Here is a 237,168-nt window from a genome sequence, read left to right as displayed (position 1 = left end):
CAGTTTTCTTATCTATAAAGTGGGTATAACTCCCTTATTAAGTTGTGCCTGGCACATGGTAGGCTTTCAAATGTCAGATATTTTTTATTATATGCAAATTTCCTGGCCTGTACTAACACATTAAATAAATGTTAATTCCCACACTACAGTCTGAATTTTTACTAAGTACAGCACTTTGGCTTCTGCAAAACATAATACTCTATTTATATAACCAATTCTACATATTTGAATCAAACAAAATTACAAATTCTTCACTTGCGCTTATGTGCATATCAATAGTAATCAACATCACAAGAATCCATTGATATTTTCACTATATTGAAAAATGGGGCTGGGCACGATGGCTCATGCCTGTGATCCCAGCACTTCGGGAGGCCAAGATGGACAGATCACTTGAGGTCAGGAGCTCGAGACCAGCCTGGCCAACATGGTGAAACCCCATCTCTACTAAAAGTACAAAAATTAGCTGGGCGTGGTGGCAGGTGCCTATAATCCCAGCTGCTCCAGAGGCTGATGCAGGAAAATCACCTGAACCTGGGAGGCGGAGGTTGCAGTGAGCCGAGATCAGGCCACTACACTGTCCAGCCAGGGCAACAGAGTGAGACTGTCTCAAAAAAAAAAGAAAAAAGAAAGAAATGGGCATGTATATCAGTATATATAGGAACAGCATATGATAGAGTTTATTAGTTTTTTTCTTTATATTTCTTTTTGTTTGTTTTGAGACACAGTCTCACTGTTGCTCAGGCTGGAGTGCAGCGGTGCGATCTTGGCTCACTACAACTTCCGCCTCCTGGGTTCTAGCGATTCTTCTGCCTCAGCCTCCTAAGTAGCTGGGATTACAGGTGTATGCCACCACACCTGGCTAATTTTTGTATTTTTAGTAGAGACGGGGTTTTGCCATGTTGGCCAGGCTGTTCTCAAACTCCTGACCTCAAGTGATCTGCCCACCTCAGCCTCCCAAGTGTTGGGATTACAGGTGTGAACCACCACGCCTGGCTAATATTTCTTTTTTAATTTGAGATGGAGTCTTGCTCTGTTGCCTAGGCTGGAGTGCAGTGGCTCGATCTTGGCTCACTGCAACCTCTGCCTCCTGGGTTCAAGTGATTCTCCTGCCTCAGCCTCCTGAGTAGCTGGGACTACAGGTGCACGCCACCATGCCCGGCTAATTTTTGTATTTGATGGGGTTTCACTATGTTGGGCAGGCTGGTCTCGAACTCCTGACCTCAGGTGATCTGCCTGCCTCGGCCTCCCAAAGTGCTGGGATTACAGGCATGAGCCACCGCACCTGGCCTATTTATATTTCTTTGCATATGAATGCCAGGTCATAAATTTATTTTTTAATTGGGAGAAAAACCTTAAATCTATGAAACTTCTTTTACTTGGTAGGTTATATATGTCATCAGTTTAGGAACAAGACAACGGTACAACAGCAATCTCCCCACGCTTCACTTCATTAACAGAACTGCTCCTTCCCCAAAAGTTTTAGCTAGGCAGTGGCTCCCTTGGTAAAAAAGTGTATTTTCCAGGCTAACTTGTAGTTAGGAGTGACCATGGGACGAAGTTTTGACCAGTGGCATGGAAGCAGATGTGAGTTTACATCTCCCAGGCTACACTCCTAAAAGGAAAATGCATGCTCCTCTCTTGTTTTCCCTTTTTCCTCTGATCTGGAGCATGAACGTGGTCATGGCAAACCAGTTTTGTCCATGTGGGAAAGGGCAGCATACCAGAAGCATATTAACCTCATGGACAGAGCCACCTGTCTCTCCTGGTCTGCCTACTAGCTCAGACCTTCACATAAGAGAGGAACTTTCATCTTATTTAAAGCCTTTTTTTTTCCCTCTTCATTAAAGTAGCCAAACCAGTATCCTAACGAATACACCGGTAATGCCCACTGTCACATTACCACTAAACGGAACTGGAACTTCTCATCACAACAAAAAAGGTTATCAATATTGCAAGGTGAGAAAACACTGTTGTTGTTGTTGTTGTGTTTTGTTTTTGTTTTGTTTTGAGATGGAGTTTCGCTCTTGTTGCCCAGGCTGGAGTGCAGTGGCGCGATCTCCGCTCACTGCAACCTCCATCTCTCGGGTTCAAGCGATTCTCCTGCCTCAGCCTTTCAAGTAGCTGGGACTACAGGCATGTGCCACCATGCCTGGCTAATTTTGTATGTTTAGTACAGACGGGTTTAACCATGTCGGCCAGGCTGGTCTCAAACTCCTGACCTCAGGTAATCCTCCTGCCTCAGCCTCCCAAAGTGCTGGGATTACAGGCGGGAGCCACCACACCCCGCCAACAAACTCTTAAATAAGTTTGGCCGGCCACGGTGGCTCACACCTGTAATCCCAGCACATTGGGAGACCGAGGCAGGCGGATCACGAGGTCAAGAGTTCGAGACCAGCCTGACCAACATGGTGAAACTCCATCTTAACTAAAAATACAAAAATTAGCCGGGCGTGGTGGCAGGCGCCTGTAGTCCCAGCTACTCGAGGAGGCTGAGGCAGGAGAATGGCGTGAACCCAGGAGGCGGAGCTTGCAGTGAGGCGAGATTGTGCCACTGCACTCCAGCCTGGGAGACAGAGCGAGACTCTGTCTCAAAGAAAAAAAACAAAAAACTATTAGCTAGCCAACCTAATTCGTGTGTGTGTGTGTGTGTGTGTTTCACACAAATCTTAATTTTATTTATCTCTTGATTCTGGTGTTTTGTTTTGTCCCCTAAGGGGAGGTCTTTGCCATTTTTATTTACTTAATGCCCAGTGGTCTACTCAAGTTTTTAATGTCTTGCCAATTTGCATTTTAACTTCCTCATTTTCATCTATATGTTCAGGTTTATAACATATAGTTCATAATTATTTCCTTTTTAAATTTTGTATTGTGTTTGCATCTTCTCATTTTCCTGGTCATTCTTAACCTTTTCAAAGAACCAGCATTTGGCTAAGTCTTATTTCATGTATTTCTAATTTTATTAATACTTTCCTTCTCTTTTCTTGTTTTTTCTTTTCCAGTTGTTCATTCTTTAAATGATTGAATGATTGCTTCATTCATTGTTAATCTTTCTTTCTTGTTTCCTGAAAATGATTTAAAATCTACAACTTTTTCATCTCAGTACTGCTTTAGGTGTGTTTCCCGATTCAGACATAATGATATGATCATCGGTCTAAAAGTGTTTTCCCATTTCCTTTTTTAACCCAAGTGTTTGTCCATCCTCCTTTGCCTGCTAGCAGCCTTGTCAGTTTTCAGGCTGTGTTTGAGGTATACTAATACTCATCCTATTTACATTTTTGGTTTCATTGTTCTTTCTTATCTGTATATCCCACCTTTTTTCCTTTTTGCATTGAATTGTTTTATCAGATACTGTAAATATTGCTCCCCCAGTTTCTCTTGGTTAATATTTGCCTGTTTTTTCCCCCATCTTTTTTGTCCTATAATTGTTAGATTGTTTAAAAATGTTTATATTGAGAGTCTTTGTTATTTTTTATTCATTTATATATGTCATTATAGACTCTTAGGTTCCTATCTTATTCAGTAGGTTGTATTCTGATGCTCATTTATTTTGATACTCAAATTGTCGTATATTTGACCAATGGAAGCCCCTTCTAGCTGGCTTTTATGTCCTTCTGACATGTTCCTGTCCGTTTTTCAGCATTTCTTCACTTAAGATATTCCAGGATTTTGTGGTACTTTTTTGGAATCAGTCATCTCTCTATAGAGCCATAATGCCTTAGCACTTGGCGTGCTCACTGCTACTAAGGTAAAATTGCTTCTATGCCCTCTCAGTGGGTAGAGCAACCAATCAATAAACACATATTCATATAACTATATACATCTACATCCATGTGTGTGTATGTATGTAGTTTGTTTCTTTAAACCTGTGAGTTGATTCCAGTTTTTCCAATTTCAGTTCAACACCTCAGGATTCTTTGCAGCCTTCTCTCCCTTTCCACATTCATAATCCTTTCTCAAAAAGTGTGAAACCTGGCTCCCATTATCCTCAGTATATGTACTTATTTTCTCAATGAGGAACTTGTTTGCACAGTGTAATTAACCTCCCAACCATTCCAGCCACCCACTGCCCCTCTTACCCTGCTGCTAGGTGGTGGCTGCCTTACCAGGAGACCCCTCACCACGTGCACGTGTCCATGGTTTGAGGAGGCCTTCACCTCCTCAGAGGCCACTGTCTCCATGCAGGGAGGGCAGTGGCGACTGGAAGGAAGAGGCCAGAGTCTGGTGTTAAGTTCATATGTAAACACCTTAAACTTAATTATGGCTAATAGAACTTATTTCTGCTGTTTAGTTTTGTGGGTTTTTTTTTTTTTTTTTTTCACAATTTCTGTTTACTGAACTTTTCGGTTTATCCCCTTGCTTCCCACTGAGTAACAAATTTTCTTCTACTTGTTTAAAAAAGTAATACTTTCTACTTTTATTGATATTACTTTTTTTTTTTTTTTTTTAATTTGAGACAGAGTCTCGCTCTGTCCACCAGGCTGGAGTGCAATGGTGCGGTCTCAGCTCACTGCAACCTCCGCCTCCCGGGTTCAAAAGATTCTCTTGCCTCAGCCTGCCAAGTAGCTGGGACTACAGGCGCATGCCACCATGCCTGGATAATTTTTGTATTTTTAGTAGAGACGGGGTTTCACCATATTGGTCACACTGGTCTCAAACTCCTGACATCGTGATCCACCTGCCTCATCCTTTCAAAGTGCTGGGATTACAAGCCTGAGCCACTGCGCCAGGCCAAAATGCAAAGCTAGTCAAGCGTGGTTGTGGGGGGAGACAATGGTAAATCAGCTTAACAATAACCCACAACACTCAGACCAACATATTACTCTTAATGCTAATCATGTTTGTTTACCCCTGTTGGTTTCTTTAACTTACCATCTAAATCTTCTCCTAGTAAGACTTTGTTAGACTTTTATGTTCCTTTGGTCTTGCCCACTCTTACTTACTATGTAAATTATTTTATTATATACTTACAGGTTTTTTTTCCTTTTTGTTAGTCCTGTTTCAGACTACAAACTTTGCCAGGGTATTTGCTCACCATCACTTCCCATCTCTCTTCCCATGTCTAGATTAATTTTTCTATATTTGACCACTTCTTCCAAGAATATGTTCTAAATGGGCCCTTTTGTGAAAAAGTTACTGAAGCCTTGTGTCCCTGAGAATTTTTTTTTTTTGAGACAAGGTGTTGCTCTGTCACCTAGGCTGGAGCTCAGTGGCATAATCATGGCTCACTGCAGCCTCTATAACTCCTGGGCTCAAGCAGTCCTCCTGCCTCAGCCTCCGGAGTAGCTGGGACTACAGGCGTGTGCTACCATATGGAGTTAATTTTCAAAATGTTTATTTTGTAGAGATGGGGGTCTCGCTATATTGACCAGGTTGGTTTCGAACTCCTGGCCTCAAGCAATCCTCTTGCCTCGGCCTCCCAAAGTGCTGTGATTACAGGCGTCACACACCTTGCCCGGCCGCCTGAGAATATTTTTTTATTACACTCAAGTTAGTGAGTTTGTCTTACTATACATTTTGAGGTCAAAGTTTTCTCCTTTAGCACTTCCTTTCTTTTTTCATCTGATACTGTCAAAAAGCCTGATGTCCATCTGATTTGATCTATTTCTCTGAGAGCTTTCAGAATTTCTGCTTTTCTTATTGGTCTTAAATGTCTTTCACTACAATGTTTCTGTTTGTACAGTTTTCTTACTAATCATTCTATGAGTCCTTTGATCTTTCTTTAATTCTGGGAAATGTATTCTCATTATTTTTCCAAATATTTTCTCCATTTTTTTTTCTCTTTCCTTCTGCGACTCCCATTATTCAGATTTGGCACTTCTGCTCTGTCCCTGGACTGCTCTGTATGTGTGTTGGGGGGGTGTTCCCACGTTTTTATTTTCCTGCTTCGTTTTGGCAGAGGCCCTCAGTATGATGCCCCACCTCATGGATTTGTTGTGAGATATATCTGTCCTATCCTATTTGTTTTTTTACCCTTGATATTTCTATCTGGAGCCGGGTGCGGTGGCTGACACCTGTAATCCCAGCACTGTGGGAGGCCGAAGTGGGTGGATCACCTGAGGTCAGGAGTTTGAGACCAGAATGGCCAACATGGTGAAACCCCGTCTCTACTAAAAATACAAAAATTAGCTAGGTGTGGTGGTGGGCACCTGTAATCCCAGCTACTCAGGAGGCTGAGGCAGGAGTATCTCTTGAACCTGGGAGGCAGAGGTTGTGGTGAGCTGAGATCACACCATTGCACTCCAGCCTGGGTGACAGAGTGAGACTCCGTCTCTTAAAAAAAAAAAAAAAAAAAAATCTGCTTGGTCCTTGTTCCTGTTTCAGATTGCCAACATTTCCCGGTTTGTTTTGAATTCTGGTTCAGTTTGTTGTCTTTGGGGGCAGGGGCTTGGGCTCCTCAGGTGGCATCTGGTTATTTTAGCCTGTGAGCTCATGTTCCTTCACAGCACCAGCTTCTCTGTAGTATTTGTTGGTGAAAGGCCAAAGCCAGGCTCTACCCTGTCCCTCCCAGTGAGTTGAAGAAGGGAAGTTCATGACCTCCAGGTCCCTCACAGTTGCTGTTGACCACTCCACCAGGAGTGTTCCAAGATTCACCTTCAGACCTGTAGGAAGCAGCACTGCGAGGAGGCACAATTGCCAGTCATCCTCTGCCAGCTCTTGAGGCTTTGGAGGGAATAAGGGCTTGGAATTTCAAACCTAAGAGCAGCTGCCCAGCCCACCCCTCTTTCTCCTCAGCAGAGCTTTGGGCTGCCCTGATAGTGTCCCACTGACATCAGTGACTTGACTGGCGGTCCCATGTCCAGCAAGAGCAGACATCTCCCTGATGCCCTACCTCCCCTCCCACTTTATAACCTGCATCTTTGGGGATTCTTACAGGATTTGTGGGGAGTTTTCAGTTTGATTTGATTTGTGGTAGTGGTGCCTCAGTTGATGATGTTGTTTTTCTAGGGTTGATTTTTGGGGAAGGGAACCTGTAGCATACGCTAGTTCACTGTCTTAATAGGATCCAAAGCCCCAGTGTATCTTGTCTTTTTATTTTCAGTCTATGTGATGTTTTAGTTGTCTGTCCTGTAAATAGAGATTTACAATTAAACCCAGTCTGTTAAGTTCTGTTTGGTGGTAGTGGTTTTGTCGTTAACATCCAATCTGAAAACTAATGCCTATTAAGTGGTCACATTTTTCGTGCTGATTTTTTTTCCCTCCCTTCCTGCTGATGGGTTGATTGAAATCTTTTAATTTTTTTCTTTCCTTGTCTGGTTTAGATGTTCTACATTCTAGTTCTGAATTTTCAGTGGCTTTCTCAATGTTTTTAAGATGAATGCCTGACGTTCTCAAATGAGTATTTCTACCATCGTCCTATGGAAAGACTAGGTTACAGTCATCACCCCATCCCCATCTTATATATTACAGTTCAGTATTTTCATTCCATCTCTTTATTCTCTCCTCAAGTAGCACTCCCTGGGAACTTCCTAGGCCAGGTTCCATTGGAGGATTTGTGTGGGAGAAACCAGCAGCGACCAGATCTGCCATCTCCCTCCCCGCCTTAACTGGCGTTTTCCTTTGAGAAACCACCTCTGTCACATCCCTGGGCTGGTCAGATTGCGTCCCCCTCCTGTGCTCCTGGAACCTCTCCGCATGCCTATGTTGATGTTTGTCAGGCTCTGTGTTCATCATGGGCACACTTCAAAGGGCATCCCAGTTCCTGTGGTGGAGACTAGGGATAGGATGATGGGTAAGTTGACATTGGTGGTTTTGAAATGCTGAAGTTTATATTGCTTTCCCAAATAAGAGTATGGTATTTGGTATTTCCAAAGAGTACCATGTTTAAAAGTGCCTCGTGCTTTTAAGAGAGATAGCTTGGAATTTCTGAGATAAGATAGGAATAAAGTGGTGTGCACTGGTCGCTCCTGAAAACAGCCATGTTTATGGTTTCTGTGGTTTCTCTACTGCTGTCCCTTAATCACTGATGGAACATACAGATTATGGGTAGCAAGACAGGAACTGTTTTCATCTGAGGCTATTGAAACTCGTGTGTTTGTTTTGTTTCTACGTAACAGAATCAGAATGAGAAACTTCTGAGGCATTGACTACTCCCAGATCATGTAGCTCACCTAAGATGTTTTAATATCTGTGCTGTGTGAGAGGTAAGAGTGTTGCAAAACAGAAGTTACGGGTCTAGCCTCATGAACTTGCAAGCGGGTTGGGGACAAAAGGCTGAGTGCTGCACAGTGGCTGAAAGCATAGAAATTGTCAACAGCCCCCATATAGAGCCCCAGGTTTCAGAGGGGGAGGATTCTAGGCTCCTAGGATCCACTTGAAGACAGGGGCATTACCTGGGGAAAAGCTTCAACTGCTCCAACAGGATGGCACTTTCTCTCTTTTAATGCTTTATTTAACCAACTAATAAATGCCAAGAAAAATCATGATTGGCCTGCAATCCCAGCACTTTGGGAGGCCGAGGTGGATGAATCACCTGATGTCAGGAGCTCAAGACCAGCCTGGCCAACATGGTGAAACCCCCATCTCTACTAAAAATGCAAAAATTAGCCGGGCGTGGTGGTGCATGCCTGTAATCCCAGCTACTGGGGAGGCTGAGGTAGGAGAACTGCTTGAATACAGGAGGCGGAGCTTGCAGTGATCACGCCACTGCACTCCAGCCTGGGCAACAGAGCAAGACTCTGTCTCAAAAAAAGAAGAAAAATCATGATTGCCAGTGTTCCCAGGATTCAGCTCCCCATTTAAGAGCAAAATTCCAACTAAAATATATATATGTATATATATCCTTCAGTGGGTTGTAGCTGAGATAAACAAGATGGAGAAAAGAGGCCCAGAGGAAAAGGGAAGCCTCCCTTTTTTACTACAAAGCTAGTAAGTGGTCGGGTCCTGCGGTTCCTTCCCAAATCCTTGGAAGCTATTCCCGATGCACCAACCTCACCAAGGCCTTATCGCCTCCCATCCAGCTATTCTGTGCAGTCTGGCCTGTACCCAGCTCCACTGTTCTGTTGCCCGAGCTGCCAATGGCTTCCACTGTGTGCGGGCCAACTTGTTTTTCATCTGGCCACTCTCTGGAGTGCCCTCCGCTCCACAGAGCCTGTCTGCTGTGGCTGTGTTTGGGCTGCAACACTGCCCCCCACCTCCACCCGTCAACTGAGCAAACCTGTGCCCTTAGCTTGGAGGACACTCCTTGGCAGATTCGAGACCTCCCTTTACTAAACTTACTTCTTTCACCCTCACTCAGGATGGGACATGTGCTGGTTCCTATTCATGCGGCATTGACTATGCGCTTCTAGGCCAGAGGTTCTAAAGGGAGGCCCAGGACCAGCGCATCAGCATCTCCTGGGAACCTGTTTTAGAAAGGCAAATTCTTATGTCCTCCCCCTTCCCCAGACCTACTGAATTAGAAACCCAGCAACCTGTCTGAAGAAGCCTCTCGTCTTGAGGTTGGAGACTGCTGCAGAGCGAGCAAGGCTCTGCCGGGCCTGAGTTCTCCTCTGTCACCATCTGTGTAGATTAAGTTACTTCATCTCACTATGCCTTGGCTCTCGATCTGTAAAAACAGCCACTGCTGCCCTCCTGCAGCAGGGTTTTGTGCCCAGGGCCCTGGAGGGAGCATGAACTCAGTGGTCCTTCCCTCCTCCCTGTCTTGGGAGTGCTAGACTGTGCACCAGCCCTCCCAAGCCACATGCCCAGCAAAGTGCTCTGTGAACTAGGTACAGTCAACACATTTGGGGGCATGTGGCCAACCTCTACTATTTGGGAACACCAAAGGGAAGATGAGTGGTCAAAATTTCTAAAGCCACACCCTGGACTTTAGGACACTCCGTGTCCCCCCAGCTTGGTCACAGGTGGACATGATCATTTTTGTGTTAACAAAAGATAGATATGGGAAGAAGGGACATCAACCCTCCTCCCTTAAAGCCAGCAGGGGTACTGGGGTGGTGCACTCCCACCCACCAGTGGCAGGCAGGGCCCAGCACCACTGCTTGCATGTGCTGATGCCAGGCCCAAAACTTCCTTGCCAGAGGCCATGACCTCACAGGGCTGCCCAGAGGGTGGGAGCTGTGCACAGGTCCGAGATGTAGCGTGAAGCAGCACACCCAGCAGACAGAGTGCACAGTTAAATACCATGTTTAATCATCCCACAATGGACAGTAGTGCAGTAGTAGAAATTATAAGTGTCTCTTTAAAAAGTCACTCCCCCAAAGTTTCCATTCCCCAATACCCAGATAACCATGGTGGAACAGGGCCAGGGTGAGGGGGACTCAGGAAGTCTTGGTTCCAAGGAGATGAAAGTCTTTCCAAGTCAAAGTTGCCTTGTGAGCAGCCAAGAGCCCAATGAGTTGATGCATACGCGCTCACTCTAACACGCACACATGCAAGGGACACAGAGAGAACACATACAGATGGAGGGACAGAGAGGGGACCACAGCGGGGCCGTTGCACACATGCGCTCTCATGCCACAACAGTCCAGTCCATCTGGGGCTATCTCCTCTGGGGACAGGGAGCGGTGGCCTAAGCCCCGAAGCAGCAGGTGCCGGTCAGATGGAGAGGAGGGAGGCCGTCTGTCCAGCCTGGCTGCTCTGACAAGGGCCCTGGCAGCGAGAGAGGCCACCCACCATCCCTGACACAGTCAATCCTCCCTAATCTCGGGCCGGATGGGAGAAGGGAGTGGGGCTCCAGTGTTAAGGGGGGGCCAGATATCATTTCTATGCTACCATCTCAGCATCTGTGGTGAGGGGAGGGGTGCCACTTCCTCTTTGCCCAGCAAGAGGGCGTACTCTACCCCAGAGAGGGAAACACCATACCCACAGTGCTTGGTTTTGCACTCAGGTGTGCGGGCAGCACAGCAGGCCTCACCTTGCAGCACTCTGGGCACAATGACACTGTCCACTGGGGAGCTGCAGAGCTTAGCAGCTGGCTGGGTCTGCCCTCGGGGGAGGGGAGGAGTTTGCAAAAAAAGGAGGCCCTGAGGTGAGGATATCTGGGGGCCCACCAGACAGGTTTAAAGAGGAAACCTCTTCATTCACAGCTTCGTTCAGGGGTTCCTGGAGGACGTCTCTGGATTCAAGTCCCAGGGGTTCTGGTTGGGACTGTCAGGGCGAAATGACCAGCAGATGCTGGGACAGCAGCTGCCCGCAGACTCGGGAGGTAGGAGGACTGGCCAGGCAGTGTGCTGGGCCCTGCCCTGAGGAGACAGACCAGGTGGCTACAGGAGCTCCTCCCGCGGGCTCCTGGCCTTCAGAGGGGTCTGCCCGTTGGGTACAGAGCCATTCTGACCATGCAGGAGTTTGCCCTTCTCTCGGTCTGGCCATGTAAAGATGGCATCGTCGCTGTCCAGCTCTGACTCGGAGTGCATCAGGCTGCTACTTAGCACCAGGCCTTTCTGTTTGATGCCTGCAGGGAAAACAAGGAATCCAGCATCAGGAGACTGGCCTCCAGGCTGGAGCCACCCCCACACCTTACCCCAGCCTGAGGAGCCAAGGAACAGGGCAAGTCACAGGCTCCTCACCAGGCTGGGAGGTGCAGATGGGAAGGAAGCTTCCCTAGTCCTTCTCCCGGGCTCAACTGGCTGGAACAGTCCACTAAGGGGTGTCACAGAGTATGGATGAGAGCACACCTGGGGTCTCCTGCTGGTTCTTCATCTCCAGTATCCATGAGCTTTGGTTCAGGCCACTCAGTGACATTCTCTTTTCTTTACCTTTCAAATTTGGAATATTTTATCACCTCCCTCTATGGGTGGAGTGACATGGTAGGCAGGAAAGCACAAAGAACTCAGGCTCTGGAGAATGAGCTTTTAGCTGCACCCTAGGTCAGCAGGGCCGCTGAGTGCTGGCACAGCAGGAGTGTGCAGTTTCAGTCCATGTAGACATTTGCTCTGTGGGCTCTTGTCTGCTGTGGCTTCACTGGATGCTAGGGTGGCAGAGCAGGTGCACGCTTGGAGAGGTCTCTCCTGCTGGGAGAGCCTGACTGAAATGGGGACTCTCAGAAGCAGTCCCAAGCAGCCAAATCACAGAACACACAAAGCAAGAACCGTATGAAGCACCTGGGGTCGAAGAAGACACCTGCGATTCTGCAAGCCATGGCAGTCCCTTCACTACTTATCCCTATAGATGCCGAGCGGCCACAGACATGAAATGTGGTCTGATAAGAAGAGTTCCAACAGCAAAGATGGCTGCCCTCTGGCTGGTGCAAAAACTCCAGAGAAAGCAAACAGCAGGCTGAGATAGCAGGACTAGAGTGGGAGCTGCCAACAGGTGGCACCCCCTCAGCAGTGTTCTGGGTCCTGGGAATGCCCACGCCCAGGAGCTAACCTCCCTCCTTTCTAAAAAAGGTAACCAGTCAGGTGAGGGGTGGACATCTTAGGGAGAGGGGAGAGCCCTCTCCAGCACCACAATCTCATCATCCAATAATCATTCTCCCTTCTCCGGGGAGAAGGATCCAGATCTCCCTCACATACTGAAAGTGCCTTGAGAGGATTCCCAGCCATTCAGCCCTTCCTGGCCACACCTGACTTAAGGCTGGGAGTGCTCCGAGCTCTCCAGGCTGAGCGCATCCAGACCCTGATGCGCCTGCCATTCAGGACCACATGCACCCAAGGACCTTGTCCATGTACAGCTGTGCCTGTGCCACATGCTCTGGGGCTTGGGCAGGGAGCTTCCTCACCCGCGTTGGTGTCAGGGTTACAGTTCTGGGTCTTGACTGAACCTCTCCTACTGAGTCTTCGGGCAGCGGAGCAGCAGGGCCACAGAAGAACACTGACCGCCAGCACATCTCCAGTGCGGTGGGGACAGTGGAAAGGGCCCTGGCAAGGGCCCAGGTCCTCCAAAGGCCCTGCCTCGCCCCTTGAAATACCCACCCGTTCACAGCTGCCTCCTTCCCAAAGCCCCTCTGGCTATAGCAGTGAGGACAGGAGCCTAGGTTCAACCTAATATACTTCAATAGAAAGTTTTAGAAAAAAAAATCAATAGAAAACAAAAACAACAACAAAAAACAACAACAACAAGAGAAAACAAAGCCATAGCTGCTGAATGTAAAGGGGGCCTCCTGAGGGGGGCAGCCCTACACTTACCAGGTGGCACTGCTCTCCTTCCTCAGTTGCTGCTCATCCTCAGCCTAAACTGGCTCCTGGCAAACTGTCCGTCCAGACTCCCACGCACATACATCCTCTTTCCCCCCCACAGACCCACTCAGTTTACCCTTCTTCCAGCTAAACTTCTTCAGTTCCATACCTGACACCATATGGTCTTGAATCTCATTCTCCTCGTCCTCCTAGTGACTCTACTCTAGGCTGGACCTGCTAACCCACTGAGCCCAGAACAAGAACCAGTGCTTCCGGCCTGCTCAGACCCACACCGAACCTGAGCGGGCTCTCCCAGCTCCCTTCGGTAGACACTGCCCACAAGAGACCAGCCCTGCTGCCCTCACCTGGTCGCACGTTGTTGGTTTTGGTCACCTAGATGCCACTGGAACACCCCGTGGCTCTCCCCTCTCCCTAAGATGTCCGACGTGCTGAGCTCAGGCTCCCATCCAATCTCGCCTCTGCAGCGCGGCACTTCTCCGGGCCATCACCGCCCGTTTCTCCCCTCCTGCCTCAGAAGAGGCATCTGAACTCCATGCTCCCTTTCTCTCCTCTCTTCCCTTCTCCCTCCTTCCTCCTCAGTCAGGAAGCACCTCTCCAATGCACCACTCCTCTACCTGCATTCGACATTGCCACCCACAGATCTGTTCATGAGCCCTTCTCTGAGGAAGAGGAGGCCCTTGCCCTCTGCCTGCCATCCTGCTTCTCTAGCTTTCACTGCTCTGCCGTTAAAAGGATTTTTAAATATTCAGGGCCTTCATCTCCTCACTTCGCTTTCTAAATCACCTGCGCTTTCACTTCCACTGTCACTCCCCACTCTACTGCAGCTCTCTGATGGGCCAGGAGCTTCTCTGGTGCTATCAATTCTGATTCTTTGGCCTTTGCAGCAGCAAACACCGACGGCTGTCCCCTAATGAATCCCCTCCTCCCTCCTGGATGGTCATTCTTGGGGTCCTCAACCCTAGGCCTCTTCTTTTGTCCTTCAACGTTCCCCCATAGGGATATGACCCTTTGTGGTGCTGATCCTCACCAGCAGATGGGAGATTCCTATTTCTACAGTTCCATGTCTGACTCTTCTGCTGAGTTCCATTTAATTCATCTTCTCTTACCCAGTCACCGCATCAGAGGTTCTGATTCTGTCAACAGCACTATCATTCTCCATCTCTCAGTTGGAAGTCAGCCCTGACCTTGCCAGACCTAGCTATAACCCACTGACACCACGCTGTGTGAACCAATGTCAGCATCTCCTTGGACCAAAAATCTCCTTGCTGGTCTCCACACTTGTAGCCACACCCCTTCAATTATTATATGTTGTCACCAGACTGATTTTCCTAAACCAGCTTATCCAAGACTTTGCTTCCCAGCATCACCAGGATAAATGTTTAACTCTGCAGGCTGATAGTCAAAACTTTCACAATTTGGGCCTTGTCAATCTTTCATTCTCATTCCCTCAACTCCATTCATAACTGTCTTGCACCAAACACTTGATCTCCAACATTTCTTCTCCAGTCTCTCCCATCTCAGGGATACTACCACCACCCAACCCACAGAGGCTCAGTGCTGAAGCTGTGAGCCATCCTTCCTTTCTCCCTTCTCCCACACCCCTTGGCCAGCAGACCACTAACCTCATCAAGTCTTCCTCAAAAATGTATCTAGAATCTATCTGCCTCTCAACCCCAAGGACATTCTATCTAACTTCCTTTCAGCTAGCCTTTCCCCTCCAACCCCTGCATCTGTCAGCCACAGTTATCTTTTTTTTTTTTTGAGACAGAGTCTGGCTTTATTGCCCAGGTTGGAGTGATCTCAGTTCACTGAAACCTTCACACCCCCAGGTTCTAGCAATTCTCCTGCCTTGGCCTCTCGAGTAGCTGGGATTACAGGCACCCACCACCACGCCCAGCTACACAGTTGTCTTTTTAAAATATAAACCAAGACCGGGTGCCATGGCTCACACCTATAATCCCAGCACTTTAGGAGACCAAGGCAGGCAGATCACTTAAGCCCAGGAGTTCAAGAACAGCCTAGGCAACATGATGAAACCCCGTCTCTACCAAAAATACAAAAAAAAAAAAAACAAAAAAACCTGGGGATGGTGGCGCATGCCTGTGGTCCCAGCTACTTAGGAAGCTGAGGTGGAAGGATCACCTGAGCCCAGGAGGTCAAGACTGCAGTGGGCCTTGATCGCACCACTGCACTCCTGCCTGGGTGATAAGAGTGAGACTCTGTCTCAAATAATAATAAATGTAAACCAAATCCCACCATTCATCCCCTTAAAAAGCTATCAGTGGCTCACCATTGTACTCAAGAGAAGTCCTCAGCAGGGACCCTGCTCATCCATTGAGCCTTGGGTCACTCACCCCTTACTCCATGGGAAGGTGAACCTGTCCATCATGTCACCTTCTTCTACCTCCTCAAATGCTCTCTGCTCCTTCTAGCAGCTGGGTCTGCACCAGTTTTGTTCCTTTGCCTGGAATGCTATTTCCTGCAGCTTTATCTAGCTAGCTCCCACTTATCCAGGTCTCAGCTTAAGTGTTTTTCTTCATAAAGGCCTTTTATGAGCATATTTTATGTATTTGTGAGTTTGCTTAATGTCTGTCTGATATAAGCTACACAAGAGTGAAGTCTGTTTGATTCACCACAATATAAGCAGTGTCTGGCACAGGGCCTGGCACATAGTGGTCCCGCTCCATATCCACAGATGAATGAGACAGCCCCTGCCCTCAGGGATTTCACTGATGGGTGGGGAGACAGGCAAACATAACTAATCATGAGACAGCGAGAGAAATGCCGACCCAGGCATGTGGGAGAAAGGTGAGCACAACTTGAGGAGGTTAAGGGAGGGATAAGAAAGAGCTTTCTAGGGCTGGGTATGGTGGTGCATGCCTGTAGTCCCAGCTGCTTTGGGAGGCTGAAGCAGGAGGACCACTTGAGCCCAGGAGTTGGAGGCTGCAGTGAGCTATGACTATACCACTGCACTCAAGCCTGGGTGACAGAGCAAGACCTTGTCGCCACATTTTTAAAAAAGAAAGAGATTACTGGATGAACCAGCAGAACTTGTTTAGAAAAGAGGGAGATCAGCAAAGAGAAAGATTCTAGAAAAGCAAACTGATGTAAGCTCACAAAGGCCACATCTACCAGACCAAAAGTTCTAGCTTTTTGTGCTAGAAATAGTAAGTCATTGAAGAATGTCAGGGGGTGAAAAACATGATCAGAGTAACATGATAAAAACCTTGGCTGCAGTGTGAGGGGTGGGTTTTGCACATTTCACCTCCAGGCCCTCATTCTCAATATTCCTGGGTGAAATGCCCCGCCCACCCTCACTGCTCTGGTTTCCTGGGCTCATTTCAAGCCCCACCACCTCCAGTCTCCACCTTGACAGTGTTGGTGGATCGAGCTGCTTGGTGCAGAGTCCAGACTGCTGTGAGCCTGTTCTCTTCTGCTACCGTGTGTCTTTTCTCCCTCACTAGACTGAGGGCACAGCCTGTGTCTGATGACTCCCTATACCCCCACAGCCTCTCCCTAACACAAAGCTTTAAGCATGAAAAGTGTTTAAGAAATGCTTTATATAAAAATAGTTCTACTTGCAGAGTGTTTAGGAATCGCTTTATAGAGTCTAGCTCTCATAAACCAATGATACCTGTCCCATGGCATCCATGATGAGTGAAACCCTCGCCAGGTGACCCAGCCCAGTGGAGGAAGGAAGGCCTACTACCTGCCCTGATCTCCCAGTGCCATCACTCAAAGTCATCTTACTGTTTGTGCAAGGAAATGCCCTCCTATCTGCCCTAAGACACTGACAGAAGCTGAGGACTTGCCAAATGATAAAGATAGGAAGACAGGAGAACAAGGCTGGCTGAAAGGTGGTCAGCTGGCAGACACGGGCCTGGGTCTCATCTCTGCCCATAAAGGACAGACTGGTCAGCAGTAAGAGACAAGTCCAAGGTCCCTGACCCTGACTACCTGGGGCAGTTGGAAAAGCGGAACTCCAGGTGGGAAACATGAGGAGAATGCCCAGGCAAAGGAAAACAACAGGCCCAGCACCCCCGCCAAGCGGAAGTAGCACGCGAAGTGGGTCCTGGAGGCATTTTGTCCAGTGCAGCTCAGGGCAAATCTGACCCTCAGTCTTCATCAGGCAAAAGGGAACAAAATGCTTTGCAAGCACAGTGGGCTGTTAGTGACACACTCAGGAGGGGCTAGTGACAGCAGCCTTCCACAGAGAGAGTGCACAGACCTAGAAGCTCTGGCACCCAGGGCCCCTACCTGCCCGGGAGGTTGGCTTCAGCTCCAGGCTTTCCTGATCCGTGGCATCCAGGATCTTGTATTTGCTTTTCCTCTTGGGTTTTCCTTTTTGCCTAAAAAACACAACCCCCACCCCTGCTCAGGAAAGAGGTTCTCTGGGAGGATGAGGATGAGAGCCAGATGTGCATGCAGGGCCCTATTTTGGTGGGGCACCTACTGAGAGGGGTGTCCTCTCCTCACTTCTCAGCCAGGAAAGGTGGCAACTGTGATTTGTTCCTCAAATGTTCCTCAGCAATTCTGGAGAAGGGCAAGGGAGCTATGACCACCTTGGCACGGACTCACCATCCCACAGGGGCAATGAAGGACAGATTGGTTAAAAACGTAAAGAAAACAAAATCCTCTGCTTGAAGGGTGTGGGAGGAGACAGGCATTACACTAACAAAGTTGGTAATGGTGGTTGTCTTAGACTGGTGGGAATTTTTAAAAATTCCTTTAGTTTTATAAGAGGTTATACTGAAAGTTGAATCTCAGCTCTGTCACTATTAACTGGTCCTCAGACAGTGATGTACCTTTCCTGAGCCTAAGTTTTTTTATCTGTAAAATGGGAAAAGGTTATGTGTCTTAAAAATGATATTACCTATAAAAATATTATGGCACACAGTATACACAGAAATAATATTATTAATAATGAAAACATAAAATAAATGTAACCATTCCATCTTAGAAGACTCAATAGGAAGACTCAAATGAAAAAACACAGGACGCCTGAGCCTGGCTAGCCGAAAGTGCATACCTGTGTGGAAACATGTACACTCATGAATCCCAACTAGAAAGAAGGCAGAATTAAAAACTCGCAGGCTATGCTGGTGAGGCTACGGTGTGGTGCATTAAAGAAAACACACCTTACAGATGTGATCCGGGTCTGTACCCCTGGCCCTCACGCTCACTCCCCCACCTTGCCCTGCTCCCGCCCAGCCATGTTTCCCAGGTTCCAAATCACTGCAGTGGCTGCCACTCACTGAAGGAGTGTGCCTCTGCCCTCAGGAGAGTCTCAGGGTGAGCAAAGCTGCCCATGCATGCCTTAGGTGGGTCAGAACTCTCTAATGCTGACTAAGGACCCAGCCCAGTCCTTCCACGTGGAAGGTGCCAAATACCTCTCTGAGGAACGAATGTATGACAAGAAGCCCGAATGAATTTCAAAGGAAAATCCATCTTACCTCTTACAACAACAGATCACAGTCCAAGACAGGATTCCCAAGGCAACAACAATGACAAAGGTAGCAATGATAACATATAACACGCTCCACTCTGCCAAGAAAATCAAAATGGTGAGGGCTGTGGAGGGAGAGGCTGGGAGGGAGGTCTGGGCTGCTCCCAGCTTGGGCAGGTGTGGCTTCACTCTGGAGACAAGAATGCCTCAGGCTCCCCAGGAAGGTAAGACCTTGGAGTTAAGGGCAGCTGAAGCTTTAAACCTTTTGAAATGTCCCTGCTTTCCAGTCCCTGCTCCTGGCAAGCCCTGAGACCCTGCAGCAGTGGTGCAGGCTGAAAAGAGCTTTAAGAGGGAAACGAGGGCTTCCATTAGGCTACAGCACAGAGGCACTCCAAAAGACAGGAGGCTTTTCAGCTGGTGGGATTTAGGCTGTAACTGGCATTGGATCTGAGTTAAGCCTGGTTCTTCTTACACGACTGCTTCAGGGCTTTCCTCTAACCTTGAGCAAGTGTGGAGGAAGGAAGTAAAAGTCCTCTGCAAACAGAAAATACACAAAGTTCTTCTCCTTGCCTGCTCATCTGCTTCAGAAACACCAACACCCACCCACTCAGCGCAGAACCACATTCAGCGCCAAACAGGCTGGCACTGTGCCACATAGAAAACTCACCACAGTTGCTGTCTCCATCCCTCAGCTGCACCTTGATGAAATTCTCCATCCAAAAAGGGTCACAGATACAGCGTTTGGTGAACGAGTCACAGTGGCCATGGTCGGAACAGTTCAGCTGACATGCTGAGAGTGGCAGCAAAGGGAAGAAAGTCAACAAGACTCAGCCAGGGGTGACAAGCAGCACCTAGAGCCCATGAGGGCACCAAAGCACCCCAGATTAATGCTATGTGGTGAAATGTCCTCGAGACCCACCTTGGGCATGGTGCCTGCCTTTCTCATCTCGACTGGACAAAACTGGAGCAGTCAGGAGGCCACTAGAAAGACACTTCCAGCCTGTCTTCACTTGTTGTTTGTCTATATCAGCAATTCTTAATCTTTTATGTCCCACACATCCCCTTCTCACAATTGGAAAAATAAAATACCTATAGTACTTCAAAGGAAGGCAATAATTATATTAAACGTTTTTGAAATATTTAAGAAGACAGGCTGGGCATGGTAGCTCACACCTATAATCCCAGCACTTTGGGAGGCCGAGGCAGGCAGATCACTTGAAGTCAGGAGTTCGAGACCAGCCTGGATAACATGGCGAAACCCCATCTCTACTAAAAATATAAAAATCAGCTGGGCGTGGTGGTGCATGCCTGTAATCCCAGCTATTTGGGAGGCTGAGGCAGGAGAATCACTTGAACCCGGGGGGGCGGAGGTTGCAGTGAGCTGAGATTACACCACTGCACTGCAGCCTGGGCGACAGAGCAAGACTCTATCTCAAAATAAATAAATAAATAAATAAATAAATAAGCATTAAACAACAAGAGCTAGAAGTGGGTTTAACAACTATCATAATTTTGAAGTAGTGATAAGTAAAAATGACATCATGTAATGTGATAGGAAATTATTTGTGATTTCTATTGCCTCAAAGCCACAGGTTCTGTTGATACTACTGTAGTTTGTTGCCTACATTGATCATTGAAGTAAACAGTGAGTTTCAGTCAGAGGTTAGTGAAAACAAAGATGTAAATTTTTCCCCACTCAAGCTCACAGCCTTCTGAACACGATCTCAGGGGCCCATGGGCCCCAAGTTAAGAATCCCCAGTGATGAATCAGGACTCTTTCATGGTAATAGTAGTGCAAGAAAATGATTATCTCCATCTTCCCAGAGAAAAGAAGATGAAGGCCAAGGACAGAAAGGACCAAGGGGTGAGCTGCAGGCACTAGGTAGGCTCTTGCTCCCAAATTCCCAGAATTACTCACTGACAGTGTTGACTTCCAAGGCTCTGAATATCAAAAAGTCTGCCTTTTGCTTCCGCAGCTCACTCTTGAGCATCGCTGCCACCTCATGGCCTTTGAAGATCTGGTGGGGAGGCTCGTTTTGAACAAAAAATACCATTTTGGTGCTGCAGAGACATGCAACAGTACTAATGAGCTGAAGCGGTCCATACCTGCAGCAACAGCTAACATTTACTAAGTACCTTCTGTTTGTGACAGACACTGTGCTAAGTATTACATGCATTCTGTTACTACAAGCCAGTGAGAAAGGTGTTATCAGGGTCATCTCCATTTTACAGAGAACAACACTGGGGCTTTGTAAGAGGGGTTAAGTAACTTGCCCAAGGTCACACAGTTGATTATGGCAGAGCCAGATCCCAACCCTGTTATGTCTAACTACAAAGTCTGTTCTTTTTAAAATGCCCTAAGCTGCCCCAGCTAACAAAAGAACCCATTCCTCCAGCAAGAAGACCCATACTCTCCATCTAACTGGAGGATGAGACAAATGGGGATTTGGTATGGCTACATTCCTGCTGTCCACCTTTTTCCAGCTAAGACTGCTGGGTTTGTGACTGGTTTACTTGAAAGACAAACCACAATGCTTTGTTAATGTAAATTGTTGGACAGCATCAAAGTTTATCCATAGGTCACAACATAGCCAAAACAATTATGATGACAACAAAAAGATCTTACACTGTAGTATGGCTATGAACTTATATTACTCCATGCCCAGAATCTGTTTGCTGATTGTCAATTTCTGTCCAAGATAGGCCACATGTGAACTCACATCTGGGTAGTACCAAGTCTGTTCTATGCCTTAGCCTTAATTTTTAGTAGCCTGCCCCTTGAGCTCCATGTGAGTTTTACAATTAGAACCTTCTAAATCAGTGAGTCACACTGGTTTACAGGTGTGACCAAGATATTGATCCTCTCAGCATGCAGTGTGGCTGGGTGGGACCTGGGCATCCTAGAGGCCCTGGACCAGTTGCTTCCAATACAAGCAGCCTTCTCTGTTTATCCCAAGGTGCCCTATAAATGGTATCATTTTCCAGGCATGCATGACATAGAAGTCTGAGAAGTACTGCCATAGACTTTCTAAAAGCTTGCTGCACAGTGGGATTAACAATGGGGCATTATCAATTCCAGAAACAAACAAACAAAAAAAAACTTTTGCCATAAAGGATGTGTGGTCCGTTGCCCATTATCTTCTCCCAGTTACCTAATTCATGCTTACAGTTTCAATTTCGGTCTATATATCAATAACCCTCAGATCTTTATCTCCTTTCCCCACATCCCTCCTGAGTGACCAGTCTATATCTGCAAATACTTGTGTGAATATCTACCCCAGAGCTTCAACAGATACCTCAAATACAACAAGTCTCAAAATCAACTCATAACCATTAATTGCACACTATGTGTGAGGGACTATACAAACATTAACTTATTTAATCCTCATAACAATCCTATAAATAGGTACTAGTATTTTCACAGATAGTAAAACAGGTTCAGAGAGGTGAAGTAACTTTCCCACAGAGCTAACACTAGTAGGGCAGGGCTCAGAAGCTGGGTCTAATATAAGGGCCATGTTCTTTCCTACTGTAAAATACTATTTTCTTCCAATCATATGTTCTTCCTGAATTCCTTAACTAAGTCAATCCAGTACAAGCCAGAAGCTCAGGGAAACCCAGAAGCTTCTCTCTTGCTCATGCCCCCTATGCAGTGCTGGTGAATCTGAGCAACCTGTCAACAGTGCTCTTACCAGCACTCTTGCTAACATCTTTCCACTGCTTGCCAGCCAATTCCCGCCAACTTGGATCAATCAAGCAGCCATTTGTCCTGTTCCTACTCCCAGGCTGCTGAGTATACTTATCCCTAATCGTGCTATCTCTGACCTAGTGAGCCCTGACTGTAGATTAAATTCACCTGGGGAGCTTTTCCATTCTAGGTACCCAGACCCCACTCCAGACCAACTGAACTATAATCTCTGGGGCTAAGGCTTGGGCAGTGTTATGTTCAGACAACCTCCGCAAGATTCTATTGTGTGGCTGGAGTTGGGAACCACTGCTCTCACCTCATGTTTCCAACTTGGCTGGTCCCCCAGATCTGCCTCCATTTATTACCCATCCCCTATCTCCACCATCTCCTTTTCCTCTCAGTCTATACAAATGCTCACAAATTTCCTATTTTAAAAAGATGTTCATGTTCCACAAGGACCACAATGAAAAAAAAATTTTTAAAGATATTCTTTCAATCCTACCTCCCATATTATTTTCAGCACCAACTTCCTCAAAAAGGTGTTATACTGACCATCTCTGTATCCTCAAACCATGAAATCTGTCCTCTGCCTCCAACATCTAAGTAAAATGCTCTCACTATAGTTGCACTGATCTACTAATCACAAACCCATAGGCCTACTTTGTGTTCTCACCACACCTCCATCCCTGTAGCATCTGAATCCTTTGGAAGCACCCCTTTTGCCAGATCACCCCTTAACTTCCAGCAGACCACTCTCATTTGGTTTTCCTCCCACCTGATTGCTGTTTCTTAGTTTCTTTTGCTACCTCTTCTTTCTCTGCCTCCTCCTTAAATAATGATGCCCTTCAGAGTTGTGTCCTTATCCATCTTAGCTCTCTCCTAGTGAGACTCGCCCGTTCTCATGGCTTTGGCTCCTGCCTGTATGCAGTAACTCCTATCTCGGGCTCTTCCTTCCACAAGTTCCAGCCTTTACTTGTGGCTATCTGACGGAACATCTCCTGACGCAGCCAGTAAGACACCCCAAATTCAATCATCCATACTGGTTTCGCCTGCCTTCCCAATCTCAGTTAATGACCTGAACCATCTATCCAGACATCCAAACCAAAAGCCTCACATTTGCTATCTCACTCACCTTCATTCGTAAAGGGCCAGGTACTACTGAATTACCACTGAATTTCTTTTAATTTCTTCTCCTCTTCTTCCACTATCTTAATTCAGGTTTTATTACCTTTTCACTGGACTAGTCCAGAAGCTTCCTGATTGGTCTCCCAGCCTTTGGTCTCTCCCTATTTTAGACTAGCTTCCACACTACTGATCTTTCTTTAAAAAAAAAAAAAAAAAAAAAAAAAATCAAATTATGGAAATTCCTTGCTTTTAAAAACAAAACAAAAACTTCACACACATAAAACAAACCAACTTGGATCTGCCTACCCAAACTATTAAAACTAAGATCCTCAGCTTGCATATAACTGTTCTCAATCTCCACTGCCAGTCTTGTCTTCTACCACATCCTGGGGCCACTAAGCTTGAACCAAGTGACTTCTTCTGGAAGAAACTGTGTACTTTCATACCATAGGGCCATTGCTCAATGCTGTTCCCCTGTTCTGAATTTCCTCCCCATCCTCCCATGCCTGGTCAATACAAGTTTCCTTTTCCCTTTTTTTTTTTCTTTTTTTTCTTTCTTGAGACAGTCTCACTCTGTCTTCCAGGCTGGAGTGCAGTGGTGTGACCAGAGCTCACTGCAGCCTCAAACCCCTGGGCTCAAGTAATTCTCCTGCCTCAGCTTCCCAAATAGCTTGGACTACAGGCGAACCACACTGCACCTGGCTAATTTTTAAATCTTCTGTAGAGGTGGGGTCTTGTTATGTTGCCCAGGTTGAAGTTTTCTTTATTCTAGAAAAATCTTTGGATTACTCCTACCCCAACTCTCCTAGAAGAATTCATTGTCCTTGCCACAGTGTTCCACAATGCTGCTTGTTGTACCAAACCCACACCGTACTAATGTTCCATATTTACTTATCTCCTCTACTAGACTGTGGTTGTCAAAATAGTTGACCTCCTACACCCTGGAGCCCTGCTGAAGTGTCTAGTACAGCGCATGTCACCTGCACTAGAAGACAGAAGTCTATTGAAGAAAAGGCAACATGAGTGTTTCTGGTCAGAAAGCCCACCTTTCTCTATCTAACCACACTATTTCTCAGCTCATTCAAGAAGCCCGGGGGCCCCTGGTCTTTCCTTTGCTCCCCCCATTCATTGCCCAGCTACCTCTGCTCCGTGTACGGCTGAATCTTTTGCACAATGATGTCGGAATCCAGCACCCCCAGGAGGACCCCAATCTGGCGGATGAACATCCCCTTCAGCCTCTCAGTTAGCTGACTGACGTTGATATCCAAGATGATCTCCACCAGGTTGTTTTTCCTGGGATCTGGAAAGCATGTGGATCAGTCATGGCTTTAGAAGTAGGAGAGTAAACACAGACCTGCCACTGTGCATTTGCTTTGGCACAGGAGAGAAAGGAGTGAGAACATTCAGATTTCCTTCAAATGGAAAGGGACAATAGTGAATTCCTGATCGGGCAATCTGGGGCTGGCTTAGAAAGCTTCTAAAGCACTCCTGCTCTCTATACCAACCTGAGAATTCCCACACAAGTGCTGGAGATAAGGCTGAAGCAGTGATGCAATGAGGGGTGGGGAGTAATGACGGGAGTGGGGAAGAGAGAAACACTTAAACATTTGTTTTAAAAGCCTCTGTGCAACTGGCAGTGCTGAGCAATCCAGGCCAAGTGGGGGTTATTAAGCAATCTCTCCTGACTCACATCTGATTTTCAGTGCCTCGCTGTATTTTGTGCACAACAATGGGAGGAAAAGTGTCCATCTCAACAATCTCCTCAATAATGGGAATGCATCCGTCCCTCCAGGTTTAAATACAGTTAACAAAAGAAAATCCAGTCAGCCAAGACACAAGGATTTCCTTAGAGCCACATCACAGCTGCACTATCTTTGTATAACTCTAAAACGGTGAGGCTATCATGTTTTACTTTTGAATATGTCCTAAAGATGTTCTACATTTGGAATTTCAAACTGATTGTTTGGAATGCCTTATTTACATACTTGAATGCACCACTTGCCTGTTCTGATGTATAATTTGCATAATTAGTAGACTATCTGTGATCTGACTTTAAACACCAAAGAGATTTTATAGTGTCTCAGCTACTGTCCTTCCTAGAGGCAGGACAAGGACTGGAAGACCTCCCAAGATCCCTTCCTGTCTAAAACATCCATATATGAGGTTGGCCTAGATAATAAAGAGTAGGTTTAAAGTTAATACCATTTCATCAGAAGCTCAGGAATTTATAAAGCTCTATCCCACCTCCATACTCAGTGCCTCCCTATCACCATATTAACCTCAAAGCAAAATAAAAACATGGTTCTATTTAAGAAGAAAATTTTTATTTCTGCAAAGCTGAAAAATGTAAAGAGCACTATTACTTTACCTTCCCTGGATTATCAGACAAGGCCTGAGGCTCAACTTATAAAAATAAATTGTTTTCTGCATCTGGATGCTGATGAGACATCATGACTCAAGCTATTCCCATGCTCAGATTCCCAAGCACTCTGAGCCCTCTCTCATCAGTCACAAGGAGAGGAGAAAGTGCTGGACTACGAGCACAAAGGCCTGGCTCTGACACAACTGCTGTGTGACACTGAGCAAGTCCTGCCCTCTCTGAGTTTGTTTCTCCATCTGAGATGAATAGGGGGAGGTCTGTATTTCTGCATGGGTAGGAGGTATTGTTGGAACAGACGGTCTCTATGGATTTTTCAGCTTGGGGTTTCTCGATTATTTTTAAAGATGGACATGCCATCTGGCTCTGTCCATGCTCGGGGAAGGGGGTCTCAGGATAGAGGCCTTGATTGGCTGATTCAGCAATTCTACTCAGCCTCATCACTAAATGAACTCACCAGGTTTCACCTCCACAGTGGTCCGGTCTGTGTCACTCTCACCCTTTGCATCGGTCACTTTCAGGTGAAAAGTGTAGGTTCCCTCAACCAGGTTTGAAAGAAAAAGGATAGGGTGATGGTCAGAGTGATTTAACACCTCCTGTAGGGTTGAACAACATGGCTATGTTACAGAACAAAATGCCATTCCTTTCCTGGAGTCAGTTGCTGCTTTCACCATAACTAGGCCCTTCAGGGCTGAACTGTTTCAACCTCGGGCAGTTCCTGATACGGAACAGCATCGCAGCCTACAACTGCTAGGATCAGGGAAGGGAAACCCATTCTGTGCTATACTAGCTTACAGAATGACCCTAAGCAAGTCACTTCACCTCCCTGGATTTCAGAGAACAATCTGGGTTTGATATAAGGGGCCACTTGATTAAAGCATATACTGGAATGCGTGGCTCCTCCTCCTCCCCACTCCTGTGTAGCTCTCCAGCTCCTAGCACACTTACCCCTGCTGCTGGGCTCCCCTCATCTCGAGTCCAGAGGTAGCTGACTATTCCCTTGTCATCTGAGGACTTAGAGCCATCCAGCTCTGCTGTGCTCGTGGGTAGGGTAATCACCACATTCCCAGTTATCTTGGCTATAGGTGGTTTGTTTATTTCTAATCAAAAAGAAATCATTGACATAATGTGACATTCTGGAAAAGAAGAAATGTTTCTTCATGATGCTTATGGGGAAATTAAAACATCAAGAGTACCTTAACTGGAGAACTTTTTAAGTGCCTGTCCCTGCCACCAACCAACAGTGTAGATGAAAGCTACCAGCGCTGCAGTCCTGAGGTTCCAGTCCTACCCAGAGAAATGTTCTCCTAACACTGTACAACAGAGGGGACGAGTGTGCTTTCCTCTCATATTCTCCCAGTAGCCTTCCCAAATGGAATCCATTTCTCTGCTTTGGAGGTATGTGATGATCAGAAATAACGGCCCAAACTGGCTTAAAACCTTGGAGTTTAGGTTTCACCTAGCTGATCTTGCAAATTCTCCTTCAAAATATCTTAAAATGTTATTCTCTGAATATCTTTTTGGACCCCTTCCTTGGAACTTCACAAGAGAAAACAAAGAGCTACCTCTCTTATTCGGAGCCCCACGTGAAGCTCTGTATATTCAGATGTCTGTGCAGTATTTACTCAGCTTGGTATCTTATGTCTGGAGGTCTGCATATCTGATGGTTTTTCCTGCTATCAACTTAGGGCCCTCTCCCACAGCTCTCACTGGTCACTGTGCCTGTAAACTAGAGCAAGGCCTCTGGCTGGCCTCAGCTCAAAGGCTCAGGGCAAGCATAGTCAGCTGTAGTGCGGCCGTCATTCTCAAGCCTGACAGCAGGTGTCACTGTAGCTAACAGGAGTCACGGCCCAGGTCTCAGCAATGCAGAGGGGCAAAATAAAAATGCAAAGAATAGAACCCTTAATTCTTTCCCTATTCAACTGAGAAATAAAGTAAGGAGGGAAGGAGGGAGGACTGAAAAGAAAGTAAGGGGATGAGAGGGAAGGGAAGATGTAAGCAGGAGGAGGGAGGGAAGTTAAAATTCACCTTACAGTCCAATTAAAGGCTGTTTTAGAAAAGAAAATAACAGTTGCCCTCACCCCAACCCTCTTACCCACCTCTTGCTATCTCTAATCAATTTCTGCAGGCAAACATGACAGGATAAATTCTTCAGCTATCTGACCCTAAGAGGCTGCTACACAAACTGGAGGCAGAGAGGTACCTTCTTTGACAATGACATTCACAGAGCTCTGGCTTTGCAGGTTCCTCTCATCTTTGACAGTCAAGGTGAACACATAGGTCCCCACTTGCAGCCCAGTCACAGTGGCAACACTGCTGTTAGCATTCTCGAGCTGCACCCCATCAGGTCCCCTGCAAAAAGAGAAACTAGAGGGTAGAGTTGTACCTGTCTGCTGCTGTCCTGTCCCTAACTTAGCAGGAGGAGACAATGACTCCCTCAGCAAAGACACGAACTACTGTTACCCAGACCTTGACAAGACATGTTTAAAAATATTTCAATTGGACAAAGTGTCATCTGGCCTCAAAATACAGGCTGCCTGCTGGTCAGAAAATTCAAATAGCTTTCAAACACCTCTAGCCTTATCCTTTATATGAGCTTCTAGAACACTTGAACGCTTTACCATTCTAGTTTGTAAAAGGAAGAAAGTTCTCTGAGCAAGTCTCTGATCAAAAGAATGATTTAAGAGTGATGTTTCTAAAAAGCATTTCTGGCCCAGTAGTTGGTTTGGCTCTTGCCAGCAAGGAAGCAAAATGCATTTCTTAATCACGTGCCCAAATCCTTCCTGATGAAAGGAAAGGAAATGGGGCAAGACTGCAGAGGAACTCTCAGGACAAAATCATCTTGTTTGTAGCAACTCTATAAGCAAAGTTCCCTCCAGCTCCTGGACAGGGGCCATCAAGCACCTAGGACACCCTACATCCCTTCTTCCCCCTTGTGGCCTCAGAGACTTGCCTGCAGCAGCCAAGGGAGCTCTGTGCCAACATTGAGGCTGCACACAGCCAGAGAGCCCTCTGCTCAAGGATCAAAATGCCCCAGAGCTTTTAACTACAGGAAAGCCAGAGAAATCTGCAGACATCCAGGATTTACTTTGTTTTGCCTTTTAAAGTTACAGCCTCTGATCCTGGTAGCTCCTCCTGAAGCACAGTCTCCTTCAAGAAGCTATGCTAAGCATTATCTCTGCTGTAAACACTAATAAAACTCAGCTAAAAGGTCTATCAGCCATATCTTCAATAAACAATTATAATTAAAAACACCCTGGGCTGGGTAAGATTATGTTCTACAAAAGATAAAAACAAGAGCTGAGGGAAATAATTTCTAGATTCCAACTCAGCAATCTCAAAAGCAAGTCATTTGTATAGTCAAATTAAAGTTCTTTTCCACCCATCTCCAATGCCTTTGTCAAACAAACAAACAAACAAACACAATACAAAAAAAAACCCAGGCTGTCCTATGGTTGCTACCTTTGGAAACAGAGAATACTTTTAACTCTTCTTAGAATTCTTTTGCTACTTGTGGGATCCTGCATATAATTTCAGTTGCATTAGTTATGGTTTAAAGGAGCTAAAAGAAACTATAGGAACTAAGAATGGTTCAGTTAGGTAATTTCTATGTAATTAGAATTATTTTGATTACCGCCTTTGGCCTCTGGCTAACTTAATTGGTAAATGGTGTCTTCAAGAAAACAATAACAGAGTAATGCTTTCATTTTATGGATGTATTTTCAATTTCTCTTAATAGCTGCTCTGCCCCATCCCCCGTGCCAGCCTTACCCAGTTAATTCTGAGCAACAGTATTTTTCTGCTCCATTACCCCTTCCATCCTGCCTCTCAAGTATAATTAAACTCTGCATTTCAGCAGATGGATTGTACCTGCAAAAGCACCAGGATCACACAGTACTACCTGGGGACTAGTTGATGGCAAGCATTCTTTTTTTCTTACAAAAATTATTTATAATATCATTTTCTTGGAGTTGAAGTTTGGAATTGCAAACATTTCTTCCTCAGTCACCCCACCGGATAAGCCAATAAGAGCAACTCAACTCATAATAGCAAATAAAACCTTGCTCTTCCAAGGTCTGGAGGCTTTGCAAAAATAAGGATTTTGTGTCAATACTCACTGTGTTTTTTCCCAGAGATATGAGATAATTTTCTGATCATCTGAGCTCTTGCTGCCATCCAGGGTTGTGCTATCCACAGGAAGGGTCAGCTCTTTATCTGGGCCTGCATCTGCCTGAGGAGGCTTATTGTTTTCTGGAAGACAAAGAGTTAGAGGTCAAAAGCAGCCAGTCCAGGTGGGAAAGGAGAGGAACCAATTGGGACACATGTTCTGGAAGCCATGGACTCTGCCTCTCAGGCCACAGAACTGTCAGATACTGTGGGAGATGTGGTTACCGTCAGGGAGCACACAATAAAGAATATAAGACTGAAACATATCAAGCAATTCTGACAGAAACATAGAACATAATGAAGTTATAATGCCATACTAAACTTGAACTCTAATGCTAAGGGAGTTCAAATGAAAGGATTTGAGTGACAAGACAGGGCTGTCCTGAGGAAGTCAGTTTTAAGCAGGCCCTTAAAGGACGTGGTATTGGGTTGGTGCAAAAGTAATTGCTATTGAAAGGAATGGCAAAAACCGCAATTACTTTTTAGGATTTGGGATGGCATAAACTCTATTTCCTAGGTCTCTTTGAAGGTACCAACAACAAGCCAAGGGAAGGGCACAAGCTGAGGCTGGGAAGTATCCTTCATCTCTAGCTATGAAGAAAGCACAAGGGGAAGGAACAATAGAAGTCACCAGAGGCTCTATGGATCAGTGCCTTCTGCTTCTACCCTCATACAGCTCAGAACCCAACACTCTTTTCCCCCAAGGTTAAATGGACCCACCAATAGAAGAGCCTGAACCACAAGGCTGGAGCTTACCAGGTTGCACAATAACAGTCACTTGAGCAGTGGCCTGCTGTCCTATTGTGTCAGTCACTGTGAGCTGGTAAGTGTAGTCTCCTTCTTGCATCGCAGAGAGCTGTAAGGTTGGTGTTCTAACACCCTACAAATACAAATACAGAAGTGGAAAAGTGGACTCCAGGAATCACAACATCACACAATAATTCCGACTCTGGTAAAAACGATTTAGTTTTCTAAACCTAAGACCTAAGATGGTACTGGGCTATTACGTACCAGTTCAGCACGTGAGTGAATATGGAGTCAGATATCATGAGGCACCTTGCTAAGGGTTTCCCCCTTCAAGGAAACAACCCTCTCTGACACAGCAGCAGTTTCAAATAAAGCCAGAACTCTCATAAGAGAGGGCAGTATTGGGAAATGTGCAGAGATTACCAAGGCCAGTCTCTATGACTCAAACCAGAAAGAATACCGTGAACAAACAATAAATGACCCAGTTTTAAAAACACTGTTTAAAAAGATCCTCTTCCTACTGAAGCTACACAGTGCTCCTAACAAAGCTGTCTCAGTGAAACATGGCAGCAGCTCAAGATGCTGTATAACACCATACTGTCTCCTTCAGGTATGTACAGGTTCTGCAACAACCTAACATAACATTTAAACAAAAGTCAGGTAAAATGGAGGCTTTAAGGGAGGCCTTAAAACTGAGAAATATAGAATCTTGAGGGACATTATAAATAATTTTGGGCAAACTTCCAATGCAGGAACTTCCTGTAGAGCAGTAGGCAAAAACTAGTAGCCCATGGGCTGAATCCAGCTTGCAAACATTTTTTTTGGCCTGTGGTGTCTCTCATATTGGAAATTTTCACATAAAGGTCTCAATTTCTTTCTTCTCTTGAAAAGCTGGGCTATGAAGCAATGTTAGGACCATCCTTCCATGTGGCAACAACCAGCTGGACCTGAAGAGTAGATGACTCCTTTAGTCAGGGCTTAAGTTCAGCAAAGCCACCATCCAGTTTTCTTTCTTTATGTTACCTGCCTGGTGACAGATCTAGTCTCTCTTCTTAAGCATCTCTAGAGAGAAGATACTCACCATCTAGCCAATCTACTCTAACTTGTTATAGAGCTCACTAAGATTTGCACCCTTGTAGCTTCTAAATAGTTTGACTCTCTGGAGTCATCCAGAACAACTAACATTTCTCAGCCTTTTCCTCTAATACTAAACATTTAAGATAATTTTTTTTTTTTTTTTTGAGATGGAGTCTTGCTCTGTCACCCAGGCTGGAGTGCAATGGCGTGATCTCGGCTCACTGCAACCTCCGCCTCCTAGGTTCAAGGGATTCTCCTGTCTCAGCCTCCCAAGTAGCTGGGATTACAGGCGCACGCCACTACGCCCGGCTAATTTTTTTATCTTTAGTAGAGACGGGGTTTCACAATGTTGGCCAGGCTGGTCTCGAACTCCTGACCTCATGATCCGCCCACCTCAGCTTCCCAAAGTGCTGGGATTACAGGCGTGAGCCACCACACCCGGCCAAGATAAAGATTTTTGCTACCACGTTAATCAAAGGCCCCTAAAGCTTTCTCAGTTTGTTTGGAGGTTTCTAAAAATGCAGTCCAGCAGCTCTACTTCTCTTGGGCAAGAAAAAATAGGAACCATTCCCTCCTACCTGCATCTCCACCACTTTCCCTTTGCTGCTTGGGCTGAGTGACCACTCATAGCTGGTGATGCCATGATCATCAGTGCTCTGGTTCCCAAAGAGGGTGATGGAGTTTTGGGGCAGGGTGATCACTTGGTTGGGGCCTGCGTTGGCCACAGGGGGGTAATCCACAGCTTTGTTCACTGTCAGGTTTGCAGTAGTAGAGTTGGTAGCTCCATCAGAGTCTACTACAGTCAAGCTATCAGGGCAGAGAGAGGAGTGTGATCAGGGACGGGTTTAAGGAAAGAGGAATAAACACTAGAAGACTGAAAATTAAGGCTAAGAAATACCAATGTGGCAAGGTTACCTATTCTTACCCACTTCTATTGGAGAAGCAGAAAGTACTACTAGAAGCTAACACTGACTGAAGTTTTATGATGTGCTAGGCACTGCTCCAAGTTCTTTATATCTCATTAAATCCTCACAACAACTCTATAAAGTATTATCCTCATTTTACTCCTCACATACATGAGGAGAAAGCCAGAGAGGCCAGGTGCGTTGGCACACACCTGTAATCCCAGCACTTTGGGAGGCCAAGGTGTGCAGATCACCTGAGGTTGGAAGTTTGAGACCAGCCTGGCCAACATGGTGAAACCCCATCTCTACTAAAAATACAAAAATTAGCCAGGCATGGTGGTGCAGGCCTATAATCCAGCTACTTGGGAGGCTGAGGAAAGAGAATTTCTTGAACCCGGGAGGCGGACGTTGCAGTGAGCTGTGATTGCACCACTGCACTCCAGCCTGGGCGACAGAGGGAAACTTCATTTTAAAAAAAAAAAAAAAAAGGAAAGAAGGAAGGAGAGATGGAGGGAAGGAGGGAGGGAGGGAAGGAAGGAAGGAAGGAAGGAAGGAAGGAAGGAAGGAAGGAAGGAAGGAAGGAAGGAAGGAAGGAAGCAAGCTTGCCCAAGGTCATACAGCTTGAAAGCAGTGGAGTCAGGTTCTGATCCAGGCAATATGTCTCCAGCGCCATTTTGTCCTGCTGCTGCCTGCACGCATCTGTGTCCTGAGGTCTCTATAAGAATTGTCTGATATGGCCCTCATAACAACCATATAGAGTAGGCATCATTGATTCCACTTTTATAAGAGGCTTAGAGAGGCTAAGTAACCCACCCAAGGGCTATATAGTGAGCCAAGATGCAAGCATAGTTCTCTGATTCCAAAGCTCAGAAACCAAATCTTAAGAAGAGGTAATTCTTGGTCCCTATTCCCGATTCCCTACGCTATGTAGTGCAAGCTCTGTCTGCAGCAGGCTGTTTTCCCATCATCCTGTTCCAGCTGTTTACACATCACAACGATGGACATCCTAGGCAGACAGCCTGCGGGACGAACCAGGAGGGCTGGCTCCAGTAAGGCAGGAGCTTGAGATGAAAATGAATTCTCCTACGCAACAGTCCCACAATTTGTGCCAGTGAGACACAGGATTTGCAAAAAAAAAAAAAAAAAGAAAAAAATTAAAAAAAATGTTCATTTATAAGAGCAGGCTTTTACCTAAATGATGCCTTCCAGCTGAACAGCCTAAAGCTTCTCATGCCACCTCAAAATGTGAGCATAAGCAAGCAAGGAGGTTTGGGATCTTTCCATTTTGCTGACAGAAAGAGGAAAAGCATAGAAAAGACATGTAGTTTGTTTAAATCTCACCACCAGCCACAGACAGGGCCAGACGTCAGTGAGGTTTTATCCCGCAGTCTCACCTTTTACCTATGGTGTGAAGGGGATTTTTGGTATTACAGCCTTTAGGAAAAAAGCACAAAAACCTCAGACACACAAACATGTACCAATCAGCAGATATCTGAAAAAGAAAAATTTACAGAAGTTTTGCACTCTTTTCCTAGTTTCTCTGTTGTTTTCACAGGTTTGGGTTTTGTTTTTTTTTTTTTTTTTCTGAGACGGAGTCTCGCTCTGTCGCCCAGGCTGGAGTGCAGTGGTGCGATCTCGGCTCACTGCAAGCTCCGCCTACCGGGTTCACGCCATTCTCCTGCCTCAGCCTCCTGAGTAGCTGGGACTACAGCTACCTGCCACCATGCTCAGCTAATTTTTTTGTATTTTTAGTAGAGACGGGGTTTCACCGTGTTAGCCAGGCTGGTCTCGATCTCCTGACCTCATGATCCACCCGCCTCAGCCTCCCAAAGTGATGGGATTACAGGCGTGAGCCTCTGCGCCCAGCCTGTTTTTTGTTTTTAACATATGCCATTTGTCTCCTATGTCAGGACAAAAGCACCTTATAGACAGACGGCAAAATGGCAGCTGCCCATTTTCTCTTTCACCTCAAACAGTCCCTGGCTTGCCTGCAAAGATCCTGAAACCAAACAGCAGCTGACTATAGGGCTGAGGAAAAAGGCTACTGCCATGTAAAAGAGAGAGGAAAAGGTGAGTGAATTACAACCTTAATGCTAATCAAATCAAATCATATCATTTCATAGATTTTTTTTAAAATGAAGGTTAGGAAAAAAAAATCACTCTCATACCCCATCCACTAAAAAACCTGTAGGTTAACCTTGTGGTTAAAAGCTTAGACTCTAGAGTTAGACTGTGTGACCTTGGGCAAGTTACTTAAACTCTTTGTGCCAAAATTTCCTAATCTGTAAAATGAGGATAACCATAATACCTGTTATAAGAATTAAATGCAATACTGCCAGCAAAGAGCTCAGAATAGTATTTAGCACATAGTAAATGTTCAAGAAATATCAGCTATCATTGTTACTATGTTTTAAAAGGATCAACCTGGCCCAAGCTGAATTCTGTAAATAGAAAAATTCCTACATTAGAAATCTAAGGTGAAAACCAGCTCAAATGTCCATTTTAAGCGACGTAGAAGGCTCCAATCTTGTTGTACTGGCAGCTACTTTTCATTCACCTGAAGTGTTGAATCAATGGAAATCCTGCTAAGTCAGAAGTTGCATATTGATTTATATGGTAGGTATTGTGCTAGGATACTCATTTCTGTGTCTCTGGCACCATCTAAAATTTGGTTAATCTCAGATTCATGGGAAGACAGATAGACATGGATAAACTGTCACACTATGGTAAATGCCACATAGAGGCCCTGAGTGCAATAGGGAAAGAGGAGAGCCATATTCTCTCCTGTCTGGAGGGATCTCAGAGAACCTCATGGAAATTGAGGAGGTTCTTAAGGATGGGCAAAACTTGAACAGATTGAGAAGGGAATTAAAGGAAGTATGAACAAAATACATGGATCAAGTCAAGGAGTGAAGTAGAATGAACCCTGACTTCAGGATTAGAAAATCTGCATTTAGGGCCGGGCACGGTGGCTCACACCTGTAATCCCAGAACTTTGGGAGGCTGAGGCGGGTGGATCAAGACCATCCTGGCTAACATGGTCTCTACTAAAAATACAAAAAAATTAGCCGGGTGTGGTGGCGGGTGCCTGTAGTCCCAGCTACTCGGGAGGCTGAGGCAGGAGAATGGCATGAATCCGGGAGGCAGAGCTTGCAGTGAGCCGAAGTCGCGCCACTGCACCCCAGCCTGGGCGACAGAGCGAGACTCTGTCTCAAAAAAAAAAAAAAAGAAAATGTGCATTTAAGTTCCAGCTGTGAGACTTCAGAGAAGCCTCATTTTTCTTAGCTGTCAAATGAAGATAGTATCATCTATATATCATGTTTGTATGATACTCATATATTAATACAAGTGCTTTTTAACATAGAAGGAATTACGCAAACATAAGGGGGATTACTCTAGAGTCAGCTTCAAAGCTTTAGTAATCACTCTAGAATATCAATACTAGCTCCCCAAAAGTACTTTCTTTGAATCAAATTCCCCAAAAGCCCCAGCAGAGAATGAAAACCACTAGTCAAACATAAAGATTATGAGGTACGTAAGCTGAGGAAGCATTTTCCAAAGGGAAGAAAAAAATGAGAGTAGGTCTTTCAGATTTTGCCTGAGAAAAGACAAAGGAAGATGGGCCTTTTCATTTAACAACAGAAATCCTAAAAAAAATTTTTGGAGACCTGCCAGATAAGGCTTGAGAAAGATTAACTGTGGCAGATCCTGATCTACTGTACAAGAACCTTTGCCCTAAAAAGTTACCATTGTTGTAATCACAATCACCATAGGGCTCAGAGAACCAATGGAACCAAAAGCTGTATTATCGACCAACTCCACAGTGAATTTGATATTTGTCAAAGTTACTCATCTAACAATGTAAAACCCACGAGAGGAAAAAAAATGGCCTATGGTAAACTTGAAGCTGAATCCTAATTTACCTGAAAGTGTAGTTCCCAGGGACGAGTTTACTTAGTTTTAATATGGCTGTATCTTCAGAAATCTTCTCTTCTCTCAGAGGCCCCTTAAGTTCTTCCCAATGGTACTGAACGATTTTATCATCATCAGTGCTTTCTTGACCATAAAGAAACATCAGTTACAACATGAGAACGCTTGGTCTTAGCACTTATCCAGTTTACACAAACCAGGACAACTACCCAGAGATTTGAAGCTAGGAAAACTTCACGAAATTACAGACTATCTCTCCAGAATGTTTCTTCCCTAGGAATACTGGGTCATTCTGCCTCTCTATGTATATTCTACTGTGTAGTTTTCCAAGAACTCCAACACAGGCAACCTCTGGTTAAAATACTACTGTATGAAGAAAGGAAAAGCAATAATTCTTAAACACATGAAAAAATACCCAACCTCACTTAAAAGAAATGCAAATTAATTTACACTTGAGATAGCATTTTTTTAACCTATAAAATTGGTAAAGACCAAAATTTCATAACACATTATATTGGTAAAGGTGTGGAGAAAGAGGACCTCTCATTAGTCATGGTATAAGCATAAACTGACACAACCTCTATAATGAGTACTTTGGCAATATTTATCTCTGCCCCTGCGATTCTTCTATGAATTTATCCTAAAAATATACTTGTACATGTGTTAAACATCATGTTTACAAGATTATTCATGGTAACGTTGTTTGTAATAGCAAAAGAATGAAAGTAATCTAAATGGTCATCAATAGAGATTGACTGAAAACAAGTAAGAACTCGTACAATGAAATTATACATCTATATGATGGAATGCTACTTAATCATTTTTTTAAAAAAAGAATAAGCATCTTATGTGTTGATTAAGAAAAATTCTCTAGGCCAGGCATGGTGGCTCATGCCTGTAATCCCAGCACTTTGGGAGGCTGAGGCGGGCGGATCCCCTGAGGTCAGGAGTTTGAGACCAGCCTGACCAACATGGACAAACCCCGTCTCTATTAAAAATACAAAATTAGCCAGGCTTGATGGTGCGTGCCTGTAATCCCAGTTACTCAGGTGGCTGAGGCAGGAGAATTGCTTGAACCCAGGAGGTGGAGGTTGCAGTGAGCCAAGATTGTGCCACTGCACTCCAGCCTGGGCAAGAAGAGCGAAACTCTGTCTCAAAAAAAAAAGAAAAATTCTCCAACATACAAAAACAAGCATCACACATAACAGCACATATAATGTGCTTTCATTTGTGTAAACACAAGACAGAAGGACTATATATATATTTTCTTATATATGTATAAAATATCTCTAAAAGGATTCATAAAATAATAACACCATTGGCTGTCTGGAGGAAAACCGGACACTTAGGACACACGGATAGTATGATTCTTTTCACTGTATACATGTGCATATTTATTTAACTTTCACCTATTCAAAACTGTAAAATAAAACAGTACAACGTGAGCCCTTTCTACCACTCTCTATCACAAGGGCTTCTTCCTGTTCCCTCTCTTCCCTCCTGGCCTACTATCATCCTCCTAGCCTCCTCTTCTTGCCAGCACCATCAACATCAAACGCTTAACCTTGTTAGAGGGTCCTCTGCTAAAGCTGTGACTGCCTCTCCCAAAAACCATCACTGGTGCCAAGACAGTCAGGGTAAAGGACTTTAACCGGTCTCAAAAAATCAAAACAAAACAAAACAAAACCAAAAAACAAGCAAATACTGGTGAGAGGATAGGTCTGAAACCTCTTGCACCATACAGCCACAATTAAGGGCAAAGACCCAAAATCCTCTCATGTCACTCACTGGATGACACTACTCTGAAGAGTAAAACGTTAAGAAGCCCAGACCAGGGTGTGGAGTGCATTCTGTGAGTGTCTCCAGGAGGCGGCTGATGAGAACCTCGTTAGGCAAGTGATGGCTGGGTAAAAGCTCCTCAGTCAGGCCTCCCAGTTACTTACCTTGCCATGATTGGAAGGAACTTTGGTTCCATGAATGAAAAAGGCAACTCCAACTAAGCAAATCTGAAAACCAGTCAGTTTCAACTAAAATCATGCTAATTACATGCATAGTTTCAGTTTCTTACCATCTCAAAGTGGAAATATTACTTCAAATAGGCTACCTGGGGATTTTAAAGAAGGCCTGTCTGGTGTGTTGCTTTTCAGTCAGTTGCTTCAGATGGTTGGCCTTCCCCTAACATGGTCAAGATGACTGGCCTAAACAGAACGCAGACACAGCTGGCCCCAAATCTTCTACTAGAATTTTCTATCAGAGTACACGGTGAATGTTCTTCTAAAACATCATACTTAGACAAGTACTCACGACTGCCATCAATGACTGTAGAAGTGGTTGGCAAAGAGATCTCCTGGAACTGAGGTGACACGATAGCAATGGGGGGCCGATTCTTACGGGGCTCTGCAAGAAAGTGACCCAAAAGAAACTGGGAAAGAGGCTTCAGAAATTACAGGAGCAGGCTGTATCTGAGAGGATTATAAATCAATTTCCATTACATCAGTGGTCCCTAACCTTTTTGGCACCAGGGACCAGTTTTGTGGAAGACAATTTTTCCATGAACGGGGGGTGGGGGTTGGGGGCTGGGGTGCAGTGCATGGTTTTGGGATGAAACTTCCACCTCAGACCATCAGGGATTAGAGCCTCAAAAGGAGTGTACAACCTAGATCCCTTGCGTGTGCAGTTCACAATAAGGTTCATCCTCCTGTGAGAATCTAATGCCATCACTGATCTGACAGGAGGCAGAGCTCAGGCAGTAGTGCTCACTCACCCGCCATTTACCTCCTGCTGTGCAGCCCAGTTCCTAACAGGCCACGGACAGATAGCAGTCCATGGCCTTGGGGCTGGGGACCCCTGCATTACATAATTAATGATTGAAGCATCACCACACAGGAGAGTCACAAGACCAGACTGCCATTCTAACATAAGACACTTCGGAGTATAAAAGCCTCTTACAAATCTGACCATTCCTAAGACCATGCCCTGTGTATTCTTTCAATGCTCATGTGCTATCTAGTTGATGAAAAGTACTGCAGCAGCAAGTGACTCCTTTCAGCCAAGCCTGACTAGAAGCAGACAACAAACAAGCTGTGGGCAATAAAGGCCTTGGCAATCAAACCGTCCCTTGGCACAGACTGTGCTGAAAAGCTGATGGGTGGTTTCTCAACCATCCTAGAGCTCACTGTATGTGAACTAACTATGGGTTAAGTGATGGGAAGGTCACAAACCACTCTGGTCCACCCAAATGACTGTGCTACAAATCCATGGCATTTTCTTTGCAAAATGATCAAATGGTCTTGATGCTGATCACATTTTTAAGAAGGTGAAAGGATTATCTTGGCTACAAAGTACAAGGAATGAAAAGAAAATCTATTACCAAGAAAGAAAAGAGCATTGAGAATTTATGCTGTATATGTACCACTGTTGATATGGTCTGGCTCTGTCTCCACTCAAATCTCATCTTGAATTGTAACTCCCACAATTCCCACCTCATGGGAGGAACCTGGTGGGAGGTGATTAAATTATGGGGGCGGGTCTTTCCTGTGCTGTTCTCATGATAGTGAATGAGTCTCACAAGATCTGATGGTGTTAAAAACAGGAGTTACTCTGCACAAGCTCTCTTTTTGCCTGCTGCCATCCATGTAAGACATGACTTGCTTCTCCTTGCCTTCTGCCATGGTTGTGAGGCCTCCCCAGCCACGTGCGACTCTAAGTCCATTAAAACTCATTCTTTTGTAAATTGCCCAGTCTCAGGCATGTCTTTATCAGCAGTGTGAAAACGTACTAACACAGTAAATTGGTACCAGTAGAGTAGGGTGCTGCTGAAAAGATATCCAAAAATGTGGAAGCAACTTTGCAACTGGGTAACAGGCAGAGGTTCAAGCAGTTTGGAGGGCTCAGAAGAAGACAGGAAAATGTGGGAAAGTTTGGAACTTCCTAGAGACTTGTTGAATGGCTTTGCCCAAAATGCTAATAGCAATATGGACAATAAAGTTCAGGTTGAAGTGGTCTCAGATGGAAATGAGGAAATTGTTGGGAACTGGAGCAAAGGTGACTCTTGCTATGTTTTCACAAAGAGACTGGCAGCATTTTGCCCCGGCCCTAGAGATCTGCAGAACTTTGAACTTGAGAGATGATTTAGGGAATCTGGCAGAAGAAATTTCTAAAGAGCAAAGCATTCAAGAGGTGACTTGGGTGCTGTTAAAGGCATTCAGTTTTATAAGGGAAGTAGAACATAAAAGTTCAGAAAATTTGCAGCCTGACAATGCAATAGAAAACAAAATCCCATTTTCTAAGGAGAAATTCAAGCTGGCTTCACAAATTTGCATTAGTAATGAGGAGCTGAAAGTTAATCCCCAAGAAAATGGGGAAAATGTCTCTAGGGCATGTGAGAGGGCTTCATAGCAGCCCTCACAGGGGCTGGAGGCCTGGAGGCCTAGGAGGGAAAAATGGTTTCGTGGGCCAGGCCCAGGTTCTCAGTGCTGTGTGCAGCCTAGGGACTTGGTGCCCTGTATCCCAGCTGCTCCAGCCATGGCTGAAAAGGGCCAATGTAGAGCTCAGGCTGTGGCTTCAGAGGGTGCAAGCCTCAAGTCTTGGCAGTTTCCATGTGGTGTTGAGCCTGCAAGTACACAGAAGTCAAAAATTGAGGTTTGGGAACTTCCACCTAGATTTCAGAGTATGTATGGAAACACCTGGATGTCCAGGCAGATGTCTGCTGCAGAGGCAGGGCTCTCATGGAGAACCTCTGCTAGGGCAGTGCAGAAGGGAAATATGGGATTGGAGGCCCACACAGTCCCTACTGGGGAACTGTCTAGTGGAGTTGTGAGAAAAGGGCCACTGTCCTCCAGACCCTGGAATGGTAAATCCACTGACAGCTTGCACTATGCACCTGGAAAAGCCGCAGACACTCAACGCCAGGCTGTGAAAGTAGCTGAGAGGGAGGCTGTACCCTGCAAAGCCACAGGAGTAGAGCTGCCCAAGACCATAGCAATGCACCTCTTGCATCAGCATGACCTGGATGTGAGACATGGAGTCAAAGGAGATCATTTTGGAGTTTTAAGACTTGACTGCCCTGCTGGATTCTGCACTTGCATGGGGCCTGTAATCCCTCTGATTTGGCCAAATTCTCCCATTTGGAACGGCTATATTTATCCAAGCCTGTACCCCCATTGTACCTAGGAAGTAACTAACTTGCTTTTATTTCACAGGCTCATAGGCAGAATCGACTTGCCTTGTCTCAGATGAGACATTGGACTGTAGACTTTTCAGTCAATGCTGAAACGAGTTAAGACTTTGGGGGACTGTTGGGAAGGCATGACTGGTTTTGAAATGTGAGGACATGAGATTTGGGAGGGGCCAGGAGTGGAATGATATGGTTTGGCTGTGTCCCCACCCAAATCTCATCTTGAATTGTAACTCCCACAATTCCCACGTGTCGTGGGAGGAACCCAGTGGGAGGAACCTGGTGGGAGGTAATTGAATTATGGGGGCAGGTCTTTCCTATGCTGTTCTTGTGATAGTGAATGAGTCTCATGAGATTTGATGGTTTTAAAAATGGGAGTTTCCTTGCACAAACTCTTTTTGCTTGTTGTCATCTACATAAGATGTGACTTGCTCCTCCTTGTCTTCCACCATGATTGTGAGGCCTCCCCAGCCACGTGGAACTGTAAGTCCATTAAACCTCTTTCTTTTGTAAATTGCTCAGTCTCAGGTATGTCTTTATCAGCACCATGAAAATGTACTAATACAACTGCCCATCTTCTCTTAAATTTCTCTGAAAATGCAAAATAAGATTCCTTCCTACTGCACTGTGATCTACCTACAGTGGTTCATTTTAAAAGAATGACATGATTTTGTTACCAAGGTGAAAGAGACTGGTAGTGTTTAAATGAGGAACTCTGTGTACAAAGGCCCACATCTCTGGAAAGAGATCAGAAAGAGCTGGTCACTTGGCTGGTTCTCCTTCTGCATGCTTCTCCTAGGCTCTTGGCTTCCCTGTGTCTGTTAATTACAACTCATGGTCCCTCTCAGCATGGCCCACTTGAAGAAGTAGGTCTCGGTAGATAAGTTATTGCTTAGGCCATACTGCACTGTGGGCCATGTGTCCAGCTCGGCATTCCAACTAGAGCACTGTTGGAACAAAGTCTGTATTTTGCTATTGTAACTATTCACCACATTGAACTAGGAATTGCTGAATAAATACATTACAAAAAAAATGAGAATCAAAAACCCCAAATCAAATCTCTATCTCCTCAGGAGTCCTGCAGAGGAAGGAAGGGAGACACAGCCAGGGCTGAAAACATACCTGGCTTGACTGTCACGTTCACATAGCCTTCCCCATGGGCATTTTGACCCTCTACAATCACTTTGAATTCATACAGGCCTGGAGTGAGCTGCAGAAGTGAGAGAAGATCTCTTAGACAATCATAAAGAGCAGGAATTACATTTAAAGTAAGATATATCTGAACTTTCCCAAGCTGAATCTTTCACTCTTTCCTTCCCCTATTTCCAAAATGGAAAAGGTAAAGTAGCCTGTAATCCTAGCAATTTGGGAGGAGGCGGGTGGATCACTTGAGTTCCTGAGTTCAAGACCGGCCTGGGCAATATGCCAAAACCCCATCTCTACCAAAAATATAAAAATTAGCCAGGTGTGGTGGCACACACCTGTAGTCCCAGCTACTTAGTAGGCTGAGGTGAAAGGAGGGCTTGAGCCCGGGAGGTGGAGGTTACAGTGAGCCGAGATCATGTCACTGCACTCCAGCAAGAAAAAGTAAACTAGCTGAAGAGATAAACAACGAACTGAAAAAAAAAAAAAACCCTTTTAATGTGAATCTTATGACTAGCTGACTCTAGAACAACAGAAGGGATTTCAAATATCTCTGTACTCCCATTTTCTTTTCAGAAGAACACTAAGGGCCCCAATATCCCACTCCACAGAGTTACGAAATTAAAATAATCATCACTTCAAAGAAAAACATTTTGTAAAGATACTAAATAGTTCCCAAATATCTGAATATTTTTCCCTCCTGATTTTTACTAATTTATAAACTTAATATAAAAGAAAAAACAAAAAAGTACCCAGCATATCACTATCATAACACATCAACTCATCAAATTTCTCCATTTCCTTCTAACTCTTGACCACATATTAAAATAATAGTTGTGTACAGCTCATTCGTTTAACAAACATTTACTGAAACCAAATCATGTACCAGTCATTGTCCTAGGCTTGTAGTTTGGATACGAATAAGGTAAGATCTCTGTCTTCAAGGAGCTCATATTTCAGTGGTATTCAAAGTTCTAGCTAAAATCAAGGTATCAAACTTTCTATTGTTCTTTCTTCCATTCATTTAGCATGAACACCTTCCCTACTATAATACAATCATACAATCTTTTTTTTTTTTTTTGAGACAGAATCTCACCCTGTCACCCAGGCTGGAGAGCAGTGATGCAATCTTGACTCACTGCAACTGCTGCCTCCTGGGTTCAAGTGATTCTCATGCCTTAGCCTCCCAAGTAGCTGGGACTACAGGCCTGCACCACCATTCCCAGCTAATTTTTTATTTTTAGTAGAGACATGGGTTTTGCCATGTTGGCCAGGCTGGTCTTGAACTCCTGACCTCAGGTGATCCACCCACCTCGGCCTCCCAAAGTGCTGGGATTACAGGCTTGAGCCACCGCACCCAGCCACAATCTTTTTAATATTTATTTTAACGACCACAAAGCAGTATATGACCAAATGTGTCAAATTTCGCATAAGCATTTCTAATTGTTGGATACTTGGGTTGTTTCCAAATTTTTACTATTATGACTAATGCTGTAATGAACATCTTCCAGGCAAATGTTTTTTTTTTCTTTCTTTCTTTCTTTTGAAGTATTTTCTTTGGGTAAATACTAATTGAACCACAAGTAGTATCTTTGGCTATTTCCTCTTTATAACATTCTTCTTCTTGGCTTTTACTTCTGTGCTCACACTTCATTTCCTTCAGTTTCCTCTACCCTCCATCCCTTAAATGATGGGTGTTCCCAGGATTCCAACCTCAGCCTGCTTATTTCTTCACTCTGCACACTCTCCCTGGTTGATTTTATCTATTGCTGTGGCTTCAAAAATCATCTATTTGAGGTTGATGTGCAAATATATCTCTCCAGCCCAGACTTGTCTTTTGACCTCCAGTCCCTTTCCCCCAGCTACTAACTGGACAACTCAATTCAAATGTCTCACAGGTACCTCAAACTCACTCTGTCCAAAAATGAATTAATCATCTGCAAACTTCTCCTTAAAACTTGCTTCTCCTTCTGTGCTCCTCATTTCAATGAACATCCACCCAGGTACCTAAGCCAAAAAGCTAGAATTATCCTGGACTTCTCTTCCCCAACATCCCCAACCAGTTCATCAATCATCAAATTTTATCAAGTCAAACTCCATATTATTTTTCCAATCTACTCACTTGTCTCCATCCACACTGCCATCACCTTAGTTCTTAACCACTTGTCATAGCACAATTATTAAAGGCATGGCCTTTAGAGATGGAAAGCTCCAGTTTAGACCTACCATTTAATACCTTTGTGAACTCTGGCCAAATCACTTCATTTCTCCAGTTTTTAGTTTTGTCATTTGTAAAAAAGATAGTAATACCTACATCCTGGGATTGTTACGAAGATTAAAAGAAATAAGTGTACAAAATAATCGGCACTGGGTATGGCATATGGTATGAATTCAATAGGTGGTTTTTATTTTTATTTTTTGAGACACAGTCTCACTTTGTTGCTCAGGCTGGAGTGCAGTAGCATGATCATGGCTCACTGCAACCTCTACCTCCTGGGCTCAAGCGATCCTCCCACCTCACCCTCCTGAGTAGCTGGGACCACAGGCACATGCCACCACGCCCAACTAATTTTTGTATTTTTTGTGGAGTTAGAGTTTCACCATGTTGTCTAGGCTGGTGGGTTTTCAATTTTACTTATTTAGTTCTTTCACTCAGGCTACTACCATTTTACACCTAAATTTTTCAACAGATTCCTCACTGACCTCTATAGTTTGAGTCTTATCTCCTCCAATCTGTAGTCAGGTGATTTTTCTAATCTGAAGATCTAAACATGTGTTTCTCTTGCTTAAAGCCTTTCAAGGGCTCCATATTCCTTCTGGATAAGATTCAAAGTCCTTAATCCGGCATATAAGGCTTTTGCTCCATCTGGCCCCTGCATCTTTCCAACTTAGAACCACATATAAATTCCCCTTTCCCCACATTTTCGCTCCCATTTTTGGCCCAGTGGACATGTTGCTTCTTCTGCTTGAGGTATTATCCCTTCACCCTTTACCTAGTAAGTCAGTCACTCTAAGAAATCCACTCTACCTTTCCAAGGCTTCATTGACCCTCTGCACTGACCTAGTGTGCCACCTGTTATAATTACCTGCTTCCTATCAGTATCACCTACTAGACTCTATTGTTCTTGAACATTAAAATTATAACTAATTCTCTGGTAAATCCCCAATGCCTGCCACATAACCAGTGTACAATGAATAGATGTAGAATGAATGACTAAATGAGACTGCTGGGCCAAAGAATACAAACTTTTTTCTTAGAGAAAAGATCTCACTTTGTCACCTGGGCTTTAGGGCAGTAGTATGATCATAGCTCACTGCAGCCTTAAACTCCTGGGTTTAAGTGATCCTCCCACCTCCGCCTCCTGACCAGCTGGGACTACAGGTATGAACCACCACACCCAGCTAATTTTTTATTTTGTAGAGACAGGGTCTTGCCATGTTTCCCAGTCTCTTCTCAAACTCGTGGCCTCAAGCAGTTGTCCCACCCCACCTCAGCCTCCCAAAGTGCTTGGATTACAGGTGGGAGCCACTGCGCCCAGCCAAATACAAACATTTTAGAGCTGTCAATAACTGTACTTAGGCTGGGCATGGTGGCTCACACCTGTAATCCCAGCACTTTGGAAGGCTGAGATGGGAGGACTGCTTGAGGCCAGGTGTTCAAGACCAGCCTGGGCAATATGATGAGACTCTATCTCTATAAAAAATACAAAAATTAGCTAGGTATAATGGCATGACCCTGCAGTCTCAGCTACTCAGAAGGCTGAGGTAGGAGGATTGCTTGAGCCTGGGAAGTCAAGACTGCAGTGAGCCGTGATCACACCACTGCACTTCGGCCTAGGTGACAGAGCAAGACCCTGTCTCAAAAAAAAGAAAAAACCTATACTGAATCCCACAAAGGCTGAGTCAATGTATGCAGTCATGTGGCCACAAATAACCTAGCTTATCCCAAATTCTAAAATCCTTAAGTTAGCCTTAAAAGCCGTTTAGTGTATATTTTCAGCCACCACTACCATGCTGGTACAGTCTTCTTACCATAAATGAAATTTTGAGAATCATACACTAACAAATACTGGATGTCAGCCAGTCAGATTTTTGGAGGATTCATTTCTAAAAGACTGTTTACAACTTAAGTGTAGACAGAAAATTATATGATATTCATTTTAGAAAACAGTCAACTCCTCTACCTTTGCCCTGCAAGTGAAAGGAGGCAAATTCACCTTCGATAGTTTGAGGATCTGGGAATGTTTCCCTTCCATTTCTCCACTGTAGTCTCTAGGATGAGTAATCAGCTGCCAGTCGTAGGTGTAGGTTTCTCCTATAGAAGGGCAGTTACAAAAATCATGAAAACACACACCTACACACAAAGAGGACAGCCACATAGCCTGCCAATAACAAATCTCTTCTGATCTTGACAAGGCTTTAGTTTTTAAGATTTCACCCCAAAGCCTGTAGGGAAACCAAACCACCTGCTGAAAGAAAGAGCGAATTCTGCTGACTCAGCTACAGTTAGGGCTTCTTCCAACTCTCTCCCAACAATGCTTATTCCTGCCCTATACCGACCCTCTCAGGGCCAATCCTCCCTAAAAAATACCAGGTTGCTCATGGTGTGGCATACCACTGAAAATACATGTCCGACCAACCATTATAGATGAACTCATTGGGAACAAAGGCCATTTCCTTGCAAAACTTCTTTTGCAACAAAGAACAGCAATGACTTCTAAATAACATGGTTCAAAAATAGCTTTTTACAGAGTGCTAACAATGCTCGTCTCACTGAGGTCATCACACCCTGGTGAGTTAAAAGAGCTACTTCATTCCTGCTGAGCTAAATAACACACTGCAGAAGATGGTAGGAGATGGCCCATTTAAAACAGGCCCAGTGAAATTAATTAAAATCAAATGAAGCATTAAATGGTACCCACTTGCAGGTCAGACTATATCACTAGGTAAGGCAAGGGTAGGATGCTATCTAAATGGCATCCCTCCCCAGAAAAAGTAGTCTTAAATTTTTTTGGATCAAAATGCATTTCTGGTTAGGGAAGGGAGGACTTTGGTAGGAAGGTTTAGTTTAAGTTACTAACCAAAAGTAAAAAAGAAAAAGGGGGGAAAAAAAAAACCTGAAACGCTTAGCAGAGAGTGGTCATCTTTTTCTTATTTCATGAGTTCAAATGTTAAAATCAGTACACATAACCTAATTCCAAGATATCCTTCATCTGAAGACCAATTTTATTTTATAATCCTGGGAGACAAGGTCTTCTTCCTTCCTTCCTCCTCCAAAACAAGAATTTTTTTGGCCAGTTGTCAGCGCCAACAGCTCTCACAAACGTATTTAGTATGTAGTAGTTATGTTACGAGAGGAGACGGAAAGAAGCAGCACAAGCAGGACTTGTACTCAGAGACATTTCTTCCAACTGTAGCTGGAAATTCTTTTCCATGTAGAAAACAGTTTGGGAACAGATAATTTTATAATAGCTAAGGCTAGCAACATAAATTTCAAAACAGGACAATATTCCTAGGACAGAAAAGCTCAGGGGATGAATTATGCCTCGCAGGCAGAAATATGTTCAAAGGTAGGAACAACTGAGTGTAACTCTGTTAGAAAGAGTGCTGGTTGCAGTGACTGAGGACAGTCGTTCGTTTGTTCTATTGACTGACTGATTGATTGAGATGAAGTCTTGCTGTTGCCCAGGCTGGAGTGCAGTGGTGCAATCTCAGCTCACTGCAACCTCTGCCTCCCAGGTTCAAGTGATCCTCCTGCCTCAGCCTCCCAAGTGGCTAGGATTACAGGCACGTACCACCACGTCTGGCTAATTTTTGTATTTTTAGTATAAACAGAGTTTCACCATGTTGGCCAAGCTGGTCTCAAACTTCTGACCTCAAGTCAGGATCTGCCTGCCTCAGCCTCCCAAAGTGCTAGGATTACAGGCATGAGCCACCACGCCCAGCTGGACAGTGGTTTTGAAAATGGACCTGGAGGGATCCTAATGGGCTGCCACAGGGCAGGAGAAGGATAAAGAGCATGCAGAATTGGTCCTGCCTCATCACCCCCAACCTTTGGAAGTTTGAAACCATCCATCTCACATATCTAATAAAGGTGGAAGAACCTGGAGAGAGGACAGGAGAAAATAATCTATTTACCTTTTTTTTTTTTTTTTAATGAGATGGAGTCTCTCTCTGCCACCCAGGTTGGAGTGCAGTGGCGTAATCTCGGCTCACTGCAACCTCCGCCTCCTGGGTTCAAGCAATTCTCAAGCCTCAACCTCCCCAGTGGCTGGGATTACAGGCGCCCACCATCATGCCTGGCTTATTTTTAGTAGAGATGGGGTTTCACCATGTTGGCCAGGCTGGTCTTGAACTCCTGACCTCAGGTGATCTGCCCGCCTCAGCCTCCCAAAGTGCTGGGATTACAGGCATGAGCCACTGCGCTCAGCCTTTTTTTTTTTTTTTGCTTTTTTTTTGAGACAGAGTCTTGCTCTGTCACCCAGGCTGGAGTGCAATGGCACAATCTTGGCTCACTGCAACCTCCGCCTCCTGGGTTCAAGCAATTCTCCTGTCTCAGTCTCTCAAGTGGCTGGGATTACAGGCGCCCACCACCACACCCAGCTAATTTTTTTGTATTTTTGGTAGAGATGGGGTTTTGCCACGTTGGCCAGGCTGGTCTTGAACTCCTGACCTAAGGTGATTCACCCACCTCAGCCTCCCAAAGTACCAGGATTACAAGTGTGAGCCACCGTGCCTGGCCAAAGAATCTATTTCTAAACTAACGTGTTTTGAAACACTGATCTACAAAATGATAGTAACCCACAGAAAGGTACATGCAAATATGGGTTAGGAAAGAAAATACAGTAGAGCCAAACATGTCTTTCACAAAAGAATGGTAGTAATCAACAGCTCAAGGCAGTCCCTCACCTCCAACTTCAAAAGCCACTAAACCCAATCACCTTAACTTGTCACCAGAGGAAGAAAGGAAAAAGCTTCTCTAGAGGAATGTGAAATGAATTGATAAGGAAACCTCAATTTGAGAGCAGAAATATAGAACAGACAGGGCATTTTGCTTCTGGAAAAGTACTTTTTGCATTAATATGCTATTTGGTATTAGGCCTAGAAATTAAGAATACTGTATTGGAGATGTGTGTACCTAAAATGGAAGGACCCCATCCTAAATAGGGAAGGACATTCTACTTGACTAACCTTTTAATGAGAATAACATAAACCCAACACACTCAATTTCCATCAAAGTATGTACCACTCAAGTCATAAATAGTGTTAAGAGAACCCATATGTGTTTGTAAGTCAAACTTTGGTATATTAACACATACTTCAAAGGTGAAAGTAATGTTCATATTACAAAAGTTTTCTTAAATAATGAATTAATCATCCATACTTTATATATTTTATAAACTTGAATTTTGTATATCACATTAGGCTTAGCTTTTTTTTCCCCCAGGGACAGGGTTCTCACTATGGGAAACGATGGTCCTTACAACAGTCCTGTGAGGATAGGATATAACCCGGGTATGCACAAATATTTATGGAATATGAGAGGTACTATATAATGAAGGGTTTGAGATCACAGGCTTTGATGTCACGCTTGGGTTCAAATCTCAGCTGAGCCACTCATTATCTGTGTGAATCTAAGTAAATGACTTCTCTTAATTTCCATTTCTTTCTCAATAAAATGGGGATAATAATTCCTACCTCATAAGATTACTTTAAGGGCAAAATGAGATAGTAGATAAGTTACCAGTTTAGTGCCTAGCATATAGCTGATGCTTATTAATACAGAACATATTTATTAGGTTGTATTTATATCCATTTTAAGAGAAAGAAACTGAGACTCAGATTAATCTGTTTATTTTGGCCAAACAACCAGTAAATAGCAGATGTAGAACTTAGAAAGAAGTTATTCAAGATGACTGCTAATATAAATTTGTAACTTAAAAAATATATATTTTTTCCTGACAGGAAGTCAGAGGAGGGAAAAAGATAAGGGCCAGGAGTGGTAGTGTATGCCAGTAGTTCCAGCTACTAGGAAGACTAAGGTGGGAGGATCTCCTGAGCCCAGGAGTTTGAGACCAGCCTGGACAACACAGCAAGACTCCATCTCTTTTAAAAACAAAAAACAGTTATCCAAATGTAAGGGGATGTTTACCTTTAGGTGGTTCTTGGAGAACATATGCATTTAATTGAACTTCATTCTTAGGCAGGGTTATCTGGACACTCTCTCCAGCAGATACCACCAGTTCCTTTATAACTGGAAACAAAGTAAATATACCAGAGATAAGAAATAGATCCAGACTGTCTTATTTCTCTCCTTCTTTTGTGATCAAACTCCTTTCATGATCAATATTCAGCTACTGCCATCAATTACTAACTTTTTTCTACTCTCTAATTGCTTGAAATTTGATTCTGTCCCCACTTTTCCATTGAAAAGGATCTTTCAAAACTACTTCTTAGTAAATCTAATAGCTGTACCCTAATATCCTCATTCTTCATCTCACATCTCAGTGGCTTCTACTACTGCTAACTGCCTCCATCTTAAAACTCTTGGATATCATGACACCATATTATTCTATTTTTCCTCCTTTCTCTCTTTTCCTCCCCTGTATTTTTACTACAGTCTGTCCCTAAGCCCTCCCTATATATTACATTCCACAGAGTTCAAATCCTGTTTCAAGTATCACCTTTATGCTAACAAATAACTTTCTAATAAGATACATATATAAAGTTTCTAGAAGGGAAGGCAAATGGTTACAAATCTGCCTTACTTTCTTTCCATTCCAATTGCTACAAGATTCATTGTTCACACTAGATTATTCCAAGAATTTTTTTTTTTCTTTTTGAGTCAGGGCCTCACTCTGTTGCTCAGGATAGAGTGCAGTTGTGTAATCATACCTCACTGCAGCCTCAAATTCCTGGGCTCAAGCGATCTTCCCACCTCAACCTCCCAAGTAGCTGGGACTACAGGCATGCACCACCACGCCCAGCTTGCTTATTCCAAGAATCTTATTTTATCTTCCCTCTGCTAGCTCTCTCTACTCCAATCTATTCTGTCTTCCTAAAACAACCAACACCATTAGTCTTTCCAAAATACTCACCCACTATGTTACTCTTTTATTTAAGACTCCTGCTCCCATATCATATTTAAGGACAAACTTCCAACCTGCCATTAGAGAACCATCATCTGATCTCACTGTCTTATCCTTCCTATCTAATTTTGCCTCTAGTTATATTGATTTTCCCTCTTGTGTTCCACAAAGCCACAGTCTACTCTCAGGGACTTTGCTAAAGTTATTTCTTTCAATTGCGGTGTTTGCCTTGCTTTATTCTAAATACAGCATTTTGTTTCTAGCTTAAAGTCGGTCTCCTCTCCAAGAAATCTTCCCAGACCATTTCAGTTCAAACTGATCTAATCTTGAAGTATGCTAGCATTTTTGGAACACTCAAGTCAGCAAAGAGCTATATACTGTCTTTATACTATTCACCAGCTATTTCACATATGTCAGAGTTTCTCAAGCTCAGCACTCCTGATATTTTGGACCAGGTAATTCTTTGTCATGGAGGGAAATGTCCTGAGCACTGTAAGGTGTTTAACAGTATCACTGACCCATACTTACCAGACGTCAGTAGCATCACTCCCCTCCCCCAACTAAAAATGTTTGCAGACCATTGAAAGCCACCGATTATATAAATCTTATTTCTCTGACAATAAATGTTCATTTGCTATGAGACTTCGAAACTAGGAGAGCTTAAAGCAAACAATAGGCTAGTCCACTCATATTTCAAGCCTGGGAGGCGAGAAGGGCTTCCTAGACAAATATGAAACTTGAGATTTATCCACCTCTGCATGGGAACATTGCACTTGAGGAGAAATGAAACCATCCTTAATGGAAGCTTCAGCATTTGGATGCCCCAGGAGATGGAATAAGAACTCTCTGAAGTGACTTTCAAAAAAAGAAAAGAAAGAAACATGATACTCAGAGAAAGTATAATGAACCAAAAAATGGCTATTCAAAACAGTTCAACCCAAACCCTTCACAATTACACCAAAAATTACAGGCATCTTGACTGGATACAAAAATTACTTTGGTGCCTCATGATTGAACCCCTAAAATTTCATGTTCTATTACTACCAAAGGACACCCTGAAAAATTAAAAATTGGCAAAAATTCATTATCACTGACTTTGCTTTTACCCTCTTGACTTTTTCAGGGGATAAAGACCAACTTAGTTTCTTGATTAACCAATTCTTCCTAATACCTTAGAACAGCACCTGTGAAGCACAGATTTATTTATACACTATGTATAAATCTACTTCTTATGAATGGCTTTAAAAATAAAGATGCTTCTCCAGGACACTGGTCTGAGCAAAAAAAAATTCTTGAGTAATACCCCACAAGGACAGGCAACCAAAGCGAAAATGGACAAAAGGGATAACATCAAATTAAAAAGCTTCTGCACAGCAAAGGAAACAATCAACAAAGTGAAGAGACAACCCACAGAATGGGAGAAAATATCTGCAAACTCCCCATTTGACAAGGGATTAATAACCAGAATATATAAAGAGTTCACACAACTCCACAGGAAAAAATTTAATAATCCCATTTAAAAATGGGCAAAATATTTGAACAGGGATTTCTCAAAAGAAGACCTACAAATGGCAAACAGGCATATGAAAAGCTTCTCGACATCACTGATCATCAGAGAAATGCAAATAAAAACTACAATGAGATGGCCGGGCGCGGTGGCTCACGCCTGTAATCCCAGCACTTTGGGAGGCCAAGGCGGACGGATCACAAGGTCAGGAGATCGAGACCATCCTGGCTAACACGGTGAAACCCCATCTCTACTAAAAATACAAAAAATTAGCTGGGCGTGGTGGTGGGCACCTGTAGTCCCAGCTACTCGGGAGGCTGAGGCAGGAGAATGGCATGAACCCGGGAGGCGCAGCTTGCAGTGAGCCGAGATTGCGCCACTGCACTCCAGCCTGGGCAACAGAGTGAGACTCTGTCTCAAAAAAAAAAAAAACCTACAGTGAGATATCATCTCACCCCAGTTAAAATGGCTTTTATACAAAAGACAGGCAATAACAAATGCTGGTGAGGATGTGGAGAAAAGGGGAACCCTTGTACACTATTGGTGGGAATGTAAATTAGTACAACCACTATGGAGAACAGTTTGGAGGTTCCTCAAAAAAATAAAAATAGAGTTACCATGTGACTCAATAATCCCACTGCTGGGTCTATACCCAAAAGAAAGGAAATCAGTGTATCGAAGAGGTATCTGCACTCCCATGTTTGCAGCACTGTTCACAACAGCCAAACTTTGGAAGCAACCTAAGTGTCCATCAACAGATGAATGAATAAAGAAAATGTGGTGCTTATATACAATGGAGTACTACTCAGCCATAAAAAAGAATGAAATTTTGTCATTTCCAACAACATGGATGGAACTGGAGGTCATTATGTTAGGTGAATAAGCCAGGCACAGACAAACACTGCTTGTTCTCACTTATTTGTGGAATCTAAAAATCAAAACAACTGAACTCATGGAGATAGAGAGTAATGGTTAGATAGATGGATGGTTACCAGAGGCTGCGAAGGGTAGTGTGGGGTAAGAGGGAGGGGGGATGGTTAATGAGTACAAAAAAAAAAAAGCTAGAAAGAACAAATAAGACCTAGTATTTGATAGCACAACAGGGTGACTATAGTCAATAATATTTTAATTGCACATTTTAAAATAACTAAAATAATGTAACTGGATTGTTTGTAACACAAAGGATAAAGGCTTGAAGGGATGGATACTCTATTTTACATGATGTGATTATTACACATTGCATGTCTGCATCAAAATATCTCATGTATGCCATAAATGTATACAACTACTATATATCCACAAAAATTAAAAGTTTTAAAAATAAATAAAAATAAAAATAAAGATGCTATAAAAATGAGAGACCTACAACCAGACTTTCAGAAGGTAAGCAAATACACTGATCCAAATCTTTCTTCCCAGTAGGCTCTGATTGATCACTTGAACATTATACTTAATTGAATCATGTGCCTTTAAGTCACAGTGGAATCTGGATCTGTGAAAATTAGCCTCGTAAATTTCCATAAGCTGGAGGCCTGCTGAGGAAAGGCTCTAGAGCCCCCAGTCTATGACTGCAGGGGCAATGACAGAGTTATTTTTTCTCTAACACACAGTATTCAAGTTATGCCTCCCTTCCTTCTTTCCTCTAAAAGGGAATACTTTGATCAAATGTTCTACTTTTTCCTTCTATCTCCAAGAGCAAAGGTCCTTACCTGGGTATGGTGCTGAGGTGCTCTGGAAAGAGGCCTGGGGGGTAGGGGTAGCATAACTGTAGGAGGGAGCCACTGGCTGGGGGACAGCAATCTGGGTTTTCTCAGAACTTTTTACTTGTTGAGTGCTGGGCGTAGTAGCAAGACCCTCTGATATTTCAGGTTGCACTGATACATTCTTTGGCCCACCAGACAGCTCTGCAGTCAGGTCTGTGGTTAGGGGACTGGAAATTGTAATCGCCTTGTGGACCTAAAGAAATAAAAAAACTAATTTGAGTAGGTAAAAGTTACACAATTTTTCAGGTTATGTCTCATGAAACAATAGTCTATTAAATGTTCTCTTGAAAAATGCAAAAATATCAAAAATATTAAAGAAACTAATCTCACCACCCAAATAAAAGTGGTGTTAAATGTTGAGATAAATCTTGAGTTTTTTTCCTAGCCAAAATGTTTTGTTTAAAACAAAATAGTAATTTTCTGCATTCTAAGTGTGCGGGAAAAGCAAAACAATGTATACTTTTACCCTGTTAACATTTCTATTCAATCTTTCTACAAATACTTATTGAGCACCTATTACAAAATAGCCCTTGTGGATCCAAAACATAAATAAAACTAATCGTTGAGCACTGAAAGCATAATAAGCCAAAATAGTAAATATACCAGCTAAGCATGGTGGCTCACGCCTGTACTCCCAACACTTTGGGAGGCCAAGACAGGAGACCACTTGAACCTAGGAGTTCAAGACCAGCCTTGACAATATGGCGAGACCCTGTCTCTACAAAACATAAAAAATTAGCTGGGCATGGTGGCCATGCCTGTGGTCCGAGCTACTTGGGAGGCTGAGGTGGGAGAATCGCTTGAGCCTGGGAGGTCAAGGCTGCAGTGAACTGTGATCATGCCACTGTACTCTAGCTTGGGTGACAGAATGAGACCTTGTCTCAAAAAGAAAAAAAAAAAAGTAAATATACCAATGTTTATGATGAGCCAAAAAAAAAAAAAAAAAAAAAAACCACAAGCTAAAGTTACTTAATCCATTTCCCTTTGAGGGAGAAAGAGTATGGAAAAGAATGATTTTTTAATTATTATTATTAAAGAAAAAGGCTTCCTGAAGGAGAAGAGCCCTAAGCTGAGTTTTAGAGGATAAACAGTTGTTTACTAGACAAAAGGCAGAGGGCAGAGAATGAATGTAGGCACAAAAAATGAAATTAACATGGTCTGTATTGGGAACTGACAGCCATAAGCAAAGTGAGAGGCAAAAGTAATAGAAGATGAGCGGGAAAGATAGAGGCAAAGACCAGATGGAAAAAAGCATTACATGTTATTTTAAGAAACTAAGTAATGGTAAGCAATTTAAGGGTTGTATGCAAGGAAGTAACAAGGTCGGGTTTCTGTCTTACAAGTCATTTCTTAGCGTATGGGTTTGAAGAAGTAAGGCAATAGCAGGAATATCACTTAGAAGAGTACTGCTTTCATCCAAATGAGAAATAATGAGTAGCAAAACAAGGGTGGTGGTATGGATTTTTTAAAAATCAAATTCGGCCAGGTGTGGTGTCTCACACCTGTAATCCCAGCACTTTGAGAGGCCAAGACAGGTGGAACATTTGAGGTAAGGAGTTTGAGACCAGCCTGACCAACATGGTGAAACCCCATCTCTACTAAAAATACAAAATTTAGCTGGGCATGGTGGTACACGCCTGTAGTCCCAGCTACTCAGGAGGCTGAGGCACAAGAATCACTTGAACCCGAGAGGAGGCGGAGGCTGCAGTGAGCCGATATCATGCCACTGTACCTCAGCCTGGGCGACAGAGTGAAACTCTTGTCTCAAAAAAAAAAAATCAAATTGGTTGAAATATAATTCACATAAACTACACACATTTCAAGTATATAAGGTCAAAGTTTTGATAAATATATATACCCATGTAACCACAATTAAGAGAGAGAACATTTCTATCAGCCCCCAAAATTCATTCATGCCCCTTTATAATAAATCCCTGTCTCCATCTCTAGGCTCAGGAAACCACTGATTTGTTTGCTATCAAAGTGAGATTAGTTTGGGTTTTCTTGTATTTCATATAAAAGGAAGCATATACATACTATTTTTGTTTCTGGCTTTCACTCAACACGTTTTTGAAATTTATTCATGATATTGTGCATATCAGTAGTACATTCTTTTTTATTACTGAGTAGTTTCCCATTATAGAAATACACAAAAATTTGGTTTACATTTATCTACTGATGGAATTTTAAGTTGTTTTCCATTCTTAGTTATAAAAACTGCTATGAATGTTTAAGTATACATGTTTCTGTAAACATGTGTTCTAATTTATCTTAGGTAGTTACTTAGGAGAATTGCTGGTTATACATAAGTATATGTTTAACTTTGTAAGAAACTATGAACTGTTACCCAAAGTGGCTGTACATTTTATATTTCTACCAGCAACATATGAGAGTTCCAGTTGCTCTACAACTTCACCAACACTTGGTATTCCTGGTCTTTTTATTTTTTGTCATTCTAGTGGTTATAAAGTGATATATCACTGATGACTTTCCTGATGACTAATAATATTGAGCATATTTTCTGTGCTTATTGACCATTTTTTCTTTGAAGAGGCAAAGAGGTAAAGTTTATCCAAATTTTTACCCCCCCTTTTTAAAGCTTTATTAAGGTATAATTGACATACAATAAATTGAACATACATAAAATGTACAATTTGATAAATTTTTATGTATGTATACACATTTGAAACCACCAGTACAATCAAGCTAATGCATATCCATCACTTCCAAAGATTCCTCATGCTCCTTTGTAATGCCTTCTCCTCCCCACCCTAAGCAACCATTCTGCTGTTTCTTTTTTTTTTTTTTTTTTTGAGATGGAGTCTTGCTCTGTCGCCCAGGCTGGAGTGCAGTGGCGCGATCTCGGCTCACTCCAAGCTCCACCTCCCGGGTTCATGCCATTCTCCTGCCTCAGCCTCCTGAGTAGCTGGGACTACAGGCGCCCGCCACCATGCCCAGCTAATTTTTTGTATTTTTAGTAGCGATGGGGTTTCACCGTGTTAGCCAGGATGGTCTCAATCTCCTGACCTCGTGATCCACCTGCCTTGGCCTCCCAAAGTGCTGGGATTACAGGCGTGAGCCACCACGCCCGGCCTGCTTTCTGTTTCTATAGTTTGCATTTCCTAAAAGATTCTATAAATGGAATCACAAAGTAAGTACCCTTTTTTTTGAGAGGGGCAGTCTGGCTTATTTCACTCAGAAAAATTATTTTGTATGAATAACAAAATATACACAAAATGTTTTGTGTATCAATTCATTTCTTAGCATTGCTAAGTAGTTTTCTGCTTTATATTATATACTATAATTTGTTTATTCATTCACCTATAGATGAACGTTTGGGTTTATTCTAGCTTTTGGCTATTACAAATCAAGCTGTTATAACCACTCATCTACAGGTCTTTTTTTTTTTTTTTTTGAGATGGAGTTTCGCTCTTGTTGCCCAGGCTGGAGTGCAGTGGCGCAATCTCGGTTCACCACAACCTCCGCCTCCCAGGTTCAAGCGATTCTCCTGCCTCAGCCTCCCGAGTAGCTGGGATTACAGGCATGTGCCACCACGCCCAGCTAGTTTTGTATTTTTAGTAGAGACTGGGTTTCTCCATGTTGGTCAGGCTGGTCTTGAACTCCAGACCTCAAGCGATCCACCCACCTCAGCCTCCCAAAGTGCTGGGATTACAGGTGTAAGCCACTGCGCCCAGGCTCTACAAGTCTTTATATGGACATGTCCTTTTATTTCTCTTAGGTAAATACTAATAAATAGAACCCCCGATCAATGTACCTTTAACTGTTTCAAGAAACTGCCAAACCATTTTCGGAAGTTGTTATGACATAATATAGTACCACCACCAGTGTATTTCAGTTATCATATAATCTTGACAGAATTTGGTGTGGAAATCTTTTTAATTTTAGCCATTCGAGGTATGTAGTGGTATCTCACTGTGGTTGTAATTTACATTTTCCTAGTGATTAGCGACATTGAACATGTTTTTATGTATTTATCGGACACCTGTATAACCTCTTTGGTGGACTATCTGTTCAAATCTTTTGCCTGCTTTTTAAAATGGGTTACTAGTTTTCTAATCAAGTTACAAGAGCTCATTTATTTCTATAAATGAGTCCTTTGTCAGACATATAATTTGCAAATGTTTTCTCAGTCTGTATCTTGCTTTTTCGTTTTGTTAGTGTTAGCTTTTCATTAACAAAAATTTGTAAATTTGATAAATACAAATGATAATGTATTTATCATTTGTTTCTTTTACAGTTCATGCTTTCAGTGACATGGCTAAGAAATCTTTGCCAAAGCAAGATCACAAAAATGTTCTCCTGGGTTCTCTTCCGTAAGTTTTATAGCTTTTACTCTTAAATTTAGATCTATGATCCATTTTGAGTTGATTTTCCTCTAGAGGTAAGGGTCAAGGTTCATGTTTTTACATATCATTATCTAATTGTTCTAGCACCATTTGTTGAAAAGATTATCCCTTCCCCACTGAACTGCACTGGCACATCAATGGACCATATAGGTGTGGGTCTATTTCTGGACTCTATATTATGTTCCATTAACTTAATCTAGTTTTATACCAATACCACTGCCTTGATTACTGTGGCTATACAGTAAGTCTTCTAGCTAGATAGTTTAAGTCCTCCAACTCTATTGTTCTTTTTCAAAATCATTTTGATCATTCTAGATCCCCATCTGTATAACATGGTTATATTTGTTTCCTAGAGCTGCCATAATGAATTACTATAAACTTTGTGGCTTAAAACAATAGAAATTCATTCTCTCACAGTTCTGGAGGCCAGAAGTCTGAAATCAAGGTGTTGGCAGGGCCATACTGCCTCTGAAGGCCCTAGAGGAGAATCTTTCTTTGCCTCTTCTAGCTCCCGGAGGCTCTTAGCATTCCTTGGCTTGCGGCAACGTAACTCTACTCTTCACGTGGCCTTCTTCCGTGTCTGTGCAGATGGATCCAAAGCTCCCCCTCCTTTCTCTTGTATAAAGACACCAGTCATTATATTAAGGGCCCACCCTAAATACAGGATGATTTCATCTGGAGATTCTCAACTAATTACATCTGCCAAGACCCTATTCCCAAATAAGGTCACATGCTGAGGTTCCAGATGGACATGAATGGGGGGAGGGGAGGACATCATTACTTATTTCTCATATTCTTCTCAGCAGAGTTTTGTAGTTTTCAGTATACAGTTTTTGCACATATTTTGTTAAGTTTATGCCTAAGTGTTTCATGTCTTTGGGTGTTACACATTTTTAAAAACTTCAAGCTAGGTATGGTGGTGCACACCTGGAGTTCCAGCTACTTGAGAGGCTGAGGGAGGATTGCTTGAATCCAGAAGTTCAAGGCCAGCCTAGGCAACATAGTGGGACCCCTATCTCTAAAATAAATAAATAATAAAACTTCAATTCCCAATTATTCATTGCTAATATAGAAACACAAGTGATTTCTGTGTATTGCCCTTATATCCTGCAATCTTGCTAACTTTACTTAATAGTTCCAGTCGCTTTTATGCAGATTCTTTAGAATTTTCTAGAAATAATCCAATCATCTGTGAATAAAGGCAGTTTTGCTTCTTCATTTCCAATCTCTATTTCTTTCATTTCTTTTTCTTGCATTATAATTGGCTAGGACCTCTACTACAATATTGACCAAATGTGGTTAGAGCCACTTCCCTATTTGTTAAGTAACTGTCATCTCATTTTCCTTTAAACCTTTGAACACGATTTAAGTTTTTAATCATATTTTTTTAACAGCTATTTTGAAGTCTCTGCTAAATCTAATAGCTGGGCCTATTCAGAAATCATTTCTATCAATGACTTTTTTTTCCCTGAGCATGGGTTGCACCTTCCTGATTTTTCCTTGCATGTCTTATAATATCTGGTTGAAAACTAGAGGCTTCAGATAATCTACTGGAGTAGCTATCGATTGTTTTATTTACCTGATGGGCTATTGATTGTTTTTAATAACTTGCCTATACTTAAACTGCAAAATCTAATTCTCCCATAGTATGTTGTGACTGATGCTCTGCTCAGTTTTTTTTTCTTGTTTTTATTTTAGCCTGGGTTTCTAGGGCAGCCTATGCCTGCATCATTTAGTAGTCAGACAATGATCTGGGCAGGGGTTGCTCATAGACCTCAAACCCATAAAGCTTTGCCATCTGCCAATCTATCTGTGTATTGCCTGAGGAATGCATTCAAAGTTACAGCCAGTTCTCAAGTCCCCTTTAATTTTTACTTTTTATTGGGTTCCCTTGGGTCCCTCCTGCACATGCAGGTAACTTCCCTATCAGCCAGAGATATGTGGAGAGCTTATCGTAGCCCTTCTATGGCTCTCTTATTTTCAAGATCTTCCCATTTAGTTTCTGGCAGGTCCACCATCTACTCCAACAGGTACTGCAACCTTCAGCTAGCAAAGCTGTGGATTCTCTCCATTCATTCTCAACCAAGTTTGCCACTTTTAGTTGGCAAAGCTGTGAGTTTTCACCTGTCCCACATTAAGTCTACCCCCTCTGGCAGAAAATTTGCTAGTGTTATTTATTTATTTTTTTTCCTTTTCAATTGAGATGGGGTCTCACTATGTTGAGTTCCAGGCTGGTTGGAACTCCCGAGGCTCAAGCAGTCCTCCTACCTCAGCCTCCCTGTAGCCGAAATTACAGGCATGTGCCACTGCACTCTGGCTCCTTAAGATATTAGTTTTCATGTTCAGCCACACACTGGTAAAACTACAATTCTTGTCACCAGAGCTGAGTAACGGAGGTAAGGACAGATGGGAAACATTCCAAGAAGACCACAGACTTCCACTGTACCTACTCAAAGTATTACCAGCCTTTTAAGAATAAATTCTTAGGCTGGGGTGTTGTGGCTCAAGCCAGCACTTTGAGATGCCGAGGCAGGAGGATCACTTGAGCCCACGAGTTTTTCAAGAACCTAGGCAACATAGTGAGACCCCGTGTCTACAAAAAATATAAAAAGTTAGCTGGGCGTGGTGGTGCGCACTTGTAATCCCAGCTACTTGGGAGGCTGAGGTGGGAGGATGGCTCATGCCAGGGAAGTCAAGGCTGCAGTGAGCCATGATCACACCAACCTGGATGACAGAGTAAGACCCTGTCTCAAGAAAAAAAAAAAAAAAAAAAGAATAAGTTTTTCTCAATTTGTTTCTGCTTCTATTTTATTTCTAGATATGTTAAAAATATTTGGTTTTAACAATTTTGCCCAGTTTTATACTTGTTTTTTACACGAAAACTACAGATCCCTTCTTGCTGCCATTTTGTAAGCCCCCTTGTTTCTATTTTCCCATTTTTAACATTTCTTTTCTGAAATTCTTCATCTGTTTACTCATTGAAACTATTTTCTGGCCCAATACAGTAGCTCACACCTGTAATCCTAGCATACTGGGAGGCCGAGGTGGGAGGATTGCTCAAGGCCAGAAGTTCAAGATCAGCCTGCACAACATAGCGAGGCTCCATTTCTACAAAAAAAAAAAAAAAAAAAAAAAAAAAAATTTATAATTAGCTGGGAGTGGTGACACACCCCTGTAGGCCTAGCTACATAGGAAGCTGGGTTGGCAGGATCACTTGAGCCCACGAGTTTGAGGCTGCAGTAAGCCAAGACAGCACTACTGCACTCCAGCCTGGGCAACAGAATGAGACCCAAAAAAACAAAAACAAAACAAACATTTTCCTTTAATTATCTGAACATACATATGATAGCTACTTTGAAGTCTGACTACTATCTCCAACATCTGAGTCAACTTGGAGCCACCTTCTATTGACTGCCTTTTTTTCCCTGCATATGGATCACCCTTTCCTGTTCCTGTGCATGTCTGGTAATTTTTGGTTTAACGTTGGACATTCTGATACATGTAGTGACTCTGGATTCTACAATATTTTCCTTGGGATTACTGGGGGAGGTTTTCCTAGTAGACAAATAACCTCCCTGGACTGAACTGTAGACTTTGCTCCTTACAGTGTTCAACAACTGATATCTCTGTGTAGTTCTCACAGCTTTTTTTAAAGACAGTCTTGCTCTGTTGCTCAGGCTGGAGTACAACGGTGTGATCTTCTCAGCTCACTGCAACCTCTGCCTCCTGGCTTCAAGTGATTCTCGTGCCTCAGCCTCCCTAGTAGCTGGAATTAAAGGCATGCACCACCACACCGAGCTAATTTTTGTATTTTTAGTAGAGACGGGGTTTCGCCATGTTGGCCAGGCTGGTCTCTAACTCCTGGCCTCAAGTGATCCACCTGCCTTGGCCTCCCAAAGTGCTGGCATAAGGCACCACGCCCGGCCTGGCCACTACAGGTCTGCCTGTGTAACTGATAATTGACCAAGAATTTGGCCAGAGATTTTACTCAGATTTGGGGCCTGTTCTCATTGTACTGTCTTTGTTTCTGGGGATTCCTCCCTAACTTTTCAGCCTTAAGATTACGTCCACTGATACCTCAAGTCCATAGGACTTCATATGTCTGCCACCTGGTTCCCCATGGTTGGAGAATGCATTCAATTTTAAAAAGCAGCAAACTCACGAAGTTCACCTTGTGTAGATTCTGTCTTTCAAAGACAGAACTCTAATCTCTGCCTCCCTAATCTCTGCCTGCTTTTTCACCAGGCCTCATGGAGTCTGCCCATGCAGGTGTAGTTTAGAGGTACATCCAGGGATTTTAGCAGAGTTCACAGTCAGGTTATGGGGGTCACCCTCTTCTGTGGTTTTCTCACTTTCAAGCCCTCCTGCTAAATTTTCAGATGCTTTTTCTATCATGAACTCTGTTTTTGCCACCATAAGAAAGTAAGGCTGGAGTTTTCCACTGCCACTTTCCTCTGCTGTGGGAGTTGTTGAATGCCCTCAGGAAAAATTTTTTTTAAGCTGCAAATTCACAATTCTTATCACTCCCAGTTGCCATTTTTCAAAAGTAAGCGCTCCTCTAGCTTCTACCTGCTTTTGGAACCTTTCCAGTTCCTTTTAATACATTTGTTTATAGATTTTCTAATATTATCTGTGGGAAGGTTTCAGAGACTACTTCACTCTGCCACCATTACTGGAAATTCCTCCTGTGGGATGGATTTTAAAATATTAAGAATCTAATATTTATGGAGCTGTAATAGATCTGGGGTTTGGGGAAGAGTCTGAGATGACACCCATGTTTCTAGCCTGAGTGAGGGACTGACTACAGTAGTGTCAAAAACGAAATAGACTACAGAAGAGCAACTTTAAGGAAATTACAGGAAGTTATGTTTTAGACAAATTGAAGCTAAAATACCTCTGGGAAATTCAAACAGAAACTAAGATTTGGAATCATGCTCCTAAAGCCATGGGAGTGGATGAACTACGACAGGAAGAACATGTAAATAAAAGAAATAGTAATCAAAGAATAGAACATTTAGGAATACAAAGGCTGTAAGCTGATAAAAGGACCAACAAAATTGACTAAGAAGGAATCATCAGGAAGAAGGAAAAGGACCAGGAATGTGTGGTCCCCAAAGAAAGAAGGGACAATTGCAACCAGTATGAAATAATGCAGATGGGGCCAATCAAATAAAGACTGAAAAGAATACACTGCAATCAGCAACTGTGAAGTCACTGGTGACCCTGGCAAGAGTAGCTTCAGTGGAAACCAAATTCCACATGGCTGAGGATTAGATGTAAGTGAATAAAGAAGAGACAGCAAGTGCAGACTACCTTTGATATTTCTAGATAAAAAGGAAGAGAGACAAACGAATGGTAGCTAAAGATGCAAGGAGACAAGATCAAGGACATATTTGCAAGTATCAAGTTTGAACAATGAGCATCAAGTTCTGAGACTGAAAACTTAATGATAGAGTTGAGTATTATGCAAATATTTAGGAGAGCATCTGGGTCCAAACTTGGGAAGTAAATATCAGAGAAGGCTTCAAAAAGAAGTAAAGCCTGGGAAGACTAAGTAGTAGTTAGGTAGGTGAATGCCACAAGGTAAAAAAACAAAACAAAAACAAAAAAAACATGGTGGACTTTCTGTTCCAGTCAAGAAGAAGTAACAGCAAGATTTATCCTTCTGAAAAAAATTTAAAAACCAGACCAAATATATTAAACAATGGCTTTCAAGACACCAGACATCAGGTGATAAAAAACAGTGATCCCTAAGAAATGAAAAACAAGTAAGATCAACCCTATGATTGCCCCAGCTTACTGTCTAGAAAATGTTTTTGAGCCATGGCACAGGAAGAAGAAATCCAAGCACAGACCAGCAGTCTTTCTGAGGTGAAGAGCTGAGCTGGAAGTCTGGGAAAGAAGAGTGCTATACAGAGACAGAACTCTGAAAATTTGAAGGAGACCCCCTTAAGTACTCAAGGGAATACTGATAATCAGATGTATATGGAGAAACTACAGAGGGTCAGGGAAAAACTAACCTGTATTCTTTGTTTTGTTTCTTTGGGGTTTTTTTTTTTGAGATGGAGTCTCACTCTGTCACCCAGGCTGGGGTGCAGTGGTGCAATCTCCACTCACTGTAACCTCTGCCTCCCAGGTTCAAGCGATTCTCCTGCCTCAGCCTCCCAAATAGCTGAGATTACAGGCGCCTGCCACTGTGCCCGGCTAATTTTTGTATTTTGAGTAGAGAAAGGGTTTCACCATGTTGGCCAGGTTGGTCTCGAACTCCTGACCTTAAGTGATCTGCGCGCCTCAGCCTCCCAAACTGCTGGATTACAGGCATGAGCCACCATGCCTGGCTTTTGTTTGTTTCTGAGACAGGGTCTCACTCTATCACCCAGGCTGGAGTGCCATGACGCGATCTTGGCTCACTGCAGCCTCGACCTCCCAGGCTGAAGCAATCCTCCTACCTCAGCCCCCCAAGTAGCTTTTTGTACTTTTTACAGAGATAAGGTTTTGCCATGTTGCCTAGGCTGCCCTGTAGTTCTCTTGATTACAGAGAAAAGTACTCAAGTTTAGATGGGTAAGAAATAGTACCTATTCCACAAAGCTAGAATGGAAAACTTTGTAATTCATAGGGCATCAGTTAAAGTACTAATAAAAGTCCTACTTTAGTAGGATAGAAAAATTAACCCTAGACTAAATGCAGCCCCGGACTCACATGACAAAGCTTAAAAGCAAGACTCAAAAGTATCACTGTTTGCAAATAATTTAACCACAGTCCAGAACAAAGCTCAAGAATACTCATAGTGATACAAAAATATCCAACACCCCAGTAGGTAAAATTTACAATGTCTAGCATTTAATCTGAAATAACCAGACATGCAAAGAAGCAGGAAAATAAATACTATAATGAGAAAAAAAAATGTAAATCAATTAAAACTGATCCAGAAATAACAGAGATGACAGAACTGGTAGATAGGTATATTAAAATAAGTATTATGATTATATTTCTATGTTTAAGAAGTTATAGGAAAGGTTATAAGACATAAAAAAGACCTCATATCAAACTTTTAATATAAATATTACAATGTTTGATATTAAAGAAAATACACTTGATATGTTTTGGCTCTGTGTCCCCATCCAAATCTCATGTTGAATTGTAATTTCCAATGTTGGGGAAGGGACATAGTGGGAGGTGACTGGATCATGAAGGTGGATTTCCCCTTCCTGTTCTCATGATAGTGAGTGAGTTCTCATGAGATCTGATGGTTTAAAAGTGTGTGGCACTTCCCACTTGACTCTCTCTTTCCTGCATGTGAAGATTGTGCTGCTTCCCCTTTGCCTTCCACCATGATTGTAAGTTTCCTGAGGCTTCCCAGCCATGCTTCCTGTACAGTCTGCAGAACTGTGAGTCAATTAAACCTCTTTTCTTCATCAATTACCCAGTCTCACATAGTTCTTTATAGCAATGTGAGAACAGACTAATGCAATACTGTAGGAATTTAATGGCAGATTAAACAATGCAGAAGAAAAGATTAGTAACCTTAAAGAATTTCAATAGAAACTACTCAAAATGAAACACAGAGACGAAAAAAGACTGAAAATAAACGAATGGGGCATCAGCAAACTGTGAAATAAATTCAAGTGGTCCCAAAGGGAGAGGGACAGAAAAATATTTGAATAATTGTCAATAATTTCCCAAATTTGAAGAAAACTATAAACCCACATTCTAATCCAGATTAAAGTTCAACAAGCCCCAAGCACATGAAACATAAAATTACGCCATAGAATAACATAATCAAATCGCTTAAAACAGTGGTAAGGAGAAAATTATATAAGCAGCCAGAGAAAAAAGAAACATGATATATGTGGAACAAAGATAAAAACTAGAGCAGATATCTCAACTGAAACAATGCAAGCTAGAAGACATTGACACGGTATCTCGAAAGTACTGAAAGCAAAAAAAAAACCTGTCAACTTAGATTTGTTTAAACAGGGAAAATATTAAATGTAATATTTTAAAAAAAGGATTAGCGCAGAAATCAATAAAATAGAAAACAGAAAAACAATAGAGAAAAACGAATAAAACCAAACATGGTTCTTTGAGAAACATTAACTAGTCTAATCAGGAGAAATGAGACAGCAAGAGCCAGAGCCAGAGCAAGAGACAAGAAGACACAAATGACCAATATGAGGAATGAGAGAGACGATGTAACTAAAGGTTCTACAGATGTTAAAAGGACAGTAAAAGACTATAATGAACTTTATGCAAATAAATTTGACTAATGGCATGAAATGCATAAATTCCTTGAAAGACACAATCTGCCAAAGCTCACTCAAGAAGAAAGAGACAGCCTACATAGCAATGTATCTATCACATAAATTGAATTTCTAGTTTAAAACTTTTCACAAAGAAAATTCGAAGTACAGATGGTTCACTGGAGAATTATATTTAACATTTAAGGAATAAATAATACCAATTCTACACAAACCCTCCAGAAAACTGAAGAAAAGGAAAAACTCCTCAACTCATTCTATGAGGCCAGCCAATAAACAGATGTAAAAATTCATGACAAAAATTTGATAAATCAAATATAAAAATACATCAAAATAATAATATCATGACCAAGCTGGGCGCGGAGGCTCACGTCTGTAATCCCAGCACTTTGGGAAGCTGAGGCAGGTGGATCACAAGGTCAGGAGTTCAAGACCAGCCTGACCAATATGGTGAAACCCCGTCTCTACTAAAAATATAAAAATTAGCTGGGTGTGGTGGCATGCGCCTGTAGTCCCAGCTACTCAGGAGGCTGAGGCAGGAGAATCGCTTGAACCCAGGAGGTGGAGGTTGCAGTGAGCCAAGATCAAGCCACTGCATTCCAGCCTGGGTGACAGAGCAACACTCTGTCTCAAAAAATAATAAATAAATTAATAATAATAATAATATCATGACCAAGCGGGGTTTACTCCAGGAATGTAAGGTTGGTTTAACATTTGAAATCAATCATATTATTCACCATATTAACATACTAAAAACAAAAAAAATCATCTCAATAGATGCAGAAAAAGCATTTGACAAAATCCATCAATTATTCCTGATAAAAACTCAGATCAAACTAGGAATAGAAAAATTCCCTACAGCTGATGAAAGGTATCTTCAAAAAACCTACAGCTAACATCAGACTTATAGCTGACTTACAGACTTGTTGCTTTCAAAAAACCTACAGCTAACATGTAGACTTTCGCCACTTGGATTCAACACTGTATTGGAGGCCTGGCATGGCGGCTCACATCTGTAATCCCAGCACACTGGGAGGCTAAGGTAGGAAGATTGCTTGAAGCCAGGAGTTCCACACCAGCCCGGACAACAAAGCAAGAGCTCATCTCCACAAAAAGTAAAAATATATAAAAAACATTGTAGTGGAAGTTCTAGCCAGGGCAATAAGGCAAGAAAAAGAAATAAGAGGCATCCAGGTTGGAGAAGAAGTAAAGCTGTCTTTATTTATAGACAACATGATTATATATAGAGAAAATCCTATGGAATCTATAAAAAATGCTAACAGAATGAATAAATAAGTTTAGCAAGATTACAAGATACAAGACCAATATACAAAAAGTAATTGTATTCCTATATACCAGCAACAAACAATCAGACACTGGGTTCTTTAAAAACATCAAATATAATAGCATCAAATATATGAAATACACAAATATATATACCTACTATGTACGTACCCACTAAACATTTTTTTAATGAAATATGGATCTGACAAAAGATGTGCAAGATCTCTGTTGGAGGAGGAGGTGCAAAAAAATAAAAATAAAGATGTGCAAGATCTGTACACTAGCTGGGTGCCAGTGTACAGATCTTGCACATTTTTAGATTTTTTTAGAATTACAGATAAACCTGATAAAAGACTGCAAGATCTGTACACCGGTGCCCAGCTGGTATACATGTCTTTCTTGCACATCTTTCATCAGATTTATCCGTAATCCTAGCACTTTGGGAGGCCGAGGCAGGTGGATCGCTTAAACTCAGGAGTTGGAGACCAGCCTGGGCAACATGGTGAAGCAACAACTCTAAAAAAAATTAGCCAGATGTAGGAGTACACATTTGTAGTCCCAGCTAGTTGGGGCGCTGAGGCAGGAGGATCACTTGAGCCCAGGAGGTCATGGCTGCAGAGAGCCGAGATCACGCCACTGCACTCCAGCCTGGGTGACAAAGTGAGACCCTATCTCAAACAAACAAACAAACAAACAAACAAAAAGATCTGTACACCAAAACTACAACACGTCACTGAGAAAAATTATAGATTATTTAATTAAATGGAGAGATACACTGTGCTCATGGGTCTGAAAATCCAACATTATTATTAGGCTGTTGAGTTTCTCCAAATTGATCTACATTCCCAATACAATCCCCTGAAAATTCCAGAAGACTTTTTAAAAAGAAACTGACAAGATAATTCTAAAATTTATAAGGACATGCAAAAAACCTAAAATGAGCAATTTTGATCAAGAACAAAGTTTTAAACATCATCTGATTTAAACATATATTACAGCCGGGCTCAATGGCTCACACCTGTAATCCCAGCACTTTGGGAGGCCGAGAAAGGTGGATCACGAGGTCAGAAGTTCAAGACCAGCCTGGCCAACATAATGAAACCCCATCTCTACTAAAAAATACAAAAAATTAGCCGGGCATGGTGGTGGGCGCCTGTCATCCCAGCTACTCGAGAGGCTGAGGCAGGAGAATCGCTTGAACCCGGGAGGCGGAGGTTGCAGTAAGCCAAGATCGCGCCATTGCAGTCCAGCCCGGGCAACAGTGTGAGACTCCGTCTCAAAAAATAAATAAATAAAAATAAAAAATAAAATAAAATAAACATATATTACAAAGCTAGAGTTAGGCCGGGTGTGGTGGCTCACGCCTATAATCCCAGCAGCTTGGGAGGCTGAGGTAGGTGGATTGCTTGAGTCCAGGAGTTTGAGACCAGCCTGGGCAACATAGTGAAACCCCATCTCCGCTAAAATAACAAAGGGAAAAAAAAAAAAAAACTAGCAGGCATGGTGGTGCATGCCTATAGTCCTAGCTACTTGGGAGGCTGAAGTGGGAGAATCACCTGAGCCTGGAAGGTCAAGGCTGCAGTGGGCCAAGACTGTACCACTGCACTCCAACTGAGCAACCACAGTGAGACCCTGTCTCAAAAAAGAAAGCTACAGTTATCAAGACAGTGTGGAACTCATGTCAATATAGGCAAACAGATAAATGGGACCAAACAGTGTAGAGAAGCAGACCTATAAACATACGCTTAATTGATTTTCAACAAAGGTAAAACGGCAATTCAGTGTAGAAAGGATGGAAAAAATACGGTCCTAAAACAACTGGATATTCATATGCCAAAAAAAAAATTCCATCCATAGCTCTCACAATGTACAAAATAACCCTAGACCTAAATGTAAAACCTAAACTTATGAAACTTTTATAGCCAGGTGCGGTGGCTCATGCCTGTAATCCCAGCACTTTGAGAGGACGAGGCAGGTGGATCACCCGAGGTCAGGAGTTTGAGACCAGCCTGGCCAACATGGTAAAACCCCATCTCTACTAAAAATACAAAAATTAACCAGGCGTGGTGGTGCACACCTGTAGTCCCAGCTACTTGGGAGGGTGAGGCAGAAAAATCGCTTGAACCTGGGAGATGGAGGTTGCAGTGAGCCGAGATCATGCCACTGCACTCCAGCCCAGGTGAGACTCTGCCTCAAAAATTAAAAAATAAATAAAATTATGAATCTTTCAGAAGAAAACTTAGGAGAAAATCTCAGATACAACACCAAAAACACAATCCATAATAGAAATATTAATAAACCAGACTTCATCAAAATTAATATCTGCTCTTTGAAAGACACTGCTAAGAGAATGAAAAGATAAGTTACAGACTGGGAGAGAATATTTGCAAATCACATATCTGAGAAAGAGCTTGTATGCAGAAAATATATATGTAAGAAAATAACACAGTTTTGTTTGTTTGGTTTTTGTTTGTTTGTTTGTTGTTGTTTTTCTAAGATAGGGTCTCACTCTGTCACCCAGGCTAGAGTGTGGTGGCATGATCAAAGCTCACTGCAGCCTCAACCTCCCAGGCTCAAGCAATTCTCCTGCCTCAGCCTCCTGAATAACTGAGACTACAAGTGTGCACCACCACACCCAGATAATTTTTTCCACTTTTTAAAAATGGGGAAAAATATTAACACTCTACAAAAAAAAAAAAAATGAATGGCAAATAAGCACACAAAAAATATTCAACATCATTAGTCATTAGGAAAATGCAAATCAAAACCACAATGAGATTCAATTAAACACCTATTACAATGTATAAAATTAAAAAGATTCACCATACCAAGTGTTAGCAAGAATGTGGAGCAACTGGAAATTTGATACATTAATCACGGAAATGTAAAACGGTACAACCACTTTGGAAAACACTTGGGCAGTTTGATAAAAAGTTAAATATACCCATACAATATAGGCCGGTTACGGTGGCTCACGCCTGTAATCCCAACACTTTGGGAGGTCGAAGTGGGTATATCACTTGAGGTCAGGGGTTTGATACCAGCCTGGCCAACATGGTGAAACCCTGTCTCTACTAAAAATACAAAAATTAGCCGGGGATGGTGGCAGGTGCCTGTAATCCCAGCTACTCAGGAGACTGAGGCAGGAGAATCTCTTAAACCCAGGAAGCGGAAGTTGTAGTGAGCTGAGATGGTGCCAGTGCACTCTAGCCTGGGTGACACAGTGAGACTCCGTCTCAAAAAAATAAAAAATAAAATAAAACATACAATGTAATCCAGCTATTCCACTCCCACATATTTACCCAGGAGAAATTAAAATATATGCTATACAAAGACTTGTACACAAATGTTCTAGCCTGTAATAACCAAAATCTGGAAGCAATCCAATATCCATTAACAGGTAAATGGATAAACAAATTATATCTATACAATGGAATACTACTTAGGAATTTTCAAAAGCCAGCTACTAGGTGCTGGGTGCAGTGGCTCATGTCTGTAATCCCACCACTTTGGGAGGCCAAGGTGGGCAGATCACCTGAGGTCAGGAGTTTGAGACCAGCCTGGCCAACATGGTGAAAACCCGTCTCTACTTTAAAAAATACAAAAATTAGCTGGGCGTGGTGGCACATGCCTGTAGTCCCAGCTACTCGGGAAGCTGAGGCACAAGAATCACTTGAACCCTGGAGGTCGAGGCTGCGGAGAGCAGAAATAGTGCCACTGCACTCCAGCCTGAGCAACAGAGCGAGATTGTGTCTCAAAAAAAAAAAAAGCAGCTACTGGCATATGTTATGACATGAATGGACATAAAAACACTACGCTAAGTAAAAGAACCTAAACACAAAAGACTACATATTCCATGATTCCATATTAATGCAAAGTCTAGAAAATGCAAATTTATAGAGACAGCAGATCAATGGATGCCTAGGACTGGGGGTGGGAATAGGGATGGCACACAGGAACTTTTGGATAAATGGGGACAAGGGAAGTTTTGGGGGGGTGATAGAAATGTTATCAAACTGTACGGCAGGAAAAAGGCAAAAAAAAAAAAAGAAGAAATGTTATCAAACTGGATTGTAATAATGATTTACAACTCTATGCATTTACTAAAACCACTGAATTGTATGCTTAAAAGGAATGTTTCCTTATATAAATTATACCTCAATAAAGTCGTTAAAAAGAAATACGTATGTAATGTATGATTCAATTTATTTAAAAATTACAGAAAATCTATAATGACTAAAAGCAGATCAATTTTCTAGAGGGGGTGAGAGGGACAGATTACAAAGCGGCAGAAGAAATTTTAGAGTTGATACATATATTCGTTATCTTTTTATGGTGATGGTTTTATAGACATAGAGATAGATATAAATAAACTAACCAAATTGTACACTTTAAACATGTACAGTTTATGATATGACAATTATACTTCAAAAAAGCTGCTTTCTAAAAGTATGGCACCCACAGAAGAACAAGTATTCCATGTGGGTGGAATGGAAAGGAGAAAGGAGTAACAAAAGAGCCATTCATGCACCCAAAAGCGTATTTATAACGATTGCACAATGTCCATTTTCCCCTCATTAGACAGACTGCTTTCATTTTTTTCATAAAATAAGTATCATCTCACCATTGTGTGCAAAGTTTTATTTAGAAACTATTGCTTTAGACAGATTCCCAGAAGTAGAAGAACAGTGTGACTATTTTAAAGTTAGGCAGACAGATTTTCATTTATTAAAATAATTTGTTTTAAAGAAAAACCTTGTTTATCATTTTCAAAAATTTATGTACTGTATTTTTAAGGAAACAGAAACAGGAGACATGGAACAAATTATTTTATTTGAGAAACTATGAAGTAGGCTGGGCGCAGTGGCTCACGCCTGTAATCCCAGCACTTTGGGAGGCCAAGGCAGGTGGATCACCTGAGGTCAGGAGTTCGAGACCAGCCTGGCCAACGTGATGAAACCCTGTCTCTACAGAAATACAAAAAATTAGCTGGGTATGATGATGGGTGCCTGTAATCCCAGCTACTCGGGAGGCTGAGGCAGGAGAATCACTGGAACCCAGGAGACGGAGGTTGAAGTGAGTCGAGATTGCACCACTACACTCCAGCCTGGGAAATAAGTGTGAAACTCCCATCTCGGGAAAAAAAAAAAAAGAAACTATGAAGTAATACTAAAAATTTTTAGGGGATAATAAAGGGTTGGATGGAATTTCCTTGGGCAATTTTTTCTGGCACTGGATAGAAATCATAAAAACTAAACCAATTCTGAACAAACCTGTTTCTTCTTCAAGAACTCTTATTCATAATGATGAAAGGTTTCAATTCATATTCTCTTTCTCCATCTCTCCAATTCTCTTCTCTTCTTCCTTCTCCCTTCCTCCCTGCCTCCACTCTGAGGCTACCCTCTCCAAATCAAGTAAGCCAGGCCCAGCAATTAATGTCATAATTAAAGATAACAAAAGAAAACTCTCATCACTATCTATTCCATTTTGAGTAGGAGTCTGTAACGCCACACACAGGATGTTCACACTTACCTGGTTACATAATCACAATCCATATAGGGGTCCTCCTTGGTAAGGCACATGCTATCCTAGTTTCTACTTAATATTAAATAACAGTTTATAAAAATTCAGCTTTCAATACATTTTGATTTGAGACACAATGGTATTGAAATAAAAACCCACCACTGTCATTAATAAAAATCCTACCAATGGAAAGGAATGTCTTCCTGCAGTGGCATTAGTCGGGTCTTCTTCCTGCATTAGTGGGGTCTAATGACACACCACATCCCAATTCTCAGCAACTAAAGCTGAGACTGGAGAATATGGCAGGGTTTATCTTTATAGAAATTAATTAAAAGTTAGTCTCCTTAGAGAAACTAAGACCATCCACTAAATAGGAAAGAGAGGGATGACACCTGTGGTGTTAACAAGAGATGGTCAAGTTCTGCCAGTTAGTAAGGAGTTGTTAAGGGACCCACACCAAAATCCCCATCAACTCTTGCTTCGTAGGTGCTACAGACTGAATGTTTGTGTTCTCCCAAAATTCGTATGTTGAAATCTAGCTAACCCCCAAAGTGATGGTATTAGGAGGTAGGGCCTTTGGAAGGTAATTAGGTCATGAAGTTGGAGCCCTTGTGAATGGGATTAGTGCTCTTAGAAAACGGACCAGAGAGAGTTTGTCTTCCTCTTCCACCGTATGAGAACATAGCTAGAATGCAGTGTCTATGCAGACTGGCCCCTCACTAGACACCAAATCAGCCAGCACCTTCAGCTGGGATTTCCCAGCCTCCAGAACAGTGAGAAATAAATTTCTGTTGTTTATAAACCACCCAGTTTATGGTATTGTTACAGCAGCCTTAATGAATTAAGACAATAAATTAGCTTACAAAGGAGCCAATAAACACAATTTCAAACTCACTGCACATACTAAAAACTAGATAAGTAGATTAAAGAACCAGAACTATTAGATTAGAGGAGAAAATGGGTAGCTATGAAGGGAAAAAAAAATAAGGAAAGGGTGTTGTGGTCCAAGAACTAACACAACAGAAACAAGCAAACAAGTAAAAACAAGTAAAAAAAAAAAAAAAAAAACCCTGAAAAACAAACCCAAAACAACAACAACAAAACATGAAGGGAAACAGCACTGCTTAGGTTTCTGTCATCAGTTACGTAAGGTTATCCCTCTGTGGCTGCCCACGCCCCACACCTCTATCTTCTGATAAGAGGTAAGCTCAGGCTTTACATGGAGCCAGCACAAGAGTTCTCAGAAAAAGAAGGCAGCAGATGGCTATCTGGGTGCTTGGCTCATTTATCCTCTAAGTCATTTATTTGTTCCACAGAAAGCCACTGGCTTGCTAAGGGTCAAAATGCCGTGTGTGATTATTGACTGGAAACAGGGAGACGATGCTGTTAGAGAGAAGAACACTTCAGTCTTCCTACAGTCAAACCTTACATGCAGGGATACCTAAGTGGACTTTCATTTCCTGTGCTCAAATAAAGCACTTTTTTCTCTGGCACATAGCAGGATTGGCAGCAATTAATTGTCAGAACTGCTTAAGCTGTACACATTCTTATAATGTACACAATTAATTGGCTGAACTGCTTATACTGTACACGTTCCAGGACCCAATCAACAAGCCTCTGTGCTCCTCCTGCCAACAATTCAGAGGTTCATGGTACAGAAAGGGTGCAATACTTAAACTAAGCAGGACAGGCTTCACCCTCTTTAAGTTGAGAAATGGGAATATATTGATGACATTCCTTTCTACTTTTGGAATTGCAAAAGGTCCACAATATCTGCCTTTGGATTCAATATATGTATATTTCCAAAAGAGTGAAAAATGCAGACTGACAATCCAAATGCCTTTGCAGCTCTGCAGGCAGGCAAGACAAAAGCAATTTATGATACAATTTCTCTCCACTTTGGATGCAGAGTTGCTTGACCTACCTTAGTGAAAACAGCACAAACTAGAAACTGGCGCTGCTCGCCAGTCATCCCTAATTAGAATGAGATCTGCAGTGCATACTTTTCTCTTCCCTTCCCTAGTGCATTAAGCAGAAGTTTGAACTCCCAAGTTCTCTCCCAAAAGAAATGCCAAGGCAATTCTCAATGCACAAGGCAATCTTACCACCTTTCCAGAGCTATACATGGCCTTCAGGGTAAGAAGCTAGCTCCTAAGCATGATATATAAGGTCAAATATAACTTATCTGGATCTGAAGATTTCACTTTGCCCCATTTTTTTTTTTTAGCAATACTTGCAGTTCTCAATATGTAATGCCAAGCTTTGTAATGCCTCCGTGCAACACTGCATGCAGCAAAAGCCCACTCCCAGTCCTGGGGTTCATAGTTCAAATTCAATATTCCTCCCCTCATGTCTACCCACTCTCCACATTAGACCACAAAGGTCTTGAAATCCTACTCACTAGCAGCAATTTCTTGCCACTGCCCACTAATGGTAAACTAGAAGAAAGAATTCTCTATAGCCAACACATCCTCAGGATCTTCCTTCCAGCATACACCTGAATTCTGTAAGACCCAAGTTTGAATTTTCACCATCCTCCAGGAGACTGTCAGATCTAAATCTACCATATTTCTAACTTGTCCATTTCTAATTTCACGGGCCATAATTATCCTATAGTATGCTGGAGGTATTTTCTTTGCTGCCGCTTCCCAATGTCCTCTGCAAACCATTATTCTTCTACCTCCCTGTGAAAACCTCTTCTCCTTTGCCATCTTGCTGCCACTTCAACTCTCATTGCAGCTATCATCTCCCAATTTACTCGTCACTCTTCCTATTTTACTGGTGACTTTGACATCTGGCTTTCAAAAGTCCTCCTCATCCCAAGTCCTACCTGAACAGTAAGAAAGGACAGGCCAGTAAGAGGACAAGGCCAGGCGTGGTGGCTCACGCCTGTAATCCCAGCACTTTGGGAGGCCGAGGCAGGCAGATCACCTGAGGTCAGGAGTTCGAAACCAGCCTGACCAACATGGAGAAACCCTGTCTCTACTAAAAATACAAAAAATTAGCTGGGCGTGATGGCACATGCCTGTAGTCCCAGCTACTCAGGAGGCTGAGGCAGAAGAATTGCTTGAACCCGGGAGGTGGAGGTTGCAGTGAGCCAAGATCACACCATGGCACTCTAGCCTGGGCAATAAGAGCAAAATTCCATCTCAAAAAAAAAAAAAAAGAGGACTGAGTCCGTACAGAATCAGCCTGCTTAGGTTCAAGTCTTGGTTGTACCACATACCTAGCTGTGTTGCCTGAGTTTCCTCATTTATAAAACAGGAACGGGCAGGCACAGTGACTCATGCCTGTAGTCCCAGCACTTTGGGAGGCAGAGGCAGGCAGATCACGAGGTCAGGAGATCGAGACCACCCTGGCCAACATGGTGAAATGCCATCTCTACTAAAAATACAAAAAAAGTTGCTGGGTGTGCCACACCCCTGTGGTACCAGCTACTCCGGAGGCTGAGGCAGTAAAATCACTTGAACCCAGAGGCAGAGGTTGCAGTGAGCCAAGATCGTGCCACTGCACTCCAGCCTGGTGACACAGTGAGACTCTGTCTCAAAAAAAAAAAAAAAAAAGAAACAAAAAACAGGAACAGTAATAGTAATTCACAGGATTTGCTGTATAGATTAAGAGTTAATACACGTAAAGGGTTCTGAATGGTACCTGGCATATAGTAAACGCTCAGTAAACATCAGTTATTGCTGCTGTCATCATCATCATCATCATCATCATCATCATCACCATCACCATCATTAAAGACTACCTCAGTGTCCACATGGGTAACTCATTTAACACGTTCTTTGAGCTTGCTGGGTTCTTTGAGCTCCTTGCCTCCAATAAACTTCTTCTCCACTCTACCCCAGCAACCCTCTTCCACAGCTCACCCTAGATTCTGCCATCAGAACTTTACCACCTCCAAAATCTTAAATTCAAATATTACATACTCTGACCACCGCCTCCTATCCTTCCAGCACTCACAATTACCCATTCCTCCGACATCTGCTTCCCATCATGGTAACCACTAAATGCCAAACTTGTCTACTTCTGTAGCGCCTTGCTATCTTTGCCTCTTTTTATACTTTCTCATACTATCTCTCATCACTCTTTTTACAACAACCTCGATTTCCATACCTCATTTTCCTTCTGTACAAACTACCTAGCAAAGTTCCTATCTTGGATGAATCAAATTATCAGGCTTTTCTTGACAGAGTTGCTGAGAGCTACTGAGGAGAATCACACAACTGTAAAGATCAGTACCACTGTTATAAATGCATGATCTCCATCTTCAAGGCTACCCAGCAATATTTCTATTTTCTTACCTAGTTTGCCATCTTCTATCCTTCACGATGGCTATTTTAGACCTTTACCCCACTCTCTAAACCTCTGATTTTCCTGTCTATTACCCACTCCCCCCAATCCCATCTACCTCTACCTCTGTTTCTACTATCCATAAATGATCTATCACACTTAAGAAAAAACAAGAATGAGATGAGAACTACAACAATTTCCTTCTACCCAGTATATAAACCCACCCTAGCTGTGTCTTACCCAATCCTTTCTCTCTGTCACAATGAAGGAGGTATCCTGCTTAAGACTAATACTGTACTCTGTGCTCAGTATTCTAACCTTCCTGCCCTATAAGGCAGTGGTTCTGGTCCCTGGGCAGCAGCATTGGCACACTCCAGGAACTTTCTGGAAATGCAAATTCTCAGAACATACTCCAGACCTACCGAGTCAGAAACTATGGAGTTGGGGCCCGGCAATCTTTTTTATTTCCATCTCTTCAGAGCAAGAAACAAAGACCAATTTATTTATTTATTTATTTATTTATTTTTTTTTTTTTTTGTAGTCAGCTATTTAATTAGGTTCTTAAGACATTTAGAACACCAATTTGTGAGGATAAATTCCATTCGTCAGAGCAAACACAGATCGCAGGTAGCCCTGGAGCTGAGGAATAGCTTTGATTTTTGGTAAAATCTGTGAGTCCACAGCTTTCTGATCAATCTTGCGCTGCTCCGTAATCTCATATTTCTCTTTTTCTGTGTCGAAGATCTCACCTTCCTGGTGTCTGGGCTTCCGCAGCTTCTTCTTCTTGAAGTAAGCATCAGTAAGATGTTTTGGGATTTTTACATTGCTGATATCGATTTTGGTTGAGGTGGCAATGACAAATTTCTGGTGTGTTCTTCGTAGAGGAACTCGATTGAGGACCAGAGGTCCAGTCACAAGTAATAAGCCACTAGCCAGCTGCTTCAGGAAAACCACCCTCTTGCCCCTGTGGCGTCCAGTGAGGATGATCAGAATGGTCCCGGGGGTAATGCTGGCTCGCAGTTTTCTCACGTGCTGACTGAAGGGTTTTTTGCCATGGCTCAACAGCTTTCGAGGCACATCTTCAGTAGGATAATATCTAGGCATTTTGCGAAGTTTAACCACCCGGGTACCGCCGTTCTTGTCACCACCAACTGGTTTTGTAACAGTTGCAAGAACCTTCTCCTTCTTTTTCTTTTCAACCTTGGATTTAGCGGCTGAGTACTTCCTCTTGTACATGGCCTTTCTGGAATACATGGCAGATCGGGAATACCTGCCAATTCCTCTGACAAGGACAGGGTTGTGGCTGCAATGGGGCTTCCCCTTCTTGGGCTTTTTAGCTTTGAGGTTACCCTTTTTCACCTTGCCACCAGCATCAACCTTCTTGGCTTCGGGTTTCTTCTCTTTAGTATCTGGCTTCTCAACTTTTTCACCCGCCATCTTGCAAGATGGGAAAGAGCGACCAATTTATTTTTAACAAGGCCTTCAAGTGAGTCTGATGCATGCTAAAGTTTGAGAACCACAGCTCTAAGGGATTATTCATTATTTATCCCTTTTCCTGTCTTTAATCTCCTTTTTTAGTACAATGGTTCTCTTGCCTGAAAAGCCTCCTATTTTACCAGGCCATATACAGTTGGCCCTTAAACAATACAGGCTTGAACTGCGCAGGTTCACTTATATGTGAATTTTCTCATGCCTCTGCCACCTGAGACAGCAAGACCAACTACTCCTCTTCCTCAGCCTACTCAACGTGAAGACAACAAGGATGCCTATAAGATGATCCACTTCCACTTAATGAATACTAAGTATATTTTCCCTTGTGATTTTCTTTTTTTTTTTTTTTTTTTTTTTGAGACAGAGTCTTGCTCTGTCGCCCAGGCTGGAGTGCAGTGGTGCAATCTCGGCTCACTGCAACTTCCACCTCCTGGGTTCAAGCGATTCTCATGCCTCAGCCTCCCAAGTAGCTGGGATTACAGGTGTGCACCACCTCGCCTGGCTAATTTTTGTATTTTTAGTAGAGGCGGGGTTTCACCATGTTGGCCAGGCTAGTCTTGAACTCCTGACCTCAACTGATACACCTGCCTCAGCCTACCCCAGTGCTGACATTACAGGCATAAGCTGCCGTGCCCAGCCCCTTATGATTTTCTTCCCTTTTTTTTTTTTTTTTTTTGAGACAGAGTCTTACTCTGTTGCCCAGGCTGGAGTGCAGTGGCGCAATCTTGGCTCACTGCAAGCTCCACCTTCCAGGTTCACGACATTCTCCTCCCTCAGCCTCCTGAGTAGCTGGGACTACAGGCACCTGCCACCACGCCCGGCTAACTTTTCGTATTTTTAGTAGAGACAAGGTTTCACCATGTTAGCCAGAATGGTCTCGATCTCCTGACCTTGTGATCCGCCCGCCTTGGCCTCCCAAAGTGCTGGGATTACAGGCATAAGCCATCACACCCAGCCAATTTTCTTAACATTTTATCTAGTTTAAGAATACAGTATATAATGCATATGACATACATAATATGTGTTAATCGACTGTTTATCTTATTGGTAAGGCTTCCAGTCAACAGTAGGCTTTTAGTAGCTACATTCTGGGGGATTCTGAAGTTTATGCAAATTTCCAACTGCACAAAGGGTTGACATTCCTCACCCCCACACTGTTCAAGGGTCAACTGTATATTCTCGCCCTTTCCAGTCTACTCACCACATAGCCACTATCTGATTATGTCATTCCCTACTTAAAACTCCCTAATGGTTTCCCACTGATCTTCAGATAAAAACCAGTATTTTAATAAGGCCTCAAGGTTCTGCATACCTCTCAAGACTTCTCTTTCACCACCAGCTCTCTTTCTCCGTTTGCCCAGCAACGCCAGTCTCTCCCAATTTCTTGAGCTCGCCATATTCTAGGGCACCTAACACACTTTGAAATTGTTATTTCCTCTGCCTGAAATACTCTTTTTCCCTGTTTCTTTTCCGAATTCCTACTTCAAATATCAGCTTAAACTTTCTTTCTTTAAAGTGGCCTAACCTGACACCTTAGTTTGTATTAGGTGCCTGTTGGATGCTTTCACGGCACTCTATTTACCCTCTCGTTACCCACATCAAGCTTATAATTATTATAATAATTTAATTATTAGAAATGCAATATTCCTTGCCAGAGTATAAGCCTTGTTAAGGCAGAAATGATATTCATCTTATTTATTGTAATATTCCCAGTATCCAGCTTAGTATAGTACCTCGCAAGTAAATACACAATGACTATGACCGAGCCTTTACATACACTGTGGCTCTGTCCAGAATGTTTTTTTACCACCATTAACCCCACCCCAGTACAATCCTACACATCCTTCAAGAAATGTTAAACATCTCTGAGAAGTCTTACCTGCACATACACACCACTTGCCTGCTGAAGTGAATCACTTCTTGTGTTCTTACTGCATTGTGTACATAAGTATGTTAATGCAATAATTATACACCACTGTAAATACCTATCTTCATGTATCAGTCTCCACTAGATTATAAACTCCCTGAGGGAATGAACCATTCTTATTCACCTTTGTATCTCTAAGGCTTAGAAAAGTGCCTGACATTGACAGTAGGTAGCCATAAATGTTTATGGGCATATTAAATCTAGGATTGTTCTCTAATACTGCACTAAAAAGTTTTTTTCTTAATATTAAATCTGGGTTCCAATTCTAGCTATGCTGCATGATCACTGGCAAACTGTTTAACCTCTCTGGGCCTCAGTTTTCTCACCAGGTAAACAGGGCTAATAAAGCCTACTTGGAAATATTGCTATGAAAATTAAACAAAATGATACAGTGCAACAATTAGTACACAGAACGCCTGGCATGTCATAGCCCATTCTGGCTTCAACTTGATAGAGACAACTAGGACAAAACAAATACAAATATAAGTCACAGCAATCAAGGAAGACTGAGCAGAGAGTGAGTCATTCCTTTTAATCATTTCCCCAAGGAGATCAACAATGAAGAAACATAATAAGCAGAATAAACTCTACTGGTGGTATCTCCCTTGGCATATACAGCTTGGTGAGAATTCACTCCAGAGACCTCTTGGCTAATGGCCACATCCTGCTCCACAGCCCAGCAGGTCAGATCTTAATCTGTAGTACCAAGCATGGTTAATTCTGACTGGAATAGAAACTACCTCATAAAGAATGTGTTTACAGGCGAGAGATGGAGGAGAACTTGACTGTAACCACATCAATCAACTGTTTTGCAATTTGGCAGAAAATACTGCAGAATGGTTGGTGAATACTAACAGCCATACAACTGTACTTACCTGTAGCCAAGAACCAGCTTAGACTAGATAATGAGCAGCTTTCTGCATTTACCAAAACAATGGTCAGACCTACATAGCATGAACATCTCTAGGGTCAAATTACCCTTTGTACATCTGGGCAGCACCAACGAAGCTGACACCAAGCAGCTTTATATATACACTCCTCAGCCTATGAGCACTGCCCGCAAGCATCAGCTTCATTGCTCATATATACCAAATGTAAGAGCAGATTTAACCATTTCTCTGCTCCTTATTCATAGCATGCTTACCTCTGCAGAGCCACTGGTAGTCAGACCACCTAATTCGTTGGAGTCATTCACTTTAGAATGCTGTGTCACTATAGGTGTAACTACTTCACTGGGACTACCTCTCTTCTGAAGCTTCCTGATTAAGCTCTGCTGGTCACTGGAAGATACAGCAGGTCTGAGTGCAGCTCTGGGTGGGCTCTGCCTCCAAGATGCCCAGTTCCAACCTAGCCCCAGAAGATGTGGTACATCATCTTCAGGTAGAAAGCCCAAATCATCTGCAGTTTGGAATTTTTTTAAAAACACCAGCATGGAATTGGAGGAGTGTGTCCTAAAAGCCCGGCAGCTCTGGGGCCTGCTGCAGTCTGCCTGAATGCACATCCCTTCTAGCCACCAAAAGACATGGCAGGCAGAGTCCTGGCAGCAGGCAGCCCAACATGACTGGAGAGAGGGGGTTCCTTCAAGAAGCCAGAGGTGATTTTCTCCCCCAGATCTCAGGCCAACTCCAAATTGTGTCTTCCCCTGCTGGCACCTGCTCTCACTGGCATCTAAAAACAAAGAATGAAAACATTTTCAGATGAAATAAAAACAGAGACTACTGCTCCATAAAGAGCCCTGAGAACCAACATTTGAGGTTATTTTGAAGACGAGTTTTTAAGAGGGTGAGAAAGCCATCTAGTGAGTGGAACAAAGGAAGTGAAAGAGAGTGTTTTTTGTCTTCGGATATTTTAGGTTCTAGAAATACTGCTCCACATTCATTAATTGTTCTCCTTCTCAATGAGTTCCTGCCATGGAGACCTTTTACACAGAATGTCACTTCATAAACAGGAAAAAAAAAACAAAAACAAAAACAAAAAAAGAGGTATTCTGGTGGAAGCATATGCAGGGAAGTGGCAAGTTGGGAGGAAGAGGGCAGAGTCCCAATACCTGATGACCTCCCACTCACCTCCAAGGTATTTCTCAGGGACAATGTGAGAACTGTGGGACCAGAAGAACAGGTAGCAATGTGAGAACTGTGGGACCAGAAGAACAGTTTCCCCAGCAAACTGGCAGCAACACAGACTGAGTACTCTGAACCTCATGCAGTTAATAGGCACATTCATTCTTTAACCAATCATTTGCCAAAGTCAAATCGTTTTGCATATCATAGTATCAGCCAGAGTGGTAGTCAAGATTACCAAAAATTTTAACCACGAGAGCAATTCTGCTAGAAAGAACTTCCTAATGACAAGTCATGTCATGATAAGAAATAATGGAACCTAAGTACAACAGTGACATGCTATGGGTAACCTAGATAATATGATCCAAAATTCTGGCTAATGTTGCTGATGGATAAACTTTGGACTGTTTTAATTATTTCAGGTATGGAATTGATTTTTCTGAAATAGTATCTCACCTCTGTTTTCTTAGATGAAGTCAAAACTTGTTCTAAATGGAAGTGATTATGTGAGTTCATTTTAAGGTACTGGCTCTATAGGTGTCTATTACCAGCTATTGTCAGGGTTATATAGAAACAGAACTAGGGTGAGGCAAGAGAGGTGCCTCAGGCACAAAATTTAAGGAGGTGCTCACTTTCAGAGTCATTCCAGCGAAGGGTTGGCTCACAGGACCTTCATAGTGAGTGTCTCTTTAAATTCTGTGTTCTGGGCACCTCTCTCCTTACCCTAGTCCTGGCCCTGGGGTTATAACATAAAATATATGTTAGAATTACATAGAAAAAATATGCAATAGAATCAAAACACTGAAGATACGGATAATCATGTCTGCATGTACACACAACTGAAAAGACCTCTAACGAAAGCAACTGACAATCAGCCAAAGCCAATCTGACTCCCACGGAATACTTACTAAATGTCCAACGGACTAAATGTGGAAACTAATCAAAGATAAAAGGAAGGTAAAGGCAAGCTTCTAGAGTATTGAGTCAGGAGCACTATGGAAGCCAGCACTGGCACCAACCTAACACCAGACGAGGCAATTTAGAAGGCCACAGAAAATAGAACTCCCTTAAAAAAAAAGATGAAGAATACCAACTACGAAAAAAAAATCAAGCTACCAAGAGATACAGAAATACCCCCTCATTTTTATTTATCCTTCCACACAGGCACCAATAGTAAGAATCTCGGTAACAGCTAACTGAGTGAACAGACTTTGTTGAAATCAAATTGTTTTATCAGTAACTACTATTTTTACCTTTATATCAATTTTCCTTCATTCTTCTCATAACAATTTTCTCATACTTAAGAGGTCAACACAGATGAAAATTATCTGTGCTTTTTTGTAAGCTGATATATTATTTAATTTTTAAAAATGCAATACAACTTCCACTTCTGCTCTTGAAGAAGGAATTGCTATGGGGCTTGCCTTCCCACCATGAATAACTAGAAAACTAGACAAAATATATAAAGCAACTGTTTTTAGACACTGGACAACAGGCAGTGCAGGACTATGATCCCTGAAAGGAAACAAACCAGGTGAGCTCTATGAATCCCTTGGCTTTCTGCTGGAGGCATGCTCCAGACTGTGGCACAGGCAAGAAGAAGGCAAGCATAACAGGGCAGTTGCTAAATTGAGGAGACGGAGTTCAGGGTGACTGGTAGTTAGAATGTTTAAACAAAGTACCAGAAAGGAGGAAGCTACACAGAGAAAGAGCTTCAGAAATCTGAACAGTAGTCACCTTCAGTTTTGGCTGAACACTGATTTACTAAGGTATAGGTTGAAACTGCATGAGGGAAATTAGAAAATATTTTGAACAGAATGAAAATAACACAATATATAAAAATTTGTGGGATACAGTTAAAGCAATGTCTAGAGGGACATTCGTAATTTTAAATGCTTATTTCAGAGAAGAAAAGTCTATAAAATCAATGATTTAGAGAGACACATGGAGAAAACGACATGCGATGACAGAGGCAGAGATTGGAGCAATACGGCTGCAGGCCAAGGAAAGCCAGGATTGACAGTGACCACTAGAAGCTAGGGGGAGGCAAGGAAGGAATTCTACCTCCAGTCTCCAAAGACATCAACCCTTCTAACACCTTGATTTTGGATTTCTAGCCTCCATAACTATTAGCATACACAGGGTTCTCTGCTCTTATCTGGGAGACAGTTCAGGAGACAGATGGCCCAAATCCAGGGATCACTAACATCTGGGGATGTGGCTGTGGCCTGTACCCAGGTTGAATGGAGATAACCTAATAATACACTTAACAGGACCTGTACAGCCATGTGATGCTGGAAAACTATGGGAATCTTGTGTCTGTGGGTTTCTCTCTTTCAAACCAAAACTAATCACCCAACTGCAGCAAGGAGCCTGGATGGAGGCATCAGAACTGCGTCAGGTACCTCTACAGTCCAGGAGTACTGGTTTGAAACAAAGATCTTAACCCTAAAGCAAAATACTCTGAAGTTCTGCAAGAACAAACAAAAAGTGTCATGATAGAAAGAGGCCTGGATTGAGAGGGAGGAGGTTCCACAGAGATGCGGTGCTATAAATGAAAAGAATGTGGGAAAGTACAATTCGAATACAACTCTTCCTCTTTTAGCCACCAGAGCAATCATACTAGTGAGAAACCCCATAAATATAAAGAATGTGGAATAGTCTTCATGAGCAGACTATCCTACTATCACCCCTTTCAAATCATCATAAGCTCACACAGGCGAGCAACTTTATAGATGTACTGAATGTGGCAAATTCCTCAAGCACTCAACATTTATTAATCATCAGAGAATTTATTCTAGAGAGAAATACCAATAAACGTGAAAAAGCTTTCAGAAAAAAACAGCCCTTTCTTTTTTTTTTTTTTTTTTTTGAGAGGGAGTCTCACTCTGTCACTGCAGAGCAAGGCGTGAGCCACCACACCTGGCCAAAACTGTCCTTTCAAGTCATCAGAGAATTCATACAGTCAGGAACTCTACAAACACGACTGTGGGAAACTGTTCAGAAGGCAGTCGTTACTCATCAGGAGAGAAAACACAGTGGAGATAAGCCTTTTAAAAACATTTATTTATTTATTTATTTATTTAGAGACAGGGTCCCACTCTATTGCCCAGGCTGGAGAGCAGTGGCACATCATGACTCGATGCAGCCTTGACCTTCGGGCCCAAGTGATCCTCCTGACTCAGCCTCCCAAGATGCTAGGACTACAGGTGAGCATCACTGTGTCTGGCTAATTTTTTAACTTTTTGTCAGAGATGGGGTCTCCCTATGTTGCCCAGGCTGCTCTTGAACTCCTGGGTTCAAGCAATCCCCTGACCTTCGCTTCCCAAAGTGTTGGGATTACAGGTGTGAGCCACTGTGCCTGGCTGAAAAAAAAAAAGCCTTTTAAATGTAAGGAATGTGGGAAAGCTTTCAGAGATAACTCAACTTTGTTGGAGCATCAGAAAAACCATCTTAGTGAAAAAGTACATTGGTGTAATAAATACAGAAAAGCCTTTAGTAAGAGCTTGACTCTTATTAGTCATCAAAGATTTCATACAGGAGAGAAACTCTATCACCATATTAAATGTGAAATCTTTTTCAGGTATAGAAAGATTTGCTGGGCAAATCTCCTTTGCTGGGCATCAGAAAACTCATAGTGGAAATAAACCCTATCAGGGCAATGACTGTAGGAAAGCCTTTACAAAGAGCTCAACTCTTATTGGACATCAAGGAATTCATACTGGGGGGAAAAAAAAACAAAAAACCAAAAACCTTTCACTATAAGAAATGTGGGAAAGCCTTCAGGTACAGCCAAGGCCTTGCTGAAAATCAGAAAATCCATATCTTATGAATGTAATGAATGTGGGAAGCTTTTCCCCAAAGTTCAGCCCTTAAACAACATAAGAAAATTTATAACAAAGTCATCAAGCCAGGCATGGTGGCTCATGCCTATAATCCCAGCACTTTGGGAAGATGAGGTGGGAGGACCACTTGAGCCCATGAGTTCAAGACCAGACTGGGCAACATAGTGAGACCCCATCTCTACAAAAGATAAAAATTACTAAAAAATAACATTTTTAAAAAGAATGGGTCATCAAATGTAGTGTGGTAAACATGCAAAAGTAGTTTATTTCTTCTGACCATCAAAGAGGAGATATTTAATAAGTGCACCGCTATCTAGAAGCCTTCTCATTTGTAAGGATGTTCACTGTAGTATGGTTTGTATTAGTGAAATAGCTGAAGAACCTAAATGTCTGTCAGTATGGAAATAGTTGCTGCAGAATACTATGTACCATTTGAAAGAAATGGCATAGAATTTTATATACAGCCATAGAAATATCCCTCCTGATAAGTGGAAAAAGCAAGTTGCAGAAAATCTATATATTATGTTCTTATTTATATTTTTAACAATGAAGCTATTTTTGTTTGTCCACATATATTACCTGGATTCAAAAAGATCTAAGCCAGGCGTGGTGGTTCATGCCTGTAATCCCAGCACTTTGGGAGGCTGAGGCAGATGGATCACTTGAGGTCAGGAGTTCGAGACCAGCCTGGCCAACATGGCAAAACCCCGTCTCTACTAAAAATACAAAAATTAGCCAGGTGTGGTGGCGCACATCTGTAATCCCAGTTACTCAGAAGGCTGAGGCAGAAGGATTGCTGGAAATGGGAGGGGGAGGTTGCAGTGAGCCAAGAGCATGCCACTGTACTCCAGCCTGGACAACACAGCAAGACTCTGTCTCAAAAAAAATAAATAAATAAAATAAAAAGATCTGGAAAAATAAAAGCCAAACTTTGACCAAAAAAAAAAAAATCAATGATCTTTGCTTCCATCATAAAATCTGGGGAAAAAAAAAGAGTAAATTAAACCCCAAAGTAAGTAAAGGAAAGAAATGATAAAGAGAAGAGTAATCGAACAAAAAACAATAGAGAAAAATCAAGGAAACAAAAGCCTGGTTGTTCAAAAGATCAATAAAGCTGATAAATCTCTAGTCGGACTGACCACAGGAAAAAAAAGGAGTATTCAAAAGTTACCAGAATCAAGAATGAAAGAAGGGACCAGGTGCAGTGGCTCATGCCTGTAATCCCAGCACTTTGGGAGGCTAAGGCAGGCAGATCACTTGAGGTCAGGAGTTCAAGACCAGCCTGGCCAACATGGTGAAACCCCATCTCGACTAAAAATACAAAAATTAACTGGGCATGGTGGCATGCACCTGTAATTCCAGCTACTTGGGAGGCTGAGGCAGGAGAATCGCTTGAACCCAGGAGGTGGAGGTTGCAGTGAGCCGAGATCGCACCACTGTACTCCAGCCTGGGCAACAGGACGAGACTCCATCTCAAAAAAAAAAAAAAAAAAAAAGAATGAAAGAAGGGATATTACTACAGATTCAATAAACCAGGGGCTATACACTATAGCCCAGGGGCCAATTTAGGCTGCTGCCTATTTTTATAAATAAATTTTTATTGGAACTCATTTATGTATGTGTTATCTATAGCTGCCTTTGCTCTACCATGGCAGAGTTAAGTAGTTGTAACAGAACTTAACAGCCCACAAAGCCTAAAATATTTACTATCTGGCCCCTTAAGAAAAAGCTTGTCAACCTCTGGTCTAAGAGAATGTACCTTTGTTTGATTCACTATTTACTACTGAGTAGAGCTTAAATTTAGATGTTAACTTACAGAATATAAGTTACAAATGATTTTGATTTATATATATATAAATCATATCTATATAACATATATATATATATTTTTTTTCTGTCCAGTATAAAATATAACCTCTGGCTGCACATGATGGCTCACTCCCATAATCCCAGCACTTTGGAAAGCTGAGACAGGAGAATAGTTTGAGCTCAGAAGTTTGAGACCAGCCCAGGCAACATAGCGAGACCTTGTCTTTACTAAAAATTTTTAAAAACCAGCCAGGTGTGGTGGTGTGCACTTGTAGTCCCAGCTACTCAGGAGGCTGACGCAGTAGGACTGCTTGAGCTTGGGAGATACTGGCTGCATTAAGCTATGATAATGCCATCACACTCCAGCCTGGGAGACAGTAAGATCCTGTCTCAAAAAATAAAACAAAACAAAAATAATATACATAACTTCCAATGTTTTAGTTTTAGTGTTCTGTAAGATATTAATATTTCACATCTAACTTACAAACTTTATTTCATCATTCTTTTCCTGACTGACAATATAAATTTGTGTTTCTTAAAAGCAGTTTTACTGCCCACTGATTCCCTTACTCATGAGTTAAATCTCTGACAAACGTTTCCTTTATATTTGTGACAGTGATGTCTTTAACACTTTGAAATTTATATACTCAAACACACAAGGTTCACATTCATTTACAGAGGCCACAAAACATAGGAGAATTACCAAATTTCAGGGAAAGAAATATTTTAAAAATATATTTAGTTCAATTCCCATCTACAGCTAAAATCCCCTCTAAAACAATTCAAAGTATTTTAGAGCCTTTTAAATTACCTCCTGTAGTTGAGAATTCATTAACAAGGCAGGCAATTCTAAATTTGTATATTCTAGTCTATTAGTTCTTCCTGGGGTAATGGTTAAGTGAATTACGGCATAGCAACTTAACGACTATCATTAAAAGATCATTATAAAGACCAGGTGGCAAGATGGAAAATTGTTCACAATGTAACCCTAAGAGTAAAAAGCTAAATATAAAAGTGCACACATAGTCGGGCTGACAACCAAAATGTCTATAAATGGGCAAGAGATGAAAGTAAACACCTATGAAATCAACAAACATTTACGAACATTTACTGTGTTGGAAAGTATCATAGATGCTAGGGATTAAAAAAAAAAAAAAAAAAAACTTACAAAATGGACTAAATGCCCCCACTTAAAAGGCACAGAGTGGCAACCTGGATAAAAAACAAGACCCAATGGCATTCTGTCTTCTCACTTCTCACTTGTAAGGATGAGCGACACATAATGACACTCACAGGCTCAAAATAAAGGGATGGAGGAAAGCCTACCAAGCAAAGGGAAAACCGAAAAAAGTAGGAGTTGCAATCCTAATTTCAGACAAAACAGATTTTAAACCAACAAAGATCAAAAAAGACAAAGAAAGGCATTACAAAATGGTAAAAGGTTCAATTCAACAAGAAAACCTAACCATCCTAAATATATCTGGACCCAACACAGAAGCACCCAGATTCATAAAGCAAGTTCTTAGAGACCTACAAAGAAACGTGGACTCCCACACAGTAACAGTGGGAGACTTAAACACTCCACTGACAGTATTAGACAGATCACTGAGGCAGAAAATTAACAAAGATATTCAGGACCTGATCTCAACATTGGACCAAAGGGATCTGATAGACCTCTACAGAACTCTTCAACCAAAAACAACAGAATATACATTCTTCTTATAGACACATGGCACATACTCTAAAATTGACCACATAATTGGACATAAAACAATCCTCAGCAAATGCAAAAGAACCAAAACTAAGGCCGGGTGCGGTGGCTCACACCTGTAATCCCAACACTTTGGGAGGCCAAGGCAGGTGGATCACTTGAGGTCAGGAGTTTGAGGCCAGCCTGGCCAACACGGTGAAACCCCATCTCTATTAAAAATACAAAATTAGCCGGGTGTGCTGGCACACACCTGTAATCCCAGCTACTTGGGAGGCTGAGATAGGAGAATTCCTTGAACCTGGGAGGCAGAGGCTGTAGTGAGCTGAGATCGTGCCATTGCACTCCAGCCTGGACAAAAAGAGTGAAACTCCATCTCAAAAAAAAAAAAAAAGAAGAACCAAAATTGTACCAAACACACTCTTAGACCACAACACAATGAAAATAGAAGTCAAAACTAAGAAAATCACTCAAAACCATGCAATTACATGAATTACATGAAAATTAAACAACATGGTCCTGAATGACTTCTGGGTAAATAATGAAATTAAGGCAGAAATCAAGAAGTTATTTGAAACTAATAAGAACAAAGATACAACATACCAGAATCTCTGGGACACAGCTAAGGCAGTGTTAAAAGGGAAATTCATAGCACTAAATACCCACATCAAAAGGTTAGAAAGATCTCAAATTAACAACCTAACATCACAACGGAAAGAGAAGCAAGAACAAATCAAACCCAAAGCTAGTAGAAGACAAGAAATAACCAAAATCGGAGCTGAATTGAAAGAAATCAAGACACAAAAAAAATTCAAAAGATCAACAAATCCAGGAGTTGGTTTTTTGAAAAAATTAATAAGATAGGCCACTAACTAAACTAATAAAGAAGAAAAAGAGAGGATATCCAAATAAACACAATTAGAAATGATGAAGAGGATGTTACCACTGACCGCCCAGAAATAAAAATAACCATTAGAAGCTACTTGATCACCTCTATGCATACAAACTAGAAAACCTGGAAGAGATGGATAAATTCCTGGACACATACACCCTCCCAAGATTGAACCAAGAAGAAACTGATTCCCTGAACAGACCAATAATGAGCTGTAAAACTGAATCAGTAATAAATAGCCTACCAACCAAAAAAAGCCCAAGACCAGATGGATTCCCAGCTGAATTCCACGAGATGTACAAAGAAGAGCTGGTACCTTCCTACTAAAACTATTCCAAAAAATTGAAGAGGAGGAACTTCTCCCCAACTCAATCTATGAGGCCAGCATCATCCTGATACCAAAACTGGGCAAAGACACAACTAAGAAAGAAAACTTCAGGCCAATATCCTTGATGCATATCAACACAAAAATCCTCAACAAAATACTTGCAAACTGAATCCAGCAGCACGTCAAAAAGCTAATCCACCACAATCAAGTGGGCTTCATCCCCAGGATGCAAGTTTGGGTCAACATACACAAATCAATAAATGTGATTCATCACATAAAAAGAACTAAAGACAAAAACCACAGGATTATCTCAATAGGTACAGAAAAGGCTTTCTATAAAATTCAACATCCCTTCATGTTAAAAACTCTCAATAAACTAGATATTGAAGGAACATACCTCAAAGTAATAAGAACCATTTATGACAAACCCACAGCCAACAAACATCATACTGAATGGGCAAAAGCTGGAAGCATTCCCTTCGAAAACCAGCACAAGACAAGGATTCCCTCTTTTATGAATCTTATTCAACACAGCATTAGAAATCCTAAACATAGCAATCAGGTAAGAGAAAGAAATAAAGGGCATTCAAATAGGAGGCAAGGAAGTCCAACTATCCCTGTTTGCATTCAACATGATTCTATATCTAGAAAACCCCACAGTCTCAGCCCAAAAGCTGCTTCAACTGATAAACAACTTCAGCAAAGTTTCAGGAGACAAAAATCAATGTACAAAAATCACTAGCATTCCTACACACCAACACCACCCAAGCCAAGAGCCAAATCAGGAAGGCAATCCCATTTGCAATTGCCACAAAAAGAATAAAATACCTAGGAATACAGGTATTCCAGAGAGAAGTGAAAGAGCTCTACAATGAGAATTATAAAACACTGCTGAAAAAAATCAGAGAAGACACAAATAAATGGAAAAACATGCCATGCTCATGAATAGGAAGAATCAATATCATTAAAATGGTCATACTACCCAAATCAATTTACAGACTCAATGCTATACCTATCAAACTACCAATGACATTCTTCACAGAACTAGAAAAAAAACTATTTTAAAATTCATTATGGAACCAAAAAAGAGCCCAAATAGCCCATACAATGCTAAGCCAAAAGACCAAAGCTGGTGGCACCACGTTACCCGACTTCTAACTATACTACAGGGCTACAGCAACCAAAACAGCATGGTAATGGTACAAAAATTGGCACATAGACCAACGGAACAGAATAGAGAGCCCAGAAACAAAGCCACACACCTACGAACATCTGAGTTTTGACAAAGCTGACAAAAACAAGCAATGAGGAAAAGACACCTTACTCAATAAATGGTGCTGGGATAACTCGCTAGCCATATGCAGAAGATTAAAGCTGGACCCCTTCCTTATACCATATACAAAAATCAAATCAAGATGGACTAAAGACCTAAATGTAAAACCCAAAACTATAAAAACCCTGGAAGACAACGACAACCTAGGCAATACCATCCTAGGAACATAGAAACAGACAAAGATTTCATGATAAAGACACCAAAAGCAATCACAACAAAAGCCAAAATTGACAAATGGCATCTAATTAAACTTAAGAGCTTCTGCACAGCAAAAGAAACTATCAACAGAGTAAAGAGACAATCTACAGAATGGGAGAAAATACTTGCAAACTATGCATCTGACAAAAGTCTAATATCCAGCATTTATAAGGAACCTAAACAAATTTACAAGAGAAAAACAACCTCAATAAAAAGTGGGCAAAGGACATTAACACACACTTTTGAAAAGAAGACATACAGGCAACCAATAAGCATATTTTAAAAAGTTCAATATCACTGATCATTAGAGAAATGCAAATCAAAACCACAATGAGATACTATCTCATACCAGTCAGAATGGCTATTATCAAAAAGCCAAAAAATAACAGATGCTGGCAAGATTGCGGAGAAAAGGAACATTTATACACTGCTGGTGGGAGTATAAATTAGTTCAACCATTGCGGAAAGCAGTATGGCAATTCCTCAAAGAGCTAAAAGCAGAACTACCATCAGTTCAACAATCCTATTACTGGGTATATACCCAGAGGGACAGAAATCATTCTACCATAAGACACATGCATGTGAGTGTTCATTACAGCACTATTCACAACAGCAAAGACATGGAATCAACCTAAATGTTCATCAGTGACAGACTGGATAAAGAAAATGTGGTACATATATACCATGGAATACTATGCAGCCATAAAAAAAGAGATCATGTCTTTTGCAGGAACATGGATAGACCTGGAGGCTATTATCTTTAGCAAACTAACGCAGGAACAGAAAACCAAATTCTCACTTATAAATGGGAGCTAAATGATGAGAACGCATGAACACAAAGAAGGGAACAACAGACACTGGAATCTACTTGAGGGTAGAGGTGAGAGGAGGAAGAGGAGCAGAAAAAAATAACTATTGGGTACTAGGCTTAATACCTAGGTGATGAAATAATCTGTATAACAAACCCCTGTGACACGAGTTTACTTATATAACAAACCTTCAGATGTGCCCCCGAACCTAAAATAAAAGTTAAAAAATTGGCCAGGCACAGTGGCTCACGCCTGTAATCCCAGCACTTTGGGAGGCCGAGGCAGGTGGATTACTTGAGGTTAGGAGTTTGAGACCAGCCTAGCCAACATGGTGAAACCTTGTCTCTACTAAAAATACAAAAATTAGCCGGGCATGGTGGTGGGCACCTGTAATCCCAGCTACTCGGGAGGCTGAGGCAGGAGAATTGCTTGAACCCAGGAGGCGGAGGTTGCAGTGAGCCAAGATCAAGAGCAAGACTCTGTCTCAAAAAAAAAAAAAAAAGGCTTCCTTGCTCAAATTCTCCTTACAGTTTGACTAATGTCAGAGGATGATGAGTTATGGGGCTATCTCTTACTTAAAACGAATTATGTGGCATATTTGGTGTAGCCCATCTGAATGCCCTAAAATTATCTTGATTTAACAGATAGAGAGACAGGTATAAACCAGGCAAATCTGGTGTCCCTGGGAACGTGAAATTTTGAGAGGAAAATAAATCGAAACAGGTAGGAGGTAGAAACTAGAATACTCAAACAAAGGCCCAGAGGCTTAGAAAGAACATGGTAAGAATTAAAAGTGATTGTAAGCTATATTTGTTTAAAAAAATAAAATAAAAGTGATTCAGTACAGTGAAATAAAGTTTTTTTTTTTTTCCCTGTATAACTTCAACCATATGATGGCTTCTAATTCTATGTAAACTTCCACTGCTCTCAAATGTGGATCCACATTTCCAGCTCAGGCTGCTTCCCTGCTGCCTTTCAGTAACAATTAAAACACCCAAATTATTTATCTTCCTGTTACATGAAATAAAAGTAAAACCACTTAACAGAGCAGACCTTGATTATATGGTGCTTAGGTGACCTTCCTGAACCTCACACAGTAGCCTTCAAAATTCTGTGTGGCATGGCCTGACCTCTGCCTCCAGACATCTCTTATCATTCTCCAGACCAGGATCTATGTGCTCAAACCAGACCAGTGAAAAGAACTCTTTTCAAAGTTCTTTTTAAAAAGAACTTTGCTCTCTCTTTCTTCCCACAGGAAACTAAAACTATGAGCATAGATGAGATTATTCAGGAAGAGAAAGAGAAGATACGTTTCAGATTCATCTTATCTGTCCTTATTCAGCTCCAATTCTATAGTCCATCGCTTCAACCTCTCCAGTACTGATATTCTCCACTCCTTTGCCCTGGCTATCTGGGAAAATGGCAGTCATGGATGAATCTGTTCTGAGAGCTGGGAAAAAAATGAACCAACTTCACAGACTGATCTCACTCTAAGTAAATGGTCTCCATTCTTATCAGCAGTGGGCTTCCTGGTCATTCTCCGAGTTTCTACCTTCATTATTTATTTCATTTCCCACAGTAGCCACCCTCAAATCTTCTTTTTTCTTTTCTTTTTTTTTTTTTTTTTGAGACGGAGTCTCACTCTGTCGCCCAGGCTGGAGTGCAGTAGCACGATCTTGGCTTACTGCAACCTCTGCCACCCGGGTTCAAGCAATTCTGCCTCAGCCTCCCAAGTAGCTTGGACTACAGGCATGTGCCACCACGCCTGGCTAATTTTTGTATTTTTAGTAGAGATGGGGTTTCACCATATTGGCCAGGCTGGTCTCAAACTCCTGACCTCATGATCCGCCCACCTCGGCCTCCCAAAGTGCTAGGATTACAGGCATGAGCCACTGCACCCGGCCTTTTTTCCTTAAGACAGGGTCTCATCCTGTCACCCACACTGAAGTGCAGTGGTGCAATCATAGCTCACTGCAGCCTCAAATTCCTAGGCTCAAGCAATCCTCCCACCTTAGCCTCCCAAATAGCTGGGACTACACATGTGTGCCACTACACCCAGCTATTTTTTTATGTTTTATTTTTTTGTAGAGATGAGGTCTCACTATTTTGCCTAGGCTGGTCTTGAACTTCTGCCCTTTAATGGTTCTGCTGCCTCAAGAATGAGCAACCTCAATGACCTCCATTCTTTTCAAAATTGAAGCACCCCTACTTCCCTCCTAGCTATTATCCTCATCTTTTTATTCATTCATCCATTCAACAAGTGTTTTTGAGCACCTGCTGCATGCTGGGCATTACTTTGGTAGAGTTTATAAGTTAGATGGGGGAGACAGAGATTAAAAGACAATAAATATGTAGGATTGGAGACTAATATAAATGCTCTGAAGAAAAGAAATTCAGCCTATATAAAATAAAGGTAGCTAAACTTGGAATTTATTGTACAAATAAACTAGCACTATGTGACACGATATCAAAAATATTCACTGCATACTGTTTGAGATAGAAAATAATTGGAAACAACTTAAACATTCATCAGTTGATAACTGGTTAAATAAATTACAGAAGGCTGGGCACAGTGGTTCACTCCTGTAATCCCAGCACTTTGGGAGGCTGAGGCGGGTGGATCATTTGAGGTCAGGAGTTCGAGACCAGCTTGGCCAACACAGTGAAACCCCGTCTCTACCAAAAATACAAAAAGTTAGCTGGGCAGGTGCACACCTGTAATCCCAGCAACTGGGGGAGGTTGAGGCAAGAGAATCACTTGAACCCAGAAGACGGAGGTTGCAGTGAGCCGAGATTGCACCACTACACTCCAGCCTGGGCGAGAGAGCAAGACTCAGTCTCAAAAAAATAAATAAAGCCGGGCGCAGTGGCTCACGCCTGTAATCCCAGCACTTCGGGAGGCCAAGATGGGGAGAACATGAGGTCAGGAGATCTAAACCATCCTGGCTAACACGGTGAAACCCTGTCTCTACTAAAAATACAAAAAATTAGTTGGGCATGGTGGTGGGCGCCTGCAGTCCCAGCTACTCTGGAAGCTGAGGAGGGAGAATGGCGTGAACCCGGGAGGCGGAGCTTGCAATGAGCCGAGATGGCGCCACTGCACTCCAGCCTGGGTGACAGAGAGAGACTCCATCTCAAAAAAATAATAATAATAAAATAAATAAATAAATAAAAATAAATAAATAAATAAATAAGTAGGCCGAGAGCGGTGGCTCACGCCTGTAATCCCAGCACTTTGGGAGGCCAAGGTGGGCGGATCACGAGGTCAGGAGATCGAGACCATCCTGGCTAACACAGTGAAACCCCGTCTCTACTAAAAAATACAAAAAATTAGCCGGTCATGGTGGCGGGCGCCTGTAGTCCCAGCTATCTGGGAGGCTGAGGCAAGAGAATGGCGTGAACCCGGGAGGTGGAGCTTGCAGTGAGCCAAGATCACACCACTGCACTCCAACCTGGGTGACAGAGCAAGACTCTGTCTTAAAAATAAAAAATAAAAAATAAATAAAGAAGGAAGGAAGATCCATGCAACTGCTAAAATAAGTAAGGCCACTCTGTATAGTTCTAACATAGAATGATATCCAGGATACATTATGTGGGGAGGAAAAAGGTTCAGAGCAGTATGTATAGCATGCCACAATTTGTTGAGGGGGGAGAAAAAATATATATATGCATATATAGGCTATTTTTGGAAGAATATTCATGAAACTTTAGGAGGGGAAGCCAGGTGACTGAAGATGAAAGTAGGAGACTTATTTGTTCTTTATCCATTTATCTATTTATTTGTTTGTTTGTTTATTTATTTATTTTTGAGACAGAGTCTCACTCTATCACCCAGGCTGGAGGGCAGTGGCACTATCTTGGCTCACTGCAACCTCCGCCTCCCAGGTTCAAGTGATTCTCCTGCCTCAGCCTCTTGAGTAGCTGGGATTACAAGCATGCACCACCACGCCCAGCTAATTTTTGTATTTTTAGTAGAGACAGGGTTTCACCATGTTGGTCAGGCTGGTCTCAAACTCCTGACCTCGTGATTCGCCTTCCTTGGCCTCTCAAAGTGCTGGGATTACAGGCGTGAGCCACTGTGCCCAGACTATCCTTTTATATCTTTTGAATTTGTACAATGTACCCGTATTATTTTCTTTTGAAAAATAAGTTTTAAAAATTTAAACAAACAAAATTTTCAATGACTTCCCAGGCCTCTTAGAATGAAAACCAAAATCTTTAACATAACTTAAAAAGATCTTGTATGGGCCGGGCGCGGGGGCTCATGCCTGTAATCCCAGCACTTTGGGAGGCCAAGGTGGGTGGATCATGAGGTCAGGAGATTGAGATCATCCTGGCTAACACTGTGAAACCCCATCTCTCCTGAAAATACAAAAAAAATTAGCCGGGCGTGGTGGCAGGCGCCTGTAGTCCCAGCTACTCGGGAGGCTGAGGCAGGAGAATCGCTTGAATCCGGGAGGCAGAGGTTGCAGTGAGCTGAGATCGCACCACTGCACTCCAGCCTGGCAAGAGTGAAACTCCACATCAAAAAAAAAAAAAAAAAAAAGATCTTGTATGGTTTGGACCCTACCTACCTTTCTAGCTTCAGCTTGTATCACACATTCCCTCCTTCCCTATGTTCCAATCTACCAGCCTTCTTCCATCCCTGAAATGGACCATTCTTCCTCCCTTTACTGTGCCTTTGACATGCTGCCTCCTCTACCTAGAACTCTCTTGACTCCTTTCTCCATCCAGTTAACTCCTCACATGAGGTTTCAGCTCAACAACCATTGGCTCCATGTCTTTGCCCCTCACTACACTGTAACCTCCAGGACCATGTTTGGTTTTCCATCTTCCTTTATTCTTTTACCCCTGCATCTCTAATTCTAGCATAGAGTTTGGAATATTACATTGTAGGTGCTCAAAAGATCTTTTTCAACAAATGCATAAATAAATGCATATGTGTATATGAATGAAGTATTGAAAGAATGAATGAACAAAAGAAATGTCAGGAAACCAGATGGCCAGGTATCAGGTGGGTCATACTGAAGACATCCAGGTTGATGATGGGACTTTGAAAGGAGATGAGGCCCATATGCTACAATAAATGAGGGTGGTAAATGACGGTTGGTAGATGAGTAATGATTACGGGTAGAACGTGGTATAAATCTCAAAGAGCAGAAGTTTTTGCATGAAAGTGGAGGAGGAATATTCAAGAAGTGACAGTGAAGAGTGTTAAAGACATTAACCCTACCTCCCAACTCAGAGATACATGGAATATGAGAGAATGAATGGCCATGGCCTGCAGACCAGAGGAAAAACAGTGTCTTTTTCTAAGAGAAAGCCAGTCTCAAAATATTCTATCTAATGTCTTCACTAATAAGTCTAAGTATAGATGGGGTTTATTAACTCAATGGATTCTAGTCACAGTTTAAAAGTTGGGAGGGGAGGGAGAGTTAAGTGCAAGTGAGTCAAAAAGCACCAAGTTACACAAGAATGTCAAATGAGACTGACAAATCATAATGGTTAAGGCACTTTACAGCAAGAAAAAGAAGAGGATGGAAAACTAAAAGGAACTAATGACAGGATGACTACCTATTTGTCTTTGGTATAAAATGGCAAAAAGCTCTGAGGCAAATCATGGGGCAAGTCTTACCAATTGAACTTGGTGGAAACAGATTTAGACTCGGGGAAATAGTCACAGGGACTAGCAGGGATTACTAGGTCAAAGAAAAAATAACAAAAAATTATATTCCCTGGTTGTTGCTAGCAGCTCTGGTAAAATCCAGACCTTTGAAATAGGAGACAAAAGCAGGGGAGAAAGTTGTAAGACTGGTTTGTCCTGAAAATGCCTTCTTTTGTGTCCATGGTTCCCTCAAGAATGTCACATAAGCTATACAATTATCGGGGTATAAAAAAGAAATGTTTCATAACCAAACATTGTCCAAGCTTTGTCAGGTGACCCTGGAAGCCTCTGTTAGAGACCTCATCCATTACTCTAAGGCCCAAGTGAACATGTTCAATGAGGGAAGAAAGAACTTGAGGAGTCATACAGAATGTCCCCAACTCTCCCTACTTGACTGTACCTCTTGACTGTTTTATTCCTAAATTATTGCTAGAACTTAGTACTGGGTGAGATCTCTGACTTCTGCAATTTATCTGACAAACTGGATCCTTTGCCTTATCTCAAGGGAGTAGAGCCTAGGAAAAGAAAGATGATCAGAAGCACATCTTTTTAAAAAATGTTTTATTGATAAAGTTTGTACATATTTATGGGATACCTGTGAGTATTTGTTACATGCATAGAATGTGCAGTGATGTGATCAAGTCAGGGTATTTAGGATATCCATCACCACAAGCATTTATCATTCCTATGTTTTAAGAACATTTCAAGGCCTCACTTCTAGCTATCTTTAAATATACAATACATTGTTGTTAACTATAGTTACCCTACTCTACTACGGAACATTAGAATTTGTTCCTTCTATCTAGCTGTGTGTATATACTCATTAATTAACCTCTCCTCATCCCCCTACATGCCCTACAACTACATCCTTCCCAGCTTCAGTTAATTATCATTCTACTCCCTATCTTCATGAGATCAACTTTTTTAGCTCCCCCATTTGAGTAAGTATATGCAATATTTGCCTAAGTCTGGCTTATTTCACTTAACATAATGACCTCTAGTTCTATCCATGTTGCTGTAAAATACACAATTTCATTCTTTTTTAAGGCCAAATAGTATTTTCCACTGCATAAATATACAACATTTTATTTGTCCATTCAACTGTTGACAGACACTTAAGTTAATTCCATATCTTTGCTATTGTGAACAGTCCTGCAATAAACATGGGAGTGCACATATCCCTTTAATATACTAATTTTCTTTCCTTTAGATAAATAATACCCAGTAGTGGGACTGCTGGATCATATAGTAGTTCTATCTTTAGTTTGTTAAGAAATCTCCATACTGTTTTACATAATGGCTGTACTACTTTACATTCCCTCCAATAGTATATGAGAGTTCTCTTTTTTCCGCATACTCGCCAGCATCTGTTCTTTTTTACCTTTTTGATAACAGCCATTCTAACTGGGGTAAGATGATATCTCATTGTGGTTTTGATTTGCCTTTCCCTAATAATTAGTGATGTTGAACATTTTTTCACATATCTGTTAATCATTTTTATGTCTGGATATGTAGATCCTTTGCCCACTTTTTAATGGGGCTATGTAGGGTTTTTTGCTGTTGAGTTGTTGGAATTGTGTATTATGGATATTAGTCCCTTGTCACAAGACAGATATTTTGCAAATATTTTCTCCCATTCAACGGGTTCTCTCTTCACTTTGTTGTTTCATTTGCTGTGCAGAAGCTTTTTAGCTTAATATAATCCCATTTGTCTATTTTTGGTTTTGCAGCCTGTGCTTTTAGGGTCTTAGCCATAAAATCTTTGCCTAGACCAATATGCTAGAGTGTTTCCTCTATGTTTCTTCCCAGTAGTTTTATAGTTCTGGGTCTCACATTTAAGTCTTTAATCCATTTTGAGTTGATTTTTGTATATGATGACAGACAGGGGCTCTAGTTTCATTCTTCTGTGTATGAGTATCCAGTTTTCCCAGGACCATTTGTTGAACAAGATATCCTTTCCCCAATGTGTGTCCTTGGCACCTCTGTCAAAAATCAATTGGCTATTAATACGTGGGTTTATTTCTGAGTTCTCTGTTCTGTCCCATTAGTCTATGTGACTGTCTGTTTTTATACCAATACCATGCTGTCTGTTGTTTTGGTTACTAGAATTTTATATACATATATATATATGTATATATTTAAAACCCACATATATATGTACATTTATACATATGTGTACGTGTGTGTATATATGTATATATGTACATATGTGTGTGTGTGTATATATATATATGTTTGTGGGTTTTTAGAGACAGGATCTCGTTTTGTTGCCCAGGCTGGAGCGTAGTGGTCCAATCTTAGCTCACTGCAGCCTCAACCTCCTGGGCTTAAACAATCCTCCTGCCTCAGCCTCCCAAACAGCTGGGACCACAGATACATACCATCACCCTTGTCTAATTTTTAAAATTTTTTGTAGAGATGAGGTCTCACTAAGTTGCTCAGGCATGAGCCACTGTGTCCAGACTATCATATATTTTGAAGTCAGGAAGTGTGATGCCTCCTGCTTTATTCTTTTTGTTCAAATTGCTTTGGTTATTGGGGTCTTTGTGGTTCCATAAAAATTTTAGAGGTGGGGTACAGTGGATCATGCCTGTAATCTCAACACTTTGGGAGGTCAAGACGGAAGGATTGCAGGAGGGTCACATGAGGCCAGGAGTTAAAAGACCAGCCTGGGCAATATAGCAAGATCCTGTCCTGCAAAAAATTTAAAGAATTATTCAGGCATGGCAGCATGCACCTATAGTCCCAGCTACTCAGCAGGCTGAGGTGGGAGAACTGCTTAAGCCCAGGAGGTTGAGGCTGTTCCTTCTATGCCTAACTTGTTGGGCATTTTTATCATGAAGGGATACTGAATTTTATATTCCAAAAGCATTTGTGGAAACAAAGGTTGTTGAATTTTATAAGTTGCTTTTTCTCTGCCTATTGAGATAATCACACGGTTTTTGTCCTCCATTCTGTTGACATGATGTATCATTTTATTGATTTGCATTTGTTGAACCATCCTTGCATACCTGGGATAAATCCCACTTGATCATGAAGTATTTTCTTGATGTGCTGTTGAATTTGTTTTGCTAATATTATGTTGAGGATTTCTGCATCTATGTTAATTGGGGATATTGGCCTGTAGTTTTCTTTTTTTGTTATGTCTCTGCCTAGTTTTGGTATCAGGGTAATGCTGGCTTCATAGAATTATGAAGAATTCTATGAATTAGAGAGAGTTTCTGCCTCTTCTATTTCTTGGACTAGTTTGAGAAGAACCAGTATTAGTTCTTGCTTATTAGTCCGGTAGAATTTGACAGTAAAGCCATCAGGTCCTAGGCTTTTTTGGTTGAGAGACTTTTTATTATTGATTAAATCTTGTGACTTGTTATTGGTCTGTTCAGGTTTTCCATTTCTTCCTTATTCAATCTTGGTAGGTTTTATGTGTCCAGGGATTCATCAATTTCCTCTAGGTTTTCCTGTTTGTTCATGTATAGTTCATGTTCTCTGATATCTTTTGCATTTCTGTGATATCAGTTGTAAGGTCTCCTTTTCATTCCTGCTTTTGGCTCTTCTTTTTTTCTTGGTTAGTCTAGCTAGTGGTTTATTGATTTTGTTTATCTTCTCATTAAACCAACTTTTCATTTCTTTTTTTTTTATTTTTTAGTCTCTATTTTGTTTATTTCTGCTCTGATCTTCATTATTTCCTTCCTTCTACTAATTTTGGGTTTGGTTTGTCCTTGCCTTTCTAGTTCCTTAAGGTCCATCATTAGGTTATTTGAAATCTTTCTACTTTTTTTGATGTAGGTGTTTATTGCTCTAAACTTCCCTCTTAGCACTGCTTTTGCTATATCCCATAGGTTTTGGTATGTTTTTTCCATTTAAATTTAAGAAATTTTTTTTCTTCTTTTTGGAGACAGGGGCTAACTCTGTCACCCAGGTGGAACAAAGTGGCACAATCATGGCTCACTGCTACTTCAAACACCTGGGCTCAAGTGATCCTCTTGTCTCAGCCTCCTGAGTAGTTAGGACTACAGGCATGTGCCACCACACCTGGCTAATTATTTTTGTAGAGACAGGGTCTCAATATGTTGTCCAGACTCATCTTGAACTCCTGGTCTCAAGTGATCCTCCTGCCTCAGCCTCCCAAAGTGTTTCAAGAAATTTATCTCTTCTTTTTTCATTGATCCAATGGTCACTCAGGTGCCTGTTGTTTAATTTCCATGTATTTGTATAGTTTCTAAGTTCCTCTTGTTATGGATTTGTTTTATTCAATTGTGGTCTGAGAAGATACTTGATATGATTTTGATTTTTAAAAATGTGTTGAGGTTTCGTGATCTGACATATGGTCTATCCTAGAGAATGTTCCATGTGTTGATGGGAATGTGTATTTTGCAGTTGGTAGATGAAATGTTCTGTAAATGTGAGATCCATTTGATCTAAAGCATAGTTTAAATCCAGTGTTTTTTGTTGACTTTTCTGTTAAGATAATCTGTCTGTTGTTGAGAGTGGGGTGTTGAAGTCCCCAACCATTATTGTATTAGAGTCTACCTCTCTCTTTAGGTCTAATATTTGCTTTGGGTGAACTGGTGTTGGGTGTATATATATTTAGAATTGTTATATCCTATTGCTGAATGGATCCCTTTATCATTATATAATGACCTTCTTTGTCTCTTTTTACTGGTTTTGACTTAAAGTCTGTTTTACCTGATACAAGTAAAGCTATTCCTGCTCACCTTTGGTTTCCATTTGCACGGAGTATTTTTTTCCATCCCTTTACTTTCAGTCTATAGTTATCTTTACAAGTAAAGTGAGTTTCTTGTAGGCAGCATATAGTTGGGTCAAGTTTTCTTATCTATTCTGACAGTCTGTTATTGTTGTTATTTGGTAGAGATGAGGTCTCACTATGTTGCCCAGGCTGGTCTCAAACTCCCAGGCTCAAGCAATCCTTCCCACCTTGGCCTCCCGAAGTACTGGGACTAAAAGAATGCGTCCACATGACTGGACCAGTCCATATCCTTTAAGTGGAAAATTTAATCTGTTTACATTCAAGGTTATTATTGATATGTGAGAACTGTCATTTTGTTAACTGCCTTCTGGTTATTTTCATATCTTTTGTTCCTTTCTTATTGTTATGGTTTGATGATAAAATGAGTGAGTCCTTACTCTTTCTCATCTGTGTGCTTGCTCTATTAGTTAGTTGTATACTTTCACGAGTTTTCATGATGGTAGATATTATTCTTTCACTTCCGAATGTAGGACTCCCTTAATCTTTTATTGTAGGACTGGTTTAGTGGTGATGAATTATCTGTTTTTCCCTGTCTGGGAAAGTCTTCATTTCTCCTTTATTTATGAAAGATAACTTCACTAGGTACAGTATCCTTAACTGGCAGGTTTGTTTTTTCCCTTCAGCACTTTGAATATATCATCTCATTCTCTCCTGGCTTGCAAGGTTTCTGCTGAGAAATCTGCTGTTAGTCTGATCGGGATTCCTTTAGATGTGAACAGATGCTTTTCTCTTGCTGTGTTTAGAATTCTTTTTGTCTTTACTTCTGACAGTTTGACTATCATGTGCCAAGGAGATCTTTGTGGGTTGTATCTGTTTGGGAATCTCTGAGCTTCCTATATCTGTATGTCTAAATCTCTTCTTAAATTTGGGAAGTTTAAAGCTATTATTTTGTTTAATCAGTTTTCTATGCCATTAAACTTCTCTTCACCTTCTGGGATACCCAAGACTCAGATTTTTGGTCACTTTATGGTATCCTATATGTCACAACCGCTTTTTTTTTTTTTTAATCTAACTGGGTTATTTTTAAAGACCTGTCTTCAAGTTCTGAAATTATTTTTTTTGAGACAGGGTCTCATTGTCACTCAGGCTGGAGTGCAGTGGCACGATCACAATTCACTGCACCCTCGGCCTCACATGTTCAAGCAATCCTCCCACTTCAGCCTCCTGCATAGCTGTGACTACAGGCATGCACCACCATGCCCAGCCTTTTTTTTTTTTTTTTTTTTTGTAAAGTCAGGGCTTCACTATGTTGCCCATCTAACTCCTGGACTCAAGCGATCTGCTTGTTTCAGCCTCCCAAAATGCTGGAATTACAGCCATGAACCACTGCACCCAGCCCGAGTTCTGAAATTCTTTCTTCTGCTTTATCATCTAGTTTATTGCTAAAGCTCTCAATTGCCTTTTTTATTTCATTCACTAAGTTCTTCAGTTCTAGGATTTTTGTTTGGTTCTTTTTTATGCTATCTCTTTGGTGAATTTCTCATTCATATCCTAAATTGTTTTTCTGATTTCTTTGTGTTGTTTATCTGTGTTCCCATGCATATCACTAAGCCTCTTTAGTATCATGATTTTGAATTTTCAGGCAGATCATAAATTTTTCACTGAAGTCTGTTATTGGAGAATTATTGTGTTCTTTTGGAGATACCATATTTCCTTGCCTTTTCATGTTTCTTGAGTCCTTTTGTTGATAACTGTATATCAAGTGTAACAGTCACTTCCAATTTTTTGTATTGGCTTTCACAGGGAAAGATTTTTTCTTACAGATGTATCTACAGTGTTGGTTGGGTAGGGCACTTTGGCTTTGATTCTGGATGCATGCGGCAGTGTAGTCTCCATATGATTTCTTCAGCAACGAACACCATCCAGCAACGAACACCATCAGTGGCATCTGTGATTTTCTCAGTGGCTTAGGCTACAGTTGTTAGTGGGCAGCATACTTGATTGGCATGGCAACAGCAGCAGCAGTGGGCAGGGAAAGGCTGTCCTCAGGGTGCGTAAAAGTGTGCAGCAGCCCTACTTGTGGGAGACAAGAGGGAGGCAGGGCTGCTGTCTGTAATAGTCACCCCAGGCAGGTAGGTTTCAGGCTCTGGGGAGCATAAGCTTCAGCTTCTGGCAGCAGCAGTGGCTGTAGCAGCTGGCAAGGAGATCCTGTCCTCATGGCACATGAAAGTACATGGCAGCCTGCTGCTGAAGGGTATGGGGTTGCTGCTAGTGACAGTGGCCCCAGGCAGGCAGATTTCATACTCTGGGGAGCTTGCACTTTGGCACCCTTTGTCCTGGGAGCAGCCTCCCTGATACACTACACTGCCCTTTCCCTGGTATGCAGGACATTGTGTGGACCCTGTGGTTCCTCTGGGCCCAACCAGTGTCTTGCTGCTAGAGCCCTCTAGGCAGATGCGAGGGAATGTCAGGGGGGCTCCAGGGATGTAGAGAGGCAGGGGCTATTGGGCCCCAGGGCAGGATACAGTTTGGTGAGAGCTGGACTCTCAAAATGGTCCTGTGTCCCACTAGGGACCTGGGGGATGCATGGGACTCAGTGTGCATTCCCTCTCTGGAGCAATGCCATCACACAGGCTCCAGGGATCTCCCTCTGCCAGTATCAGGGCCCACAAGGGTCAAAGCACTCTCTCGTGGCTAGGATTACAGGAGGTGGTGAGAACGTGGACTGTTGGGGATTGCTCACTTATTCTGTCTCCACGTTGGGAAGCCCCTCTGGCTCCCAGCCAATCTTGCCTGGGTTATCCACCTCGCTTCCCTCTCCCTCAGTGCCTCATGTGTTTTCTGTCACTTCTCTACTGAATTCTATACCTCTAGTCGGTCATCTTGAAAGACTCGGGCCCTTATATCTTCGACAATGACTACAAGTAAAAAATGTGAGGCCTAGGAAAAAGCTAGCTTCTATAAAAGAAATGTGAGGCCCAGGGGAGGTTAGCGGGCTATAGTGTTGCTAATAAAACTAATCTCAATGGTTTCCAATAAGAGGAAGAGGTAGGCCTGGCGCGGTTGCTCAGACCTATAATCCCAGCACTTTGGGAGGCCAAGGCAGGCGGATCACTTGAGGTCAGGAGTTCGAGACCAGCCTGGCCAACATGGTGAAACCCCAACTCTAAAAAAATACAAAAATTAGCCAGGCGTGGTGGTAGGCACCAAGTAGCTGAGGCCGGAGAATCACTGAACACAGGAGGCAGAGGTTGCAGTCATCAAGATTGTGCCACTACACTCCAGCCTGGGCGACAGAGTGAGACTCCGTCTCAAAAAAAAAAAAAAAAAGAGGAAGAGGTACTCCGATCTCTCAGTTCACATGTTTAATTCGTGGGATTTTGACTGAGTTTTTAAAAATTAAATGTTATTTAATGTTGTTACATCATGTGTTCAATAATAAAAATACAAAAAGAAAAAAACAGTTCTTTTTCATCCATTCCCTGAATCATAGTTCTTTGTCTTAGGTGGTTAAAAGACAGTTAACATCTTAAATGATTCTAGTTTCAGCTCTAGGTCCATCATTTACCAGATAGTTAACCTTTGAAGAATAATTTAACCTAAGATTAAATTTTCAGTGTTGATACTCTTGGGACAAAGAGTTCATAAAAGGAGGAAGCAGAAAGGCATTGGTAGAGTCAATATTGGATTCTAGAAGTAACTGGGATAAAAGGTAAGATGAAAATATACTCCAATTTTAGATCAGTTCCTCTCCCTGCCCACGCTGCCATACCCTGGCTCTGCTCCCAGGGCCCAGGCAAAAGCAATATTAAATCTTTACAAAAAATGGCTTACAGTTGGTAGAACCTTAGACTGAAAATCTTTTGGGAAAGTCTGGAATGCACTGTTGGTAGGAGCATGTAGAAAGCTTACCCAGGGTGAGAACAGTGGAGCAAAGCCAATCCCCCTCTTTCTAAAATCATAGCAAAGCAGAGAAAGCAGTGCTCCCATATGTATTACCTGGAGGATCCCCAAAACAGGAGGCTCTGGAACTAGCAATGCTTACTTACATCACCACCTCTCAAAAGACAGAATTCTAATATATCTGGCACAAAATCTAGACCAGGTTTCATAATTCCAAGTAGCAGAGTGGAAAAGTCTACAGGATATATGAATTATTGCCAGAAGAAATTCATTAAATACTTTTAGAAAGCTGTGAACAACTCTGGAAATATTTAAAGACAGTGCTGTTGGCTCTGGCATTCTTAAATCTCAGGTAATAAGCTTGGCTTCTCAAGCAAACTTGAAAACTGCCCTGGTTAGCAACCAAGTAGGGAGCAGAGACAGAACGTCCCCTGTTTCAGGAGTCATACTGTTAGTGTCCAGAAATGTACATTCTAACTAAATTCATCAGACTGTATCCCAAAGGAAAGGCTGTGATGGTGGAAATAAGAGTAGAGAGAATGAGCTACCAGTATTATTTCAAAAAAGAAAAAAAAAGCAGTTGATAAATTCTTCTCTTCGGTGGGGTTTTCGCTGCAGAAACAAATACATGGTTAGAGTATTCTGTAGAAAAAATTTGCAATTAATATTTACCGTCATTGAAGCTAAAATTCTTTTCTTGAAATCTCACAATTTTCTAATATGGTCAAGACTTCATTCAAAGCTTTCCCTTGATAATTATACCTATAAATGAACTATTATCAAGGAGAAAGGCACAGCCTTAAATTTGTCTCTTTATTCAGTAACTGAACTATGGCTCTACACCACCCGTCTTCCTACAGCTATCATCAAAAGTATGCATTCTCTCAGAAGCAATGGGTCTCAGCCAAGATGGCTGCCACATGAAAATGAGATAAGCAGGCACATTATCAATCCCAAAAACAACTCACAGGAACCATTCAAAAACAAACCTCCTCAGGGGGCACCCTCCACCTCCCTTTTGACTGTCAGCATGTCTGTCACCTGCACACCCACTAATAAACAAATACAAAAAAAATGGTTCCACTTTACTCTCCACATCAGTTCTACCCTGCAGGGGTTAGCACATTCAGAAACAAGGCAGAGAAGGTAACTAAATCCTTTGAAGGACACAATCAGGTATTACGAAGTTTGAAAAAAGCCAAGGTAATAACCATTGCCCTCTCTCCTCCTTTTCAAAAGGGGTAACATTTTTTTCCTCAATTACACACAGGTTGGATTGAAAGGTGGCAGCTGCCTCACAAAGCAGTCCTTTGAAAATAATTACTACTCACTGCCTTTGCTATGTGCCTAGCTTTGCTAAGAGTACAGTTTTTTAAATGTATGGTGTAGATGATTTGCTGAAACTACACTAACTGCTACACAAGAATTAATAGGCTTTGTGTACATATTCTGACTTCTTTCCCTTCACTGTGGTATTTCCATTTTTCCTAAAGATCATTCTGAACAAAAACAAACTCCTCATGGAACTACTTGCCCAACAGATACATATCAGCTACTATTCACACTAACTCTTGATTATCTGCTAGATGGAAAACAAGCTTCCAAGGACTCAATCACAAAACCTGAATCTTGCAGTACTTTGCTGGTTAAGAATGCTTAAAACAGCAAGTCCTTTCCTATAACACTGTCACTAAAAAGCCTCAAAGATACTGGATTGTGACAAACTGTTGAAAAGAATAACAATCGGTGGCCGGGCGCGGTGGCTCATGCCTGTAATCCCAGCACTTTGGGAGGCCGAGGCAGGTGGATCACGAGGTCAGGAAATCGAGAACTTCCTCGCTAACACAGTGAAACCCCATCTCTACTAAAAATACAAAAAATTAGCCGGGTGTGGTGGCAGGCACCTGTAATCCCAGCTACTCAGGAGGCTGAGGCAGGAGAATGGTGTGAACCTAGGAGGCAGAGCTTGCAGTGAGACGAGATCGGGCCACTACACTCCAGCCTGGGTGACAGAGCGAGACTCCGTCTCAAAAAAAAAAAAAAAAAAAAAGAAAGAAAAACAATCACAAGGTCAGGAGTTCGAGACCAGCCTGACCAACATGGCAGTCAAAAAATCAGCCAGCTGTGGTGGCGCATGCCTGTAATCCCAGCTACTTAGGAGGCTGAGTCAGGAGAATCGCTTGAACCCAGGAGATGGAGGTTGCAGTGAGCCAAGATCACACCACTGCACTCTAGCCTGGAAGACACAGCAAGACTCCGTCTCAAAAAAAAAAAAAAAACAAAAAAAAAAAACAATAACAGTACCCAGTACCAGAACATCTCCCTAGAAGAGGGCAATATTTATAGGCAGAAGAGTAGGGGAAAGTCCTTTTACTCTACCTACTTGAAACAGAATACTTATACTTCACAGGCTAAAGAAAATATGAAAACCACCCTCATTTAGTCTAGGTGAGAAAATAAATTCATTCCCCAAGGTAATGTTCATACATGTCCCTCATAACATTGAGTTGAAATTTGTTTTCAAACAAAATCCCCTATCAAGATCAACAGCCCTATTCCACAATTGCTCTCATCTATCTTTTGGCCCCCACCCCAAAAATCTGTGGTTAAAGCTTTAGTTCCTAAGGCTGAGATTCCTGCATTTGAATCTCAACCCAGTCACTCCCTAACTGTGTCATCTTGGGTCAAATTCCTTAGTTTTTTCATGTGTAAAACAGGAATAATTTTAACAGTACCTACCCCACAGAGTTATTAAAGATATAAAGGAGAAAATATATGCAAAGTACTTAACATGAGCCTGGCATATAGTATTAAAAAGCTCAGTATATATTAGTTGCCATTATTTATGTTGTTGTTGTTATACTTCATTTTAGCTCGGCCACCACTTTTTCCAGGAAGGCTTCTCCCATGAAACCTTCACCCCAAGATGCCTCTCTTCTGTGCATCCTACATATACCTCTATCATAGCATTTCTCTCACCACATCATATTTGTTTGTCTACCTCACACACTCTGCCCTCTTTAAGTGCTGGGGTTGTATATTGTATGTGTAGGCCCAGAAAGATGCTTAGCACATAGTAGACATTCAAGGAGCTTTCTTGTTAATTTTAAAAGTTCACCCAATATTTAAATAAATTTGTGGGATTTTTTCTATACTAACAAAATCAAGCAAAAGATGTCAGCTCCAATATGGAATATCTTGAGTTATAGTCATTTGAATCAGATCCTTAATGTTAGTTAATTTCCTTGGCTGAAAGAAGGAAGAGGCAAGAGAGAAAAGTAAAGTTCCTGGTTCACTAACAAATTAGAATGAGCTTTTCCAATTAAATTGGGGAGTGCACTGAATAGGAAATATGAGAGATGTGCAAAGAAAGAAACTGAAGAAAAGCAGAGTGGATAAAAAACAGATAACTGAATAATATAACCAGCTGGGAAACAGCCTTTCCTGTCTAAACTCTAAACTAGAAAATCCTTTCAAATCCCAAAGAAATCTTTCCTCATGAAAGGACCAACCAAATTTCAGCTCCCTGAGCTACCTATTTCAGACCATTCGACTTCACTCAAAGGTGACATAAGCCTTCACCATGAAAATTTCTGAACAAATCAACTGTGGAGAATAGCTTCCCAGTTCACCTAGGCAAAGAGCCATGCATCACTGATGACATCTAGATCCATTCACCTTCCCTTGTCCTGAGTAATGATGAAAAAGGAAAAACAGAAAAAGATACCTCAAAGTTCTGGTCACCTAGGTGAAAACAGGGAAACCACTCTATCACAATTCTAATGCCTTTAACTTCTACCTAAAACAACTTAATAAATCAAAAGTTTGCATTAATTGGATACAGGTGCTATTCCATTTCAAAAGACCCATCTGCCAAGGTTTAGCCCAAAGGCATTTTTCACAGCCAAGTATTAATCAAATCACTGGTGTAGCTGAAAATAGCTCTCCTACCATAAAGTCACCTGTTCAGAAACAATCCAGTCATCAAGGGCTTTATAATATTTAAAGGCAGATTGAAGGCAAATGATTAAGCTATGCACTTAAAAAAAAAAACAAAACTGTAACTAGGGGGTTACACTGCTGCATATGATGTACTCAGAATCTCCTGCTTCGCTTTTTCTCCCACCACCTTATGACTAAAAGACTCTGGAGAATGCTGTCAGCAAGGAGAGCACGCCTCCAAGCCACAGCTTGAAGGAGCCCACACCTCTCTATGTAATACTGTCTTTGTACTTCAAAAAGCACAGGTATTAAATTATAACAGATAAACTTTTGCCTATACATAAAAGTGGTTCTAAAAAGAAAGAATTGTTTTTCTAAAAAGAAAAGCACCTAGATATGATGTCGTGAATCTAGCAATTCCCTGTGTAGCCCACTTGTAGATGGTATTGTTAAGAATCTGCAGTTGATTGCCATTTCTCATTGCAGTTATTACCGGCTGATAAATTATTTGCATTCAGCACAATCATACCAACCTCCCTTGGAAACCCACACAAAGAACCCTGAATCAGAGCACTATTTTGTTTTTTGGGAAGGTTTTTCCTTTCCTTTCCTTTTTTTTTTTTTTTTCTGGCTTGTTTTGTTGTTTTTAAAGAGAAGGTCATTTAGAGGGCCGCAGCAGAAATATGTAAATTAAACAGAATTGTAGGCTTGGGAGGAAGTAAGGAAATAATATAGCTAGCCATGAAGTGTTATTTCAGCAGATATGGCCAATAGAGGAAAAGTTTATATCAATTTACCCATTGAAACTCTCTCTTTTTGGAGCATTATGTAAGCGCCATTAAAAAAAAAAAAAAAAAAAAAAAACTGCAGTGGGCTGAACTGGGACATGTGAGGACTCAATACAACCAAGCTTCAGATACTTAAATATCTCGAACCACTTTTTGCTTATAGCAAATAAAATGCAGAGCTACAGATGCTTTCTCATCTGTGTGTAAATGAAAGCAAAACTGTGTGAGTAGTTAGTATTCTTAGAATTTTTGAGAGCCAGTTTATTTAAATTAAATCAAAGCCAATCTGTATCTGTACAGAAATAATTTCTTAGGGCTCTTATTCTCTAGACTTACAGAGCTGTACAAACTCTTCCCTCTATCCCTCCCTCTAAGATAAAAAAAAGTGAAAAGAGCTCTGTGGGTTAAAAGCTACTTCAAATGAATCTGGGAGGAGGAGGTTCAAAGGGATTAGAACATCCCATGTCTTACCAGCCTGCTATAAAACAGGGTTCAGCTATTCTCTGCCCCATTCTTTGTGTTCCCATAGCACATCTTGGAATTGATCATGCTTCTTTATGTTTCTACATCTCTCTCTGCCTCCATAGTGTGACCTCTCTAACGGCAGGAACTTGGTTTTATTTAGCCTGATATATTATTTGTTGACCTAAAATGCGTGTATCTATAGTATATATATAAAATACCTAGATATTAATTATCATTAATAATGTGAATTAAGCATCCTAGAGAAGGTACAAAAATGCAGTTAGGCCAGGCACAGTGGCTCACGCCTATAATTCCAGCACTTTGGGAGGCCGAGGCTGGCGGATTGCCTGAGGTTAGGAATTCAAAACCACCCTGGCCAATACAGTGAAACCCCATCTCTACTATAAATACAAAAATCAGCCAGGCATGGTGGCACGTACCTATAGTCCCAGCTACTCGGGAGGCTGAGGCAGGAGAATTGCTTGCAGCTGGGAGGTGGAGACTGCAGTGAGCTGAGATCATGCCACTGCACTCCAGCCTGGGCAACAGAGTGAAACTCTGTCTCAAAAAAAAAAAAAAAAAAAAAAAAAAAAGGCAGTTAGCTTATTTTAAGGCACTGACTGAATGTGAGATAACACATATAAAGAGCCAGAGACCACAAATATTAGGAGAATGTAATCTAAGTCAACACCATAATGTGGCACTGACATTCGCGTAATTTCATATTGTTTGGTTTATTTATGGCAATCATGTGGCTTTTAATAGACTTCATTTTTCTGACATGTTTTTACATGTGTTTTTTTCTTATACCTCCATTTTCAACTTAATTGTAAGTCACATTCTACTGACAGAAATGAAAATATGGGCAAATTGGTCAACATTCCTGACTGCCAAATTATCTAGTATAGACTATCTCTAACTGCACGGAAACTGGCGTTTCCTTATCCTCATCTGTATAATGGCAACATTTCTCTGCTGCTTCAAAAAATGGTATTAATTCTAGGCAGGGAAATAAGAACACCCAAATGTTCTTCACTGTCTCTCTCTTTCTTTGACACACACACACTACCCACAGGGACACAGCAAAGCCCTGGAAACATATCGTACACATACGGCCTTCACTCTCCACCACTTCCTCTCCACTGACAGAGGCAGCCATGCTGCCAAGGTAGCAACCCCCACATGAAATACAAAAGAGTGGAGGCGAAACAGCTCAATCAAAACAGCTTGGGAACGGAAAGGAGGGTATGCTTGTCAGAGAAAGTCTCCAGGGATAGGCCAGAAAACTTTTGTTTCTGCCTTGAACATCCTGAGCAAATAACCCTGTTCCAGGTCTGCAGACCTCAGCTCAGAGGCCAACTCCTCCCTTTAACTTTTCACAGAAGGTGTAATAGGAAAACTCGCTGTTATTTGAAAAGTCCATTGTGAGAAATGTCAGAGTGCAGCTTATAAGCATACCCTGGGGAGCACAGCTGAGAGCAATTTTGAAAACCAAGCAGTTAGAAACTGATGAAGTAGAATGCACAGGTAGAAGACAGCTTGGCACTGCTTCAGCATATGGGGCTGCTTGCTTCAGGCCAGATGCCACAGACTGACCCAGCAGGATGCAGATTACTCAACTTTCTGAGATGGAAGCTGGCTCTTCAGCTTTTCTCTACAAGGCTGCTTCATTTATTCTGATTAAGATTCATTCACTGTAGCCACCCCACTTCCATAAGCCTCCAGCTGACTCTGGTTGCCCTCAGTTAAGGACAATAAACATTGAGCTGTATCAAAAACAAACAAACAAAAAACAGAGGAGCCATTTCTTAACAGGCAGGATGGCAGTCCTCTTGAAATTGTGAACTTGAATCTGAAATTAAGGCTACAGAAGTGAAACTGAATCAATGTTACCCCCCACTCCATCTCCCAGGTCTGGTAATATTAGTCATTCCCCTTATTACCTAAAAGTGAAAGAATTCATAAGCATACATTTATTTCAAACTCAAATGTGCTGCTGGATTAGAATCAAAACATAATGTTAAGCCAGTTGGAAGAAAGAGAGCATTCCTAAAAATCCTGTCATCTGCTGAGAGAGTTTAAAAAGGGGAACTGAAGTGAGATGCACTGGGCACCCATCTTTAGGGCAGAGTCTGCAGTGGGTAGAGTTCCAGATAGGCCTTGGCTGGCATTCCTCCCTGCTTCTGTTTCCCTTTGGACAGCGTCTGTGATGGCTAACTCACCATTCAGGGACATTCATAATTCTTTCTCTTCTTAGGGCATTTTATAGTTTCCTTTTGTGATTGGCCAGGGAAGTTCAAGATTTATATAATTGGTGCTTGCTTCATGCTAAGCATTGGAATGGTTCACCTAAGATCCTGAGTAACAAACCTGATGCCAAAAGGGCAGAAGCACCCTAATGCAGAAGACTTTCAAGTGCTGATGGGCTGGGTGTATCTAACACCCATGAAATCACCACAGGAACACACTTCCAACTTGGGGGCAAAGGCTGCAGCTATAGCACTCTTTCCACATTTCCAAATAACCACTCTAACTGCTTATTCAGGAAATGTGGATTATTAAAGGTGAGAGAGACAGAGCACTGGATAGAAAGGAAAACTGGAGATATACCATCTTGTGGACAGGAACTTCACTTACATAATTCTTGGCAGAAGGTTATTCTATTAAGACCAGCTTGAGACATCAAATTGTCTAGTCTCCTACATTCCCAGGATTCTGCAAAGAAGACTAGGTCTCTATTGTCATGGCATTACCTTGGGACCCTAGGGAAGCCTCAAACTCCTTGAAGGGAATCTTGATGTCAGCAATGCCATCCCTCTCAAAGGGAATTTCTGTTCCCTAAGAATGGCAAAGGTATTAACAGACTGCAAGCTTCATGAGGGCAGAAACCGTATCTGTCTTGCTCACCAATGTATTTATTTTCCCTTTTTTTTTTTCTTGAGACAGTCTCACTCTGTGGCCCGGGCTGGAGTGCAACAGCGTGATCACGGCTCACTGAAGCCTCGACTTCCTGGGCTCGAGCGATCCTCTTACCTCAGTCTCTCAAGTAGCTGGGACCACAGATGCACACTATCAAGCACAGCTAACTTTTTATTATTTTTTTGTTACAGGGTCTCACTATGTTGTCCAGACTGGTCTCAAACTTCTGGCCTCAAACGATCCACCTGCCTCGGCCTCCCAAACTGCTGGGATTACAAGCATGAGCCACTGCGCCTGGTCTTACCACTGCATTTCTAATGCCTAGGATAGCAGGCACCTGATAAATATGTTTTGAAGGAAGGAAGCACAGGACAAACTCTGCACGCTACTTCTTTTTTTTTTTTCCTTTTTTTTTTTTTTGAGATGGAATCTAACTCTGTCACGCAGGCTGGAGTGCAATGGTGCAATCTCGGCTCACTGCAACCTCTCCCTCCTGGGTTCAAGTGATTCTTCTGCCTCAGCCTCCTGAGTAGCTGGGATTACAGACATGCACCACCACACCTGGCTAATTTTTGTATTTTTAGTAGAGACGGGGTTTCACCATGTTGGCCAGGCTGGTCTTGAATTCCTGACCTCAGGTGATCCACCCACCGCAGCCTCCCAAAGTGCTGGGATTATAGGCGTGAGCCACCGCGCCCAGCCTACAAACTACTTCTAACCCAAAACCCAAAAGTGTTGTTGAATCAGCCCCAGTCAAAACACTGTCCTGACCAAAGACAGAGCCAACCTGGCCTACCACAAGGCCTTGCCAAGCATGGGCACATATCAGTTTTGGGGGAAGTGAACTAGGGCAGAGAGCAAGGTGGAGTCGTGGCAGCAGAACAGAGTCCTCTTCCAGAGGAAATGTTTCCTTAGCTGGGGGAAGAAACAAGTGGCCCATCATGCTCCTCAGTGGCATATTACAATCACGGAAAATGCACAATAGAATTCATTCTGTCATGGGCTTCAATTAGTCTCAGACCTGTAAAGCTATATGAATGGAGGCCTACTTTCCCCAATAATACAGAAAGGCCAGCTGCCTACCTCATACTTAATAATGTGCAGACAAAGCTCCCACTGGACAGAGGTTTAAGAAGCTAGCAGAGAACTCAACCCTCCTGCCTGCTGGGTCATCTGGCGGTTAGACAAGAATTTAACCATATTAAACTTTTACGTTATTGCTAACAATTGCTGAGTTTTATTTATGTACCTGGGAGTAGGCTAAGCCCTTTGCATGAATATTTTATTTAATACTCACAATCCTGTTAAGAGGTACTGTCACTTCCATTTTATAGATGAAGAACCTGATGGAAAGTATGTTTCAGTAACAGCACCCAGTACATTATAAAACCATGACTGAGACTTGTCTGACACCCAAGTCCATGCTCCACGCCCTTGGCCACTCTGTCTCCTATCTCTTGCTCAGTTGATGAAAAGGCAGGTAGTCAAGACCAATTCTTACAACCTCTCTCTGGAACTTATCCAGTACTATCTGGAGTCAAAAGTGGCTACAGGACCTTAACCACATGGGCTTTTCTTAGGAAAGCTGTTGGAAGAAGGATCAGAAAGAAAGTTCAAAAGGTAGGTCCTCAAATCAAGAGCTATCCATTCTGACCCAAACCCTTCACTACTGTTCATCTGAAAATAGGTGTGCACAGGGAAGAGCTGAGGCTTAAAAAAATAAAAAAGTGTCCAAACACTAACCACACACATAGTTCTTGACTATGTTCCTGCCAGTTTCACACAATGCCTTGAATTAGAAGCTGTTCCAATTACTGAGATTTTAATAAAATATCCAAAATAAGCCAAAAGGCTATGCTTCGGCCCTGCAATTGTTGTTTGTTTTTATAAACTCCTCTGCTGTTTTATTATTTCCTCCCTTAAGGAATTCCTGAGGAGAATAAATTTAAGATAGTTTTTAAATTGAGTTGGATTTACTGCCCAATTATGCTAATTTTCTCATCCCTCTTCATTTTGTCACACAAATGGGGAAGTAAGTTTATATTTGCACAGGTCTTCTAAAGGGCAAAAAGAACCCACCAAAATTATGGTTTTCCAAGATAGTAGGATTTAAGATGATTATCTTTCATTAAAGTGTTTAAGCAAGACACAGTGATTTAATTTCACTGACAGAGAGACCAACTTTAGCAAATTCTGATTGGCCTTACTTATGTCAATTAAATCGTGATATAACAAGATACCATAGACTTGCTCAATGCTAGCTGAATTTTAGAATCAAAAACCTTGCATGGTTTGTGTTAACAGCCAGAAAACTCTACCTTCCCCCAAGTGACATGTACTCAAGTCATTATCCTACAGTCTGAGGAGACTGATTTAGGATTAATAATTTATTACCTTACTGTACTGCAATGTAGTTAAGAATATAGGACAATTTGGCAGGAGAAAGTTCCTGTTGAAGACTCATTGCTGTAAGATATATTCCATTAGTCATCTGCCTCAAGTTGGGTGCCCAACAGATACATGAGGAGTAGAGATATAATGCCACCTAAAAAGTCTCCTGAAAATGCTTTTCCCCTGAAGATCAAGACCAATGCATATTCAAAATATACCATTCTCTTAAAGGAAAAAGACACCACTGGCTCTGACTGGTACAACAGAGGCTACAGCCCTCAAAGTAAGGGCAAACGAGTCAAGTGAGGGCAAGGCCTACAGGTACCCTTTTCCTGCCAGGGACACTTACTTGGGTTCAGGAATACAGGCAGGTATGAGAACAACAACAACAAAAAAAGGCAACTAGTGGTAAAGAGACCTCTTGCTAAGGCAGGAGGTGATTTTGTCCCATCTGCAGTCTCTGTAGAGGTTGAGGGTGATAATTAATCTCTCCCACCCAGAGTTTGGGAATAATTAAAATACAAAGCATGTCAGTTAGGTGCAGATGAAGATCAAAATATTATCTTTATAGTAAGTGATAAGGATGACTGGAGAACATGGCTGAGATGTGTAATCACAAATGGCCTTTCTTATACTTTCCTATACTGAATTCAACTTACCTAACTGGACAAAATGCAGGCTGACCTGGCATGGGCAGACCGGCTACAGCATGGAAGTGGGACAAGACATAAAAATCCTGAAGACTGGGCCGGGCGTGGTGGCTCGTGCTTGTAATCCTAGCACTTTGTGGGGCCAAGGCGGGCAGATTGCCTGAGCTCAGGAGTTCGAGACCAGCCTGGGCAACACAGTGAAACCCCATCTCTACTAAAAATACAAAAAATTAGGCGAGCATGGCAGCATGCACCTGTAGTCCCAGCTACTCGGGAGGCTGAGGCAGGAGAATCGCTTGAACCCGGGAGGTGGAAGTTACAGTGAGCCAAGATTGTGCCACTGCACTCCAGCCTAGGTGACAGACTGAGACTCAATCTCAAAAAAAAAAAAAAAAAAAAAAAAAAAAAAATCCTCAAGACTGGCCACTCCATACAATAGGATTCTTTTCTAATCTCATCAATCAGAAAAATCACTCTGCCACTCATGGAGTGAGTCGGAGGAAAGGCAGAGGATATAGCAAAAATTACTCCCCAAAACTTGTTCCCTCTTGGGGAGTGAAGTGCCCACTTAACAGGCTGAGGCTGAAAAACAGAGCAGGAAAGAATGTTCCCTAACATGTATATTCCAAGGTACATTATCTTTAATCCAACAAACCTTTATTGCTACCTACTACAGCAGGTATAGTGCTAGATGCTAGAGATGTAACTATGAGTAAAATAGTTTCATGGAGTAGACAGACACATAAACAACTAATTAAAGTAGACTTCTGCTCGAAGCCATAATGGAGTAGCTGATATCAGACTCACCGTCCTGCCGTAAACAACTACAAAACTGGACAGAAGATACAATCCAACTGTTTTTAGTCAGGAGATAACAGGCAGGGCAAGGTTGCAATCCTGAGAAGGGAAACCTGAAGTGAGCCCCATAACTGCCCAGCTGTATGTTAAGGGACAATTTCCCAACCATGACATAGGGAGCCGGAACCCAAACAGAACACATGGGTCTCACTGAGCCCAGGAAGCGGAGATGTGAGTTTGGCTAGAAGGTGAGGGGTAAGAATTTGAGAGGAAGGAGCTGTGAAGAAAGGGGGCCCCAGAAGTCCAGTGGGAGGGTCCCCTGCCAGTCCGTGGCTAGACTACAAAGGCATGCGGCAAGACCACATGTTTATTAACTAGATGGTAGATGCTACAGGGCTGAGAGGGAGACTCACTAGAGGTCAAGCAGTGCCCTCTAGGGGGGCAAGAGGAGCATGCTGGAACTCTGGCCCTGCCAGAGTGAAGAGTGAAGCAATCACATTAATGCCATACACCAGCAGAGACACCAGAAAGGCCTCACCTTAGGAGTAAGGACCACACTCTAGAGCAAAACCTACTCTGAACCTCTCCTCACAAAGCCTAAGGCCACACAGAGTATAACATGGTATAATCATAGAGAGATGCATAGATATTATGAGAACATTAGAGAAGTCCACACCAGGGGTCTCAGGGAAAGCATGAGAAAGGAGCTTATGTTTATCTGAATTGGAATACATCAGGCAGAATGGTAATGCCATATGCAGAGAAATGGAGCCCTCTACACAGAAATGTGAGATGAACTGTGACATGCATGTGAAGGACAGAAAAGAATAGAGAATGACTCAGGCAGCCAGGTGCGGTGGCTCACACCTGTAACCCCAGCACTTTGGGAGGGTGAGGCAGGTGTTTGAGACCAGCCTGGCCAACATGGTGAAACCCTGTCTATAGTAAAAATACAAAAATTAGCCGGGCGTGGTGGCAGGTGCCTGTAATCCCAGCTACTCAGGAGGCTGAGGCAGGAGAATCGCTTGAACCTGAGAGGCAGAGGTGACAAGTGAGGAAATGAATGAGACTGCCCAGGGAGACCACAAGTGGGACAAAAAAGGGTGAAACAGAACCCTGACAAACAAAAGATGTAAGGGAGAGAAGGGAGTGGGGGAAAAATAATTAGAAAGTGCTGTGCATTGGCTAAGAGGAGGACAAAACAAAGCATGGTGTAACTTAAGGCAAGTGAGGAAACGGTCTCAAGAAGGTAATCAAAGGTGTCAAATGCAGCAGAGATGTTAAGGAAGGTAAGAAATAAAAGCGTCCAACTAGGAAGATCAGTAGTTACCCTGGCAAAAGCCAAGGTTTGGGCAGAAGCCAGACCTTACTGAACTCAGAAGAGGACGAAGGTGGGAGAATGGAAATAGCAAATGTGGTCTACTCTTTCAGAAAGCTTCACTGACTGCAAAGATCAAGTCAGGGAACTGGACAGCAATCTTTCATGAAGAACAGTGCCTGCCTCAATAAATATTTATTGACTGAGTAAGTAATTTTAAAAATGAACAAAAGAATGAAGAAATCTATACCCATCCAGTTGTTTCTCTAGTCCTTGTCTCCAACTGTGTCAGTTTGTCCATCTATAAACTGAATCGTATTAGGCCCAAGCCAAGTTCCATTTCCTCCATGAAGCTTTCCTTGATTTTTCTAACCTTCAACAACCTTCTCTACTATAATAGAAAAGATGAATAATAACAAGTGTTGGCAAGGATGTAGAGAAACTGGAACCCCCATACTTTACTGGTGGAAATGTAAAATGGTGCAGCTGCCGTAGAAAACAGTTTCTCAAAAAAGTTAAACCAAGAGTTACCATAACATCCAGCAATTCCACTCCTATATATAAATATATATATAAAAGTGAAATTTTATATATAAATTTATATACATATATAAATAATGGAATTGCTGGATCATATATATATTATTACATGTTTATATACAAGTAGTGGAATTGCTGGATCATATATATTATTACATATATTATATATATGATCCAGCAATTCCACTATTTATATATGTAATATATACATATATAATTACATATAATTATACATATATTATACGTGATTATATATAATCCAGCAATTCCATTTATATATAAATTTATTTCATATATAATTATATATAAATTGCATATATATTTTACTATAGTGCAATTGGATATATACATATAGTGGAGTGGAATTACATATATACGTTTTATATATACATATATACATGATCCAGCAATTGTACTATTTATATGTAAATACATGTATTTATATATACAGATACCCAAGAAAATTAAAAACATATGTTCAAACAAAAATGTATACATAAATGTTAAGAGCAACATTGTTCATAATAGCCAAAAAGTAGAAACAACCCAATGTCCATCAACTGATGAATGGATAAACAAAAGTGGCATATCCATAAAGCACAGTATTATTCAGCCATAAAAAGAAATGAAGTACTGATACCTGCTAGGATATGGATGAACCTTGGAAATATTATGCTAAATGAAATAAGCCAGACACAAAAGGCCACGTATTGTACGATTCCATTTATGAAATGTCCAGAATAGGCAAATCCATAGAGTCAGAAAGCAGATTTGTGGTTTCTAGTAGCTGGGGGAGGAGAGGATAGGGAGTGACTGCTAATGGGTACAGGGCTTCTTCTAGGGGTGAGAAAAAAGTTCTGGAATTAGATAGTGGTATATCTCAATTTTAAAAAACTTCTTGGCCAGGTGCAGTGGCTCACGCCTGTAATCCCAGCACTCTGGGAGGCCAAGGTGGGTAGAATGTTCAAGGCCAGGAGTTTGACACCAGCCTGGCAACATGGCAAAACCCCATCTCTACTAAAAATACAAAAATTAGCCAGGTGTGGTGGCGCACCCCTGTAGTCCCAGCTACTCAGGAGGCTGGGGTAGGAGAATTGCTTGAACCCTGGAGGCTGAGGTTGCAGTGAGCTGAGATCGTACCACTGCAGTCCAGCCTGGGCAACAGAGTGTGACTCTGTCTCGAAAAAAAAAAAAAAACTTCCTCTAATCTCTCTACTACAGAACATCTAAATTCTACCCATCTCTTTAGGACTACCTCTACTTGTTTGTATTGAATGAAATTACTGAGAGGTTCTTTGAAGACAGAGTCTCATCAACTTTCTCCTGGACTATTTCATTAACATGCTAATGGATACCCTAACCTCTAACCCTGACCTCCCTCCCTTTTCCATCCATCTCCATCTCCACAATTACCACTTTTCTATACTCCTGCAAAAATTATTCAGAAATTTACCAGTATTATAGTATATTTAATACAGTATTAATAGTTTTATATTTAATACTAGCATTAAAGTATTATAGTGTTTGCCTTAAGAGGTGCACAAGACAAATCCCTCGGGCATGAAAAGAAAATATTAGAACTCTTCATATTTGCTTCTGTCAATCCCTTTAACATTTTGTTTTTGGCATCTCTTACACATACATAAGACATTAGTATAAAATTACGTGTTATAATGTATAAATTTATATACAGGAGTACATTCTCAATTTTTCAATGGATTAAAGTGCATCATGAAAAAAATTTATAGACCATCTACCTAAAAAGTTTAAAATTGAAGCTTCTTAGCATAGCATACAAGATCCTTTGTGACCTAGCCACCACCTACCTCTTCTGGAGCTGCCATACCAGCTTTGCTCTTTATATTCCAGTAGTGCTAAACTGCTTGTGGAGTTTCTTCTATATACCAGGCTGTTTCACTTTTGTGCCTTTGCTCTTGCATTCCCATTGCATGGGAATACCCTTTGAATCCTTCAAATTCAACCTTCACAACTCTGTTCAGGCATCAGCTTCTCTAGAAGATGCTTCTCTAGAAAGAACTCCTTAGAGCACCCTCTTTGCCTCCAAGCTAAATGCTTCTCCTACGGTTCCAGTAGCACTCTGTGCGTTGCATCTTTTTTTTTTTTTTAAGAGACACGGTCTCCCTCTGTCACCCACACTGGAGTACAGTGACATGATCATAGTTCACTGCAGTCTTGAACTCCCGGGCTCACGTGATCCTCTCATCTCAGCCTTTTGAGTAGCTAGGACTACAGGTGCCCACCACCACCGGCTAATTTTTTTTTATTTTTGTAGAGATGAGGTTTCACTATGTTGTCCAGGCTGGTCTTGAACTCCTAGCCTCAGGTGATCCTCCTGCCTCAGCCTCTCAAAGTGCTAGGATAAGCCAATGCACCTGGCCTCTACCTTTTCACTTGCTACTGGTAGTTATTCCAGAGAAAGGATTGTATTGTACTAATCTTTATTATCCTGGTGCCTAGTCTAGAAGCAGACTCCTAGTAAGTTCTCAAAAAATGGTTCTGAATTGAATAATTTATCTCTGTACTCAAAATACATATTAACTAACTGTATAATCTCCTTCCCAGAGGTAGGGAAATGTCAGTACAAGTTTTCATAGCCAACTGTTAGCTCTGGGCCTAAGGACATTGGCTTCAGTGATTCTCCCTGTTTCAGATTTCTAGGGCCAATTAGGTCCTTGCATCCCCCACAAACATGCACACATAACTCTTCAGATGTATACATTCTTTCTTTGTATGTGTTAATATATTTGTTAAGATTTTAGTCAATCTTGTTGGTCTCAAAAGCATTGGTCTCCTTAAAGTGCCTTTCCATATCTCTGCTCTGATTTTGTTGTTTTTAAAGCTTAATTCTCAAAGAACAATTCCCTTATTGGTAATTTATTAATTTATTCAGTCAACAAATATTTTATGCATCTACTATGTGCCTTGGTACCCGCTAAGAATATCCAGCATAACTAAAAGAGGCAACATGTCTGCTCTCAAGAAGCTGACAATCTATTGTAGGAATTTCCAAAACTCCTGGGATCACTTCCTATTTGTCTCCAGATGAGAATCCCCAGGTCCAAAACGCTATTTTTCAAGCCACTTAACAATAAAATTAAACAGAAAAATAGCCATTCCATGGCACACAAGGAAAACACAGACAGACCATCTTTTATCAAATTGTAATCAATGCTTTCTAACAGTAGGGCTTCAGTACTGAACCCAAAAGTGGAAATAAAAAAGCTCACCATGTCTAAGTCAACAGCTGCCTGGGGCTCTACCAAAGATGGAGCAAACTCCTAAGTGGGAAGCAGGAGTGGAGGATAACTGCAGAGCTGCCTTAATTTGGTTAGTTTTTCAGAAATAATCCATGAGCTAAATAACAGCAGGAATCAAGAATGTATTTTATCGGAAAAAAATGTAAACACTCAGGTAAACACTGAGTAAACTCATGAGTAGAGAAATACTGACTCAGGCTCCCACCAATAGGTTTTTGCTGTTATTATTTTGTTGTTGCTTTTTCAAGTAGGTTGTTTTCCCCCTTATATAAAAAGGAATACAAGTATACCAAAGAAAGGCCTGGAAAACACAGAAAAATATGAAGAGATAATCATTCCTCTAGTCAAAAAAATACATATTTAGTTGTACATCTTGTTTCAGACTGTTTTCTATTACATAATTTTTTCTTCTTTTCACAAAATTGACAGCATATTGAATATGTAGTTGCATAACTTGATTTTATCATTTAATATTAGGAGCATTTTCCCGTGTACTTTTTTTTTTTAATTATTAAACATTTTTTAATTCTAAAGAGACAGGGCCTCACTATGTTGCCGGCTGGTCTCAAACCCCTAGGCTCAAGCAATCCTCCCATCTTAGCCCCCGAGTAGCTGGGACTAGAGACGTGTGCCACCACACCCAGCTTTTCTTTTAAAATATGAATTTTAAGACTGGATAGTATCCCACCATGTGGAGATGCAAAGATTTCACCTCTCTCCTATAATTAAGCAGGTTTTAGCAATATTTTGCAGCACAGAATAAATGAGTGTTGATGAGTGCTCTCATTCACAACTATCTAAGTGTATCCTTCAGATAAATTCTTAAATGAAGAATTAAGTCGAAAAATATGAATTTTTTTAGGGCTCTTGATATTTATGCCAAGAAGTTCTCTTTTCAAACTCCTCAGCACTATATGAGGACAACCACATCACCCCTTGGCAGCACTGGATAGTTTTACTTTAATCTTCATCAATATGATAGATTTAAAAGGATATCTCATTTTAATCTGTCGTTTTGACTGGTAATGAGAATGAACATTTTAAATATATTCATTTTAATTTCTTATTTATGGCACTCTGTTTATGCCTTTTATTTATTTGTTCTTTTTTCCTTTCAGATGGAGTCTCGCTCTGTTGGCCAGGCTGGAATGCTGTGGTGCGGTCTTGATTCACTGCAACCTCCGCCTCCCGGGTTCAAGCGATTCTCCTGCCTCAGCCTCCTGAGTAGGTGGGATTACATGTGCATGCCATCACGCCCGGCTAATTTTTTGTATTTTCAGTAGAGATGGCGTTTCACTATGTTGGTCAGGGTGGTCTTGAACTCCTAACCTCAGGTGATCCACCTGCCTCGGCCTCCCAAGGTGCTGGGATTACAGGCATGAGCCACCGCGCCCAGCCCTATTTATTTTTTCTATTAGGATATTCCTTTTAAAAAAAAAATGGGAAGGAGCTCCAATTAAATCAAAGTATATAACAAATACGTCTGTCACATGTTGCTTGCATGTTCCCTCAATTTGAACATACATGGCTCTTGATCTTTTAATTTCCATGATAAAAGCTCCAAATTTTTCTAAAATAGAACTGGCATAACCTAATCCCCACCAGAACTACACCTAACACCACCACCTTTGCACTTCTATACTTAATTAGGGTGCTGTTTTTAAGCACCAAGCTCAAGGTTACTAAAGACTTGCACAATGAGCCTACAATGCTGTGTTTAACCAAGTGCTAGATTGGAAAGCACAGAAAGACTTGGAATTGCTTCTTTGTCCTCTATACTTTGAATCCCTCAAATAGGAAGCTGCTTACCATGGTACTGGGTAAAAAAAAAAAAAAATTGCCACCAGGCATGGTGGCTCACGCCTGTTATCCCAGCACTTCGGGAGGCCGAGATGGGCAGATAACAAGGTCAAGAGATGGAGACCATCCTGCCAACATAGAGAAACCCGGTCTCTACTAAAGATACAAAAATTAGCTGGGTGTGGTGGCATGCGCCTGTAGTCCCACCTATTCGGGAGGCTGACGCAGGAGAATCACTTGAACCCGGGAGACGGAGGTTGCAGTGAGCAGAGATCGCACTGCGCCACTGCACTCCAGCCTGGCGACAGAGTGAGACTCTGTTTCAAAAAAAAACCTTTGGTCCTCCAAAACATCCCCTATGGTTGGAAGGCAGAGTACCAGAAGAGAAAGAGTATGAGCTCTACAGTGGACAAACCTGGATTTAGAATCCTAGCTCCATCATGTTCTTGCTGTGTGACCTTGGCCAAGTCATTCTGCCTCTCTAGGCCTCAATTTCCTTATCTATAAAATGAGAAGAAAACTATCTATTTTTGGGTTATCACGAAGATTAAATGAGATAAGGTATGTAATGTTTACAATTAGGAGTCTGGTATGTGGCAGGTGTGCTTCAAAAAATGTGATTTACACCAGGCATGGTGGTTGGTGTCTGCAATCCCAGCTATTCAGTAGGCCAAAGTTGGAGGATCGACTGAAGCCAGGAGTTCGAGACCAACCTGGGCAAAACAGCAAGACCCCATCTCCTAAAAAAATGTAAAAATTAGCCAGGCAGACGGGTGCAGTTGCTCACGTCTGTAATCTCAGCACTTTGGGAGGCCGAGGCATGCAGATCACTTGAGGTCAGGAGTTTGAGACCAGTGTGGCCAACATGGCAAAACCCTACCTCTACTAAAATAAAAAGGATAAAACATAAAAATTAGCCAGGTGTGGTGGTGTGCGCCTGTAATTCCAGCTACTCGGGAGGCTGCGGCAGGAGAATCGCTTGAACCTGGGAGGCAGAGTTTGCAGTGAGCCGAGATTGTGCCACTGCACTCCAGCCTAGATGATGGAGTGACACTGTCTTAAAAAAAAAAAAAAAAAAAAAAATTAGCCAGGCATACTAGCTCATGCCTGGAGGCTGAAGCAAGAGGACAGCTTGAGCCCAGGAGTTTGAGGCTGCAGGCAGCTATGATCGCACCATCGCACTCCAGCCTGGGTGACAAGACCCCATCTCTTTTTTTTAAAGAAGTGATTTTTCCCTATTCTGATGGTGCTAAATCAATTACTTATTTAATTCTAATGATCTTATATAAAATGTTGACCTGAAATAGTCAGCTGTCCCAGCAAAGCATCATCTGGGGTAAAAAAAAAAAAAAAAACCATGTAGATCAGCTTTCTGTCAAGTACAACTTCCACTGCTATAATTATGCAATCATCAACCATCACTGCAAGACAACAAAAACCCCAAAGCTGATGTTACTGAAATTGCTAAATACAATAATTACTAGGGTCTCAAAATCATGACCACCAATTCCTTTAGGAAAGCAACAGAAATCTTTGTAATTATAAGGGAAAAAGGCTGATTAGTTATCCCAGACGGTGGTCTCTACAGCAGAAGGTTTTTGGTCACTGGCCAGAATGGCAGCATACACAGAAATCTTTCTCATATTGCTGTTTTCTCACACTCATACTATGAAAGCACAATATCAACAAAAGAACTTGAAAGAAAGAAACAAAGGGCATTCTCCTTTGAAATTTAGCCTTCTTGGCACTGATTCCTGGCAAGAGGCTTTACCCTGGTGAAATAATCTCTAGGAGGAAAGCATAGTCTAAAAAATCTATCAACATAGCCCCTCTCTATGGAAAAAGTAAGGAACGCATTTTTCCCATAAGTGTAGATTCCTTTAGGAAAGGAAAGGAAGCTCAAGACCAGCCTGGGCAAATAGCAAGACTAAGCACCCATGCTGAGTGCTGTGCTACATGCTTTAATTATACTATCCCTCAAATCAAACCATGAGGTAGATATAACCCTTCCTCAAAGATAATAGGTAATTTGCTCAAGGTTTTATAGACATTAAGTGGAAATACCCAGTTGACTTTTATCAAGTCTTAAAACGGTTGTGCCAATTCTCCCTTATGAAAAAGAATCCAATTTAAACTCTGGTTCCAAAACAAAACAAATAAATAAACCCAACAGACTGAGTATTCACCAAAAGGATGACCATTTCTGTCAATTAGCAGATTGTTTTTTCTGCCTCCTAATAGTCCTTAAAATGAACTGAGGGACTCACATAAAATGCCCTTTTCTAAAAAAAAATATCTTAAATCTATAAAGAAAATGGTACCTGTTGACAACCACAGAACGCTGAAGCAAAAGCAAGTATAAAACAGGTACAGGCTTCTCAACCACTTCACAGATGTCTGCCAATAATATCCTGATAAAATCCAGGAAGCAGGATTTGGCTTGACTCCCAGCCTCTTCTCCATGGCCCTCCAGACAGGCAGAACCAGTACACTAGAAGGACAGAAAGAGAAGAAATTACATGCCGAGTAATTAATAATTAATTCCTGGAAATGTGGAATGCTAGAAAATATGACAGATTAGGGGAAAGAAAAATTTCAAGTTTGTCTTTAATGGCTCAACCCTGCCTATAAATTTTAAACCTGGGCTTTGAGGTGGCCTATAATTATCAGAATAACAACACAGCAAGGGATATCAAATGAATCCACTGAAAACTGAAACTTTATATTCCTTTTTTTTTTTTTAATCTAATAGTAAATCACCTATGTGGTAGAATGGAAAGAGTACCAGCCCGCAGACAAGAAGATCTCTGAGTTTTAGTTGCAGTTCTGCTACTAACAGCTTTGTGACTTTGACCAAACACACTTTCTTACTTTTGAGGAGAAGAGGTTGCACCCTCAGAGGTAAAGTAACCTGAGGGTTATGTCTGGCCCAGTATTTTTTAAATTTCTGAATGCAAATGTCTTCAGGCAGGGCATGCACTCTCCAGTCTGCTACTGTCTCCGCCCACCACTATTATCATGAAAATCTATTCAATTTACACCTCAATGCTACCCACCCCAATCCCTGCATTCAACAGATACTTACATCAGGCACTATGCTGGCTACTCCAGAATCTAGGGGCTGGATTATTTAGGTCTCTTCCAGCAGAAAAACTCATTTACCATAAATTTTTCCCCTCATATAAAACTTTGCTATATTGTCTAAATTAGTACGTAAATATTGGCAACATTATGAGGGTTGACTGAGTTCTGAAGAAGCAATTCAAAAACTTCTGTCCAACTATGTACCTGTCATCTACATCCAGCAAACGACACAGGCTGCCAACCCCTAACTCCTATCCACGGCCAGCATACAGGGAGATCAGCATTGCCTGGGCTGGATACCAATGCTGACTAATACCAAGAAACAGCCACAGACATACACACAGCTGCAAAACTAAGGTGCAGCCCACCCAAGAAAAGGCTTTTGCAGAACCACATGCATCTGAAGGACTTCATCGTTCTCATTCACTTCCATCCATTCCTGTTTCTAGTTGTTTTGTAGTTGTATTTCAGGGAGCAGGGGGCAGAAAGGAGGTGTGTGGGCCAGAGACATGTTCAAGAGATTATGAAATGGAGCCTAAGTTAGAAAGTACATCCAGCAATTTCTCTAGCCTCCCAAGAGGGAACGAGTGAGTATGCATGTGTGCGTGTATGTGTGTGTATGAATCTTACCCAACACATTTCTGCCTACCACAAAAGGATTTAAAACTCAAGGTGACTCAACAGCTGTCATCAATAGCCTGACAGGTGGGTGGGAGAAGCAGAAAAGAAATGAATAGCTTTTGAAAAATGGAGTAATAAACACCACTGGACTAACAAGCTGATTAGAAGTGCCATGTCTAATAAATCCTGCGTCTAAGAGAAAGGCAGAGTTAATTTCATTTGAACTCCTAACCAGTCATTCCTCTGAAACCTATAATTGCCTAAGGGCACAAATCACTGCTAGGGTCCAGTTAAAGGCTTGCTGACCAAACGCAAGAACAACAACACATCACCAAGATCCGAATAGTTTGTTACTGAATCACAGGGTAACAACCCAGGGAGAGAACACACACCCCCACAATACTTGACAAATGAAAATCTAGAAAAGCTCACAATAGTTCTGGCATTTAGGGCGTTACAAGTACACCCAAAATAAAAGCACTCTCTGTTGCAGCAGCTGTTCAGACAGAGCAGGGGGTAATGTTTACTTAATACTTCAGGTTGATGGGGGATGTATCACAGTTCAGTCTGTCAACTACATACGTGGAACTCCATTTATGTACACAGCGATAAGATATGTTTGAACAACGATGGAGCACGTCTGAAACAGCCTATTCAGTTGGTATGAGTAATCGAGAATAAAGCTCTTTTTTAAAAAGTCTCAGATATTTGGGAAAGTTACAGAACAGACTGCCATGAATAGCTTTGCTTATATTTGCAGACACTGTTTTCCAAATAGCTGGAAAAATGAACAGATTGTTCTGGGAGGTCGTCTTTCCAATTTGTTCCTAGTTTTCAGTCTGTTAATCACAGGAGAGAGCACAAGGAGAGTCAGCTAATGCTCTTCACTAACTGCAACTACTGTCAGTTGGACACAACCACTATGAGACCAGAAGCCAAAGAGTTCCTGGAATCCCGCCAGAGATTATCAATTTTGACTTCCTTCATTTCACCTTTGTGCTCACTGCAGCCACTACAGGACCCTCTGTGGGGCATAATTTTCAAAATCCTAGATGAGGCAGGTTTCACATTATAATGGACACATCGTGCTCAACCCCATCCCCTCTTCATTCTGCACCAACTTTCTATCTCGGTGGAGAGACCAAACATCAGAGACAGCAACTAAAGACTAGGCTGCAGAGGTCGAAGGTGGAAGAAGGACGGCAGCGCCCCGAACCCCGGCTGTCTGCCTGGCTCTCAGGGGATGGAGGGAGCTGCATGATAGGCCCAGGCCCGAGAGAAGCGGGGTTCAGCCTGGGACCCAAGCTGCGCACCTGCAAGGACAGAAGCAGCTGGCTGCCCTGGCCGAGCCAGGGGCGCCACCTCCGGACCCAACATCCGGCCAGCGCACCCGCTGACATCGCCCGTCCCGCTTGCCCCTCCCCTGAGCTCATGGTCCTCGGCCTGGCAGCCAGCCGCCCCCGGCCACCTACCGGGGCTCAGGGCCACATAGCGGGGCCCCGGCTCTCGGCGGCCTCCGCCTCCTCCTGGTCCATGGGCTCGGGGACCCCCAACCTTCGCTCCCCTCACCCGGAGGAGGAGGAAGAGGAAAAAGGTAGTGCGGGCTCCCCACCCGGACAGCTACCTCTCGCCTCAGCCTCCCTGGACAGCGACGGCGGCCGGAAACACCGCCTCCTCCCACCTCCCCGGAACCGACCCGGAAACACACTCTCCATGCTAACCAAGCCCTCCCGCCCCTCCCCCGGGAAGGGCAATGCCGGCCGCGAGACCAAGGGGGAGGAGGGGCAGTGCTGGGCGGGTAAAACTACGCACAAGCGAAGGAATCTGGGCCCCCAGCCTCTCGCCGCCCGCTCTCCAGAGGCAGTCTGCACCTTGCCTCCTTCGCTGGAGCCCCAGGCCCCAGACTCGGGCAATACCCACAAGCAAGATGGCGGCAACGGCGGCACCCCCCTACTGCTTAGCACCCTGACTTGCCATTGGCCAGAGCCCGGAGTGAAGCAGCCGCGGATTGGTCAAGAGCGGTGCGGGGGTGGGGGTGGAGCTGCAGCAGCCTGGAGCCAGGAGTGGGCAACGCGGCGTGAGCAGCGGCCCGAGGCTCCCGGAGCATCGCGCTGGGAGAAGACTTCGCCGCTCGGGGCAGCAGCCTGGTGAGCTCAGCCCCCTTCGGGCCCTCCCCTGCATCCCAGCCGGGGCCTCTCCGAGCCGGCGCTGATCGATGCCGACACACCCCGGGGACCCTATCGCGACTCCATCGCGCCATATCGCGACACCATCGTGCCCTGTCGAGACTCCATTTTGTCACAGCCCTTTTCAATATATATCTTTTTTTTTTTAATTTGCCCTGTCATCTTTGGGGGCTGTCTCCCATGTCGTGATTTTGACGTGATCTCTCCGTGACATCACCGCGCCATCGTGAAGTGTGATCTCATCGCCGCCCTGTCGTGACTTCATCAATGTCGTGTTGTGACCTGGCTGCGGCGGGACAGGTGGTGACCGCCAGGAACCCTCCTCCCCTTCTCATCTCCCCATCTCAGCAGCCCCGCTTCGATTATCCGGCTTTTGGATTCTCCGTTGTCCTGGGAACTATCCGGGACCCCCTCTTGCTTCTCCAGCCCCTGCCGGCATCCACAGGCTGGTAGCGGGACGGGGAGGGCGAGAAGAGGGAGCGCAAGGGGTTAATTCTGCTGCTGCCGCCGCTGCTGCTGCTGCTGCTGCAGCCTCTACCCGAGGGAGGGAAAGGAGAGGAGGCAAGGAGCCTGCGGGGGCGACTGAGAGCCCTGGCTGGAGGGGTGGGGTCCCCAAAGGGGCCTCCAAGCCTTCCCTGTTGAGCATCTTGTATTCTCACTTCTGAAGCGTATCTCTGCCTCTGAAGAAGGGAGGGGAAAGGAAGCCTGGGGTGTCCTTTTCTCCCATGTCAGCCTGAGTCCGGATAATCGAACTTCACCCATGTATGTCTCCATTTCTCCCTGTCTGTCCTCACCACTCACTCCCTCTGTGTCCCTGTGGAGGGAGATAAAACCCAGCCTCTGGTGCCAGGGGGACAGCTGAGCAGTGGGGCCAGCCCCCGCCCACCCCCAGGAGACTGGTGAGGAGAGCTGTCCGGCTGAGCAGCAGCATGCATGGTCCTTCTTTCCCGCTTTCTGGAGGTGACCTTGGACCAGGGTCCCTTCTTTATCCCTAAGGATTTGCAGATCCAGCTCCTTAAAGGGGCTTCCCGGGGGGAGGTCAGTCCTGAGGAGTCCACCCCTCCAGATTCTCTCCTCCCCTCCCTCTGTGCTAATCCCTCCCTCCCTCCATCCTCCACTCTCACCCCCACCCCACCCCCGTCCCTCCTCTGCAGAGGGATGCTCAGTCCCTCTTGTGTTCACAGTTGGGCAAGGCGAGCATCATGGCCTCGGATTGCGAGCCAGCTCTGAACCAGGCAGAGGGCCGAAACCCCACCCTGGAGCGCTACCTGGGAGCCCTCCGTGAGGCCAAGAATGACAGCGAGCAGTTTGCAGCCCTGCTGCTAGTAAGGAACTGGCTGAAAATTGGGAGGTGGGAAGGGCTGGGTGGTTGGGCCCCCAAGGAATGGGGTCAGTGAGTCCCCAAGGATATGTACGTAGTGCTAGCAACCCTGGAGGCACTAACGAAGGCCCAAGACCCCTACCTTTGTGCTCTTTTTTGCTCCCCCTGAGAATGGGGGCAAAGAGGAGAATGGGACTGAATAAGGCTGTGGCACTAGGGGCTGCCTGGGTCTGTTTTCTGGGGCGTCCCAGAGCAGATGGAAGCTGACTCATAGGGTAACAGCAGCAGGTAGTAACTAGTGCAGAGTACTTGAGGGCTGGGGATGGTTGTTCTGGGCCTGGAGAGAGTAGCAGGGCTGGAAGTGGCTGGGGAGGGGTCCTAGGGGAAGGCCAGGACGGCAGTAGGTAGGTTAAGGAATGGGAGCTAGTTTGGGGCTTAGCCTTTTTGGAGGAACCCAAGCTGGGGACAGCAGAGCAGAAGCTGCAGTGCTAGGAAGGGGGGGTTGTGTGTGGGGGGTGAAGGGAGGAGGGAGTACAGCCGCTGCTTGTTTGCCATGGCAACAAGGAGAAGGCTCTGGAGTCAAGGGCTCACACTGCAGCAGAGGAGGTGTTTAGGTGAAATGTAAGGGGAAATGTTTTGACAGGCGGAGCGGCGAGACACAGGAGCCATTTCCCCTGAGAAGGTGGCAGAAATGGATCAGGGACTTCTCTGGAGGGAGCAATTAAGGAAGGACTTTAAATCCTTGGGAGATCTTAAAACATTGAGTTCTAAGCCCCTTCCATCCCAGGTTGTGGGCATTTAGACATCAGGAAGAACTTCTCAACTGGCCAGGTGTTGAAATGCTCAAATGAATGGTTGAGGAAGACTAGACCTCACTTCCATGGGACAGTCACAGATGAGAGGGATCCCAGAGGTCACATTTATCTGCCTCTAAGGAGAAAAAAGGAGCTGGATGAAATGACCTCAGATGAGTCCTGTTGCATAACCTCATCTTGCTAGTCCTCAGTGCCCCGGGATGCAGGAGAGGGACAGTCTTTCCCACTTCTTCCTTTCATCCTGATGATAGCACATACCCCCTATAGGTGACCAAGGCAGTCAAAGCAGGTGACATAGATGCCAAAACTCGGCGGCGGATCTTCGATGCTGTCGGCTTCACCTTCCCCAATCGTCTCCTGACCACCAAGGAGGCGCCGGATGGCTGCCCTGACCATGTTCTGCGGGCTTTGGGTGTGGCCCTGCTGGCCTGCTTCTGCAGTGACCCTGAACTGGCCGCCCATCCCCAAGTCCTGAACAAGATTCCCATTCTTAGCACCTTCCTCACAGCCCGGGGGGACCCGGACGATGCTGCCCGCCGCTCCATGATTGATGACACCTACCAGTGCCTGACGGCTGTAGCAGGCACACCCAGAGGGCCTCGGCACCTCATTGCTGGTGGCACCGTGTCTGCCCTATGCCAGGCATACCTGGGGCACGGCTATGGCTTTGACCAGGCCCTGGCACTCCTGGTGGGGCTGCTGGCTGCTGCCGAGACACAGTGCTGGAAGGAGGCGGAGCCCGACCTGCTGGCCGTGTTGCGGGGCCTCAGTGAGGATTTCCAGAAAGCTGAGGATGCCAGCAAGTTTGAGCTCTGCCAGCTGCTGCCCCTCTTTTTGCCCCCGACAACCGTGCCCCCTGAATGCTACCGGGATCTGCAGGCCGGGCTGGCACGCATCCTGGGAAGCAAGCTGAGCTCCTGGCAGCGCAACCCTGCACTGAAGCTGGCAGCCCGCCTGGCACACGCCTGCGGCTCCGACTGGATCCCGGCGGGCAGCTCCGGGAGCAAGTTCCTGGCCCTGCTGGTGAATCTGGCGTGCGTGGAAGTGCGGCTGGCACTGGAGGAGACGGGCACGGAGGTGAAAGAGGATGTGGTGACCGCCTGCTATGCCCTCATGGAGTTGGGGATCCAGGAATGCACTCGCTGTGAGCAGTCACTGCTTAAGGAGCCACAGAAGGTGCAGCTCGTGAGCGTCATGAAGGAGGCCATAGGGGCTGTTATCCACTACCTGCTGCAGGTGAGGGTGCAGTGACCCACAGAGGGGGCCCAGTATGGGGGGAGCCAGTGCTGGAGCTGGGAGGCAAGCGGGAGGAGAATAATGGGGAGACAGCGAAGCTGCATGTCCACACAAGCTGATACTGTAGCCAGCACTCCAGGGAGTAGCGTGCAGCCCAACCTCCCTCTCTCTCCCTCCCTCCACACAAGCACCATACCACACACCATATGTGCACTCACATCACAGTACACACACACGCACACACACACAACACAGTAACCTCCCACTCAAACGCTCCCCCCAATACACACACACTACACGCCACACACCTCTCCCCAACACATGCACACAAGATTGAAGCAGTCTGTTCTGCTCACTCCATAGCATTGTTTTATACACGCACACACCCGAACTTCTAATGGTGCAGGGAAGAGAAGCAGGGCTGCCTGGTTCCTGGCCTCTGTAGAGGTCTGGCTAGATCAATTCGCCTGCCTCCCCTACATCCCCTCCTGCCTCCCCGCCTGAGAGGCCAGCTGTCCTGTCCCACAGGGATTCAGTCATGACTCTGGTCTCTTTAATGGCCTGCTCCAGCCACCGAGCTCACCAGCCATATATTCCATGCACCACGCTAAGCTCATGTCTTTTTTCTGACTTAGCCCAAAAGAGAGCATCCCCTCACTCCCACCAATGGGAGCAGTTACACAGTAGCCAGGAACCTGCCCTCCCACCCCAGGTCAGAGCTGCTGTAAAGGGTGTTTAACTTAGCTTTTGACCTATGAATTTCCTTCTAGCCTTGAGACACTCCAGAGGTAGGGAGTTAGGGAGATGTGACTGGAGCCTCAGCGAGTACGGGGGCATGTCACTCAATTCACTCAGGCCCAGTTCACTCAGCAGACTTGTGTGGAGGGCCTGGCTCACTCTGTGCCAGTCCCTTGTGTGCGTCCCTACCACATGCTAGGTGCTGGGTTCATGGGACAGAATAAAGGTTTGGGCCTGCTTTTGAAAGGCTCACAGGCCAGAATTTCCTTCTAGTTGTATTATTTCTAGCTGGCTGGCCTCTGGCAAGGCAGGGAGGGTCCCTGGTCCTGCTCCATCTCAAGGGGGTCCTGTGGCAACAGGTGGGGTCAGAGAAGCAGAAGGAGCCCTTTGTGTTTGCCTCGGTGCGGATCCTGGGTGCCTGGCTGGCCGAGGAGACCTCATCCTTGCGTAAGGAGGTGTGCCAGCTGCTGCCCTTCCTCGTCCGCTATGCCAAGACCCTCTACGAGGAGGCCGAGGAGGCCAATGACCTTTCCCAGCAGGTGGCCAACCTGGCCATCTCCCCCACCACCCCAGGGCCCACCTGGCCAGGAGACGCTCTCCGGTGAGTCTGTAGTTACAGTCTGTCCAGCTAGATCATTCTACGGAAAAGCGTTAACACAAGGACACCCCTCCCCACAAACTGAGCTGCGCCAGGCTTCCTGATTGGGCCATGAGATATCCCTTAGGGTTATTTCTGTTTTGGGGGGCTTGTTCCCACAGGACTCCTCGGCTTCCAGGTGTCACTTGCCAACCCCAGATTTCTCAGTTAAAAGAGAACTTATACTTATTGAGCACCTACTACGAGCCAGGTATTTTGCTATACCCTTTACCAAAATGATCTCATTTGGTCCACGTGGTAAATCTAACAGAAGTCTCATTCACATATGAAAGATTAGGAAACTGAGGCTCATAGAGATTAAAGTCACTTGCCCACAGTCACACTTTGTGGCAGAGCCCAAGTTTGGTCCTGGGTTGTGCGACTCTGAAGCTTGTACTTTTTCTGTGGTACCTGCGAGGATGTGTCCTTCTCCCCTACTTCCATTTCTCTTAGGCAAGGTGCCCTAAAAAGGGAATCTATGTGCCTTCATCTCTCCCAATCCCACACACGTCTGTCCCTTCCACATCCCCAGGCTCCTCCTGCCTGGCTGGTGCCACCTGACCGTTGAAGATGGGCCCCGGGAGATCCTGATCAAGGAAGGGGCCCCCTCGCTTCTGTGCAAGTATTTCCTGCAGCAGTGGGAACTCACATCCCCTGGCCACGACACCTCGGTGCTGCCTGACAGCGTGGAGATTGGCCTGCAGACCTGCTGCCACATCTTCCTCAACCTCGTGGTCACCGCACCGGGGCTGATCAAGTGAGGGGCTCGGGAGAGGTGGGGGAGGAGGCCGGAGGAGGCAAAGGAGGCTGCCCAGTTGCCTCAATTCTCAGTCTCCTACTTTGTCCCCCATGCCCATGGATTTGTTAGTGGTAGCATGGGGGTCTCAGAGTAGACATAGCCAGCCCCGCACAAGGATTCGGCATGTCTGGAACCCCCAGGTACTGTCTCAGCATGTCTGCTTGTTCCAATCTCTGCCCCCCAGATGCTATGTTTGGGGCCCAAAGTTAATCACCCTACTGCCTAATTTCTTGCCAAGGGCTTGATTTGGCTGTACTAGACCCCCACCTACCTCCATCCTTCCCCCCTTTCTTTTCCAGGCGTGACGCCTGCTTCACATCTCTTATGAACACCCTCATGACGTCGCTACCAGCACTAGTGCAGCAACAGGGAAGGCTGCTTCTGGCTGCTAATGTGGCCACCCTGGGGCTCCTCATGGCCCGGCTCCTTAGCACCTCTCCAGGTAAGAACTGGGGATCCAGTCCTGATGGGTGAGGACAGAAGACCTGGGTGGACCTCCTGTGTTTGGGGCAAAAGTCACCATTTTTAGAAGATGGTTTTGCAGCATTTTCTAAGCAAGAGGAAATCTTTGCAGTGTATCTCCATCCCCCACCCCCACCGTTCTTCCCAAAATGCTAACATTCTCTTTCTTCTGAAGACTTTTAAGGCAAAGTCTGGTGGGTGTTAAGTACAGACCTGCTCACAGGCACAGGCATAGGCACCTGGAATCCCTGGCAGCCAGAGGAATCTGAATCCAGTGTTTTCAAGGTGGAGCCGCCCCCACCCAGGCCTTGAGTCAGAAACCTGACTTCCTTCCATTGATGTTTTTCTCTGCTCTGCTCGGTACCTCACCCCCATCAGTGACAGGCTTCAGCACTTGGTGTCCCTCTATGCACACCTTCTCCCTAGCTCTGCCTCACTCTGGCTGTTTGCAGGGGGAGGGACGTCCCCTCCAGCCCCTGGCAGCCCTCCGTGTCTCCCTCTTTGCTGTGGGTGTCTGCTTGGGTCCCTCTGTCCCTGCCTGTTCCCTGTGCCCCATCTGTCAGGTTGGAGGAGCTGAGCAGATGCCTGGGAACAGGGCGTAACATGCCCGTACCCTCCACTGCCTCTGTGTTCCTTTTGAGGGGTTCCCAGCAGGGTACCCCGTCATGGGAAGGGGTGCACATCCCTGTACACCAGGAGCCCACTCTGCACTCTCAGTCCCAGGCTGCATCTCTGCAGCCCCCAATTTCATGGTCCCAGTTCTGGCTCACCCTCAAATACCACCAGGTTAGGTTGACAGCTTCCTGGAGAGCACCTGCAGTGTGAGGGTCACCCCCTGAACAGCCGGTAAGCAAAGCAGGGTCACTTGCTTATGTTCCTCTCTGGCGCCCTCTTCTGGCCCAAGGATCAAATGGTGCAACTCCCTTAACCTGTGTCTGACCTCTGTGTCCAGAATCCTGAGGGGTTCTCTCTCCCATCTGACCCTGTGACTCACCCCCACCTCCAGTGCCGGTAGAGGTCTTGGTGGTTGAGTGTACCAAGATGATCACATTTAATTCTCACAACAAATTTCTAAGATGAGCACTATTGGCCCATTTTACAAGTAAAGAAACAGACCCAGAAAAGTTATTTACCCAAGGTCACACAGTGAGCATCTAAGGCAGGGTTTGAACGCAGGCAGTCTGATTCCAGGCTGTGCCCTGGCTCCTGCATGTGTCTACACAGAGGACTAGGGAAGGGTCTGGCACAGCAGCTGGCCTGTCCGATTCATGCCCCACTCCTTCCGTTACCTTGCAGCTCTTCAGGGAACACCAGCATCCCGAGGGTTCTTCGCAGCTGCCATCCTCTTCCTATCGCAGTCCCACGTGGCGCGGGCCACCCCGGGCTCAGACCAGGCAGTGCTAGCCCTGTCCCCTGAGTATGAGGGCATCTGGGCCGACCTGCAGGAGCTCTGGTTCCTGGGCATGCAGGCCTTCACCGGCTGTGTGCCTCTGCTGCCCTGGCTGGCCCCCGCTGCCCTGCGCTCCCGCTGGCCGCAGGAGCTGCTCCAGCTGCTAGGTAGTGTCAGCCCCAACTCTGTCAAGCCCGAGATGGTGGCCGCCTATCAGGGTGTCCTGGTGGAGTTGGCGCGGGCCAACCGGCTGTGCCGGGAGGCCATGAGGCTGCAGGCGGGTGAGGAGACGGCCAGCCACTACCGCATGGCTGCCTTGGAGCAGTGCCTGTCAGAGCCCTGAGGGGTGTCCACCGGGGACAGACCCAGGGGCGGGCAGAGAGGGAAGGAGGGAGGAGGCATCTTCCCTAAAGCCCCCAAACTGGCCCCCCCCTCCCCAGACTTCCTCCCCAAAACACCCCAGCTTTCTGGCTTTTCTGAGGGCAAGGGCATGGTGCCCACCCCTCAAGTGTAAGGAACTGCGTTCCGCCCCTCAGGCCCCCATGGGGGCAGGGATCGGCTTGGAAATCAACGTGGTTGTCCCCGCCAGGCCGGGGAAGGTTGGAGCAGCCCCCAGGGAGGGGGGCACTAGGTGTCATTGTGCCCGATGTCTGGCTCCCCTGCAGGAGGGAGGCTCCAGGGTAAGACAGGGCTGGCAGGAGCAGACTGCCTCAGCCCATGTGCCCTGCCGGCCAGGGCGTGGGCTCCCCTCGGCTGTGGTGCCTCCTCTGGCCCCCCAGGTCCACGTCCTTTAAATTGGCCCTTTGGCTCTTGCCCTTGGCTCCCTTGGGCAGACAGCAGGCTTAGGCCATTGATATCGCAGTTCTTCCTATCAGCTTCAGTGACCCAGGGTCTGAACTGCCCCCATCCTAGGGCAACCTGGGGCAGACAGGCCTGGTGGGGGGTGGGGAAACCTCCTTCCACCTGAGCTTGCTTGAAGGGACCCAGGAGTCTCTGGGCCCAGATCCTTAAACCTTTGTGTCGTGTTGCAGCAGAGTGACGATGGGGGTTGGGGGGGTTATTTATTTTGCCTGTCCTTATCCCTGCTTGGACACCTGAGCATCTGATTCCTGTCCCCCTGGTGCCATCTGGCCTGGCTGGAGCCAGGAACAGGAGGGACACTTCCCCAGAATCCGCATGTTTCCCCAGTGATTGCACTCCACTGCCACCGTGGTGCCTGGCTTTAACTCCCACCCCTGCTATGACTCCTCTCTGCAGAGACGCGACTGGCGGCTCCAGCAGGGACTACCTTTCTTGTAAACCCAGGGGGACCACACACACACACACACACACACACACACACACACACACACACACACACACTCTTGATCCCTTGCTTCCCTCCCCCAGTGCGTTCTGTGATCGCCAAGTTCAAAGCTGTGCACATGTGGACACTCAATAAATGTTCATTGGTGACGAGAAGCCTCCTGCGTGGTCTGCCCTGCACCTGCTCTCTCCCTTCCAGGCTCCATCAGTTCACAGCTACCAGGTGCTGAACACATGCCCTGCTAAACACATCATGAGACCTCATTCAGCCCTTCCAAGAATCCTCTGAAGGGTTCTGATTTTACAGACAAAGCAACTTTGGCATGGATAAGTGATTGGCTCAAGGTGTTGCCGCTAGTCAGTGCCAGAGCCAGGACTCCACACAGGCCGTCCGACTCCCCAGCCCACATCTTTCACTTGTACAGCAGATTGCCAAACTCATGTTGATGTGGCCAGGCCTTGTGGGGGCTCTGGTGCTCTCAAGTACAGATGAAGCACTGCACCCCCGCCCCCATGTCACTGGGTTGCTGCCAAGTGGCCCTGTCATATCCTCCCATTTTTAAAGAAGTCAGGAATCCTAATTTGTATGTGAAACCCAACTTTTGAATGTCAGTAACTATCTTTAATTAAATAACTACTGATCCAACAAAACATGCAGTCCAAATGTAGCTTTCAGGTTACCAGCTGTTGATCCTGTATGCCAAATGAGAAGCCAGAGGGCCTGCAAGCTTCAGCAGATGAGCCAAGTACCCACTATGGGTACTTCACCAGTCCTGAGCCAAAGCTGTGAGGTTGGAGCCAGACAGGCCCCAGACCCATACCCTCCGCAACCTCCTCCACCTAGGCCCTCAAACCTATAAGCACGTGCTGAGCATAGCCTATGTGCCCACCTGTGGTTGGCTATGCATAGACAGGAATATTTATTTATTGACTGGATGTACTGAAAGCCATCTTCTTAGCATGGATTCTCTGGGGTAAATATGAAAAGACATAGAGGCTAGGTGTGGTGGCTAACGCCTGTAATCCCAATACTTTGGGAGTCTGAGGTGGGAGGATCACTTGAGCCCAGGAATTCAAGATCAGCCTGGGCAACACAGTGAGACTCCATCTCTACAAAAGAAAAATAATTAGCCGGGCATTGTGCCTCGTGCCTGTAGTCCCTGCTACTCCCGAGACTGAGGCGAGAGGTTCTCTTGAGCCCAGGGGTTTGAGGTTATAGTGAGCTATGATCACACCACTGCATTCCAGCCTGGAAGACAGGGTGAGATCCTGTCTCAAAAAAACAAACAAACAAAAAAAAAAACTGTAAGCAGTGGCTTCTATGTAGGCCCAAACAGTGTGGCTGGAGCATGCGAGCCCCTCAGACTGGCCAAACGATTGCAGGAAAACTTACAGCAACTATGTGCTCTGAGACTTCAGGGTGAGGAGGGGCTTGCCAGGCAGACACGAAAAGGAACAGCAAGGTCTGAAGGCATGCAAGCTTGAGAACTACGAGTAGTTTCGCATTCCATGGTGTATAGAGTGTGAAGTGTGGAGTGGTGGAAGATGAGGTTGAACCAGCAGGCATGGACCAGATCCTACTGTGCTGTGCTCAGAAGCTTAAACGTGGAATCATGCTGAGAGATCAAATTGCAGTTTTGTTTTTTTTAGAAGCAGGGTCTCACTCTGTTGCCCAGCCTGATCTCGAAACTCACGGCCTCAAGTAATCCTTTTGCCTCAGCCTCCCAAAGTGCTGGGATTGTAGGCATGAGCCACCATCCCCGGCTAGACTGCAGATTTTTTAGCAGATTGAATGTGATCCCGTTTGCATTTTGGGAAGATGAGGCACTGCAAGAGGAATGGCTGAGCCGGGGAGCTCAGAGAGGAGGTGCTAAGTCTGAACTAAGCCAGTGGCAATGAGGCTGGAGAAGATGTAGGTAGGAGTTAATAGGACTTGGTGATTAACTGGAAGTGAAGAGGGGTAAAGAGAAGGGGAGTAGAACCAAGGATGACTCCCAGATTCCTGATCTGGGAGACTGAGTGGATAATGGGGCATTCACTGTCACTGGGAACACTGGGACAGAGACAGATTTGTGCATACCATACACAACTCAACTTGGTAAATGGCGAATTTGTGCTGCTCATGGAATATCCAAGGGGTAGTTGCTTTCTATGGTCTGGAGCTCAAGAAGAGTCTGGGCGAGTGACAGATTTGGGAGCTGTCAGTATAGAGGGTCCCTAAAGTCATGGGAGGGACTGAGATCATCTGGGGAAGTGAAAAGAGAAGAGAAAGGTCCCAAATAAAGTGACAGCCACCCATGGTCCCTGCTGTCAGGGTGCTCTCCCTCCCATAGTGGAGAAGTCAAACCCTGCAAAGCTTCCTAATACAAGGCAGACAGAGTTCTGTGCTTAAATGAGGTATGGTCAGAGAGTTCTGGCTTGCTCTTGGTATTTCAGCGGAGTGGGGAAAAGGGAGATCTGAGCTGCAGTTGTGAGATCTAACCACGAGATGGCGCCTTGGCATCTCCTTGTGCCAGATTTCCCCACCCTGCAAACACTCAGCCTGGCCTGGAGCAGGAGGTGATCAAAGGCTGGGAGGATGAGGGTGGCTGTGTCAACAATAAATGAGGCAGATCAGAGTTTTTTCTTAACATAAAATCCAAATGCAAGCTCACTTTTTGAAAAGAGAAGGAGCCTTGGAGAAAAGCAGTATGCCAAGTGTGCCAAATGGCAGTCCACATATGTTTGAGCATGCAACCCTATATGTCAATATACGTCCCATGTTCCTATGTGTACTTGTGTTTCCCATGAATGTCTCTGTGCAAGTTGTGTGCCCCATGTTCCCAAGGCTGTCTGCATGTGTACCCCACTGCACCCCAGGCCTCCACATGTGTGCATGTGTCCCAGGGAGCAGACAACCAGAAATCTCCACCTCCATGGCTCAGAGAGTGAGGAGTCCCTTGGCATTGAAAGAAGTAGTCCTGAGTCTGAAATCATCGGACTCTGATGTTTTAGGGAGCCTCAAAGCAGCAGCAGACCATGGAGAACATCCCTCTCCCCAGTAGCCATAATCAAAATCATTCATTTATCAGATGATCTCTTCAGATTATAACTGGGTTCTATGTGTAGATACCCAGGATCATGTTCACATAGAGCCTTCCTAAAGGATCCCTTAATAGGCCAGTGGATTCATAACACCATCCATTGATGTGTTTATCATTTACAGTATTTAATAAGCATTCATTGATTACCTGCCATGCACCAAGCACAGGGCTAGATACATTTTCTGTTTCTCCTTTATTCTTGTGAAGCAGTTCCTGAAAGAGGAAAAGTAAGTTAGTCACAACTGCAGAGTCTGGAATGCTCATTAGAATGTTTGAACTTTTTTTCCCCCGAAGATGGGTCATGGGGAGCCCTAGGAAAGTTTTCAGTAGGGAGGTAACATGGTCCAGTCACTCTTGTGGAAGTTGGAAATTGATCAGAAGAGATATGAATAAAGTCAGGAGACCAGTTAGAGAATTGTTGCAATGGCCTAGATAGTGGTTCTTAAACTTTAATGTACCTCTGAGTCACCTTAAGGACTTATTAATAACACAGGTTGCTGGGCTCCACCCCCAGAGTTACTGACTCAGAAGGTCATGAGTGGGATCCAAGAATTGGGACTTCTAGCAAGCTCCCAGATATTGTTGGTGATGCTGGTCCAGGAACCACTCTTTGGCTGTGTTGCCCAGGCTGGTCTCAAACTCCTGGGCTCAAGGGACCACACTTTGAGAGCCACTGATCTATGAGTAAGAGTAAGGTAGTTTAAGGTGCTGAGACAGGGTGCCATGTGCCCTCTGGGATACCTGCCTCAATTCTCCACCACATACCTTCTGTGGGTGGATGTTTAAGGGTTAGAAATGGCAACACTCCATAAGGATTAGCTTGTGGGGGTTAAGGAAAGGACCTAGGCTCTTCTGGGATGACTAGCAAGTTTTGAACTTGAAAAAGGGTGGTGTCATTTATGAAACTACAGAGCAAAGGAGAAGCAGGTTGGGGTTGGTGCTGGGGATAGAGGAGATGTTGAGTTCAGTGTTGGAAAATTTCAGACAGCTGCAATGAGATGTCTGGAGAAAATACGCAGCTGGCAGCTGTGTCTATGGGTCTGGATCTCTCACTAATGATTCAGGCCAGAGATAACACAGTTGGGAGATAACAGTAGACAGGTAGTCATTAAAGACTTGGGCCGGGCGTGGTGACTCATGCCTGTAATCCCAGCACTTTGGGAGGCTGAGGCAAGTGATCACTTGAAGTCAGGAGTTCGAGATCAGCCTGGCTGACATGATGAAACCCTGTGTCTACTAAAAATACAAAAGTTAGCCGGGCGTGGTGGTGGGCCCCTGTAATCCCAGTTACTCAGGAAACTGAGACATGAGAATCGCTTGAACCCGGGAGGTGGAGGTTGCAGTGAGCTGAGATTGTGCCACTGCACTCCAGCCCAAGCAACAGACTGAGACTCTGTTATAAAAAAAAAAAAAAAAAAAAAGACTTGAGAGGGGATGAGCTCACTCATGAAGAGTGCAGGAAGAAAAAGAAGCTTCTCTGCTCTGAGAAAGAATTACTGACATTAAGCATGTAGGTGAAAAGAGAAACAGAAAAGAAGACAGAAATGGTTGGAGTAGGACAATGAGGCAAAAAGGGGCTATCAAAGGTGTAGGAAGTAGATTGAGAAAACCCAAGGAAGCCACAGACAGGCAGTACATCCCGTCACTCTGGCCTTCCCAAGCTGCTGGAGAGAGCAGGGGCATCCCCGCAGCTGGGCACAGGCATCATCTCCTTTGCGGCTCCTAGACTTCTCCCAGAGGAGTACACCAATTTCTATTCACGCACTGACACCTGTCCTGGAGCTTGACTTCTGATGCCCTGTGGCTGGGGTTGAGGGAGGGAGGAACAGGGCATTGCCACAGACTCCCTCATATATAGATACACACAAACACAATCCTGATCTCTGACCCATCTCGAGCAGGAAAGTTGCAGAGCTTCCCAATTCCGCTTCATCCTCTGGAACCTCGCTGGCGGTTCCAGACTTCAGAAAGTTCTTAATGATGAATCCTTGGCTTCTAGCCTCCTTCTTTCCCCACCACTCCCCAGGCTGAGGTCATCCAGCCCTGAGCTCTGCACCTGCCATGTGCCTTCTGGGATACCCACTTGGAACCATATATTCCATGAGTTAATGGTGTCACTATCACCTCCTCTTCTATATCAATAATTTTACCTTGATCTTCTCATTTACTACTTCACTAAAAAGGGACCTAAAAAAACAACTAGTCTTCTCTGCCTTCCCCTACTTTTTTATTGGTGTTGTCGAAGTTGCAGAAACTGAGATCACAGTGGAAACGGGATGTAGCTAGGATCACACAGTCAGCCAGAGTCAGGACTAAATCCAAGCCCCTGAGTCTGAGGCAGCAGCGAATAGTGATTCTGAGCAGAGAGGGGCCAGGGGCAGATCACCCCAGCTCTGCCACTTAGCTGCTTGACCTTGGGCAAGCCATTTAACCTCTCCATGCCTCACCCCTCCCCTGAAAATGGGGATGATATGGGTATCTCTTTCATAGAGCTGCTGTGAGGGTTAAAGAACCCAATATTCGTGAAGCACTTTGCACAGAGGCTGGCACATTCTGTAATAAGTCTGCTGTGATTATTTCTACTTTGCCCTGGTCTGCACATCTTGCTTTTAAAAAACATCTTTCTTCTGCTTTCTTAATTCCTGTTCTCCTTAGTATTCCTCTCATTTGTCCATCTTTAATCCCTGTCTCTGTTTCTCAGGAGGGGAGGGTTGGGTTTGGGGAGAAAGAGAGAGTGACTACAGAGACTGGAACTTGCTTGACAGCCAAGGAGTGCCTGCCATGGTAACACAGGAACATGTAGCCTGCGCATGTTAGTGTAACAAGCACACGGCATCCATGCTAGTCAGTTACACACAGTCACTCAACAGTCTCTGGGTATCTCATGCCCACACTCAATCAGCCCAGGCCCCTGTGGCTTCAGAAATATCTTGGCCCCTTGTCAGGTGGAGCTCATACCCAAACCCATCCCAGGCAAGTCTCTCTCTCTGTCTGGCCAGCTTCTGTCTCCACCTCCCTCAGAGCCTGGCTTGGCTTGGAAGTTTTCAGCCCAGGAAGCCTGAGCGAAGTGGGCACCTTCGAGGGATTTTGATCCAGAACCATTCAGGAGAGACTGTGATGGTAGACCCCCTAAACACACGCACTGACACTTGTGTGCGCATGAGCAGATAGGCTTGAGTCTTCAGCTCACAAACTTCTTCCACGTTCCCGATTACCCATCTCATCCAAAGTCTCTTGAGGTGCTTAGAGAAAGGATTGATACCTATTTTACCGAGGAAGCTGAGGCCAGCGAAGAATAGTGCTTTGCTTAAAGGCAAGGATGTGATAGAGCCAGGCAAATGTAGGGCCCTTGCGTCCCAGGCTCGAATATTTCTGTTTCACTGCAGCTGCGAGCTGCGAGCCCAGAAGGCGGCTCTGATCAATGTGGGCTGAATTCACGCCCCCTACCCATCCTACCCGATCCCGCCAAAGCCACTGCCTCCCCTGTGGCAGCCGCTGGGGAAAAGGGAGAGAACTGCCATAGCTTGTCTCTTTAATGCGCGCCCCCGGAGGCCCGGCGCGCCCCCGCCACTATAACTGGAGTGCATGGAGCAGGCTACGCTCAGAGGAGGAAGGGCGGGCGCTGGGCACCCGTTGACCGACTTTTCCAAGTGCGATCAGTGCCCGTCCGTCCTGCCTCCATGGACCCGCCCGGGAACGGCCACCGCTGAGGACCCCACGCCCACTAGGATCCCGGCTGGGTCGCACCCAGCTACCGCACCGTGACCTCCGCGGGCTGTGCCGGCTCCCGGCGCCTCTGCCCGCAGCGCTCGCCGTCGGGCTACGGCTCCACTGCCGCCACGCCTCGCGCCCGGCACTCGCCGCCCCATGCTGGTGCACACCTACTCCGCCATGGTGAGTAGTCTCGGGCCCGGGACATATTCGGCCGGGGGATCGGGGCGCCTGAGTGCTGGACTTTCCAACCCTCCTGTCCCGCGCTAACGAAATCTCGGAGGGAGGGGGCCGCAGGGACTTCGCCAGCTGAGAACGCGATGCGCAAGTGACTGCTGTCCCCAGCCTGAGGCTCCTGAGCCCGCGGGTGGCTCGGAAATAAACCTCGGGCCCCAAGAAACGGGAGGGACTGCAGCTGAACCCTCCCGAGCTGAGGAGGATCCTTTCAGGCTGGGGTCCTTTCAGCTGCCAGTGGGTCACCTAAGGCACCCCTCTCCTTCCCCAGGAGCGCCCCGACGGGCTGGGAGCAGCTGCCGGCGGGGCCCGCCTGTCGTCTCTGCCCCAGGCGGCCTACGGGCCGGCGCCCCCGCTCTGCCACACGCCGGCCGCCACAGCTGCCGCCGAATTCCAGCCGCCCTACTTCCCGCCGCCCTACCCGCAGCCACCGCTGCCCTATGGTCAGGCGCCCGACGCCGCCGCAGCCTTTCCCCACCTGGCAGGGGACCCATATGGCGGCCTGGCGCCCCTGGCGCAGCCGCAGCCTCCTCAGGCCGCCTGGGCCGCGCCCCGCGCAGCCGCCCGCGCCCACGAGGAGCCTCCCGGCCTGCTGGCACCGCCCGCCCGCGCCCTGGGCCTTGACCCGCGCCGTGACTATGCCACTGCCGTGCCCCGGCTCCTGCACGGCCTGGCCGACGGCGCGCACGGCCTGGCAGACGCACCGTTCGGCCTTCCGGGGCTGGCGGCGGCCCCTGGTCTGGAGGACCTGCAGGTGAGACCCGAGGGATCCGGGATGGGTCGGGACTGGCCGCGGTGGTTTACTACCATGGCTGGAGGCAGAAGGTGACAAATGCAGGAAGCCGACTTTTCTCCCAGCTCGCCACATCTCACTGGTGACTCCGAGGATGTGTCCTACCTCCTGGGTTAGACGTTGCCTGGCCATCAAGGCTGCCTGGCACTGAGTCCGCCAGCAGTGCGTGGGTGGCAGCAACCCTCGGCAGGGACCGAATCACTTCTTTTCTCCCCGCTGGGCCGTTGAGCCACGTGTGGCATCCATGGGGCAGCCTGCACCTGGGGCGAAGAGAAGCATAGTAGTTACCAGTGTAAGGTTCAAAATTCCCTTTTTGCACTGCACAGTGAGATGCCCAGGGCTCCAGCTCGGTGCCTGGACATAGCGATTCCTGGGCCTGCCCGTCGCCGCCCCAAGCGAAGCTGGTGCGCCTTGGGCGGAGCAGACAGAGACCGTGGGTGGCAGGGGCTTGGGAAGACATGGGCGGCTAGGGCTTTATGCGCCCTCACCGCCGCCCTCTGCTATTTGCAGGCAATGGACGAGCCGGGAATGAGCCTCCTAGACCAGTCCGTGATCAAGAAAGGTAAGGAATGGTCTGTCAGGGCAGAGCCCGGCGAGATGGTTCAGGCCCTTGGTGCACAGATCCATTTTCTTCACCGGCCGTGCCTCCTGTGTGTCGCCAGGCTGGGTGTCCACCAGGCACTCTTCCTGGCCCAGCCAGATGTTAGGCAGAGGTGCGGGCTTGGTGAGTTTGCCCAGCACCCTGTGGCCTGGGGTGGGCCTCAGCGGATCAGCGTTCACTGGGCTGCAGCACTGGGAGCCTGGCCTCTCCCCGCCGAGGGGGAGGGCACTCTTCTGGATCTGGAGTTGATTTGCAGAACGAGTTAAACCACTTCCCTGTTTCCCTAAGAGGTGGGAATGGAAGTGCTGTTCCCACGGAGTTGGGGAAATGATTTTCACTTTACAGTGCCTTAGCATTTCGGTGCCTGGCGGGCACTTTCTTCCCCTTCCTTCCAGGCAGGGCCTTGGAGGCCTCTGGGGGAATTTTCTTTCTGTGGGAGTCTCTTGCGGCATTTAGACATAGGGGAGCTTGTGTGTGAGTACTGTGTGTTAGGCTGTGTGCACCTGAGTCAGGGCCCACCTGCTCCTGGGTGTCTGTGTCCATGTGAGTTCAGGGTCCTGTGCATGTCTGAAATGTTCCCTTCATGGGTGTCTTAGTATTTCTTGGAGTGTGAGCGTGTCTGTTTCTGTGAATGTGTTTGTGAGGTGTGTCTCTGTATGTTGGTGTGCATTTCTCTGCATTTGGGGGATATACACATTTCTCAATATGTACAGTATCTCTGTTGTGTCCTGCACTTTGTTCTTTGGTATCTGAGGATTTCCAAGCATGTGCGGGCCCTCTCTGTGTATATATAGGAGTATTTATGTGACTCCTGGCATTAGTAAAATCCAGGGACATGGGATCCACTTTTTCTGGCCTGAGGACCAAGTACTGGCCATGACAGGGGAAGGTGAGAGACGACAAAAACAGAGAGACAGCCAGAGAGGAGCAGAGAGTCAGAGGGGCCCAGGCATTGGGTAGCAGCCTCTTTACATTTGGGGCAGGTGCCCGAAAGAATTCAGAGGTGCACATGAGCCTGAGGTGCCCCAGGCAGGCACTGCTCCCACAGGGTTTGGCTTGAGTTGTTTTTCAAACGAGTGAATTCAAGCCTGGGCTCTATTTGCCCTCCACTTGTTCTCAGGGGAGGCCAAGGTGGAAGTGGTGGTAGCAGGGCTGGGGCTGGACTTCCAGGAGCTGGGGCTGAGTTACCAGGAGCTGGGGGTTGAGTGGATGACTTGGAGTGTGTAGCAGGGAAGATGAGGCAACAGGGCAGGAAGTGGGTGGGGGGAGGTGGAATTGGGGCTGTGTCCTGTGTCGCTTGGAACTGGGAGTGTGGGAAAGACACTAGGAACCTGGTTGCAGCGCAGCTCTGCTGGTGGGGCTTGGTTGGCTTACTGTACAGAGCCTTTCTTGACCCCTGAAGAAAGAGATCCGTCTGCAGTGGGCAAAAGCCTGCCTGGACTTCCTGGCCACCAGAAATATGAGCATGGTGGTGGTCCCCAGTTCCCTATTCATGCTTGGGCTCAAGAGACTGGGAGTCTAGGTTCACTGACTCCCTGAGAAAGACTAAGACCCTGCATTTTAGAAAGAGGTTTGGGGATCTCTGCCCTGCGCAAGGGTAGAAGGATCAGCTGTTCCTCTGAGCACCTTAACCCGGAACCCCGGTCCAAAGCCGAGACAGGAGACTGGATGCGAGGCCCTCCCAGAGCTGGTTTCTCTCAAACAACTTCCAAAACTCCTAGATCCTAGGGGTACGCCGAAATCCCCCAAAGCAGTCCAAAGAACACAACGAGAGTCCTAACATCCCAGGTGGCGGCGCGCTGGCTCCCTGGAGCGGGGCGGGACGCGGCCGCGCGGACTCACGTGCACAACCGCGCGGGACGGGGCCACGCGGACTCACGTGCACAACCGCGGGACCCCAGCGCCAGCGGGACCCCAGCGCCAGCGGGACCCCAGCGCCAGCGGGACCCCAGCGCCAGCGGGACCCCAGCGCCAGCGGGACCCCAGCGCCAGCGGGACCCCAGCGCCAGCGGGTCTGTGGCCCAGTGGAGCGAGTGGAGCGCTGGCGACCTGAGCGGAGACTGCGCCCTGGACGCCCCAGCCTAGACGTCAAGTTACAGCCCGCGCAGCAGCAGCAAAGGGGAAGGGGCAGGAGCCGGGCACAGTTGGATCCGGAGGTCGTGACCCAGGGGAAAGCGTGGGCGGGCGACCCAGGGCAGCTGCGGCGGCGAGGCAGGTGGGCTCCTTGCTCCCTGGAGCCGCCCCTCCCCACACCTGCCCTCGGCGCCCCCAGCAGTTTTCACCTTGGCCCTCCGCGGTCACTGCGGGATTCGGCGTTGCCGCCAGCCCAGTGGGGAGTGAATTAGCGCCCTCCTTCGTCCTCGGCCCTTCCGACGGCACGAGGAACTCCTGTCCTGCCCCACAGACCTTCGGCCTCCGCCGAGTGCGGTACTGGAGCCTGCCCCGCCAGGGCCCTGGAATCAGAGAAAGTCGCTCTTTGGCCACCTGAAGCGTCGGATCCCTACAGTGCCTCCCAGCCTGGGCGGGAGCGGCGGCTGCGTCGCTGAAGGTTGGGGTCCTTGGTGCGAAAGGGAGGCAGCTGCAGCCTCAGCCCCACCCCAGAAGCGGCCTTCGCATCGCTGCGGTGGGCGTTCTCGGGCTTCGACTTCGCCAGCGCCGCGGGGCAGAGGCACCTGGAGCTCGCAGGGCCCAGACCTGGGTTGGAAAAGCTTCGCTGACTGCAGGCAAGCGTCCGGGAGGGGCGGCCAGGCGAAGCCCTGGAGCTTTACCACACACTTCCGGGTCCCACGCCAGTTGCATCCGCGGTATTGGGCAGGAAATGGCAGGGCTGAGGCCGACCCTAGGAGTATAAGGGAGCCCTCCATTTCCTGCCCACATTTGTCACCTCCAGTTTTGCAACCTATCCCAGACACACAGAAAGCAAGCAGGACTGGTGGGGAGACGGAGCTTAACAGGAATATTTTCCAGCAGTGAGCAGGGGCTGTATGGGACGCGGGAGGAGCTCAGAGGAGGCGCGGAGAGTGCCCGAGGTTGGGTGAGTGCCTAGAGGGGAGATAGTTGAACCGGGTTCAAGAGGTGCTTAGTGGGTGTTTGTTGAATGAATGAGTGATGGGCTTTGAAGTCTGAGTGCATTGAAAGAGGGAGTGTGTAAAAAGGGCTACTTTCATCACACAGGACACAGCATATGCAAATCCTCTCCCTGTGGAAAAGCCAGACAGGTTAAAAAGGTTACAAACAAATTAGCCGGGCATGGTGGTGCGCGCCTGTAGTCCCAGCTACTCGGGAGGCTGAGCCAGGGGAATCGCTTGAACCCGGGAGGCGGAGATTGCAGTGAACCAAGATCGCGCCACTGCATTCCAGCCTGGCAACAGAGCGAGACTCCGTCTCGGAAAAAAAAAAAAAGAAAAAAGTTACAAACCGTGTGTGGGTTTCAGGTTATACAATCAGAGCTGGAGGGGAGTGGTCAAGGATGAGAACTGAGATGGATCCCTCGTTCCCTCTGGAGGAGAGTGGGTGGTTGCCTACTTGGGGGTGGGGAATCCCTCTCCACGGGCTCAGCTGTCCAATCTCAGGGGATCTCTAGGACAGGAGCTGATGTAAACAGTCGCCCTATTCCTTGCTGTCTTTGGCCCTGGAGAAGGAGGAGGGAGCTGGGGAGGGTCTCCACTTCCCAGAGAATCTCTAAGCAGCCAGGACATGGGTGAGATGAGTGAGATACTGACTTCTGGGACAGAATTTGAGAGGGTGCCAAAAAACTCAGTAATCAAGATAAATAGGCCGGGCGCAGTGGCTCACGTCTGTAATCCCAGCACTTTGGGAGGCCGGATCACTTGAGGTCAAGAGTTCGAGACCAGCCTGGCCAAGATGGTGAAACCCCATCTCTACTAAAAATACAAAAATTAGCCCAGTGTGGTGGCGCTAGCCTGTAATCCCAGTCACTCAGGAGGCTGAGGCAGGAGAATTGCTTGATCCAGGAGGCAGAGGTTGCAGTGAGCCGAGATCATGCCACTGTACTCCAGCCTGGACAACAGAGGGAGACTATCTCAAAAAAAAAAAAAGAGGCCGGGCGGCGGTGGCTCACACCCTGTGATCCCAGCACTTTGGGAGGCCAAGGCGGGTGGATCACCTGAGGTCTGGAGTTCGAGACCAGCCTGGCCAATATGGTGAAACCCCGTTTCTACTAAAAATACAAAAATTAGCTGGGTGGGGTGGCAGGCACCTGTAATCCCAGCTACTCCGGAGGCTGAGGCAGGAGAATCCCTTGAACCTGCGGGGCGGAGGTTGCAGTGAACCGAGATCACACCATTGCACTCCAGCCTGGACAACAACAGCAAAACTCCGTCTCAAAAAAAAAAAAAATAATCTTTTTTTTCGAGACACAGTTTTACTCTCTCGCCCAGGTTGGGGTGCAGCACCACGATCTCAGCTCACTGCAACCTCTGCCTCTCAGATTCTCGTACCTCAGCCTCCCAAGTAGCTGGGATTACAGGTACTTGTCACCACGCCCAGCTAATTTTTGTATTTTTAGTAGGGGCGTGGTTTCACCATGTTGGCCAGGCTGGTCTCGAACTCCTGACCTCAAGTGACCTGCCCGCTTCAGCCACCCAAAGTGCTGGGATTACAGGCGTGAGCCACCACGCTTGGCCTTTTTAAATGAAAATAGTGCAAAAATCCACGATAAACAAAATATCAAAAATTTACTGAACTTGCACTTCCACAACCCTTTCTCACCTGCCTCCCAGGCTACTCTCTGCCCCAGAAAGCAACTTTAAAAATGTGCAGATGGAATTTGGACTTTACCTGAAAACGGTGGGAGCTATGGAAAACCTTGGAGCAGGGGAGTGAAGGATAGAAATTATATGTAAAAGAAACCCTGGGCCGGGCGCAGTGGCTTATGCCTGTAATCCTAGCACTTTGGGAGGCCGAGGCAGGTGGATTACCTGAGGTCAGGAGTTTGAGACCAGCCTGACCAACATGGTGAAATGTCATCTCTACTAAAAATACAAAAAAATTGGCCAGGCATGGTGGTGCACGCCTGTAGTCCCAGCTACTCCGGAGGCTGAGACAGGAAAATCGCTTGAACCCGGGAGGCGGAGGTTGCAGTGAGCCAAGATTGTGCCATTGCACTCCAGCCTGGGCAACAAGAGCGAAACTCCATCTTAAAAAAAAAGAAAGAAACCCTCTGGCAGTTGATGGGAAGGAAACTTAATCGGCAGGTCCCAGCAGGGGAGATGAGGAGACTCTAGGGAGGGCATTTGCACATGCTGTGCCCCAGTGTGGGCCAGGGAGCAGGTCACTACTCCTCCCGTCTACCTTCCTCTTGCTCCAACCCCTTCAAGCTTTGGACCAGTGGTACCCTAAGTGTAGTCCAAGGAACCACATGCATCAGGACCCCCAGGGGGTGCTTGTTAAAAATGCAAATTTTGGCCAGGTCGGTGGCTCACACCTGTAATCCCAGCACTTTGGGAGGCCGAGGCGGGTGGATCACGAGGTCAGGAGATCGAGACCATCCTGGCAAACACGGTGAAACCCCATCTCTACTAAAAAAACATAAACAAACAAAAAAAAAACATTAGCTGGGCGTGGTGGCGGGCGCCTGTAGTCCCAGCTACTCGGGAGGCTGAGGCAGGAGAATAGCGTGAACCCGGGAGGCGGAGCTTGCAGTGAGCTGAGATTGCGCCACTGGATTGCAGTGAGCCGAGATCACGTCATTGCACCCCAGCCTGGGCGACAGAGCGAGACTCTGCCTCAAAAAAAAAAAAAAAATGCAAATTTCTTGGGCACCACCCCACATTGACTGCATGAGAACCCCTGGAAGTATGGCCCTGGAACTTGCATTTTTTAACGATTTTTTGAGGTAAAATTTACATACCTAAAATTTACACATTGTAAGAATATAATTTGATGATTTTTAGTAAATGTAGAGTTGTGTAACCATTACCACAAAAAAATCCATTTTGAGGCATTTCTGCCATCCCCAGAAATTCCCATTTGTAGCTACTCTCCATTCTCACCCCAAGCCTTAGGCCACCACTGATCTGTTTTCTGTCCATAAATTTGCATATTCTGGACATGTTCTATAAATAGAATATATAAATATGCAGACTTTTGCATCAAGCGTCTTTTGCTTAGCATAATATTTTTGAGGCTCTCCCCAAACATTATGCTAAGTAAAAGAAGCAGCAATAAAAAGAAACAAACTATTATCAGCAGTTTGTTTCTTTTTATTGCTTCATAGTATGCCATTGTATGGGTGTAACATATTTTGTTTATCCATTGGTCAGTTGACGGGCATTTGGGTTGTTTCCACTTTTTAGCTGTCTTAAATAATGTTGCTATGAACATTCACATACATGCCTTACTATAGACATATATTTTTAGCGCTTTTGAGTAAACTCCTAGGAGTGCAATTGCTGGATTATATGGTCGGTTTAGGTTTAATTTTTAAGAAACTGTCAAGCTGTTTTCTAAAGTGGCTGTATTATTTTGCATTCTCACCAGCAATGTGTGAGGGTTCCACTTTTCCACATCCTACACTTAGAATTGTCTTTTTTTTTTTTTTTTTTTGAGATGGAGTTTCACTCTTGTTGCCCAGGCTGGAGTGCAATGATGTGATCTCGGCTCACCGCAACCTCTGCCTCCTGGGTTCAAGTGATTCTCCTGCCTCAGCCTCCTGAGTAGCTGGGATTACAGGTGCGTGACCCACGCCCAGCTAATTTTGTTTTTTTAGTGGAGACGGGGTTTCTCCATGTTAGTCAGGCTGGTCCTGAACTCCCGACCTCAGGTGGTCGACCCGCCTTGGCCTCCCAAAATGCTGGGCTTACAGGTATGAGCCACCATGCCTGGCCTTTTTTATTTATTTATTGTTTTGAGATGGATTGTCTCTCTGTCACCCAGGCTGGAGTGCAGTGGCACAATCTCGGCTCACTGCAACTTCTGCCTCCTGGGTTCAAGCAATTCTCCTGCCTCAGCCTCCCCAGTAGCTAGGATTATAGGCACGCACCACCACACCCGGCTAATTTTTGTATTTTTAGTTGAGACGGGGTTTCACCACGTTGGACAGGCTGGCTGGTCTCGAACTCCTGATCTCATGATCCATCCACCTCAGCCTCCCAAATTGCTGGGATGACAGGCATGAGCCACCGTGCCTGGCCCCTGTCTTTTTTATTATAACCATCAAGTGGTATCTCAGTATACTTTTAATTTGCATTTCCCTAATGACTAATAATGTTAAGAACTTTTTCATGTACTTATTAACCATTCATCTCTCATTTTTAGTGAAATGTCTATTTACATATTTGGACCATTTTCTATTTAGGTTGCTATCTTATTGTTGAGTTATAATAGTTCTTTATATAATATATTCTGAATACAGTCCTTTATCAGATATATGATTTGAAAATATTTTCTTCCAGTTTGTGGTTTATCTTTTTCTTTTCTATTTTTAAAATTTTAATTTTTTTTTTTTTTGGATTTTTAAAAATTATCTTTTTTTTTTTTCATAGAAACAGGGTCCCGCTATGTTGCCCAGGCTGGTCTCAAACTCCTGGCTTCCAGTGATCCTCCTGTCTTCCAGTGATCCTCCTGTCTTCCAGTGATCCTCCTGTCTTGGCCTCCCTAAGTGCTAGGGTTACAGGAGTAAGCAACTGCTCTCTTTTTTTTTTTAATTAAAAAACTTTTTAGAGATAGGTCTCACTAAGTTGTTCAAGCTGGAGTTTGGTGGCTATTTACAGGCAAGATCATAGCACACTGCACCCTCGAACTCCTGAACTCAAGTGATCCCCCTGCCTGAGCCTCTCGAGTAACTGGGACTACATTCTCATGCTACCATACCATGCTATTTTCTTAATAATATCTTTTGAGGTGCAAAAGTTTTAGACTTTGATGAAGTCCAATTTATCATCATTTTCTTTCTTTCTTTCTTTTTTTTTTTTTTTTTTGAGACCAGTCTCACTCTGTCGCCCAGGCTGGAGTGCAGTGGCGCTATCTCAGCTCACTGCAACTTCCGCCTCCTGGGCTCAAGCGATTCTCCTGCCTCAGCCTCCCAAGTAGCTGGGATTACAGGTGAGCGCCACCATGCTGGCCTAATTTTTGTATTTTTAGTAGAGACAGTTTCACCATGTTGGCCAAGTTGCTCTTAAACTCCTGACCTCAGGTGATCTGCCCGCTTCGGCCTCCCAAAGTGCTGGGATTCCAGGAGTCAGCCACCACACCTGGCCTATCATTTTCTTTTATAAGCCTTGCTTTTGGTGTTGTATCTAGGAACTCTTTGCTCAATCTGAGGTCAGGAAGATTTTTCTCCTAAGTTTTCTGTTGTTGTTGTTGTTGTTATTTGTATTTTTAGTAGAGATGGGGTTTTCCCATGTTGTCCAGGCTGGTCTCAAACTCCTGACCTCAAATGATCCACCCGCCTTGCCTTCCAAAGTGGTAGGATTACAGGTGTAAGCCAGGACGCCTGGCCTTCTATGTTTTCTTCTAGAAAAAACTTGCAACTTTAACAAGGCTTCTTGGAGAGTTTGTTGCACACTTGCCTAGGTTCAGAAGTCAGACCATATCTACCACCTGCGGACAGAGTGCCTTGTCTGACAGGTTGAATAACTGGGAGCTCTTGTGTCTGCAGGAGTGTGTGTGTGTGTGTGTGTGTGAATGGCTTCTGCATATGTGACCAGCAGGACACCATTAGATCACTTCAGCTTCAGGAGTCACCACAGGGAATCCTGTTCTGTGTGTGTGGGAGACAAACTTTAGTGTCTCTGCTTTGCCCTGTGTGCTAGTTTAATTCCTACCTCCACCACTGCCCTTCTGTGACCCACCTGCTTCCCTAACCATGGATTCCATCCCTCTTGCCATTTTCAAGGGAAGAAGCTCTGAGAAAAAAAGGGACAGGTGGGGGAAGCAGCAAGGTCTGTCACTCATATACACAAACACATGAGCAATGTCATCTCTGCCCTTATATCTAGCAGCACCTATGTTTGCATAAATCTGGCATCAACAGGAGAAAGCACTTGCAAATATCCATATCTAGGCTACCACATTCCTCCATACTCCAGCTCATCCTCATTGCTGTATTTATCACAAGGGCATACAGTTCTTGTATACAGTCATCCTTTTTTATTTTTTTTGAGATGGAGTTTCGCTCTGTCGTCCAGGCTGGAGTGCAATGGTGCAATCATAGCTCACTGCAGCCTCAAACTGGGCTCAGTCATTCTGTGGCCTCAGCTTTCCGAGCAGCTGGGACTATGGGCACATGCCACCATTCCTGGCTAACTTAAAAAAATTTTTTTTTGTAGAGATGAGGTCTCACTATGTTGCCCAGGCTGGTCTCAAACTTCTGGGCTCAAGTGATCCTCCTGCCTCAGTTTCCCAAAGTGTTGGGATTACAGGTGTGAGTTACCATGCTCAGCCAGCCTGGGCCCTAGGTTTTAATAGCAGTTGGTTGGAGAAGGCTGCTCATCCTTTTTCTCCGACCCCTACTTCTGGTGAGGGGTGATGGGAGGGAAGACAGTTACTTTGCCCTTCTTTTTATTTTTAATTTATCAATTTGTAGGTTTTTGTTTTTGTTTTTGTTTTTGTTTTTGAGACAGGGTCTCACTGTGCCACCCAGGCTGGCGTGGTCAGCTCACTGCAACCTCTGCCTCTTGGGCTCAAGCAATCCTCCTACCTCAGCCTCCAGAGTAGCTGGGACTGCAGGCGTGTGCAATCATGCCTGGCTAATTTTTGTATTTTTTGTAGAGACAAGGTCTTATTGTATTGCCCAGGCTGGTCTTGAACTCCTGGGCTCAATCCTCTCACCTCGGCCTCCCAAAGTGCTGGGATTACAGGTGTGAGCCACCGTGCCTGGCCTCATTTGTAGTTTTATTTGTTTAAAGTCAAGCTCGAGGTATAATTTTTTTATACATACAGTATAGTTCAGTTCGGGTTCCCAGAGCCCTTGCATCATTAGCTTATTTCATATTCACTCATGGCCACCTCTGCCAAGACCCTGCCCTCCACACACTCATGCTTGGTAGGGAAGACACCCATGGAAACAGACCAGGAAGGTTCAGTGCGGTAAGGCCAGGGATGGGGGTGAGAGGGAGCTGGGGGGCAGGGGAGAGAAGCTCTGCACAGGGGTTGGTGCCTAAACTCAGTAGAGTGGAGAAGGACCCCTGAGAACCAAAGGAGCACTGTGGGGCTCAAAGAGCTCACACCCTGGGAGTCACTACATCCCAGGAGGCACTTCACACTTGTTCCATTTGGCCTGTGCTGGGTTTTTAAATCTTTGAATCATTGCCAATGCTTAAAACTCCAGAGATTTCACAGAAAAATCCAGAATCCTAGTTTCAAAAATCAGCAAAACAAAACAAAAACACAAACAAACCAGGAGCTTTGTGTCCTGCTTGGCAGCACTTTGCATAAGGTGCCCCTCTAGCCTGCCAACCTCCCCCACAGCCCACTTACTATGTTACCTGTTGAGCCCCTCCTCCCTTGAAGCCTGGAGCTCTGCTGTCCACCAAGTGGCCACTATAGCCACGAGTGGCTCTTAAGCACCCAAAATGTGACTAGTCTGAATTGAGATGCGCTTAAGCATAAAATGTCCATTGGATTTTGAAGGCTAATTTCAAACAATGTAAAATATCTCACTAATAATTTTTAAAATATTGATTACATGTTGAAATGATTCTATTTTTAATATATTGGGCTAAATAAAATATACTAAATAGTAATATATTATTTACTATTATATTGATTAAAATTAACTTCACATGTTTCTTTTTACTGTTTAAAATGTGGGCCAGGCCTGGTGGCTCACCCCTTTAATTCCAGCACTTTGGGAGGCCAAGGCAGGCAGGTGGATAGCTTGAGTCCAGGAGTTCAAGACCAGTCAGGGCAACATGGTGAAACCCCATCTCTATGAAACATACAAAAATTACCCAGGCATGGTGGCACACACCTGTAGTCCCAGCAACTTGGGAGGCTGAGGTGGGAGGATTGCTTGAGCCTGGGAGGTGGTGGTTGCAGTGAGCTGTGATTGTACCACTGTACTCCAGCCTGGGCAACAGAGCAAGACCCTGTCTCAAAAAAAAAATGGTGGACACTAGGAAATGTAAATGTATACATGTGGCTCACATTATATTTCTCTTGGTCAGCTTGGGTCTAGAGCCTAATGGACAAATGGGGACCCAGCAAGAGGGGCAGGCAGAGCCAGAACACAAGGGACGGCGAAGGAGGCCATTGTAACATGATGGTTAAAGCTGTGAACTCTGGAGTCAGTGCTCAGAGTTGAAGGTTCATTTCTGCCCCTTACTTGCTGTCCCACTTTAACCTCTTTGAACTTTCAGCACCTGGCACTCATTGACAGGTGAAATTATAGTTGGCACTCATTGACAGGTGACATCATTTTGTCTAGCTCTGGAGCTGGGATTTGATTCTCAGGGAACTGACCGGGCTCTGATGAGTTTTAGGCTGAGTTTTTGGCTGCAGAATGATGCATTCAGATGGAAAGATCCCTCTGGACTGGGGCAGGGTGACCAGAGCAAGGTCTGTGGAGAAATTCACATGGGAAGGGAACCTGTGTCTGTGTGCATGCAGAGGAGTGGCCACATACAAGGCACATAAAGAAATGAAAGTCGTAGGATGGGCAGGGGTGGGAGAAACAAAAAAAGAAAGCTGTAGGATCTAGTGATGGATGGGATGTGGTGATGGATGGGGTGTGGTGATGGATGGGATGTGCTGGGGGAGAGGGTTGCAGAGGGTATCACAGAGGTTTCTGGCTGGGCTGCTGGGTGGAGGTGGGGAGGTTTATCCAGAGAGGGAGAGACTAGACGTTCTGCCAGGCTACGGATCAGGCTAGCCTTTCCTACTTTTGTATTCCTCAGCCCTGGCACCATTCTTGGCATGAAAGTGCTCAGCCAATATTGCCAAGTGGCTGGAAGGCTAACAGCACCGCCTTTGAGACTGCAGTCTTGGGTTTGCTACCGGTTCTCCGTCTACCAGCTGTGTGATCTCAGGCATATTACTTCACCTCTCTGGACATCAGTCTCCTCATCTGTAAAATGGGAATAGTGATAAGTGTAGCCCCTTGTGGGTTGTTCCAAGGACTGAGTGGGTTTACCTACGGGAGCACACAGCAGTGAGTGCTCAGTAGCTGTTAGTCCCAGACTCCACACCCGAGCCTCACTCCTGATGTACACACGAGGCCTTGTCTACCAAGGCTGTCACCTCCTTAAAGGAAGAAAAGGCCAAAGGGTTCCGCTAAAGAAGCAAGTGCTTCGATATTCTCCCTTCCCCTGAGGCTAAGCAGGAGGATGGAGGTTAGACTGCAGGAAGAACTTTCTTTCTCTTATAGCCAAGAATGTCTAAGTGAATTTTAGAAAATTAACTTCTGGCCGGGCACGGTGGCTCATGCCTGTAATCCCAGCACTTTGGGAGGCCGAGGCGAGTGGATCATGAGGTCAGGAGTTTGAGACCAGCCTGGCCAATATGGTGAAACCCCATCTCTACTAAAAATATAGAAATTAGCCAGGCATGGTGGTGGGCACCTGTAGTCCCAGCTACTCAGGAGGCTGAGGCAGAAGAATCGCTTGAACCCAGGAGGCAGAGGTTGCGGTGAGCCGAGATGGTACCACTGCACTCCAGCCTGGTGACAGAGCGAGACTCCATCTCAAAAAAAAAAAAAAAAAGAAAGAAAGAAAGAAAGAAAATTAACTTCTCAGATTCCCTTCTCTGGGCTTCAGACAATTAGTAGATAATTAGGGAGTGTTTGGGGAGGGGGTATAGGGCCTATCTCCTGGTCTCCTTTAGCATTCGCAGAGTGACTTGGCAGGAAGAGAGGGCCAGGGCTGAAGGCATTAACAGGGCAATAACCTCCCTGTCTCCAGGATGTGGAGCCCACAGTCTCCAGGCCCCTCACCGATGCAGGGGTGAGGTGGGGTGGGAGGGCGGAGAGGAAAAACGTGGGAATCACGAATGGGAAGAGGGGATTTGGGGACTCCCTGTGATTGCCCAGCCCTGGCCTGACCCTGCTGCAGGGCCCCAGGGGTCCTGCCTCCAGCTCACACTCATATCCTTACATCCAGGTCCCTCTCTGATGGCATCCGCTAAAACACCAAGATTCCGCTGGAGCTGTTTGAGTTTAAGATAGGACCAGCCTGGTTCAGTGAGGGGGACACAGATTCAAGAGCCAGACAACTCGGAGTTCAGTCTCTGAGTTCACATCCATCAGTTGAGGGAACTTGGGCAAGTCACTTTCACCTCACTGTGGCTCAGTTTCTCCCTTCATAAAGCAAGGATACCAGACCCTCCCTTGAGTGGGGCCGTGTGCGGCAGCCACTGGCTCAGTGTTTCCCTCTTCTCCACAGTGCCCATCCCCTCCAAAGCCAGCAGCCTCTCAGCCCTCTCCTTGGCCAAAGACAGCCTGGTGGGCGGCATCACAAATCCTGGTGAGGTCTTCTGCTCCGTGCCCGGCCGGCTTTCACTGCTCAGCTCAACGTCCAAGTACAAGGTGACGGTGGGGGAGGTGCAGCGGCGACTCTCGCCTCCCGAGTGCCTCAACGCCTCCCTCCTGGGGGGTGTCCTCCGCAGGTAGGAAGGCCAGCCCACAATTCCCCGGCTGGTTGGATCCCTGGCCTCTTCAGGCCTTCTCAAGGCATCAGAGAGGAGGCCAGTCTCACCTAGGCCCCCTGCCTCAGTCTCCCTGGGAGGGGAGGCCCCGGGGACTCTGGATTGTGCATGTTGTGGGGGCCGGCCCAGGTCCCTGGTGGCTGCCACATGTCTGTGGGTCTGGGGTAGGGAGGTGGGCAGAGAAAGAAGCCTGGGCACAGAGAAGGGATGGAGAACTCATCCACACTGGTCAGGACGAGACTGGGTCTGGGGAAGAGAGAGGGCCATCCTCACCCCCTCTTCTAGGAAATGAACCCCAGGACCCGAGGCCCATTCTGTGCGGCAGCATAGGCCCTGTGTGTTTTGGGGTGTGGAGCATGGTAGTCCATGGTTCATCTTCCTAGATCTGTGTCTCTCTCTCTCTGTGCATGTCTTTGTGCCTGGGAAGGGTATTTCTGCTTCAGGGCCATGAGCTTGGATGAGTCTGAGGATGGTGTGGACATGTGTGTGCGTGTGCATGTGTCTATAGTAGCGGATGGCCAGGAGCATGTGTTTCCATGAGTGTGAGTATCCTGTGTTTCTTCTAGTGGGATGTGTGGCCTAGGGTGTGTCCTGCTGTGTGTGTGTGTGTGTGTGATTGCCTGTGCATCTGGAGCTAGTCACATGGATGTTTACATATCTGTGCCACTGTGTGGGAGTGGCATTTGTGCAGTCATAGGGGTTATCTCCTTACTCCTAGCATCTTGGAGGATCTCTGTGAGTCCCTGAGTGTCTGTACATGTGTTCCTGGGACCCTGACTTGGTGTGATCCTGTGTCTCTGTGTCCCTGGGTGTCTGAGTCTGTGTCTCTGCATATGTCTGTCTCTATTGGTTCTACGTGTCTCTATTCTTTCACGTGTGTGTGTGTGTGTGTGTGTGTGAGAGTCACCAGGTGGCTGTGTGTGTACCTGTGTCTCCCCATGTGTCTCTCTTTCTGTATGTCACTGCGTGTCTCTACATATAGGTCTGTGTATCCCCGGGTAGGTGTGTGTGGCCATCTGGTGTGCTAAGGACCCCAGGATGTCCCACCCTGGCTGCCCCTGCTGTTGAGAGGATTAGAGTGAACTGAGGGGCTCCTGGAGCTGGGTGCTGGCCCCCCTGCCTCTGTCTTGGCTGCAAAACCATGGAGATTAGTTGCGCCCTTGCTGAGAGACCTCAGAGCATCCCCAGGACCAATCCCAAACCTCAACAGGGGCTGGTGGAGGCAACAAGGCCCTTTGGCAGCCACTTAGCTTCCATGCGTTTCTCTTGTCTTCATAGTTGTATGTCTGTCTGTCTCTGTGCATGTCAAGGGCCAAGTCCAAAAATGGGGGCCGGTGTTTGCGGGAACGGTTAGAGAAGATTGGGCTCAACCTGCCAGCTGGCCGTCGCAAGGCCGCCAATGTGACGCTGCTGACTTCGCTAGTGGAAGGTGAGTGAGGCCTGAAGGTGGGCATGGGAGTGGATGTGAGGGCAAGTGAGTTGTCTGGTGTGACTGTCTCTAATGCAGGAGGGTGTGTTTAGTGGTGTGTGTGTATCCGTGTAAGTGTTGCAGTATCTGTGTGCGTATTCTCTGTCATGTATAAGGTGTGTTTGTGATTTCTGTGTGTAGTCCTTGTACATGTGTGCATGCATGTGCAATGGAGACCTACTTGCAGTGTGCGGATGTGTATGTGTATGTGGGTGTGGGTGTGGGTGTGTGGGTGTGTGTGTTGGCGGGGAGTGGCCAGTGTTTGGATGTGGTAAAGGGATGAAGGGGGTGACAGCCCCCTCCCCTGGAGGTTGGTGCCTCTGGAATACATGGTGGGCCCAGCTCCCATCTCTGAGCTCAGAGCCCAACCCTAATGGCCCCAAGGTGGGGCAATGGAATGGGGGCTGGAGCTGGGCTGGGAAGGAACATCAGAGGGGGCATCTACACAGGCAGGATGGGGCAGGATACCCCTGACCAGGGGGTCAGAGGTTCAAAGCTGTGTTCCAGGAGCAGAGGTACACCCGGCAGTAGTGACAGCTCCCCTCCCCCCAGGAGAGGCCGTGCACCTGGCCCGAGACTTCGGTTACGTCTGTGAGACGGAGTTCCCAGCCAAGGCAGCTGCCGAGTACCTGTGCCGACAGCACGCTGACCCAGGGGAGCTGCACAGCCGCAAGAGCATGCTGCTGGCTGCCAAGTGAGTGAGGGCACCCTGCACAGGCACACGTGGGTGCCATGCACAGACAGACATCATGTATGGGCACAATGGACACCACTGTGTACATGAGCAGTGGGCACACATGCGTATTTGCGCACCACTGTGTACACGAGCAGTGGGCACACACGTATGTGCGCGCCACTGTGTACGTGAGCAGTGGGCACACACACATACGTGCGCGCCACTGTGTACACGAGCAGTGAGCACACACACGTACCTGCGGCCCATGTGGCACCACACATGGGCACACCTAGGCTCCCTGCTTAGGCTTTCCTGGGCACATGTGTGCATGCCACCTGGGCACACTTGGGTGCCACATATGGGTATATTTGGGCATCATGTTTATCACTCAGACATACATGAACACTCCTCACAAGCTCCTGGAGCACACATAGACACTACATGTGAACATATCTGGGCTCCTGCATCAGGAACAGTGATGTCACATACTGGCTCACACAGGCTCACGCATGGGTCCTACACTCACATACACTCCCAGGACACCACCAGCCCTACTCCCCATCGCAGGTCTGAGGCTCCCTCTTCTAGCCTTGCCCATCAACCCTCTGCTCCAGTGATGTCCATCAGGCCACCAAGTCACACCTGACTGCTCTGCAAGTCCCATTGTGCCTCCCTCACTACCGTTCACATGCTGCCACCTCTACTCAGGTCTTCATCTCACTCCTGGACCTTCACCCCAGAGTGTCCCTGTTCCCAACCTCCCTGCACGTGCACCCGCCCCACTGCATAAGAATCTTCAATGGTTCCCGCTGCATTGATTTTCAAACTAGGTCTGCGAGGGCACCTCAGGGCCTGTTTAACAAACTAGTATTCTATTAAGATTTAGTTTTGTTTTTGTTTTTTTGAGATGGAGTTTCGCTCTTGTTTCCCAGACTGGAGTGCAGTGGCGCGATCTCAGCTCACTGCAACCTCCACCTCCTGGCTTCAAGCAATTCTCCTGCCTCAGCCTCCCGAGTAGCTGGGATCACAGGCGCCTGCCACAGGCCCAGCTAATTTTTGGTATTTTAAGTAGAGACGGGGTTTCACCATGTTGGCCAGGCTGGTCTCGAACTCCTGGCCTCAGGTGATCCACCCGCCTTGGCCTCCCAAAGTTCTGGAATTACAGGCGTGAACCACCACTCCCGGCCCCAAGATTTAGTTTTTCAGGCCAGGCAAGATGGCTCACATCTGTAATCCCAGCACTTTGAGAGGCTGAGGCTGGTGGATCGCTTGAGCCCAGGAATTGGAGACTAGCCTGGGCAACATGGTGAAACCCGGTCTCTAGTAAAAATACAACAATTAGCTGTGGTGGTGCACTCCTGTAGTCCCAGCTACTTGGGAGGCTGAGGTGGGAGGATAACCTGAGCCTGGGAGGTCAAGGCTGCAGTAAGCCATGATTGCATCGCTGTACTCTAGCCTGCATGACATAGTGAGACCCCATCTCAAAAAAAAAAAAAAAGGCGAAAGCTTTAGTTCTTCCAAAAGAGTTCTTATCTTAGTCCATTTGGGCTGCTATAACAAAATACCATAAACTGGGTAGCTTATAGACAACAGAATTATTTATTTATTTATTTATTGAGACAGAATCTTGTTCTGTTGCCCAGGCCGGAGTGCAGTGGTGCAATCTCGGTGCACTGCAACCTCCAGCTCCTGGGTTCAAGCAATTCTCCTGCCTCAGACTCCTGAGTAGCTGGGATTACAGGTGCCTGCCACCACATCTGGTTAATTTTTGTATTTTTAGTAAAGGTTTCACCATGTTGGCCAGGCTGGTCTCAAACTCCTGACCTCACATGATCCACCTGCCTTGGGCTCCCTAAGTGCTTGGATTATAGGTGTGAGCCACCACGCCCAGCCAACAAGAGAAATTTATTTCTCATAGTGCTGGAGGCTGGGAAGTTCAAGGTCAAGGTAGATTCCCTGTCGGGTGAGGGCCTGCTTTCTGGCTCATAGACAGCACCTTGTTGTGTGTCCTCACATTGTAGAAGGGAGAAGGGGTTTCTCTCTGGCTTCTTTTATAACAAGGGCATTAATCCCATTCATGACAGCTCCACCTCCATGACCTAATCACCTCCCAAAGGCCTCACCTCCTAATACTATCACCTGGGGGGGTAGGATTTCAACATACAAATTTTGGGGAACATAAGCATTCACACCATAGCAGTCCCACTGCAAGAAAAGACAGAGAGAGGAGGGGGATAGAGAAAGAGAGAAAGAAAGAGAGAGAGACTGAGTGCAGTGGCTTATGCCTGTAATCCCAGCACTTTGGGAAGCTGAGGTGATCAGATCGCTTGAGCCCAGGAGTTCAAGGCCAGCCTGGGCAACTTGGCGAAACCCCATCTGTACTAAAAAAAAATTAGCCAGGAGTGATGGTGTGCACCTGTAGTCCCAGCTACTCGGGAGGCTGAGGTTGAGACTGCAGTGAGCTGGGATCACACCACTGCACTCCAGCCTGGGTGACAGAGCAAGACCTTGTCTCGGAAAAAAAAGAAAAGAGAGAGATAAATCTGAGAACTACCAATTGGTAGGCTAAAGTTCAAACTCTTGAGGGCCCCACAGTCTGGCCCACACAAACTCCACCCACTTCTGCCAACGCTGTCCTCACATCCTTGGGTTTGTTTGTTTCCGGCTTAGAACATCCAGTCCTCCCACCTAACGCAGTCCTTCAAACTGACAACTCCACCCTCCTGCCTTTGAGGCTTTCCTCAAGTGCCCAAGGCAGAAGAGGAAGCACAGACTCCTGGGACTGCCAAATGGAGAGACCTCTGAGGCTGCTCATACTGTAGCTGGAGAAACCTAGCCAGGACGGGGCTCACCTCGTTCACTTATCAGCTCATTCATCAAGCACTTTGTGGGTCTCAGTCATGTGTAAGATACTGGCTGGCTTTCATGGTGACACAAAGATGAATGATGAGTGATTCTCTTGCCTGAGCCACACACAGGACGCACAAAGGAATGAATAATGAATGGCTGCAAACTAGAGCTAGGTTCAAATCCCAGCTCGGTCACCTTGACAGGTCATCCAACCTGTCCGAAACCAGTTTTCTTGTCCGTATGATGGGGATAATAATAGTATAGACTTGTTATGAAGATTAAGATGATGCAGACAGTGTGGTTGGCACAGCATCCAGCCTTCAATTATATTCACTGCTAGTTATTATTTCCGGCAGATTCTGGATTGTTTCCTGATAGCTTCAAAGACAAAGTTCTGTGAAGCATTGAGTGTTTGGGGTGGGAGAGGGAATCCAGGAAAGTTTCCTATATAAGGTAGTAAGTAGCTGAGCTGCACTTTGAATATGGGCCAGACATCCAAAAAAGAAAGATTACAGTGTGATCGACATGTGCTGTTTATTAGCTGTGTGATACTGGGCTAGTCAAATGACTTCTCTGAACCTTAGTTTCCTTTTCTGTAAAAAACTATGGTCATCATTTGCAGACTGTTGGGAGGGTCAGCAATTGTGTAGCTAATGTCTGTAAAATGCCTAGCATGTAGCAGGTCCTTCTCTGGGCTCAGACTTTTGTCCTTCAACCTCTGACCCTCCTTCTCACACCAGGCAGATCTGCAAGGAGTTTGCAGACTTGATGGCTCAGGACCGCTCACCGCTGGGCAACAGCCGCCCAGCACTCATCCTGGAGCCCGGAGTACAGAGCTGCTTGACACACTTTAGCCTCATCACCCATGGCTTCGGTGGGCCTGCCATCTGTGCTGCCCTCACTGCCTTCCAGAACTACTTGCTGGAGTCACTCAAGGGGCTGGACAAGATGTTTCTAAGCAGTGTGGGCAGTGGGCATGGTGAAACCAAGGCTTCGGAGAAGGATGCCAAGCATCGGAAATAACTGCTTCTCCCACCCCATCCCTAAGGGGCTCCCAGGCCCTGAAATAGGGACTTAGCTCTTGGGGGTGGGCCTGGAAGGACTGAAAGGTGGGATTAGAGTCAGGCCAGAAAGAGAACATTCATCCAGAGATCCCAGAGTTGGGGATCTGGCTTGGAGTAAGGGAGGGTGGCCTCTCTGTGGTGGTGTGTTGGTAAGTTAAGGGCCCAGGTATTTGTCTCATGTGTGCAATTTTCTGACCTTTGATGGTTGAGAAGGGTTTGGACAGAAAATTGACATGAAAAGATCTGGCTCATGGGGCAGAGCCCTTTCCATTAGCGTGGCTGGGTGGCCGTGGGTGCTTCTAGAGGCCAAAGCCTTTGTGTTTTTCACTGGTGGCAGGAGGAAAATTGATAAATCAGAGGTGCTACTGAGGAGTTGGTGCCCCTCATTCCAGAATCTCCTACCCCCAGAAAAGGGGTGCTGGAAGGAGGCCCCAGTGGACTCTTCGTACCCTTCCTACTCTCAGAGAGAAGTGGGCAGGAGGGGTCCTCAAGGAACAAAGAAGATAAAGCACAAATTGCAGAACTTGAATCCAGGCTGCTGCTCATCATAGTCCTGTTACTGTCTGTCCTATTTATTTATGTATGTTGTAATTAAATTTGAAATTTTAAAATGTCCAGTGCAACTTATTTATCCCAATGAGTTGGGGATTCATTTCACTGTTTTCTGGCCATACACTGATCTGTCCAGCTGGACCAGGAGGGAGAGGGTGTTTTTGCTGGCAAAGGGCTGTGGGTGGGTTGGGAGGGAAGAAAGGTGTGTCAGGCACCCTGAGGTTGTCACTGGGATCTTGTATTTGTGGTTATTTTGCCCCTGCAGTTGATGTACCTCCCCATGTCCCCATCTCTCACTCTTAATAAAGCCTTTCATTGGATATGAAGCCCTCCCTGTCCTTCTTTAGCCCAGGCCTGGATTTGCCTCCTAAGAGGGCAATGTCACTGGGGAGAGGCAGGGCCTGGGAATTGGGCAGGGGGTAGGATTGGAAGGGGCCCCTAAGAGCATGGGAGGGAACTGGGGGCCCTTCTGTGTGAGAGGAGGTACAGATGTTGGTCTATCTGGCATGTCAGTGTGGCTATTAGTTGCTGTGCCTGTGTGTGTGTGTCAAGTGAATACTGTATGTGTATTCCTGTGACTTGGTGGGCTGGTGGGTGCATGTGTCAGTTTGGCTGTTACCATGCCCGTTGGTGGTGGATTTGTTACCATGCCCGTTGGTGGTGGTGTGTAGGTGTCAGTCGGAACGCTGGTGACTGTGTGTGTCTATCAGGCCAACGCTCATCCAACTCTCGTCTTGAGGATTACACTCTTCAGTCATCTTTTCTGTACTGTATCGTCAGTGTCTCCCTCTCTACGGAATCATTACTGGATCACCCCACAGAGTACAAATGTTCTAGGATCTCTTACCTTACAAAACATAAATCCTTTCCCCATTTCTTTATTTCCTTTGCAGTTAAAGTTCTTGAAAGATTGCTACACCTATACCTCTATTTCTTCACCTCCAATTTCCTCTTCAATCTGCTTTTTTCCCGACCAGTCGGCTGAAGTCCACTCAGCATGTTCATCACAGTGTCAAATCTCAAGGCCTTTTTTCTGGATTTAACAGCAGCAGTCAATGGATATGGCTGACTACTTGCTCTTTTCTGCAACTCTGTTTCCTCTGTGGCTCCTAACTTCTGGTTTCCTATGACCTCACTGGTCCCAATTCTGTCTACTTAGCTGGCTACTTCTCTACTTGACCTCTAAATGTTGGCTTTCCTCAGGTCCCTCTCTATACTGTTTCCTTAGATTGGTCTCATTCAATCCCATGTCTTTCAATATCTCAATAGTGCCAATTCCTGAATGTTTATCTTCAGCCCAGGCTGCTGCCTGAACTCCAGACTTGGAGGTACAACTGTCTGCTGGCTTGGCTAGTAGGCATCTCAGAACTCATGTCCAAAATGGAGCACATGACTCAAGTACTCAAATCGTGACCTCTTCCAGACCATCCCACCACAGTAGATGACACCACCTTCTACCCAGTTGCTCAACTCAGAAACTGGGGAGTCCTATTTGGTTCTTTCTCTATACTCAATCCTTCAGAAAGACCTATGGATTCTGAGTCCATCTTCTTTCTTCTCTGCCAACACCCTAGTTCTCTGGACTGCTATAGTAGTCTCCCAACCAGTCTATTTTCTCTGATACACCTTCAAAGTCAGGTCCAGCAATGATCTAACTTTGCCTGATTCTCCAGCCTCATCTTAAACTACTGTCTTCATCACTCACTTTGCTCCAGCCACATTGGTTTCCTTTCTGTTCCTCAAACTGCCACTTTGTTTTATGCCCCAGGGTCATTGTATTCACTGTTGTTTGCCTGGATTGCTGTCCCCGTGTCTTTTCAAGTATGCTGTCAGGGAGAGATGATGGGGTGCTTTGCAAGTGAAGATGATTGTGCTAGAAACACAGGGTCTAGGCATCATTTCTCAGGATAAGGGTCCAAAGATGTGACTTCTTTTCCCAAGAAGCTGCAATGCCTCAACTACCCATGTGTCCAGTGAAAGCTCTCCAGACACAGTGGGGCCTCCTCTGGGGGCCTGTCCCTCATGCTAAATGCATGGGGACCCTCAATATGTTCTAACCCTGGCCCTGCCACTCACTTGGTGTGCCACTCTAAGCTTCAGGTCCCCTGGTATGCACCCCCCCCCAGCAGGATGTTAGGTGGTGCTGATACCTCGAGGCAGTATCCAGATGTGGCACTGAAGAATTCTGAATCATGCGGGAGGAAGTTCTGCCTTTCTCCAGCCCCTTTCAATCAGTCCTTCTGAATACATCAAGAAGAAAGTCTCCATTTGGGGCTGGCATGACTTTAACACCTAATATTTGCTTTTCCTCATTTTAACAAAGAGCTCAGTGCCTTCCCCAAGTATCCCTATCTGGGTTATTCAATCCTTTCTGCAGAAAGGAAGAGAAAGGAATGTGGGGGAAGGCTGAAGTATGCTCTGCTTTAACTGAAGCCTAGGGCCTGGCAAGAGACATCCTACCTCTAAAATTATCTTTGACTATGGGAAGTTGAGGGGATTAAATAAGACATACAACACTTCTATATAATGCCTGGAATATAGTAACAAATCAGTAAAAGGTTATAAATACCCAGAAGAAATTAGTTTATCAAAAACTTTTCAGGGGCTGGACAACTTTCCCTAAGGAAGGACCATGTAGTCTTCAACAAGTCCTATTTTAGAAACAAGAAAGTTGTAGATCAAAGCAACTTGCCCAAAGTCACTAAGCAAGTGATCACGCATATGTGTGTGATCCGAACCTCCCTTCATTTCCACTGCATCACATGGCCGTCTACAGAAGGGCTCACAGGCCTGACCCCAGCAAGGGGAAGCAGGTCCTCCCAGGCCCTTGTGCCCCAAGGCTCTGCTAAGCCAGCATATGGTCAGGATAGTTAACAGTGCAGAGGAAGCAGTATGGTATGGACACTAAGTGGCCTAAGAAGCTTCTAATGAGGTCTCAGCATTTGATTCTTCCCATTAAGTTGTTTTTCTTTTCCCCACAGCAAAATAAATCACGTTTTAGCCTCTAACTGGGTCTAGCCCTAAGGAAAAGTAGATGATGATTAAAGTTTACACGGGGGCTGGGTGCAGTGGCTCGCGCCTGTAATCTCAGCACTTTGGGAGGCCGAGGCAGACAGATCATTTGAGGTCAGGGGTTCCGAGACCATCCTAGTCAACATGGTGAAACCCTGTCTCTACAAAAATATAAAAATTAGCTGGGTGTGGTGGCACACGCCTGTAATCCCAGCTACTCAGAAGGCTGAGGCAGAAGAATTGCTTGAACCCAGGAGGCAGAAGCTACAGTGAGCCGAGATCGTGCCATTGCACTCCAGCCTGAGTGACAGAGCAAGATTCTGTCTCAAAAAAAATAAATTAATTAATTAAATTAAAAATTAAAAATAAAGTATACACAGATTGTTTACATGGCTTCTTTTTTGCAAACAAGTATCTGTGAATTAAACGGAGAGTGTTTAGACTGGGTAAGCATTCCAATTTGGAGTTTAAAGACTTTCCTACTTTCTCTTAAAGGATCATAGTGTTCCAGAATAAATATGAAAAGTGCAGTCTTTGAAAACATTCCCTCCCATGAAGGAAGGTAAGTGAAGGCAAGTTGCAGGTTTCTCCTCCCAAACACACTAACACATAATTCACACACTGGACTAAGCAAGCAGCAGACATTTAGAGAGAATCCAAGAATGCGCCTCTTTCTCTTGCTTGGGCACTGCTGCTGCTTTGGTCAAAAGGCCAAGGGGAGCAGAAGTGAAAGGACTCTGGGCTCCAGGCAGGGCAGACCTAGCAGTTGCTCAGCTAGCAAGACCAAGCTCTTGGGTCACTTCAGTGGCCTCTTCCATCTCTCAAAGGTTTCTGCCTTCCCATACCCTCTCTAGTAGGGCTGAGCTTCCCTACCCTGAGGCAAAACAGCTGCTCTCTTCTCCAGCCTATCCCCCCTCCCACCCCGAGCCTGGGAAGGAATAATTTGTTTTTCTGTGTATTAATCACCTGAAAGCAGATGGGAGCTAATCAGAACTCCATTCTGAACAGTGTTTGGCCAGGAGTGTTAAATAATGGGTACATTCCCAGTGTTTTTTAAACTTCAGGAAATTGATTTAGGACACAGCTGGCATTTTAAAAACTAAAATCCAGCAGAAGAAAACAGAAGTTACCAGAACACACTACATCATGACTCCACACACACATCCCTCTGTAAGAAAAGTTCCACAAAGCAATGCTTACCCTTCTTATAGTAGGTATACATAGGTGTGAAGTCAGGAGTGAATGACGAGGCCATGTAAATTTAGTTGGAACACAGGCTTTATGAGGTGTAAAGGAGGGAAAGGAAAGTGGGGAGTTAGGTTCGGAGAGGATTATGGAATGCCTAGCATGTCAAATCAAAGAATTGGGCTTTATTCTCTTAAGCCATGGAAAACCACCAGAAAGTTTTAAGGGCAGAGAGGAATGGATGGTGAAACTAGTTTTTTAAAATATGGAGAAAGTCCTGGAGAGGGAAGAGATTAAAAGTAGAGTGAAGTTAGGAGGCTGTTAAATAGTCTAAGAAACGATAGGGGGTGAACCAGAGTAATGGGGATGGAGATTTATAAAGATTAGGCTGGGTGCAGTGGCTCACATCTGTAATCCCAGTGCTTTGGCAGACCAAGGTGGGAGGATCACTTGAGGCCAAGAGTTCGAGACCAGCCTAGGCAACATGGCGAGACCCTGTCTCTACAAAAATTTTTTACAAAATTAGCTGGGTGCAGTGGTGCACCCCTCTAGTCCCAGCTAGTTGGGAGGCTGGGGTAAGAGGTTCACTTGAGCCCAGGAGTTCAAGTGAACTTACTGCAGTAAGCTACGATCATGCCACTGTACTCCAGCCTAGGTGATGGAGCAAGACCCTGTCTCTGAAAAACAACAATAAAAAATTATAATAAAATTAAAAGATTTAGGATGTAGAAATGCCAGAACTTGGTGGCCATGTAGAGACAGGAGATAAAGAATGGCATAAAAATGATGCCCAGCTAAATGCAATGTTGTATCTTGGATTATATCCTAGAACAGAAGAAAATTAGTGGAAAAACTGGTAAAATCTGAATAAAGCCTGGAGCTTAGTAATACTAATACACCAACCAATGTTGGTTTCTCAGTTTTGACAAATATACCATGGTATATAGAAGATGTTAACATTACAGAAACTGAATAAGGGGTATAAGGACACCGTATTATCTTTGCAACTTTTCTGTAAAACCAAATTTATTCCAAAATAAAACATTTATTAAAAATAAATGATGCCTGGGTTTCTGACTTGGGCACTTGGGAAACCAGGTAGCTCTAATTCTCTAAGACAGAATGTCATAGAGGCGGTTTGGAGAGGGGCAGATGGTAAGGCTCAGCTTTAGACATACTGAGTTCGATGTCCCTAAATCTGGAGGGTGAGCTATCTAGGAATGAGTTGATTTGTAGCTCAGGTAAGAGATCCAGATTGGCAAAAAAACACTGAGAGTCAGGATGGGTTTGCAGGCTTGCCTGAGATTGCCCTGGGGACACTGACATTCAAAGGCAGAGAACCGTATGTCATCCCTGGTGAGGCCTGAATGCAGAATAACAAGTTTACCAATCATTATACACTTACTGAGCACTTACCACATGCCAAGCCCTGAACTAAATGTTTACCTATATTACTTCATGGAATTCTCATATCTACCACATAGAATAGGTGCTATTTCAGTCATTGTACAGATGGGAAAATCATGTAGCAGGATAGTCTGTGCTTTAGTAGCGGCACTCCACTGGGTAGGGCATCAGAATCATCTGTGGGGCTTTTTTTTTTTTTTTTTTTTTTTTTTGAGACAGAGTCTTGCTCTGTCAGCCAGGCTGGAGTGCAGTGGCATGATCTCGGCTCACTGCAACCTCCCTCTCCCGGGCTCAAGAAATTCTCCTGCCTCAGCCTCCCAAGTAGTTGGGTTTACAGGCGTGTGCCACCACGCCTGGCTAATTGTTATATATTTTTTTAGTAGAGATGGGGTTTCACCATGTTGGCCAGGCTGGTCTTGAACTCCTGACCTCAGGTGATCCGCCCGCCTCGGCAGGCGGCCAAAGTGCTGGGATTACAGGCATGAGCCACCGTGCCCGGCCAACCTGTGGCACTTTTAAAATAGATGCCTTATGCTCAGGAATCTAGCTAAAAGCTCAAACCTATGCATATTCATGGTGGTGTTGGAGGTTGAATCAACTGTAGTGACGTGAATCATCTCTTTTCTCCCATTTACTCAATGATTAGCTTTCTTCTTATGGTATAAGGCATTTATCATTGGCGTATTAAATAGTGTATAAGACACCCAAATCTAATGTTAACCCAATACTTTAATATGAACGTTATGATCAGTAGGTAGTATCTTAGATGATACATTTAATCACAGACAAAACAAAAACCTATCTGTATATGATATTAAGAGGAGCACAGAATTGGATAAAGTAGGGTTTATCTTAGTCGGAGACCAAATGGTTTTGATATGTGGTTCCTAGACCAGCAGCATCAGTAGCAACTGGAAATGTGAGATGAACATTCTGAAACACACATCTGGTCAAGAACCACTGTTTTAATAGCTTTAACCACAAAACATCCACATTGTGCCCTAAATGTATGCTAAGAGTAAAACGGGTAACTGGTTAACTGCCCATGATACATCAATTTAATGGAAAATTATGCAACTGTCAACAAGAATAAGCATATCTATATGTACTGATATAAAACAATCTCTAATACAGTGTTAAGTGAAATAAGCAATATGCAGAACATTAAAAATACTTTTTAGCCGGGCACGGTGGCTCACGCCTGTAATCCCAGCACTGGGAAGCCAAGGCAGGCAGACTGCTTGAGCCCAGGAGTTCAAGACCAACCTGAATGACATGGTGAGACCCTGTCTCTATGAAAAACACAAAAACTAGCTGGGCATTGGTGGTGTGCGCCTGTAATCCTAGCTACTCAGGAGGCTGAGATGGGAGGATCACTTGGGCCCAGGAGGCGGAGGTTGCAGTGAGCCAAGATTACGCCACAGCACTCCAGCCTGGGCTAGAGTGAGACCCTGTCTCTAAATAAATAAATCTAAAAAATTTAAAGGGGGCATGTGTCTGTATGTATGTATACTTTACACAGTAACAGAATATCTCTTAAAAAACATAAGAAATTAGTAGCTGAAGTTTCCTCCAGGAAGGGAAGCAGGAAGCAGATGACTGGATTATAGGGATGGAAGAAACATTTTTCCTTCTTTTTTTGAGACGGAGTCTCACTCTGTTGCCAGGCTGGAGTACAGTGGCGCGATCTAGGCTCACTGCAACCTCTGCCTCCCAGGTTCGACCGATTCTCCTGCCTCAGCCTCCCCAGTAGCTGGGACTAGGGGTGCGTGCCACCAAGCCCAGCTAATTTTTGTATTTTTATTAGACACGGGGTTTTACCATGTTGGTCAGGATGGTCTCACTCTCTTGACCTCGTGATCCGCCCGCCTCGGCCTCCCAAAGTGCTGGGATTACAGGTATGAGCCACCACACCTGGCTCTGGAAGAAATATTTTTCACTACATGTTTTTGTACTGTTTGCATGTTATATTAAGTGCATGTATTATTAATTCAGGTTAATTAATTTAAAAATTTAAGTTTAAGGGCAAAAAGAACCACTACTTTAGAGAGAATGGAGATACTAGCAAGTAAAATATATGAAAGAGCTAGTTGGAAAGGAAGCCAAGCATGGAGTAGAACGTGGGGCTGTCAGCTGCTAAAGGGTACTGAGCATTAATGGAGGGTGGAGCAGGAAGAAAAGTCAGACCTGGCAAAAAGATCATCTTCCCTCCATATCCTTTCTGAGGTAATATTAGGTAAACTGAGACCTGGACCAGAGGGCCCAATTATATCCATAGTCACCTTTATTCTGAATTAACCATTTATCAAGAGTGCACCTGAAAAGAGTAGAAAAAAATAAAGGAGCCCATCAAAAAAAAGTTCCCTGGCAAGTGGGAGGGAGGACATGATGTTAGGAGCCCTGTTTGGGGAAGGAAATGTTATCCAGGTCATGGATGCCATTTTTGTCAATGATTCGAACACTGAAGGTTGGCAGATTCAGGATGAAGCGTTTCTGGAGCTGCAGAGAGACATGGAGGAAATCAGTCAACAAATGATTACTAAGTTCTATGTGCCAGGCTCTGTTCTAGACACTGGGGATACAAGCAAACAAAAATCCCTGCTTTTGTGGAACTGATATTCTACTGGAGGCAGTTGGCAGTAGGGCACTAGTACTCTAGTGGTAGAGGGTACCCAAACAGCAGCTGGAGGATGACTGGGAGGCAGGGAGGCTGAACTGGGAGGTGCAGCTAAGAGCCTGTCTCTGGTCAGTCAGCTGATGAACGAATGAGACAATCCAGTGTTCTGTTCCCCATAGTCTGTTACCCATCAGTCTGGTAAACACAGACGTCTCTCTTAAAATGTCTCAAGATAATAAGCTAACAAAGAGTGATTGTCCTCAGAACAAAGCAGAGGCCAGGAGCTGTGGCTCAGGCCTGTAATTGGGAGGTTGAGGTGGAAGAGTATCTTGAGCCCAGGAGTTCAAGACCAGCCTAGGTAACATAGCAAGACCCCATCTCTTAAAAATTAAAAAATGAGCTGGGCATGGTGGTGCCTGTCTGTAGTCTCAGCTACTTGGGAGGATCGCTTGAGTTCCAGAAATCCAGGCTGCAGTGAGCTATGATGGTGCCACTGCACTCCACTCCAGCCTGGGCAACAAAGTGAGATCCATCTCTTAAAAAAAAAAAAAAAAAAGCGGGGGGTGGGGTGGGCACTGTGGACTGAAAACAAAAGGTTTGTGTAAGAAGCAAACTGACATTACTCCCAACGCTCCTGCTCTTATCTTCCTACTCTCTTACTAAACCACGAGGTCAAGTTCATCCTTAAGCCACAGGAACAGTAAAAGAATGAAAAAAACTAATGTGGCTGGTTTTTGACCTCCCCATTCCCCCATTCTCCATCTATACCCAAAGCCTTAGACTCTAAGGAGTAGTATTAGAAAGGGTGTGTTCTGTAATCCTGTCCTCGCAAGCCAAAGTCTACTCTCCCCTTCTGCCCAAAGCTTCCTAGTTGCTTTCTATGGTCCTCCTGAATTCTTAGGGGAGGCTTTTTCTCACAGATTACAAAGACTCATGCACTATTAAGGGAGCAGGCAGTATGGCAATTACAGGTGGCACAAGAACAGAGCAGGTATAAAGTCTAGGGCAGGGACGGGCATGGTGGCTCATGCCTGTAATCCCAGCACTTTGGGAGGCCGAGGCAGGCGGATCACCTGAGGTAAGGAGTTCAAGACCAGCCTGGCCAACATGGTGAAACCCTGTCTCTACTAAAAATACAAAAAACTAGCCAGGCATGGTGGTGGGCACCTGTAATCCCAGCTACTCAGGAGGCTAAGGCAAGAGAATTGCTTGAACCCAGAGGCGGAGGTTGCAGTGAGCTGAAATCGTGCCACTGCACTCCAGCCTGGGCAACAAAAGCGAAACTCCGTCTCAAATAAAAAAATAAAGTCTAGAGCAGAAGTTCTTCAAGTACAGCCTCAGTTACCACCTGTAGCAAAATCACCTGGGACTGCCAGTTAAAGCAGAGCTTCCCAGTTTGTACCTCAGAACAGTGGACTCAGAATTGAGGGTTGGGGCAGAGATGGCAATCTGTTTAACAGGTTTCCCAGGTGATACTTACACACACTAAAATTTGAGAACCACTGGTTTGGATAAACCAGAAAGAATTAAATTATAAAACTGACATTGAGGAGGTAATCTGTGAGAGAAAAGTGAGCTTGCTATCCACACCAAACTCTATCCCTGGTAGCAACTTCACATCTGGTTAGTGGGTATGTATTACACCTTCTGGCAAAAATCTGAAAAAATATAGCTGAGGAACAGGAACAACACTGGCAAACAGAGAGACAAACATTCCTTTCAGGATCCTATGGGAACTACTCACCTCCTCCAGACATTTCCTAAGGAGTTCCACCGCCCTCTCACGTGAGATAGCTGAAAGAGAACACAGAGACCAAATACTTCCGGTGCTGTCATTATATCCAACTCTCAGAAGCTTTTGATTAAGTTCCAAATCTTAATCAAAGCTGGCTTCTTCAGGTCTCAGTGCCACACAAACGGAAAAGGCAAAAAATGCTTTGCCTTCTAGCCTGCAATCAACTTACTCCACATGCAGCTGGGGGGGCCCCAGACCCAGTGCTCCAGCAGCTACAAGCCATTGCAAATTGATTTGCTACAGTGAAGGGTAAGCATGAAGGAATTCTGCCTCCCCTGGCCAGGGCCCACCTCTGAAGAAGTCCAGCAGCCTGTCTCTCTTTCTCATAACCCACCCCTTTCACTCCCCCTTAGTCCAGGGTTTGAATCAATTCCATCTGCCCCAGTCAGCTGCAAATCAGGGAAAGAGACGACAGGGTCAGAATTTCAGCCTTGTTTTCCCAGCTGGGTCTCTGTTTAACAATGGGAAGAGAATTCATAGGATGGGTTTGAGACTTTCCCCAAATAGGAGCCAAAGGAACTGTCTGTGGGCGTGGCAAACTGGGACGACATGTTATGCACTCAGGCTTCAGGGGTGGCTAGTAGTTATTTTGGTGGGCGAATCAGCTGTATTACTGACAGATGCCAAATCAAGAAAGTCACTGGGAGGCCAGGCTAATTCTTTTCAGGATGTGGCCTGGAGCTCTAGTGTGGCTAAGGTTGAGCGAGAGGGCAGCACCAAAAAAGAATGAACATGCCAGATTCTTACGATACTGACAGTGAAGAATGGAATGTAAGGAGAGAAGTGGTTATCTATAGATGTGCTTCATCTACAGTCTGTAAAAGCTAAGAATTCAAAGTACCCACTGCCCACAGAGGCTAAAGTCGAGGTTAGGACTGGGGTCAGAAGATGGAACTTAGCACAAAAGCATCCCTGTGTCTAGGAAGCACTTAGGCAAGAGGAGGAAATAGAGTACCCCAATTGGAAAGCAGGAAGTCAAATGTCCCTATTTGCAGATGACATGATCTTCTATATAGAAAAACCTAAAGACCCCACCAGAAAACTCTCACATCTGATAAATGAATTCCATAAAGTTGCAGGATACAAAATTAATATACAAAAATCAGTATTTCTATACACAAACTAGCTGAAAAAGAAATCAAGAAGGCAATCCCATTTACAATAGACACAAAAATCAAAGAAAATAAAATACCTAGGAATAAATTTAACCAAGGAGATGAAAGACCTCTATAACGAAAACTATAAAACACTGATGAAATAAGCTGAAGAGGATACAAACGAATGGAAATACATCTCATGCTCATGGATCAGAAGAATTAATATTATGAAGATGACAACACTACCCAAAGAAATTTATATATTCAATGCAATCCCTATCAGAATGCCAATGACATGCCTCACAGAATTATGGAAAAAAATCCTAAGATTTGTAAGGAACCACAAAAGACTCTGAATAGCTAAAGCAATCCTGAACAAAAAGAACAAATCTGGTAGTTGATACCACTACCAGACTTCAAAATATATCACAAAGTTGTAGTAACCAAAACAGTATGCTACTGGCATAAAAATAGACACATAGACCAATTAAACAGAATAGAGAAATTAAGAAATTAAGCCACATATCTACATTTGACTTTCGATGAAGGTACCAAGAACACTCATTGGGGAAAGGACAGTCTGTCTCTTCAATAAATGGTGCTAGAAAAACTGGATATCCATACACAGAAGAATGAAACCAGACCCTCACCTCTTACCCTATACAAAATTCAACTCAAAATGGATCAAAGACCTCAATTTAAGACCAGAAACTAGAAGAAAACACAGGGAAAAAGCCTCAGGACATTGATCTGGAAAAAGATTTTATGAATAATCTCATGAACACAGGCAACAAAAGCAAAAATAAACAAATGGGATTACATCAAACTAAAATGCTTCTGCACAGCAAAGGAAACAATAGAGTGAAAAGGCAACCTACAGAATGGGAGAAAATACATGCAAACTACTCATCCAACAGGGAGTTAATATCCAGAAAATATAAGGAACCGAAATATCTCAATAGAGAACAAAAATTCATTAAAAAATGGGCATATCATCTCAACAGACATTTCAAAAGACATACAAATGGCCAACAAATACATGGAAAAAATTCTCAACATCACTAATCATCACAGAAATGCAAATCGAAACCACAATGAGGTAACACCTCATCCCAGTTAGGAATAGCTATTATCAAAAAGACAAAAAACAACAAATGCTGGCAAGGATGTAGAGAAAAGGAAATTCTTTATACACTGTTGGTAGGAATGCAAACTAGTATAGCCACTAGGGAGGACAGTATGGCGGTCCCTCAAAAAACTACAAATAGAACTACCATATGATCTGGCAATCCCACTACTGGGAATTTATCCAAAAGAAAGGAAATCATTATATTGGATGAAATCATTATATCACTGGGGAAATACTGCACCCCAGTGTCTACTGCAACACTATTCACAATAGCCAAGATATGGAACCAACCTAGGTGTCCGAGAACAGATCAATGGATAAAGAAAATGTGGTATATATACACCATGAAATACTATTTATCCATAAAAAAGGAAATACTGTCATTCAACATGAATGGAACTGGACGGTATTCTGCTAAGTGAAATAAGCCAAGAACAAAGTTAAAACACTGCACGTTCTCACTCATATGTAGAAGCTAAAAAAGCTGATCTCATAGAAGTAAAAAGTAGAATAGAGGATACTAGAGGCTGAGAAATCCTCTGTAAGGGATGGGGGACATTTGTTAAAAGATACGAAATTGGCAGGACACGGTGGCTCACGCCTGTAATCCCAACACTTTGGGAGGGCAAGGCGGGTGGATCACTTGAAGTCAGGAGTTCTGGACCAGCCTGGCCAACATGGTGAAACCCCGTCTCTACAAAAAATACAAAAACCAGCCAGGCGTGGTGGCACACGCCTGTAATCCCATCTACTTGGGAGGCTGAGGCACGAGAATTGCTTGAACCTGGGAGGCGGAGGTTGCTGTGAGCCAAGATCACTCCACTGCACTCCAGCCTGGGCGACAGAGGGAGACTCTGCCTCAAAAAAAAAAAAGATAAAAAATTATGGATAGACAGAGGAATAAGTTCTATTGTTCTATACCACTGTAAAATTACTATGGCTAACAATATATAGTTTCGAATAGCTAGAAGGAGGATACTAAATGTTCCCAATACAAAATGATAAATGTTTGAGATGATCAATATATTAACTACCATGATCTGTTTACATTACATGTATTGAAACATCATGATGTACTCTATGAATATATGTACAATTATTATTTGTCAATTAAAAAATAAAATTTTAAAAAAGCATCCCTGTATCTGAAGTTTTGCCAAACTGATGCTTTACGGACAAGTAGAGCGACGGCTTTTTCTTTCAAGAGGAGGCAGCCATTAGGTGACAACCAAGGGAAGGCTCAGATTTGTAGCCTTAGAAAGCTTTGATGTTTAAGCAAAGAAACCTTCATTTGTCATGCTGGGGACCTGTTCATCCTTGCAAGTTCCAAACAAATATACAGCTACTTGCTTTACCCACTCATTCTTTACTGAGATGCCAAAAATCTAGGCAAAGCAAAATAAGTGAAAAAACTTGAACTCTTAGAAATGAAGGATTTTAGAACCCAATAAAAATGTTTTATTCACTATGACATCTATTCCAATCCTCCTTCAAAACAAAACCCAGCTCTAGAGATATGTACTATCTCATTTTGAATGGCAAAAAATAGAACTTACATCAGCTTTTGGAAGACCCTACTGACTGACAGAAGAGTGCAGCTTCCAGAGGGGAACCTGGTTATGCTTCTTAGGATCCATCCTATTCAAGCCCTGGCCACCCAACTCCAAGGGTGGACAAACCTGGGAAGCAGCTGAGGGCAGGGCTCTGCCACTGCTCCCTCCCTAGAGTATTAATACTTACTCGGTGTGTAGTATCGGTCGAGGATACTGAGAGTCAGGAAGGCACCATAGCCGTGGGCTGCAAAAGGGGCCTTGGCCAAGGCTGCCAGGTAGTCCATGTAATACAGCGCTGGCCCTTCATGCTCATCATAGCCAGCCAGGAGGAGGTTCACATGATATGGGGTCTGCAAAGAAAAGATATGGCAAAGTGATAACTAAAGCAGAACACCAACATCTCTTCCCATGGCAAATGAGAATATTCTGACTCTTCATGAGAAAGAAAATATTAGCAGCAACTGAGTAAATCACAATGAAAGTAAAAATGTAGGGAAATCTAGAGGACCTGGAGTATGGTAACAGGTCAAGGGACGTCAGCTTGTTCTCTTTGAACGGAAGGGCATTTGGAGCACTTTAAGGTATATGAAAAAGCTGCTATCTTCTTAAAGTCTATGGATGAGAACCTGTATAAAAGCACTTCTTCAAAAGTATTTGATAGCAAAACAGAGTGACTATAGTTAATAATAGCTTGACTGTATATTTTAAAATAACTAAAAGAGTATAATTGGGTTGTCTGTCACACAAAGGAGAAATGATTGAGGTGAGAGATACCCCATTTACCCTGATGTGATTATTACACATTGTATGCCTGTATCAAAATATCCCATATACCCAATATATATATATACACATACTATGAACGCACAAAAATTTAAAATAAAAAAAAATTTTGTAAGCACTGCAAAGGCAAAGCATAGGTGCTCTTTTGTCATTCCTAATTGTTGAAACCAACAAACAATTCTGAGAATGCCAGGCCACTGACTGAAAAAAGCAGATGCTCCAACCACATCAAATGAAATAAACAAACTCAGTCTGGGCATCTGGACCAATCCCAAATGGTAAACTGCATGCCCACTACTAAAGAAACAACTTATAGCTGGGCGCAGTAGCTCACAGGTATAATCTCAGCACTTTGGGAAGCTGAGGTGGGAGGCTTGCTTGAGCCCAGGAGTTTCAGACCAGCCTAGGTAACACAGGGACTTGGTTTCTACAAAAAAACTAAAAAATTAGCCGGGCATGATGGCGCACACCTGTGGTCCCAGCTACTCAGGAGGCTAAGGTGGGAGGATCACTTGAACCAAGGAGGTCAGGGCTACCATGAGCCATGACTGTGCCACTGAACTCCAGCCTGGGTTCAAAAAAAAGAGAAAGAGAGAGAAAAGAAACAACTCATGAGGTAGGGAGGGATAGTAAGTCTCTTTCTTTGTTGTTGTTTTTTTGTTTTTTTGAGACGGAGTCTGGCTCTTGTCCCCCAGGCTGGAGAGCAATGGTGCGATCTTGGCTCACTGCAACCTCTACCTCCCAGGTTCAAGCGATTCTCCTGCCTCAGCCTCCCAAGTAGCTGGGATGACAGGCGCCCTCCACCACACCCAGCTAATTTTTGTATGTTTAGTAGAGACAGGGCTTCATCATGTTGGCCAGGTTGGTCTTGAACTCCTGACCTCGTCATCCGCCCGCCTCGGCCTCCCAAAGTGCTGGGATTACAGGCGTGAGCCACCGCACCCAGCTGTAAGTCTCAAATATTTAAATCACATCACCAGACTTAACTGAAAAGTAATTTTGAGACAAATAAAAAGCAACAAAAAATAATTATAACTTGGATTTATAGGTATCCTTTCTTTGTATTACCTGCAAATCTAAAAACATAAGTTTTATAGAGAACCATGACTGAGTCTGCATTGCTCTTCATCTCCAAATGGATGATTTTTTTTTTCTACACCAGCTGCGCCATTTACCATGTTAAATTCAGTCTGTCTATGCCCCCAGGCATCAGGGGTGGGACTTCCATTTTATATGGCTTTCTTTTTCTCTGCAGGATGTGTTTCTCCTCTTGCCTTTGCTTCAGCGGGTAGTAAGCAGGCCTTGCCCATGGATATGTCCCCATCCCTAAATTTGTGTATGTATTTAATTAAACGCACAGTAAGTGAGACACCTCATTATGAAGCATGAAGTGTAATAGCTAATGGTCCTAAAAGTGGCATTTAACATTCTTTGAACACTGATTAACACGGCCACTTGGCAGCCTTAAAAAACTCATGGTTTTTGCTTTTTTCGGGGGGAGGGGTTGGGAGGGGAGTAACAGGCTTTTGTTCTGTCGCCCAGGCTGGAGTGCAGTGGTGCAATCATAGCTCGCTGCAGCCTCAAACTCCTAGGCTCAAGCGAATTTCCCACCTCAGCCTCCTGAGCAGCTACGACTATAGGCACCTACCACCATGCCCTGCTAATTTATTATTATTTTTTTAAGAGATGAGGTCTTGGCCGGGCACGGTGGCTCATGCCTGTAATCCCAGCACTTTGGGAGGCCGAGGCAGGCAGATTACTTGAGGTTAGGAGTTTGAGACCAGCCTGGCCAACATGGTGAAATATTGTCTCTACTAAAAATACAAAAATTAGCCATGCGTGGTGGCACGAGCCTATAATCCCAGCTACTTGGGAGGCTGAGGCATGAGAATCGCCTGAACCTGGGAGGCAGAGGCTGCAGTGAGCCGAGATCGTGCTACTGCACCACTCCAGCCTGGGCAATAGAGCAAGACTGTATCTCCAAAAAAAAAAAAAGGAGAGAATGAGAGAGAGATGGGGTCTCACTATGTTGCCCAGGCTGGCCTTCAACTTCTAGGCTCAAGTAATCCTTCCACCTTGGCCTCCCAAAGTGCTGGGATGACAGTCTTGAGCCACCATGCCTAGCATGAAACTCATGTTATATACTTACTTGGAATTCTAAGCCAGCTGTGCTAAGTAGGAAGGGTTCCTAACATCGCCTGGAGATTACAGAGTAGTCCTCACCTCCAAATAAGTTTCTGTTTTAGTGATAAGACAGTGAGTAGTCCCAGACAGAAATAAGTTGACCAGCAGTCAAGACTTCTGAGAAAATAATTATCTGCCTATTGTATTTCCCAATGAGTAGTATGCGGCACTCTGCCAAGCTCTGGAATTCTCTGTGCATTCTGAGTACCTTCTTAGTAAATCTGACCTTAGGCAAAAAACTTAACCCCTATGAGCTTCTGGGGGTTTTTTTTTTTTAACATGTAAAACTGGGTTAATTAATCTTTCTCCTTTCTATCTTCTAGGAAATATAATGAGAAAAAATAATAACGGTAAAACAACCCAAACTCTGGAAGAAAAGATGCTACCAAAATTCCTACTACATAACTACATCCCAGTCTCTTTTTGAAAGCTTATCACTTTAAACAACAACAAACCTGCTTAAATTAGCTACAGATTTTAAAAATGCTATTAGTATATAAGTGTGAAAACAGTACTGCAAAATCTGGCAGACATAGAATACCTTGGTGTTCTTACAGTTAAAATTAGAAGAGAGAAAGAGGGAGGAAAAGAGGCAGAATAGCAAAGAGAAACTGGTTTCCCTCCCCAAGAGAATTAATAATAGTCTTTTACCTATCACAAAGTAAGTTAAATCTTTTTGCTAAGAGGATAATCTCTACTCTTCTCTACTAACTAGCCAGAACACTCATTGTATACTTAGCCAAGACAATTTCATCAAGTTGCAATGGTATATTAAGTATTCCCCCAGATACTCAAAGAGGCCTTGTTAGAACCCAGATGTTTTGTCTTCAATGAAGATCTTGTCCATACTATGAGATTAAATTGTTTAGAACAATAAATGTTATTTAAAATCCACTACCAGAAAATTTTAGATGAAATAGGATGTCAACAGAATTTCAAAAGCAAACTCCATCACTTAATTGGTCTATATAGTATCATTTACTCATGCTTAGGCATCTGACGCACACATATACTTACCAAAGTTGGTATTCAGAAGCTACAACTCCTGGTATTGAAGATAACTCACAAATTATTGTGTGACTTTGAATTACCAACTTTCGCATGTGTGAGATGCTTAAGCATAAATAAATGGTGTTATCTAGACTAATTAAATCAATACATCTGTGCAACAACTTGCAGTTTGTGAAATTCTTCTGACAATGCTCCACCAAAGATCTCTGGCTTGGCTGGGCACAGTGGCCCATGCTTGTAATCCCGCACTTTGGGAGGCCAAGGTGGGAGGACTGCTTGAGCCTAGGAGTTCAAGACCAGTGTAGGCAAGATGGCAAGACCCTGTCTCTATGGGAAAAAAAAAAAAAAATCTAGGTTAGGGGGCTACTTGGAAGGCTGAGGCAGGAGGATCCTTAAGCCCCGGCATACAGTGAACTATGATCCCCCCACCGTACTACAGACTGACTAGCAACAGAGTAAGACCCTATTTCTACCAAATAAAAAGAAAAGTCACTAAACAAATGTGAGAAAGCAATAAGTGCTACTTCTGAGAAGTGGTTCAAGTTTAAGTCAACTGCCAGCATCTCCATGAATGTACATCTATTGTTGCTTTTTGCTAGGCTTGGGTCCTTCTCTTTCTACCTCCCTCTAGACACAGGGTGCTAAGTAAAGAAAAGCTTAGGATACAGGCCAGGCATTCAGAACTGAACAAAGAGGAGACCAATAGCATAAATAAATAAGAAAGAGTTGGGCTGTGACTTTAGAAAAGTTAGTCATTTAATCTCTTTGAATTTTAATTTCTCATTTAAAACATGGGATGATCCCTACTACAAAAGGGTTGCTGCAGTGAGGATTCCAAAAGATAATGCATGTGGACAATAAGTATAATGCCCGAAACAGTAAAGACTCTATAAACAATGCAAGTACTCAGGAGAAGCCCAACTACTTCTGGCACTGAGATACGAGGGAAATTCCTATGTGTCTTCATAAAGGGATATGGAGGGATGTTAGTGCCCAGCACAGTGCCTGACACATGGTAGAAAAGCAGTCAGTAAATGAGTTTCCTCCTCTCTCATTCCTGGGACTCTTTCCAGGGGCCTTAAGGTAATGGTGTTCAGTGTCACAAGCATTTGTACTAGACACGTAGAGCATATCTACTTCATGGTCAACCCTCCCTAACCATGTCATTTCTTCCCTTGCAAATGTGTCTACTCTGAGTGGTAAAGCTACTTTCTAGATAGTTTTTCATCAGTTCCCTTAGTTCCCCATGATATTACATACTTAAGGATTTGCCTAATTATCTGGGGAAATGAAAACATTAATCAATAATGAGAGCACTGCCAGGGATCCTCTTGACAAAGAATCTCTTACAAAGTAATCCTTCGCAAAGATTACCAAGAATCTTTTAAAATGAAATCTCTATTCTGTACATGATATAATCTAGCCTTTGGTTGTCTCCACTATTCTAATTGTTTAGATAGTAAGTCTAAGTAGTAAGACAAAGTTTTGAGGTCCCCAAGGGGAAGAACTGCAACATACAAGACTAGGCTTCTTCCATACCATAAGCTAAGACTGAACATTATATATAGTATTGAATTAACCTAAATATCCAAACATTCATCCAAGTGAACCCAAACATTTACCTAAGATACTCTCTACCCAAAGGTCTTGGCAATCACCATCAATGGTCTGCAATGCAAACACCAACATGTTTAAAGTTGTGTCTAATTGATATACAAAGAAAAAGTTTTAAATGAACCAGCCTGGGAATTCAAAACGAACTTCAGCTTCTAGCATGAGGTACCACCAAAATTTTGCCTCTTAATAGAAGGCAGTGAGGGTGGGGTGAGGATGAAACTAGACAAATGTATCTTTTCCTCCTTTAATGAGTACATGAGTTTATTTTCACAGTGAAGTGCATTTAGGTCATTTTGAGATTTCTTCATCTGTACAATAAGGATAATAAAAGTACCCATCATTATAAGGTTGTGGTAAGGTTTAGATAAATACATGTAAAGTGCTCAGTGCAATGCCTGATATATTGTAATAATGCAGATTGACTATTACCACAACACTACCACCACCACTTTTAGGATTTGACTGCATTATCAACAGATTTGACTAGATAGTAAGATCAAGAAGTGGGCTATAGAGAGCCAATAAAATTGTCCAACTTTTGTTGGTTACTAAAAGATCAAATTTAAGAAGACAGGAGAATTGGCTGATAAGCACATCTCTTATGTACTTCTTTCCGAGACTGAAATAGACTTCTTAAAAACTTCTGAGCATCTGAGTCCCACAGAACTGAGCTCAGTGCCACTTTGGACTCTTCTACATTTGGGGGTGGGGAGTGTGCACTGCACACAGGCAAACTTTACTAAAGTTAGATGAAGTGTTCCCTTCCCTCCAACTCTTGTGCATATGACTCCTTGTATATTCCCTCTCTTATGAAAAAGAAACACTGTAGTAACTAAGAGCGTGAAATTCCATAAATTTTACAGCTAAAGAGAATGGTTGTGATAAATACACTGAAACAACAAAATCAGCGACATGAGTCTGAGCGGTGACAAGCAGCGGTGTGACATCTGGCGGAAGCTAAAGTCACAGCAAGGGGGAGAGAGGTGGGCGTGAGGAAGCATCCTGCCAAGCGTGGACACAGAAAAAGAGAGGAATTGACAGTCTTCCTTTGGAGCCAGGCCAGCCTTTGCCACCTCTAACTGAATGGGATGACACTGCTATGAGTGAGGTGCTTTGGAGAATGGTGCAATTTCTTTTTTGATGTGTTGCACCTTGGAATGCTAAGCAGTGTGTGAGGTCAGTAATTTGGAAGAAGATGCAGAACCACCAATGCGACAAATGAGTTTGTCTAGAGATGAGTGTTTTCATAAACAGACTTCTAAATATACTAAACAGAAACTGGACTTTGAAAGGAACAGTACATCTGCTATTTCTTTTAGTCCAGGGGATTGTCAAAACTGCCTAAAATTCCATCTTTAGCACTGAGAGGATTTCATGAAAATGCAATTTACAGACTTAGATGGGATAGAAAACCTCAACTAGTTTACCCAGTATCCCTTTTACAAATGTGGGGACTAAACTTCAAAGAGGAAACAGTAACTTGCCCTAAACCACACAGGTAATTAGCATCAAGGGTCAGGTCCAGAATTCAGGCCTCCCAACTGCAAGTCCTACATGCTTTTCCAGGAATTCATGCTGCCTCCACAAAATGGAAATTAGTGTAAAAATATGATTTGGTATGTAAATGCAGTTTCACACTCATATATTTCAGAATGCACTATTTTGCATACTAGCATCTACTGCTCTCTATTTCACTTATCACATCTTTATATGACCAATAACATTTTAAGGATTTTGTTTGTTTATTTTGGGAGACAAGGTCTTGCTATTTTGCCCAAGCAAGTGCAGTGGCTATCCACAGGTGCAATCACAGCACACTATAGCCTCAAACTCCTGGGCTCAAGGGAATCCTACCTTAGCTTCCCAAGTAGCTGGGACTACAGGTGGGTGCCTCCATGTCTACCTAATATTTTAAGTTTTAAAACAGCAAGTTTAAAATATCATACAATTACGACTCCTCTATAGGATCTAAAACTATGTGGTAGTTCAATAAATACCCATGATGATAGATTACCAACACCTTAACAGCTTTGCCAATCCCCAATTTTTCAATTTCACTAATAAATAAAATGAATCAATTGTTATTTTCTTACACCAATGTTCTGAACTCTGAACTTTGTTTGCCATAACTAACAAAATTCACTAGCTATCTTTTTTGGGTGGGTTTGGTGGTATAATTTTAAAATCTCAATTTCAATTTTGCTATTTTAATTAAAGAAGGACTTCATATGTGAATTGGAATCCACTATTTCAAACACCTAAAAAAATCTCAAAGATTTCAGCAACTTCCAATTATTGTGACCTAGTACCTTTCCTAGCTCTAAAAGACTATGGTTCTATGGATGGGGAAGCGGGTAGAGAACTACCTATCCTTAATGCCTAAGCAATATGGAATCATTTATACCCTGACTTTTTTTTTGAGACAGAGTTTTGTTCTGTTGCCCAGGCTAGAGTACAGCGGCATGATCTCGCCTCCCGGGTTCAAGTGATTTTCCTGCCTCAGCCTCTGGAGTAGCTGGTATTAACAGGCGCACGCCACCACGCCAGGCTAATTTTGTATTTTTAGTAGAGACAGGGTTTCACCATGTTGGCCTGGCTGGTCTCGAACTCCTGACCTCAAGTGATCCATCTACCTCGGCCTCCCAAAGTGCTGGGATTACCGGCATGACCCATCATGCCCGGCCTTGTACCCTGACTTTAATCCTCTTGGCTATATTCCTTTTTAAGGAAACCCATGTGTAGATTCAATCTCTTTTAGCTTTAAGTAAAAAATACACAGTTTATAAAAGCCTTCAACCAAATTCCATGAGTTCCCTGGGACTACGACATAGAATAATTATGAAATGGGCAGATGCCCCAACTAACTTCATTTCCACATTTGGAATGTGAATAACTTCAATAAATGTTTATTTAGCATTTATTGTATGAGAAGCATCATGCGACATGATGAAGATGGGAGTCTGGATCTGGAAGGCACTCATAAGGTAGATGTGGATAGGAAGGACTCCAGATAGAGGAAACAGTATACGTGAAGACAAAGAAACAGAGAGGAATACGGAATGTCTGGATACTGGTGAACATGGGACACATACACCTGGAGAATTAGGTGACTTCAGCAGGAAGTAGGGAGAGAAACTGGGATCACACTGTCACTGGCCTCCTAAAGAATATTTACATTAGTATGTAAACCATACAGCAACCAGTGAAAATTTGCCACTTCCATCCCTCTGCTGATCCAAGCCTTTTTTCATGACATAGCACATTGGTTAATTGGTGCCAAGGAACCCTGATGTCTCAGATTGATATTCCACCAGTCCTAGCCATTTTCCCTGCTTCTCTTAAACAGAAGACTTTTAGAAAGGAAATACAAACCAGATTGCCATTTTAGGATGGTAATTGACAGTTACATGAAAGATAGACTGGGATTAGGACTGAGAGGAAGGGCGGATGGTTAGAGGATCTACAATAGTCTACTCTAGACAGACGATGAGGACCAAACTAAGGAAAAAGTAGAGGGGGTGGAGAGAGAGGTATGAAATATGAGATATATTTAGAAGGTAGAAATGATGGAACTTCATAACAGTAGAAGAGGTGAGGGAGAAAGAAGAGTTAGGACTCTCAATAAGGGGGACAGTGGCAGTCCAAATGAAAAGAGCTCAATTTGGACCTAATGAGCTTAAGCACAGTTGTCCAAAGACAGATGGGAAGAGAAAATAGTGTATAACCCAGGTCATGAGACTGAATGAAGAGCCAGCCAGTGAAGAGGTTTCATTCATATGAACACATACACTCTCACACTCGCACATGGAAGAAAGTAAAGAAAATGATTACAACAGGACACTATGGCAAAGGTATACCTAAGTTGCCATAAGAAATTGAGGGTGACATATGTGGTGGGGGGTGGGGGAGCAAATACAGAAAAAACTTCCCTGATAAATGCTGAGTTTAACTGGCACTGAAGAGCGAGCCACGTTAGGATGTTGGTGCATTCAAGGGGGAAGACTAGCAAAGTGCTGGAGTGACAAAAGCAGAGGTGCGAGAGAGAACCCAGGGCTGGTTAGGGTCCTGTTATCTACAGTTGCCACTCAGAGTGGAGAAGGTATGGAATTGGAAGTTGAAAACAATTTTCTCTTAATCTTGTGACGGAAAAAAAGTACAAATGTAAACTGATCAAAATCAGAATACTATAATGAGCTTCACAAACAAAAAGTTAAACACCTGACTTTCTTGTTCTTTCCTGTTCCAAATGTATTTATTTTTTGTAGCACTAAAAAACAAACTGGCCCACGTTTATAAATTCTCATACTAAACTGGGAAATAAGGAGGCAAGTGTGCCTCAAACAAAGCAAACCTTTCATTTTCAGAGGACCAAGACAAAATAAAAGAAACACTGCTCTGAAAATGAGACTGTCTAAACAATTTTTTCCTTTTTCTTTTCCTTGCCTTAGGTCATTCTCCGAAAGTATATTTGGTATACCTGTTTGATGCTGGCAGATCCAAAATAAAAATATAAAAATTGTCTTTGTTTTCCTTTAATAACAATTAGCTCATGTTCAAATGTTTTTGCTTAATACACTGGTAAAAACTCATATAATGGTTGAGTTCTTGAACTTAAGCTCAGGAATGTTACTGCATTTACAACCAATATTTTAAACTTTAAAAGAAAAACATCCTTTAAATTACTACTTGGATAAACTCTGCTTTTAAATGCCATAAGTCATATAAGATAGGCATGCACTTCTGTGACAAAGCAATGAAAATCGAATGTGGCTTTATCACCTTACAGTTGTGTTACTTGAGATAGGCCACTTGGAGCCTCGAGTGCCCCATCTGTAATGTGGAGGACAGTACTGCTTGCTTGACAGAGCTGTGAGGAATTCAAGTACTCACTCGTGTTAAAGTTCCTGGAAGAAGACTTGCTAAGTAGTAGGTGCCCAATAAATGTGAATTTTACAACCAAAAAAATTTAAATATTGTGTATATTTCAATTTTTAACTAAATTAGATTTTAAAGGTCTCCTCAGTAATTCCAAAGTTACTATAAATTTTACTTCTCTAAAGCTATCAGTGACTCCAAGTTTGATTGGTTTTCCTATTACAGTTGTAACTTATTGTAATTAGAAGTTTAGAAATTTAATGAGTTGAAATGCAACATGGCACAGATGCCTTATTATACCAAATAGTTAACACAGTATTTGTTTTCTACATTAATTTTACTTGCTAATCAAAAATACTGCTTCCCCCCAAATAACGTCAAAATAAAATTGCTGATTGTGCAATGATAAAACCAACACCATGTTTGCAACAAGGACACTTGAATTCTTTTTTTTCATGAGCTGGCAGTTTCTAGGAAAATTTAAGATTCCATATACCGTTAAGTCAGTTTTTAAAAATCTCAAATGCAGAAACCATGCTTTGCTACACGCTTGCACACTACAAGGCATATATTAAGTTGTGCATGCTAAGCATGCCCATGAATATCTAATCTATGAATTCTGAACATCAAAGCTGATTCATCTCTCTGAGCTAATAAATAAGATGGTCTTCTAGAAAAGAGTAGTTAGGACTATATATGATGGTATGTTTTCAGATATCCATAGAGTATTAAGGAAATTCTGAGGAAAAGACTATTTAGGAGCCCTTCTATTAGAACCGTGTTCCCCATTAGCACCCCAGATCCAACAAAAGTTATCGCTACGGCTTTAACTGACATGCAGGCCCCTCATTGGTCTCCCCGCTTCCTTCATTCTTTCCCCAAATGCTCCATCAAAGAACAGCCAACGAGCTAATGATCTTACCAATCTCATCTGATCATGCTAACCCCCTCTTAGCCAACAGGCTTCCAGAGAGGCCCACTGCTTGTATTTATTTATTTATTTAGAGACAGAGTCTTGCTCTGTCACCCAGGCTGGAGTGCAGTAGCACAATCTTGGCTCATTAAAACCTCTGCCTCCTCGGGCGCCTGTAGTCCCAGCTACTCAGGAGGCTGAGGCAGGAGAATGGCGTGAACCCGGGAGGCAGAGCTTGCAGTGAGCCAAGACTGCGCCACTGCACTCCAGCCTGGGCGACAAGGCAAGACTGTCTCAAAAAAAAAAAAAAAACCCTCTGCCTCCTGGGTTCAAGCGATTCTCCTGCCTTGGCCTCCCGAGTACCTAGGACTACAGACACCTGTCACCATGCCCAGCTAATTTTTGTATTTTTAGCAGAGACGGGGGTTTCACCATGTTGGCCAGGCTGGTCTCGAACTCCTGGCCTCAGGTGATCCACCTGCCTTGGCCTCCCAAAGTGCTGGGATTACAGATGTGAGCCACTGTGCCCGGCTGACTTTAGATTATCGATTTTATGTATGTAGTATAAAATAAATAAATAAATATATATATATTTATATTTGTTTTTAATCAGTAGAGCCCTATTTTGTACACAGTATCGCACAACAGATAAACTTATGAGGAGGCCCAGAGAAGTATTTATCCCTGCCTTGACTACTGCTAACAAATCACTGTGCCTAACCTAACATACTTTCAAACACCTTGGTCTGTGCTTTCAGTTTGCCCTTTTGTTTCATCTTTGCATTCATGACAGCAAGTCCTTTGAGGCTCAGGTTAGGCTCTGTGCTCCCAGAGTACCCTGTGTATATGGCTATCTTAGCACTTGTCACTCTGCAGTGCAATTGACTGTTTACTTCTCCATTTCTCCATCTGAAGGCCCACATTGAGGTGTGCACCTTTGTTTCCTCAGCCCCAAGGACAATGCAGGCTGGAGACTGGCTGAATGAATATCAGCAGGTATGGAACATCCTGGCTGTAAGAAACCACATCCATCAGGAAGCGTCAGAAAAGGAAGTGTAGAATTCTGCTGGATCATTTCAGTTTACAAAGACTCAGAGACTATTATCTCCTTTCTTCTTTCCAATCAGTTAATCCTATTTGCTCTGTTGTCTACATTCAAAAGTAATGGTAAATCTGGCCCTTTTTTTTTCATTTTTAGGTTAAAAAGTAATGTTTTCCCGCCGTTTTAGTCTTCCTTTTCGTTTTCTTATAGCTTTTTATGAAATAACTCATACACATAAAAATGCATAAAATAGGCCAAGCGTAGTGGCTCATGCCTGTAATCCCAGCACTTTGGGAGGCCAAGGCAGATGGATCACTAGGTCGGGAGCCTGGCCAACACAGTGAAACCCCATCTCTACTAAAAATACAAAAATTAGCCAGGTGTGGTGGCATGTGCCTGTAGGCCCAGCTACTCGGGAGGCTGAGGCAGGAGAATTGCCTGAACCCAGGAGGCGGAGGATGCAGCGAGCCTAGACAGCACCACTGCACTCCAGCCTGGGCGACAGAGCGAGACTATGTCTCAAAAAGAAGAAAAAAAAAAGCATAAAATATACATGGTATAGCGAATGAACATAGTAAATATACACGTAACAACCTCTCAGGTCAAGAAATAGAAAAATCCACCTTTCCCCTTGTGAAAAGCCTTCCCACTGCCCTTCATTTTAGGTAACTGTTTTTTGGGAGAGAGTAAAGAAAACCTCATGAGGTTGTTGAGATCAGCCCCTAAATTCATATTCCTACATGATCTTGGGCCAGGGCAGGTAAAAAGAGGCACCAAGATGCCAGGATATTGTGTGTGTTTGTATCTGTGAGTATGTGGGAGGGCATGCCCACACCTATGCCTACCCAGGCTGGGGCAAGTGATTTAAAGCAATCTTAAAAGTTGGGGGTAAATCTGCACTTCTAATAGTAAACATTTTAAAAGTAAAAGCACATTCCTACTAAGCAGACACAGCACTATCCTGCCTTAGGCTTAAACCAAACCTTAATAGGAAATCACAAAAGTTTTAAAACACGAGTTTTAAAACAATACAAATCTAGACCAAGTATATATACTGCTTCACTCCCATTGTGGATAGGAAAGATGCTTTAAGTGAAAAGTTGGCATTATGGGGCTGCAAAATTCCAGCCATCCAATAGGCTTATTCCATTCAATGAGAACAGGGGTTCTCTGGGCTCGCAGCAGGCATCCAACAGGGTAGCACATATATGCTCTCTGAGTGAGAAAGCAACACCTTCTCACATACAACCCCCTGGAGAGAGACAGGGAAGGGGAGGGGGAAGACTTTACACCTACAAACTCCTAACTAGCTAGGGCTAGGAAAAACAGCACATTAAAAAAAAAAAAAAAGAAAAAGAAAAAAAAATTTCCTGATAAAGCCAGTAACTTTCAAATAATCTTCCCAAGTTATTTTTTTTAGGATCCTAGTAAGTGTAATGATTCAACAGCCAGTCTTTGTCTTCCTAATGGACTTAGTCAAGCTTTAACTAATGCATACGCATACTGCTTAAAAGGGCAGCTGTCAGAATGCTTACTCCTCCTAGTAGAAAAACACTATAAGCACAAAGTGTTGTCATATTAATTGAGACACCTCAACTTCAAGGCACATCTGTCTCTGGGCCTTTGGATAATCAAAATGACCACTAAAAACAGAACAGCGGTATCTCCAATGGGGCCAACATGAGCCACCCCCAATCCTAAGAGACTCCTGTGAGATGGGACCTGGGATACACATATGTTTTGCAGAATCAAACTGAGTGTCCATCTAAATGTAGCCATTTGTTTCCAGTTTTTACTGTATGTCCTGTTAAGGCTGGGAGACAAAAGTAATGAACAGACACATAACTCTTGGCCTACAGTGAAAATCCACAGTTAGCTCACTAGCTGACTAAGGTTTGGTAGGGAAGAAAACTGCTCCCCAGGTCTAAAAGGGCTGCTGCTTGCACTGACAGTCCAAGAGCTGCATAATGAACATCTTGGTTTTCGTTTTTTATTTTTGAATTTCCCCATCACCAAAAGTAAGCTGGCTCTGTCTGTCAAGATGCCCAGGCTGTGTGGCAGCAGTGTCAAAGGCTGCCTCTTGCTCCAAGGCACTGCCATCTGCAGCAGCACAACATTTTGTCTCCGGAAAATAAACACATCTGCCTTTGCCAGTGTCCTCCCACTGTGCTGCCCATCTGGAGCAGGTGAGCTGAAGGCAAGCCTCGGCATGGGTGAGACGGGGGCAAGTAGAGAAGATGAGGCCTCAAGGGAGATGGCACATGGAGGAAGAAGGCAGTGCTGCGTCATGTCACATCCTGCTAACCACATTTGCCAAAAATCATGTGAAATTACCCTTGTTAGTGATATTTCAATCACATGTAACAAATGGTTGGTAGTGTATAAGGGACAAGACCTGCAAAGTCAGGGTTTCACCTGGGCCATCTGTTCACAGGACCTCACTGATACCAATAAACAGATGATGCCTTTGTGCCAGCCACCTAAGGCATGAGAAGAATAATTCTCATGGTCAGAATAGAAGGCTCAAAGCAACAGGTTTCTTCTAGGACAGGAGCATGCTATACATGCCTACTACTAACCAGACCAAACAGCCTTGAATTAAGGCCAGAGTGTGGGGATAAGCTTTGGTCACTGCTGGAAATGACTAAGACCTGAAATCCTTTCCTACATATTCTTTCCCATTCCCTAAAAAAATAAATAAATAAATAAAAACTCAAGTCTGGTTATGGTCTTGACATAAGATTTTTAAATCATGCTATTTGGGGGCTGGAACAAACCCTAAAAACCATCCAATCAAATGCTTGCTTTCTCCCAAGGTTTTCAACTAACTCACAGCAGAGCTAGTATTAAACCTCCTGTTGCAGGGCCCTTTGGTGGTAAGGGAACAGTGATGGCACCTTTTCAAATAAAACTTTACCTAGAATTCCTATCTATCAAATAGATAAAAGCTGAGTTGAGCTATATGAAGCAGAGCTAAAGTGCTGAAAACTTGGCTGGGTGCAGTGGCTCATGCCTGTAATCCCAGCACTTTGGGAGGCTGAGGTGGGCAGATCACTTGAGGTCAGGAGTTGGAGACCAGCCTGGTCAACATGGTGAAACCCCGTCTCTATGAAAAATACAAAAATTAGCCAGGCATGGTGATGCATGCCTGTAATCCCAGCTACTCAGGAGGCTGATGCAGGAGAATTGCTCAAACCCAGGAGGCAGAGGTTGCAGTGAGCCGAGATTACACCACTGCATTCCAGACTGGGTGAGAGAGCAAGACTCTGTCTCAAAAAAAACAAAAACAAAAACAAAAACAAAAAAACGCCAGGCACGGTGGCTCACGCCTGTAATCCCAGCACTTTGGGAGACCAAGGCAGGTGGATCACGAGGTCAGGAGTTCAAGACCAAACTGGCCAATATGTTGAAACCCCGTCTCTACTAAAAATACACAAATTAGCCAGGCATGGTGGCGCACGCCTGTAGTCCCAGCTATTCGGGAGGCTGAGGAAGAAGAATCACTTGAAACTGGAAGGTGGAGGTTGCAGTGTGCTGAGATCATGCCACTGCACTCCAGCCTGGGTGACAGAGCGAAACTCCACCTCAAAAAAAAAAAAAAAGCATTGCACACTGGTCTTCCTTGGTGAGTATCCTGAAGCAGCTTCACAGAATAAAGTTTGAAAACCACTACATCAGGCTGGATATCTTTTCAACTTATTATTTCTACTGTTTACTTGCTAAGCATTTACAAATAAATAGATAAAAAGATAAATTACCAAAGGCTCATGAAACACTTCGGAAAAAGTTCTATGAAAACTCTTTGGCCAGTGTGGCAGTGAAACCCGACGATTACACATCATGGAGGCCAGCATCCTACTCTAAGCCTTGCCACAAAATTTCACGTTCCCAAGGACACCAGATTTGCCTGGTTTATACCTGTCTCTCTATCTGTTAAATGGAGATAATTTTAGGGCATTCAGATGGGCTACATCAAATATGCCACATAATTCATTTTAAGTAAGAAATAGGCCGGGCATGGTGGCTCATGCCTGTAATCCTAGCACTTTGGGAGGCCAAGGCGGGTGGACCACGAGGTCAAGAGATCGAGACCATCCTGGTCAACATGGTGAAACCCCGTCTCTACTAAAAATACAAAAAAATAGCCAGGCATGGTGGCGGGCGCCTGTAGTCCCAGCTACTCAGGAGGCTGAGGCAGGAGAATGGCATGAACCCGGGAGGTGCAGCTTGCAGTGAGCCGAGATCGTGCCCCTGCACTCCAGCCTGGGTGACACAGTGAGACTCCGTCTCAAAAAAAGAAAAGAAAAGAAATAGCCCCATAACTCATCATCCTCTGACATTAGTCAAACTGTAAGGAGAATTTGAGAAAGCAAGCCTTTTTTTTAGACAGAGTCTTGCTCTGTCACCCAGGCTGGAGTGCAGTGGCACGATCTCAGCTCACTGCAACCTCCACCTTCTGGGTTCAAGCTATTCTCCTGCGTCAGCCTCCTGAGTAACTGGGATTACAGGTGTGTGCCACCACATCTGGCTAATTTTTTGTATTTTTAGTAGAGATGGGGTTTCACCATGTTGGCCAGGCTGGTCTTGAACTCCTGGGCTCAACTGATCTGTCCATCTTGGCCTCCCAAAGTGCTAGGATTACCGGCATGAGCCACTGTGCCTGGCCGAAGAAAGCAAGCCTTGAGCATAGTATAAGCCCTTTTTCTGCTCTTTGGGGTCTAACCAACAAGAAGAGACCATCTTAAATGTACACAAGCATTTAAATAAACAACTAAACTGAAGGCTTCTGAATTTTTTCCCCATCTGTCTTTTTTCGTCTTCTGATGATTTCATGCCTTTAATTCCTATACAAATTAACATCCATTTATTAAGAATACTTCTTCCGGTATTCCATTCATTAAGAATTCCCTTCCAGTGTATAAATGCATAATTAATATTCTCAGCGGAATATACAGACCTAGCTGGATGACACTTTTTCAGCAAACACTTATTGAAAACCTACAATGGACATATATTCAAATTTATCTATATAATACTACGTGCAACTTCGACATTTTAACAAAACTGAACATTTCATGTTTCCCTAAATGCACAAATACACTTGTACATTAGTCCACTAATTAATAAAGAAGACACCATGAAAGAGTTTGATATTTGAAGCTGGAATCTTAACCTTTAACATAGTATATATGTGCTTTGGAAACATATCTAAGACAAATACTTAACATCCTTGTAAGTAAAATGGGGATAACACACATCTTATGGTGTCATAATAAGGATACTTAATAACAGATACATATGTAAGTATTTAGAATAGCACTGTCCAAGAGAACTTCTATGATGATGGATATGTTCCAGATCTGTGATGTCCAATACAATAGTTGTGGCTATTGGGTACCTGAAATGTGGCTGTGACTGAGGAACAGAATTTTTTTTTTAAGAACAAAAGTTGATTTAGCATTCAGGCAAAGTCTACCAGGAGATTTTCCACCAGAAACTGAATTTTAAGTTTTATTTAATTTTAATTAACTTAAATTTAAATAGCCCCATATGGCTAGTTGGCTACCATACTGGACTGTGTAGATCTAGAAAAATCCTAGCACATAATATATGTTCAATGTTATTTTACTTCTATTTTCCCTATCAATACCAGCATGGTGGCTTGGCGCCTGTAGTTCCAGCTATTTGGGAGGCTGAAGTGGGAGTATTGTTTGAGCCCGGGAGGTTGAGGCTGCAGTGAGCTGTGACTGTGCCACCTCTTAGGTGACAGAGCGAGACCCTATCTCAAAAAAAAAAAAAAAAAAAAAAAAGCACAACAAATGATCCCTCATGAAAAACTAACTTATAGCCATTAAATTGCTTCTTCGACCAAACAGCAATCGCAGCATAAAAACACAAGTGGGCTGGGCATGGTGGCTCATGCCTGTAATCCTAGCACTTTGGGAAGCAGAAGCAGGAGGACCGCTTGAGCCCAGGAGTTCGGGACCAGCCTGGCAACATGGAGAAACCCCATCTCTACAAAAAATTAGCCAGGCATAGTGGTATGCACCTACAGTCCCAGCTGCCAGGGAGGCTGAGGTGGAAGGATCATCTGGGCCTGAAAGTTCAAGGGGCTGCAGAGAGCTGTGGTCATACCACTGCACTCCAGCCTAGATGACAGAGTGAGATCCTGTCTCAAAAAAAAAAAGTAAGAGCTTTGCATTATTACCTCATTTAATCTTCATAATAACTTTTTGAAATTGGTAAGTAGGGAAATTAAGCTTAGAATTTGTCCAAAGACATCCAGCTAGTAAGTCAGTAAGCAAATATTCAAACCCAAGTAGTCCAATTCCAGAGACTATGCTGTTAACCACAATGCTAAATTGCCTACATTTTAATGAACCAGTTTATGTAAGATTCATTATATACTCAGTGGTAGTAAATGTCCTCCCAACCAAACCACCACACATACACAGAGCAAATTAGAAATCAAACAATTTGAGCTACAGACACAGAAGTTATACATGGTAACTGGCTGACCCAAAATGAGTCACATCTGCCAACTGGTGTGACCATATAAATATACTAAATTTGGTGACTTTGCACTTATTAGGAACACTGACAAACTATCATCTCTCTTCCCAGAATAAAACGACTAAAATATAAATTCATATTTTAGAACTAAGAATCTATTTTGATAAGGAGATGGGGGAGCAGAGATTGGACCTATTGGAAAAGCTCAGGCAGAGGTAGTCAATATTTACCAGAGCCCCATGTCACTGTCTACAAGGGATATTTGTTAAGACATCAAACATTTCTGCTAGGAGAAGATTAAATCAGATTCACTGCATTTGCATGAAGCACACTGCCATTCTTATCTCAAGTCCAAAAAGGAGCTTAATTCACTTAATGTCTGTGATATTTATGACACAGTATTTATTGTGCCCAAAGCTGGAATTCTTACTCCGGTTCTGCCTGATAAGTCAGAGGAACATTGTACATGGCAAGTCATAAAATGCTGAACACCACAGGAACTTCTGGGTGACAGAAAAACTAATATCTGACCCATTTTCCTTTCTCAAGGAGGAGTGAAGAAAAGACCACTTGGTGACAATGACTTTTTTGGAAGAGAAAAATAAATAAATAAATATATATATATATATATATATATGTGTATATATATATATATTTTTTTTTTTAAAGAAAAGGCTACTGATCTTTCACCCAGGTCAAAACAATGTATGTAAATTTGCCTCCTCCTCTCAATCCTACATGTCTCTAGCTTCTCTTCAAACTTCATGATCCCTCAGATCGTACAAGCCCTTGGTCAAAGCTAGCACTGAGAGGTACTATTTATTGAGAAATTATCAGTCAAAGATTATTAGGCACTAGAAAATAAACTGCTTTATAGATCTGTAGTAAGTAACTTTAAAAAAAGTAACTTGTTATTTTAAGCAAGTACAGATGAAAACTCAAACCATAATAAAAATATGAATAGCATCAGTGTTCTAGAAACACTACTGAAGAACCAAAGGCAGAATAGTCAAATAATTATGGCACCATTATTTTAGCTTTGTCTGACCTGCTGTGTGACCTGGAGCTAGTCCCTTTGACACTTTATGCCTTTCACTTCATCTCAGTGATAGAGACTATCTTTCTCAGTGGAATAGTGAGTAGATTAAATTATTAAGCAAAATGCTTTGGGCAAAAATCACATGAATGTTAAATATTATGATTTACAAGCATTCATTTTCCTGACACTCCTGTGGGGTTAGGAAGTTATCTCCATTTCATAGATGAGTAAACAGGCACAGGGGGTGAGATCACATGGTAAGGCTCTATTTATTTAGTCCCTGTGGGAAGGGAATAACACACACCTTTAGCAACCTTATGAACTTTCCTAGCACATCCTACACAATCTTTAATGCATTCAATCCTTAACTTAGTATTGCATCTTTTAACATGCTGTCGATGAAATTGAGACAGCTCTAGAATAGCAACAAGGCTAGAATAAGTAAGAAGGAACAATGCTGTATGCTTTGGGAAAAAGTCATAGAAAAACACAGGTAAGTACGCCAGGTACAGTGAGTGGCTCATTCCTATAATCCCAGCACCCTGAAAGGCCAAGGCCAGCAGACTGCTTGAGTCCAGGAGTTCAAGACCAGCCTGGGCCACATGGTGAAATCCTGCCTCCACTAAAAATACAAAAAATTAGCCAGATGTGGTGGTGCACACCTGTAGTCCCAGCTACTTGGGAGGCTGAGGTGGGAGAATCACCTGAACCCGGGAAGTTGAGGCTTCAGTAAGCTGAGATCACACCACTACACTCCAGCCTGGGCAACTGGAGTGAGACCCTGTCTCAAAAAAAAAAAAAGAAAAGAGAAAAAGAAAAAAAGAGAAACACAGATAAGCAATCTTGAGATAAAAATCCACATTACTGGCCAGGTGCGGTGGCTCGCGCCTGTAATCCCAGCACTTTGGGAGGCCAAGGCGGGCAGATCACCTGAGATCAGGAGTTCGAGACCAGCCTGACGCCTGACCAACATGGAGAAACCCCGTGTCTGCTAAAAATACAAAATTAGCTGGGCGTGGTGGTGCATGCCTGTAATCCCAGCTACTTGGGAAATGGAGGCAGGAGAATCACTTGAACCCAGGAGGCAGAGGTTCCAGTAGGCCAAGATTGTGCCATCGCACTCTAGTTTGGGCAACAAGAGTGAAACTCCATCTCAAAAAAATAAAAATAAAAAAATCTGAATTATTATTTTCAAAGTTCTACTTTCATTAACACATAGAGACTTTCAGTCACAGGTATTAAGTAATATGGTTTGTTACAAAAACACTTTGAAAAAACTAAACGTACTCTTACTATACGATCCAGCAATCACACTCCTTGGTATTTACGCAAAAAAAAAACTTATGTTCAAACAAAAACCTGCACATGGATGTGTACATTAGCTTTATTCATATTGCTAAAACTTGGAAGCAACCAAGATGTCCTTCAGTAGGTGAATGGATAAATAACCTGTAGTATATCTAGACAATGGAGTATTTTTCAATGTTAAAAAGAAATGATTTTAACCCGGGAGTCGGAGGTTGCGGTGAGCCAAGATCGCACCACTACACTCTAGCCTGGCGACAGAGCGAGACTCCATCTCAAAAAAAAGAAAAAAAGAAAATTGTGAGGACTGTGTGGTAGATAGAGCTCCCTCTCCCCTCTCCCCTCTCCCCTCTCCCCTCCCCCCTCCCCCCTCTCCCCTCTCCCCTCTCCCCTCTTTCCACGGTCTCCCTCTGATGCCGAGCCGAAGCTGGACGGTACTGCTGCCATCTCAGCTCACTGCAACCTCCCTGCCCGATTCTCCTGCCTCAGCCTGCCGAGTGCCTGCGATTGCAGGCGTGCGCCGCCACGCCTGACTGGTTTTCGTATTTTTTTGGTGGAGACGGGGTTTCGATGTGTCGGCTGGGCTGGTCTCCAGCTCCTAACCGCGAGTGATCCGCCAGCCTCGGCCTCCCGAGGTGCCGGGATTGCAGACGGAGTCTCGTTAACTCAGTGCTCAATGGCGCCCAGGCTGGAGTGCAGTGGCGTGATCTCGGCTCGCTACAACCACCTCCCAGCCGCCTGCCTTGGCCTCCCTAAGTGCCGAGATTGCAGCCTCTGCCTGGCAGCCACCCCGTCTGGGAAGTGAGGAGCGTCTCCGCCTGACTGCCCATCGTCTGGGATGTGAGGAGCCCCTCTGCCTGGCTGCCCAGTCTGGAAAGTGAGGAGCGTCTCTGCCCAGCCGCCATCCCATCTAGGAAGTGAGGAGCGCCTCTTCCCGGCCGCCATCACATCTGGGAAGTGAGGAGCGTCTCTGCCCGGCCGCCCATCGTCTGAGATGTGGGGAGCACCTCTGCCCTGCCGCCCCGTCCGGGATGTGAGGAGTGTCTCTGCCCGGCCGCCCTGTCTGAGAAGTGAGGAGACCCTCTGCCTGGCAACTGCCCCGTCTGAGAAGTGAGGAGCCCCTCCGCCCGGCAGCCACCCCGTCTGAGAAGTGAGGAGCGTCCTCCCTCCTCGTCTGGGAGGGAGGTGGGGGGGTCAGCCCCCCACCCGGCCAGCCGCCCCGTCCGGGAGGTGAGGGGCACCTCTGCCCGGCCGCCCCTACCGGGAAGTGAGGAGCCCCTCTGCCCGGCCAGCCGCCTCGTCCGGGAGGGAGGTGGGGGGGTCAGCCCCCCGCCTGGCCAGCCGCCCCATCCGGGAGGCGAGGGGTGCCTCTGCCCGGCCGCCCCTACTGGGAAGTGAGGAGCCCCTCTGCCCGGCCAGCCGCCCCCTCCAGGAGGGAGGTGGGGGGGTCAGCCCCCCGCCCGGCCAGCTGCCCCGTCCGGGAGGGAGGTGGGGGGGTCAGCCCCCCGCCCGGCCAGCCGCCCCGTCCGGGAGGGAGGTGGGAGGTCAGCCCCCCGCCCGGCCAGCCGCCCCGTCCGGGAGGGAGGTGGGGGGTCAGCCCCCCGCCCGGCCAGCCGCCCCGTCCGGGAGGGAGGTGGGGGGATCAGCCCCCCGCCCGGCCAGCCGCCCTGTCCGGGAGGTGAGGGGCGCCTCTGCCCGGCCGCCCCTACCGGGAAGTGAGGAGCCCCTCTGCCCAGCCAGCCGCCCCCTCCGGGAGGGAGGTGGGGGGGTCAGCCCCCCGCCGGGCCAGCCGCCCCGTCTGGGAAGTGAGGGGCGCCTCTGCCCAGCCGCCCCTACTGGGAAGTGAGGAGCCCCTCTGCCCGGCCAGCCGCCCTGTCCGGGAGGGAGGTGGGGGTCAGCCCCCCGCCCGGCCAGCCGCCCCGTCCGGGAGGGAGGTGGGGGGGGGTCAGCCCCCCGCCCGGCCAGCCGCCCCGTCTGGGAGGTGAGGGGCGCTTCTGCCCGGCCGCCCCTACTGGGAAGTGAGGAGCTCCTCTGCCCGGCCACCACCCCATCTGGGAGGTGTACTCAACAGCTCATTGAGAACGGGCCATGAAGACAATGGCGGTTTTGTGGAATAGAAAGGGGGGAAAGGTGGGGAAAAGATTGAGAAATCGGATGGTTGCTGTGTCTGTGTAGAAAGAGGAAGACATGGGAGACTTTTCATTTTGTTCTGTACTAAGAAAAATTCTTCTGCCTTGGGATCCTGTTGATCTGTGACCTTACCCCCAACCCTGTGCTCTCTGAAACATGTGCTGTATCCACTCAGGGTTGAATGGATTAAGGGCGGTGCAAGATGTGCTTTGTTAAACAGATGCTTGAAGGCAGCATGTTCGTTAAGAGTCATCACCACTCCTTAATCTCAAGTACCCAGGGACACAAACACTGCGGAAGGCCGCAGGGTCCTCTGCCTAGGAAAACCAGAGAACTTTGTTCACTTGTTTATCTGCTGACCTTCCCTCCACTATTGTCCTGTGACCCTGCCAAATCCCCCTCTGCGAGAAACACCCAAGAATGATCAATAAAAAAGAAAAAAAAAAAAAAAAAAAAGACTACTTTAAAAAAAAAAAAAAAAAAGAAATGAGCTATCAAGCCATGAAAAGACATAGGGTAACCTTAAATGTGTATTACCAAACAAAAGAAGCCAATCTGAAAAGGCTGCATAATCCATGATTCCAACTATATGACATGATGGGAAAGGCAAAACCATGGAGAAAGTAAAAAGATGAGTGGTTGTCAGGAGTTGCAGGGATGGGGAAGGATGAATAAGTAGAGTACAAAGGATTTTTAGGGCAGTGAAAATACTCTGTATCCTGTAATGGTAGATACATGTCATTATACATTTGTCCAAACCCATAACATCCACAACAGCAAAAGTAAACCCTAATGTAAACTATGGACCTGGGTGATTACTGTCAATGTAGGCTCATCATTTGTGACAATGTATCACCCTGGTGGAAGATGCTGATAATGGGGAATGCTATACATGTGGGTGAGGAGGAATGTGGGAAATCTTTATACTTCTCAATTTTGCTGTGAACCTAACACTGCTCTAAAAAATAGTTTTTAGGGGGAAAAAAAAGGGTAAGTTGTCACAGGCCTTCATATTGGTGTGTCCCAACCAATTCTCTGGGAATGAATATTTGCCCTTTGGGCTGTACCTATTAATAACAACTGTGCACAAAGACATTGGACTTAAGAATGAACAAGTAGCAACAGGAGGGGTTCTGGAAGGCCAAAAAAGGGCAAAAATACTACTCATGTATAATGAGAATATAAAAGAAGCACAAAGGATTTTTCTGCTCTATCTAACAATGTCTGATATATTACTTACCCGACTCCGAAGACAGTCAGCCAGGTTTCGGCGTGTGAAGTTAGCTGCTGCCGTGGGAGACAATTCATATCCTGGTAGAAGAGATGAAGAGTGATACTTAAAGTAAAGCAGAAGGAATAACAGTGCCCCAAATTATTCACTACCCCTGTTCCTAAAGCCCACCATCTTTTGTACACTCAGAGTAAACAAAGCATAGACTGAGGGGTACAATCCTACTCTAGTCCCTTTCCTCATGCAACAGCTATGAAATAGCTGGTTAGTACTGACAGCAATTCTTGGCCACAAACAGAACCAGTTCTATAGTGGAATGAAACTTCTAGCAGCCTTGCTTAAACTATTCATTCATCAACACACTGTGGTTTCTGCCGTAGAAGGAAAGGAACACGAATACACAAGAAGTGAAAAAAAAGAAAGACATCTTAGATGCCAATCTTTTAAAAGTTTATTTTAAAAAGGATATTGGGGGCCAGTCACAGTGGCTCATGCCTGTAATCCTAGAGCTTTGGGAAGCCAAGGTGGGAAGATCGCTTGAGCCCAGGAGTTTGAGACTAGCCTGGGCAACATAGTGAGACCCCCATCTCTAAAAAAAATTTTTTTAAAAATTTCTAGGCATGGTGGTACATGCCTGTAATCCCAGCTACTCAGGAGGCTAAGTGGAGAGGATCAATTGACCCCAGAAGTTCAAGTGAGTTATGATTGTGCCACTGCACTCCAGCATGGGTGACAGAGCAAGACCCTGTCTCTAAAAAAATGAAAACAGGAACAAAAAGGATATTGGGAAAAGAGAGGCTAGAAGTTAGGGCTACCTCAGAGTCATAGTTTATTAAAAAAATATTTTAAATGTAACTTTATTAAGAAGTATAATATGACTTTCAAAAGTATAAGCCACAGAAAAAGAACATTTCCATCATTCTGCAGTATTTTTAAAAATAGAGTATCTCAAGTGTTAAAACTTCAAAAATAAAAGTTGTCATACCAACAAAGGTACAACCCAGAGGAATAGCATCAGGTGTGCATGTAATAACGCATTCACTTTGGAGCTTAATCCCCCTGTAGAATGGGACCAGTGCCAAAAGGCACAAGAATGATCCATAACTCAGTGGGCCCACACAGAAAATGTCAGTATGGAAAGACACACAGCAGTGTGGTTAAGTAATTGCTTACAACATTTCAAATACCACTGTCAAATTAGGAGAGATTCAGATTCAAATCCTAACAAATATTTATTGAGCAGCAACTATGTTTCAGGGTCTATGCTGAGTGTTTTCACATGTATTATTGTACTTTATCCTCACAAGTCTATTAGTGCATATTAAATCATAATGAAAGCAATCCTTGGCCAGGCGCAGTGGCTCATGCCTGTAATCACAGCACTTTGGGAAGCTGAGGCAGGCAGATCACTTGAGCCCAGGAGTTTAAGACCATTCTGGGCAACATGATGAAACCCCGTCTCTACTAAAAATATAAAAATTAGCCAGGGGTGGTGGTGCACACCTGTTTTCCCAGGTAGTTGGGAGGCTGAGGTGGAAGGATCACCTGAGCCTGGGAAGTCGAGGCTGCAATGAGCCATGATTGTGCCACTGCACTCCAGCCCAGGCGACAGGAGTGAGACCCTGTCTCAACAACAACAACAAAAATAATAATAATAATTTAAAAAAAGAGGCCAGGCACAGTGGCTCACACCTGTAATCCCAGAACACTTTGGGAGGCCCAGGTGGGTGGATCACCTGGGGACAGGAGTTTAAGACCAGCCTGGCCACCATAGCGAAACTCTGTCTCTACTTAAAATACAAAAAATTAGCCAGGCATGGCGGTGCATGCCTGTAATCCCAACTACTCAGGAGGCTGAGGCACGGGAATCACTTGCACCCAGGAGCTGGAAGTTGCAGTAGGCTGAGACTGCACCAGTGCACTCCAATCTGAGCAACAGAACGAGACCCTGACTCAAAAAAGAAAAAAAAAAAAAAAGAAGGAACCTAGACAAGTGGGAATACTATTCAATTCTTTACTTAACCCCCTAAACACCACTAAAGATCTGACCATTATCCTAAAGGCAGAAAAGTCATGCCTGATTATCTGCATATAGATTTTCTCTTTCTTTCCCTTATTTTAGCTCAGTTCTTTAACTTATATAAGAATTACTATATAGAGTTACATACACAAAACTGTACTTGGCAGGTAATTTAAGGGTCTTTAAGGGCAATTTTAACCAAACACAGTTTTTGTCTGTGCACTGACTTTAGACCCTAAAACCCAATAACAAACAACTCTTGCTACTCTTGTTCACTCTTCTCCCTCTCTCAGGACAGCCAGTGAAGTCATACAGTACCTACTGGACTTCAGAAGCATTACTGACATACTTCATTTGTTATGCAGGCAAAAAGTGGAACCACTGGAAAAAAAAGCAGAATTCTTGAAATATTCTAAACCTGCATAAACCTAAGTACCATGTACTTTATGTTCCTGAATGTCAGGACTAAGCCTTATTCATCTTTGAATTCTCTTAAGTATTAAGCAGAATGCTTACCATAGAAGAGGCCCTCAAAAGTATTTATGGAATTGAATACAAATGCTAAATCCGCTGCCCAAAAAACTATGTGGATAGATCTTTGGTCATTTTACACATGCAAGTATATTCAAATTAACTTCCTTCATAGCTCCATATTATACCAGTGCAGTGTATAATGTTGTTATTGAACTGTGAAGTAAGTGGAAATAAGGTTTTCTCTGCCAGACCACCACTACAAACATTCCTGGATCAGAGGCCTAGTGGCTAGTATCGTTTGCTAGGGAGGTTTTCCCAGTGGATAAGAGTTCATTAGCCCCAGAGAGAGCTCACAAAATACTTCACAAAAGTCTTAATTATCTCTCTAGAAGGAAACCTACCAGAGAGTAAGGTAGAACCCTTTTATGGCACAGTAAATACTTATAGTTAGTTACACAATGCTTTACGTTTACAAAATATTTTCATATGTATTATTCATTAGAATTATAATTCATTTTAGAGATAAGGAAAATAAAGTCCCAGAGAAGATAAATGACTTATCACATAAAAAATAGTAAAGCCAAGGTTTACTTAGGTTTTTTGACGCTGAGATTCAGATTTTTTTGTTTCTTTGTTTTGAGACAGGGTCTCACTCTGTCGCACAGGCTGGAGTGCAGTGGCACTATCATGGCTCACTGAGACCTTGAACTCCTGGGCTCAAGCGATCTTCCCACTTCAGCTTCCTGAGTAGCTGGGACTATGGGTGTGCACCACTGCACCCAGGTAAATATTTTTATTTTTTATAGAGCCAGGGTCTTGCTTTGTTGCCTAGGCTGGTTTCAAACTCCTGACCTCAAGTGATCCTCCCATCTCAGCCTCTCAAAGTGCTGGGATTACAGGTGCTAGCCACTGTGCCTGGCCAGATTCAGATACTTTTAAACTCAAACCACATCCTCTGAAATATCTAACACTTAAAAAGTCTGATACTACCATCCCTACCTCCAAGATGGTGTTGGGTTTTTTTTTTTTTTTTGGTTGGTTTAAAAAATTTTTTTTTAGAGACAGAGTCTTGCTGCCTTCCAGAGTACAGTGGCACAATCATAACTCACTGCAGCCTCGACCTCCTGGGCTCAAACGATCTTCCTGCCTCAGCCTCCTGAGTAGCTAGGGCTATAGGTGCATGCCACCACACTCAGCTAATTTTTAAAAACTTTTTTGTAGAAGGCCGGGCGTGGTGGCTCACACCTGTAATCCCAGAACTTTGGGAGGCCGAGGTGGGCAGATCATCTGAGGTCATGAGTTTGAGACCAGCCTGACCAACATGGAGAAACCCTGTCTCTACTAAAAATACAAAATTAGCCAGGCGTGGTGGCACATGCCTGTAATCCCAGCTACTTGGGAGGCTGAGGCAGGAGGATCGCTTGAACCTGGAAGGCAGAGGTTGCGGTGAGCCGAGATCGTGCCACTGCACTCCAGCCTGGACAACAAGAGTGAAACTCCAACTCAAAAAAAAAAAAAAATTTTTTTTTTTTTGTAGAGATGAGGTGTCACTACATTGCTCAGGCTAGTCTTAAACTCCTGGTCTCAAGTGATCCTCCCACCTTGTCCTCCCCAATTGCTGGGATTACAGGCATGAGCCATCATACCAGGCCGATGGTGTTAGTTTTATCTATCAGCTATCAGTGTTACAACAGTTCTCTGCTCTAGGATTTTTGTAGAAAATCTTTTATGAAGGATTAGAATCTTTAGGGTCTAGACAACTTCTTAAACACAGAAAACTCTAATGAAAATATGGGCTGGGCGTGGTGGCTCACGCCTGTAATCCCAGCACTTTGGGAGGCCAAGGTGGGCAGATCACAAGGTCAAGAGATGGAGACCATCCTGGTCAACGTGGTGAAACCCTGTCTCTACTAAAAATACAAAAATTAGCTGGACGTGGTGGTGCGTGCCTGTAGTCCCATCTACTCAGGAGGCTGAGACAGGAGAATCACTTGAACCTGGGAGGCGGAGGTTGCAGTAAGCAGAGATCGCGCCATTGCACTCCAGCCTGGGCAACAGAGCGAGACTCCGTCTCAAAAAAAAAAAAAAAGAAAAAAAAAGAAAATATGACCACATAAGTCTTAAAGAATATTATTTTTCCGTTCAAATTTAAAGACAAACCAATTGTTATAGGCTGAATTTTGTCCACCAAAAATTCATATGTTGAAGTCTTAATCCCTAGTACTTTAGTATGTGACTGTATTTGGAGAAGGGATCCTTAAGAGGTTATTAAATTAAAATGAGTTCCTAATTCAATATGACTGGTATTCTTAGAAGAGAAAATTTGGATATAGTACAAAGAGAAAAATCATGTGAAGACACAGGGAGAAGATGGCCATCTGCAAGCCAACGAGAGAGGCCTCAGAAATCAACCCTGCCAACACCTTAATCTTTGACTTCTAACATCTAGAACTGTGAGAAAATACATTTCTGTTGTTTAAGCCACCCAGTCTGTGACTTTAGTAATGGCAGCCCTAGTAAACTCATATCAACTAAAACTCTAAGTCTTACCCACCATTTCGCATCTTATAAAGTTGCACGTTTTTCTGAATATATTCTGCAAACTGTACAGTGTCTCCAGCCTCTCCAACACACAGGAGTAATATCTTTTCACTCATCTTAAACATCTTGTCATGATCTGCTCAAAGAAGAAAACTGTGTTAGAAACTGCCTTAACAGACATTGACTGTCATTATTTATGTAACCATAAACAGGTTTATTAATCACTACAGTTGGCCTTCCATATCCATGGATTCTGAATCCACAATTCAACAAACTATGGATCAAAATTATTCAGAAAAAAAAAAATGGATGCTTGCATCTATCCTGAACATGTACTGACTTTTTTTCTGGTCATTATTCCCTAAACAATATGGTATAACAACTATTTACATAGCACTTATGTCATATTAAGTATTATAAATAATCTAGAGATGATTTGAAGTACACAGGAGTACCTGCATAGGTAATATGCAAATACTATACCATGTATATAATGGACTTTAAGCATCTATAGATTTGGGTATCTGCAGGGGTTCTGGAACCCAATCCCTACAGATACCAAGGGACGACTGTATATTGAATAATTTAACTAATTATTGCTTTTAGAAGATTTTAATAGGTAATGGTATCAATTTTTCTCTTTCACTCTTCATGTTAAACCATCAGCGTATTGTGTAATGCCAATTTCGGTTGGAGAATATACATGAAAGCTACCAATTGAAAATACAATTTAAAGCATTTAAAGGCATTTGAAATGCAAGGAACAGAACGACAGAAGAAACTGAAGGAATCCAGCCAATGGCGATTATCTTTAGGCTCATGATAACAAAGCCCTAAAATGTTTCCACAACTACAAATGTTAGTTATTATATTTATACACATACAAAAGCATATATGAAAAGGACTGGTGCTACAATTAAAATTAAGGAACCATCTCAAGAAAGAATAGAAAATCAACTGAGAATATTAATCACTTTAAAAAGTAAACAAATTCCATTTCCAAAGAAAAAGAGAAAATTAAAATGATTGCCAAAGCAAAAATTCTAGTGAATATTTTGACAGTAAGCTATTTAAAATACCTCACAAAAATCCTAATACTCTAATCTTATCTAGCTGAACCAGAGTCATTCAGATTAGATAGATAAATAAATATTCAGGTTACAGTTATTGCCTAAGGAAGAAAACTCCACATTCAGTCTGCAGCTTCAGAAAAGGCCTAAATCTTCCTATCTCACTCTCACTTTCACTTTTCATTTTTCAAATAGTGCTGAATAATCCTCCCTGGGAGACACGTTTCCTGTTTGAAAGCTTCTGAAATGTCAAAATCCTTTAATAGGATTTAAAGAACAAAATGCTACTGTCAAATACTTTACAAGTGTTTCCGAGTTGTAGATACCAGTAATATGGCTTCTTAGACTTGGAGGGAAAAAACACACAAAATGCACCTGTAGATAATATCAAATTGCCTCAAAACTCCTAAACAAACACACTTTTATTTGTTATGCAGGCTAGATTTAAAGATTGTTAGTTTGCAAACTTGTTAATAAAAGAAAAACATTCACTTATATTATCTATGCAAAGAAAAAGGAGCAGAAGGGTATATTCTAAGTGCTTGCCAGTGGTAAGAGTATGGGCAGTTTTCGTTTCCTTCTTTTTGCTTGTTGGTTTTTCCTAAAACTTCTATACTTAACATGCCTCACTTTTATAAGAAAGCATTATTCAATAAGTTCGCATTATTTTTATAATAAGAAAGAAGATATTTTTATTTGAAGGGGGAGCTTGTTTACAAAGAACTTATGTCACACTTAGAAGAAAGGCTAAAATTCTAGGCAGTAACCTGTTCAACTTTAAAATTAGCTTAATACAAGGCCAAAAATGTTTTTTAAACACTGAATATGTCCAATGAGTAGCAGAGGGCAACATATTTAATAAAAATACAAGAGATTGATACTTAGAGACCCCTGAGTTGTACAGGAAACTGCCTGTGTAGCTCTGGGGAATTTCTGATTCTTGACGAGGAACTTACAAGATCCACATACATGAAACAAATGGCCAACAAAAAGAACAACATTAGCATGTCATACTGTGGAAAACCAACTGAACTAGAATCCAAGAGACCTTGGTTATGATGTGGACTTGGCACTCTGAACTTCGGCAAATTACTTGTCCTCTCTAAGCCCCAGTTTCCAGATGTGTGAAATGTTATTTCCAAATGTGTGAAATGTTAATAATATGACTTACCTCTGTCTAACTCACAAGTGAGAAAAACTAATGAATTCTATACATGTCCAATATTATGATACTCAGTGTTAGATAATGTAGTTCGGATTATACATGCTATAGGAATTCAGAAAAGAGAGAATTCTGTGTGGGCTGGAGTACTCCGAGTAACTTAAAAGCAATTCTACATAGGCCAAGAGAAAAGAGACATGAAATGCGGCATATAAGCAAACCAAAAGTTATACCACTTAATAAGGTGGCAATCCACAGCAAATGTCTACTCTATAGTACCAAAATGTTTTTACAAAGTGACGTACTGGACAATTGATTGGAAGTTGTATTATCATTTTATACTTGGAGAAAGGAGTCCCAGAAGGTTACTATTTTTTCAGCATTCTTGCCTACTCTAAACAAGCTCCATCGTGAAATGAATGATTAGAAAAAAGTCATCATACGGCTGGGCATGGTGGCTCACGCCTGTAATCCCAGCACTTTGGGAGGCGGAGGCAGGTGGATCACCTGAGGTCAGGAGTTTGAGACCAGCCTGGCCAAACTGGTGAAACCCCGTTTCTACTAAAAATACAAAAATTAGCTGGGCATGGTGACGGGCGCCTATAATCCCAGCTACTTGGAAGGCCGAGGCAGGAGAATCGCTTGAACCCAGGAGGTGGAGGTTGCAGTGAGCCGAGATCGCGCCATTGCACTCCAGCCTGGGTGACAGAGCGAGACTCTGTCTCAAAAATAAATAAATAAAATAAATAAAAAAGTCATCATACAATACTAATTTCTATTATAATTTTTTATACCAGAAAAGACTATAGGGAAAATTGGAATGTGCAGAGTGCAACTATTTCCAATTATTTTTCAAGAACTAACTCAAATTCATCTTTCTCCCATACCATAGTTATCTTTCTTTTATTACTCTTAGGATTTGCTCTTGAACTCATTAATTTAAAAACCAACCTACTACTAACTAGTGATACTTCTTTTATTATATAAAATCATCTTGCAGCATTTATTTCCTTGTTTTCTTAATGTCTTGGACTCTTCTATGGGTTATAAGTAATATACTGCATCCCCTATAATGACTAAAAGTACTGTGTACATAAGTAGGCTTAAAGCACATTCTACTTTTCAATGTGATTTCACATACATTTGGGATGAAACAAAAGACCTGTAAAGGTAATGATTATTGTTCTACCTAGACATGACTTAATGCTAAAATCACTTGCTTGTCAAAGACCTTAGTATTCAAAATAATGAACAAATTTACTCTCAAAACAAATTCACTCCTTTGGAAGGACTGGCTTACAAACAAAACTTCTACAAACTAATCATAGAATTTCATAAAGTATAAGGTGCTATGTTAAGTGATTTACATTAATTCATTAACCTTTTGAGATAGGTGCTATTACATTACCACCTTATAGATGTTAGCTCTAGGGCACGGAGTTAGAGAAATTTGCTTAAGGTCACAAGTGGCAGAACCTGGGTTCAACCTATGCAGTGAGTCCAGACATTTTGCCCCTAAGTACTATACTATACTATACTATACTATACTATACTATACTATACTATACTATACCATACCATACTATCTCTCTATACTAAATTACTCAATACATAATTTTAAGAAGATTTTGGTTGTTTTTCTGCAGAATCTAAGTTTGTTTTCCTTAACTGATCAAAGACGTGCTACTGTTGAAAAAGTATTAAGCTTTGGTTCAGATGACTTAATGTTCATTTGACAAATATGTTTGGGCACCTACGTACACTTAGTATTATTAAGTACCTGCCTAGTGCTAAGGATTTGCACATAGCTCATTTACTCAATCCTCCCGACAAGTTTGTGAGTTTGGTATTGCTAATCTTAAAGATGAGGAAATCTGGGCACTGCGAAATAACTTATACAAACTCATAAAGCAAATAAATGACAGGGCTCCAATCTCTTAACTCCATTAACTACTTAAATATAAGGAAAACCTGGCAGCCATTGCTCTGGAAAACTGGAAAAGAAGAATCGGGAGCCAGGAAGAAGGAAAATGCCAAGCTTCTGGTCCCACAGTCTCACTCTCCCCAGGATCCCACCTTATGCCGCCAACAAACTAACCTCATTACTAGCGACACCAGGAAACTTATCAGAGATTCGGGGATCTAGAGAGCCAGGCTCTGGGCAGGCGCTTAAACATTTATAAACTGATTCCCTTTAGGCAACTCTCACCAAGCAAGAAGCATTTAGCGAAGGCCAGAGCAGAGCACTGACCCAGGAGCCCTGGAGGAGCAAATGCCAAGGTCCCAGACCTGTCTGCCTGTTTCGCCTGTAATCCCAGCACTTTGGAAGGCCGAGACGGGCGGATCTCCTGAGGTCGGGAGTTCGAGACCAGCCTGACCAATATGGAGAAATCCACATCTCTACTAATAATACAAAAATTAGCCAGGCGTGGTGGCGCATATCTGTTCCCAGCAACTCGGGAGGCTGAGGCACGAGAATCGCTTGAACCCGGGAGACAGAGACTGTGCTAAGCCGAGATCGCGCCATTGCACTCCGGCCTGGACAACAAGAGCGAAACCCCATCTCGAAAAAAAAAATAAGTAAATAAAATAAGTACGGGCAGGGCAGGCCGGCTTCCATCTCTCAGATCCTCCCTGGTACTTATTCAACCCCCGACAAACTCCTTCTGGCCGCTCCTACACCCCAGGCCTGGCCGGGCCTCCCCTGCTTCCTCTCACCGTCCTTCATCTGGACAATATTGCTGGCGGCCACCCGGTCGGAGGCGACAAGAACATAGTCGGGGCCTTGGATACCAATGAGGTACTCCATGGTGGCGGAAGGCCAGGGGCTGCAGGTCCGACACAGCACGAGACTCGCCCGCTTCCAGGTCTCACCGGTGAGACAGCACCTCAGAGCGAAGATTGGCGCGACGCCTGCAGCACAACTTCCACGGCGCTCTCGGATGACGTACAACTGTCGCGAGAGGTTGCAAAGCGGGCGCGGCAACGGGTGCTTTATGTTCAGTGCTTGTCTCTGGGATCGTACCGGTCTCCTCCGGAGCAGGCTGTGCAGGTCTTGCCTTATGTGACGCCCAGTTTCTCTGTCTACACACTAAGATTTTAAAAGTCACTTTAGGATAAAATCACGCAGTGTATGTAAGGTGCCGAGCACGTGTGGGTGTCAAAAAGGGGTAGGTCGCCAGGCAGCCGTTTCCCTACGTTGCTCGGTAAAATCTCCCCAGAAACCCCTTTCCTGCAAGCCAGATTGGAGAAAAATTAACTTGAGGGGAGCCTTACTTTCATCCTTCACAAAAATAGTATATGGTTGGATTAAAGATATAAGCATGGCCGGGCGCAGTGGCTCACGCCTGTAATCCCAGCACTTTGGGAGGCCAAGGCGAGCGGATCACCTGAGCTTGGGAGTTCGAGACCAGCCTGACCAACATGGAGAAACCCCGTCTCTACTAAAAATACAAAATTAGCGGGCGTGGTGGCGCATGCCTGTAGTCCCAGCTACTCTGGAGGCTGAGACAGAGAATCGCTTGATCCCTGGAGGCGGAGGTTGCGGTGAGCCGAGATCGCGCCATTGCACTCCAGCCTGGGCAATAAAAGCGAAACTCCGCCTCAAAAAAAAAAAAAAAAAAAAAAAAAGAGAGAGAGAGATACAAACATGGAAGAAAGAGTAGAAAAATATTTCTGTAATTTTTGGAAGAGATGTGTTTCTAAGCTTGACAGGGAACCCAGAAGCAATATGAGAAAAGACTTGACAGATTTGACTACATAAAATTACAAGTCTCTATGTGGTGAAAGTCATTATCATGCTCAACAGTAAATGTAAATTGGGAATGTTTCAATTGTAGAAATAGTTACTATTTTGGACCTTATAGACAGAAGAAAGGAAAAAGTTAATATCTATAACTTAAAAGATATTCCTACAAACCAATGGGAGGGGGGCCGGGTGAGACAATATCATTTTTAAAAGACCCGGCAGGGCACGGGGGCGGATCAAGAGGTCGGGAGTTCGAGAACAGCCTGGCCAATATGGTGAAACCCTGTCCCTACTAAAAATACAAAAAATTAGCTGGGTGTGGTGGCAGGCGCCTATACTACTCCGGAGGCTGAAGCAGGAGAATTGCTTGAACCTAGGAGGCGGAGATTGCAGTGAGCCGGGATAGCGCCCCTGCACTCCAGCCTGTGCAACAGAGAGACTCCATCTCAAAAATAAAAATAAAAATAAAAAAAGACCAAAGACTAAGAAAAACAATGCACAAAAGAAGCAACACGAATGGCCAATAAACATGAAAAGATCCTCAACCTTGATGGTAATTAGGAAAATGGGAAATAAGAAACAATGAGAAAGTATAAATTGGGGGTAAGGTTCTAAGTTGTACAACCTTTTTATAGAGAACAATTTTAATATCTGTTAAATATGAATAACCTTTTGAATATGTCCAAAAGAAATGTTTGTACACACAGTCCAAATATTTATGTACAGAGATACTCAGTGTTGCCAGGCGCAGTGGCTCACGCCAGTAATCCTAGCACTTTGGGAGGCCAAGACGAGCGGATCACGAGTTCAGGAGTTCGAGACCAGCCTGGCCAACATGGTGAAACCCCGTCTCTACTAAAAATACCAAAATTAGCTGGGCATGGTGGTGCGGCACCTGTAATCCCAGCTACTGGGGAGGCCGAGGCAAGAGAATCGCTTGAACCCAGGAGGCAGAGGTTGCAGTGAGCCAAGATCACACCATTACACTCCAGCCTGGGCAACAGAGCAAGACTGTCTCAAAAAAAAAAAAAAAAAAAGAGAGATATTTAGTGTTGCAGCACTACAACACAAAAGAGGACCAATTTACGTGTCTAAAAGTGGAGACATTGTTGGGCCGGGTGTGGTGGCTCATGCCTGTAATCCCATCACTTTGGGAGGCCAAGGTAGGTGGATCACGTGAGGTGAGGAGTTCGAGACCAGCCTGACCAACATGGTGAAACCCGGTCTCTACTAAATACAAAAAATTAGCCGGGCGAGGGGGCAGGCGTCTGTAATCCCAGCCACTCAAGAGGCTGAGGCAGGAGAATCGCTTGAACCTGGGAGGCGGAGGTTACAGTGAGCTGAGATCGTGCCACTGCACTCCAGTCTGGGCAACAAGGGCAAAACTCTGTCTCAAAAAAAAAAAAAAATGTAGTACAGTCACAGTGGAATATTGTGCACCCATAAAAAGAATGAGATGAAAATAAATATACCTATATATTCCATGGCCCAAGATACATTAAGTGAAAGTAAAAATCCTTTTTTATATGTAGCCTGATGCCATTTTGTTTAACTATGCATATTTGAATATGAATGGAAATACCTGTAAATACCTATTTACAGGTATTCTAGTGTCAAATTATTTGCAGTTATTACCCTGGTGAGTGTAATTTGAAGGGAGAACTTTCACTTTTTATTTTATACACATGGGTATTGTTTGAATGTTTTACAGTGCTCATGTACTATTTGTATTTTTTCTAATAGAAAAAAAACCAGCCATCCCTTTATATCTTGAAGCAATTCTGAAAAAAAGGTGAAATATTTCTTGATTGGGTTTCTGACATCCACAACTGAGTCTTCATACTAGCTTATTGAGAAATGGGAAACGAGTTGCAGTTGTATCTCCAAACACAACTATGCAATTCGTTTGTCTCTGCAGAAATTGTAATACTTACTTTATTCTTAATGTTTCTTCCAGCTCCCTGCTCATAAAGGAACACAGAGCCTGAGGAGTTTGAGGCAGCCTATCAATCATGGGATGGATGCCAGGGGCAAGTGAGGTCATTAAGTCAACCATCCACTATGAACACAGCTGCATCCATCACTCTAGAAAGATTGTTTTCTTAAATACCACTTGGAGGGGGTAGGTCTCTCTCTCTCTCTCTCATTCTCATTGTGTGTGTTTGTGTGTTTTTTTAATTGCAAAAAGTACATAGTTATACTATATATACACACATACACAAACAATATAGAAGAAACAAAGAGTTAAATACCTTTCCTTCCGCCAAAGGTAACCACCCACTGAATGTCTGTATCCTTCCAGACTTTTCCTTTGTACATACCAATATTCATTCATTCACAAACGCTGCAGATTTCTGAATTGGAAGATCCACAGTATTTTTATTATTTTTTTAAGGACTATCTTTTAAGCTGATTCATCCTTCTTTCTTTCCAGGCTTATTTATTTATTTATTTATTTTGAGACAAAATCCTGGGTTCAAGTGATCCTCCTGCCTCAGCCTCCCAAGTAGCTGCACTACAGTCACATGACACCACACCCAGCTCTCCCTAGGACTTTTTGAAATCTGCTTTAGCTAAGTAGCACTAGAGCTGCCCTCATTTCTTGTTAGTATAGAAGAAAGTAGGTTTTCAAGACCTACCTTGTGCTGTGTCACTCTCCTCCAACTAAACTCTTAGAATAACTGAGTCTTAGAATTAGAAGTCTGTGGAGGTTCACAGAAGTAGCATAATGTAGCCAAAATATTTACAGATAGTAAATATTTTTGGCTTTGCAGGTCATACTTTCTCTGTAACAACTACTAACAACTAACAACTGCCATTACAGTGAGAAAGCAGTCATAGACAATATATAAACAAGAGAGCATGGCTGTGTTCCAATAAAACTTTGCTTAAAAAACAGGTAGGGGAAGGGGGAAGGTGGGCTTGGCTCATGGACTATAGTCTGCCTCCCTGATATAGTGGAAGGCCTGTAAGTCAACACCCAAGTGTGGTCCCAGCTTTACCTTTTTCAGCCTTGTTGCAAAATTCGTTTAGCCTCCCCGAGCCTCAATTTTCTTATTTATAAAAGAGGCATTCAGAAGAGAGGTTTGCTTTGTGTTTCCCTTGAGATGGGACAAAGACGCAGGTCTGTTTGGTTCCATGAGTATAAGGAACCATATTCTGCGAGAGTTTGGCAGAACCGTGATGAAGAATGACTGCAATATTGGGGAACATGGCCATAATGTGGAAGCTACCAACCTTGCCAAGACTCCCAAGCCCAAGCTTGAGATAAAAGCATCAGTGTAGCTCACCCTCAAAAGACCCTGTGAGCTTAGACAATAGGATTGGGACAAGTGCAGACTGGAGATCAGAGGCACATCCCTAAACATTCAGGACAGTTACTGTACTGCATACTGTTGATGCCCTGCCCATACTCCCTTTACCTACCTGGGCACCCATTTCCCAGCTGTTATAAATGTTGGTTGATAACAACTCACAACTACCCTTTTCTTCAGAGAATTTTCCTCAGCCAAATAGGAGTCCCCCTTGCATAGGAGGCTGTTTGCCAGTACCCACTCCTTGCCAGTGATTGTCTGATTGACTGGCACAGGAATAAAAAATCAGTTCCCTGAATTTAAGTGGGATACAGTTTGTCCTCCCGAGTCTCCCTGTGGAATCAGTCTAAAGCTGGTCTCCAGCCAAGTCCAAGTTCGTGCTTAGCTTTTCCCCCTACCCTATCTTGCTTCCTAACTCTGCTTCTCCTGAGAATACTTCCCCAATTAATGACTTGAACTAGCATCCTCATTTTGGTTCACTTCTAGGGAACTCAAACTAAAAAACATTTGGCACCAGAAGTCATCCTAGAAAGCAGTCTCCAAGGGATTCTGGAGTGAGCTCACTCACCAGCTAGAGGATGATGAGGACACCAACGCTGGCAGTAGAAAGAATATTGATAGTTCCCGACCTCCTGTAACAGTGCTACAGCAGGTGAAAGCTCAGTCTTTCACCTGTGTTTAACTGGGATGGGTTATGGTGAAAAGGGATGTAGTAGCTGGAAAACTCTTGGACACTTGAGAAATATGAGAAAAACAGTAATTGTCTGGACCAAAGAATTGGGTGGCTATTGCTAAGTGCCATTGATTCATTAAAGAAAGAAAGTGAAGGCTGGGCACAGTGGCTCACAACTGTAATACCACCACTTGGGGAGGCCAAGGCAGAAGGATTGCTTGAGGCCAGGAGTTCAAGACCAGCCTGGAACATAGCAAGATCATACCTCTAAAAAAAAAAAAAAAAAAAAAAAATTAACCTGGTGTGGTGTATGCCTAGCTACTACTACTTGAAGGGAGGCTGAGGCAGGAGGTTTGAGGTTTCAGTGAGCTAGGATTGTGCTACTGCACTCTAGCCTTGGCGACAGAGCAAGACTCTGTTTAGAATGAAGGGGGAGCAGGGAAAGAGGGAGGGGGAGAGAGAGAAAGAGAGAGAGAAAGAGAGAGAGAGAGATTTGTATGTCTTTAAGAGAATTGTTTAAAGCAAAAATAACATATTGTAGGTCGGGCGTGGTAGCTCACACTTGTAATCCCAGCACTTTGGGAGGCTGAGGCGGGCAGATCACGAGGTCAGAAGATCGAGACCATCCTGGCTAATATGGTAAAACCCCGTCTCTACCATAAACACAAAAAGAAATTAGCCAGGCGAGGCTGGGCACCGTGGCTCACGCCTGTAATCCCAGCACTGTGGGAGGCCGAGGTGGGTGGATCACAAAGTCAGGAGATCAAGACCATCCTGGCTAACATGGTGAAACCCCGTCTCTACTAAAAATACAAAAAATTAGCAGGGCGTGGTGGATGGCGCCTGTAGTCCCAGCTACTGGGGAGGCTGAGGCAGGAGAATGGCGTGAACCCGGGTGGCAGAGCTTGCAGTGAGCCGAAGATTGCGCCACTGCACTCCAGCCTGGGCGACAGAGCGAGACTCTGTCTCAAAACAAAACAAAACAAAACAAAATATATTGTAGGATTTATAATGTATTTCGAAGTAAAATGTAGAATAACAAAAGCACAAAGGCCAGGAGGGGAGGAATTGGAATACAACTGCTATAAAGTTCTCATACAGTACATAAAGTAGTATAACATTACTTGAAGGTAGTCAGTAAAAGATGTATGCAATAAACCCCAAACATACTAAAATAATACTACAAAGGGTTATAGCTAATGTGTTAACAGAAAACAAAATGGAATAATATACTCAATCCAAAAGATGACAAAAAAGGGAAGAAAAGAAAAAGCATAACAGACAAATAGAACACAAATAGTGGCCGGGCTCGGTGGCTCATGCCTATAATCCCAGCACTTTGGGAGGCGAGGCAGGTAGATCACGAGGTCAGGAGATCGAGACCATCCTGGCTAACATGGTGAAACCCCATCTCTACTAAAAATACAAAAAATTAGCTGGGTGTGGTGGCGGGTGCCTGTAGTCCCAGCTACTGGGGAGGCTGAGGCAGGAGAATGGCGTGAACCTGGGAGGTGGAGCTTGCAGTGAGCTGAGATCATGCCATTGCACTCCAACCTGGGCAACAGAGCGAGACTGTGTCTCAAAAAAAAAAAAGAAAAGAAAACAAATAGCAAGATGGTAGATTTAAATCCAATGATAATATCAGTAATCACATAAATATAAATGGTCCAAACACCTCAATTGAATGGCAGAAATTTTCAGGTAAAATGAAAAAGGAAGACCCAACTATATGCTGCCTACTAGATACCCAGGTCTTGTACATAAATGTTCATAACAGTTTTATTTGTAATAGTAAAAAACTGGAAAAGACGGAGAAAGAGAGTCATGCCTATCAACGGAATGACACATTGTGGTATCCAGACAATGGAATACTACTCAGCAATAAAAATGAATGAACTATTGCACACAGCAATATGGATAAGCCTCAATTATGCTGAGTGAAGAAAAGAGACAAAAATCACTGTATGATTTCATTTATATAAAATTCTAGAAATGCAAACTAATCTATAATGAAAGAAGATCTGTAGTTGCCAGGGGAGGGAAGAGGAAGAGAGGGTTCAGATGAAAGGATGCAATAGACATGAGGAACTTTTGGAGGGGGATGGATATGTTCATTATCTTGATTATGGTTATGGTTTCATAGGTGTATACATATGTCAAAATATTGTATGTGCATATTATGTTAATTATATCTCAATAAAGCTATTTTTAAAATAATACTGTACTAGGCAATTAATAGAAATTGATGCCACCTTCAAATATGTGAAGGATTCAGTGGTGGTTGTCCCATCATAACTCAATTTAACTGACCAATCTGCCTCACGTAACGACTAGGTGGATTATTACAAATAATAGCCTCCCATGCTGGGCGCGGTGGCTCACACCTGTAATCCCAGCACTTTGGGAGGCCAAGGCAGGCAGATCACCTGAGGTCAGGGGTTTGAGACCAGCCTGGCCAACATGGTGAAACCTCGTCTCTATTAAAAATACAAAAATTGGCTGAGTGTGGTGGTGCATGCCTGTAATCCCAGCTACTCGGGAGGCTGAGGCAGGAGAATCACTTGAACCCAGGAGGCAGGGGTTGCAATCAGCTGAGATCAGGCCGCTGCACTCCAGCCTGGGTGACAGTGATACTCCATCTCAAATAATAATAATAATAATAATAATAATAATAGCCCCCCATTACATCTGCCGTGTTGGGTTTGGTATTACTAGAACAGAATAATACAATCTTGGGTACATGGTTTGCAGCTATTGATCTGATAATGCATTATTTCTGAGTCATTCGAGAAGGAGAATCAGAAGTAGTTTGCATTCACATGGAATAAACAGTATACATTTATGGTATTTCCTCTAGGCTATATTAATTCTTTTACAGTATAGTAGTCCATGCTCTTGTAGAATTCAATTCCTTGACCGAAAGCCAAATCAACTCAAATGACTGAAATGTGTCCCTCTCTAGGCATGTCAGATTGCTAAAAATCAGAGAGTAAATATATGAACTGGGAGCTGATATGTTTAATGTCTTGATGCTACCCAAAGAAATTACTGTTGGTAAAGGTAGAGACCTAGAGTAAAGGAGATACTAGAAGCAAAAGGAAATGCTTTAGCAGATCCTCAGCTAACAGGCTGCTATATCTAAATTCCTTAAGCAAGAATCTCTTATAGAATAGAAAAACAAATTCATGAAGAGGCTCAGAGATTACATCATAGAGGCACAAAATCTAGTCTCTGATTTCATATTGTACCTAGATTAACAGCCCAGGTAAAAGGGAACAATTTACATATAAGCTAAAAGAAAACACAGCCTAGCTATCTAAGGTAGACTCAAGGAGTTGTTTAAACATGTTTTCTTAGGCCTGAAAAATCTTGCACCATGTGTCCAGAGTGCCTTTCAGATTCTTCTTATATTTCCAGTCATTTTCTCACAGTTGCTTGATGTCTGTTTTCTAGAGTTATCTGCATCTACACAGTTGCTGCCCTGATAGATGATTCAGTATATGACTCAAAGACAAAAACAGGATAAAAACATGTTGATTGACACTTGAACTAAAAATTAGCCCTTTCCAAATGAACCTTCATCTTCAAAGAAAATCAACAATAATGGTAAATACCTAGATAATTTTTGTTGGTCTCTCCGAAAGCCTTGGCTGAATGAAGACCAAAAGGGAAAATCGTGAAGTTAAACATTCCCACACTCTTATGAAAAGACTGACTGTTTTCTGAGGCCATGGTATCAAGTCAGAGTCTGTTTTAAAACCATCTAATCAATAAATGAGAATTCTGTGCCCTTAGTAACAAGTAATTACCAGAACTGGTTTTAAAACCTTTTAATCAATCAACAACACACATCAGTGACCATACTTTTTTTTGCAAGCAAACCACTCAGTGACAACTCCTTGTTTCTAAAAGCCAGTCAGGATTTAACTCATTCCAGTAAACATACTTCTGAATGTCAACCAATGAACTGTCTCACCTGAGTAACCACACTTCTAAAGATTATATCAACCCACTCATGCCTCTGAAAATCCACTAGTCCTTGAATTCCATGCTTTCCCCAAACTCTAAGATTAGCAATCTGCTCTTCTTAGAGGAAACTGTGCCTGACCAGCATATACTTATGTGAGCAATAAATTAGGCTTTGTATTTTTTGTTTTGGATATTGAGTAGTAGTCTCATCTATTGACATGTGGAAGACTGCCAGCTTTGAGTGTGCCCAGAGCAAGAAAGGGCTGTGCAGCAGCAGCAGACTGCAATATAAATAGCCCTGCCGCTTGGGCCATTTGACTCAGCTGATCACATGTTACTAGAAGTATCTTTGGTAGACGAAAATGCCGAATGAAAGTTCTGTTAGTTTACAATGGAAGAATTGTACCTCAAACTTCAAAGACATATCATCCTGTAGAAACTGAGTGTCTGACCATAGCACATTAAAAGGCCGCGTAGCTTCATCTTTCCATATTGAGTTGGATTCTGACAAACCCACCAAGTTATAAATGTCAAGTGGGCCCAGCTGTAATCCATCATAAAATGGAAGTGATATATCTTGGATCAAGCTCAAGCAAATCCAGAGGGCAGAGGTAAAAGTGCATGAGCAATTTGGCAGGGGTAATTAACCCTAATCATCATGAGGAGATAGGACTGCTGCTGCATAATGAGGGCAGAAGGGAATCTGTCTGGCACTCAGGTGATCCGCTGGAACATCTCTTGGTATTCTCATGCCCAGTTGAACTATATATAAATGGGCAGTTTTAGCAACCATGGCCTGATAAGGATCTGGTGACCAGGACAACATGAGAATGAGAGTGTGGGTCAACTCATCAGGAAAGCCTAAATGGCAGAAGAGGGAGATGATGACTATCAGTTACAGCTCAGGACTAAATGCAACAGCCTGGGCTATATTTCATTCCATAAACCCTCCTCTTGTAAGTTTTCTTAGAAATTGTGACCAACCAGGATGCAGGAGAAGCTATGCCTAGACAAAATGAATTTAATGTGAGAAGCCAGTGAAGCTGCTAGGTGCAAGGTGTGGACTTTAGTGGATCTATCAGTGCACCACCCTTCAGCTATGTTGATTGACAACAACTCACTGCTGCCTTCTCTTCTGGAAAATTGTCATTCACCTCACTGGGGAAGCTGACCCCACCTTGACCAATAACTAATTGACACAGGGATAGAAAAAACAGGCTCTCTTTCCTCAGTGGGGAACTAATTCTATGGCCAACTTGTGCTCCAGACATTTCTTATAGAATCAGCTGAGATCACATTCTTGCCAACCTTTTACTCCCTGTCCCATCCGGCATCTCCCACACCCTTCCTCCAGAAATTACTCCCCTAGTAAATCACTTGAACAAGAATCTCTGTCTCAAACTCTGCTTCTAGGGAACCCAATCCAAGCCAGTGTTCTTTGTTCAGAATTGTTGTATAATCAATCCTAGGGAGAGGGACAGCCCTCAAAAATACCTCTGAAATTTAATTTCCTGTTAACCAGCACAAGTGAGGGCTTAAATGATATTTATACAACGTAGAAAAATGTGCCACTTCTTACACATGAGTGTTGTGTAAAGTTCACACCCATTACTAAGGTATATTTTCTTGTCATATGGTTTATACCCCATCCCTTCCAGTAAATACATTTATTTTCAACAAGGTACATCTTTCCATTGCTGGGTGTAAGCCAGCACTTTTAAAGCAGTCCACGGCTTGATAGGAAGCAGTCTTACGCTAGCAAGACATCATTTGCCAGAATTATGGTTAATTAAATGACCATTCCCTTCCTCCTCAAGCTTCCATTTCTCCTGCTTCATTTCTTCAGCCAGTGATAGCCAGGTCACTTGACATCTTCTGACTGGACCCTCGGTGACTTTAGCTTTACTCTTTGGTCCTATCTTTGCTTCAGAAGCTGGTCTTGATGTTGAACCACTGATATTCATTAGTTGTGCTTGGCTTCACTTCTCAATGCTGCCCTTACCTCCTCTTTTACATCTGACATACACTAGCTGCCCCTCTGGAACAGGCCCCATCTCTCAAGGTTTTGGCCTTATTAGGCCCATTTTGCATAAAACACTGTCTTGTGTGCTAAAGTGAGGTGCCCCATTCTACAAAGTCTTCGTGGTACTTCTGAGGTTGTTTGTACACCCCGATTGGGTAATATGATAAGTTATTTTTTTATCATCCATATTCTTGGATGATTAGACACCTAAAGTCATATGCGGCATTTTAAAATCCTCTTTATAGGCATTTTTCTGCATGAATTACCAGCCTCCTCCTTTCCTACAAAGCGCCTTTATCACATCTTTGTCCTTCATGGTATCTACTTTTACTTTAGTCTGGACAGTCATCTTTCCTCATCACATTGCTTTTTAGAAACTTCTGCATCGACTCAGAAGTCTTTCTTCCAAACACATATATCTTGATGGTCCATAGAATGGTCTGTGCTCACCAGTGATGTTTGTCATGTTCCAGAAAACTCAGTTCCTCCAACTTGGATAAATAATGCAACATGGTAGTTAAAAGCTTGTATTTGGAAATAAAAGAAGCCTGAATTTGAGTCCTGACTCTACCACTTACTAGCTGGGAATCCTTCACCAAAATGATCAACTTTTTTTTTTGAGACAGGGTCTTGCTCTGTCGCCCAGGCTGGAGTGTAGTGGCGCAATTAGGGCTCACTACAGGTCCGAGCTCCTGGGCCCAAGGGATCCTCCCACCTCAGTCTCCCAAGTAGCTGGAACCACAGGTGTGCGCCACTACGCATGGCTAATTTTTGTATTCTTTGTAGAGACAGGGTCTCACTATGTTGCTCCGGCTGGTCCGGAACTCCTGGGCTCAAGCCATCCTCCTGCCTCAGCCTCCCAAAGTGCTGGGATTACAGGCGTGAGCCACCAAACCTGGCCAGTCAACATTTTTGAGTCTCAGTTTCATTTGATATAAAATGGGAGATGATCATGTTAGTTCTTACCTTACAGAGTGGTTGTAAGGATGAAATGAAATAAACCAAAGTGCTAAGCCTAATTCCTGTAGGTATACAGTTGGTATTCAATAAATGTTATTAGTAGTATTATTCACCACCTTCAAAGATGTTCAAGCCCCAGAGCCATTCAACAGTTATTCAAAGGGCCAAGCAATGCCAGGTAAGAACTGTCTATGAGAGCCATCTATCAGTGTGGGAGGTCCCAGGTCTGTATCAGAAGGAAGTCCATCACTGAAGAAGCTGGGCCAGAGGGAGGTCAAGCCAGATGGAAGAGTAGCAAACCAACATCTGGAAAGGGGAAGGCAGCCCATCAAAGCCTCAACTGGAAAGGCAGGGCAAAGGAGATGGCCAGGGATGGGTGAGGGTGTTTTAGGGGCAGCTGGAGAAAGAGTAAAGTACAAATGAGTAAATTGTGCAGATTTGGAATAAGTACCCTGAAAGGCAATATCCTTTGTAGCCCAGAGTACCTCAAGGTGATAAAAGCAGAGTCTTAGAGAAATAGAGCCAGTACAGATAACAACCTTCTTTAGGCCGGGCGTGGTGGCTCACACCTGTAATCCCAGCACTTTGGGAGGCCAAGGCAGGTGGATCATGAGGTCAGGAGTTCAAGACCAGCCTGGCCAAGATGGTGAAACCCCGTCTCTACTAAAAATACAAAAAATTAGCCAGGTGTGGTGGCACGCGCCTGTAATCCCAGCTACTCTGGAGGCTGAGGCAGAGAATTGCTTAAACCTGGAGGGGCGGAGGTTGCAGTGAGCCGAGATCGCGCCACTGCACTCCAACCTGCGCGACAGAGCGAGACTCCGTCTCAAAATAAATAAATAAATAAATAAATAACCTTCTTTAATTTCAAATTCTCTCTCCTGCTTCCTCAGTACTGACCCAGGAAAAAGAAGTTTGGAATTAAGTTTGAAAGCTTTGGAATGGAGCCAATTTTAAGATAGAAGTTAAACTGAAAATCAGGGGCCTAGAGATTGGATAAACTTTGTGGCTAGGTCTTGCACTGCATGCTAGGCTTTAGCTTCTCCAAGTGAAAGTAAGACCTCTCCCTAGAATATCTCATCTTTGTCTCCCCTCATCCCCGGAGTGTGTGGTTGGTCTAAAATGCAAGCATCAGGGCTGCCTGATGTCTTCAGCAGCAGGCTCCAGTATCCCAGCGGCTTTCAGACAAATGGCACCTTCCTACTCCTTGCATTATCCTCAGGGGTCAGGGCAGTCATATCTGCTGATGACTAAAAACACAACACTTGTAGGCCTCACAGGAGCTGATGCAGACCCAGTAGAACTGAAGTGGTCCATGATCAGAGACTGGTTGTATGGTCTGAAACTGACTGCACCAAGCGCCTCACTGGCAAACAACTGTTATTTGCCATCTATAATTGTTTCAACCATTTGCCCAGAGGCAGGGAAACAGATCTGACTTTTAGAGAATTCCAGTCACATAGGAAACCTATAATCATTCAATAAAGTAATTCTGGAATCCTTCAGGAAAAGTCATAGAGAACATAAGAGGATTCTGCACAAACATCAGAAGTATCATTTGTGCCATCTGACTTCTGGTACCCAAAGAGATTATATAGAATGAGAAAGCCTAAGATGCCTCCTCCCAGGGTATGGGACTATGAAGGCATTCAGGACCATGTTAACTCCTGCCTTGCCTGTTCCCCTCCATCCTCACCTCAAACCCAACTTCCATGGAGCCCACCCCAAACTACCCCACCATGCACTCAGGCTCTCATCCAATGAAAGTTGATGAGTCCTCTTGCTCAGGGTCCTTTAATTTGGTGACTCCTGCTCCATAGCATCCCAGTTCTCCATATCCCACGCTTAATATATCTAGGGCTTTGAACCTCAGAGACAGGAGTAAGATGCAAATGTGTCCTGGCCCCAGCCACCCAGAGCTGATGTTTGGATTGCTGAGACTCAGAGCAGAAAGCTCAGCCTGAGTCTGGTCCTCCTTGCTGCTCATCTTCTAGGAGCATTTGCCTCCCTGATGCTTCTCTTGCTATGAGGAAGTGTGACAAGCCAGTTTGCTGCTGGCACCTGCCACACTGCAGCATAACACCAACACTAATGGCAGATATAATCACAGTGACAAAGATGGCTTGGTCTACATGCAGAAGGCACTTGTCATCTCCCCAGGAGCCTCCTGGCCTAGGGCTCGACTCTGATGAGGTACCTGGCCCCTGGCTCACAGCCCACACTGTCCCAGTCACACACCAGACTCCATCTGAATGGTTGACATTATCATTACTGTCATCACAATTTTTGATAACTATTCATTTATTCTTGCGAAGCACATTTACTGAGGACAAATCACATGGTAGGTACTGTGCAAGATTCTAAAGGAGCTACAAAGATTAATAGCTTGAAGAAATAGCCCAGAGGGAGACAGAGATCAACACATCATTCCAATATAGGATTACACAGAGTATTGCAGATGGGTAGATTCCCAGTGCCTAGAAAAAAGATATGACATAGTGAGAGCTCGGTATATATGTTTTGATGAATATTGAATGAATGAGCATCTGAATGAATAAATGAATGAATATACAAAGAGATATGGGATCTGAGAGTGGAGAAGACAGTAACTTTGCTGGAAATGAATCAAAGAAGGCTTCCAGGGGAGGTGATACTTAAGCTGAACTCTGAGAGCTGAAAAGGCAGCAAGCACAGTGTCCTCATTAAGAGCGTAGAGTCTGGATCTACACTACCTGGGTTTGAATGCCACCTTTGTGTGGTTTTGGGGCATGTGTGGTTACCGAACTTCTTTGTGAATGCCTTAATTCTCCCATCTGTATAATGAGTTAACAATAGTATCTCCCTTATGGAGTGGTTGTAAAGATCATATGAGTTATGTGTTAAGTGCTTCGTACACAGTTAAAAATTCTATACATGTCTGATAAATAAATACGACTAGTTAGGAGCTCATCAGGCTACCAGGGTAGAAAGTTAAGGGTATGAAGAGCGCTCCAAACAATGTATGGTTATTGAGGTTTCCAACAGGATGACACCCTCAGGGAATGATGAGAAGGCAGCAGGGGGCGGGGGCTTGACACAGCATCCTGAGTATCAGAGTAAGTGATGTAGTGAGTCATTACTTCTTTAAACAAACTTTTTATTTTGGGATAAGTTTAGGTTTATAAAAAACTGCAAAGGAGTCCTGACAGTTCCAATATCACACCCAGTTTCCCCTAATGGTAATATCTTAAGGGGACCCATTGTTTTTAAAGCAAGAAAATGACATAGGCATGTATTTTAGAAAGTTCATTGTAGCAGTTGTGAAGAAGAAGAATTCAAAGGAGAGAGACTTGGCCCCAGCAGACCCATGAAGAGGCTGTTAGCACCATCCCAGTGAGCAATGATGCAGTCAGGAAATGGGGTGAAAAGGCAGGCGTGGATGTGAGAAAACTTCTGAATCAGAGCAGCTGCCTATGGATGCTCTGGAACAGAAAGAACCCAGAGTACAGTCAGGAGATGCAGGCCCTGAGCAGAGCAACCCTCTGTTTGGAGGCATTTGCCAAACAGCTAGCCATGAGACCTGGCATCCCTCACCAGGAATCTCTCTGAAGACCTCAGAAATCTGGCAGGTCTGGGGAGTTCAGATGGCTGTGCAGGGCCCAGGGTAGGATGGGCACTGACCAGAGCTCCTTTCCAGTAGCTTGGGCCCAAGTTCCATGCATTGCCCTAGCGCCAGAGGTAGCTGATGGGGCTTCCTTCAGTCACTCTTAGTAACTGGCTAGATATGCTCAGCTTCCTGGCCCTCATCTGGGGAAATGGGCCTACACGAGAACAGAGGAATTGGTTCAGATTCATCCCTGGCCTTATAGTGTTATTCATTTGTACTGAGAGGGAGTATGATGTGATGGTTAAGTATGGGTGATGGCATCGAGCAGACTAGGTTCGAATCCCAGCTCTGCCACTTAACAACTGTGTAACCTTGGGCAGGTTACTTAACTTTTCTGTCCTCCAATTTTCTAATATGTAAAAAAAGATACGATAATAGTATCTGCCCCAAAAGGATAATGTAATTATTAAATGAGTTAATTCATATGTGCAGTGCATGTATAACATTTCCTAGGAGATATCAGGTATGGTGTTATGTATGTGTTTCAATCATTTGATTAATGTGTTTAAATTAAACGTGTTTAGGGTTAGCTCAATAGAAAGCAAGCTTCAAATAAGCAGAGACTGTATTGCTCCCATTGTATGTTCAGTACAAAGTATGGTACCTGGAACATAGTAATTACTATCAAGTATTATTATTGAATACTTTTTAAAATGAATAAATGAGTGGCCATCTAACCCCAAGGTAGATGTAGTGTGCAGACACTAATTCAGAAGCACTTTGGAAGACCTGTTCCATGGCCAAACAGCTTCTAATTCAGTGTTTGTAACTGTCCACTTAACATGTCAATATTAATACTAGATGGTTTTTAAAAAAAGTTAAAGGAGCAGTTTCACGCTTTGGGTCTGTTCTAGCTAGAGTCTGGCTATTAGACTCTAACAGAGCAGAAATGCATGCAAGCCGGCTTTATAAAAGGTTGTTTATAGTGATCCAACACAGGGACAAAGAAATACAGCTGATATGCTCTGGAACTAGAAAGTCATCATGGAGCAACTCCCCACCTTGCTCTCTCAGGGCCTCCTGAGTTCTTGCCTCTGGATTTATCTGCATGTCTGCTCCAGTCTCCTCTCAGTAAACTGGCTTCCTCTGTTTTCACATGCACTACTATGGCTGCCCCCAAATGGTTATTTCCTCTTTACCACAGTGCACATGAAGTTAGAAAGAATCTGATTGGCCCAGCTTGGGCAAATGTTTCCTACTCCTGTATAATCATTTATGACTGGGAATAGGATTGAGGAAGAAAGAAGACGCTGCCTTTTGGCAGAGAATATGTATGGGAAGAATGTGAAGAGCATCTCTAGAATGTGATCTTCTTTTCTGAAATTAAATAAAACTGATGAGTACTGTCAAAATATATGTGAACATGGGGCTGGGCATGGTAGTTAA

General features: G+C 44.0%; 5 protein-coding genes across 15 annotated transcripts; 2 read left to right on the top strand and 3 right to left on the bottom strand.

Moving 5' to 3' along the window:
* Positions 1-10,112: 10,112 nt before the first annotated feature.
* On the bottom strand, positions 10,113-134,165 carry KIAA0319L (KIAA0319 like). 7 transcript variants are annotated; one of them, XM_008965033.5, is made up of 21 exons: positions 134,034-134,165; positions 130,838-131,007; positions 83,514-84,037; positions 55,169-55,415; positions 51,016-51,117; positions 47,081-47,178; positions 42,843-42,930; positions 38,849-38,941; positions 36,538-36,670; positions 32,288-32,516; positions 30,642-30,765; positions 29,837-29,969; positions 27,922-28,070; positions 26,667-26,818; positions 26,176-26,314; positions 24,482-24,641; positions 20,447-20,589; positions 19,196-19,318; positions 18,536-18,626; positions 17,340-17,431; positions 10,113-11,395 (listed from the first exon to the last, which is right to left on the bottom strand). In XM_008965033.5, the coding sequence occupies exons 2-21, from the start codon at positions 130,977-130,979 to the stop codon at positions 11,208-11,210; spliced, it is 3,150 nt and encodes a 1,049-aa protein (XP_008963281.4). In that variant the 5' UTR covers positions 130,980-131,007; positions 134,034-134,165; the 3' UTR covers positions 10,113-11,207. The 7 variants fall into 7 exon arrangements, with proteins under 7 accessions (XP_008963281.4, XP_008963280.4, XP_008963278.4 ...); XM_008965032.4 differs by lacking the exon at positions 134,034-134,165 and adding an exon at positions 133,846-133,943; XM_008965030.4 differs by lacking the exon at positions 134,034-134,165 and adding an exon at positions 133,694-133,827.
* On the bottom strand, positions 79,450-83,529 carry LOC100995836 (large ribosomal subunit protein eL6). Its single transcript, XM_003812574.6, has one exon. The coding sequence runs from the start codon at positions 80,386-80,388 to the stop codon at positions 79,522-79,524; it is 867 nt and encodes a 288-aa protein (XP_003812622.4). The 5' UTR covers positions 80,389-83,529; the 3' UTR covers positions 79,450-79,521.
* A 63-nt stretch (positions 134,166-134,228) lies between the features above and the next one.
* On the top strand, positions 134,229-143,260 carry NCDN (neurochondrin). 3 transcript variants are annotated; one of them, XM_008965026.4, is made up of 8 exons: positions 134,233-134,368; positions 134,640-134,707; positions 135,592-135,732; positions 136,811-137,779; positions 138,877-139,118; positions 139,687-139,911; positions 140,253-140,395; positions 141,712-143,260. In XM_008965026.4, the coding sequence occupies exons 2-8, from the start codon at positions 134,675-134,677 to the stop codon at positions 142,146-142,148; spliced, it is 2,190 nt and encodes a 729-aa protein (XP_008963274.1). In that variant the 5' UTR covers positions 134,233-134,368; positions 134,640-134,674; the 3' UTR covers positions 142,149-143,260. The 3 variants fall into 3 exon arrangements, with proteins under 3 accessions (XP_003812619.1, XP_008963274.1, XP_008963275.1); XM_003812571.5 differs by lacking the exon at positions 134,640-134,707 and having other exon boundaries at positions 134,229-134,368; XM_008965027.5 differs by lacking the exon at positions 134,640-134,707 and having other exon boundaries at positions 134,255-134,368; positions 135,562-135,732.
* Positions 143,261-143,411: 151 nt separating this feature from the next.
* Positions 143,412-171,805, top strand: TFAP2E (transcription factor AP-2 epsilon). 3 transcript variants are annotated; one of them, XM_034961185.3, is made up of 7 exons: positions 143,412-150,087; positions 150,410-150,892; positions 151,442-151,493; positions 164,873-165,095; positions 166,445-166,563; positions 167,155-167,296; positions 170,869-171,805. In XM_034961185.3, exons 1-7 carry the CDS (start codon positions 150,061-150,063, stop codon positions 171,149-171,151), a joined length of 1,329 nt encoding a protein of 442 aa, XP_034817076.1. In that variant the 5' UTR covers positions 143,412-150,060; the 3' UTR covers positions 171,152-171,805. The 3 variants fall into 3 exon arrangements, with proteins under 3 accessions (XP_034817076.1, XP_063464951.1, XP_063464952.1); XM_063608881.1 differs by having other exon boundaries at positions 167,110-167,296; XM_063608882.1 differs by having other exon boundaries at positions 167,110-167,296; positions 170,873-171,048.
* A 6,488-nt stretch (positions 171,806-178,293) lies between these two features.
* PSMB2 (proteasome 20S subunit beta 2) lies at positions 178,294-221,049 on the bottom strand. The gene is made up of 6 exons (XM_003812572.6): positions 220,168-221,049; positions 215,231-215,353; positions 210,192-210,262; positions 185,727-185,889; positions 181,710-181,759; positions 178,294-179,847 (listed from the first exon to the last, which is right to left on the bottom strand). Exons 1-6 carry the CDS (start codon positions 220,256-220,258, stop codon positions 179,740-179,742), a joined length of 606 nt encoding a protein of 201 aa, XP_003812620.1. The 5' UTR covers positions 220,259-221,049; the 3' UTR covers positions 178,294-179,739.
* Between the last annotated feature and the right edge of the window lie 16,119 nt (positions 221,050-237,168).

Source organism: Pan paniscus, chromosome 1 (genome assembly GCF_029289425.2).
Source record: "Pan paniscus chromosome 1, NHGRI_mPanPan1-v2.0_pri, whole genome shotgun sequence".
In the NCBI taxonomy this organism is placed as follows: Eukaryota; Metazoa; Chordata; class Mammalia; order Primates; family Hominidae; genus Pan; species Pan paniscus.
This window is presented reverse-complemented; position numbering and strand designations above follow the sequence as displayed.

Excerpts from the sequence above, each read along its gene's own strand:
- LOC100995836 (XM_003812574.6), bottom strand. The coding sequence starts at position 80,388 with ATGGCGGGTGAAAAAGTTGAGAAGCCAGATACTAAAGAGAAGAAACCC.
- KIAA0319L (XM_008965033.5), bottom strand. The coding sequence starts at position 130,979 with ATGGAGAAGAGGCTGGGAGTCAAGCCAAATCCTGCTTCCTGGATTTTA. Across the intron at positions 42,931-47,080 it reads AGATCCTCAAACTATCGAAG|CTCACTCCAGGCCTGTATGA; the intron begins GTGAATTTGCCT and ends TCACTTCTGCAG. Across the intron at positions 32,517-36,537 it reads CCTGGGAACTACACTTTCAG|CTTGACTGTAGTAGACTCTG; the intron begins GTAAATTAGGAT and ends CTGCCCTGATAG.
- NCDN (XM_008965026.4), top strand. The coding sequence starts at position 134,675 with ATGTCGTGTTGTGACCTGGCTGCGGCGGGACAG. Across the intron at positions 134,708-135,591 it reads ACCTGGCTGCGGCGGGACAG|TTGGGCAAGGCGAGCATCAT; the intron begins GTGGTGACCGCC and ends TTGTGTTCACAG. Across the intron at positions 137,780-138,876 it reads TTATCCACTACCTGCTGCAG|GTGGGGTCAGAGAAGCAGAA; the intron begins GTGAGGGTGCAG and ends CTGTGGCAACAG.
- TFAP2E (XM_063608881.1), top strand. The coding sequence starts at position 150,061 with ATGCTGGTGCACACCTACTCCGCCATG. Across the intron at positions 166,564-167,109 it reads GCTGACTTCGCTAGTGGAAG|GAGCAGAGGTACACCCGGCA; the intron begins GTGAGTGAGGCC and ends GCTGTGTTCCAG. Across the intron at positions 167,297-170,868 it reads AGCATGCTGCTGGCTGCCAA|GCAGATCTGCAAGGAGTTTG; the intron begins GTGAGTGAGGGC and ends TTCTCACACCAG.
- PSMB2 (XM_003812572.6), bottom strand. The coding sequence starts at position 220,258 with ATGGAGTACCTCATTGGTATCCAAGGCCCCGACTATGTTCTTGTCGCC. Across the intron at positions 215,354-220,167 it reads TATTGTCCAGATGAAGGACG|ATCATGACAAGATGTTTAAG; the intron begins GTGAGAGGAAGC and ends TTCTTTGAGCAG. Across the intron at positions 210,263-215,230 it reads ACTTTATAAGATGCGAAATG|GATATGAATTGTCTCCCACG; the intron begins GTGGGTAAGACT and ends CTCTTCTACCAG.